The sequence below is a fragment of the Mobula birostris genome, chromosome 18, assembly GCF_030028105.1.
Source record: "Mobula birostris isolate sMobBir1 chromosome 18, sMobBir1.hap1, whole genome shotgun sequence".
Classification (NCBI taxonomy): Eukaryota; Metazoa; Chordata; class Chondrichthyes; order Myliobatiformes; family Myliobatidae; genus Mobula; species Mobula birostris.
The window spans coordinates 70769456-71006944 of NC_092387.1; the positions used below are offsets into that span (position 1 = coordinate 70769456).

At 42.3% G+C, this 237489-nt stretch overlaps 1 protein-coding gene across 5 annotated transcripts; it reads right to left on the reverse strand.

Moving 5' to 3' along the window:
• Positions 1 to 1171: 1171 nt before the first annotated feature.
• On the reverse strand, positions 1172 to 237185 carry kat6b (K(lysine) acetyltransferase 6B). Of its 5 annotated transcripts, none has more exons than XM_072282937.1 (17): positions 237075 to 237185; positions 235204 to 236128; positions 169557 to 169665; positions 158450 to 158565; positions 142340 to 142421; positions 125679 to 125811; positions 112770 to 112825; positions 109042 to 109160; positions 72785 to 72900; positions 63245 to 63386; positions 62056 to 62217; positions 55030 to 55123; positions 43232 to 43463; positions 38497 to 38656; positions 18022 to 18282; positions 13129 to 13438; positions 1172 to 4871 (listed from the first exon to the last, which is right to left on the reverse strand). In XM_072282937.1, the coding sequence occupies exons 2-17, from the start codon at positions 235819 to 235821 to the stop codon at positions 2497 to 2499; spliced, it is 5085 nt and encodes a 1694-aa protein (XP_072139038.1). In that variant the 5' UTR covers positions 235822 to 236128; positions 237075 to 237185; the 3' UTR covers positions 1172 to 2496. The 5 variants fall into 5 exon arrangements, with proteins under 5 accessions (XP_072139038.1, XP_072139036.1, XP_072139037.1 ...); XM_072282935.1 differs by lacking the exon at positions 237075 to 237185 and adding an exon at positions 236671 to 236830; XM_072282936.1 differs by lacking the exon at positions 237075 to 237185 and adding an exon at positions 236418 to 236648.
• Between the last annotated feature and the right edge of the window lie 304 nt (positions 237186 to 237489).

Sequence of the window (237489 nt, forward strand, 5' to 3'; positions counted from 1 at the left end):
TCTCAGAAAGGATGTGCTGTGATTGGAGAGTCTATAGGAGGTTCACGAGGATGATCCTGGGAATGAAGGGGTTAATATATAATGAGCTTTAGGCAGCTTTGGGCCCGTACTCACTGGAATTTAGAAGAATGCGGGGGGGGGGGGCGCGGAGATCTCCTTGAAACCTACCAAATGTTGAAAGGACTAGAAAGGATGTGGAGAGGATATTTCCTATGATGGGGGTATCTAGAACTAGAGGGCACAACCTCAAAATTGAGGGGTGACGTTTTAGAACAGAAGTAAGGAGGAATTTTTTAGCCAGAGGGCAGTGAATCTGTAGAATGCACTGCTACAGACTGTGGTGGAGGCCAAGTCTGTGGGTTTATTTAAGGCAGAAGCTTATCATTTCCTGATCAGTCAGGGCTTCAAAGGATATGGTGTGAAGTCAGGTGTATGGGGTTGAGTGGGATCTGGAATTAGCCCCGATGGAATCACGGAGCAGACTTGCTGGGCTGAATGACCTACTTCTGCTCCTACTTGTTATGGTTTTATGGATCTATCAGCTCCACAACGGGATTTCAAAGAACCACACTAACGCTGATCCGGCCAGGTGATTACTTCACCTCCACCCAAATCACTGCAGAATCCAGAGAGTTCTTGAGTCAGATTCTTTGCCTTCTCACAAACTACAATTCAGTCAGAATTAGCCCATGTTTTGTATGTGGTTTTGGCAGCCTGAGTCTTGTCACAGTAGGCTGCTGCCAAATACTTCGGAAATGCTGACATTCCCCACTCAGCATTTTCCTCTCCAACACCACTTTACATTCCCTCTCATTTCAGTGTCAGCAATCACTGCTCTCTGCATTTGGTTCTTTTGAAATCTAGTTTGCAGCCCACTCATTTCCCTGCTTTCTGGAGTCTTCATTCATTTATTTAACCCAGTTCTGCTCTGAAATTGTGACAATGCTGCTCAACTCGTTCCTCCAGCAGATTGGTTGTAGCTCCATATTCCAGCAGCCTCATGTGTCCATTTATTTTTCATTCTTGCCTGATGCCTTATTTGAACATTTTGAAACATTTTACCATGGTTATATTAATATAAGCAGGAGATTCTAAAAATGTAGCAAAAATGTATGCAAACCTGTAAAAAATGTTAAGTACCTGTTAATCTATCATCACCAACAATATTCTGAAAGTTCAGAGCACAGAAACTCTGTCAATGGGTCAACATAATTTATTCCATGTTAAAATGTACAGCGTCCTTTGAAGTGACTGGCTGGAAGGATAACTGATAAACTCAAGTGCACCTCACTTGTCTGTCTCCTATCTTTATACACGTATCCAGCTTTTCCCTCGCAGGCCTTACAGTCACCATGTGCAAGTACAAAGGCTACAAAAAGTCAGCAATATAAACAGACACAAATACTTTTGCTTTTTACATGCGTTTTGTAAGCATATGTTGGTATATTCACACACTACAGATCTAAAATTTTTTAAAATAGAACTTCAATATTCTCTAAAGATAGAAAAATCTACAGATGGAATGCCAATGAATAGTTAAAGATGTTCATTATTGGGGCAACACATCTCAGGACAGTTACTCAGCCAACAGTTCTGCTACTGGCTGACATTATTCGTGAAAAAGCTTTGCTTGTCTGAACCCGACATGTACAAATATTTAGATATGATGTTAACACAATTTGTGTGTTCATTTGTCAAACAGAATACTTTGCAATCATTTAAAAAACAGAAAGCTGCCTCACTGAAGAAAAGAAATCAGGTATAAAAAAATGTCTCAATTATACACTGAACATTTTTTCAAGTAACCTTTTCAAAAACTGCCAAATGAACTCAAGGTCCAGCTTTTACAATTTTTACAGTCTCAGAATTAACAAAAATATAGTTTTCATTTTACTTCAAAGCTAGTAAAACCTAATAAAGGCAAAACATAACAAATGGCTTGCTGTTAAACACAATACATTCCTGTTTTACTAAAGGACACACAGTCACAAACAAATTCTTCCACTGATGTTCAGTTGCATGCTGAATTAGCCATCAGCTTCACAAAACTCAAATATACTTGTACTGTATAACAGATATCCCCTACAGCCCCAGGTGTGGCTATGTTGTCTTCTCTGTAAGCTTGTTTGTTCTCAATGTAGAACTGGCCAAACTTTCTCCAAGGGCAACAGGCACATTGAAAGTTTCTAACACACGGCCTGCTGCTTCTGTTTTCACGCATGTTGCAAAGTCGTCATCTGTCCACACCACACACAAAGGAGAACTACAGATACCGCAAAGTGAAAACAAGTCCCACCTAACTTGAATTAAAAAATAAATAAGACTTCCTTCTGTCAACAGATTGAACACAAAGTGCTATTAATAATTTCTTCAAAACTATTTTCTCGTGACAGTTCAGCAAAACAGGTGGTCTTCTCAGTGGATCACCTCACACTCTGCATTTGCTTCCAGCTATGCAGAATCTCCCTGTTATTAATTATCTTATCTGACCCAAATCTACCTCCTCATGTAGGAGCCATTCAAAGGCTGTTTGGTCATGCCGGTGTTGATGTGACTGTAATGAGCTGGTGGCGTATACATCACGTTACCATGAGGTGCACTCTGCATTGGTTGTTGAGTGTATGGCTGACCTCCCATCATGCTCATTTGCATCTGCATGGGGTAGGGGGCAGTTTGATTCATGTAGGCCGGGTTGCCATGGTAACCACTGTTCATCATGGACTGGGTCATCCTGTAGCCATTCATTGCATTCAGGGCATTCACATTCATGGAACTGACGTTGTAAGGTGGTGTGGACACCAGACCCATGTTCATGGTGCGCTGCAAGCTGACAGAGCGTGCCGCCGGCTGCATGGCCACAGTGGAGGTGCCACGGCCGTAGAGCTGCTGCTGGTGAGCCACCGACTTGGAGCGAACGGCGACGTGGCTCTTTGTTGGTATCTGTGTTGGCAGTCTCTGAGTGTGAGGGATCCCAATATTGGGAGCTGCCATACTGTGCTGTAGAAGTGGCGATGCCAGGTTCATTGGTGGCGGAGTAAGATTAGGTGGGGGAGTCATTGTTGGTTGTGCTGGAGCTCCCCCAGATAAGGAATGAGGCTGGACAAGGCCAGAATGTGGAGTGGATAGAGAGACACTTGTTGCATAGGAAGTGACGGCAGCTGAGTGACTGTAAGGCAATGGATGATCCATGATTGTGTTAGTTAACTGTTGCAACTTGGCCAGGCTGAAATTGGCAGATGGCTGTGGATAGCTCCCAGTTCCAAAATCACCTTGACCCATCCTGTCGTAGATACTAATGCCTGAGCTTCCGGTTTCGGCAATGTCCGTCAGTTGTATTGCCTGTACAAAACTGGTGGTCATGCCGCACTGTGACAGCTGCTGTGCTTGGTTGTTACTTGGAGACCTTTCAATTATACAATTCTGGGGAGACTTAACAGTGCAGTTTGGTGGGGAATTGATACGGTTCTGCTGCATCATACTACAACTACCATTGATGTTAGTCATCTGCTGAGTTACTGCACAGCTGCCCTGAGTAAGGCTACTGGAAGATATGTTACTAAATGAGCAACTATTCTGTGTGTTGCTGTTGCCACAGACGCTGCTTCCCATGGTTGAGTCATAGCTGCTCGGATTCTCATAGTTTTCTGTTGTGCTCTCAATGCTGCCCAGATCACTGAAGCCACTGTCCACTACCTGTTGTGAATGGTCCGAAACTGATGGGACATCCATCATTGGACTGGTTTCTATGTTCTGTAAAGGTGGTGCAGAGGTGCCACTCTGATCAGGGCTGATCTGAGTGTAGCTGTTCTCAATGGGAGGCACACCAGGGCTGTTCACAGAACGAGCCGACTGGCTGGGGTTTGAATGAACAGATGAAAGGGGACTGCTGTGGTCTGACTGCTGGCTGTCATCCACGTGTGGACTCTGCTCTGTATGAGAGTAACGCTGCAGTGTCTGACAGGCCTCCATGGTCTCTGCACAGTCTTGGTAGGTGTTTACTTGCTCAGTGTTTTCTTGTTCACCATTTTCTTGTGTCAATGACTGAACAGCCTGTGCTGTCTCTGTGTCAGGCACTGCACTGATATGCTGCTCCCTGAATCCAGGGGTCTGCTTTCCATTATCCTTACTATCCTGGCTTCTGGCATGATCTTCACCTGAATCTGGTGTGCACTCTAAGATCTCTTCACGATCATTGCTTTGGTCTTCAGAATCTGGCACAGGTTGAGTATTTTGATCCAACTCATCTTTCTGCTCTGTAGAATTACTTGGAATATTTAACTCTAAGAATGGCTCCTGCTTTGGCGATTCTTCCTCTGGACTTTCTTCCAGTGCTGCAGCACACTCCATGTGGCTGTCATCTTCATCGTCTGCATCATGGCCCTCATTTTGATTCACCTCCTCCTCCTCATCATCATCATCATCTTCTTGCTCAGGATTATGAGTTTCATCTTCAGGAACTGGACTAGTAAACTTATGTTCTTGTATAGTTGGTTCTTCTACAGGTTCCCTTTCCTGACTCAATAGGGAGGTAGATTCTGAGGATTCTACCTTCCGCTCACCTTCAAGTTCATCTCCCTCTGTTATGGAAGGGGCTGCCTCACCATGCTGCTCACCAACAGCTGTCTGTTCAGACACTACATACTTCTCCTCTGATGCGACATGTTGCTCAGGCTCAAGGGGAGTTTCTGGTGGTGTATACAGGTTGAGTTTAAAGCCAGTTTTATTCTCAGCTTTACGCTTCCATTTAGCTGGACCACGCTTCACTCCTTTTGGCCAACCTTTTTTGCGTTTCACAACTCTCGCTACAGGCTCAGAATCAACAGAGTTTTCCTCAGTGTTCTCTTTTGAAGAGATATCAGTATTTGCTTTATCTGGGCAAGAAAAAAAGAAACTTGTTTTAAGTGCTTACTGCTACCCAGTTGAATAACATCGGCGATTAAAATATGTACAGTTCATGTTAGTGCAGCAAATTAAATAAAACATCACTTGTAAAGATAACAAGAATGATCTATTATTATATAAAGTGATTTCTGCTCTAATAGAGGCAAATCTCAATTGAAATTTTATGCTTCATATGGAAATAGTCTCTATATTGTTTGTATCTAAATAATTTATCGGGTTAAAGGATTAACAAAACGCTCACTAAGTTGATAAATCTCATAAAGATGAGTGATATCCATTAATTAAGGCAGAATTAAATCAAACAAGAAATGCCAACATTTAGACCACTTTACATCAGTTACAAAGAATCTAGTTTGGTTATCTGTTTTGTGACTAGACTATTTGACCACTGATATTTTTAATTACTTTGGCACAACGTTATGGCTCCTGATAACCATCCAGTGCCTCCTTTTCAAAGCGTGATGTGGACATGAGTTCACTAAGTGATTATGCTATTTGCAGTGCTTGGAAAGCCTGACTTTTGGGTGAGGTATCAGAGGCTGTGCCGAAGAACCATACCCCATTAACAAATCAAGGCCTTTGCATGAAAATGGATGTAAAGAGGAAGTTAGACTTTTGGGAGAGTATTTATGCTGTTTGGGTTTCTAAAGGTCAATTATTGCAAAGGAGGTGATTCATACTGAATTAACACCACTGCTCCATGCATTATATAGGACATTCCTGAGACTGCACCTGGAGAATTATATGCAGTTCTAGCATGTGATGAAGCCAGAGTTGATGCAGCAAAGGTTCACAAGATTACTGCCAGGACTGGAGGGTTCAGTTTAGAAGGAAAGACTGGAAAGGGTGGTACTGTTGACTCTGGAGTGACGGGGGCTAAGGTTTATAAAGTCAGAAGAGGAATGGAAAAGATGGATGGTTATGGCCTTTTTCTCAGGGTAGAGTTGTCTAAAACCAGAGAGCATAGGTTTAAGATGAGAGGGGAAAGATTTAAAGAGAATCTGAGGTGCAACCTTCTCACATGGTTGGTATAAGGAACGAGCTGGTAAGAGATGTGTACAATTACAATGTTTAAAAGATATTTAAACAAGTACTTGGATAAGAAATTTTTTGCAAGATATGGGCCACATGCAGGTGAGTGGAATTTTAGCAACTTGGTTAGAATGAACAAGCTGGAGGACAGGGCCTAATGAGTTACTTCATTCAGTAGGGCAAGGTGAAAATAAGAGTACCAAAGAGTTACCAGTATGCGCTCTTGCACAAGCTTAATCTGTGATATTGTGCAAAGTAATTCTCAATGTTGTACATGAAGCTAATTATATCAGCTCTAATGATCACTTTAGGGCTAGTAAATATTTAAAACCATAAGGCCATAAGACATAGGAGCAGAAGTAGGCCATGCAGCCCATCAGGTCTGCTCCGCCATTCAATCATAGACTGATCCAATTCTTCCAGTCATCCTCACTCCCCTGCCTTCCCCATACCCTTTGATGCCCCGGCTAATCTAGAACCTATCGATCTCTGCCTTGAAGAGAGAAATCAGGGAGTTGAGTAGGAAGCTGAAAAGCAGGACCTCCAGGGTAGTAATCTCAGGATTGCTGCCTGTGCCATGTGCTAACGAGCGGAAGAATAGCGTGATTAGGGATATTAAAGCGTGGCTGAGAGACTGGTGTAGGGAGCAGGGCTTCGGGTTTCTGGATCATTAGGGCCTCATCTGGGGGAGTAATGACCTGTACAAAAAGGATGGGTTACACCTGAACCCAAAGGGGTCTGATATCCTAGCAGGCAGGTTTAATAGAGCTGTTTGGGAGGGTTTAAACTAATTTGGCAGGGGGTTGGGAACCGGAGTGATAGGGCTGAGGAAGGGGAAAACAGAAATAAATCAGATAGTGTGCAACAGAGATGACAGAAAAGGCAGGCAGCAGATGAGGCATAATCACAGCCAGTGGGATGAGTTACAGGGCAATAGAGGTCTGATGCAGTTAACACAGGAAGCAACAAATACTGGACTGAAGATGTTATATTTGAATGCATGCAGCATTAGAAATAAAATGAACAATCTTGAAATTCAGCTACAGACTGGTAAGTATGATGTTGTGGCCATCTCTGAAACTTGGCTAAATGATGGCTGCCATTTGGAGTTGAACATCCAAGGGTATACGGTGTATCAGAAAGATAGGTTAGAAGGCAGAGGGGGTGGTGTAGCCCTGTGTATAAGAAATAATATTAAATCATTAGAAAGGGTTAAGGTGTAGAGTCTCTATGAGCTCAATTAAGAAATGACAAGGGTAAAAGGACTCTAATGGCAGTTGTTTACAGGCCTCCGAACAGCAGCTGGGATGTGTATTACAAATTACAGCAGGAGATAGAAAAGGCATGTCAGAAGGGCAATGTCATGATAATCATTGGGGATTTTAACATGAAAATGGATTGAGAAAACCAGGCCAGTACTGGACCTCAAGAGAGAGAATTTGTAGAATGTCTAAGGGATGGCTTTTTAGAACAGCTTGTTGTTGAGCCCACTAGGGCATCGGCTGTGCTGGATTGGGTGTTGTGCAATGATCTGAAGGTGATAAGAGAGCTTAAATTTAAGGAACCCTTAGGGAACAGTGATCGAGTTCACTTTGAAATTTGAGAAGCAGAAACTAAATTCCAATGTGCCGGTATTTCAGTGGAATAAAGGAAATTATAATGGTATGAAAGGGGAACTATCCAAGGTTGACTGGAAGGAGACACTGGCAGGAAGGACAGCAGAACAGCAATGGCTGGAGTTTCTGCGAAAAATGAAGTAAGTGCAAGACAGATATATTCCAAATAAGAAATTTTCAAATGAAAGAAGGACACTACTATGGCTGACAATTGAAGTCTGAGCCAAAGTAAAAGCAAAAGAGAGGGCATACATGGAAGCCAAAGCAACTGGGAAGATAAAGGATTGATTGGGCTTTTAAAAATTTTCAGAAGGAAACTAAGGTCATTAGGAAGGAAAAGATGAATTATGAAAGGAAGCTGGCGACTAATATCAAAGAAGACACTAAAAGCTTTTTTAAGTATATAAAGGGTAAACGAGAGTTGAGGGTAGATAAAGGACCAATAGAAAATGACGCTGGAGATATTGTAATGAGAGATGCAGAGATGGCAGAGGAACTGAATGCATATTTTGCATAATTTTTCACAATTTTTCACAGTGGAAGACATCTGCAGTATACCAGACATTCAAGAGTGTCAGGGAAGTGAAGTATGTGCAGTGAAAATTACGACTGAGAAGGTGCTCAGGAAGCTTAGTGGTGGATAAATCTCCTGGACCTGATGGAATGCACCCTCGGGTTCTGAAGGAAGTAGCTAGAGAGATTGCGGAGGCATTAACAATGATCTTTCAAGAATCAAAAGATTCTGGCATTGTACCAGATGACTGGAAAATTGCAAATGTTACTCCACTATTTAAGAAGGGTGGGAGGCAGGAGAAAGGAAACTATAGACATGTTAGCCTGATATCAGTGATTGGAAAGTTGCTAGAATTGATTGTTAGGGATGAGATTACGGAGTACCTGGATGTACATGACAAGATAGGCCAAAGCCAGCATGGTTTGCTAAAAGGAAAATCCAGCCTGACTAACCTACTGCAATTTTTTGAGGAAATTACAAGCAGGGTAGACAAAGGAGATGCAGTAGCTGTGGTATGCTTCGATTTTCAGAAGGCCTTTGACAAGGTGTCGCACTTGAGGCTGCTTTGCTAGGTAAGTTCCCATGGAATTACAGGGGAGTTATTAGCATGTGTGGAGCATTGGCTGATCGGCAGAAAACAGAGAGTGGGAATAAAGGGATCCTATTCTGGCTGGCTCCTGGTTACCAGTGGAGTTCCACAGGGGTCGGTGTTGGGACCACTGCTTTTTACAATGTATGTCAATGATTTGGACTATGGGATTAATTGATTCGTGGCTAAATTTGCCAAGGATACAAAGATAGGTGCAGGAACAGGTAGTGCTGAGGAAACAGAGAGCCTGCAGAGAGACTTAGATAGTTTAGCGGAATGGGCAAAGAAGTCACAAATGAAATACAATGTTGGAAGGTGTATGGGCATGCACTTTGGTGGAAGAAATAAACGGGCAGACTATTATTTAGATGAGGAGAGAATTCAACATGCAGAGATGCAAAGGGATTTGAGACTCCTTGAGCAGGATGCCCTAAAGGTTACCCTCCAGGTTGAGTCGGTGGTGAGGAAGGCAAATACAATGTTGGCACTCATTTGTAGAGGTGTAGAATATTAGAGCAGGGGTGTGATGTTGAGGCTCTATAACGCACTTGTGAGACCACACTTGGAATATTATGTGCAGTTTTGGGCTCCTTATTTTAGAAAGGATTTACTGACATTGGAGAGGGTTCACGAGAATGATTACAGGAATGAAAGGGTTGCTGTATGAGGAATGTCTGGCAGCTCTTGGACTGTATTCCCTGGAGTTCAGGAGAATGTGGGGGGATCTCATAGAAACATTCCGAATGTTAAAAGGCCTGAACAATTTAGATATGGCAAAATTATTTCCCATGGTAGGGGAATCCAGAACAAGAGGGCATGACTTCAGGATTGAAGGACGTCCATTTAGGACAGCGATGTGTTGAAATTACTTTTGTCAGAGAGGGGTAAATTTGTGGAATTTGTTGCCATAAGTGGTTGAGGAGGCCAAGTCACTGGGTGCATTTAAGGCAGAAATAGGTAGGTTCTTGATTAGCCAGGGCATCAAAGGACATGGGGAGAAGGCAGGGGAGTGGGGATGACTGGAAGAATTGGATCAGCCCATGATTGAATGGCGGAGCAGACTCGATGGGTCGAACGGCCTACTCTGCTCCTATATCTTATGGTCTAAATGCACCTAATGACTTGGCCTCCACAGCCACTCTTGGCAACAAATTCCACAGATTTACCACCCTCTGAGTGAAGTAATATCTCCACATCTCTGTTCTAACTGGACATCCTTCAATCCTGGAGTCGTGCCCTCTCGTCCTAGACTCCCCTACCATGGGAAATAATTTTGCCATATCTAATCTGTTCAAGCCTTTTAACATTCGGAACGTTTCTATGAGATCCCCCCACATTCTCCTGAACTCCAGGGAATACAGCCCAAGAGCTGCCAGACGTTCCTCATACGGCATCCCTTTCACTCCTGGAATCATTCTCTTGAATCTTCTGAACGTCCTCCAATGTCAGTAAATCCTTTCTAAAATAAGGAGCCCAAAATTGCACATAATACTCCAAGTGTGGTCTCACAGGTGCCTTATAGAGCCTCAACATCACATCCCTGCTCTTATATTCCATACCTTTAGAAATGAATGTCAACATTGCATTCGCTTTCTGCACCACTGACTCAACCTGGAGGTTAACCTTTAGGGTATCCTGTACAAAGACTCCCAAGTCCCTTTGCATCTCTGCATTTTGAATTCTCTCCCCATCTAAATAACATTCTGCCCGTTTATTTCTTCCACCAAAGTGCATGACCATACACTTTCCAATATTGTATTTTATTTACCACTTCTTTGCCCGACTATGACTATGACTATTCCCCAAAACTATCTAAGTCTCTCTGCAGGCTCTCTATTTCCTCAACACTACCTGCTCCTCCACCTATATTTGTATCATCGGCAAATTTAGCCACAAATCCATTAATTCCATAGTCCAAATCAATAACATACATTGTAAAGAACAGCGGTCCCAACACTGACCCCTGTGGAACTCCACTGGTAACGGCAGCCAGCCAGAATAGGATCCCTTTATTCCCACTCTGTTTTCTGCTGATCAGCCAATGCTCCATCCATGCTAGTAACTTCCCTGTAATTCCATGGGCTCTTAACTTGCTAAGCAGCCTCATGTGCGGCACCTTGTCAAAGGCCTTCTGAAAATTGAAGTACACATCTACTGCATCTCCTTTGTCTACTCTGCTTGTAATTTCCTCAAGAAATAGCAGTAGGTTAGTCAGGCAGGATTTTCCTTTTAGCAAACTATGCTGGCTTTGGCCTATCTTGTCATGTGCTTCCAGGTACTCCGTAATCTTATCCCTAACAATCAATTCCAACAACTTCCCAACCACCGATGTCAGGCTAACAGGTCTATAGTTTCCTTTCTGCTGCCTCCCACCCTTTTTAAATAGCGGAGTAACATTTGCAATTTTCAAGTCATCTGGTACAATGTCAGAGGCTACTGATTCTTGAAAGATCATTGTCAATGGCTCCGCAATCTCTCCAGCAACTTCCTTCAGAACCCTTGCTATTTTGCTATCTTGCTATTTAACAGCAAGCTAAAATATAATGCAGAAGGGATTATCATTTGCGCCATATTCTATAAAGAAGAAATATACTGTGTTACCCAACTAAAAATACCCACAGATTTATTACTGATGGCATATCAAATATTTGTTAAGTGCTTGAATCCTCTACATTCTTCGCTAAAGCTAAGCTATTACTATGATCATTGGCAAAAGGTATGGATTTCTTTATGTCCTCTAGGTTCTAGGTCTGTTCTGTGGCTGAGAATAGGCCACTGATAAGGAGTTACTGAAGTTAGGATTTACTGGATAAAATATTGCAAACTGAACATACTTAGAAATGGACTGGAGTATTTATTTAGTCAAAATGTATTCAAAAATGAAAGGTATTTTCTTCGCTTTCTCTCACATCATGGCATCCTGTATGAAGCAGCAATTCATCTGCCTTTTTAAACGGATGGGACATTGAAAATGTTAGTACAAAATTAACTTATCCGTTTAACTGGGGCACACTTTGGGCTGAGTACCATCACAAAGCAGCAAACCTGACATTTAGAATCCAGCTTGTGAGGGAACCACATGTAAAGTTCATGTTCCACTACAGCCTGGGGCACTACACATGGCTTCACTGTGTACTAGGTCACTAAAAACACCAACACAACGGACAAGACTTCCAGAAGATAGATAAAAGAAAAAAAAATCCAGTAAAAGAGCAGTTATCGCATCTAAAATTAATTTTATAAAAATATACTTCTGAGGAATAAATTATCTTTTATATAAAAAAAGCATCTGACTGCACTGTTCGCAGTATTTTACTGTGATCCAGACCATTATTTAGGCCTTTACAAAAATCCTTTTTAAACTGAAACCACTCTCGTTTACAATTCAATCATACAAATAGTTGTACATTATTGGTGCAGTACACACTTTCATACATCTCTAGATTGTTCACACAATGTACATGGTCATACATTTATACATGTTAGTACAATGTACAAGGTCAGATATTTAACACCAAAAGCATACTGTTCACTGCCATACTTCTATAATCATCATTACAGTGATCACTATGAACCAGTTACATATTGTTAGTATAACATACACTGCGCACATTAAGATGAGCAGAGCTGAACCTAACAATGGTGTATAAATAGTGGAGAGGAATAATTCTGTTGAATTGGTCTAGAGGCTGTTATACTAATAATAATAGAATCTTTCTGCTTGAATTATAGTGTTTGTAAATCTCGTCAAATGGATTAATGCATGTACATTTCATACAGCCATTTACTGATAGACTGTTTCACACAGAACACTGTGACACAATACAGCAGACAATGTTAAGTCTGACTTTAATTAATGTTTGGTGGGGTTTTAGATTTTTGGGTACATTTGGAAAGTATGAAAAAATTGTATCACTAAAGAACAATTTCTAGTAATCTGCAGAGGGTTTAAGATCATATTTATGTAAATTGAAGGGATGCATTATATCAACAGATTGATTTTAATTTGCTATAGATAGAAATGGTGTTAGATTTCTACTGGTGAAGGATGGTGGTTGCAGACGTATGTATGGAGATATGGTGCACACATTCACAGTAATGTGTACAGATTCAAACATAGTCAAACTCTGCTGTGTATTCAGTTGCTATCAACTTTATTGGGTGGCTTCTTGATTTAAGAAGATCTGCCTAAATTCTGATATGCGGATTCTAAGCAGAATCTTACTGACAGCTGGAGTGCCGGACCCAAGTACAAGGTTCAACCCCAGAAACAGAAAGTTAGATGCCCTCTAACATTTTAAATTAGGGATTCTGCTCTTCTACTTTCCTTGTTTAAATGCCAGCCTTAGAATGACCTCCCTCCTTCTCCCTTACTGTCACAGCTACTTCAAAGCTTTTAAATCTTCTGTTTAAAGTCTTTGTTATTATCCAAAAGTGGAGAATTATGTTAACAGTTAGTCATGATAGTTTTGTACCTGTATGCTGTTCTTTCTCAGGAGCTTCATCTGCACTTTTACAGAAATCTTCTCCTTCATCTGACTGATTCCTCGTTTTTAAGTCCAAACTGCCACAGCGATGCTTGAAGTAATTCTTCTCTTCATCATCACAATCATAATCCTCCTCTTCTTCACAAGTAGGTTCCAAGCAAAGCATTTGACCCTCATTATCAGAGTTCTCAAAAGCTTCATGAAGTACCTCAGTTGTTTCAGAAATAGTCTCAGTGGTAACACTGCTGTTGTGTCTCCGCCGCTTCCGCCCCCTCTTCTTTCTGTGGGTATGTGGCCTCTGCAAAGCCAGAGTTCTCCCGTTAATACACTTATTTTACCACTTGTACTCCCAACACTTCCAGCAGAGACTAAACACAGTGAACACCAACAGTGAAAATTTAACTCACTGATACACGAATAGGACAAACAAATTACTGTTGTTGGCTTCTGGAAATGGATTTCACTGTGAAGAAATAAGAATTCACGAGGTCTGGATCCATGGAGGATTAGAGAAATAGGGGTTCTTTGCCTCATTGACTCTGAATCAACCAGCAATTAGCCATTTATACAGATCCCCATTTTATTTTCCCACTTTCTCTTTAGCTTCCCCCCCTACCCCCAAGATTCCACCACACACCTGCACATTAGGGTTGATTTACCTATAAACCCATATAACTCATGCAGTCACAGGACCATGTGTCTAAATTGCTGAGGAAACCAATAGATCTGAGCACCTACTTATATAAATCCACATTATAAACCAATTAAAGCTTTCAAACAAATAGGAAATGCTACATCAACATCAACTGAAATTTTGGCTTTTATGGCAACCGTGTTGAACTATAGAAAGAATAACATTATGCTTTATTTGTATAGAGCCCTGGGCTGAAGACTCTGACTGATATGTACAATTTATACACTGAACTCTAAAAGAATAATCCAAATTCACTGAAATGATTCCAAGAGGTTAAAAGGGCAAATTACAATTAAAATTTTGTTTGTGTCCTCTTACGGAAAACATTGGGAGATCTCCTAAAGAGTTACAAACACACAAATAATTGAAATTTAAAACAGAGAACAGTTTCTCGGGGCAAGATACTATAAAGTTCTTTGAAATAATGTCATTGGCAGATAAGGGAATGATAAAACACATGTGAAAATATTGAAATTATGTATACCTGAAGTCCATAAACTACATCATGAAATAGTGAAACTTTCTAAAACAAATCTTGTCATTTTGTCATTAGAAAAAAAAATGATTTTTTTGTTGAGAAAATGTAGGCTGTGAGATAATCACATGTAACTCAGAAGATCAGGGATCTAGGTATTCTAACACATGATCCACATAAAGTTAGCAGGCAGGTCAAATAAGTACAGTCGGCCCTCCGTATCCGCGGGTTCCGCATCCACGGATTGAAAATATTTGAAAAAAAATTCCAGAAAGTTCCAAAAAGCAAAGCTTGAATTTGCGGCACGCTGAGCACTACGCTGAATCCACGTGAATGAAGTGATGTGTAGGCATACCCTGCTGTAGCCTCCCGCCATTTCATAGATCCTCAGTCTCTCTCCAGCACTTGTTGATTGACCATTGTTCGCCTCGTGTCTTGTTCATTTGCTACTTGTGTTGTGAGTGAGAGGAAAGAGTTTAAGGCAAGTAAGGGATGGCTGGCTAGCTATGTAAAGCACTACAGCCTCAAGAACTTAAAGATCACGGGAGAATCTGCACTGGCTGATGCCAAGGCAACATCAGTGTTCCCAGAAGAGCTACGATGGTTGCGTCTGTACTGAACATGTACAGACGTTTTTTTCTTGTCATTATTCCCTAAACAATACAGTATAACAACTATTTACATAGCATTTACATTGTATTAGGTATTATAAGGAATCCAGAGATGATTTAAAGTATACGGGAGGATGTGCATAGGTTATATGCAAATACTATGCCATTTTATATAAGGGACTTGAGCACCTGCGGATTTTGGTATCCGCGGGGGGTCCTGGAACCAATCCCCTGCGGATACCGAGGGACGACTGCAATTGAGAAGGCATGGTGAAGACATTGGAGTTTAAGAATAGGGAAGTTTTGTTGCAGTTGTATACGGTGTTGCTGAGGTCACAGTTTTGCTTCCTTACCTAATAAAGAATATAGTAGCATTGAAAACACGTACCAAGATACAGTAAAAAGTTTGTCTTGCATACTGCTTATAAAGATCAAATCATAGACATTGCAGATACAATAGGGTACATGGAGCTTAGAAAAATAGAGGGCTATGGGTAATTTCTAAAGTAAGTACATGTTTGGCACAGCATTGTGGGTCAAAGGGCCTGTACTGTGCTGCAGGTTTTCTATGTTCTACATCATCTTGAAGTAGAATAAGGTAAAATGATAGCAAAGCAGAATGAAGTGTTAAAGATACCGAAAAAGTTTAATGCAGGTAAAAGATAAAGTGCCAAGATCATAATGAGATAGATTGCGATACCAAGAGCCAGCCACATCATATAGGAGGTCTGTTTAAGAATCTGATAACATGGGGGTAGAAGTTGTCCTTGAGCCCGGTAGCAGATGCTTTCAGGCTTTTGGGGAGAGAGGAGAAGAGAGAATGTCTGTGGTGAATGGGATCTTTGATGTTGACTGCTTTGCTGAGGCAGTGAGAAGTATAAATAGAGTCCATTGAGAGGAGGCTGGTTCCTGTGACGTGCTGAGGTATGACCACAAATCTCTGCAGTTTCTTGTGGTCACAGGCATAACAAGCCATTATGCATCCAAACAGTACGCTTTGTATAGTGCATCGATAAAAATTGGTAAGAGTGACAGGGTTACGCCAAAATTTCTTTAGCCTCCTGAGGAAGTAGAGGGGTTGGTGAGCTTCCTTGATCCTGAACGTGATGTTCACACCTAGAAATTTAGAGCTCTCAACCTTAACACTGTTGATGTAAACAGCAGCATGCATACTGTCCCCTTTCTGAAGTCAAGGACAAGTTCTTTTGATTTGTTGATGTTGATGTCATGACAACATGTCACTAAGTTCTCTGCCTCCTTCCTGTACTCTGACTCATTGCTATCTGAAATGCTGTTGACTGCTTTGCTGAGGCAGTGAGATGGTATCATCTTCAAACCTGTAGATGGAGTTAGGGCAGAATCTGGCCATGCAGTCATGAGCGTAAAGGCAGTAGAGTAGGGACTGAGGATATAACTGTATGGAGCATCAGCATTTAGAATACGTATATATATATTTGAAAGAGCAAGGAATTGAGGGTAGTGGGAAATAATACAGAAGATGAGTTGAGGTCGGCACAGATCAGCCATGATCATATGGAATTGTGAGGCAAGCTCAAAGGCTGACTTGTCTACTTGTGTATAATACACCAGAGGGCAGCATTGCATCGACATTCAAAGGATAAGAGGCATTACATCAATATTTCTTGCAATGTTCAGAGAACATAATTTCCTAATGACTTACAGCTTACTGAAATAAAGGATTCAGAAAACATTCAAATAAAAATCTGATAAAGTATTTTAGGATGAATAGCTTTCAGTGATTATTCAGTAGTAATGATACATAATTTGTCACTCTTTAGTTAACATCAGCATCACTTCAATGCAATGAGATGATTTAACTCCCCCAACACTTTTAAGATCTTTATTTTAACCCACATGCAATATAGCGTTAATAAAAAAAACATGAGATTGTAAGTATTTTCTGAAGTAGCACAAAATTATTCTTCATTTTAACTTAGATGCTAGTTCAAAATTAATAAGGTTTATTCAGTGCTATTTCAATATGTTTATTCTTTTGTTATTCTCAAGAAACCCCAAACTGTTCCACATATAGATAACTACACTGAATACTACTAGTATACTGGTAAATCATGAGGGATTTATGCAGGCAAGAAATTACTAGAAGAACCTGTAATATTAGTTAGTACATTTCTGGTGAACAATGTTGGTCAGTCATTGAGTGAGCACGCTACTCTTCTTCTCCGTCTTGTTTTACAGCAGTTGGCACCCAGCTTAATGGTGCATCACCGCCACCTTCTGCTCCGGAGTGTGCAATAGACTTACATTCTAAATCCCTTCACCCAATCTCACTCACTCACACACACATACCCTAACCTACACTTTATCCTCCCATCTTTGGCCATCCTAGTACTCTATTCCTGTTTATCCATCATATCCTATAAAAACCCCTGTACGTCTTAAGAAAGCTAAAAACACTCTTACCTGTGCTCTCTCACCCATGCCCAGCAACCCTTTTAATGTGAATTCCTGCACCCCCAATTTCCTTAGATTAATTCTCATCATCTCTCTCCGTATCCCATACTTCCTGCAACTCAGAACTACATGTTCTACTTTTTGAAATGTTATCAAAAAATCTTTTTATAAAATGTGTTTGACTTAATCTCCCACATTTTATTCATTACACCGTAGAATAGGCTGTACCACCCAACAACCCCCAATTTAACTCTAGTTTAATTTTGGGACAATTTACAGTGGACTGTGGGAGGAAACCGGAGCACCCGGAGAAAACCCATGTAGTCACAGGAAGAACATACAAACTCCTTACAAGCGGCGGCAGGAATTGAACCTGGGTAGCCTGTACTATAAAGCATTGTGCTAACTATTATGTTACCGTGCTATACTGTGTCTGCCCAAAACATTTGTTTAAATTAGGAACCTACTGACCCTTGGCACAGCAGACAACCACTAACAAGAACTCTGAAAAATTATTTGGTTGACCAGATTTATCTGATCAGTTTTCAATCTTAAACATTCTGCAGGGCACAAAAGATGTTTATTTAAATTTAACTAACAAGAAAACAAGCTTCTTCATTTATATGGTTATATATACCATATATATGGTTATTTATATTTTAATGTACCTTCCTCTTTGGCCCTCTGAAGAGTGACTTTGCTGTGTTTGGTGATGAACAGAGCTGTGTTTCGTCATTCTCATCTTCCTCCTCCTCTTCACTGACTTCATTTGGAGACTCTGTTATCAATTCGCCAGTGTCAGGTGGACATACAGATTGTGCAAAGCTGTTTTTACATGGTGCGTTATTAACTGCATGTGTACTGGTCTGTATTTCAGTACACTGCTCATGTCCCTGCTCCCAGCAGTTGGTTTGCTCCAGCAGTTCACCCTAAAGTCGGAAGCAGAGAAACATGATATCAATTCAGCATTTATTAACCTCCATCAGCTATAAATTAACAGTTGAGTCAATTACAATTATCTACTTTTTAATGAAATTATTTCAAGCTGAATAAAAGTAACAGCTAGTTCACTATAGATATAATGGGCAGCAAGAATTGTTCATGGAACATTTGGAACCAGGCATTATCAAGTGAACGTAGCCTCATTACAAATAATGTTTGAGATTGTAAGTATTTTCTGAAGTAGCATGGAATTATTCTTCATTTTAACTTCGATGTTTGTTCAAAATTAGTGGCTTTTCACAATATCATATGCTGTTGGTGGGACAGTCCTGCAGTGCTCCTCAGCAACAGTTAATTATTCAAAAGCAGTATGTTAGATGTTCAGTTAAGTAGAGGCACGGAACCGAAGGAGGCACAAGTTGAATACCCAGTCTAAATCTCTGAACAAGCAATCTAGGCTGGGCATCAGTGTGGGACCGACATGATGCTTCACTGGAACATCTGGACAGCAAAGATGCAGACATCAGGATGGTCTTTATTGATCACAGCTCGGCATTTAACACCATCGTCCCCTCATTACTAATCAGTAAACTCCAAGACCTGGGCCTCAATACCCCCTTTGTGCAATTGGATCCTGGATTTCCTCCCTTGTAGACCCCAGTCAGTTTGATTGACAAAACCACCTCCACAATGTCCATCAGCACAGGAGCACGGCATTGATGTGTACTTAGCCCCTTGCTCTACTCACTTTACACCTATGACTATCTGGTTAAGTACAGCTCCAACATCATATACAAATTTGCTGATGACACCACTGTTGTGGGTTGTATCAAATGTAGTGATGAATTAGCATACAGGAGGGAGATTGAAAATTTGGCTGAATGGTGTACTACCAACAACCTCTCACTCAAAGACGAAACGACCAAGGAACTGATACAGAATTCAGGAGAGGGAAACCAGAGGTCCACGAGCCAGTAATCATTAGAGGATCAGAGGTGGCGAGGGTCAGTAGCTTTAAATTCCTGGGTGATACTATCTCGGAGGACCTGTCCTGGATCCACCACATAAATATAAATGCAAAGATAGCACAACAGCACCTCTACTTCATCAGGAATCTGCCAAGATTCAGCATGTCATCAAAAACCATGGCAAACTTCTATAGATGTGTGTTAGAAAGTGTGCTTACTGGCTGCATTACAGCCAATTATGGTAACACCAATGCTTCTGAGTGGAAAATCCTACAAAAGGTAGTGGATTTGGCCCAGTACATCATGGGTAAAAACCCTCCCAACAATTGAGCACAGCTACATGAAATGTTGCTGTAAGAAAGCATCATGAATCAAAGATCCTCAGCACCCAGGCTATGCTCCTTTCTCACTGCTGCCATCAGGTAGAAGGTAGAGATGCCTCAGGACTCGCAACAGCAGTTCACGAACAGTTACTACCCCTCAACTGTCAGGCTCTTAAATAAAAGAGGATAACTACACTCAATTAAGGACTCTTTTATGTTATTTCATGTGTGTTATTTATTGCTACTTACTTATATCTACATTTGCAGTGTTAGTTTATAGATCCAGCTTAGTTATTGTTCTACAGATTTGCTCAGTATGCCCGCAGAAAAAGAATCTCAGGGTTGTATGTAGTGACACGTATATACCTGATAATAAATTCTACATTGAACTTTGAACATTCTTGTCTACCTTCTTTATTAATGAGCCTTTTGCAGCACTCAAAACAAATGCATTTATATTGGTTGACCAATGCTACTGCATCATTTACCTCACGTGTTTGTGACAGTGGTTTCAAAAGTACTTCATTAATTTTGCGACGTTTGGAAATTTCTTGACACATCAACTGTGTTATGAAATGAGAAGTTATGGTTAAAATGAGCTGAGGAGTTTTTCTCCTGTCCCATGATCCTCTCATATACTTTTTGCCAATCAACTGTCCAGCTCTTGGCTCCATCCCTCCCCCTCCTGTCTTCTCCTGTCATTTTGGATCTCCCCCTCCCCCTCTCAAATCTCTTACTAGCTCTTCTTTCAGTTAGTCCTGACGAAGGGTCTCAGCCCAAAACGTCGACTGTACCTCTTCCTAGAGATGCTGCCTGGCCTGGGCCTGCTGCGTTCACCAGCAACTTTGATGTGTGTTGCTTGAATTTCCAGCATCTGCAGAATTCCTCGTGTTTGAGGAGTTTAATTTTAGATTTAGATTAATTCAACAAAACTTGGAAAAATAAAAAATTCTACACTGATTTTGGTATCGATAGGCTTAGATTTGAAATAGAGTCTGTTGTTTTTATTATAACACAGCAACAGGGCTCAGATACCTGTCCACACCAACTTAATCAAGGCAACAGATAATTAAAATGTTAATACCTGAGCATTCATCAGACTGCATCTCTGTCTGTTGGGTTTTTGCAGTGACATCGAATGATATGCAATACACACTGTGATGATGCAACACTAATCTGAACTCCATTTACATGGTTGGTAGAAGGTGTAGCCTTGCACATCAATAGTGGGCCCTCCTAGAGGTTTGACGTCAGTTTTAGTATTACTTAATGAGGGCCTGACTCTACCTATGCCACTGCTGGGAGGTTTGGAATAACTAACTTTCATAAAGATTACTCTAAAATGTCCCTCGTTTGATAATCATAATCTACTTCCTTCACCACCCAAAATCACCTCACCCTCTGGTGTTTTCACAGTTAATCTACTCACATAACCTGTCCCCAACAAATAGTCTTTAAAAGGTTTGTCTACCTATCCTTTCTGTTCACGTTCTTTGATATTCACTGATGTACAATCTTTCAAGTTCTGTGATTTCCTTCCCATTCTACCCTCTCAATTCCCAACTAATCCCATTCTCCATTCTCCTGCAATTCTCCCCTAATTCTCTACCCCTCTGACTTTTCTTCTTCTGACGATTTCAGATTTTATTTATCCTCTCCAACTCTACCTTATGTAGTGACACCTTTCATTATTCACTAGCTTCAACCTTACACTTTCATCTGGCATCACCACCTGTGGCACTTAACCACTTCTGGCCTCTACTCCATCATACTCTGTTTCTTTTCATTCTCTTTGATCTTCCTCCTTATCATAGAAAACATAGAAACATAGAAAACCCACAGCACAATACAGGTCCTTCGGCCCACAAAGCTGTGCCGAACATGTCCTTACCTTAGGAATTACCTAGGGTTACCCATAGCCCTCAATTTTTCTAAGCTTCATGTACCTATCCAGGAGTCTCTTAAAAGACCCTACCGTATCCAACTCCATCACCGTCACTGTCAGCCCATTCCACACACTCACCACTCTCTGTGTAAAAAACTTGCCCGACATCTCCTCGGTACCTACTTCCAAGCACCCTACAACAGTGCCCTCTTGTGCTAGCCATTTCAGCCCTGGGAAAAAGCCTCTGACTATCCACACGATCAATGCCTCTCATCATCTTATACACCTCTATCAGGTCACCTCTCATCCTCCGTCGCTCCAAGGAGAAAAGGCCAAGTTCACTCAATCGATTTGGACAGCCAAGGGCTGATTAAGGATAGTCAGCATGGCTTTGTGCGTGGTAGATAGTGTTTAATGAATCTTGTAGAGTTTTTTGAGGAGGTTACAAAGAAAGTAGATGAGGGAAAGGCTGTAGATGTTGTCTACATGGACTTTCGTAAGGCCTTTGACAAGGTCCCACATGGGAGGTTAGTTCAGAATGTTCAGACACTAGGTATCCATGGAGAGGTTGTAAACTGGATTCGAAATTGGCTGTGTGGGAGAAGACAGAGAGTGGTGGTGGATAATTGCTTCTCAGACTGGAGGCCTGTGACTAGTGGTGTGCCTCAGGGATTCGTGCTGGGACCATTGCTGTCTGTTGTCTATATCAATGATCTAGATGATAATGTGGAAAATTGGATCAGCAAGTTTGCTGATGACACTAAGAGTGGAGGCATTGTGGATGGTGAGGAAGACTTTCAAAGTTTGCAGGGGGGTCTGGACCAGCTGGAAGAATGGGCTAAAAAATAGCAGATGGAATTAATGCAGACAAGTGTGAGGTGCTGCATTTTGGAAGGGCAAATCAAGGTAGAACATACACAGTAAATGGTAGGGCACTGAGGAGTGCGGAGGAACAAAGGGATCTGGGAGTTCAGATACATAGTTCCCTGAAAGTGGCATCACAGGTGGACAGGATGGCAAAGAAGGTTTTTGGCATCCTGGCATTCATAAATCAAAGTATTAAGTATAGGAGTTGGGATATTATGGGGAGGTTGTATAAGATATTGGTGAGGCCAAATTTGGAATATTGTGTGCAGTTCTGGTCACCTAACTATAGGAAGGATATCGGTAAGATTGAAGGTGTGCAGAGAAGATTTACTAGGATGTTGCCGGGTCTTCAGGAGTTGAGTTACAGGGAAAGATTGAACAGGTTAGGATTTTATTCCTTGCAGCATAGAAGAACGAGGAGAGATTTGATAGAGATAAACAAAATAATGAGGGGTACGGACAGAGTAAATGCAAGTAGGCTCCTTCCACTTAGATTAGGAGAGATAAATACCAGAGGACATGGCTTTAGGGTGAAAGGGGAAAGATTTAGGGGGAACTTCTTCACTCAGAGAGTGGTGGGAGTGTGGAACAAGCTGAAATCTGGTGTGGTAAATGTGGGCTCACTGTTAAGTTTTAAGAACAAATTGGATAGATACATGGATGGGAGAGGTCTGGAGGGTTACGGACTGGGTGCGGGTCAATGGGACAAGCGGAATAAAGTTTCAGCACAGACTAGAAGGGCCGAATGGCCTGTTTTCTGTGCTGTAGTATTCTATGGTTCTATTCTCCATATAACCATATAACAATTACAGCATGGAAACAGGCCACCTCGGCCCTTCTAGTCCGTGCCGAACTCTTACTCTCACCTAGTCCCACCGACCTGCACTCAGCACATAACCCTCCATTCCTTTCCTGTCCATATATCTATCCAATTTAACTTTAAATGACAACATTGAATCTGCCTCAACTACTTCTGCTGGAAGCTCGTTCCACATAGCTACCACTCTCTGAGTAAAGGAGTTCCCCCTCAAGTTACTCCTGAACTTGTGCCCTTTAACTCTCAACTCATGTCCTCTTGTTTGAATCTCCCCCACTCTCAACGGAAACAGCCTATCCACATCAACTCTATCTATCCCCCTCATAATTTTAAATACCTCTATCAAGATCCCCCTCAACCTTCTACGTTCCAAAGAGTAAAGACCCAACTTGTTCAACCTCTCTCTGTAACTTAGGAGATGAAACCCAGTAACATTCTAGTAAATCTTCACTGTACTCTATCTATTTTGTTGACATCTTTCCTATAATTCAGTGACCAAAACTGTACACAATACTCTAAATTCGGTCTCACCAATGCCTTGTACAATTTCAACATTACATCCCAACTCCTATACTCAGTGCTCTGATTTATAAAGGCCAGCATACCAAAAGCTTTCTTTACCACCCTATACACATGAGATTCCACCTTCAGGGAACTATGCACCATTATTCCTAGATCCCTCTGTTCCATTGCATTCTTCAATGCCCTACCATTTACCATGTATGTCCTATTTTGATTAGTCCTACCAAAATGTAGCACCTCACATTTATCAGTATTAAACTTCATCTGTCATCTTTCAGTCCACTCTTCTAAATGGCCTAAATCTCTCTGCAAACTTTGAAAACCTACTTCATTATCCACAACTCCACCTATCTTAGTATCATCTGCATACTTACTCATCCAATTTACCACCCCATCATCCAGATCATTAACGTATATGACAAATAACACTGGACCCAGTACAGAACCCTGAGGCACACCACTAGTCACCAGCCTCCAATCTGACACACAGTTATCCACCACTACTCTCTGGCGTCACCCATCCAGCCACTGCTGAATCCATTTTACTACTTCAATATTAATACCTAACGATTGAACCTTCCTAACCAACCTTCTGTGTGGGACCTTGTCAAAGGCCTTACTGAAGCCCATATAGACAACATCCACCACTTTACCCCGTCAACATTCCTAGTAACCTCATCAAAAAATTCAATAGGATTTGTCAAACCTGACCTTCCATGTGGGACATTGTCAAAGGCCTCACTGAAGTCCATATAGACAACATCCACCGCTTTATTCTCGTCAACATTCCGAGTAACCTCTTCAAAAAATTCAATAAGATTTGTCAAACATGACCTTCCACGCACAAATCCATGTTGACTGTTCCTAATCAGATCCTGTCTATCCAGGTAATTATATATACCATCTCTAAGAATACTTTCCATCAATTTACCCACCACTGACGTCAAACTCACAGGCCGATAATTGCTAGGCTTACTCTTAGACCCCTTTTTAAACAATGGGACAACATGAGCAATACGCCAATCCTCCAGCACCATCGCCGTTACTAATGATATTTGAAATATTTCTGTCAGAGCCCCTGCCATTTCCACACTAAGTTCCCTCAAGATCCTAGGGAATATCCTGTCAGGACCTGGAGACTTACAACCTTTATATTCCTTAAAAGCTCCAGTACTTCCTCTTCTTTAATCATCATAATTTCCATGACTTCCCTACCTGTTTCCTTTGTCTTACACAATTCAATGTCCTTCTCCTTAGTGAATACCGAAGAAAAGAAATTGTTTAGAATCTCCCCCATCTCTTTTGGCTCCACACATAGCTGTCCACTCTGATTCTCTAAGGGACCAAGTTTATCCCTCGCTATCCTTTTGCTATTAATATAACAGTAGAAACCCTTGGGATTTATTTTCACCTTACTTGCCAAAGCAACCTCGTATCTTCTTTTAGCTTTTCTAATTTCTTTCTTAACATTCTTTTTACATTCTTTATATTGCTCGAGCACCTCATTTACTCCATGCTGCCTATATTTATTGTAGATATCTCTCTTTTTCTGAACCAAGTTTCCAATATTCCTTGAAAACCATGGCTCTCTCAAACTTTTAACCTTTCCTTTCATCCTAACAGGAACATAAAGATTCTGTACTCTCAAAATTTCACATTTAAATGACTTCCATTTCTCTATTACATTCTTCCCATAAAACAAATTGTCCCAATCCACTCCTTCTAAATCCTTTCGCATCTCCTCAAAGTTAGCCTTGCTCCAATCAAAAATCTCAACCCTGGGTTCAGACCTATCCTTCTCCATAACTATATTGAAACTAATAGCATTGTGATCACTGGACCCATAGTGCTCCCCAACACAAACCTCCATCACCTGACCTATCTCATTCCCTAACAGGAGATCCAACACTGCCCCTTCTCGCGTTGGTACCTCTATGTATTGCTGCAAAAAACTACCCTGCACACATTTTATAAACTCCAAACCATCCAGCCCTTTTATAGTATGGGCTTCCCAGTCTATATGTGGAAAATTAAAATCTCCCACAATCACTCCCTTGTGCTTACTACAAATATCTGCTATCTGTTTACAAATTTGCTCCTCCAATTCTCGCTCTCCATTTGGTGGCCTATAATACACCCCCATAAGAGTTATTACATCTTTCCCATTCCTCAATTCCACCCAAATAGCCTCCCTGGACGAGCCCTCTAATCTATCCTGCCAGAGCACCACTGTAATATTTTCTCTGACAAGCAGTGCAACACCTTCCCCTCTTGTCCCTCCGATTCTATCACACCTGAAGCAATTAAATCCAGGAATATTTAGTTGCCAATCACACCCCTCCTGTAACCAAGTTTCACTAATAGCTACCACATCATACTTCCAGGTATCGATCCATGCTTTAAGCTCATCCACCTTTCTTATAATGCTCCTAGCATTAAAATAAATGCATTTAAGAAATTTTCCACCTCTTACTCTCTGTTTACCACTAACGGTGCAAACAACTTTACTATTTTATTTTTCTTCCTTCTTCTCTACATCTGTTCCTATACTCTGGTTCCCCTCCCCCCTCGTATCTAGTTTAAACCCACCAGAGCCTCTCATGCTCCCCAATCCAGGCAACATCCTTGTAAATCTCCTCTGCACCCTTTCTATGTTTTCCACATCCTTCCTGTGGTGAGGCGACGAGAACTGAGTACTCCAAGTGGGGTCTGACCAGGGTCCTATATAGCTGCAACATTACCTTTCTGCTTCTAAACTCAACCCACAACTGATGAAGGCCAATGCACCGTATGCCTTCTTAACCACACAATCAACCTGTGAGTGTCCTATGGATTTGGACCCCAAGATCCCTCTGATTCTCCACACAGCCAAGAGTCTTGCCATTAATACTATATTCTGCCATTATATGTGACCTGCCAAAATGAACCACTTCACACTTATCTGGGTTGAACTCCATCTGCCACTTCTCAGCCCAGTTTTGCATCCTATCAATGTCCCGCTGTAACAGCTGACAGCCCTCCACACTATGCACAACACCCCCAACCTTTGTGTCATCAGCAAACTTACTAACCTATCCTTCCACTACCTCATCCAGGTCATTTATAAAAATCACGAAGGGGTCCCAGAACAGATACCTGAGGCACAGCACTGGTCACCGACCTCCAACCAGGACATGATCCCTCTACAACAACTCTTTGCCTTCTGTGGGCAAGCCAGTTCTGGATCCACAAAGCAATGTCCCCTTGGATCTTATGCCTCCTTACTTTCTCAATAAGCCTTGCATGGAATACCTTATCAAATGCCTTGCTGAAAGTCATATACACTACATCTACTGCTCTACCTTCATCAATGTGTTTAGTCACATCCTCAAAAAATTCAGGCTCGTAAGGCACGACCTGCCTTTGACAAAGCCATGCTGACTATTCCTAATCATATTATGCCTCTCCAAATGTTCAGAAATCCTGCCCCTCAGGATCTTCTCCATCAGCTTACCAACCACTGAAGTAAGACTCACTGGTCTATAAATTTCTGGGCTATCTCTACTCCCTTTCTTGAATAAGGGAACAACATCCGCAACCCTCCAATCCTTCAGAACCTCTCCTGTCCCCTGCAAATTGAACCTATATTATTTCTAATTTTTCCTACATCATTTATTGGTAATTTAACTGGGAAGTATTAGGAACAAATTCTTGTTACTCTTTTCACAGAAGCAGCCTAACATTTGGAGTATTCATCAATTTTTCTGCAATTTGTATAAATTAGAGAGGACCACACACAGCACACTCACAGGTACATATTTTATTTCATGACAGTCTTGCTTTGAGCTTATGTGAATTTACCTCTGAGTAGTGGAAAGCCTAAACCATAACCCCAAAACTTGGTCTAAATTTTCCCTTAATATCAGTCACCTCCTGAAAATGATCAGAAGATGGTGCTGTAGGTCCACTTTACATGCAGCTTGCAAAGGTAAAAAACTAAAAATAAAAACAAGACTTTTGAGCCAATGACCTTTTATCCCAACTGATGAAACATCAATCAGAAATGTTAGCATTTCTCTCTCCACAGATGCTGTCTAAAGTAGATTTTATTCAAGTTAAAAATTAATTTTGGCAATACTTTCTGTAGGCAGAAAGTACTGGGCCAGGATTATTTGTAATTAAATAGTACACAAAGGTGGACAGATTCAATTAAAATTTAAAAAAAAATTAGGATCAATTCCAGAGGGAATTTTAGAAGAAACACTGCAAAGGATGTCATCTCGAAGTCTGGGTGAGAAAATCAGTTTTGCCTGAGACGAGATATCATAAGTGGAAAACGTGAATACTAATTTGTCAGTGACTCTCAAATACATTTGCTAGAGCTAAGCGCAGCAGCTGAGCCGTGATTTATGAGATGGGAGTTGTTTCATGCTACATCCATTGCTTTTCAATGAAACAAACTGTGTGATTAACAGATGTGTCACTTTTTGAGATGAGGCGTTAATGTCTCGATATTGCCATTTCCTCAGATGACATTTTGAGAATATAATGGATTCTTCTAACAGTTCAGAATTCTGACACTACAGAAGGGTCTGTGTTACCCTAATTCTGCATATACAATATTCTTCAAAAAGCCATTCCTATTAATGCAACATTATATTCTTTGATAATAAAAGCTGCTGGCTTTCCAGAGCTACACAGTGGCCACTTTAATAGGTACACCTGCTCGTTAACGCAAATATTTAATCAGCCAATCATGCGGCAGCAACTCAATGCATGAAAGCTTGAAGATATGGTCAAGAGGTTCAGTTGTTGTGCAGACCAAAAATCAAATTGGGAAGAAATATGATCAAAGCGACCTTGACCATGGAATGATTATTGCTGCCAGATGGGGTGGTTTGAGTATCTCAGAGACTGCTGATTTTCATGTATAAGTCTCTAGAGTTTACACAGAAAAACACAAAAACACATCCACTGAGTGGCAGTTCTATAGGCAAAAATTTGTTAATGAGAGAGGTCAGAGGAGAATGGCCAGAGTGTTTCAAGCTGACAGGAAAGTGACAGTAACTCCAATGACCACACATTACAAAAGTGGTGAGCGGAACAGCACAACATGTTGAACCTTGAAGTAGATAGTCTACAGCAGCAGAAGACTATAAGAGCAGAACCAGGCCATTTAGTTTATCAAGTCTGCTCCACCATTTCATCATGGCTGATCCAATTTTCTTCTCATCCCCAATTTCCTGTCATAGAACATAGAATATTACAGGCCCACAATGTTGTGCTGACCCTCAGACCCTGCCTCCCATATAACCCCCCACCTTAAATTCCTCCATATACCTGTCTAGTAGTCTCTTAAATTTCATTAGTGTATCTGCCTCCACCACTGACTCAGGCAGTGCACCAACCACACACCAACTACTCCCTGAGTAAAAAACTTTCCTCTAATATCCCCCTTGAACTTCCCACCCCTTACCTCAAAGCCATGTCTTCTTGTATTGAGCAGTGGTGCCCTGGGGAAGAGGCGCTGGCTGTCCCCATATCTCCTCCCCAGGCTGTTTTCTCCCTGTATCCCTTCATGCCCTGACCATCCAAGAATCTATCAACCTCTGCCTTAAGTATACATAACAGCTTGGCCTCCACAGCTGCCTGAGGCAAAGAATTTCAGATTCACCACTCTCTGGATAAAGAAATTCCTCCTCATCTTGATTCTAAAAGGACGCCCCTCTATTCTGAGGCTGTGTCCTCTGGTCTTAGACTCTCCTACCATAGGAAACACCCTCTCCACATCAACTCTGTCAAGGTCTTTCACCACTTGATAAGTTTCTGAGGTCAGCCTTCATTCTTTTAAGTTCCAATGAATACAGGTCCAGAGCAATTAAATGCTTTTCATATGACAAGCCATTCCATCTTGGAATCATTTTTGTGAATTTCCTTTGAATCCTCTCCAGATTTGGCACACCCTTTCTAAGATAAAGGGCCCAAATAGCTCACAATACTCCAAATGAAGCCTCACCAGTGTTTTATAAAGTGTCAACATTACATCCTTGTTTTTAGATTGGACAATCCATGGCAGGAGTGCACCAGAGAGCTACTTTTAATTAGGACGTCAACTAAAGTTTTTAAAGGCAGAGTTTTATGTGAATTTACAAAAAACAGCTTTGACCATTGACCAACTGGCATTTAGATTTGATTACTAAGAGCAAATTAAAGGAAGGCAGTGGCAAGTGCAGCAGCTGTTGTCTCAGTTGACATAGTCAGAATGGTCATCTTGAGGCTTTAGCTCTTTGAGGCTTCAGAGAAGAGAGGCTTCAGTCAGAGAAAGCAAAGGAAGGAAAAGCTCAAGGTAAAGTTTTTGTTTTTCCTTCTCTTCGTTACATCTACTCATCTAGGACACCACAGATGCCAGGCAGGATAGCTGAATGCTCCTCTTACAGGATGTGGGAAGGCAGGGAGACCTCCAGTGTCCCTGATGACTATAACTGTGAGAAGTGCATCCAGCTGCATCTTCTAACAATCCGAATTCCAGATCATTCAGGATGCTGAGGGGGCTGGGGCGGGGTGATATGACATATAGAGAGGTCACTACACCCAAGGTGCTGGACACAAAAAACTGGATGACAGCTAGGAAGGGGAAAGGGATCAAGAAGCCAGTGCAGAGTACCCCTAGGCCATCCCTCTCAACAACAGGTGCAGTATATCACTTTGGATACTGTTGGGGGGGTTGAACTAACAGATGAAAGTCACAGGGGTGAGGTCTCTGACACTGAGTCTGCCTCCGTGACTCAAAAGGGAAAGGGGGATAAAAGGTATGCTGTGGTGATGGGGGATTTGTTAGTTGGTGGAATGGGCAGGAGGTTCTATAGGGAAGAATAAGATTCCCGGATGATATGCTGCCTCCCAGGTGTCAGGGCTAGGATATCTTTGATCAAGCTCTCAGCATTCTGCTGAGGGCGGGGGGGATCAGACAGAGGTCGTGGTCCATGTAGGTACCAATGATATGGGTAGGACGAGTGATAAGTTTCTGCATAGAGAGTTCAGGGAATTAGGTGCTAAATTAAAGGGCAGGACCTCCACAGTTGTAAATCAGGATTGCTACCCCTGCCATGTGCTGTTGAGGCCATATCTAGGAAGATTATAAAGTTTAATATGTGGTTGAGGAGTTGATGCAGGAGGGAGGGCATAACATTTTTTGGATCATTCAGTGCTCTTCCAGGGAAGGTGGAACCTGTACAGAAGGGGCAGTTTGCACCTGAACTGGAGGGCGACTAATATCCTAGTGGGAAGACCTGTTAATGCTGCACGGCGGGGTTTAAACTAGAGTTGTAGGGGGATGGGAACTAGAGTGCCAGAACAGTTAGTGGAGAGGTTGTGGAGGCAAATGTTGATAAGACCACAGACAAAGATAGGAATCAAAAGGTTGAGCATGGTGCAACTAGTGCCCTGAGCTGCGTATATTTCAATGCAAGAAGTATTGTAGGAAAGGCAAATGATAGGGCTGAAGATGAGGTAGCTGGTTTACAAACAGAGGGAATATGCAGTGAGGGGAAGCTGCTGAAAAGGCAAAATTGCAGTCAACAGATGAGTTGCAACATAAAAGGTGGACAAAATTGAAAAGGGTGAATGCAGGACTGAAGGTGCAATATTTAAATGCACGCAGTATACGGAATAAAGTAGATGAACCTTGTAGCACAGTGGCAGATTGGCAGGTATAATATCATAGGTATCACTGAATCAAAGTTGAAAGAAAATTACAGCTAGAAGCTGAATGTCCAAGGGTACACATTGTATTGAAAGGAGAGACAGGAAGGCAGAGCGAATGGTGATGCTCTGTTGGTAAAAAGTGAAATCAAATCTTTAGAAAAAGATGACATAGGGTCAGAAGGTGTTGAATCACTGTGGAGATTCGAGCTCAGAAACTGCAATGGGTAAAAATACCCTGATGGGAGTTGCAGACTGACCCCCAAACAGTAGCAAGGATGCGTTCTACAAATTACGTGAGATAGAAAATGCATAAAAAAAAGGGCAATATTACAATAGTTATGGGGGATTTCAATATGCAAGTAGATTGCAAAGATCAGGTTGGTGCTTGATTCCAGGAAGAGGAATTTCTGGAGTGCCTACGAGATGTCTCTATAGAGCATCTCCTGGTTCAGCTCCCGAGGGGATCAGCTATTTTGGATTGGGTGATTTACAATGAACCGGAATTGATTAGAGAGCTTAAAATAAAAGGACTCTTCGGGGCAAGTGATCATAATATGATCAAATTCACCCTGAATTCTCCTAATATGAGGAGAAGCTAAAGTCAGATGTATTAGTATTACAGTGGAATAAAGGGAATTACAGAGCCATGAGAGAGGAGTTGGCCTAAATTGATTGGAAAAGAACATTGGCAGGGCAGATGGTCGAGCAGCAATGGCAATTGTTCAAAATATTCAACATGAGGCCTCACCACTGCCTTATAAAGTCTCAATATCACATCCCTGCTCTTGTATTCTAGACCTCTTGAAATGAATGTTAACATTGCATTTCCCTTCCTCACCACTGACTCAACCTACAAGTTAACCTTTTGGGTGTTCTGCACAAGGACTCCCAAGTCTCCTTGCATATCAGAGCTTTGGATTTTCTCCCCGTTTAGAAAGTAGTCTGCACATTTACTTCTACTATCAAAATGTATGACCATGTATTTTCTAGCATTGTATTTCATTTGCCACTTTCTTGTCCATTTTGCTAATCTGTCTAAGTCCTTCTGCAGCGTACCCATTTCCTCAACACTACCTGCCCCTCCACCAGTCTTTATATCATCTGCAAATCTAGCAACAAAGCCATCTATTCCAACATCTTAATCATTGATTTATAGCATAAAAGGAAGCGGTCCCAACACCAACCCCTGCAAAACACTACATCATTTGTACCAATCAGTCAAAGCTCTAACCATGCCAGTAACTTTCCTGTAATACACTCAGCTCTTAACTTGGTAAGGCCTTCTGAAAGTCCAAATAAAATATCTATCCTACTTGTAATCTAGAAACATAGAAAACCTACAGCACAATACAGGTTCTTCAGCCCACAAAGTTGTGCCCAACATGTCCCTATCTTAGAAATTACTAGGCTTACTTATAGCCCTCTATTTTTCTAAGCTCCATGTACCTATCCAAAAGTCTCTTAAAAGACCCTGTCGTATCCGCCTCCACCACTGTTGCCGGCAGCCCATTCCATGCGCTCACCACTAAGTAAAAAACTTACCCCTGACATCTCCTCTGTATCTACTCCCCAGAATCTTCAACCTGTGTCCTCTTGTGGCAACCATTTCAGCCCTGGGAAAAAGCCTCTGACTATCCACACGATCCATCTCTTCAAGAATTCCCTATGAAATTTCAAGTTGAGCTCAATCATCTGTGATCACTGCCTCCTAAGAGTTCTTTTACCTTAAGCTCCCCAACTGCCTCTGATTCACTATATAACACACAATCCATATAGTTGATCCCCTAGTAGGCTCAATGATGAACTGCTCTAAAAAGCCACCTTATAGGCATTCAACAAACTCACTCTCGTGGGATCCATTACCAACCTGATTTTCCCAATCGACCTGCATGTTAACATCTCCCATGGCTATCATAACATTGCCCTTTTGACATGCCTTTTCTACTTCCCATTGTAATCTGAGGTCCACATCCCAGCTACTGTTGGGAGGCCTGTATATAACTGCCATCAGGGTCCTTTTACCCTTGCAGTTTCTTGATTCAACCCACAAGGCTTCAACACCTTCCAATCTTTCATATCTTTCTACTGATTTGACGCAATGCCAGCCTCTCTGCCTACCTTTCTATCCCTCTGATACAACATGTAACCTTTGACATTTAGCTCCCAACTATCCTTTAGCCATGATTCAGTGAAGGCCACAACATCATACCTGTCAATCTGTAATAGACCTTATTTCTTGTACTACCTGCACTGAGATATTACACTTTGAGTACTGTATTTGCTACCCTTTTTGATTCTGCATCTCTAACACACTGATACTCACCCTACTGGCAGCAATTTTGTCCATTCATCTTTCTGCCCTTCCTAACAGCTTGACTGCATGCTGTCTTTGCCTTTTTACCATCTGTCCTATCCCAAGTCCCTTCACTTCTGTTCCCACCCCTCTGCCAAATAAGTTCAAACCCTCCCCAACAGCTCTACAAACCTGCCGCGAGAATATTGGTCCCCCTCGGGGTCAGGTGCAACCCGTCACTTTTCTACAGGTGATAACTCCCCCAGTTGAGATCCTAACGAACCAAGAACCTGAAGCCCTGTCCCCTGCACCAGCTTCTCAGTCACGCATTTATTTGCCAACTCATCCTGTTTCTACCTTCAGTGGCAAATGGCACAGGTAGCACAGAAATTCCTACCCTGGAGGTCCTACTTCTTAGCTTTCTATCTAGTTCTCTAAATTCTCTTTTCAGGACCTCTTTGCTTTTCCTTCATATGTCATTGGTACCAATCTGCACCAAGACATCTGGCTGCCCTCCCTCCCCCTCCAAAATGCTAAGGACACGAACTGAGACGTCCCTAACCCTGGCACCTGGGAGGCAGCATACCATCTGGGTGTCCCATTCACATCCACAAAATTTCCCATTTGTTCCTCTGACTATTGAATTCCCTATCACTACCGTTCCCCTCTTCTCCCTCTCTCCCTTCTGCACCACAGACCCATGATTAAGATAAGGGTGGAAAATGAAAGTAAGCTAGGCAGTAATATTAAAGAGGATACCAAAGGTTTCTTCAGATACATCAATTGCAAAAGAGAGGTGAGAGTGGATATCAGATCGCTGGAAAACAATGCTGGAGAGGTAGTAATGAGGGGCAAGGAAATGGTGGAGAGCTGAATACATATTTTGCATTAGTCTTCACTGTGGAAGACACTAGCATTGGTGGAAGCTCCAGGTGTCAGAGGACATGAAGTGTCTTAAGTTACCATTACTAGAGAGAAAGTTCTTGGGAAACTGAAAGGTCTGAAGGTAGATAAGTCACCTGGAAAGAGGTGCCTGAAGAGATTGTCAGAATCTGAATCAGGTTAATTATCATCGGCATATGTTGTGAAATTTGTTAACTTAGCAGCGGCAGTTCCATACAATACATTATATAGAAGAAAAAAAAACAAAAATAATAATAAGTAAATCAATTACAGTCGTCCCTCGGTATCCGCAGGGGATTGGTTCCAGGACCCCCCGCGGATACCAAGATCCGCAGATGCTCAAGTCCCTTATATAAGATGGCGTAGTATTTGCATATAACCTATGCACATCCTCCCATATACTTTAAATCATCTCTAAATTACTTATAATACCTAATACAACGTAAATGCTATGTAAATAGTTGTTATACCGTATTGTTTAGGGAATAATGACAAGAAAAGAAAAGTCTGTACATGTTCAGTACAGATGCAACCATCGTAGCTCTTCTGGGAACACTGATGCTGCCACGGCATCAGCCAATGCCGATTCTCCCGTGATCTTTAAGTTCTTGAGGCTGTAGAGCTTTACATAGCTAGCCAGCCATCCCTTACTAGCCTTAAACTCCTTCCTCTCACTCACAACACAAGTAGTGAACGAATGAGATGCGAAGCAAACAATGCTCAAACAATGAGTGCTGGAGAGAGACTGAGGATCTGTGAAATGGCGGGAGGCTACAGCAGGGTATGCCTACACATCACTTCATTCGCGTGGATTCAGCATAGTGCTCAGCACACGGCAAATTCAAGTTTTGCTCTTTGGAACTTCCTGGAATTTTTTTTTGAATATTTTCAATCCACGGATGCAGAACCCGCGGATACGGAGGGCCGACTGAACAGTACATATATTGAATAGATTAAAAATCGTGCAAAAAACAGAAATAATATATATTAAAATATTTATGTGGAGGCATCAGTAATGATCTTTTAAGAATCACTAGATTATAGAATGGTTCTGGAAGACTGGAAAATTGCAAATGTCACTCCACTCTTCAAGAAGGGAGAGAGACATAAGAAATGAAACTATAGATCAATTATTCTGACTTTGGTGGTTGGGAAGATATTGGAATCGATCATCAAGGATGAGGTCTCAGGGTACCGGGAGGCACATGATATAACAGGTCTTAGTCAGCATGGTTTCCTCAAGGGGAAATCTTGCCTGACAAATCTGTTGGAATTCTTTGAAGAAACAACAGCAGGATAGACAAAGGAGAATCAGATGATGTTGTGTACTTGGATTTTCAGAAGGCCTTTGACACACGAGGCTGCTTAACAAGCTAAGAGCTCATGGTATTATAGGAAAGATTCTCACATGGATAAAGCAGGGGTTAATTGGCAGGAGGCAAAGAGTGGGAATAAATGGAGCCTTTTCTGGTTGGCTACAGGGATCTGTATTAGGACGTTATATGTCAATGATTTGGATGATGGAATTGATGGCTTTGTTGCAAAGTGTGCAAAATGAAGATAGCTGGAGGGGTAAGTAGTTTTTGAGGAAACAGAGAGGCTACAGAAGGACTTAGATAGATTAGGAGAATGGCAAATAAACGACAGAAGGAATATAGTGTCAGGAAGTATGTGGTAATGTACTTTGGTAGAAGAAATGAAATGGTTGACTATGTTCTAAAAGGAGAGAAAATACAGAGGAATGGGTGTGTCCTCATTGAAACCTATTGAATGGTGAAAGGCATTGAAGGAGTGGATGTGGAGAGGATGTTTCCTATGTTGGGAAATCAGAGGACACAGCCTCAGAATAGAGCAGCATCCTTTCAGAATGGAGATGAGGAGGAATTTCTTTAGCCAGAGTGTGCTGGATCTGTGGAATTCATTGCCAGAGGCAGCTGTGGAGGCCAAGTGTTTATGTATGTTTAAGGCAGAAGTTGATAGATTATTGATGAGTCACACATGAAGGGATGCAGGGAGAAGGCAGGGGATTGGGGCTGAGAGGAAAATTGCATCAGCCATGATGAAATGGTGGAGGTAACTTGATAGCCAAATGGCCTAATTCTGCTCCTATATCTTATGCTCTTATGTTCTTATAACAGTGGAATAAAAGGAATTATAGAGGAATGAGAGAGGATCTGGCCAAAGATGATTGGAAGGGAACACTAGCAGGGATTTTGGTAAAACAGCAGTGGTTGAAGTTTCTGGTTGCAACTCAGAAGAGGCAGAATAGATAGATCTAAAAATGAGTAAGTATTCAAAAGGGAGGATGAGACAACTGTCACTGAGAAGGTAAGTGAAAGAAAGCCTAGAAGAAAAAGAGGGCATACAGTATAGCAAAAGGATTGGGAAGTTTTTAAAAACCAACAGAAGGCAACTAAAAAAGAAGCCTTAAGAAGAGAAAAGATGTAAAATGAGGATAAGCTAGGCAATAATATAAGAAGATCTCAAAAGATTTTCAGATATATAAAGAGCTTAAGAGAGGCAAGTGTGGATTATCAGACCACTGGAAAAAGATGCAGGAAGGGTAATAACTGCGGACAAATAACAGTATGTATCCTATGTCTTCTGGTCTAAGATTGGCTGACTGACAGGAGGCAAACAGAGGGAACGAAGGGGGCCTTTTCTGTTTGGCTGCCAGTGACAAATGGTGTTTCGCAGGTGTTGCAGTTGGGACGGCTTATTTTCCCATTACATGTCAATGAATTGCGAGACGGAATTAATGGCTTGGTGGCCAATTTTTGTAGATGATATGAAGATAGATGCAGGGATAGGAAGATTTGAGGAAGCGGGGAGCTTGCAGAATGACTTAGACAGATTGGGAGAATAGGCAAAGAAGTGGCAGATAGAATATAATGTTGGGAAGTCTTTTGTCATGCACTTTGATAGAAGGAATAAAGACGTAGACTATTTTCTGAACGTGGAGAAAATTCAAAAATCAGAGGTGCAAAGGGACTTGGGAGTCCACGTGCAGGATTCCCTTAAGGTTAACTTGCAGGCTGAGTCAGTGAAAAGGAAGGGAAATGCATTGTTAGCATTCATTTGCAGAGCACTAGAGTATAGGAGCAAAGATGTAATGCTGAGGTTTTATAAGGCATTACTCAGAGCACACTTGGAATACTGTGAGCAGTTTTTGGCCCCTTATCTCAAAAAAGATAGCACTGAAGGTGGTGATTGTTCGGGTGGGAGCTGCAGCGATGGCGGGAGCGCGGGTGTGGACAATTTTTTTTAAAAAAAAAGAAAAAAATAGAAAGAAGGTGGTGGCCAGAATGATTCTGGGAATGAAAGGGTTAACATGAGCATTGATTGCTCTGGGCCTGTACTCTCTGGAGTTTAGGAAAATGATGGGGGAGCTCATTGAAAAGTATTGACTATTGAAAGACCTAGACAGAGCGGAAGCGGGGAGGATATTTCCTGTAGTGTGTGAGTTTAGGATCAGTGGGCACAGCCTCAGACTAGAGGTGTCCATTTAGAACAGAGATAAGGAGAAATTTCTTTAGCCAGAGGGTGGTGAATCTGTGGAATTCATTCTGACAGATGGCTGTGGAAGCCAAGTCATTAGCTATATATAAAGCGGAGGATTCTTGATTAGTGAGGTTATCAAAGGTTATGGGGAGAAGGCAGGAGAATGGGATTGAGAGGGATTATAAATCAGACACGATGGAATAAAGGAACAGACTCAATGGGCCAAACAGCCTAGATCTGTTCCTATGTCTTGCAGACTTAAGGTGTAAGAGTTACGACTATAACATGTTATGAAAAGGTCAGAGAAGTATTAGTTGTATACATATCACTGAGTATCCCAAATGAAAAGTGGCATAAAATCATTCAAAACAGAACTGAGCAAGTGTCATGGTGAAATACATTTCAGTAAGATGATTTAAACTTCCTTTCATGAAAATACCTCTTTTTCTGCCTCCATCTCCTCTTCAGAGGCAGCAGCACTGGAAACGACTAATGGAGTCCACCGCAGGCTTTCTTGGTCCACTTCATTGAGACGTGGGTTGGTATGCAGCTTTCCCACATGCTCCTGAATGAGTTTTTGCCTTCGGATTATAACAAACCTACAAAAATAAAATACGGTTTCTAACACTGCTCATGTGTTAATTCTTCATAGGATACACTAATGGTGGTCTTAGTAGATCATCAGACAAAGTTATTTTCTTTTCTTGAGAAGCTTTCTTTTCATCCTACACAAGCAACCTTTGTGACAATTCTTATATTACAGTTATACAAACTCCTTGCATTACTTTTACAAAAATGCGAATTATGCCTTAGTGGTGAGATCCATCCCTGTGTTACAGTGTTGTAATCATGCTTTCTAATCAGTGCTTCTGCACTTCCCCATCCTTAAGACAATACCAGAATAATGGAATAGGTTTTCTTTCAGACAACCGAATTGTCCCAACCACTGACTTACAATGTATGAAAAGGTTTATCAGTGGAAATTTAATGTTGTAATATTAAATGAACACTATTAAAGAGTAATAAAAACAGAAAATGCTGGTAGTATTCAATTGGTTTGGTAGTATCTTGCAGAGGGCAAAAGTCAATATTTTAGCTGAGTAATTTTTCACCACAGCTAGCAACTGTCTGAACAGCTTTTGTATTAGGCGATAAAAGCTAGCCTAAAAATTAAAAGTGAATAAAAGATCTATTAATAAAATCCTCATTTGGTGACTCAAACAGTTTAATATACTTCCCAGAAAATAGAAATATAGAAACATCGAAAACCTACAGCACAATACAGGCCCTTTGGCCCACAATGCTGTGCCGAACATGTCCTTACTTCAGAAATTACCTAGAGTCATGCATAGCCCTCTATTTTTCTAAGCTCCATGTACTTAGCCAGGAGTCTCTTAAACGACCCTATCGTATCTGTCTCCACCACCATTGCCAGCAGCCCATTCCACACACTCACTGCTCTCTGCGTAAAAAACTTTACCCCTGACATCTCCTCTGTACCTACTTCCAAGCACCTTAAAACTGTGCCCTCTCGTGTAAGCAATTTCAGCCCTGGGTAAAAGCCTCTGACTATCTACACGATCAATGCCTCTCATCATCTTATACACCTCTATCAGGTCACCTCTCATCCTCCATCGCTCCAAGGAAAAAAGGCCAAGTTCACTTAACCTATTCTCATTAGGCATGCTCCCCAATCCAGACAACATCCTTGTAAATCTCCTCTGCACCCTTTCTAGAGTTTCCACATCCTTCCTGTAATGAGATGACCAGAACTGAGCGCAGTACTCCAAGTGGGGTCTGACCACGGTTATTACCTCTCGGCTCTTAAACTCAATCCCATGGTTGATGAAGGTCAATGTACCGCATGCCTTCTTAACCACAGAGTCAACCTGCGTGGCAGATTTGAGTGTCCTATGGACTCGGGCCCCAAAATCCCTCTGAGCCTCCACACTGCCAGGAGTCTAACCAGTAATACTATATTCTGCCATCATATTTGACCTACCAAAATGCACCACCTCACACTTACCTTGGTTGAGCTTCATCTGCTACTTCTCAGCCCAGTTTTGCATCCTATTGATGTCCAACTGTAACCTCTGACAGCCCTCCACACTATCCACAACACCCCCAACCTTTGTGTCATGAGCAAATTTACTAACCCATCCCTCCACTTCCTCATCCTGGTCATTTATAAAATTCACAAAGAGAAGGGGTCCCAGAGTTGATCCCTGAGGCACACCACTGGTCACTGACCTCCATGCAGAATATGACTCACCTACAACCACTCTCTGCCTTCTGTGGGCAAGCCAATTCTGGATCCACAAAGCCAGGACCCTTGGATCCCATGACTCCTTACTTTCTCAATAAGCCTTGCATGAGGTACCTTATCAAATGCCTTGCAGAAATCCACATACACGACATCTACTGCTCTAGCTTCATCAATGTGTTTAGTCACATCCTCAAAAAATTCAATCAGGCTCACAAGGCATGACCTGCCTTTGACAAAGCCATGCTGACTATTCCTGATCATAATATGCCTCTCCAAATGTTCATAAATCCTGCCTCTCAGGATCTTTTCCATCAACTTACAAACCACTGAAGTAAGACTCACTGGTCTATAATTTCCTAGGCTATCTCTACTCCCTTTCTTGAATAAGGAAACAATATCTGCAACCCAATGATCCTCTGGAACCTCTGTCGTCCCCATTGATGATGCAAAGAATCAGTAAAAAGAACCAGAGGTTCAGTAAACTCCTCCCTTACCGCCCATAGTAGACTGGGGTACATCTCATCTGGTCCTGTAGACTTATCCAACTAGATGCTTTCCAAAAGCTCCAGCACATCCTCCTTCTTAATGTCTTTAGCTTTATAATCCATTGTAAGTCAGCCCTACAATCGCCAAGGTCCTTTTCCATAGTGAGTACTGAAGTAAAATATTCATTAAGTACCTCCGCTATCTCCCCCAGTTCCATACACACTTTTCCACTGTCACACTTGATTGGTCCTATTCTCTCACGTTTATCCTCTTGCTCTTCACATACTTGTAGAACGCCTTGGGGTTTTCCTTAATCCTGCTCACCAAGGCCTTCTCATGGCCCCTCCAGGCTCTCCTAATTTCATTCTTAAGCTCCTTCCTACTAACCTTATAATTTTCTAGATCTCTGTCATTACCTACTTTTTTGAACCTTTCGTAAGCTTTTCTTTTCTTCTTAACTAGATTTTCAACAGCCTTTGTACACCATGGTTCCTGCACCCTACTATCCTTTCCGTCTCATTGGAACGTACGTATGCAGAATGCCACGCAAATATCCCCTGAACATTGGCCAAATTTCTGCCATACATTTCCCTGAGACCATCTGTTCCCAACTTATGCTTCCAAGTTCCTGCCTGATCGCTTCATATTTCTACCCTTACTCCAAATACGCGCTTCCCTAACTTGTCTCTTCCTATCCCTCTCCAATGCTGTGGTAAAGGAGATAGAATTGTGATCACTATCTCCAAAATGCTCTCCCACTGAGAGATCTGACACCTGACCAGGTTCATTTCCCAATACCAGATCAAGTACAGCTCTCCTCTTGTAGGCTTATTGACATATTGTGTCAGGAAACCTTCCTGAACACACCTAACAAACTCCACCCCATCTAAACCCCTTGCTCTAGGGAGATGCCAATCAATATTTGGGAAATTAAAATCTCCCACCACGACAACCCTGTTATTATTACACCTTTCCAGAATTCGTCTCCCTATCTGCTCCTCGATGTCCCTGTTACTATTGGGCGGCCTATAAAAAACACCCAGCAGAGTTACTTACCCCTTCCTGTTTCAAACTTCTACCCACAGAGACTCAGTAGACAATCCCTCCATGACTTCCTACTTTTCTGTAGCTGTGACACTATCTCTGATCAGCAGTGCCATGCCCCCACCTCTTTTGCCTCCCTCCCTGTCCTTTCTGAAACATCTAAAGCCTGGCACTCGAAGTAACCATTCCTGCCCCTGAGCCATCCAAGTCTCTGTAATGGCCACAACATCATAGCTCCAAGTACTGATCCATGCTCTAAGCTCATCCTCTTCGTTCATGATGCTTCTTGCATTAAAATAGACACATCTCAAACCACTGGTCTAAGCAACACTCACAACACACTGGAGGAACTCAGCAGGTCGGGAAGCATCCGTGGAAATGATGAGTTGACGTTTCGGGCCGGAACCTGACGAAGGGTTCCAGCCCGAAACGTCAACTCATCATTTCCACGGATGCTGCCTGACCTGCTGAGTTTTTCCAGCGTGTTGTGAGTGTTGCTTTGACCCCAGCATCTGCAGATTATTTTGTGTTTTTATTGGTCTAAGCACATCCCTTCCCTGTCACCTGCCTCTCCTCCCTCTCACACTGTCTCCAAGCTTTCTCTTTTTGTAAGCCAACGGCCCCTTCCTCCGTCTCTGCAGTTCGGTTCCCACCCCCCAGCAATTCTAGTTTAAAATCTTCCCCAATAACTTTAGCAAATCTCCCTGCCAGGATATTGGTCCCCCTCGGATTCAAGTGCAACCTGTCCTTTTTGTATAGGTCACACTTGCCCCAAAAGAGGTCCCAATGATCCAGAAATCTGAATCCCTGCCCCCTGCTCCAATCCCTCAGTCACGCATTTATCCTTCACCTCACTCTATTCCTATACTATACTCATCCAGGAATAAAATATTTCTAATTTACACTCAGACCATGTTTGTAGCACAGATTCCTATTATCCACAAGTCTGTTAGTTGCAGCCTATAGGTCTATTTGCCAAGATTGCTCGAGATTTGTTTTTAGCTGCTCTGCAATCCTTGACTTCTCTGTGAACCACCAGAGCAGGCTGTGGAAATTCTCACTTACAGTTCTTGAGGGAGAAAGGCAAGTTCCATTCCTTTTATAATACCCTTTCAAACAGCACTTACAGAAAGTGATATCACACAACTTAAAAAGTTATCTGTATGTTTTTTCCTGAATACTACCCAATATATTCCATTGAGGTCTATGAAACATAGAACATGAAACCTAAAGACTGCAGTTTCCCAGGAAGCACCTTTGAACATGTAGTTCACAGATATATCAATCAGGTCACTGGAAAATAATGTCATCAGATGTGGATTTCCAAAAAGGATCAATTTGTTTACACATCTTTTATACTTTATATACTGATACCTACTTGCACTGCTGTTTGTCAATCATCTTCAGCTGCTGTAGAGTCATTGCAATGTCATGTGGGCACATTCCTGTTTCTCTGCTGATACCCTTGATGCTGATTTGCTTGTCCTGATGCCGTTGCAGGTATTCCAGTATCACACTCTTCCAATATGCTAGATATGAAAGCCGTCCCAAGTCAGACAGGGGTTTCTCAGGTGATCCTGCCTGTCCTTCTTGCCTTGAAAGTAAGTAACCTAAGCAAGGATTAGAGTTCAAAATGCAAAGTTCAAACTAAAATATATTATCAGAGTACGCATACGTCACCACATACAATCCTGAGATTCTTTTTCTGCACGCATACTTAGCAAATCTACAAAACAGTAACTGTAAACAGGATCAATGAACAACAAACTGCAAAGGCAGATAGAAATAAATATCAATAACTAACAAGCTTGAAATAACAAGATAGAGTCCTTAGATAAATGTAGTTATCCCCTGTTGTTTAAGAGCCTGATGATTGAGGGGTAATAACTGTTCTTGCACTGGGTGGTGAGAGCCTTGGGACTCTTGTATCTTCAACCTGACAGCAGTAGCGAGAAAAGAACATGGCCTGGGTGATGAGGATCTTTGGTGATGGATACTGCTTTCCCACGGCACTGTTTTATGTAGACGTGCTCATTGGTTGGCAGGGTTTTACCTGCAACGTACGAGGCTGAATCCACTACCTTTTGTAGTATTTTGTGCTTTTAGGCCGTAATGCAGCCAGTCAGCACACTTTCCACCAGACCTATAGAGGTTTGTCAGGGTTTTTGAAAACATGCCAAGTCTCTGCAGACTCCTGAGGAAATAGAGGCACTCTCGTGCTTCCTTCGCTATGATATTTATTTGAAGGGTCCAGGACAGGTCTTCTGAAATAGTGACATCCAGGAATTTAAAGTTACTGACATTCTCCATCTCTGATCAGAGGGAGACCTCTGGTTTCCCTTCCCTGAAGTCTACCATCAGTTCCTTGGACTTACTGACATTGAGGATTACAGAAAACAGCATTAAAAAGAATGCAGAAGGAAAGCAACATTAGGGGTACTTAAGTTGGTTTTCTCCTTGGATCCAAAACCATCATAACACCATAAGATTCAAAAGCAGAATCAGGCCATCTGACCCATCAAGTCTGCTCCACCATTCATCATGGATGATCCAATTTTCTTCTCAGCCCCAATCTCCTGCCTTCCCCTATATATATATCTTTATGCCCTAACCAATCAAGACTCTATAAACCTCTGCCTTAAATATCCATAAAGACTTGGCCTCCATAACTGTCTCTGGCAAACAAATTCCACAGATTCATCACTTGCTGGCTAAAGAAGCTCCTCCTCATCTCCAGTCTAAAAGGGAGCCTCTCTATTCTGAGGCTGTGTCCTTTAGTCTTTATCTCTCCCACAGAGTAAACATTCTCTCCACATCCACTCTAACAATGTCTTTCACCATTCAATAGGTTTCAATGAGGTCACCCCTCATTTGTCTGAATTCTAGTGAATCCATGCCCAGAGACATCAAACACTCTTCATATGACAAGCTTCATATATCATTTCTGGTCACCTCACTACAGGAAGGATGTGGATACTATAGAGAGAGTGCAGAGGACATTTACAAGGATGTTGCCTGGATTGGAAGGCATACCCTTATGAGAATAGGTTGAGTGAACTTGGCGTTTTCTTCTTGAAGCGACGCAGGATGAGAGGTGACCTGTTAGAGGTGTATAAAATGATGAGAGGCACTGATCGTGTAGACAACCAGAAGCTTTTTCCCAGGCTGAAATGGCTAACACAAGGGGGCATAGTTTTAAGGTGCTTGGAAATAGGTACCAAGGGGCTGTCAGGGGTAGGTTTTTCACACAGAGAGTGGTGGAGTGGGTGCATGGAATGCACTGTCAGCGGCGGTGGAAACCGATACAATAGGGTCTTTTAAGAGCCTCTTAGATAGGTACATGGAGCTTAGAAAAATGAAGGGCTATGCTCTAGGGAAATTCTAGACAGTTTCCAGAGTAGGTTACATGGTCAATATAACATTGTGGGCTGAAGGGCTTGTTATGTGCTGTAGATTTCTATGTTCTATGTTTAAGCTATCCAATCCTGGAATCATTCTGGTCAACCTCCTTTGAACTCTCTCCAGTTCCTGCACATCCTTTCTAAGATAATGTGCCGAAAACTGCTCACAATACTCTAAGTGAGGCCTCACCAGTGCTTTATAAAGTCTCAACATTACATCCTTGCTTTTATATTCTAGTCCTTTTGAAATGAATGCTAACATTTCATTTGCCTTCCTCACCACAACTCAACCTACAAATTAACCTTTAGGGAATCATGTACAAGGGCTCCCAAGTCCCTTAGCACCTCAGTTTTTTTTTGTATTTTCTCTCAATTTAGAAAATATTCTACCGTTTCATTTCTTCTACCAAAGTGCATGACCATACACTTCTTGACACCATATTTCATCTGCTATTTCTTTATCTATTCTCTTAATCTGGCTAATTCCTTCTGTAGCCACTCTACTTCTTCAAAACCAAAGAGTAGTGGATCTGTGGAATGCACTGCCACAGAATGCGGTGGAGGCCAAGTCCGTGGGTATATTTAAGGCAGAAGTTGATAGTTTCCTGATCGGTCAGGGCATCAAAGGTTATGGCGCGAAGGCAGGTGTACGGGGTTGAGTGGGATCTGGGATCAGCCATGATGGAATGGTTGAGCAGACTCAATGGGCTGAATGGCCTAATTCTGCTCCCATGTCTTATGGTCTAAAACTACCTGTCCCTTCATCTGCAAACTTTGCAACAGACTCATTAGTTCTATCATCCAAATCATTATCATGTAACGTAAAAAAAAAATCAGTCCCAACACAAACCCCTGTGGATCACCACTAGTCACTGGCAGCTAACCAGAAAAGGCACCCTTTATTCTCATTCTTTGCTGCCTGCCATTCAGCCATTGCTTTATCCATGCTAGCATCTTTCCGGTAATACCATGGGCTTGCAGCTTGTTAAGCAGCCTCATGTGTGGCACCTTGTCAAAGGCCTACCAGAAATCCAAGTACACAACTGATATTCTTTTGTCTATCCTGCTTGCTATTTCTTCAAAGAATTCCAACAGATTTGCCTGGCAAGATTTTCCTTTGAGGAAACCATGCTGATTATGGCCTATTTTATCACCCTTAATCACCTACCATTCAACCATTTGAGGTCAGATTAACGGTTTATACTTTCCTTTCTTCTGCCCCTCTCCCTTCTTGAAGAGTGGAGTTAGGGGTGATGTAGCTACCTTCAAACCTTTCAGTTTCCCAAGAAACCTCTCTAGAAATGATAATTCACTTTATGATGCCTTCCATCATAGTGCTAGTGTATTCCAGTGAAGACTGATGCAAAATCATGTTGTTATTGTACAAAAAAAGAGCTTTGAACAGCAGGCAATCCGGACATTGAACATCAGAAGTTCTAAGAGGAGGGGAATTTAATCTGGTCTACTGTCTGAAATAAAAGGCAGCAGCAGTAGATCAGTGCAGTGAGAAAGAGCTCTGACCAGCGGCCAATCCGGACAATGGAAGTTTTGAGAGGAGAGGATTCCAATCAGGTCCATTGCCTGAGGATAAAAGGCTGCAACGGGTCATTACAGCAAAAAAGAGCTTTGGCCAGCAACCAATTACTGTTTGGGATTGATTAGCAAGAGCTTGAACTAACCTCCTATATGGGACCTTGTCAAAGGCCTTACGAAAGTCCATGTAGACAACATCTACAGCCTTTCCCTCATCTACTTTCTTTGTAACCACCTCAAAGAACTCTACAAGATTCGTTAAACATGATCTACCATGCACAAAACCATGCTGACTATCCTTAATCAGTCCTTGGCTGTCCAAATACTTGTATATCCGATCTCTCAGAACACCTTCCAATAATTTACCTACTACTGATGTAGGCTCATCGGTCTGTAATTGCCTGGTTTACTTTTAGAGCCTTTTTTAAACAACAGAACAACATGAGCCACCCTCCAGTCCTCCGGCTGCCAGAGCCCCTGCAATTTCTACACTAGTCTCTCTCAATGTCCAAGGAAATATCCTGTCAGGCTCGGGGGATTTATCTACCTTTATTCGCTGTAAGGCAGCAAGCACCTCCTCCTCTTTAATCTCTGTATGTTCCATGACACTACTGCTTGTTTCCCTTCCTTCCATATACCCTATGCCAGTTTCCTGAGTAAATACTGATGCAAAAAAAAACCATTTTAAGATCTCCCCTATCTCGTGAGGCTCCACACATAGACAACCACTCTGATCTTCTAGGGGACCAGTTTTGTCCCTTACTATCCTTTTACTCTTAATATACTTGTAGAAACCCTTCGGGTTTACCTTCACATTATCTGCCAAAGCAACCCCATGTCTTCTTTTTGCCTTCCTGATTTCTTTCTTTAGTATTTTCTTACATTTTCTATACTCTTCAAGTACCTCATTTGTTCTGAGTTGTCTATACCTGCTATACACCTCTCTCTTTTTCTTAACCAGGTCGCCAATATCCCTTGAAAACCAAGGTTCCCTATGCCTGTTAACTTTGCCTTTAATCCTGGCAGGAAAATGCAAACTCTGCACTCTCAAGATTTCACCTTTGAAGGCCTTCCCCTTACTGAACACATCCTTGCCAGAAAACAACTTATCCCAATCCACTCTTCCTAGGTCCTTTCTCATCTCCACAAAATTGGCCCTTCTCCAATTTAGAACCTCATCTCGAGGACCAAACTTATCCTTATCCATAATTAACTTGAAACTAATGAAATTATGGTCACCGGACCCAAAATGTTCACCTACACATACTTCTGTTACCTGACCTGTCTGGTTCCCTAATAGGAGATCAAGTATTGCATCCTCTCTCACAGGTATCTCTATATATTGATTTAGAAAACTTTCCTGAACACATTTGACAAACTCCAAGCCATCCAGCCCTTTCACAGTGTGGGAGTCCCAGTCAATATGTGGAAAGTTAAAGTCCCCTATTACAACTTTCCGTTTCTTACATCGGTCTGCTATCTCTCTACAGATTTGCTCCTCCAATTCTCTCTGACTATTGAGCGGTCTATAATACAACTCTATTAGTGTGGTCGCACCTTTTCCGTTCCTCAGCTCCACCCATATGGTGTCTGTAGACGAGCCCTCCGGGCTGTCCTGTCTACACACAGCTGTGATATTCTCCCTGACTAGTAATGCCACTCCTCCCCCTTTCATCCCTCCCCCTCTATCACATCTGAAACAACGGAACCTTGGAACATTAAGCTGCCAGTCCTGCCCCTCCTGCAACCAAGTCTCACTAATAGCAATAATGTCGTAATCCCACGTGCCAATCCATGCCCTGAGCTCATCTGCCTTACCTACAATACTCCTTGCATTGAAATAGATGCACCTGAGAACATTTCTATCACATACAAACCTTTGATTTCTGTCTATACATGCAGTCCTCACATGACATTTATCCTCCTCCACCTTATCAGCTCTAACACTTTGGTTCCCCTCCCTCTACAAATCTAGTTTAAACCCCCCGGAGCAGCACTAGCAAACCTTCCTGCAAGGATGTTAGTCCCCCTCCAGTTCAGGTGCAACCCGTCCCGTCAGAACAGGTCCCACCTTCCCTGGAAGAAGGCCCAATTGTCCAGAAACATGAAGCCCTCCCTCCTGCACCAACTCCTTTGCCACGTATTTAGCTGCATTATCTTCCTATTTCTAGCCTCACTATCATGTGGCACAGGTAGCAATCCTGAGATTGCAACCCTGGAGGTCCTGTCCTTCAACTTTGCACCTAGCTCCCTAAACTCTCTTTGCAGGACCTCCTCCTTCTTCCTATCCATGTCATTGGTCCCTACATGGACCACGACATCTGGCTGTTCACCCTCCCTCTTGAGAATACTGAGAACTCGATCCGAGATATCTCAGAAAGGATGTGTTTCATTGGAGAGAGCCCAGAGGAGCTTCATGAGGCTGATTCCAGGAATGAAGGGGATAACATATGAGGAGCATTTGGCAGCTTTGAGCCTGTGCTTACTGGAATTTAGAAGAATGCCGGGGGATCTCATTGAAACCTACCGAATGTTGAAAGGGTTTAATAGGGTGGATGTGGAGAGGGCATTTCCTATAGTGGGGGTACCCAGAACTAGAGGGCACAGCATCAAAATTGAGGTGACCCTTTAGAAAAGAGGTAAGGAAGAATTTTGTTAGCCCGAGAGTAGTGAGTCTGTGGAATGCTCTGCCACAGACTGCGATGGAGGCCAAGTATGCGGGTATATTTAAGGCAGAAGTTGATCATTTCCTGATCAGTGAGGGCATCAAAGGATATGGCGAGAAGGCAGATTTATGGGGTCGAGTGGGATCCAGGATCAGCCATGATAAAGTAGCGGAGCAGACTCGATGTGCTGAAAATGGCCTAACTCTGCTCCTATGTCTTATGGTCTTCCTCCGATCTTGTGATTCTATGATCTAATAATTTATCTTATTTTCACTCATTAGCAGATTTTGAATTAGAAGGCTCCCTGACCTCTTTCCAAATTCCAGAACACATGTTAGTGCATGCATGTACAAGTGGGTGTGCTTGTGCGCTGGCAGGAGAAAGAGAAGCAGAATTACTCATTATACATCCATTCTAAGCTACACAGAAAGCCGATCTTCCAGGTAATTACCAACCTCATCATTCCAGTTAATAACTAACCATTCCATGACATTTCAATCCTGCTTACAAAACTTTTTCCCTGCTTTCAAGCTAATTTTTTTCCTCTCTATTTCCAGTGTGTGATTATTCCAATTTTCTATTACCTTATTACATTTATTCTCCCTCACTGCATTGATTTATTTTGTTAGCTTATTTAGCTTTCCTTTCCTGTTCTGAAATCAGGCACTGATGAGACACTCAAATAGAAAAGAAAACCTATTTTGAGAAAGAAAAGGAAGGTGAGTATACTGTTCTATGTTAAAAATGGTAAGACACCACGGTACAAATAACCTAAGAGAATTGCGAAATGAAATCAATGCAGTTATTATTAAGCTGAAACTGAGGCAGTATTACCAAAATGCTAAATGCTTTTAAAATCAACAGATTTTGCAATAGTATTAGTCATGTTCTAGTCTGAAACCCATCTGATATAAATAAACCACTTTGACTTGAAGCTATCAGCATTTTAAATCAGTATTAACAGTGTCATCACTGGTTCCTTCATCAAATGTAGCTGTACTTACACCAGTTTATGTCAAAATACACCAATAAACAGTACATACAGATTTAATACTTTAATTCTCTAATCAAAATCACCCTGTTGCATGATTAATTAAACATTGAACACAGTTGGTTACTTTAATCAATACGTTTGAGTAGAAGAAAAATATGAAATATTTCAAAATATTTTGCAAATCAAATGATCGTATTGAAGCTGTTGGAACCTGAACAAACCGTAGATAATGCTGTCTCAAATTTTGTACAATTGATGCCAAATCTTAAAGATACTGGCCAGCTTTAACATTCAATTAATATTCTTTATTAAATATAGTTGGACTGGTTTCAATATAGTATTGAAATATTAACTCTTATGTAAAGTTTACCATTTATTTTGAGATACAGCGTGTAACATGCCCCTTGCGCAGCACCACCTAGCAACCCCTGACAATCACGGGACAATTTACAATGACCAATTAACCTACTAAGTGGTATGTCTTTGGACTGTGGGAAGAAACTGGAGCACCTAAAGAAAACCAACGACGGGAGGATGTGGAAACTGCTTACGGAGGATGCCGAGATTGAACTCTGAATTCTGACACCCTGAGTTATAATAGTGTCATGCTAACCTCTACACTATCGTGATGCCCTAATGTAAGCTAATATAGGTACAGATAAATAGGTGGCCAAAAATGGTTTGACTTTCTGTTGGGGAAAAAAAGGGAGGTTCCTGTGATATTCATCAGTAAACTACTAATTTCATTTTTTGTGAAGGCCATTGGTTGCATCAAATAAATTTACAATAAATTTTAAAATCATATAATATGCAATATTGTATTAATAGTAACAGGTGACATGGGGGATCCCACCCAGCCTACTTGTGGATGGCTTATCCCGCTTCCATTTGGTAGGAGGCCAAGTAGCAGCCGTGCCAGGAGAACCAGGCTCAGGGAGCCATTAATTTCCCCAAGCAGTAGGTCTGATTAACACCTCCACTACTTTAGCATTTCCTGTCAGTTGCCTTATGTACAGATATTCCTGTGCCTAGTATCATTTTATGTACATACAATCAATCAATCTATGTATAAAAGCATTTGATAAGGTTCCCCATGCAAGGCTCATTCAGAAAGTAAGGAATCATGGGATCCAAGGAGACCTTGCTTTGTGGATCCAGAATTGGCTTGCCCATGGAAGGCAAAGGGTGGTTGTAAGTGGTTTGTATTCTGCGTGGAGGGCGGTGACCAGTGGTGTTCTGCAGGGATCTGTCAGGAGGGTTGTCAGAGGTTACAGTGGGACATCAATAGGATGCAGAACTGAGCTGAGAGGTGGCAGATGGAATTCAACTCAGGTAAGTGTGAAGAGGTTCATTTCAGTTCTGTTCAGCTCATTAAAGGAAGGATGTGGATACTATAGAGAGAGTGCAGAGGAGATTTACAAGGATGTTGCCTGGATCGGAGAGTGTGCCTTATGAGAATAGGTTGAGTGAACTTGACCTTTTCTCCTTGGAGCAACGGAGGATAAGATGTGACCTGGTAGAGCTGTATAAGATGATGATAAGCATTGATCATGTGGATAGCCAGAGGCTTTTCCCAGGGCTGAAATGTCTAACATGAGGGGACATAGCTTTAAGGTACTTGGAAGCAGGTACAGGAGGGATGTCAGGGGTAAGTTTTTCACACAGAGAGTGGTGGATGTGTAGAATTCACTGCCGGTGATTGTGGTGGAGGCGGATATAATAGGGTCTTTTAAGAGCCTCTTAGATAGGTACATGGAGCTGAGAAAAATAGAGAGCTATGCAGTAGGGGAATTCTAGGCAGTTTCTACAGTAGGTTTCATGGTCGGTACAACATTGTGGGTCAAAGGGCCTGTAATGCTCTATAAACGTTACTAACTTTAAGTCACCATGCCGAGTTGCTGTTACTTGAAGTTCCAGATGAGAAACCAGCTAATACAGATGTTGAATACTATCTACTGTAACAAATACTGCCAAATACTGTCCACTATTTGCCAATATAGGGGGAGTGAGTTACCAAAGGATTGAAGAATAGGCTATGTTGCTCCACTGTTTCAGAAAGGTTCTAAACATAAACCAGGAAATTATAGGCTGGAGAGCCTGACATCAGTTGTGGAAAAGTTATTGGAAGGTATTTTAAGGGGACAGAAATATAGGTATTTGGATAGACATGGACTGATTAAGGATAGTCAGCATGGCTTTGTGTGTGGTAGGTCATGTCTAACCAATCTTACAGAGTTTCTTGATGAAAGAGTTGATGAAGGAATCTACATGGACTTCAGAAGGCATTTGATAACATCCGACATTGGAGGTTGGACAAGGAGTTTCAGTCGCTCAGCATTCAAGATGAGGTAGTAAATTGGATTAAGACATTGGCTTTGAGGCTTTGTGAGAGAAGCCAGAAACTGGTAGTAGATGGCAGCTTCTGACCGGAGGTCTGTGACTAGTGGGGTACTGAAGGGATTGGTACTGGGTCCTTTGCTGTTTGTCATCTATATCAATGATCTGGATGACAATGTGGTTAACTGAATCAGCAAATTTGCAGATGACACCTACATTGGGGGTGTAATGGACAGCAAGGAAGGCTATCATGGCTTGCAGAGGGATCTGGATCAGTTGGAAAAATAGCAGATGGAACTTAATGCAGACAAGTGCGAAGTGTTGCACTTCAGTAGGACCAACCAGAGTACAGGTCCATAATTCATTGCAAGTGGCGTCACAGATAGATAGGGTCATAAAGAAAGCTTTTGGCACATTATGACCTTCCTTCATAAATCAAGGTATTGCGTACATGAGATGGGATGTTATGTTGAAGTTGTATTAGATGTTGGTGAGGTCTAATTTAGAGTATTGTCTGCAGTTTTGGTCACATACCTACAGGAAAGATGTAAATGAGGTTGAAAGAGTACAGGGAAAACTTGCAAGGATGTTGCCAGGTCTGGAGGGCCTGAGTTATAAGGAAAGATTGAATAGGTTAGGACTTTATTCCCTGGCACATAGAAGATTGAGAGGAGATTTTGATAGAGGTATACAAAATTATGCGGGTATAGATAGTGTAAATGCAAATAGGCTTTTTTTCACAGAGGTTGGGTGCCATTACAACCAGAGATCATGGGCTATGGGTGAAAGGTAAAATGCTTAAGGGGAATATGAGGGGTAATCTCTTCACTCAGAGGGTCATGAGGGTGTGGAATGAGTTGCCAGCACAAGTGGTGCATACGAGTTCAATTTCAACATTTAAGAGAAGTTTGGATAGGTACATGAATGGTAGAGGCATGGACAGCTATGGTCCTGGTACGGGTCAATGGGAGTAGGTGGTTTAAGAGGTTTGCCATAGACTAGATGTGCTGAAGAAAGAGCCTGTTTCTGTGGTGTATTTTTCTATAACTCTAAATGCTGCAAAATATTGCCAAATACCGCCCACTATTTGACTGAACAGGTGACCAAATATGTTACTTCTGTTATAAAATCAGAAATAGAGAATACAACTTCTTACACACATATTATTATGACCTCAGAATTCTGCATTATGATCTCTATAGTGAAAGTTAAATATACTATTAATACTTTCCTAAGCAAATGCATTTACCACTAACATGCTGAAAACCATCAAAAGGGGAAAGAAGTATGATACAAAACAAATCTGGCAAAATGTATTCTACAGTTTGGTTAATACAGACTTTTTAAAGCGCTTCCAGTCCTCTCACCCGTTAATGAATGGCTAAGTTTTGGCTACATCAGTAGTACAGTATAAATCCAAAATTTCACACTTCATATTTAATTTTGCTTGATTTAATCTTAATGTTTGAATTCTGATAACTTTGTAAACAAATATTGTAAGTGGAAGCATTTGATCTGTATTCAGGGATAGCAACAAAGAGATCAGCGACAGAATGTTTCTGTTCAAATATTTTCAGAGTTCATGCAGCCCTTTTGAGGCCTATTAGAACAACATAGGAACCCTTGACAGAAGATATCAGCGGTCTTTCACTTCAAATTACCTCAAATGGTCACATATATTCACATGGTGAGCTATGCTCCTAGGACATGGAAAGGCAGCTTGAGAAGCTGGCCTTTGCACCTTTAACACATTGCCACCAATTATATAAATATTTTGTGTAAGACGAAAGGAATATTCTTTTTCAGGTCTTTGAAAGGGAAAATCAATCATAAATTCTTAAAGGTATTATTTAGCTGCTTCATCTAAGCTTCCTTCAGTATCATACTGCTTGAACTTAATATATGTGTTTGGAAAAGCATCAAATATATTACATTTTGCTTCTAATCAAATGTTTGATCTTCAGAAAATACTGATTAAACTGATTACATCCTATTTCATTTCAATCCTTAACAATTTGCTTCAGCCTACAGGCTTTGCGTGCTGGAACATGCTTTGACTGTTGCATTCTCAAGTCAAGCCAAGAGGAATCAGAAGGATAAAATTTCACACCTGAAAGAGTATCAAGGTCTCCAATGCTTAATGATACACAAATCCATGTAGCCACATCAAAAGTAAAAGCAGACATTTATCAATTTTTAGCCCATTATTTATCAGGCACTGAATCAAATGAAGCAAAGCACTTACTGAAATCAATCAGGAATCTTCCAAAGCCTCGCCTTTGGTACTGGGGCATAATCATTATGCAGGAAACATTGTATTTCTGCTGGCAAAGCTTTTCCTGAGAGAAGGAGAAATAGACCTAGTTTGTCTTGAACTGCCAATGCAGACAACAGATATCACCTAGCAATGTCCTGGCAAAATGTCACAGTAATCTAGGCAAACACATTGTTAATAATAACTATACATGAAGATACATTAGAGTGGTTCAGCTTCTGACACATCTGGATTCAAGTGAATAGATTCCTGCAAGTAGGAACACGGAGGTAGAATGGTGAGAAAGGAATATGGCATGATGCATTTTTTGGTGGGGCACAGAATAGAAAATCTGGGAGGTTATGTTCAACTTTATTGAACACTGTACTTAGAGTGTACTTGCGCATTACTCTAAGTTACACTACTGCTCCTCCACTGTAACTTTTAATATAGTAGTGCAGGAGACACAAAGTGTCCATAAGTTTCTTCTGAAATGCACTATAACCACAGTTAATATTTACATTTATAAAGTTACATTTTTGCATAAACTGTAATGCTAAATGTGATTTATATCACTTAAGTGTTATCTATGCCACTATTGAAATAAATTACAAATTTTAAAACAATTTAATATTTTTCTGTAATCAACATTTAGCAGGGAATCAATGCACCGTATGCAATATAAATTACACATCACTTTAATCTAAACGCAAACAACAGGAATTCTGCAGATGTTGGAAATTCAAGCAACGCACATCAAAGTTGCTGGTGAACGCAGCAGGCCAGGCAGCATCTGTAGGAAAAGGTGCAGTCGACGTTTCAGGCCGAGACCCTTCGTCAGGACTAACTGAAGGAAGAGTGAGTAAGGGATTTGAAAGTTGGAGGGGGAGGGGGAGATCCAAAATGATAGGAGAAGACAGGAGGGGGAGGGATGGAGCCAAGAGCTGGACAGGTGATAGGCAAAAGGGGATACGAGAGGATCATGGGACAGGAGGTCCGGGAAGAAAGACAAGGGGGGGGGGACCCAGAGGATGGGCAAGAGGTATATTCAGAGGGACAGAGGGAGAAAAAGGAGAGTGAGAGAAAGAATGTGTGCATAAAAATAAGTAACAGATGGGGAACGAGGGGGAGGTGGGGCCTAGCGGAAGTTAGAGAAGTCGATGTTCATGCCATCAGGTTGGAGGCTACCCAGACGGAATATAAGGTGTTGTTCCTCCAACCTGAGTGTGGCTTCATCTTTACAGTAGAGGAGGCCGTGGATAGACATGTCAGAATGGGAATGGGATGTGGAATTAAAATGTGTGGCCACTGGGAGATCCTGTTTTCTCTGGCGGACAGAACGTAGATGTTCAGCAAAGCGGTCTCCCAGTCTGCGTCGGGTCTCGCCAATGTATAAAAGGCCACATCGGGAGCACCGGACGCAGTATATTACCCCAGTCGACTCACAGGTGAAGTGTTGCCTCACCTGGAAGGACTGTTTGGGGCCCTGAATGGTGGTAAGGGAGGAAGTGTAAGGGCATGTGTAGCACTTGTTCCGCTTACATGGATAAGTGCCAGGAGGGAGATCAGTGGGGAGGGATGGGGGGGACGAATGGACAAGGGAGTTGTGTAGGGAGCGATCCCTGCGGAATGCAGAGGGGGGGGGAGGGAAAGATGTGCTTAGTGGTGGGATCCCGTTGGAGGTGGCGGAAGTTACGGAGAATAATATGTTGGACCCGGAGGCTGGTGGGGGTCCCTTCCGACCTATGTTCGTGACACTTCTCACGCTCTTAAACTTTTCAGTGGTTTTAAGTTCCTTGGCCCTCACCGCTTTATTTTCACCATGGATGTCCAGTCCTTATATACTTCCATCCCCCATCAGGAAGGTCTCAAAGCTCTACGCTTCTTTTTGGATTCCAGACCTAATCAGTTCCCCTCTACCACCACTCTGCTCCGTCTAGCGGAATTAGTCCTTACTCTTAATAATTTCTCCTTTGGCTCCTCCCACTTCCTCCAAACTAAAGGTGTAGCTATGGGCACCTGTATGGGTCCTAGCTATGCCTGCCTTTTTGTTGGGCTTGTGGAACAATCTATGTTCCGTACCTATTCTGGTATCTGTCCCCCACTTTTCCTTCGCTACATCAATGACTGCATTGGCGCTGCTTCCTGCACGCATGCAGAACTCGTTGACTTTATTAACTTTGCCTCCAACTTTCACCCTGCCCTCAAGTTTACCTGGTCCATTTCCGACACCTCCCTCCCCTTTCTAGATCTTTCTGTTTCTGTCTCTGTCTCTGGAGACAGCTTATCCACTGATGTCTACTATAAGCCTACTGACTCTCACAGCTATCTGGACTATTCCTCTTCTCACCCTGTCTCTTGCAAAAACGCCATCCCGTTCTCGCAATTCCTCCGTCTCCGCCGCATCTGCTCTCAGGATGAGGCTTTTCATTCTAGGACGAGGGAGATGTCTTCCTTTTTTAAAGAAAGGGGCTTCCCTTCCTCCTCTATCAACTCTGCTCTTAAACGCATCTCCCCCATTTCACGTACATCTGCTCTCACTCCATCCTCCCGCCACCCCACTAGGAATAGGGTTCCCCTGGTCCTCACCTACCACCCCACCAGCCTCCAGGTCCAACATATTATTCTCCATAACTTCCGCCACCTCCAACAGGATCCCACCACTAAGCACATCTTTCCCTCACCCCCCCCCCCCCGCATTCCGCAGGGATCGCTCCCTACACGACTCCCTTGTCCATTCGTCCCCCCCATCCCTCCCCACTGATCTCCCTCCTGGCACTTATCCGTGTAAGCGGAACAAGTGCTACACATGCCCTTACATTTCCTCCCTTACCACCATTCAGGGCCCCAAACAGTCCTTCCAGGTGAGGCAACACTTCACCTGTGAGTCGACTGGGGTGATATACTGCGTCCGGTGCTCCCGATGTGGCCTTTTATATATTGGCGAGACCCGACGCAGACTGGGAGACCGCTTTGCTGAACATCTACGCTCTGTCCGTCAGAGAAAGCAGGATCTCCCAGTGGCCACACATTTTAATTCCACATCCCGTTCCCATTCTGACATGTCTATCCACGGCCTCCTCTACTGTAAAGATGAAGCCACACTCAGGTTGGAGGAACACCTTATGTTCCGTCTGGGTAGCCTCCAACCTGATGGCATGAACATCGACTTCTCTAACTTCCGCTAGGCCCCACCTCCCCCTTGTACCCCATCTGTTACTTATTTTTATGCACACATTCTTTCTCTCACTCTCCTTTTTCTCCCTCTGTCCCTCTGAACATACCTCTTACCCATCCTCTGGGTCCCCCCCCCACCTTGTCTTTCTTCCCGGACCTCCTGTCCCATGATCCTCTCGTATCCCCTTTTGCCAATCACCTGTCCAGCTCTTGGCTCCATCCCTCCCCCTCCTGTCTTCTCCTATCATTTTGGATCTCCCCCTCCCCCTCCAACTTTCAAATCCCTTACTCACTCTTCCTTCAGTTAGTCCTGACAAAGGGTCTCGGCCTGAAACGTCGACTGCACCTCTTCCTACAGATGCTGCCTGGCCTGCTGCGTTCACCAGCAACTTTGATGTGTGTTACTTTAATCTAAAAACAGTTTCAAAGCTAGCAGGTGAATGGATAGTTTTGATAGATGAATGCCTTTGTTTTTCCCAGACTAGATCAACATACACATTATGGATAAGAATAAATCGGTCACAAGCGATCACCAGGCATCCCTATCCTTCCAACACAATCCTTCAACATTGTATAGGAAACCTAGCTTCACCTTCACACAATTGTTTCAAAACAAGATCAGACAAATGAACACAGAAATCCAGACCCTTTCCATTCCTGCTGATGATGAAGGAAGCCAGATTAATCAGAATGAATTACCACTTTGAATTTAATTGGGAAAAATTTTCAGTCTCAACAAATATTGGATGTCATCATTATCATGATAAGGAGACCATTCCACCCGCTGGACTCTGCAGAATAATCTGCTGAGTTCCATTTCCCTGCTCCTTCTCAGTTGCTGCAGACCTTTTCGCTTTTGTGCCATAACTACCCATTCTCTATCTAAAACTGCGATTATAGAAGTAATTATTCTTAAAGGCAACAGGTTCTAGACCATAATCATACTTTGTATAAAATAATTTATTCCTCAAGTACCCTATACCTTTTGCCTTCCACTTCTTAACCTGTGTCCAACAAACCTTTCTGCACTCACTCTAAGATCTTCAAATACAAAACAAACAGAATTGGACGTAACACTCCACCTGTGGATTGTGGACTAACTACAATTTCATACAGATTCAGTGGAACTTCCCTGCCTTTGAATGCAATGCCTCCTGTATACTCCATATGTTTTTCAACTGCTCTCACAACATAGTCTGTCAGCTTCAAAGATTTAGGCATATCCACTCAGATCCTTCTCGTTGGCACATCCTTTACAATTCTGACAGTATGTCTTTGGAGGAAACTGGACCATCCAGGGAAAACACATTCCATGGAGAGGATGTCTAAGGACTCCTTACAGAGGACACTGGGACAGAACTTCGATGCCCCGAAATGTAACAATGGCACGCTAACTGTTATGCCACCATGGCATCAGCCTGTTAGGAAGTCCTGGGAAGGCCCCCCACTCTGTGAGGCTTACATATTAAAGAAACAATTCTCAATCATATTAACAGAAAAAAAGAGGGGCATTCACGCCATTTGCAGGTATGAAATGTTCACAAGAAGTTGTTAAAATGGACATCACTTGCTACACAGAATCAAAAAATATTGACATTACAACGTAGCCTCAAACCCAATAGAGGAGACATTTCTACAATTGCACTTTTACAAGATACTCAGCTGAAATTCAGGTTTTAGAGTACACTCTTATATTAAGAAATCTACTTTGCATAGTCCTTCTCAGACCTTTACACCTGCAATTATATTTTTATCTTAGTTTGGATGTGACACCAGCTATGAATAATGGCATTTACAATTACTTAGCAGATCTACATACGAGGATATTGCATATTGTGTTGGCGCATGGCCAAGTGGTTAAAGCATTGGACTAGTGATCTGAAGGTTGTGAGTTCGAGCCTCAGCTGAGGCAGCATGTTGTGTCCCTGAGCAAGGCACTTAACCACACATTGGTCCTGCATGTTTATAGCCCAGCGGCAGTGGCTGGTGCAGTATGGACAAGACAAGACATTGAGAATTTTCTGGTTGAAGGTTTATAACTTAGTACCGCTGATCATTCACAGCAGTAGTCTTCAGGGCATATAAAATTATTGTAAAATAAACTGAGAAGACTCAAATTTATATTGTGCTTTCATATCAAGATTGGGAAACAGGAGGGGTTCTGGTTTAATGTAGTCCAGAAGCAGCATGCGTGATGGTGCTGTGCTCTCTCTGTATTGCTTAACATACAAATTTTCATTATGTGTTTGCCATTGAGGAGGAATCATTAACCTGAGTCAAGGTAAGAGTGCTACCACTAAGCCAAGGCTTACATGTGCTAGTAAGTAATGGAAATTACTGGATTTCCTGTGTTAAGAATATATGTCCAAGAACAGGCCTTCTAAATGACCAAGAATATTATTTTTTTTAAAAAAACCTTCATAAGCTACCATGGATTTATTTATAAAGAACTTATACCAATGCTGCCAGCATTCTGTATTTCACTGTCATTCTCAATTGTTTGATCTGGTGAGCAGAACAACCACTTCATAACTGTGTTGTACAATTTAGATCAAAGTCAATCCTTAAATTCATTTTGAAGGTAATTATCCTAATTCAGGTTCAACTTAAAGAGGCAAAAGTCCATGTAACCTTCAAATCAATTCACAAGATAGCAACATTTTATCATCAGCTTGCTATTGGCTATTGCCATCATATTATCAGCAGATAACTCTACAGCATACATGATGTGTACAGAGAAACTGATTCTGTGTGTAGAACTGTATCCACATGTCTGGACATAATTAATTATTGATTGTACATAGAAATTAGATGATTATGTTTCATTGAATTTTCTGAACATTTAGTTGCCATTTGAATTGGTTAGTTTCAAGAATGAGTTAATGAAACTACAGGACAAAGTTAATAACTGTTTTCTGTCTATTGACTTTGTCTCACCAACATTTCCAGTGAGCTCCTTTTGTTGTTTACATCCACACCCAACTTTGATCATCTCATCTCTTATTCTTTTCCTGTAACAATCTGCTCTGCCTCCACTGTTACTATTTTGGCATTGTCCCCATTGTCCTATTGAAACTTTTTCCACTCTCATTTATCTTGTTTACCTATATCAAGAGCTCAGGGAGAGACCACCACTTACACTGCTCTGCTTACCCACTTATATCTATAAATCCCTCATATATGACTATAACAGATAATAGGGAAAACACATGTTATTGCTCTACAGGGGTTGTTATATTCATTCAGCTGATTTACCAGATTTTCCACCAACTTATTTAGTAGACAAGTGAAAAAATATTTGAACTGCACATATTACCGAAGGAGGATTTGTCAAAGAAGAACACTAGGATTGAAAGGGCAAGGAAGCAAGGTTGTTGGAATTTTCTGCAGCGTGGTAGATACTTGAGAAGATGGTCACTGTGTTTGGGCAGTGAAAATTGCAAATATACTGCGACTTGAGTATTTCAATGTGACAACAAAATGAGCAAAAAAACCCATTAGATTAATATGTTTTACTGTAATTGACAGCTATCATTTAGGTGGTCTTTATAGGCTGGTGCTTTATGAGGGTTAACTTCTTACTCCTAACAATCAGAATTTGTATGGTATAAATGTTTGTAAAGTATGGAATTAAAAGAAAGTGCTACAAAAATAGGCATGATAAAAAAACTACTTTACATTAATTACATTTGTTAATTTTCTCAATATTAATTAATTAGAACATGTAATCTCAATGAATATTTTGACTAATATCATTTAACCCAACTCCTCCTACATGTCAACTCAGGAAGGTGGGAGGGGAAGCTGGTTTGCTCAATAACTTACATCTGAAACACTTACCTTGGAGAAGTAACCAACAAGATGACAGCCCTTTTCATCATTTTTAGTTAATACGTAGAAAAGAAATGGCTCAACATCATAGTAAAGTGTCTTATGGTCCAGGAAAAGCTTGGCTAATAGGCAGAGATTTTGACAGTATATCTTACTGATATTTCCATCAACCTATAAATGGGAGTGTAGAGTTACACACATTCTCTTATCCATTACAAAGCAATTTATTCAAAACCTGCTTCAACATATGGAACTAAATTACCTAATTGATATCTATACCTAGGTACCATGAGAATGCAGTTACTTAACAACCTCAAATAAAAGCTGCTAACATTGGATGGAATCACCATAAAATTATCTTCCTGCTCCAAAAGGAATTACTGATATTTGTTCTCCAATACTTTGCTGTCCAATTCTGTATGCTTATAAACTGTGTCCAGTATTTATTTACATAGCTTCCTTTGAAAGGGCAATTGTGCGCTCACAGCATCATTAAACTGCAACTCCATTTTAATGGAATATAAAATAATGTATCAATGAAAGTTACAAACATTTGAAAACTATTTTAGTTTTATAATTGGTGCAGCATATCAACTTGCAGTCCATCCACTTGGGCACATTTATGCTACACATTATATTAGCTGAACTTTATTGGGTAAGCCTGGAGAAAAAGGCTGAAGTGATTCTACAACAATGTGTAGTTGGGAATAATGCAGTGTTCTCTCTGGGGTCTGTTTGGGCTTCAAGTTAAGCTGATATTTTCAGGCTTAAAATGAAGCATAACTAATTCGAATAATATTCTCCTTAATAACTGTTGCAAATTCATCATGAAGTGACCCTCAATTCAAAAAAGAACTTGAAGAACCACACATTCCAAAAAATGCCACATGCAAATTTCTTGAATGTATTTCAATCTTAGCTGAATTATTAATTTATAAGAGTTTGCACAAAATTTACTCCATATGAATAGAGACAACAGCTTCTACAAAGGTAAAGTGAATGGCTCAAGAAATTGGATGTATTTACAAATATTCATTAAATTAGTAATAACCAAAATACACTTCAAAAAAATACCATTTTCCAGCAACAACCTGTGTCAAGTACACAACTAAAATATTTTTTTTCAGACACTCGGGTGATAATATGCAATTATTTGTCATTTACTACATTAACAATATCTGAATTTTTAACATTTTACCTCAAATATTGACAGATCATTTTTCCGGTATATTTCATTAGCAGGTGGATGGAACCAGCCACATTTTTTTGCATGCCTCTGCAAAATGTTCCGACTCTTCATGTATTTCAGACAAAACTCACATAGGTAAAGCTTTGGTAGCCTATAAAAGATGTTTGGAATTAATGTTAATGCCTAACTTGTTAATTAACATCTCGGAAGATCTATCCTGGGCCAAACATATTGATGCAATTACCAAGAAGACATGACACCAGCGATACTTTGTTAGGAATTTGAGTAAATTTGGTAACCAAAGACTCACGTAAATTTCTACAGATGTACTGTAGAGATCATTCTAACTGGTTGCATTGCCATCTGGTACCGAGGGACTTCTGCACAGGATTGAAAAAAGCTGCAGAAAGTTGCCAATGCAGCCAGCTCCATCATAGGCACTAGCCTCCTCAGTATCCAGGACATCTTCAAAAGGCAATGCCTCAAAAAAAGCTGCATCCGTCATTAAGGATCCCCATCACCTAGGACCTGCCCTCTTCTCATTACTACCATCAAGGAGGTGGTACACGAACCTGAAGCCACACACTCAATGTCTTACGCACAGTTTCTTCCCCACCGCCATCAGATTTCTGAACGGACATTGAACCCATGTGCACTACCTATTTCTTTCTTTTCTTATTCTCTATTTGCACTAATAATTATATATTTATATTTGTATAAATATTTTGTATATATATAATATATACTGTAAATGTAATCTGTAGTTTTTTTTATTGCAATGTACTGCTGCCAAAACAACATACTTTGTGACATACGCAACGGTTATTAAACCTAATTCTGATTCTGCTAAACAGTGAAAACTCATTGGTCAGTAATTCATTTTGTGTGAGTGAACATTCTGTACAAGCATTGTCAACCTCAAGATGAATAATAACACTTGTACAATTTACAACATGCTCATGATTCTGTGGTGCCTTAAACTATTTACAATGTTACCAGGTGATCTTCCAATTCTCTACATCATCAAATTGGGTGAGTTGGTAAGATAATATACAGTATTGCACCTGATGAACGTTAGCATAGTAATTACAAAGGCGACAAATACTTTTTTCACCTCACAATTTTGGTTTTTAATTTTTAGTACAGTGTTGACAGGTTTTGGAATTTTTCTTTTGATTTGACAAGACACACAAAGTTTTGTAGATTAGCTCAAAAATCCTACTTCAATACAGTTTAAATTTAGTAAATGAGACAGCAAAATGTGAAAATTATTTATGGGGGCTGAATACTTTTTCGAGGCACTATACATGATCGAATGTCTTTTAAGCATTGCAACCGTACCCACCTCTATCACTTCTTCTGGCAGCTTGGCCCATATATTAAAAGGTTTATTGACCAAGTTACCAGGAAAGTGGATGAAGGCAAGGCAGTGGATGTTATCTGCATGGACTTTTAGTAAGGCATCTGACAAGGTCCCACAAGGGAGGTGGGTCAAGAAGGTTCATGGCTTTGTGGGAAAAAACAGAGAATGGTAGTAGAGGGTTGCCTCTCTGACTGGAGGCCTGTGACTAGTGATGTGCTACAGGGATTGGTGCTGGGTCCTTTGTTGTTTGTTATCTATAACAATGATCTGGATGGTAACGTGGTTAATTGAATCAGCAAATTTGCAGATGACACAAAGATTAGGGCTTTAGTAGACAAAGAGGAAAGCTTCATGGCTTGCACACAGATCTGCATCAGCTGGTAAAATGGGCAGAGAAATGGCAGATGGAACTTAGATGTGAAGTGTTGCACTTTGGTAGGACCAATCAGGATAGGTTTTACATAGTGAACAGTAAGGGACCGAAGAGTGTGGTAGAACAAAGGGATCTGGTCACCTACCTATAGGAAGGATGTAAACAAGGTTGAAAGAGTACAGAGAAAATTTACAAAGATGTTGCCAGATCTGGAGGACCTGAGTTATAAGGAAAGATTGAATAGGTTAGGAAAGAATATACAATATAGGTTGTATATTCTTTACAATGTAGAAGACTGAAAGGAGATTTGATAGAGGTATACAAAATTATGAGGGGTAAATGCAAGCAGGTTTTTTCCACTGAGATTGGGTGAGGACATGGCTTAAAGGTGAAAGGGGAAAGGGTAACAAGGTGGATGAATTGAATGTGCAGTTATTAATGAATTAATTATAGTTATTATTGGGATCACAGAGACATGGCTCCAGGGTGACCAAGGATGGGAGTTCAACATTCAGGGATATTCAATATTCAGGAGGGATAGACATGAAAGAAAAGGAGATGGGGTAGCATTGCTGGTTAGAGAGGAGATTAATGCAATAGAAAGGAAGGACATTAGCCTGGAGGATGTGGAATCGATATGGGTAGAGCTGCATAACACTAAGGGGCAGAAAACGCTGGTGGGAGTTGTGTACAGGCCACCTAACAGTAGTAGTGAGGTTGGGGATGGCATTAAACAGGAAATTAGAAATGCGTGCAATAAAGGAACAGCAGTTATAATGGGTGACTTCAACCTACATGTAGATTGGGTGAACCAAATTGGTAAGGGTGCTGAGGAAGAGGATTTCTTGGAATATATGCAGAATGGTTTTCTGAACCAACATGTCCAGGAACCAACCAGAGAGCAGGCCATTCGAGACTGGGTATTGAGCAATGAGGAAGGGTTAGTTAGCAATCTTGTCATGCGAGACCTCTTAGGTAAGAGTGACCATAATATGGTGGAATTCTTCATTAAGATGGACAGTGACATAGTTAATTCAGAAACAAAGGTTCTGAACTTAAAGAAGGGTAACATTATGCATTAGTGATAATTTTTCAAAACTCTTTTAGATTCTGGACTAGTTCCTGAGGATTGGAGGGTAGCTAATGTAACCCTGCTTTTTAAAAAAGGAGTGCAAGAGAAACCAGGAATTATAGACCAGTTAGCCTGACATCGGTGGTGGGGAAAATGCTAGAGTCAGTTATCAAAGTTGTGATAACAGCATATTAGGAAAGCGGTGAAATCACTGGACAAAGTCAGCATGGATTTGTGAAAGGAAAATCGTGTCTGACAAATCTCATAGAATTTTTTGAGGATGTAACTAGTAGAGTGGATATGGGAGAACCAGCGGATGTGGTACATTTGGATTTTCAAAAGGCTTTTGACAAGGTCTCACACAGGAGATTAGTGTGCAAACAAAGCACACGGTATTGGGGGTAGGTATTGATGTAGATAGAGAATTGGTTGGCAGACAGGGAGCAAAGAGTGGGAATAAACAGGACCTTTTCAGAACGGCAGGCAGTGACTAGTGGTGTACCGCAATGCTCAGTGCTGGTACCCCAGTTGTTTACAATATATATTAATGACTTAGACGAGGGAATTAAATGCAGCATCTCCAAGTTTGCGGATGACACGAAGTTGGGCGGCAGTGTTAGCTGTGAGGAGGATGCTAAGAGGATGCAGGGTGACTTGGATAGGTTAGGTGAGTGGGCAAATTCATGGCAGATGCAATTTAATGTGGATAAATGTGAGGTTATCCACTTTGGTGGTAAGAACAGGAAAACAGATTATTATCTGAATGGTGACCGATTAGGAAAAGGGGAGGTGCAACGAGACCTGGGTGTCATTGTACACCAGTGATTGAAAGTGGGCATGCAGGTACAGCAGGCGGTGAAAAAGGCGAATGGTATGCTGGCATTCACAGCAAGAGGATTCGAGTACAGGAGCAGGGAGGTTCTACTGCAGTTGTACAAGGCCTTGGTGAGACCAGACCTGGAGTATTGTGTGCAGTTTTGGTCCCCTAATCTGAGGAAAGACATCCTTGCCATAGAGGAGGTACAAAGAAGGTTCATCAGATTGACTCCTGGGATGGCAGGACTTTCATATGATGAAAGACTGGATTGACTAGGTTTATACTCGCAGGAATTTAGAAGATTGAGGGGGGGATCTTATTGAAACGTATAAAATTCTAAAGGGATTGAACAGGCTAGATGCAGGAAGATTGTTCCTGATGTTGGGGAAGTCCAGAACGAGAAGTCACAGTTTAAGGATAAAGGGGAAGCCTTTTAGGACTAAGATGAGGAAAAACTTCCTTCACACAGAGAGTGGTGAATCTGTGGAATTCTCTGCCACAGGAAACAGTTGAGGCCAGTTCACTGGCTATATTTAAAAGGGAGTTAGATATGGCCCTTGTGGCTAAAGGGATCAGGGGGTGTGGAGAGAAGGCAGATACAGGGTTCTGAGTTGGATGATCAGCCATGATCATACTGAATGGTGGTGCATGCTCGTAGGGCCAAATGGCCTACTCCTGCACCTGTTTTCTATGTTTCTATCTTCACTCAAGAAGGTCATGAGGGTGTGGAATGAGCTACCGGCACAAGTGGTCCACATGAGCTCGATTTCAACATTTAAGAGGTACAGGTACATGGATAGTAGGGATATGGAGGGCTATGGCCCAGTGCAGGTCATTGGGAGTAGGCAGTTTAAATAGTTTCGACATTGACTATATGGGCCGAAGGGCTTTTATCTGTGCTGTATTTCTCCATGACTCTAAATTTCATTCACACTATTGTCCTTTTCCTCTCTTATCACCCCCCACCCCAAACAGAGACAAACTGAAACTTGTACGGTGCTCTACCAATGCAACTAAAAGCCAAATTCTCAGGATCTAGTTTCTATATTTTCAGAAAGGAATTGCCTTCTGCTGTACATTTCCCCCAGATTAGCTTCACATTGCACCAAATATGGAGTAAGTTCACTGTCTGAAGAAATCTTTGGTAAGAGAAAGCTCCTTGTCTATGCTAAAGACAGTAACACTATCAGCTGATATAGTTGGTGCTTTTAAATCACTGCTGGCCTTGCTACTCTGCTTGTTGGCAAAAAAAAAGGGATCCAATGGTCAATTTTTTAGGAAACCTGGATCATGATTTACTACAAATGCAAGAGATCCTGCAGATGCTGGAAATCCAGGGCCAACACACACAAAATGCTAGAGCAACTCAGCAGGTCATTTTGCTGTGACTGATTGATCAGAGTAATACAGGCAGGATACCGTTCCTGAGAATTGTTTGTAAGTTGGAGAAGAACAGAAATAGCTGTAACAGAAGAGCGAGCAGTGACAAGAAGAGCAGCTGCCGGTCTGCCTCACTGGCTCAGTGAGAGAGTGAACAATTGAGTCTGCTTAGTGCTCACAGGTCTGCCTTGACTATTGAAATTGGGAGTGGAAGAGGACGCCCATAGAAACACTTGCAGACGATGTCTATAGCTGTATAGCAGCCGGCAAATCCATTGTCATCCATTCCACCGGTCTCCCAAAGCTTCGCCTGTCTACATGGGATGTCCGTATATTGGGTGTTTGTAACTTGATGAGGACCTGTACCTGTAAGTTAGGAACCTGCATCCCTTTCGCCATGGTTTTGGTATAACTGGACTCTATTGCTCTCAGTAGACAGCCTGGCACTCCGTAAGCTTTCAGGATCTTCAGCATTTTTCCTTGGTGAATGGAGTCAAAAGCTTTGCGAAAATCGATGTAACTAAGCACGGCTGATAGGTTGTTTTCCTTGACTTCCTCGATGATTCTACAGAGAGCAAGTATTTGCATTACAAGATCGCAAGTAGGCCATTCGGCCCATCGAGTCTGCGCTGCCACTCCACCATGATCTAAACTATTCTCCCATCTAGTTCCAATATCCGGCTTTTTCCCCATATCCCTTGATACCCTGACTAATTAGATACCTATCAATTTCCTCCTTAAACACTCTCAATGATTGGGCCTCCACAGCTGTATGTGGCAACGAATTCCACAAATCCATGACCCTCTGGCTAAAAAAATTTCTCCTCATCTGTTTTAAATGGGTACCCTCTATTTCTAAGACTGTGGCTTCTTGTCCTGGACTCACCCACCAAGGGAAACAGCCTTTCCACGTCTACTCTGTCCAACCATTTCAACATTCGAAATGTTTCTATGAGATCCCCTCTCATTCTTCTATACTCTAATGAATACAGTCCAAGTGCTGACAAACGCTCCTCATATCTTAGCCCCTGCATTCCAGGAATCATCCTCATAAATCTTCTCTGAACTCTCTCCAACATCAGAACATCCCTTCTAAGATAGGGGGCCCAAAACTGCACACAGTATTCCAAATGAGGTCTCACCAGTGCCCCATAGAGCCTCATGAATACCTCCTTACTCTTATACACTATTCCCCTTGAAATGAAAACCAATATAGCATTTGCTTTCCTTACTGCCGATCCAACCTGGTGCGCTTGTGCCGAACACCATTCTGATTGAATCTTAGCTTAGGGTCAATGGCGGTGCGAATCCTGTTCAAGATCACCTGATTGTATAGCTTTGCTAAGATGCAGGTCAAGCTGATACTGCAGTAGTTATCTGTCTTCGTGAGGGATCCGGATGTGGGGGCTGGGATAATGTTTGAGAGTGACCACTGTTCTGGTGTGTCGCCTTTCATCAGTGCCATATTACCTATGTTCAGCAAGATGTCGTCCAGGTCGCAGTTCTTCAGGACAACTGGTGGTGTCCCATCTGGTCCAGCGCTCCTGCCCTGTTTGAGTTCATATTTGGCCTTCTTCAGTTCCTCAATGGTGAATGGGCCATCATCGATGTCGACTTGTGTTAGTATCGTGGGTTATGTCCTCTTCTTCCATGATTGTTGGAGGGCTTTCCAGCAGGTTCTTAAAGTGGGTAAACCATGTCTGAAATGGTCCTCTGCTGTTTTACCACTTATTTGACCTGATGGGGACTTCCTCCATCTGCTGATCTCATTGACTAGGCGCCATGCTTCTCTATGCTGCTTGTCTTCATTAGTAGCCTCTACCTCTCCAATCCTCTCAGCTAGTTCCTCTTCCTTCAGTCGGTCATAGGTGGTAAAGAGATTCTTCTTTGCTGTCTTGAACTTGTCTCTTAGCTCTTCTGTTTCACTCCTTCTAAGTTCGGCATGACAAGCATTGACCACACTTCTTGCTGCGACGACGTCAGGATGTTTCGAGTTCCGGCTCTTCATGATTCGTTTCACAGCAGGCAAACTCTTTGTTGCATCTGTGTGTGCGTCTATGAGCCGTTGATAGCGGTTGGTGGCAGTCTCTTCCTCCCCCCTTTCCAGTGGGCCGAAGCGATTTCTCACTTCCACTGTGTACTGGGCTTGAAGAATAGGTTGTGAGGAGAATGCCTTCCAGTTTATCTTCTCCTTGGGACCTGTGATTTTGGGTTGCCGCAGGCTCCGTCTCACTTGCATTGACACTATTCTGTGGTCAGAACTAACTGAGTTGAAGGTGCTGTTGGCTTCTATGTTGATCACACAATTACACCATTTTGTTCTTACGAGGATGTAGTCGAACTGTTTCCTGTAGATGGAGGCTCTGTTTTCGTATGTCCACAGTTTACCAGCTCACTTCTTGAGTTGTGTGTTGGCGGCAATTAGACCGTGTTCCTGGATGAAATCAACTGGATATTGTCCATTTCTGTTGGTAAAGTCTTGGTATGAGTATGGAACATCTTCCAGTCCGACCTGGGCATTAAAATCACCAAGCACAGCCAGGAAGTTATATGCCAGTATTGAAGTGACAGCTTGGTGAAGTTTACTGTAGAAGGCCTCCACCTCCTTCTTCTCGCTGCAGTTGTGCGGGGAGTATCAGATGATGACAGAGGTCACCGGGTTTCCGTCGAATTCCGCAGTAAGGATTCTGTCACTGACTGAGACTACACCCCTCAGTGCCTTCTTCGCCTTGTGGTTCAACAGCACCAGACAGAGAATCACCAAATGGAGAAACAGCAGTGTTCAAGCTCCTAGCTGGTGTGCTGCAAGAAGACACTCTGGCACCCTACATCTTTATAATCGTCCTTGATTACTCTCTACGTCAAGCTACCAAAGATCATGACAAGCTTGGTTTTACCATAAAACCAGGACGAACCAAAAGGGTCAGACCAGTTACGCTCACAGATCTCGATTTTGCAGATGACATAGTCCTACTCTCTGACTAGATGGAAGAAGCACAGCAGCTACTGATAAAAGTGGAAGTTGAGTGCAATAAAGTTGGACTTCACCTAAACGCTAAAAAGACAGAGTACATGGCGTTTAACTGTGATGAAGGTACTCTCAAGACCGTAAAGAATGATACCATTAAGAAAGTCTTTGACTACAAGTACCTCGGGTCAAGAATGATGAGTTCAGAGGACATAAAGATATGGAAGGTGCTGGCGTGGAGGGCTATGAATGACATGAAGGAAATCTGGAAGTCGAACCTGACCAGAGGGCTTAAAAAGAAGATCTTCATAGCAGTCATAGAGTCCATTCTCACGTACGGATACAAGACGTGGACACTCACCAAGACTATGCAAAAGTCTCTAGATGGTTGCTATACACGAATGCTCTGGATGGCTCTTGACGTGAGTTGGCAATAGCACATGACGAATGTCGAGCTCTATGACAACCTACCAATGCTCACCACTAAAATCCAGGCGAGAAGACTGCAACTAGCGGGCACTGTCTACGCCACCCCGAGCTACCTGCCAGCCTAGTCATCATATGGGAGCCCAAGCATGGGAGAATGAGCCCTGGGCGCCCTCCCAAGACTATGGTCAACACGCTCCTAGAAGACAGCGGTGCGGCTAATGTAGATGAACTCAACACACTGATGAGGGAGAGGGAGAAGTGGAGAGTCTGTCATCGTGCCCGACGCTGGCCCCCTAGGCCTGAGTCGACGCAGTAGTAGTAGTGCATCCCTCCTTCTTGGTCAGGTAATTGAAACAATTTCAATGCATCAAAAGAATTTTGAGATGGGCTTGTGGAGGCGCTAGCACCGTGTGCTTAGGGCTCCTACATGTTGTACTTCAGGTAATGGAGCATTTAATTTTCATTATATTCAGTTTCTTGGCAAAACCACTAGCTAATCATTCAATGATTATTAGCACACTTCTCATTCTGGACAGGAGAGGAAGTGGTTAAAATAGTTTCTTCTATATAGAATTCAAAGTATGCCTATTCCCAGGTAACTGAAGGTGCAGTTCCATTTGATAAAGAACCATACAAAGCTATCTTTCATCAATATGAACTTTTGCAGCTTGTTTTGACTGCTAATCAAAATCAACATTTTGCAAAATATTGAAGTGAAAAACTGTAGGGTCAGTTACGCACAATTTGTTGCGAATAGTGAAATTTCAGGTGTAGGGATAAATTCTGGAAGTGGTTCAGTTTATTGGCTTTTGATTAAAAAAAGAGATAGATTGATGTTTTATTGTTACATTACCAAGCAAATAGAATCTATATCTAGTTTTGACTATTTCATATTTGATCTTACCGGTGCCCAACACAGACTTACAAAACCCGTTTCAGCTTGTTTGTTAAGTGCTGAACATATTGTAAGCAAACTATTATTATATGTGACAATACAAGTCTGGTATTATTTTAAAGAATACAATGAATTAAATACAATAAAAAGACATTTAGCTTCCTCAGCTGAATGCAATTTCTTAATAAAGTTGAATTAATCTGCTAATTTCTTCCACATGCACGTTAGAACAAAGAAAGTGTGGAATATTACCTTGCATACTCTTGTGGATATGGTGAAGAATACCAGGTATGGATTTCATACTTCCCAAATTCAATTATAGATGGGTACCGACCATGGGGGTCTACAGTAGTAACAGCTCCTGTTTTCTGTCAAATAATCAGCAAGGTTAAGCAAAAGCATCCAGAAAGTTAACTTATACTCCTAGTCCTGTCATTATCACTATAGTAGTTAATTACTACATTTTTGATGAAGTCAGCTTTATTCAACAAATGCAGATAGAGCTACAGTACTCACTGAGAGTGCTCATTTTCCTAGGTAGTGTCAGAATGATCCTTAATTTTGCTGATGATATGAAAATTTATTCATGTTGGGTGGGACCAAAGAAGTAGCATTTCTGAAGTATTTAGAAGGACTGGAGAAATGGGTTAATCCCAACAAATGGCACAATGATCTAGATAAATAGGGTTATGCATTTTGGTAGGACCAATGATTACACATTACACCAAAAGGAGCAAAAATTAATTTAGTAAACATAAGGGATTTTTGAGTTTAGCTCACCTTTCCCTTCAGGTTCATGGCCAATTCCGAAGAGCAATACCAATAAGACTAATCAATCCAAAATAAAATTAATACAGTCCTTATAAAAGGACAATGACTTCTTCATATTGTTTTCTTTTGCTTTTGATCATATGATCATAGGAAGGAATCATATTCCAGGTATCACAACTATATGGGGCAAACATGGGGTTAACAGTCTTTAGAAGCTTATTATTTTTATATGTATCAGTGAATTTTTTTAAGATGTTGTCAGCTTTTGAAAATAGACTAACCTCCAATCTGACATTAGCTCTCATAACATTGCATTAGTTGATACGGACCACCAGAATAAATACTAGGCAGCCATCCAACAAAATTATACTTTTCTAAAACAAAAAGATGGAACTTTTTCAATTGATATGTGAAAATAAATTGAGAATAACATAATTTTAAAAATATTAGCCAATACATAATTCACTTAAACATCCACAACTTTCAACAAATTGCACTACGAGCTCAGGTTCTGTTGTATATTTGGATTTTCAAAAGGCCTTCGATAAGGTGTCGCATAAGAAGCCACTTAATAAGATGAGAGCCCATGGAACTACAGGAAAGATATTGGAATGGGTGGAGCATTGGCTGATAGGCAGAAAGCAAAGGGTGGGAATAAAGGGATCCTATTCTGATTGGTTGCCGGTTACTAGTGGTGTTCCGCAGGGGTCGGTGTTGGGGCCGTTTCTTATTACAATGTATATTGATGATTTAGATTATGGATTAAATGGTTTTGTGGCTAAGTTTGCGGATGACAGGAAGATAGGTGGAGGAGCAGGAAGTGTTGAAGGAACGGAAAGGTTGCAGAGAGACTTGGTCAGTTTAGGAGAGTGGGCCAAGAAATGGCAGATGAGATACAATGTTGAGAAATATACGGTTGTACATTTTGGAAGAAGAAATAATCTGGCAGATTATTATTTAGATGGGGAGAAAATTCAAAAATCGGAAGTGCAAAGGGACTTGGGGGTCCTCATGCAGGATACCCTAAAGGTTAACCACTAGGTTGAATCGGCAGTAAGGAAAGCAAATGCTATGTTGGCATTCATTTCAAGAGGAATAGTGTATAACACAGAACAGTACAGCACAGTACAGGCCCTTCAGCCCACATTGTTGTGCCGACCCTCAAACCCTGCCTCCCATATAACTCCCCACCTTAAATTCCTCCATATACCTGTCTAGTAGTCTCTTAAATTTCACTAGTGTATCTGCCTCCACCACTGACTCAGGCAGTGCATTCCATGCACCAACCACTCTCTGAGTAAAAAACCTTCCTCTAATGTCCCCCTTGAACTTCCCACCCCTTATCTTAAAGCCGTATCCTCTTGTTTTGAGCAGTGGTGCCCCTGGGGAAGAGGCACTGGATATGCACTCCATCTATTCCTCTTATTATCTTGTATACCTCTATCATGTCTCCTCTCATCCTCCTTCTCTCCAAAGAGTAAAGCCCTAGCTCCCTTAATCTCTGATCATAATCCATACTCTCTAAACCAGGAGGCATCCTGGTAAATCTCCTCTGTACCCTTTCCAATGCTTCCACATCCTTCCTATAGTGAGGCGACCAGAACTGGACACAGTACTCCAAGTGTGGCCTAACCAGAGTTTTATAGAGCTGCATCATTACCTCACGATTCTTAAGCTCTATCCCTCGACTTATGAAAGCTAACACCCCATGAGCTTTCTTAACTACCCTATGTACCTGTGAGGCAACTTTCAGGGATCTGTGGATATGTACCCCCAGATCCCTCTGCTCCTCCACACTACCAAGTATCCTGCCATTTACTTGGTACTCTGCCTTGGAGTTTGTCCTTCCAAAGTGTACCACCTCACACTTCTCCGGGTTGAACTCCATCTGCCACTTCTGCAACCTATCAATGTCTCTCTGCAATCTTCGACAATCCTCTACGCTATCTACAACACCACCAACCTTTGTGTCGTCTGCAAGCTTGCAACCCACCCTTCTACCTCCACATCCAGCTCGTTAATAAAATCACAAAAAGTAGAGGTCCCAGAACCGACCCTTGTGGGACGCCACTAGTCACAACCCTCCAATCCGAATGTACTCCCTCCACCACGACCCTCTGCCTTCTGCAGACAAGCCAATTCTGAATCCACCTGGCCAAACTTCCCTGGATCCCATGCCTTCTGACTTTTTGAATAACCCTACTGTGTGGAACCTTGTCAAATGCCTTACTAAAATCCATATAGGTCACATCCACTGCACAATCCTCATCTATAAATCTGGTCACCTCCTCAGAGAACTCTATCAGGCTTGTTAGACACGATCTGCCCTTCACAAAGTCATGCTGACTGTCCCTGATCAGACCATGATTCTCTAAATGCCCAGAGATCCTATCTCTAAGAATCTTTGCCAACAGCTTTCCCACCACAGACGTAAGGCTCACTGGTCTATAATTACCCGGACTATCCTTACTACCTTTTTTGAACAAGGGGACAACATTCGCCTCCCTCCAATCCTCCGGTACCGTTCCCGTAGACAACAAGGACATAAGGATCTTAGCCAGAGGCTCAGCAATCTCTTCCCTCGCCTCGTGGAGCAGCCTGGGGAATATTCCGTCAGGCCCTGGAGACTTATCCATCCTAATGTATTTTAATAACTCCAACACCTCCTCTGCCTTAATATCAACATGCTCCAGAACATCAACCTCACTCATATTGTCCTCACCATCATCGTTTCCTCTCATTGGTGAATACCGAAGAGAAGTATTCATTGAGGACCTCGCTCACTTCCACAGCCTCCAGGTACATCTTCCCACCTTTATCTCTAATCGGTCCTACCTTCACTCCTGTCATCCTTTTTTTTCTTCACATAATTGAAGAATGCCTTGGGGTTTTCCTTTACCCTACTCGCCAAGGCCTTCTCATGCCCCCTTCTTGCTCTTCTCAGCCCCTTCTTAAGCTCCTTTCTTGCTACCCTATATTCCTCAATAGACCCATCTGATCCTTGCTTCCTAAACCTCATGTATGCTGCCTTCTTCCACCTGACTAGATTTTCCACCTCACTTGTCACCCATGGTTCCTTCACCCTACCATTCTTTATCTTCCTCACCGGGACAAATTTATCTCTAACATGAAGAAGGCGAATGCAATGTTGGCATTCATTTCTAGAGGAATAGAGTATAGGAGCAGGGATGTGATGTTGAGGCTCTATAAGGTGCTGGTGAGACCTCACTTGGAGTACTGTGGGCAGTTTTGGTCTCCTTATTTAAGAAAGGATGTGCTGACGTTGGAGAGGGTACAGAGAAGATTCATGAGAATGATTCCGGGAATGAGAGGGTTAACATATGAGGAACGTTTGTCCGCTCTTGGACTGTATTCCTTGGAGTTTAGAAGAATGAGGGGAGACCTCATAGAAACATTTCGAATGTTGAAAGGCATGGACAGAGTGGATGTGGCAAAGTTGTTTCCCATGATGGGGGAGTCTAGTACGAGAGGGCATGACTTAAGGATTGAAGGACACCCATGCAGAACAGAAATGCGAAGAAATTTTTTAGTCAGAGGGTGGTGAATCTATGCAATTTGTTGCCACGGGCAGCAGTGGAGGCCAAGTCATTGGGTGTATTTAAGGCAAGAGATTGATAGGTATCTGAGTAGCCAGGGCATCAAAGGTTATGGTGAGAAGGCGGGGGAGTGGGACTAAATGGGAGAATGGATCAGCTCATGATAAAATGGCGGAGCAGACTCGATGGGCAGAATGGCCGACTTCTGCTCCTTTGTCTTATGGTCTAACATCCTGCAAGAGATCCCTAAACATCGACCACATGTCGATAGTACATTTCCCTGCAAAAACATCATCCCAATTCACACCCGCAAGTTCTAGCCTTATAGCCTCAAAATCTGCCCTTCCCCAATTACAAATTTTCCTGTCCTCTCTGATTCTATCCTTTTGCATGATAATGCTGAAGGCCAGGGATTGGTGGTCACAGTCCCCCAGATGCTCACCCACTGAGAGATCAGTGACCTGACCCGGTTCGTTACTTAATACTAGATGTAGTATGGCTTTCCCTCTAGTCAGCCTGTCAACATACTGTGACAGGAATCCATCCTGGACACATTTAACAAACTCTGCCCCATTCAAACCCTTGGAACTAATCAGATGCCAATCAATATTAGGGAAGTTACAAGTCACCCATGATAACAACCCTGTTATTTCTGCACCTTTCCAAAATCTGACTCCCAATCTGCTTGTCAGTATCTTATAAGAGTAAGGAGGTGTTGATGAGGCTCTATGGGGTACTGGTGAGACCTCATTTGGAATACTGTGTGCAGTTTTGGGCCCCCTATCTTGGGAGGGATGTTCTGATGTTGGGGAGAGTTCAGAGAAGATTTACGAGGATGATTCCTGGAATGCAGGGGCTAAGATATGAGGAGTGTTTGTTGGCTCTTGGACTGTATTCATTAGCGTATAGAAGAATGAGAGGGGATCTCATAGAAACATTTCGAATGTTGAAAGGGTAGGACAGAGTAGACGTGGAAAGGCTGTTTCCCTTGGTGGGTGAGGCAAGAGGCCACAGTCTTAGAATTAGAGGGTACCCATTTAAAACAGAGATGAGGAGAAATCCTTTTAGCCAGAGGGTTGTGGATTTATGGAATTCGTTGCCACATACAGCTGTGGAGACCCGATCATTGAGGGTGTTTAAGGAGGAAATTGATAGGTATCTAATTAGTCAGGGTATCAAAGGATATGGGGAAAAAGCCAGAAATTGGAACTAGATGGGAGAATAGTTTAGCTCATGGTGGAGTGGTGAAGCAGACACGATGGGCCGAATGGCCTACTTCAGCTCCTTTGTCTTGTGATCTATTCAATGGATCTACATTATAGCCAATTTCATTAAAGGCAGTTACAAACAAGGCCATGTAAATACACTGACATGTTTTCACCTTGCTCATGCAATTCTGCACCGTATTTTCCTCAAAATTTTCACAGCAGTAGAGCTAATTTACAGAACAATTGGTTCAATTCAGCACTGTTCAACCCATGTCCTTGCACTCCAGGATCAGTCACCCCAACTTCAGCAGCAAAACTTCAGTACCCAGAGAAGTTTCATTAGAGATAAGCTGTAATTTATTGTTTTGCATATGGGAGGATGGAGTTTACACTTAACATCCCCCACTGTGCAAGAGCAGCCTCCACTATAAAAGGCTCTTAGCCAACTGGTCAGAGGCTGTGTATACTGCATCTTATGACTTACAGAGCCTTTCTAACGTTTTCAAGGCAGAAGTTAGGAATGTAATGGAGTACTCTTACTGAGCTGAATGAATACATCCTTTATCAATGTAGAACATAGAAATCTACGGCACATTACAGGCCCTTCAGCCCACAATGTTCTGCTGACCATGTAACCTACTCTAGAAACTGCCTACAGCATAGCCCTCTATTTTTCTAAGTTCCATGTACCTATCTAAGAGTCTCTTAAAAGACCCTATTGTATCCGCTTCTACCACTATTGCTAGCAGTGCATTCCACGCACCTACCGCTTTCTCTGTGAAAAACTTACCTCTGACATCCCCCTTGTACGTACTTCCAAGCACCTTAAAACTGCCCCCTTGTGTTAGCCATTTCAGCACTGGGAAAAAGCCTCTGACTAGCCAATCAAAGCCTCTCATCATCTTATATGTCAAGGGGAAACACTTCACTTGCTTGTCACTCCAGTCATCATTTCGACCATTTAATTGTTCCATCAGTGGCAGCAGTGTGTACCATCCAGAAGGTGCAATAACAAGTATCCAGCCTGCAAAGTCTACTTTCAAGATGGGCTTGGTATACGCCAACCAGAAGGAATGCAGGTCTCTCCCAGCTCTCTCAAAAGTACTTCCAGATGGGCAGTAAACAATGACCTTGTGTACACATTAATAATAATCATTAATAATAATAACTTTAGTTATAGAGCACTTTTCATACAGACAATGTAGTTCAAAGTGCTTTAAAATGAGATAAAGGTACAAACATGAGAATAAAGTACAAAATAATAAAAATAAACATGAAAATTAAAGACCAAAAGATGCTAGTTAAGTGCAAGGTTAAATAAGTAGCTTTTGAGTTGGCATTTAAGTGTCAACTAAGTCTGCATCCCTTATAGTCTTAGGTATTGTATTCCACAGATCAAGAGCATAGTTTAAAAGACGACTTGCTAATTATCCTGAATTGAACATTGTGAAAAACTAGTAAGTTCAACTGTCCACTGAAACCTCCAAATATCATGAGACAGAAATTAAATCTAAATACATTAATTTTAAACAGGAAATGGGTATGGAAATAAAGAAATTTTGTCAGTATAACCCACGGAAATCATGAGGCAAATAAATAAACACACATGCAGAATTACCAAATCATAAGCACACAAAATCACTCCTCTCTATCCCATAACCAAAGGTGTAACATGCGTCCCTATGCATCCTCTCTCACCTCCATCCAAGGACCAAAACAGCTCTTCCGGGTGAGGCAAAGATTCACATGGTGATTCTCCAACATTGTCCATTGCATTTAGTGCTCTTGATGTGGGCTTCTCCATTCCCACAGATTTTCAACATTCAGTTAGGGAATTCAAAATGTGCACTGCCAGTCATTTGAAGGCACTGGAGCAGCAACACAAAGGGGTGGGACTTGCAGTTCAGTCAAGACCAGAAGCGACACAAGCAATATGACTGTAACCACATTCTGAAAATCACTCATGCAGCAGGCAAGCTTCTGGCAGACCAAGAAAGAATCCAACAGAAAGAGTTTTGTGTGGGTGACTGAGGAGTGAGTGTAGAATCCTTTTGCATATAATGGTGGTAATGCAGTATTCCAGGAAGCGTGCTTTTCCTCAACACCAGGAGTGCGCAATTCCCATGTAAGTACAATGTAAGGAGTTTATGACGATCCATCATCAATTGTAATCAACTGAAAATCGTGCATGGAAAGTAAGTGTCCCACACACTAATGAAAAATTCTCTTTAAACTTTTTAATGGATTTATCCAACGCATCCGTTTAAATACCAGTTCTGTCAACAATGAATGGGCGTAGTAAGTGGTAGTTGTATAATGGTTAAAGAGGAAAATAACCACTTCCTTTCACTCCAATTTGCATAATTCATGAGAATCCCATCTGTAGCACAGATGATGCCAACTCAGTAAATCAGTGAGTTACTAATAGCCTTGTGATTACCCATTTTATAGCATGAACAGAAATGGAAAATTTACTGAACAACATTTGAAGTGGCTGAAGTCAGAGTAAGTTTTTGGCAAGAAAGGGGAAAGTACAAATCAGAAACAAGAGAAAATCTGAACATGCTGGAAATCTGAGTAACACACACAAATTGTTGGAGGAACTCAGCAGGCCAGGCAACATCTAGAAAAAGAGTAGTCGACGTTTCGGGCTGAAACCCTTCAGCAGAACTGGAGAAAAAAGCTCAGTAGAAGATTTAAAAGGTGCAGGGGAGGGGAGACAGAATCAAAAGGTGATAAGTGAAACCGGAAGGGGAAGAGGATGAAGTAAAGAGCTGGGAAGTAAATTGGTAAAGGAGACAGAAGGCCATGGAAGAAAGAAAAGGTGGGGAGGAGCATCAGAGGGAGGCGATGGGCAGACAAAGAGATAAGGTGAGAGATGGAAAAGGGGATAGTGGGGGGGAGGCATTGCCGGAAGTTCAAGAAATCAATGTTCATGCCATCAGATTGGAGGCTACCCAGAGTACAAGGTGTTGTTCCTCCAACCCAAGTGTGGTTCCATCACGACAGTGGAGGAGACTATGGATAGACATATTGTAATAGGAATGGCAAGTGGAATTAAAATGGGTGGCCACTGGGAGATCCCACTTTTTCAAGTGGACAGAGCGTGGGTGCTCAGTGGACCCGTCTCCCAATCTACATTGGAGGCCACACCAGGAGCACTAGATACAGCATATGACCCCAACAAACTCACAGGTGAAGTGTTGTCTCATCTGGATGGAATGTTTAGGGCCCTGAATGGTAGTCAGGGAGGAGGTGTAGGGGCAGGTGTAGCACTTGTTCTGTTTGCAAGGATAAGAGTCAGGAGGGAGATAAGTGGAGAGGGACGAATGGACAAGGTAGTCACGCAGGGAGAGATCCCTGCAGATAGCAGAGTGGGAGCGGAGGAGGGAACGATATGCTTGGTGATGGGATCCAGTCAGAGATAGCGGAAGTTTTGCAAAATGATGTGCTGGACACGGAGGCTGGTGGAGTAGGAGGTGAGGACAAGAGAAACCCTATCCCCGGTAGAGTGGAGGAAGGATGGGGTAAGAGCAGACATGTGTGAAATGGAAGAGACGTGGTTGAATTGGTGTTTGAAGAGATGCTGCTTTGATTCAGTGGTCTGGACCGCATTCAGGGATTCATCTTCGAATCCGGATGAGTATGCTGCAGTTGTTTCTGACTTCAGTAAAACCTGTGTGGATGAGTGCTTGCCTACAAAGGCTTGCTGTACATTCCTAAAACAAAAGCAGTGGATGGACCAGGAAGGACATCATCTGCTGGAGTCTAGATCTGTGGCATTCAAAGCTGGCAACCCAGGTCTGTACCAGAAAACCAGGTATGACTTGCGGAGAGCTATTTCAAGGGAGAAAAGACAATTTTGAACGAGGTTGGAGGTGACACTGGATGCACAATAATTCTGGCAGGGTTTGCAAGACATTACTTCCTACAAAGTGAAACCCAATAGCATGAATGGCAGCAATACTTCACTACCAGATGAATTCAATGCCTTCTATGCCCACTTTGAAAGGGAGAATATAACTGCAGCTGTGAAGATCCCTGCTGCACCTCGTGACCCTGTGATCTCTGTCTCGGAGGCCGATGTTAGGCTGTATTTAAAGAGGTGAACCCTCACAAGGCGGAAGACCCCGGGGGAGTGCCTGGTAAGGCTCTGAAAACCTGTGCCAACCAACTGGCAGGAGTATTCAAGGACATTTTCAACCTCTCATTGCTACATAGAACATAGAAATCTACAGCACATTACAGGCCCTTCAGCCCACAATTTTGTGCCAACCATGTAACCTACTCTAGAAACTGCCTAGAATTTCCCTAGTGCATAGTCCTCTATTTTTCTAAGTTCCATATACCTATCTAAGAGGCTCTTAAAAAACGCTATTGTATCCACTTCCACTGTCACCGCCGGCAGTGCATTCCACATACCCACCACTCTCTGTGTGAAAAACCTACCCCTGACATCCCCTAGGTTTGGCCATTTCCAAGCACTTTAAAACTATGCCCCTTCATGTTTTAGCCATTTCAGCCCTGGGAAAAAGCCTCTGGCTGTCCACACAATCAATGCCCCTCATCATCTTATACACCTCTATCAGATCACCTCTCATCCTGCGTCGCTCCAAGGAGAAAAGGCCAAGTTCACTCAAACTATTCTCATAAGGAACATCCTCAAATCCAGGGAATGTCCTTGTAAATCTCCTCTCCACTCTCTCCATACCCTTCTTCTAATGAGGTGACCAGAATTGAACACAGTACTCTGGTGGGGGGGCGGGTCTGACCAAGATCTGATATAGCTGTAACATTACCTCATGGTTCTTGAATTCAATCCCACAGTTGATGAATGCCAACACACCATACGCTTTCTTAACAACACTGTCAACCTGCGCAGTAGCTTTGAGAGCCCTATCGACACGGATCCCAAGATCTTTTAGATCCCCCACACTGCCAAGAGTCTTAACATATTCTGTATTCAAATTTGACCTACCAAAATGAACTACTTCACACTTACCTGGGTTGAAGTCCGTCTGCCACTTCTCAACCCAGTCTGCATCCTATTGATGTCCCAATGTAACCTCTGACAACCCTCCAGACTATCCACAACACCTCCAACCTTTGTGTCATCAGCAAACTTACTAACCCACTCTTCTACTTCTTCATTCAGGTCATTTATAAAAATCACAAAAAGGAGGGGTCCCAGAACAGATCCCTGCGAAACACAACTGGTCACTGACCTCCATGTAGAATATGAACCATCTACAACTACACTTTGCCTTCTATGGGCAAGCCAATTCTGGATCCACAAAGCAAGGTCTCCTTGGATCCCATGCCTCCTTACTTTCTGAAGGAGCCGTGCATAGGGATGCTTATCAAATGCTGCGGGCGGAAGTTCCCAATTGCTTCAAAAAGGCAACAATTATACCAGTGCCCAAGAAGAATAATGTGAGCTGCCTTAATGACTATCACCCAGTAGTACTCACTTCTACAATGATGAAATGCTTTGAGAGGTTGGTCATGACTAGACTGAACTCCTGCCTCCACAAGGGCCTGACTCATTGCAATTTGCCTATCGCCACAATAGGTCAATGGCATATGCAATCTCAATGGCTCTTCACATGGCCTTACACCACCTGGACAATACAAACACCTATGTCAAAATGCTGTTCATCGACTACAGCTCAGCATTTAATATCAACATTCCGACAATCCTGATTGAGAAGTTACAGAACCTGAGCCTCTGTTCCTCCCTCTGCAATTGGATCCTTGACTACCTATCCGGAAGACCATAATCTGTGCAGATTGGCGACAATATCTCCTCCTCGCTGATGATCAGCACCTCTGCACCTCAGGGGTGTGGGCTTAGCCCACTGCTCTACTCTCTCTATGCCCATGACTGTGTGGCTAAGTCAGTAAGACCAAAGAGCTGATTGTGGACTTCATGAAGGGTAAGACGAAGGAACATGTACTAATCCTCATAGAAGGAACAGAAGTAGAGAGAGTGAGTAGTTTCAATTTCCTGAGTGTCAAGATTTCTGAGGGCCTAACCTCGTCCCAACATATTGATGCAGCTATAAAGAAGGCAAGACAGCAACTGTACTTCATTAGGAGTTTGAAGAGACTTGGTATGTTAACATAAATACTCAAGAACTTCTACAGATATATCATGGAGATCAGTCTAACAGGATGCAGCACTGTCAGGTACACACGGGGGGGGGAGTGCACTACTGCACAGGACCGAAAGAAGCTGCACAGGGTTGTCGGCTCCATCTTGGGTACTAGCCTACAAAGTACTCAGGACATCTTCAAGGAGCGGGTCTCAGAAAGGCAGCATCCATTATTAAGGGCCTCCAGCACCCAGGGCATGCCCCTTTCTCACTGATATCATCAGGTAGAAGGTACAGAAGCCTGAAGGCACACACTTAGTGATTCAGGAACAGCTTCTTCCCCTCTGCCATCCTATTCCTAAATGGACATTGAACCCTTGAACAGTACTTCACTTCTTCAATATATATTATTTCTGCTTTTGCACAATTTTTAATCTCCAATATACCTATACTGTAATTGATTGATTCTTCTACATTATGTATTACCTTGCACTGCTGCTATTAATTTAACAAATTTCATGACACATGATGGTGATAATAAACCTGATTCTGATACTGAGGGCAGCATTGACGGTGGAGGAAGGGAAGCCCCTTTCTTTTGACAAAGAAGGACATCACCTTCATTCTAGAATGAAAAGCCTCATCCTGAGAGCAGATGCAGCGGAGGCAGAGGAATTGAAAGAAGGGGGTGGTGTTTTTACGAGTAACAGGGTGGGAAGAGATATAGTCCAGGTCGCTGTGAGAGACCATGGGTTTATAATAGACATCAGTGGATAAGGTGTCTCTGGAGATAGAGACAGAGAAATCAAGAAAGGGGAGAGAGGGGTTAGAAATGGACCAGGTAAACTTGAGGGCAGGGTGGAAGTTAGAGGCAACGTTGATGAAGTAGACAAGTTCCGCATGGGCGCAGGAAGCAGCACCAATGCAGTCGTCCATGTACATGGAACACAGAACATAGAAATTGACAGCACATTACAGGCCTTTTGGCCCACAATGTTGTGCTGACCCATGTAACCTACTCTAGAGACTGCCAAGAAATTCCCTACTTCATTGCCCTCTAATTTTCTAAGCTCCATGTACCTATCTAAGAGGCTCTTAAAAGAGCCTATCGTATCCGCTTTCACCACCGCCACTGGCAATGCATTCCATGCATCCACCACCATGAGGAAAAACCTACCCCTGACATCCCCTCGGCACATTCCCAAGCACCTTAAAACTATGCCCCCTCGTGTTAGCTATTTCAGCCATGAGAAAAGCCTCTGGCTATCCACACAATCAATGCCCCTCATCATCTTGTGCACCTCTATCAGGTGTAGCACAGGAAAAATGCAGGACGGTCACCAGTGTAGGCTTGGAACGCAGACTGTTCCATGTAGCCGACAAGCAGGGAGGCATAACTGGGACCCATGTCAGTGCCCACGGCTACATCTTTTGTTTGACGGAAGTGGGAGGAGCCAAAGGAGAAATTATTAAGAGTGAGGACAAGTTCCACTAGGTAGAGGAGAGTGGTAGTGGAGAGATATTGGTTAGGTCTGGTGTCCAGAAAAAAATGGAGAGCCTTGAGGCCTTCCTGGTGGGGGATGGAGGTGTAGTGGGACTGGACATCCATAGTAAAAATAAGATGATGGGGACCAGAGAACCTGAAATCATTGAAAAGATCCAGACCAGCCACAATTACATGGCTGAGAAATTTGAATTTAAGTCCATAAGACAATAAGATATTGGAGCAGAATTAAGCCATTTGATCCATTCAGTGTTCTCCGTATTTCATCATGACTGGTCAATTTCTCTCTCCATCCCAATATCCTGCTATCTCCCTGAATCCCTTCATGCCCTGACTAATCAAGAACACATCAACCTCTGCCTTAAATATACCATACTTGGCCTCCACAGCTGTCTGTGGCAATGAATTCTGCCGATTCACCACTCTCTGGTTAAAGAAATACCTCCTCATCTCCACTTAAATGGAAGATCCTCTATTTTAAGGCTGTGTCTTCTGGTCCTAAACACCCGTTCCATAGGAAACATCCTCTCCACATCCACTCTATCAACACCTTTGAACATTCAATAGGTTTCAATGTGATCCCCCGCCCCATTCTTCTGAATTCCAGTGAGTACAGGCCCAAAGCCATCAAACACTCTTCATATGATAAACCTTTCAATCCCAGAATCATTTTCGTGAACTCTCTCCAATGTCAGCATATTCTTTCTTAGATAAAGAACCTAAAACATAGAACATAAAAATCTATAGCACATTACAGGCCCTTCGGCCCATAATGTTGTGCTGAGCATGTAATTTACTCTAGAAACTGCCTAAAAGTTCTATACCACATTGCCCTCTATTTTTCTAAGTTCCATATACCTATCTAAGAGTCTCATAAAAGACCCTATTGAATCCATCTCTACCACCGTCGCCTGCAGTGAATTCCACGCACCCACCACCCTCTGTGTGAAAAACTTACCCCTGACATCCTCTCTGTACCTACTTCCAAGCACCTTAAAACTGCCCCCTTGTGTTAGCCATTTCAGCACTGGGAAAAAACCTCTGGCTATCCACACAATCAATGCCTCTCATCATCTTATACATCAAGGGGAAACACTTCACTTGCTTGTCACTCCAGCCATCATTTCAACCATTTAATTCCTCCATCAGTGGCAGTAGTGTGTACCATCCACAAAGTGCAATGCAGGCTGACCGCTCCAATAACAAGTATCCAAATTGTAATGTCTACTTTCAAGAAGGGTTTGGTATACGTCCACCAGAAGGAATGCAGTTCACTCCCAGCTTCTCAAAAGCACTTCCAGATGGGCAATAGGCACTCCAACTAACATCCTTGTAATTCTCCTCTGCACTCTTTCTATAGTATCCACATCCTTCCTGTAGTGAGGTGACCAGAACTGAACACAGTGCTCCAAGTGGGGCCTGACCAAGGTCTTATAAAGCTGTAACATTACCTCATGGCTCTTGAACTCAATCCCACAGTCAATGAATGCCAACACACCATATGCCTTCTTAACAACACTGTCAACCTGTGCAGCAGCTTTGAGTGTCCTATGGATATGGGCCCCAAGATCTCTCTGAACCTCCATACTGCCAAGAGTCTTACTATTAATACTATATATTGTCTTCAAAATTTGACCTACCAAAATGAACTACTTCACACTTATCTGGGTCAAGGTCCATTTGCCACTTCTCAGCCTAGTTCTACAACCTATCAATGTCCCGCTGTAACCTCTGACAACCCTCCAGACTATCCACAACATCCCCAACCTTTGTGTAATTAGCAAACTTACTAACCCACCCTTCTATTTCTTCAAGCAGGTCATTTATAAAAATTACTAAGAGGATGGGTCCCAGCACAGATCACTGGTCACTGACCTCCATGTAGAATATAAAGCATCTACAACCACACTGCTCACAATACTCCAAGAAAGCCCTCACCAGTGCCTCATAAGGTCGTAACATCACATCCTTACTTTTATATTCTAGTCCTCTCAAAATGAATGCTAACATCGCATTTGCCTTCCTCCCCATCAACTCAATCTGCTAATTAACCTTTAGAGAATCCTGCATGAGGATTCCCAAGTCCCTTTGCACCTCAGATTTTTGAATTCTCTCTCCTTTTAGAAAATAGTCTACTCTTTTATTTCTTCTACCAAAGTGCATGACCATACACTTCCCGAAGCTGTATTCCATCTGCCACTTGGCCTATTCTCCTAAACTGTCTAAGTCTTTCTGTACCCTCCACCTATCTTCCTATCATCCGAAAATGTGGCCACAAAGTCATCTCCTCTGTCATCCAAATCATTGACACACAATATAAAAAGAAGTGGTCCCAACACAGACACCCCCACCCACCCCCCCTCCCAACGTGGAACACCACTAGTCACCGGCAGCCAATCAGAGGCGGCTTCCTTTCTTCCCACTTTTTGCCTCCTAGCAATCAGCCAGTGCTCCATCTGTGCTAGTATAGTTTCTTTCCTGTAACACCACCGGCTCTTAACTTGTTAAGCAGCCTCATGCGCAGCACCTTGTCAGAGAGGAAAGTACAGCTGACAGTTTCGAATGATGATGAGAGAATCAGTAACAAAGCAGCAGTATCGTATGGTTAAATTTGAAAGATTTCCACTATGAAGGATTGCCTGTAGTGTTTGGTTAAATCTAAAAGATTTCAGTGTGGGCTGTGTCAGTGAGAGATTGCCTGTAGCATCTGGTTAAATCCAAAAGACTTCAGCACAACATGTGTCAATGAGGGACTGCCCATAGCATTTGGTTAAGTTTGAAAGATTTCAGCCTGAATTTCATCTGTGAGGGATTGCCTGCTACGTTTGGTTAAATCTGTAATATTTCAGAATAAGATGTGTCAGTGAGGGACTGCCTGCAGCATTTGGTTAAATCTGAAAGATTTCAGCATGGACTATCAGCGACAGATTGGCTGTAGTGTTTGGTTAATTCTGAAAGATTTAGTGCAGGCCGTGTCAGTGAGGCACTGCCTGTAGCATTTGGTTAAATTTGAAACATTTCAGCCTGAACTGTTTCAGTGAGGGATTGCCCGCAATGTTTGGTTAAATTTGACATATTTCAGCATGAGATGTGTCAATGAGGGATTGCCTGTAATGTTTGGTTAAATGTGAAAGATTTCAGCACGGACTGTGTCAGTGATGGATTGCCTGTAATGTTGGGTTATATTTGGAAGATTTCAGTACAGGCTGTGTTAGTGAGGGACAGCCTGTGGCATTTGGTTAAGTCTAAAAGATTTCAGCATGGGCCGGGTAAGTGAGGGATTGCCTGTAGCGTTTGGTTAAGTCTGAAAGATTTCACTCTGAACTGTGTCAGTGAGGGACTGCCTGTAGAGTTTGGTTACATTTGAAAGACTTCAGCATGGACTGTGTCAGTGATGGATTGCCTGCCTAACAAAGGCACTGAAAAGATGAACATTTAGGTTTTGCTTTTTCCCTTTTCACTTGGGATCAAAAATAAGGCATTAAATGAGCAGATTTTTTTAAAAAAAAGAATGTATAAGATGCATGTATTAACAATAAAACAGAAAAGAAGATCAGTGCAGAAGTGAAGGCAAGTCATTGACATGGACAGACTGAAAAACATGTCAGAGCCTTGAGCAATTCCAAAAGTAATGAGAGCAACAGCTTTCAGAAGGAACCAGATAGTTGAACACAACTCCAAAGAACGTTCACAAAATGGTTAGAATTAAAAGTACATGGTGTAATTCCCGGTCAGAGGCCTTGAAATATCCACAACAATAACAAATGATTCATCAAAATATCCAAAGCTATTTCCTTAGGCAGTTTTTATTGTCTCCTTGCTCAGTTCCAACTTCAATAACAAAACCTTCAATAGTCCCGCCAACCCAAAATATGGCAAATGTTAGTTAGATCAGGCTTTTGAGGCAATCTACGACGCCTTAAAGTAAACAGCAGACTCCATAATTACAAGCCAACTCTGGTGTGCAAATGCTCAACTGATACACATCACCTATCAGAATATTATTAAATTCAAGTCTGATGTACATACACACTGTATGTTCCTTCCTAAAAATGGAACAAACTTGTTTCCTCTCTCTCCACTTTTAGTATTGTGTGCTTTTGATGCCATTCATTACAACACTGTGGAGGTGTGGTTATCTTATTGAATAATTTTTGAGTATTTTCTGACTTAAGAGACAAAAGTGACCTATGGATTTCTGAAAAAAGGAACCCATTCATAACCTGGGAATAACCTATCAAAAAAAAAAGCAATAGGCAAACCAGACATTTTTTCCCCTGAGCCACAGAGTGAAATGGCATGGGAATAGGCCCTAAAGCCAAATAAGTCCACACCAACCATCAAACACCCATTGACACTAATCCAACATTAATACCATTGTTGTTGTTCTCCGTAAGTACTCATCTGTTCCCTAGTTCCATCACTCACTTCGGACAATTTATAATGGCCAGTTAACCTACCAACCGTCGTGTCTATGAGGTGTGGGAAAAATCAGAGCACCCTGAGGAAACCATACACTTCAAACTGACAGTTCCCAAGTGAAGCAGCACCTCCACTAGCTGTGCTGCCCTGCTGATGTATTTTTGTCTCATTTTCCATTATTGGAATTGGTATTGGTTTATTATTGTCACATTAACCAAGACAGAGGGAAAAGCTTGTCTATACAAATCAAATCCTTACACACTACATTGAAAGAGGGTTTTAGATCATTGTGAGGGCAACAATCCACTATCAGTCTAGGGAACTGTTCAATAATCTGATAACAGCAGGATAGAAGTAGTCCTTATGCCTGATTGGACATGCTTTTAGGCTTTTGTATGTTCTTTCCAACAGGAGAGGGGAAAAGAGAGAAGCGAGAATGTTCAGGGTGAGTGGGGTCTTTATTGAGGTAGTGAGAAGCGTAGACGAAGTCCATGGAGGGGAGTCTGGTTTCTGCGATGTGTTGAACTCTGTCCATAACTCTCTGCAGTTCCTTATGATCATGCACTGTGTAGATGCCATACCAAGGTATTATGCATCCAGATAGGATGCATCGATACAAATTGTTAAGGGCTGATGAAGACATGCCAAATTTCTTTAGCCTCCTGAGGAATGGAGGCCTGGGTGAACTTTCATGACCACGGTGTGTATGTGGTTGGACCAGGACCAGGACAGGCTACTGGTGATTGTGCTTAGGAAATTGAAGTTCTTAAACCTCTTGACCTCAGTATTGTTGATGCAGACAGAAGCTTGTGCTTGCTCCTGCCTTCCTAAAGTCAATGAGTGGCTCTTCTGTTTTCCTGACATTGATGTAGATTATATGCATTTATCGTGTGGACTTTTGTTCAAATCGAATCTTTGTGTTTCAGTAGTACTCCTAGCTTAGCTTTTCAAACATTCCTGTACCCTCTTATCGGATTCTGCAGACTCGGTCTAGAGTGGAGAGATACTAGAGATCACAGCAATTTTCAAATGGTTACTTTACATTGTGCCCAACAATTCAGCACTAAAAATAAACTAGTTATTTTTCTCATTGTGGATCTTGCTGAGACCAAGTATCTGCATGACAATGGTATACTACTAAATACCATTTGAGACACAGCATGATACTAAATAAATGCAAACCTTTCAAAGAGTATGAACATTATATAAACATTCATTTTTTTGAATTTGTTGACTTGTTCATGGGAAATGTAAACATGCTCCATTTTGTATTTTGTTATTTATTACAATATAAGCCACTGATTTAAACTTCCCCTAGCAAACAATGTTCCTCATTCCTCAGTATTCAGAATACTCTCTGTAAAAGTCCACTTACTTTCAGTTTTAAAGCACTTGCACTTATATAAACTCTTCTACTGTAGTTTACAGGAGCACCCAAGTGTCAGTTCAAATGATCTGTACCCTCCTCTCCTACTCACCCAATGTGATTTTGTGGTTAAATTATCTAACTGTTAAATCCAGTGGCCAGGACTAACAACAGAGTTCAATCCCACTACAACAGCAGAGAAATTTAAAATTAACTAATAACCTGCAACTTAAAACAAAAGCTATACATTATGGCAATCACAAAACAACTAGATTGTGGTAAAAACCCAGATGATTTACTATTGTCCTTCAGCTGTGGATATCTACCAGTCTTAAGTGGTCTGTGTGTGTAACTCCAGGTGTGAATATCTACCATCCTTTACAGGTCTGGTCTGTGTGTAACTCCAGGTGTTGATATCTACCATCCTTAACTGGTCTGGTGTCTGTGTAACTCCAGGACCATGAATATGGTTACTCATAACTGCCTTCCAAAATGGTCTTGTGAGCCAATCAGTTCTGGATACTGAGGGATGGGTTGTCAAACTCAGATCCCTCTCCCCACCCCCGAAAAAAAATCTAAATGTTTATCAAACCATTCCTTGACTCCAATAAATCATTCAAGTGAGGTGATGGTTCCAGCAATGATCAGCTTTATGGTTCTCAGGCAGCGGTCCCCAACCACCGGGCCGTGAAGAAACGATATGAGTCAGCAGCACCTTTCCTCATTCCCTGTCACGCACTGTTGAACTTGAACATAGGGTTGCCAACTGTCCTGTATTTGCCAGGACATCCCGCATATCGAGCTAAATTGGTTTCTCCCATACGGGACCGCCCTTGTCCCGTATTTCCCCCGCTATGGTAGAGTGTTCCTATGAAACCTTTCGTGCCAAAATGGCGTGAAGCGAAGAAGCAATTACCATTAATTTATATGGGGAAAATTTTTGAGTGTTTCCAGACAAAAAATAACCTAATAAATCATACCAAATAACACATAAAACCAAAAATAAATAACACTAACATATAGTAAAAGCAGGAATGATATGATAAATACACAGCCTATATAAAGTAGAACTAATGTATGTATAGTGTAGTGGGGAAGATGAAGGCAAAACCAATTTGTGGGGGGAAAAAATCGGCACGTACGCGCATGCGCACACAGGTGCCCGTGCAAGGCTTCATGGTCATGGTAGTCTTTTTGGGGTAAAGTGTCCCAGGATTTTGTTCCTTACTTGGGAGTGAGAAAGTTGGCAACCCTAACTGTAAAACACATGTTGAGGTAAGTTTAACCCTACTTGAACACCACCACCCCACCCCCACCCCAGGGTCGGCCGGTCAGCAAGAATATTGTCAATATTAAACCGGTCCGCGGTGCAAAAAAGGTTGGAGACCCCTGTTCTAAGGTTTGTACAGAAAATGAAGGATAACAAAATTGGCTAAACAGACTACTGTTTTGTTTCCTATCTGGAGATATTATTCAAGCTAACAGATTTTTTTTCTTTGCAATCTGTGTATTATTTGTGAAACACAACAGAACTGCTGGGATTTTCATCCAGATCAGGGTTATGTTTCATAAGCAGTACAAATGAGAAACTCCACCTTACATAAAAATGGCTAATTATTATTGAATTGTTAAACTGAATCTCATTAAAAGTTGAGTAATACTGATAAATTACATGTGGATTTTAAAATTTTACTGAAACTGTTCTAAATACATAGAAATAGAATATCCAGTGTTTAATAGATGACACTATCCTTTCACTGAAAGAACTATGCTTTTAATCCAACTTAAACACAAGGAATGAAATTCTCTCCTCTGTAGCTTGCTGGCTAGAAGGTTTTTCCGTGAAATTCATTTATAGAAATGTCCACTTGGAATCATTGTATGCAGACATATATAGAATAAAATTGGCTTTAAATTTGATCATCAATGTCAGAGTCAGGGATGTAGAAAGTACGGAGAAGACATTGATAAGGCACAGGGAACTGTTACAGGATTGTATCTGAGGAACACTGCTGAAGCATAACAAAAGATCTCAACTTGCTGTACTGGACCTGTGAGTACTTGCTTTTGTATGTGCAGAAACATTCCATTCCCAGCACTGACACCTTTCACCTCAGTGTCCAAAGAGTAGTATATACATATAAAACCACAAAAAGCAACATTAATTTAAATCTGCTTGACCACTACAAGATGTCCCAGACTCCACATTAAATCCCACTGCAAATTACAGAACCACAAAGCAATTTGGGTAACACACTAATCCTTACCTCAAGCACTGATTCCCTGCAGCTCAGCCTCACTAATCTCTTGTCTCACCTGGCATCTGTGGAAAGGGCTAAGGCCGAAAACAAAGGGGAAATTAAATGAGTGCTCATTTTGAGTTGGGATTCCACAAACAGAAGTTTAAAAATTAGAAGGATTTATTGACCTGAAGAACAGGTCGAGCAGGAGTGAGTGTGGTTTGAATGACTTCCAGAGAGCACCAATGGAAAGGATGGACTCATTCTTTTAGCAATTACTGATTGTTTTACTTTTATCCTAAATGCCATCTTATAGGTAATGAAAGTGGATGTTTCAAAGAGTCAGAGCATTGCCAAGTCTGAAACAAATGTACACACCCAGATTCCTGAAATTCCAGGGTAATGCTGAAATTGAAGTATCACTTAAAAGAAGGCTTCTATATATAATGCATAAGGATTAAAAGAGCAGAATTATACACAGAGTGGTTCAGCATGGAAACAGGTCATTAAGCCATCATGTCCACACTGGCCACTGGGCACCCATCCATCTTCTAGCTCTTGCTCTATGACCTTCAATGTCTAGGCAATTCAAGAGATCCTCTAGACACTTCTTAAATGCTGTTATCAACTCTACTTCCACCACATTCTCAGGCAGTGCATTCTAGACACTCACCATTTTCTTGGTGAAAAAGCTCCCCTTAAATTCCCTCTAAATTTCTTTTCCCTAGCCTGAAATCTATTCCTATAGTTTTACCTACTTCTGATGGGAAAAGATCTTTGTCATATCTATACCCCTCATAATTTTATATATTGAATCATGTCCCCTCTTAAGCTCCAGCACTCCAGGTAAAAAAAAAATTTCCAGCTTCTCCAGCCTCCCCAATAACTAAATGCTCCATCCTAGGCAACATTCCGGTAAATGCACCCCCTTCACAATAACACATCGTTCCTGTATAAGACCAGAAGATATAGGAGCAGAATTAGGCCATTTGGCCCATCGAGTCTGCTCCACTGTTTCAACATGGCTGATCATTTCCCTCTCAGTCCCACCTGTACAGGTGCACAGTAAACCTGTACACAATAATGTATAACTTTTCTTAAAATTTTAGGTGGGCTTTCCATAACCAATAAACACAAGTATTCATTATGAATACTTGGAACCATCACTCCAAGTATATTAAATTCTGAAGCATATATTTTCTCTAAAACACTAATGCAAATAGCAATCAGCATTGAATTGTAGTTAATTAAAAATTAAACCTTAGGCAACAAGGTCTCACCTTATCAAGTAAATATTAATGAAAAATGTGCATCCCTGGGAGACAGAACACTGGAAAACTAAATACAGCATTATGAATTATTATTCATTATTTATTATTCTCACATAATATGCATTTATATTACCCATAACAGAACTGCTGTCTTTTCTTAAAATGTTTAACAACCATGAGCAGACAGGGACTTCGAGACTGAGAGACTATTGGTTATCACTAATTGAACCCTCTCTGACAAACGTTTTCTCCCCTGCCCATGTGAATAACAACACTGCATGAGCATGCACTTATTCTAACACTTTCCACCTACCAGCTCAATTATGCTTTTTTTTCTATTGAATTCAGAGGAGTACTGATACCCTAGTCCAATGCTGGGAATGTTGCTCAGACATACTTTTGAAAAAGTACTTTCAGTTAAGTACTTCATTATCCTGAACTTTATAAGAAAATCATACACCATCTCACATACATATACTGGGCACCATGGTAACGTAGTGGTTAGCGTGATACAATTAGAGCTTGGTGTTGGAATTCGAATTTCAATTCCAACATCCTCTGTAAGGATTCATACGTCCTCCCCATGAATACGTGGTTTTCGCCAGATGCTCCAGTTTCCTCCTACATTCCAAAAACGTACCAGTTAGTAGGTTAATTGGTCATTGTAAACTGTACTGTGATTAAGCAATGATTAAAACGGGGGTTGCTGGGAGGTGTGGCTTGAAGGGCCTGATCCATACTGTATCTCAATAAAGTAAAATAAAATCTACAGTTAACATAAGCAGTCATTGCAGATACTTATCATCACAAGGGTCTACACCAAGATGTTTTATCTATAACACTCAGCTTGGAGCCTAAAAACTGATGTGAACAGATTATTGGTCAAGATAGTGGTAATGATTTTCATACAATCAGTGTATTGAAAATCAAGCTAAACATTTGAAAAGATTTAGCAGAATTAGAACAATATACATTGCAGACATAATTGCTTTACAATTTGCAAATACCATCGACAAAGTATAAACAATCCTTTATAGACAACAAAGTTAAAGAATACCACCAACCAAAAATTACTGGAAATAATGGCAATTTCTTAAAATACAATGTAACCTTGATTCAGATTCTCATCGTTTCTGGGGACAAGATATTTCTAATTTTACAAGGTGCAAAGATAAGATTTTTATTGTTCTCCACAATTATTTATGGCCACGTCAAAAATACTTCTGGTTTGAAGGGAAGCCAGGACTGTAGATGTGCTTCACATGGACTTTAGTAAAGCCTTTGACAAGGTCCCACACAGAACATTGAATAGTACAACATACTATGGATCTTTTGAACCACAATGTTGTGTTGATTGATATCCCACAAGTGAAAATGGTTCTAAAGATTAGGATTCAAGGTAAGTTGGGAAACTGGATCCAACACTGGTTTGGCTATGGGACACAGAGTTGTGATAAAGGGATTGTTTTTGCAATTGGATGTCTGTGACTAGTAGCATCCCACAATGTTCAGTGTTGGGACCCTTGTTCTGTCTAATACATGTGAATGACTTTTATTTTATTTATTCAGAGATACAGCATGGTAACTGGCTCTTCCAACTCAATGAACCCATGCCGCCCAATTCAACCTGCACCTTTGGAATATGGCAGGAAACCGAAGCACCCAGTGGAAACTCCCACAGTCACAGGAAGAACATACAAACTTCTTACAGGCAGCAGCAGAATTTGAAGACAGGTTGCTGCTGCTGTAATAGCTTACACTAACCACTACCTAATATCCCATATCACCCTTAATGAATGTGGGCATTGGAGGCAAAACCAGTAAGTTTGACAATGTCCTTACTTAGAAAGTTCAGCACATTACTGACACTCTAACAAACTCCTACAGAAGTACTGTTGAACATTTCCTGACTGGCTGCATTATGGCCTGGTACATCAATTCCAATGTGTGGGAATGTAGAAAGCTACAGAAGGTACCAGTCTTTGTACTCATCACCGGCATGTCATTCTCCACCATCAATATTTTCCACAGGAGGCGCTACCTTCAGAAGGCATTAAGTATCCCCACCATCTCTCCATCAAGAAGAACAGAAGCTTGAAGACCCACACTCCTAGGTTCAAGCAACACACATCAAAGTTGCTGGTGAACGCAGCAGGCCAGGCAGCATCTGTAGGAAGAGGTGCAGTCGATGTTTCAGGCCGAGACCCTTCGTCAGGACTAACTGAAGGAAGAGTGAGTAAGGGATTTGAAAGTTGGAGGGGAAGGGGGAGATCCAAAATGATAGGAGAAGACAGGAGGGGGAGGGATAGAGCCAAGAGCCAAGAGCTCCTATCATTTTGGATCTCCCCCTCCCCCTCCAACTTTCAAATCCCTTACTCACTCTTCCTTCAGTTAGTCCTGATGAAGGGTCTCGGCCTGAAACGTCGACTGCGCCTCTTCCTACAGATGCTGCCTGGCCTGCTGCGTTCACCAGCAACTTTGATGTGTGTTGCTTGAATTTCCAGCATCTGCAGAATTCCTGTTGTCTATTAGGTTCAAGAACAGCTACTTCGCTTCAACCATTCGGTTCTTGAACCATCTGGCACAAACCTAATCACTAGAGCTTAGCAACACTATGACGAATTTGACCACTTCGCATTAAAATGCATTCTGATGTTTTGTTCAAATTATTTCTTTCCTGTAAAAAATGTTTTACGTTTTTCTTGTGAATGATGCTCATATGATGCTATGCCTGTGAAGCTGCTATAAGAAAGATTTTCATTACATCTGGGTCCACATGTACTCTTTCATGTGACAATAAACTCGACATCTGGTAAATAGAATTTCATAAATTTACAGACCCAATACACTGGTGTAGTACATGCTTATTGATCAGTATATATCATGTGACCATTTCTTTTTGCCTTTATAGCTTGTATTTAATTTCAAATCAGCACTGAGTAAGTATAAAATATATTGAAGGCTTGCTAAAGATACTGCAGAGTTTTTTCAAAAGAACATTTCAAACCAAATTTCAGAAGAAATTCACAGGAAGCGAAATAATTTATTTCACGTTTTTCATTAATGCAATACAAAAAGAACTACCTTTGTAAACCAATGCAGGAAGTATAACACTTGCCAAAAATTCAGTTAGATTACAACACAAGAATGTTTTCTATTCAGATTCTTCTGAATCTACCAAGCTCAGTATTTCTTACTTATTTCAAATGTTTTTATTTCTCTTCTTAAACCAATGTATTTCTGTTTCTCAAATGAAGCAGTTCAGAACTTCAGCTGGTTCATTATAAAAAGAAACATAGAAAACCTACAGCACAATACAGGCCCTTTGGCCAACAAAGCTGTGCCAAACATGTCCCTACCTGAGAAATTACCTAGGGTTACCCACAGCCCTCTATTTTTCTGAGCTCCATATACCTTCCAGGAGTCTCTTAAAAGACCCTACTGTATCCACCTCCACCACCGTTGCCGGCAGCTCATTCCACGCACTCACCACTCTCTCCCTGATACCTCCTCTGTATCTGCTTCCAAGCACCTTAAAACTGTGCTCTCTCATGATAGCCATTTCAGCCCTGGGAAAAAGCCTCCGACTATCCACAAGATCAATGCCTCTCATCATCTTATACACCTCTATCAGGTCACCTCTCATCCTCCGTTGCTCCAAGGAAAAAAGGCCGAGTTCACTCAACCTATTCTGATAAGGCATGCTCCCCAATCCAGGCCACCATCCTTGTAAATCTCCTCTGCACCTTTTCTATGGTTTCCACATCCTTCCTATAGTGAGGCGACCAGAACTGAGCACAGTACTCCAAGTGCGGTCTGACCAGGGTCCTATGTAGCTGCAACATCACCTCTTGGCTCTTAAAGTCAACCCCACGACTGATGAAGGCCAATGCACCGTATGCTTTCTTAACCACACAGTCAACCTGCGCAGCAGCTTTGAGTATCATATGGACTCGGATCCCAAGATCCCTCTGATCCTCCACACTGCCAAGAGTCTTCCCATTAATACTATATTCTGTCATCATATTTGACCTACCAAAATGAACCACCTCACACTTATCCGGGTTGAACTCCATCTGCCACTTCTCAGCCCAGTTATGCATCCTATCAATGTTCCACTGTAACCTCTATCTATCTGCTTTTACAGCCATTGTCCTCCACCTTCCCTTCTTCACTACTTATTAACTCATAAGTTCTATTACTCCAGATATTTGCATAGTATCAGATCCATAGCAAGATGATCTTCTTCTTGATATCACTGATAAATAGATTTCATTCCACACTTTCAGACTAATCTCAAGAAAGGCAGGGTGTGGAATGTTAGGCAGATGAAGGACAAAGAATTGCACGCAGATGAGGCCTTCATAGCCAGCCTGGATAAAAAGTAAATGCTCTTCTACTTCCTTATGCTTATTATGCTTAGTTACCTTTCTTTTAGCTGCTGACATGAGCTGACCCCTTCTGGGATCAAGACTGATGTCATGAAAGAGCTATTGTAAACATCATTTTCAATTCTGTGCTGCAAGAAGTGTCTTTCCGACTGTCACTTAAAATAATTTGACTCTATATTTTACAGAACAGACAAAGAGGGTCCTTTAACCAAGTGAATATTCTTCAGTTTGTGTATCATACTTCTATGAAGCTTATCAACACTCTCATGAATATTATTAAATTTTTTTGGCGTGTGCCTGCGTGCGTGCGAGTCTGTGCGTGTGCATCTGTGTGTGCGTGCGTTTGTGATGATGTCTTTTTCATGGCCTTTACAAGGCGCGGAGCGAGACAGAGAGACTGTGTGGCACACCACTCCTCACACAGACATTTTCGCAGTATTTTTCCCTTTATTTTACGAGGTTGAGTTGCGATCTCGACACTCAACCCGGCACGGATGGAAAGCATACTCGGGAGCGGACCTTACTGGCTTCGAACCTGGGAGCCTCCGCTCCTGGGTCCGGCACTGATGTCATTGCACCACCAGCTGGCTGAATATTATGAAAATTTAAAACTATTCTTTTCCATCACTTTAAATCCTTGCACTCACAGATCCCCAAATTATTTGAAACTTCTGTTCTTCAGGTAGTCAGCTTGGACCAAATACATGTCCAAGTTTGAATAACAAGATGACTAGCAGCAATTCAATGAGTAGGTAGACAACTTCTCCAAATCAACACCAATACTTGCACATTCTCTTTGCTACATTGCTGTGTATGGCCAGATTCAAACTTCCAATGTGAGCTGGTTGTCTAAGAAGGTAAAGTTCAAACGGATCATCTAGCTTTTTTAAGCAGTATTTTTATTCTTAAAAGCTTTCTCATTGAACCATGAGATCAGGAGGTTAATTCCTGTAAGCCAAATCACTCTGGAACGGTCAAGACAGCAGCACTGTCAGCATACTAGCCGCCTGCTTCATTATATTTCACCTATCACCATGACTTTTAGCGTATACATGCCCGAGTAATGCAGAGATGCCTATCAAGCTGTCAGTGGGGAGGCCAGTACCCAGTTTATGCCCTTCCACAATGTCTCTACAAAACACAACTAAAAAAAGTTATAATAGAGTCATAGCAAGAGCTAGAAGAAATCAATCAGCAATTGTCTTCTAGCTGTTGGATAATGCCTTTAAATAGAGTATGTGGGGTAACTTCCTGCTAGCGAATCCATGTGTAAGGTGAAGAAATTGCACTTGTTAGAGCATCACGCTGCAGTGGATGAAGTCTGCATTGCACAATGGCTTGCAACTTATCTGTTGTGTAAACCTGTTATACACTCTGGATACTTCACTGGGCATATTATTACCCATACTCACATGGTATCCAATGCAGCTGGCCCCAGAAATGTGCATGTGATGTTGAAACCGATCATCTCCCAAGCCATCATCTCCTCTGTCTTTTTATGTACCAAAACACAGGCATTAACACCATAAGACATGGGAGCAGTCGGCCACTCAGCCAATCAAGTCCGGTCCGAAATTCCATCACCGCAGATTTATTATCCCTTTCAACTCCATTCTTCTGCCTTCTCCCCCTAACCTTTGATGCCTGACTAACTAAGAACCTATCAACCTTCACTTTAAATGTACTCAATGACTTGGCCTCTACAGCTGTCTGTGGCAATGAATTCCACAGATTTACCACCTTCTGAAGAAATTCATTCTAGTTTCTGTTCTAAATGGATGTTCCTCTATTCTAAGACTTTGCACACTGGTCCTGGAATCACCTACTGTAGGAAACATCTTCTCCAAATCCACTCTGTCTAGGCCTTTTAATATTCAATAGGGTGCAATGAGCTTCCGCTTATTCATCTGAACTCCAGTAACAATAGGCCCAGAGCCCTCAAACACTCCTCATATGTTAACACTTTCATTCCCGGAGTTACTCTCATAAACATCCTCTGGACTCTCTCCAATGCCAGCACATCTTTTCTTAGATAAGGGTCCCCAAACTGCTCACAATACTTCGTGTGGTCTGACCAATGCCTTAGAAAGCCTCAGTATTACATCCTTGCTCATATATTATATTCCTCTCGAAATGAATCCTAATATCATATTTGCTTTCCTTACCACCGACTCAACCTCCAAGTTAGGGAATCCTGCTCAAGGACTCTCAAGTCCCTTTGCACCTCTGACTTTTGAATTTTCTTCCCATTTAGAAAATAGACTATGCCTTTATTCCTTCTACCAAAGTAGATGACCAGACACTTCCCTACACTACATTCTATTTGCCATTTGTTTGCCCATTCTCCCAATCTGTTCAAGTCCTTCTTCAGACTCCATGCTTCTTCAACACTACCTGCCATTCCAACCATCTTTGTATCATTTGAAAACCTGGTCACAAAGCCATCAATTCCATCATACAAATCATTGACGTGTAACGTGAAAAGAAGTGGTCCCAATGCAGACCACTGCGAAACACCTCTTGACAACAGCAGCCAATCAGAAGAGGTCCTCTTTGTTCCAACTCTTTGCCCCCTGCCAGTCTGCCATCTTCCATACATGCTGATATCTTTCCTGTTAATACCATAGACTCTTATCTTGTTAAACTGTCTCATGGCGACGCCTTGTCAAAGGCCTTCTGAAAATCCAAGTAAACAACATCCACTGACTCTCCTTTGTCTATCCTGCCTGTTCTTTCCTCAAAGAATTCCAACAGATTTGTCAGGCAAGACTTTCCCTTAAGGAAAACATGTTCACTTTGGTCTACTTTATCACACGCCTCCATACCCTGAAACCAAATGCTTAATAATGGTCTCTACCACCTTCCCAACCACTGAAGTCAGGCTAACTGGCCTATATTTCCTTTCATCTGTCTCTCTTCTTGAAGAGTGGAGTGATATTTGCAATTTTTCAGTTCTCCAGAACCATTCCAGAGTCTACTGATTCTTAAGAGTTCATCAGTAATGCCTCAACAATTTCTACTACTACCTCCTTCAAAACCTTGGAATATAATCCATCTGGTCTAGGTGACTTAGCTACCTTTAAGACCTTTCAGTTTCACAAACATCTTCTCCTTAGTAATAGCAACTACACTCACTTTTGCCCCTTAACATTCTTTAATTTCTGGTATACTCCTAGTATTTTCCATAGTGAAAGCTGACACAAAACACTTATTAAGTTCATCCAATATTTCTTTGTCCCCCATTACTACCTCTCCAGCGTCATTTTCCAGCAGTCAATATCTATTATAGCCTCTCTTTTACTCTTTATATATTTCAAAAAACTTTTGGCATCCTCTTTGATATTATTGGCCATCTTACCCTTATATTTCATTTTGTCTCCTTATTGCTTTAATTGGTGCTTACTGTTGTTTTATAAAAGTACCCAATTTTCTAGCTTCCCATTAATTTTTGCTATATTGTATGCCTGCTCTTTTGCTTTTATGCAGTCTTTGGCTTCCCTGGTCAGCCACAGTTGCCTCATTCTCCCTTCAGAATACTTCCATATCTTTGGGATGTATACATCATGCACCTTCCGAATTGCTCCCAGAAACCTCAGTCATTGCTGCTCTACCCTCTTGCTTGATGGTGTCCTCTTCTAATCAACTTTGGCCAGCCTCTCTCTCATACCTCTGTAATACCCTTTACTCCACTGTAATACTGATAAACTTAACCTTATCTTCTGCTTCTCAGACTGCAGGATGAAGCTATCATATTATGGTCACTTTCTCCCAAACATTCCTTTACCTTAAGATCCTGAAACAAATCCGGTTCATTACACAACACTCAATCTAGAATTGCCTTTCCCCTAGTTAGCTCAACCACAAGCTGCTCTAAAAAGCCACCTCATTATACAAATTCCCTTTAATAGGATACAGCACCAACCTGAAATTCCCAATTTAGTGTACCTGCCTTTTAAAATTCCCTATGACTATCATAACATTGCTCTTTTTACATGCCTTTTCTGTTACAGATTTTCTTTTAGAAGGAGAAAAATTGTTAATTCTTACTCTCTTCGGCCTGATTTGTCAAAGTGATTGTGGTGCATTCTGTACTTTTCAGCAAAGTTGATAAACACAAGAGATTCTGCAAGGTTGAAATCCTGAGAAACACACACAAAATGCTGGAGGAACTCAGCAAGTCAGGCAGCATCTATGGAGGAAATAAAAAGTTGACGTTTCACATTGAGACCCTTCCAATAGGACTGGAAAGGAAGGGAGAAGAAGCCAGAATAAGAAGATGGGGGTGGGGTGGAAGGAGCACAACCTGGCAGGTGGCAGGCGATAGGTGAGAGCAGGTGGGTGGACAGGGAGGAAAATGAAGTGAGAAACAAAGAATAAACAGAAGAAACAAAGAAGTTTGAACAGGATTCTTTGACAAAGAACCTGTTATTTTTGCATTTATCCATAATGTGACAAAAATAAAAGAAATATGAAACATAATAAACTGTTTTATATTTGTAACACGGGTCACAGAACTGGAGAAAAGAGAACACAGACGTTGGAATCCAGAATGCGGTAAGAACTCGGCATGTGTGTGCAGGCAAAGGATGCAATGGCTCCACAGTAGTGTAGTGGTTTGCTTGATGCTATTACACCTTGGGGTGTAGGAATTCCAACGGTGCCTGCAAACAGTTTCTACATTCTACCTATGACCGCGTGGGTTTCTGGGTACTATAGTTTCCTCCCACAGTACAAAGACGTACCAGTGAGTAGGATATTGGTCATTGGCTAGTGTTAAATTGGTAGGTTTCTTGGCAGCGTGGCTCGTTGGGCTGGAAGGCTCTGTTCCACTCTGTATCTTTAAATGAAATAAAATAAATCTATATTTCAGATCAAGATCTTGCATTAGGACAGAGAGGGAACATAGAAAAGTATAGCAGAGTATAGGCCCTTTGGTCCACAATGTTGTCCCAAACATTTAACCTACTCCAAAGTCATCAGTATGTAGCAGAACAAACAAGAAGGAGGAACGTGACAGGGACTGGTCGGGATAGGGGATAGGTGAAACCAGACTGGTAGTGGGTAACGGGCAGATGGAACCAGGAATGGGAGGGAGGTGGGGATGGGGAAAGCAAGCAAAGCAAATGAATGGGTGCAAATGCAGACAGAGCAAAGAGCCAAATTGTACCACATAGGTAAAATTCAAAAGGGCAAAGAATGCAGGACTGCAGGTGCTGCATTTAAATGCGTGTAGCATTCGGAATAAGGTGGACGAACTCGCGGAGCAATTAGAGATTGGTTGGTATAACACTGTGGGCATCGCTGAGTTGTAGCTGAAAGGTGGCCATAGTTGGGAGCATAAAATCAAAGGATATACTTTGTATCTACAGGACAGGCTAGAAGGCATAGGAGGTGGTGTGGCTCTGTTGGTAAGAGACAGGATTACATCTTTAGAAAGAGGTGACATAGGGTCAAAGAATATTGAATCTTTGTGTTTGGAGTTTAGAAATTGCAAGGGTAAAAAAATATTATGGCAATCACATATTGGCCTCCAAATAGTAGACAAGATGTGGGGTTGAGATTGCAAAGGAAGCTAGAAAAGGCATGTAATGGGGGACTTCAATATGCAAGGGGATTGGGAAAGTCAAATTGGTGTCAGATCGCAAGAGAGGGAATTTGTTGAATGCCTAAGAGATGGCTTTTTAGAGCAGCTTGTGCTTGAGCCTGCTCCAGGAAAGGCCATCTTAGATTGGGTGTTGTGTAATAACCCTGACTTTATTAGGGAGCTCAATGTAAAGGAGCCCTTAGGAGACAGTGATCATAATACAATTGAATTCTTACTGCAATTTGACAGGGAGAAGCATAACTTACATGTGTCAGTATCGCAATGGAATAAAGGGAATTACAGAGGTATGAGAGAGGAGCTTGCCCAGGTGGATTGGGGGAGGATATTGGCGGGGATGACGGCAGAGTAGAGATGACTGAAGTTTCTGGGAATAGTTCACAAGGCACAGGATAGATATGTCCCAGAGGAAGAAGTTCTCAAATGGCAGAGGTAGGCAACAGTGGCTGACACAAGGACTGCATAAACCCAAAGAAAGGGAATATAAGGTGGTAATAGTGAGTGAGAAGTTGGATGATTGGGAAGCTTTCAAAATCCAACAAAAGGCAACTAAAAAGCTATAGGAAGGGAAAATATAATCATCAAATAATATAAAGCAAGATATCAAAAGTTTATTCAGTTATATAAAGAGTAAAAAGGAGCTGAGAGTTGATATTGGACTGCTGGAAAATGATGCTGGTGAGGTAGTAATGGGGAACAAAGAAATGGAAGATGAACTTAAGACCATAAGACATAGGAGCAGAATTAGGCCATCTGCCCATCGAGTCTGCACTGCTATTCAATCAGGCTGATCCTTTTTTCTCCCTCCTCAACCCCAGTTCCTGGCCTTCTCCCTGTAACCTTTGATGCCATGTCCAATCAAGAACCTATCAATCTCTGTCTTAAATACACCCAACAACCTGGCCTCCACAGCTGCACATGGCAACAAATTCCACAAATTCACCACCCTACGGCTGAAGAAATTTCTCCGCATCTCTGTTTTGAAAGGACGCCCCTCTATCCTGAGGCTGTGCCCTCTTGTCCTAGACTCTTCCACCATGGGAATCATCCTTTCCACATCTACTCTGTCTAAGCCTTTCAACATTCGAAAGGTTTCAATAAGAACCCCCCTCATCCTTCTGGATCCCAGCAAATACAGACCCAGAACCATCAAACATTCCTTGTATGATAACCCTTTCATTCTTGGAATCATCCTTGTGAACCTCCACTGGACCCTCTCCAAAGCCAACACACCTTTTCTAAGATGAGGGACCCAAAATTGTTCACAATACTCAAGGTGAGGCCTCAGCATCACATCCTTGTTCTTGTATTCCAGATCTCTTAAAATGAAAGTTAACATAGCATTTGCCTTCCTCACCAACTCAACCTGTAAGTTAACCTTCAGGATGTTCTGCACAAGGACTCCCAAGTCCCTCTGCATCTCAGATTCCTGGGTTTTCTCACCACTTAGAAAATAGTCCACACATTTATTTCTACTACCAAAGTGCATGACTATGCATTTTCTAAAACTGTATTTCATTTGCCACTTTCTTGCCAATTCTCCTAATCTATCTAAGTCCTCTGCATCCTACTTGTTTCCTCAACACTATCTGCCCCTCCACCACTCTTCGTATCATCAGCAAACTTGGCAACAAAGCCATCTATTCCACCAACTAGATCATTTATATTCAGCATAAAAAGCAGTCCCAACAATGACCCTTGCAGAACACCACTAGTCACTGGCAGCCAACCACTAAAAGATCCTTTTATCCCCACTTGCTGCCTCCTACCAATCAGCCAATGCTCTAACCATGTTAGTAACTTTCCTGTAATACCATGGGCTCTGAACTTGGTAAGCAGCCTCACTGTGGCACCTTGTCAAAGGCCTTCTGAAAGTCCAAATATACAACGTCCACTGCATCCCCTTTATCTATCCAATGTGTAATCTCCTCAAAGAATTCCAACAGGTTCGTCAGGCAGGATTTTCCCTGAAGGAAACCATGCTGACTTTGTCCTATCTTGTCCTGTGTCACCAAGTACTCCATCACCTCATCCTTTAATTGCCTCTAACATCTTCCCAACCACTGAGGTCAAAGAAACATAGAAAACCTACAGCACAATACAGGCCCTTTGGCCCACAAAGTTGTGCTGGACGTGTCCTTACCTTAGAAATTACTAGGGTTATCCACAGCCTTCTACTTTTCTAAGCTCCATGTACCTATCCAAAAGTATCCACCTCCACTACCGTTGCCGGCAGCCCATTCCACGCATTCACCACTCTCTGCGTAAAAAACTTACCCCTGACATCTCCTCTGTACCTACTCCCAAGCACCTTTAACCTGTGCCCTCTTGTGGCAGCCATTTCAGCCCTGGGAAAAAGCGTCTGACTATCAGGCTAACTGATCTATAATTTCCTTTCTGCTGTTTTTCTCCTTTCTTAAAGACTGGAGTGACATCTACAATTTTCCAGTCCACTGGTACCATGCCAGAGTCTAATAATATTTGAAAGATCATTTCGTATGCTACCACAATCTCTAATGCTACCTCTTTCAGAACCCTAGGGTGCAGTTCCTCTGGTCCGGATGACTTATGTACCTTTAGGTCTTTCAGCTTTTTAAGCACCTTCTCTCTTGTAACAGTAACTGCACCCACTTCTCTTCCATCACACACTACAGCATCAGGTATACTGCAAATACTCATTTAGTTCATCAGCCGTCTCCTTGTCCCCTGTTATAATTTCTCCTTCCTCAGTTTCTAGTGGTCCTATATCCATTCTAATTTTGCTTTTGTTTTTAACATACTTGAAAAAACTTTTTCTATCCACTTTGATATTATTTGCTAGCTTGCTTTTCATATTTAATACTTCAACTTTTCTCTTCTAATTTTTTTAGTTGCTCTCTGTAGGTTTTTTAAAAACTTCCCAATCCTCTATCTTCCTAACTTAATGAGTACTTTGCATCTGTCTTCACTGTGGAAGACACTAGCAGTGTACCAGAAGTCCGTGAGTGTCAGGGAGCAGGAGTGAGTGCCATTGCTATTACAAAGGGAAAAAGTACTTGGCAAACTGAAAGATCTTCAGGTGGATAAGTCACCTGGGCCAGATGAACTACATCCTGGAGTCCTAAGAGAGGTTGTGAAGAGATAACAGATGCATTGGTCATGATCTTACAATAATCACTTGATTCTGGTATGATTCCAGAGGACTGGAAGATTGTAAATGTTATTCCGCTCTTTAAGAAGGGAGGAAGGCAAAATGAAGGAAATGATAGGCCAGTTAGCCTAACCTCAGTGGTTGGGAAGTGTTGGAGTCTATTACTATGGATGAGGTTTCGAGGTACATGTTGGCTAATTACAAAATAAGTCAAAGTCAGCACGTTTTCTGTAAAAGGAAATCTTGCCTGACAAGTCTGCTCGAGTTCTTCGAAGAAGTAACCAGCAGGGTGGACAAAGGAGAAACAGGGTATGTCATATACTTGGATTTTCTGAAGTTCTGAGCATCAAAGGTTATGGCGCGAAGGCAGGTGTATGGGGTTGAGTGGGATCTGGAATCAGCCATGATGGAATGGCAAAGCAGACTCGATGGGCTGAACTGTCTAATTCTGCTCCAATGTCTTATGGTCTTAAAGGAGGTAGACACTCAGCTGGAAAGTGAGTATGTATAGAAGGAGAATGAAAGAAGAGAGGGTTAAATGAAATTAGAAAATTCAATGTTCATACCACTGGGTTGCATACCAATAATATGAGCATTTAACTTTCCAATTTCACGTAACCCAAACCACTTTTATTCTCCCACATCAATATTTTTGCTCTGTCTATTCACCTTTCCCAGGTGGTTCAATCTTAATCCATCATTTTCTTCGCCGTTATTCACACAACCCGTTCCACCTATGACTGTCTATCCCTCTGCACGCCACTGACGGTCTTTCTTCACACCACTAACTGTCCCTCTTCCTTTTCGGTCCTGATGCAGAGCTTTGACCCAAAATGTCGACATAGACCATTTGCCTCCACAGATGCTGCTTGACCCACTGAGTTCTTCCAGAGTTCTACTTTTTGTTTCTAGATATAGAGTTTCTTTTACCAGTCAAATAGAAAGGTCTCACCTGGAGTGATAAATGCCGAGCTTGCTTGAACATTTCCAAGTCCTCATCTGTCACATAGTCCTGATGACAGGCTACACTCTCATCTGTGCTTTCCTTTTGGATAGATTTTGTTTCTTTCCCTGCCATTCACCAAAGCAGCAAAAGAAAAATGATCACATACACGAGTAAAATCCAGCATTACATGAATTTGATATACTCTCTATACACAATTCCTTACAAAGCTCACAATTTCTGGTGCTCTGTTACTCGGGCATGATAGATTAGCATTCTCCATCTAACAATCCTTAGCACCACTGATAGCGCAAATAAACAGGACATGCAGGTAAGGTGGGTAGATGTGGAGAAGCATTTCTTTTGTTGCTGAGATACAACAAGGATGGTTACTTTTCGCAAATAAATAAAGCAGACAAGAACTAAGTGAAATACTAACAGATCTATCATTCAATATATCTCTTTTACTTTAAAACACTGTAAGCAAATAATGTAAAAAGCTGCACTACTGTGTAGAAATGACTAGAAAAATGACTTAAAAGTGTGTGAAAAGATGGGATTCTCACACAATTCTAAAGAAATGTGGGAGGCAACACAGCTTTTTAGAATACTCACTACTGTAACTAAAGCAAATTAAACAGATTTGATCTGTGCTGCAAGTTTATTTTTGAAAATATAAAGATATTATTAGAATCTGAGAAAGATACAAGGCAATTTGTTTTGTGAATATTCCTACTAAAGGAAAACCAAAGCATGAGAAGTGCCATGTGATAAAAGAGCATGTACTGGGCAGGTTGGAGCTGAAGAGCCTGAAAAACCGAAGAGATATTAGTAGTGATCTTTCAAACATCAAAGATTCAGGAAAGGTTCATGAGGACTGGGAAGTCACAAATATGACACCCCTGTCTAAGGAGGAACAGAGGTAAAATTATAGTTGGTTAGCCTGACCTCAGTGCTAAGATCTTAGAGTCCATCATTAAGGATGAAATTTCAGTAAATTAATTTTAAGTGCTTTAGAAATTTTCGAAAAAGCTGACTTCCAGAACTATTCCAGTTTAGAACAAGACCAAAACATGTGTGTCAGTGTAGCTGTCTCAGTTTTACATCTATCACAATAACTATCAACATTAGGGAATATTTTAGACAATCTCTCCTCCGTCAAATGGTAACGATGTGCAATTTTAAATTGAATCAGTGAGTGACTAGCACAGATCGAAGAAGAGTTAACCTAACAAATTAACTGTGCTTTTTGGAAGAATTCCTCAAAATACCCGTGGTATCTCTGTGTCTGACCAACATATTATTGCATTTGTTACATTGATAGCTACGAGGGACATTTTGTTGAAGTGGAAGGATATATCGGCTCCCACTTTTGTCACAATGGTTCTCTCAAGTGATGCTATGCCTTAGTTTGGAGAAGATTAGAAGTCGAACCTTTGGACCTTTGTTTGATTTTGAGAAAAGATGGGGTTCATTTGCTCGTTATTATCATTTGAGTTAATTGATAGATTTCCTCCATGGTCTAATTGTAAGTTTTTGGTACATTTTTTTTTCTTGCTGGTGGTTTGATGTTTATCTTTAGAAGCATTTTGTATGACGCATGGCTCCGGGGTTGAACACCTAATGGAGTTTCTTTTCCCCACTTTTTCTTGCTTAGTAAGGGTTTTTTTAAATCACCAAAATTTTTTCAATCTTTAAAACAAAGTTTTTTTTCTTGAGACATTGCAAGTGTTGCTTACTTCGATGTACTCGTGTTAATTTTGGATAATAATAATAAAAAGATTTGAAAAGAAAGAAATTTCAGAGTACTTCAAGTACATAATAAGGAGAGGGTGAGGTCAGTACAGTTCTGTTAAGAGGAGAGCTTGCATGACAAATGTTAAAATTCTTTGAGGTGGTAACAAGCAGGTTAAAGGAGAGTCAGTTGGTGTTCAATTTTCAGAAGGCCTTTGACAAGGTGCTGTACATGAGATTGCTAAACAAGGTAAGAGCCCGTAGTGTTAAAAGGCAGGGTATTAAGGCTACATCCACACTAGACAGGATTAATTTTGAAAACACCAGTTTCGCATAAAAACGACAGGCGTCCACACCAGGCATTTTTGAAAATACGTCCGTCCACATTAAAACGGGTATTTGGGTGAATCTCCTCCTAATGGGCATGTACAGGACACACAGAAATCAAGCGAAGAGGAAACGGTATACTTGGTGTGCGTTTGTCCAGTTACAGACTAGAAAAACTTAAAAGGGAAATTGCCAAACGAAAGACTTGGTGCACGTTTGTCCAGAAACATTTCCTACAGCCATAGTCTCTTCACCGATGAAAGGGACAACAGATACAACTAAATGCAATATGGTTTGTTACTGGGCAAAAGTGAAATTTGCTGTTACCCCATTTGTTTGCCTTTACTTTTGCCATGTCTTTGTGTATTATTTTGCTTTATTTAACATGTGCAATAAAACGAGTTACTGGGCAAAAGTGACAATTGCATCTATTGAATGTTTGCACAAGCAATATATTAATAAAGCACCTTGTTAAGTGTATAAAACATGTCTGCATCAGTGTTGTCTTGTATTTCCATACAATGTTACATCAGGATGTTACACATCTATTGTCAGATATTGTTGTGGTGTTGGAGGTTGCGTTCAAGAAAACTATGAAATGCCGCGCTGCCGCTACCATTTATTCCGGCATGTCATGACAGCGTTTTTAAAATTAGCCTGCACACACAACGCCCAACCGGCGTTTTCAGATTTAAACACTCTGGAGAGTGTTTTAGAAAAGCTCCATTTTCTGGGAAGAAAAACACCGTTTCATTGTGGACAGAGGGCCAAAACTAAGAGAAAAAGCTTCGGTTACGGATTTATCCGGTCTAGTGTGGACGTAGCCTAACGTAGACAGAAAACTGGATGACTGGCAGAAGGCAAACAGCGGGAAAAGGTCATTTTCAGGGTGGCTGCAGGTGAGTAATGGAGTTATGCAGTGGTCAGCGTTGGGACCACAACTCTTCATATCATACATTAATGATCAGGATGACAGAAAGAGGCAAGATAGTTTGTTTAGTGAATATTCCTACAAAAGAAAAAGAAAACATGAGAAGTGCTATGTGATAAAACAGCAGGAACTGCTACTGGACAGGCTGGAGATTGGCTTGGACCTTTGTTTACCATCATCTTGATCACGCTTAATTCTTCCATGTGCCAAGCTCCCTATCCATGCTTTGGGGGGGGGGGGGGTGTCACACCATTTGGTGCTTTGTAAGAAACAAAATTTGTCTCAAGTGAATATCTGATTTCAGTGATCATGCTCTGGAAGCCTAACATCATGGGATTAGGCAGTGAACACTGGGTTACTATTTATAACTCCTTTCTTTTCATGGAAATCTGGATAAATTTTTGGTAAAGGAGTCAACTAAGACTAGTGTGGAAGAGGAACATAACTGTTTTGTGTTATCTACTGAGACTCCCTATAAGTGTTGCAAATATGTTAGAGCCCATCGAGATATCTTTGATAGCTATTATCAGGAAGGTTGTTAGGCGAGAATGCATTAGGCTGACCATTTAACCCCATGTCTTTTGGTAAATAAGCATAGAAAATTTACTTAGCCCATCAATGAGAGCAACTATTGTTCTGTTAAATGTGAATGTGTAGGTGACAGCACCAGCCAGGGTTGGATCCTTCTGAGTCACAGCATGACCAGATGAAGCTGTAGGAGTGTGTTTAATCTTTTGACCCCTACCAGTTGACCCCCTTCCTCTGTCCACTGTCAAAGATCCTCCATCACTGTCTGCAGATCTGTGGAAAAGTGCAAAGTACACTATCAATTGTATGAAGAACATACATTATTTGCAGGATTATATACAAAATTAGGACATTTATACGAGGGAGGAAAATAAATGGAAATATTAGATATATGAATGCAAATTCATTAATTTATTATTAAACTGCATCTTTGTTTAATGCAACTAATCTTTGTTTTCCTAGATATTTTCCGCTCCACTTGTTTATCTTCCTCACTTCCAACCATTCACCATAGAGTGGAATAGAGCTACTAAATTGCAAACGTCACTGGCAATGTAGTTAGCCATTATAACATGTAATAATATGCACAATTTGCTCTTATCTAGCAAGAATTCAGAAATTAGATTAGAAAATTGTACAAACAAAACTGCTTTATACTCAACAGTCTGTAGCATTGTGTGCCTTACTATATTGGCAGGCAGCAATACTGCACACCTTACCTCAAATAAACTTTATACAAGTAGTTTAGCATCTCCCACTGGCAAGAAATTTATTAAACACAAAAAGCTAACTATTCCTACTGATTCTACAATTGTTCACCATTCCTTGTATTTGGATTTTGCATTTACTCACCCATGAATCTTGGAATTTCCAAGTCACACTAAACATTAAATTATGAAATGATGCAAATTTCTTATAAATGCAATTGACTGTGATGCTCTTGGTGCAAACTGGCAGATATTGACACTGTAGTGCTCATAAGGAGCTGCAGTGAGAGGGACCATTCTGAAAATTGGTAACTGGAAAAGGTCAGAAGCTGTAAATCACAAACACGAGAAAATCTGCAGTTGCTGGAAATCCAAAGCAACACACAGAATACTGGAAGAACTCAGCAGGTCAGGCAGCATCTAAGGAAATGAATAAACAGTCGCCATTTCAGGCTGAGACTCCTTTTCGGACTGAGAGAGAAGGGGGACGATGCCCGAGTTCAAGGTGGGGGGAGGGGAGAGGCTAGCTGGAAGGTGATAGGTGAAGCCAGGTAGGTGGGAAAGGTCTAGGGCTGGAGAAGAAAGAATCACAGGAGATGAGAGTGGACAATAGAAGAAGGAGGGGACCTGGGCGCAGGTGGGAGGGGGGGGAGTAATAGGTGGGTGAGAAGTAGTAAAAGGTCAAAGTGGAGAGTAGAGGAAAGGGAGGGGGGATTTTGTTCTCCAGAAGGAGAAATTGATATTCATACCATCAGATTGGAAGCTACCCAGACAGAATATAAGGTGTTGCTTCTCCGCCCTGAGGGTAGCCTCATCTTGGCACAAGAAGAGGCCATGGATAGACACATTGGAATGGGAATAGGAATTGCAATTAAAATGTTTGGCTATCAGCTAGTCCTGTTTGTGGCAGATGGTGCAGAGGTGCTTGACGAAACTGTTGCCAATTTACAAGAAGTCTAATCAATGTAGAGGAAGCTGCATCAGGAGCACCAGACACAATAGACAACCCCAGCAGATTCACAAGTGAAGTGTTGCCTCACCTAAAAGGACAGGCAGGTGTAGCACTTAGGCTGCTTGCCAGGACAAGTGCCTAGAAGGAGATTAGTGGGAAGGGACAAATGGACATGTGAATCGTGGAGAAAGCGGAGGCAGGGAGTGGGGGTTGGGGAGGTAAAGATATATTTAGTGGTAGAGTACCTTTGGATGGTGGAAGTTGCTGAGGATAACCTGTTGGATGCGGAGGGTGATGGAGTGGTAGGTAAGGACAAGAAAGACTCTATCACTATTATGACACTGGGAAGATGTACGGGAAATGGAGGCGATGCAAGTGAGGGCAGCATCAATAGTAGAGGGAGGGAAATCACTTCCTCTAAATGAGGAGGACATCTTGATGGATGTCCTGGAATAGAAAGCCACATCTTGAGAACAGATGTGATGGAGGCGAAGAAATTGAAAAATGGGAATAGCATTTTAAAGGAAATAGGATGGGAAGAGGAATAGTTGAGTTAACTATAGGAATCAGTAGGTTTATTAAAGATGTTGGTTGACAATTGTCTCCAGAGATGGCCCAAGTGAAATCAAGAGCAGGGTGGAAATTGGAGGCAAAGTTGATTAAATTGATGAGCTCAGCATGAGTGCATGAAGCAGTGCCAGTGCAGTCATCAGTGTGGCGGAGACAGAGTTGGGAGTATAACCAGGGACATAGACTGTCCTACATAGACTGTATCAATGTAGCAGAGAAAGAGTTGGGGAGTATAACCAAGGACATAGACAGTCCTACATAGCCAACGAAAAGGTAGGCAGAGCTGGGCCTGTGAGTGAAGCAGTGCCAGTGCAGTCGTCAGTGTGGCAGAGAAAGAGTTGGGGAGTATAGACTGTTCAAACATAGACTGTCCTACATAGCCATGAAAAGGTAGGCAGAGCTGGGCCCGTGAGTGTGCAATTTGAAGCTGAATGCAGTTATCCTAGTTGGCCACTTTAATTATACTTTCAATAGATTCCCTTAGATGATATTTAACAGGATGATGCAGTTAGATTTTCAAAATCTGTATGCCTAAATTTGTATACTTCAATTACAATTACTTAGGCTTTACAAAGTTTAATTAGTAAATCATATTAAATGCAGTTAATTACAAAATAAGGCAAAACGATTTACCATATCAAAGTTGGGAGCAGTCTTTAAACTGGCATTGCCGGGATTAATCAAGGATAAAAAGATTAAAATGTTTTGCCAGAAGCATGGAATGAAATCCAAACTACAGAGTAGCTTTTTAATTTATCCAGTTCAGACTAGAATGATCTAAGTGGATTCATTCACGAGATGCATCACAGCAGAAAGATCAAAAAAGAGAAGCTGAAGAGATATTAGTAGTGATCTTTCAAAAATCAAAGATTCAGTGAGGGCCAATGAGGACTGGAAAATCAAAATATGACACCCCTGTTTAAGGAGGAACAGAGGCAAAATTATAGTTGGTTAGCCTGACCTCAGTGCTAAGTTCTTAAGAGTCTATCATTAAGGATGGAATTTCAGAGTACTTCAAGTACAGAATAAAGAGAGGGTGAAGTCAGCACAGTTCTTTTAAGAAGAGAGCTTGCATGACAAATGTTAAAATACTTTGAGGTGGTAACAAGCAGGTTAGACAAAGAGAAGCTAGTGAATTTACATTTTCAGAAGGCCTTTGACAAGGTGCTGTATGTGAGGCTGCTAAACAAGGTAAGAGCCCATGGTGTTACAAGGCAGGGCACTAACATAGACAGAAGATTGGTTGACTGGCAGAAGTCAAAGGCTACATCCACATTAGACCAGATAAATCCGTAACCGAAGCTTTTTGTCTTTGTTTTGACCCTCCGTCCACACTGAAACAGCATTTTCTTCCCCTGAAAACAGAGCTTTTCTAAAGCACTCTCCAGAGTGTTTAAATCTGAAAATGCCAGTTGGGCGTTGTAGTGTGTACGGGGTAACCAGAGGTTTTAAAAAACCTGTCGTCCCTTTCATCGGTGAAGAGACTATGGCTGTAGGAAATGTTTCCAGGGTGACCCCTCTGTGGGAGTGGGGAAGATGTTGGTGGGGCCACGTGGGGGTCTGTGTGTCTGTATGTGTAGCTATTGTAGTGGCCGTGAGGCTGCTATTGTGTCAGTTTTTCAATGTCCGTCGTCAGCCGTGTCATACTGTCCGTGAACTCCTTGTCGGCTGCATCCATACGCTCCAGTATTTGTTTTTTTAGTTTTAAGTCCTCCTGCACGAAAGTCAACAGCTGTCTGTCTTTTGGCAATTTCCTTTTAAGTTTTTCTAGTCTGTAACTGGACAAACATGCACCAAGTATACTGCTTCCTCTTCGCTTGTTTTCTGTAGATGTGTCCTGCACATGCCATTAGGAGGCGATTTGCCCAAACACCCGTTTCAATGTGGTTTTTACGCAAAACCAGCATTTTCAAAATTATCTGGTCTAGTGTGGACGTAACCAAAGAGCAGGAATAAAGTGTCATTTTCAGGGTAGCTGTGGTGACTAGTGGAGTTATGCAGTGGTCAATGCTGGCTCTACAATTCTTCACATTATACATTAATGATCAGGATGACAGAATTGATGACGTTATGGCAAGTTTGCAAATGATACAGGGGGAGGGCCAGGTAGTGTCATGGAAGCAGGGAGGTTGCAGAAGGACACTGACAGTTTAGGAGATTGAGAAAAGACAGAATGTAAAGCAGGGAAATATAAGGTAGGGAAAAGGTGTAGACTATTTTCTAAATGGGGAAAGGCTTTGGAAGTGGAAAGTGCAAAGGTTCTTGGAAGTCCTACTTCAGGATTCCCTTCGGTTAATTTCAAGGTTGAGCTGGTAGTAAGGACGGTAAATGCAATGATAGCATTCATTTCAAGAGGATGAGAATATAAAGGCAAGAATTATAAAGCTTAGGCTTTATAAGGCATTTGTAGCAACTCACACAAAATGCTGGAGGAACTCAACAGGCCAGAACTGATGAAGAGTCTCGCCATGAAATGTTGAATGTTTACACTTTTCCATAGATGCCTGGCCTGCTGAGTTCCTCCTGCATTTCGTGTGTTGCTTGGATTTCCAACATCTGCATATTTTCTCATGTTTGTGTAAGGCATTAGCAGGACAGTATTTGGAATAATGTGAATAATTTTGGGCCATGTATCAAAGGAAAGATGTGTTGGCCCTGAAGAAGCTCCCATCTTGATTTGTATATATTTTTTCACTGATTCGATTGCATTTTTTGCTCTGTTGTGAATGCATGCAAGAAAATGAATCTCAAGGTAGTATATGGTAACACATATTTATTTTGATAATTTATCGAAGTTCAAATATTTTAAACTTTTGAAAGGCTTGGACAGAGTGGATGTGGAGACAATATTTCCATTAATAGGATTGGAGGGCATAGTCCAGATTAAAAGGCACATCCACTTAAAACTGAGATGAGAAATTTCTTCAGCCTGGTGAATCTGAAATTTGTTGCCACAGAATGCTGTGAAGGCCAGGTCATTTGGTGTATTTAAGGCAGAGACTGATAAACTCTAGGTAAGATTGGTAATGGGGTTAAGAATTATGGGGAGAAGATGGGAGAATGAGGTTGAAAAAAAAAGCAACCATGATTGAATGGTGAGCAGACATGAAGTTCAAAACTACAAACGTTTGTAATTTATTTATATATTGATATACAGCGCGAAACAGGACCTTCCAGCCCTTCAAGCCGTGCCGACCGACAAACCATGATTTAACCCTAGCCTAATCACAGAACAATTTACAATGACCAATTAACCTATTAACCGGAGCACCCAGAAAAAACCCTCGCATTCTATGGGGTGGATGTACAGATAATGTGGGAATTGAATTCCGAGCTCTGATGCACTGAGCTGAAATAACATCACGCCAACTGCTATGCTACCTTGCCGTCCATTATCAAAGTACATATGTGTCACCATATACTACTCTGTGATTCATGTACTTAAGGCATACACAGTAGCTACAAAGAAACACAAAAGATTCAATGAAAAACTGCACACACCAAAGATGGCATACAACCAATATGCAAAAGATAAACTATGCAAATACAAATAGAGAGGGAAAAAACAAAATAATAATAATAATAAATGAGCAATAAATATTGAGAACATGAGTTGTAGGGTCCTTGAAAGTGAGTCCATAGGTTGTGGAACCATTTCATTGTTGAGGTGAGTGAAGTTATTCCCTCAGCTTGGGCTTCCAGCCAGGTACAGGTATCGATTATAACCGGTGTTTCCATGACAAACTCTATTTTCATCAGGGATAATGCCTGGGCATGTCTACTCCGGTGGTATTTATACCCTCATAGTCTATCCTTCCTGATTAGTTAGTCCCCAGCCAACCAGGTTTCGGCTCTCCCACCTTGTTTACAATCAGATTCCAGTTCTTACTTAGAGCGAGACCTTCGTCTTAGTTAATTTTTTTTTCTTTAGTTTTATTTCAATGGCTTCCTTTACCGGGCACTCCCAAAAGCCACTGGCGTGGCACAGTAGTTTTGTGCTGTCAAAGTTAATCATTTGGCCATTGTGAATGCCATGTTCTGCTACCACCAATTTCTCTTAGTAACCCAAATGGATACACCTCCTGTGCACATTGATGTGGGTTTCCACCATGCGTCCTACCTGGCCAATATAGGCTGCTCCTCATTCACAGGGAGTCCTGTAAATGCCAGCTGACCTGAATCCCAGCTCAGCTTTGACCGGCATAAGCTGTGATTTGAGCTTCCTTACAGGTTTGTGGATGGTATTAATCCAGCATTTTTTCCAGATCCTAGCGATCTTTCCACAAACCATGGAAATATAGGGACAAAAGGTGGTAGCGACAGGTTTCTTCTCACTGTTAGGTTTCCTGCTATTTCTGTTGGCCCTTTGAAAGGGCCAGATTGATTTTCTTCACTTTGTAGCTATTCTGTAGGAACATCATGTGTAATCAACTTCATTTCTTGGGAAACTTCCTGGGTCCGAAATAGCTTTCACATGGTTATCCAAAGTAGAAAGAACCACTCTATATTGGGAGGCACGACGGTGGCTGTTATTGTTGAGGTACAAGTGCGTGGGTATCTAATAGATGGCATGTCCAAGGCTACCATCTAGTTTTTGTCATATTAGAATGTCCAGGAACGGGAGGCAACCATTCTTCTCCATCTCCAACTTAAATTGAATGTTTGGATGTATAATATTCAGATGGTCTTGGAACCACTGAAGTACCTCAAATCCATGAGGCCACACTACAAAGGTGTCATTGGCGTATCTGAAGAAGCATTTGGAGCAATGAACTCAGAGCACTCTCCTCAAAATCCTCCACGTGGAAATTAGCAACAGCTGGCCACAAGGGTAATTCCATGGCCACTCTGTCCATTTGCCCATAATAGTTCACCTTATAGAGGAAGTACGTCAATGTAAGGGTGTGTTCAAAGAAGTCAATGGTACCCTTATCAAACCTTGACTGCAGAAAGACCAAGCTGTCCTTAATGGGAACTCTTGTGAACAGGGACACCATGTTGAAACTGACTATTATGCCCTTCGGGTTCAGCTGGATGTTGGTTATTGTTTTAACGAAATTGGTTGAATTTGTGATGTGATGCTCACAGCCCCCAAGAAAGGAGGGCAGCAAGGTTGTTAAATGCTTAGTGAGGTAGTAAGTTAGAGAATCTATCCCACTGATGATAAGCCTCACCCGAGTAGAAGCCCGTGAAGAGTTTATTCATCACATATGCCAAGAAAGCACTAGATATTTTTATTCCCTCTAGTTCAGAGCCTGATGGTTGGCTCAATGAGCTGAATGCCCTAGTTCCACTCCTATGGTCTTATGGAAATGGACACAAAGGAATCAAGTAATTGTCACTATCAAATGAAGAAAGCCATAGTACATTTAAATCTTCTTGCATGAAATTGACATGAATGGACTTACAAGTTTTAATTAGTATCAGTGTACTGTTTACGATTTATAGGTTTGAGAATTCGAGAACAAGAAATCATGCTTGTTGCAACAAACAAGCTGCTTAACTTAAACTGATTGACCTTTGTTCATTTTTACAGATTATATTCTTAGTTATACCATGTAAGGTAATAAATAAAAACATTACTGAACATGTTACACTACAAACACAAAATAATCTCAACTACCTTTTCAGATTAGAAATATTTGAAAAACAGTCATGAATCAAAAATATCATGACAAAACATTTCATGTGGGCGAATTATCTTGACTTCCGCCAATGAAAAAGGAAAGTCAAAGTTCTCTTTCCAAAACAATTGAGTCTCAGCTTCCAATCTGCCCATATTCCCTTCCATGCTACTTTATATGTGCTTGTCAAACTTGTCTTCACTGGCACACATCTCTTTTTCCCTTTACACTTAAATAGTTGTCCATTCTCTTCTAAACATTGCATACTCTATCCTTCACCTCTGGTGATTACGCTCAATCATTCTCCATGGATCCACTGATGATAGAAACATCAGCCCCCTTGGACAACCACTCCCCATGGACCAGTGATGACAAACACCAGCCCCCTTGGAGTACCACTCCCCATGGGCCAGTGATGACAAACACCAGCCCCCTTGGACAACCACTCCCCATGGGCCAGTGGTGACAGAAACAGCAGTCCTGTTGGACAACCATTCCCCATAGACTCTCTGGTGACAAAAACACCAGACCCCTTGGAAAGTCTTGTTTTTTTTTTTAAATGTCTTGTCAAAACCCGTCTTTTCAGCCAATCACTACAAATATTTTTTACTCTAAGCTTTTATTTCTTCATAAATTTATTACAAGAACACATGCATATATCATACTTCATCTGACTTAGTAATAATTAATCTACTGAAACATTGTCTTTGCAGATGAGTAGCTCTAAACAGCATTTATTTATTTAATTTAGAGAGAGCAATGAAAAGGCCTTTCGAGCCGCACCACCCAGCAACCAGTGACAACCCTGATATAACCCTAACTATGGGACAGTTTATAATTATCAATTACCTACCCGATACATCTTTGGACTGTGGAAGGGAACTGGAAAATCCAGAGAAAACCCGCTATTAGTTAGCCACAATACTCACTCTTAGAAATTTGTAATGGCTCCAAGTTATTGAAGGTTGTCATACCATGAAAAATTCAAAGAGTGAATTTTTGTCGAAATTCACCCAAAGACAGAAGCAGTATTAGGCCATTCTGTCCACTGAGTCTGTTTCACCATTTGATCATGGCTGATTTATTATCCCTCTGAACCCCATTATCCTGCCTACTTCTTGTAACCACTGATGCCCTGACTAATCAAGAATCTATCAACCTCCACTTTAAACTCCACCTATTTACGCAAGTTATGTGAAAAAGAACCTGAAGGCTCATAAAAAAATGTTTATATTGAATTTGGAGTTCAGTTTAGTTGAAGAGAGGATCATTCTGATTAATTTGCTGTAGCCTATGTGCATAATAGCAAAGATGCTTCCCTGAAGAAATGAGCAATGAAGAGTGAAGGAATGGATATTGGTAGAGTATTTGCTTCAACTACAAAAGGTCAACATCCATCAACTTTGACATTAAATTGTATTTTAAGTCCTTCTACACAGAGTAATTGACATCAGTTCTTGAACATTGGAAAAGCTGTCTTCACTCAGCACTTTACTGAAAAGGTACCAAGACTTTTGAGGATCTGAATTACAAGAAAGATCTTTCAAAACTGCAAGACTCTAGAAATACATTAAACTAAAAAAAATTAAATTCAAGAGTTGGGTGCCCACCACAAACCAGGATAAATTTTCACCCAAGAAAGATACAAACTGAAAATTATGGTAAACTCATGAGGTCTGGAGCCTTCGACTTATTCACTCAAACTGCTTCATGCACAGAGATGTAGCAACAGGAGCTAATCACAGGAAACAGGCTAAAGGAGTTTTGGGTAGGGTTGTACTCTGCAAGATCTGAAATGGTGAGAGTGAACTCCTTATATGAGGGAAACATGAAGTTCCACAGTTAATATACTTGAAAAACCCGCAACATAAACAACAAAAGTATTAGGTTTGAAGCTCAGTTACGTTCATTGATCCAGGTGGGTTTGATGACTGGCCATTCTCTGAGGACTGCCCTGTATTATTCAGAAACATCCTGTTGGAAAACCCGTCAAGTAACGAAAGGATCAGGTCCTGTTGCATAACAATGATTCTGATCAAACAAGTGTATCAAAACCTGACTAAATAATGAAGGCAAATAAGGTTAAGAGTACAAGCTGAAATAAGAGGAGGCCATAGTTAAAACCATCCACTGTTGGTCTGACCAATCGGTCTCCGTGCTACAGGACTGCTTTGATGATGTCAACTGGAATGTCTTCCATGATGAGGATGAAGATGTCTCCGAGTTCATGGATGGAGTCACAAGTTACATCCAGAAGTGCATTGAGGATGTTGTCCCCCAGAAATTGGACAGGGTCTATCCAAACCAGAAATCCTGGAACAGTTCCATGCGAGCAACACTTACTGCGCAACGCAGAGATTACATTCACAACACGCTGGAGGAACTCAGCAGGTTGGGCAGCACCCGCAGAAACGATCAGTCAACATTTCGGGTGGAACCCTTTGTCAGGACTGTCCTGACGAAGGGTTCCAGCCTGAAACGTTGACTGATTGTTTCCACAGGTGCTACCCGATCTGCTGAGTTCCTCCAGCATGTTGTGAGTGTTGCTTTGACCCCAGCATCTGCAGACTATTTTGTGTTTACAGAGATTATGTTGCCGGTGCCCAACAGGAACTCAAGAAATGCAGCTGCAATCTGCACAAAGTCATCAAGGCAGCGAAACAACAAAACAGGGACAAAATTCAGACACAGCTCTCCTCCTACAACAGATGCAGATTATGGCAAGGTCTGCACACCATCACAGACTCCATAGCTAAACACAGTGGAGTTTCCAACATCGCTGCCTCTCTCCCAGATGAGCTAAATCTTTTTTATGCTCGATTCGATGTTGCCAATACTGAGTCCCTGAAGAGAGCTGCTGATGCGACCTGCAACTTGGTCATCTCTGAGGCAGAAGTACGCAGGCATTTCCAATAAATGGACAGTTACAAGGCTGCGGGACCAGATGGCATCCCAGGGCAGGTACTCAGGATATGGGAGGCACAACTGGCAGGAGAGTTTATAGACATTTTTAATCTCTCCCTTTCCCAATGTAGAGTGCCCTCCTGCTTCAAAACGTTCACCATTGTTCCTGTACCCAAAAAGACCAAGGTAACATGTCTGAACAACTGCAGTCCTGTTGCATGCACCTCAATAATAAGCAAATACTTTGAGAGGCTGGTCAAGGACTACATCTGCAGCTTGCTACCACCCACACTGGACCTCCTATTTGCCTACTGACACAACCGATCAACAGATGGCGCAATAGCCACAGCTCTACGCATCATCCTTACACATCTGGAGAAGAGGATGCTTCTGTGACAATGCTGTTCTTGGACTACAGTTCAGCATTCAACACTGCAATTCCCTCCAGGCCCGACAAGAAGCTCAGTGACCTCAACCATCACCCTGCTTTGTGTAGCTGGATCCTGGACTTCCTGTCAGATTGTCGGTTGGTGGTAAGAGTGGGCTCCCTCACCTCTGCCCCTCTGACCCTCAGGGCTGTGTCTCAAGCCCCCTCCTTTTCTCTCTGTATACCCATCATTGCGTTGCCACCCACAGCTCCAATCTGCTAATTAAATTTGCTGACGTCACTACACTGATTGCTCTAATCTCAAATAATAATAAGGTAGCCTACAGAGAAGTCATCACCCTGAGACAGTGGTGTCAAGAAAACAACCTCTCCCTCAATGTTGCAAAAACAAAGGAGCTGGTTGTGGATTACGGGACGAATGGAGATGGGCTAACCCCTATTGACATCAATGGGGTTGAGAGGGTGAACAGCTTTATGTTCCTTGGCATAAACATCACCGAGGATCTCACGTGGTCTGTACATACTGGCTGTGTGGTAAAAAAGGCACAATAGCACTTCTTTCACCTCAGATGGTTGAAGAAGTTTGGTATGGGCCCCCAAAATCTAAAACTTTCTACAGGGGCACCGTTGAGAGCATCCTGACTGGCTGTATCACTGCCTGGTATGGAAACTGTACTTCCCTCAATCGCAGGACTCTGCAGAGAGTGGTGTGGACAGCCCAGAGCATCTGTAGATGTGAACTTCCCACTATTTAGTACAATTACAAAGACAGGTGTGTAAAAAGGGCCTGAAGGATCATTGGGGACCCGAGTCATCCCAACCACAAACTGTTCCAGCTGCTACCATCTGGGAAATGGTACTGCAGCAAAAAAAGCCAGGACAAACAGGCTCTGGGACAGCTTCTTCCACCAGGCCATCAGACTGATTAGTTCATGACGACACAACTGTAGTTCTATGTTATATTGACTGTCCTGTTGTACATACACTTTATTATACATTACTATAAATTGCACATTGTACATTTAGACAGAGACCTAACATAGAGATTTTTACTCCTCATATATTTGAAGGATGTAAGTAATAAACTCAAATCAATTAAAATGTGGGTCTATCAGAGGAAACTGAAAAGCACATACTATAGAGAAAGAAAGAAAACAAAATACAGTCAGACACATAAATACAAGAGATTCTGCAGATGCTGGAAATCCAGAGTAATGCACACAAAACGTTGGAGGAATTCAGCAGGTCATGCAGCATCTATTGAAAAGGATAAAGAGTCAATGTTTCGGGCTGAGACCCCTCATCTACACCTTATTGTCTACCTGCACTGCACTTCTTCTGTAACTGTTACAGTTATTCTGCATCCTGTTTTGCCTTGTACTACCTCAGCGCAGTGTGTAATAATTTGATCTGTATGAGGAGTACACAGGACAAGCGGTTCACTGTATCTTGGTACATGTAACAAAAACAAAACAAATTCTAATTCTGCATCAACAGCAACTAAGTGCTTTAATAATAAAATTCCCCCAAGTTGACAGTATTCAAAAATCTACAACAATGCTGTACAATCATCACTATTACAGAATTCTTTGGAAACTGTAATAATGGAAAGCATCAAGCTTAGTAGATAAATCGCATCTATCTCATGACAGAGTAATGAGATATTTTAATCCTACGTTACCATTATTCCTGAATCTTTAACTTCATGTATGGCTTAATGAGAGACTTCAGTAATGAGATAAGACATTTTGCTGCTGTTTAATATTTATTGATAATTCTGAAATCAGTTTACTAAAGGTGCAGCATTCATTCAAAAAAACTTAATATCTCCTGTGTTTTGACCCCCCTCTGAACTAAAGTAACAGCATTATATGAGGAATTAACAATTAGATGGAAATATGAAACATACTTCATTAAAATAGAGCAAAGTAATTTTTCTTTAATTATTGGTTATACGTTCCAAAGAAAAGGATAAACGTACATGGTTCTTTGCTTTAGTTTATTTTTGGGACGTCCTAGTGGTTTTGCATAACGACGTTTGATCTGAGCAGCTTTCTCATGTAGCAACTTTCTTCCCCTTTTCTTTGGCCGGCAGATTTGACAAATCCACATTCCTGTTGTAAAGAATACAGCCATGAGCTTTCTTAGAAGTTTCAAATTTATGCTGCATACAAGACTTGTATTTATAGAGAGGTGTATGAGAAATATATTAGACAGGTTATTGCTTGCAACTAAAATATCAGTTAGAAACATACCGAATATAACAATGAATTCATTTGCATTTTACATAATTTACAATAAGAATCTAATTCAAGAAGCAATCATTAAACAATACTGTATACAGAGATCAACATACCTGTCTTTTTCACAACCCATTGCAGCAGTTCATGTGTTTATCAATCGAACTTGCATCAATAAAAGATGACTTTTATCAAACTCAATTTGTTGAGTAGTCCAACAGCAATGATGCTGCTTGACTTGCTGAGATCCTGGAGCATTTTGTGTGTTGCTCAAGATTTCCAGCATCTGCTATCTCTTGTGTGTACGTTGTTGAACCGTCTAGATTTTTAGTTACGAAATAATTAAAATATGTATCTTTGAATAATAATGATTTGACCAAGTGAAGTCTGGAAACAGACCACAAAACCCAGAAGCAAAATGAACTGGAGATGAATGCTAAAGCACTGCAGCTGAAAATGAACTCACCTGAAGAGTAGGTGATAAATTTTCTTTCTCAATACATAATATCTATTCACTAGAAGACCATTATAAGACCATAAGACATAGGAGCAGAATTAGGCCATCTGGCTCATTGAGTCAGCTCCGTCATTCATTCACGGCTGATCCTTATTTTTCTCCTCAACCCCAGTTCCCAGCCTTCTCCCTGTAACCTTAGATGCCATGTCCAATCAAGAACCTTTCAATCTCTGCCTTAAATACACCCGACGACCTAGCCTCCACAGCTGCATACAGCAATAAATTCCACAGCTTCACCACACTTTGGCTCAAGAAACTTCTCTGCATCTCTGTTTTGAAAGGGCGCCCCTCTATCCTGAGGCTGTGTCCTCTTGTCCTAGACTCTCCCACCGTGGGAAACATCCTTTCTACGTCTACTCTGTCTAGGCCTTTCAACATTTGAAAACTTTCAATGAGATCTCCCCTCAACTTTCTGAATTCCAGTGAGTAGACCCACAGCCATCAAATGTTCCTCGTATGATAACCCTTTCATTCCAGGATCATCCTTGTGAACCTCCTCTGAACCCTCTCCAATGCCAGTACACCTTTTCTAAGATGAGGGGCCCAAAAGTGTTCACAATACTCAAGGTGAGGCTTCACCAGTACCTTATAAAGTCTCAACATCACATCCCTGCTCTTGTATTCTAGACCTCTTGAAATGAATGCTACCATGGCATTTGCCTTCCTCACCACAGACTCAACGTGCAAGTTAATCTTCAGGGTGTTCTGCCAAGGACTCCCAAGTTCCTCTGCATCTCAGATTCCTGGATTTTCTCTCCATTTAGAAAACAGTCCACACATGTATTTCTACTACCAAAGTGCATGACCATGCATTTTCCAACATTGTATTCATTTGCCACTTTCTTGCCCACTCTCCTAATCCAAGTCTTTCTGCATCCTACCTGTTTCCTCAACACTAACTGCCCCCCCCACCAATCTTGGTATCATCTGCAAACTTGGCAACAAAGCCATCTATTCCATCATCTAAATCATTCATATTCAGCATAAAAAGAAGTGGTCCCAACACCAACCCCTGCAGAACACCACTAGTCACTGGCAGCCAACCAGAAAAGGATCTTTTTATTCCCACTCACTGCCTCCTGCCAATCGACCAATGTTCTAACCATGATTGTAACTTTCCTATAATACCATGGGCTCTTAACTTGGTAAGCAACCTCATGTGTGGCACCCTGTCAAAGGCCTTCTGAAAGTCCAAATATACAACATTCACTGCATCCCTTTTATCTATCCTACTTGCAATCTTCTCAAAGAATTTCAACAGGTTTGTCAGGCAAGATTTACCTGAAAGAAACCATGCTGCCTTTGTACTATCTTGTCCTGTGTCACCAAGTACTCCATCACCTCATCCTTAACAATTGACTCTAACAACTTCCCAACCACTAAGGCCATACCAGAGTCCAATAATTTTTGAAAGATCATTCCTAATGCCACCGCAATCTCTAACACTACTTCTTTCAGAGTCCTAGGGTGCAGTTCATCTGGTCCGGGTGACTTTGTACCTTTAGGTCTTTCAACTTTTTGAGCACCTTCTCTCTTGTAACAGAGACTGCACCCACTTCTCTTCCTTCACTCACTACAACATCAGGCATACTGCTAGTGTCTTCCACAGTGAAGACTGATGCAAAATACTCATTTATCTCATCAGCCATCTCCTTGTCCCCCATCATAATTTCTCCTGCCTCATTTTCTAGCAGTCCTATATCCACTCTCATTTCTCTTTTATTTTTAACATTCTTGAAAAAACTTTTACTATTCACTTTGATATTATTTGCTAGCTTGCTTTCGTATTTCATCTTTTCAGTTTTAATGATTTTTTTAAGTTGCTCTCTGTAGGCTTTTAAAAACTTCACAATCCTCTATTTTCCCACTAATTTTTGCTTTGTTATTTGCCCTTTCTTTTGCTTTTACAATAGCTTTTACTTCCCTTGTCAGCTATGGTTTTTAGCATTTCAGCATTCCCTCATTTTTAGAATAAACACATCCTGCACCTTCCTCATTTTTCCCAGAAACACACGCCATTGCTGCTCTGCTGACATCCCTGTCAGCAGTTCCTTCATATTTACTTTGGCCAACTCCTCTCTCACACCACTGTAATTTCCTTTACTCTACTGAAATACTGCTATGTCAGACTTTACTTTCACCCTATCAAATTTCAAATTGATTTCTGTCATAATATGATCACCCACTCCAAAGGGTTCTTTTACCTTAAGCTCCCTAACCACCTCTGGTTCATTACATAACACCCAATCCAGTATAGCGGATCCCCTAGTAGGCTCAATGACAAATTGCTCTAAAAAGCCATCTCATAGGCTTTGAACAAACTCACTCTCTTGAAATCCATTACCAACCTGTTTTCCCAATCAACATGCATGTTAAAATTTTCATGACTATCATAACATTGCCCTTTTGAATCGCATTTTCTATTTCTTGTTGTAATCTGTGGTCCACTTCTCAGCCAATGTTGGGAGGCCTGTATATAACTGCCATCAACGTCCTTTTACCCTTGCAGTTTCTTAACTCAACCCACAAGGATTCAACATCTCCCAATCCTATGTCACATCTTTCTACTGATTTGATTCCATTGTTTACCAGTACAGCCACACTGCCCATCTTCCTATCCCTCCAAAATAACATGTAACCTTGGACATTCAGCTCCCAACTACAACCATCCTTCAGCCACGATTCAGTGATGGCTATAACATCATACCTGGCAACCTGTAATAAAGCATCAAGATCATCCACCTTATTTCTTATACTACACACATTCAGATACAACAACTTGAATCCTCATGGTTCTCCTTAATGTTTCGATACTCAGCCTGTTGGCTACAATTAAGTCTCATCCTACCATCAACTGCCTACCCTTCCTGACAGTTAGACTGCATGCTATCTTTACCTTTTTTACCACCTGTCATATCCTGAGTCCCTTCATCCTGCCAAATTAGTTTAAACCCTCCCCAACAGCTCTAACAAACCTGCCTGCAAGAATATTGGTCCCCCTCGGGTTCACGTGCAACCGATCACTTTTCAACAGGTCATACCTCCCCCAGAAGAGATCCCAATTATCCAAAAACCTGAAGCTCTGCCCCCTGCACCAGCTTCTCAGCCACACATATATCTGCCAAATTATCCTGCTTCTACCCTCACTGGTGGCATGACATATGCAGCAATCCAGGAATTACTACCCGGGAGGTCCTGCTTTTCAGCTTTCTAAGTCTCATCCACAAAGATCAAATACAAAAGTGACAGATGCTATTGGCTTGTATGTACCTACTTGTGCAGTTACACCATTAACCATGGTTGAGGTACAGGAGAATTGAAAGATAACTAATGTTGTTCTACTGTTCATGAAAAGTTCTACGAATAAGCCTGGAAATTATAGGCCAGTGAGCCTGACATCAGTAGTGGGTAAATTATGGGAAAGTATTCTCGGGGACAGGACATACTTGGATAAACATGGCTTGAATTAGGAGTAGTCTACGGGGCTTTGACAATAAGACACAGGACCAGAATTAGTCTGCTCCAGCATTCCATTACAGCTGATTTAATATTCCCCCCCCCGCCCCCAACTCTCCTTCCGTCTCCCCGTAACCTTTGATACCCTTACTAATCAAAAATCTATCACCCTCTGCCTCAAGTATACCTTGTGACTTGGCCTCCACAGCAGTGCATGGCAATGAATTCCACAGATTCACCAGTCTCTAGCTAAAGAAATTCCTCCTCATCTGTTCTTAAGGGACATCTTTGTATATTCAGGTTGTACCCTCTGGTCCTAGAAAACATCCTCTCCATGTCCACTATATCTAGACCTTTCAATATTCGATAGGTTTCAATGTGTATTTAATATTTCAGTAATCTTTGAGTAATCTTGAAACTACATTGTTTGATTAAGCATTCTTGCTTATTTATAATTCATTATGGTTTATAAGTAAAAATATTTGAATTGCATAAATCATAATGAGTTCGAGACCACTACCTACTTGTGGAAGCGCAGCAAGATGTTTGAGTTTAAAAAAAAAGTGCTCTTCGGAAGGAAAGACATGATTGATTAGAAAAAAAGGCAGATAACTGAAAAATTCACAGGCTCATAAACAGCGAGTACTGGGTGATAATAATGATAAATAAAAGAAGAGCTGAAATTGCTGGCTACCTCAGAAAGATCAACATACTTGATTACCGAATGGATAACTGGATTTTGCTTACTGAATGGATTGAGCAGCATTTTAAAGCAAAGACAGTTTTGCAAAGTACACTGGCATACAGTTTGCTTTGAAGTTCATCTGCGCCAACCAAACTAATCAAAATGAGATTTGCTGATATCTTGAAAGTAATGCTGGAACACTTAGAACCAAAACCATTGTTGATTGCAGAACACTTTAGATTTCTTAAGCAGAATCAAAATGAAGGGAGTCCACTTCAGTGTATGTGGGTAAACTGCAGTTGTCTGAGCATTGTCAGTTCAGTGATGGGCTTAATGATGCACTGTGAGATCGTTTAGATTGTGGAATGTTGCAAGAAAGCTTTCAAAAGCATTTAAAAGAGCAGTTAAAATAGTTGTTTCCATGGAAACAGCAAACTGGGTCAGAATTGAGTTGGAGTCAGGAATAAAAGTAAGCATGAACAAAACTGCAATGTCTAAACATAAATCTACTTGGCCGAATGAATTCTGTCCCCATTGTGGCAGGGGCTCACAAACAAAAGCAGGTTTAAAGCAGGTTTAAATGTGAAACTTGTAGAAAATGCAACAAAGTACAATGAGCAGATCGGGCAGACAAAAAATGGACTGTACAGAGGAGAGAAAAAGATCAAAAGTCATGTAGGAGTTTCAAAAAGAGCACTAATCTACATGCTGTTGATGAAAAACCTGATATTGATGAGAGTGACACAAGACTGGCTAGCCTTTAGATTTACAATATGAAAACTAATAATAGACAAGCAACACACACAAAATGCATCTACAGGAAGAGGTACAGTCGACATTTCAGGCTGAGACCCTTCGTCAGGACTAATTGAAAGAAGAGACAGTAAGAGATTTCAAAGTGGGAGGGTGAGGGGGAGTTCCAAAATGATAGGAAAAGACAGGAAGGGCAGGGATGAAGCTAAGAGCTGGAAAGTTCATTGGCAAAAGGGATACAAGGCTGCAGAAGGGAGAGGCTCATGGCACAGGAGGAGAGGAGCACCAGAGGAAGATGGAGAGAAGGCAAGGAGTTACAGTGAGAGGGACAGAGGGAGAAAAAAGAGAGAAAGAAAGGAAAAAAAATAAGGGATGGGGTAAGAAGGGGAGGAGGGGCATTAGCAAAAGTTAGAGAAGTCAATGTCATGCCATCAGGTTGGAGGCTGCCCATACGGAATATAAGGTGTTGTTCCTCCAATCTGAGTGTGGCTTCATCTTTACAGTAGAGGAGGCCATGGATAGACATATCAGAATGGGAATGGGACGTGGAGTTAAAATGTGTGGCCACTCGGAGATCCTGCTTTCTCTGGCGGACAGAGCACAGGTGTTCAGCGAAACGGTCTCCCAGTCTGCGTCGGGTCTTGTCAATATAAAGAAGGCCGCACCGGGAGCACTGGACGCAGTATATCACACCAGCCGACTCACAGGTGAAGTGTCGCCTCACCTGGAAGGACTGTCTGGGGCCCTGAATGGTGGTGAGGGAGGAAGTGTAAGGGCATGTGTAGCACTTGTTCCGCTTACAAGGATAAGTGCCCGGAGGGAGATCGGTGGGAAGGGATGCGGGGGGGGGGGGGGGGGGAACGAATGGCCAAGGGATTCGTGTAGGGAGCGATCCCTGCGGAAAGCAGAAGTGGGGGGGACGGAAAGATGTGCTTAGTGGTGGGATCCCGTTGGAGGGGGCGGAAGTTACGGAGCATTATATGTTGGACCCGGAGGTAGGTGGGGTGGTAGGTGAGGACAAGAGGAGCCCTATTCCTAGTGGGGTGGCGGGAGGATGGAGTGAGAGCAGATGTGCGTGAAATGGAAGAGATGCGTTTCAGAGCAGAGTTGATGGTGAAGAAAGAGAAGCCCCTTTCTTTAAAAAAGGAAGACATCTCCTTCGTCCTGGAATGAAAAGTCTCATTCCTTGTTCGTGACACTTCTCACGCTCTGAATTTTTTCAATGATTTGAAGTTCCCTGGCCCCCATCGCTTTATTTTCACTGTGGATGTCCAGTCCCTATATACCTCCATCCCCCACTAGGAAGGTCTCAAAGCTCTCTGCTTCTTTTTGGATTCCAGACCTAACCAGTTCCCCTCTACCACCACTCTCCTCCGTCTAGCGGAATTAGTCCTTACTCTTAATAATTTCTCCTTTGGCTCCTCCCATTTCCTCCAAACTAAAGGTGTAGCCATGGGCACCCATATGGGTCCCAGCTATGCCTGCCTTTTTGTTGGCTTTGTGGAACAATCCATGTTTCAAGCCTATACTGGCATCCGTCCCCCACTTTTAACATAGAATAGTAGAGCACAGTACAGGCCCTTCGGCCCACAATGTGCCGACCCTCAAACCCTGCCTCCCATATAAGCCCCCAACATAGATTCCTCCATATACCTGTCTAGTAGTCTCTTAAACTTCACTAGTGTATCTGCCTCTACCACTGACTCAGGCAGTGCATTCCACGCACCAACCACTCTCTGAGTAAAAAACTTTCCTCTAATATCCCCCTTGAACTTCCCACCCCTTACCTTAAAGCCATGTCCTCTTGTATTGAGCAGTGGTGCCCTGGGGAAGAGGCGCTGGCTATCCACTCTATCTATTCCCCTTATTATCTTGTACACCTCTATCATGTCTCCTCTCATCCTCCTTCTCTCCAAAGAGTAAAGACCTAGCTCCCTTAATCTCTGATCATAATGCATACTTTCTAAACCAGGCAGCACCCTGGTAAATCTCCTCTGTACCCTTTCCAATGCTTCCACATCCTTCCTATAGTGAGGTGACCAGAACTGGACACAATACTCCAAGTGTGGCCTAACCAGAGTTTTATAGAGCTGCATCATTACATCGTGACTCTTAAACTCTATCCCTCGACTTATGAAAGCTAACACCCCATAAGCTTTCTTAACTACCCTATCCACCTGTGAGGCAACCTTCAGGGATCTGTGGACATGTAGCCCGAAATCTCTCTGCTCCTCCACACTACCAAGGATCCTGCCATTTACTTTGTACTCTGCCTTGGAGTTTGTCCTTCCAAAGTGTACCACCTCACACTTCTCCGGGTTGAACTCCATCTGCCACTTCTCAGCCCACTTCTGCATGCTATCAATGTCTCTCTGCAATCTTTGACAATCCTCTACACTATCTACAACACCACCAACCTTTGTGTCATCTGCAAACTTGCCAACCCACCCTTCTACCCCCACATCCAGGTCGTTAATAAAAATCACGAAAAGTAGAGGTCCCAGAACAGATCCTTGTGGGACACCACTCGTCACAATCCTCCAATCTGAATGTACTCCCTCCACCACCACCCTCTGCCTTCTGCAGGCAAGCCAATTCTGAATCCACCTGGCCAAACTTCCCTGGATCCCATGCCTTCTAACTTTCTGAATAAGCCTACCGTGTGGAACCTTGTCAAATGCCTTACTAAAATCCATATACATCACATCCACTGCACTACCCTTCGCTACATCGACGACTGCATCGGCGCTGCTTCCTGCGCACATGCTGAGCTGGTTGACTTCATTAACTTTACTCCAACTTTCACCCTGCCCTCAAGTTTACCTGGTCCATTTCCGACACCTCCCTCCCCTTTCTTGATCTTTCTGTCTCTGTCTCTGGAGACAGCTTATCTACTGATGTCTACTATAAGCCTACAGGCTCTCACAGCTACCGGGACTATTCCTCTTCCCACCCTGTCTCTAGCAAAAATGCCATCCCCTTCTTGCAATTCCTCCATCTCCGCCGCATCTGCTCTCAGGATGAGGGTTTACATTCCAGGACGAAGGAGATGTCATCCTTTTTTAAAGCAAAGGGCTTCCCTTCCTCCACCATCAACTCTGCTCTCAAATGCATCTCTCCCATTTCACGCACATCTGCTCTCACCCCATCCTCCCGCCACCCCACTAGGGATAGGGCTCCCCTTGTCCTCAACTACCACTCCACCAGCCTCCGGGTCCAACATATAATTCTCCGTAACTTCCGCCACCTCCAACAGGATCCCACCACTAAGCACATCTTTCCCTCCCCTCCCCCCCCCCAGCTTTCTGCAGGGATCATTCCCTATGGGACTCCCTTGTCCATTCGCACCCCCCCCCACCAATTCCTTCCCACCGATCTCCCTCCCGGCACTTACCCTTGTAAACAGAACAAGTGCAATACATGCCCTAACACTTCCTCCCTCACCACCACTCAGGGCCCATGTGAGGCGACTTCACTTGTGAGTCAGCTGGTATGATATACTGTCCGGTGCTCCCAGTGCGGCCTTCTATATATTGGCACTGGGAGAAAGCAGGATCTCTCAGTGGCCACACATTTTAATTCCACGTCCCATTCCCATTCTGATATGTCTATCCATGGCCTCCTCTACTGTCAAGATGAAGCCACACTGAGGTTGGAGGAACAACACCTTATATTCCGTCTGGGTAGCCTCCAACCTGATGGCACGAACACTGACTTCTCTAACTTCTGTTAATGCCCCTCCTCCCCTTCTTACGCCATCCCTTTTTTTTTCCTTTCTTTCTCTCTCTCTTTTCTCTCCCTCTGTCCCTCTCACTATAACTCCTTGCCTGCTCTCCATCTTCCTCTGGTGCTCCTCTCCTCCCGTCCTCTGATCCTCTCCTTTCTCCAGCCTCGTATCCCTTTTGCCAATCACCTGTCCAGCTCTTGGCTCTATCCCTCCCCCTCCTGTCTTCTCCTGTCATTTTAGATCCCACTTTCAAATCTCTTACTAGCTCTTCCTTCAGTTAGTCCTGACGAAGGGTCTCAGCCTGAAACGTCGACTGTACCTCCTCCTATAGGTGCTGCCTAGCCTGCTACGTTCCACCAGCATTTTGTGTGTGTTGCTTGAATTTCCAGCATCTGCAGATTTCCTCATGTTTGCGTTTTTAATAGACAAGCAATATGACTCAGACCAGAAGTGAATGGCAAATTAATTAAAGGAATTTGACACTGGCTTGGCTGCTTCAGTCATTCCACAAAACAAGTTTGAACAGCATTTCAAAGATACTAAACTGAACTCTGCAGATATCCAAGAACTTATACTGGAAAAATAGTAACTCCTGTGGGAATGACATTCGTATCAGTGAAATACAACAACCAACAAGCCACATTGGGGTTGTATGAAGTAAAACTATTGCATTGTGGAGGGTGTCACTGGCTGAGACATCTACAATTTGATCAGAGATGTATCCACTATTTGCATACCACATCTCTGTAATAGCCTTTTATTGAAAGCAAAATAAGAAAGGTACTGGAAGATGCCACAGCAAGGATGTCACTGGAAAACTCAAACACATCAATGGTAAAATAGCACTAAATGAAAATGCCGCACCCAAATTTTGCAAAGCCTGCCTGGTTCCTTATATCATCCATAAAGAAGATGGTGCTAGTGAACAACTTGACCAAGGGCGACATCCTCCAAACAGTTCATGAAACTAAAACTTTTTTCTTTCAACTGTGGTTCTGCTACTGTTAGAGTCTGATCTACATTTAAGTGGTGTCTTTTAGGACTGATTGAGCAATCTGTGCTTTGCTGACTCCAAAGGTGTTTTGTGACGCTTCACGTGAAATGTGTGGTCTTGAGGTCAACAAGCAGGGAGACAGGTGTGAGCCCGTAATTGACTCCATTCCTTGCTGATCAAAGGAACGGGGAAGATTAAAATCAAGGTGAGTGGGTGTTCCACACTGCTTATCAGTCTCTCACTCGCTGCTATTGGAGTAAGGTGTCTCCATGTGACTGTCTCCCCTTCCCTCTCGCTGCTCCCGAAGGAGGAAGGTCCCTGCATTCAAATGGTCTCTCTCTCTCTCCCTCAAAGGATGGTGCCAGAGCTCTAGTCAAGGTTTAATTGACATGGTTTGTGGATTGGACTCTGTAGTTCACGTTATAATTCGTTTCTGGTCACTTCTTTTTATGCTGCTATTTAGGGCGATTTTGAAACCGGGCTGCCTGCAGATAATGAACACTTAGGAGCCTTACCAGGTACTCCATTGGGACCTTTTGCCTTGCGAAGGGTAAACTCTCTTTAAAGACAGCCTCTGAGATGGAGATCACAGGGTCATCAGGTGCAGCAGGGATCTTCACAGCTGTAGCTGTGTTCTCCCTTTCAAAGCATGCATAAAAGGTGTTGGGTTCATCTGGTAGTGAAGCATCACTACCATTCATACTATTGAGTTACACTTTGTAGGCAGTAGTGTCTTGCAGACCCTGTCAGAGGTGCCGTGCAACCGATGTTGCCTCCAAACTCGTTCAAGCAAGAAGCCCATAGCCATGAGTACTGCAAGCATCTTGAAGTTAGACCTGTACCCATCTGTACAGTACTCTCGCCATAGTGAAAGATCTTTACCCAACAACACAGTTGACCCTAACAATATACTATATATGTGCTCACTAGTAATGTTTCCCAGTGTTACACTGACAAACTTGTTCCCAAGCACTGTACTTGTGTTATATAGTGACGATACATACTCACTAGTGTACCCCAGTATTACAGAATGACAGACATGTATTTACTAGTACAATAGACCCAGCTCTATAGCTGGATATGGGCTTGGATTGAGGCTTAGGCCAAGTAGATACAAAATGATGAAAGGTCATTTCCTGAAGTTTAACTGTCTTTCTCCTCAATTTGACTTACTGCATATTTCTAGCATTCCTGCTTTTATTTCAGATTTCCAGAATCTGCAGGTTTATTTTTGAGTTTCAATCTGGAGAGAGTGAGCAGTTACAAGTTCCTGGGTGTCAAGATATTTGAGGACCAAACCTGGTCCCAACATATCGATGCGGCTATAAAGAAGGCAAGACAGCAACTAGAATTCATTAGGAGTTTTAAAGAGATTCGGTATGTCAACTAAAACCTCTACAGATGTACTATGAAGAGTATCCTTACAGGCTGCAGAGGGTTGTAAATTTAGCCGGCTCCATCTTGGGTACTTGCCTACAAAGTACTCAGGACATCTTCAAAGAGTGGTGTCTCAGAAAGGCAGCGTCCATTATTAAAGACCTCCAGCACCCAGGGCATGCCCTTCTTTCACTGTTACCATCAGGTAGGAGGTACAGAAGCCTGAAGGCACACACTCAGCGATTCAGGAACAGCTTCTTCCCCTCTGCCATCTGATTTTTAAATGGACATCGAACCAATGAACACTACCTCACTTTTTAAATATATATTATTTCTGTTTTTGCATGCTTTTTAATATATTCAATATAAATATACTGTAATTTATTTATTTATTCTTCTATATTATGTATTGCATTGAACTGCTGCTGCTAAGTTAACAAATTTCACGACATGCCGGTGATAATAAACCTGATTCCGACACCAATATTGGATGAGCACTGAACCCGCTGGGATCAGTTGTGGAGCATTCTGCAGAAATTAGGTCAGGTCCTACCTGCCTGCAGTCACAAAACCCACAATGCTCTTCCCATTCACAAACAAAGAAAACTGCAGATGCTGGAAATCCAAGCAACACACACAAAATGCTGGAGGAACTCGGCTCGAAACATCAACTGTACTCTTTTCCATAGACGCTGCCTGGCTTGTTGAGTTCCTCCAGCATTTTGTGTGTTATGTTCTTCCCTGTCCCACATACTTTTCCCAGATGAAATCTAGGGTCTTGTTAGGATTGGTGGCATGCTGGCTATTTGGGCAGCTGGTGTGGACCCTACAGGACTGGAAGAACATACTCACCCTGCGGGTAGTATGCTGTGGTCCACAGTTATTACAGAAGACCGGGAAACTGGAAAACCATTCAGCACTTTGGAGCTTACTGTTCAGTCAAAATTCTTTTCCCTGTACACATATATCAGGCACAAATTATTTCACAGCAACAGTCCTACACAACAAGACGGTAACCATAATACAGGAAGATTTTTTCCCGATTGGTTTTCAAGGATCTGTGTAACGCTGGCAAAGCTGCCATGTAGTGCTATCCTTAACTGTCCTTGAAAAGATACTTGCAAACTGTCAGCGTGATCCACTACATTTGTTTGGTGAAGGTGCTCCAACAGTACTGTTGGAGGAAGGAATGATTAAAGAGTAGAGTAGATTAGCTTTATTTGTTCCATGGACGTTGAAACATAGTGAAATGCGTTGAGAATGTGCTGGGAGGCAGCTCACAAGTGTCACCACACTTCTGGTGCCAACATAGTAGGCCCACTACTTACTAACTTCAACTTATATGTCTTCAAAATATGGCAGGAAATTGGAGTACCCAGAGAACATCCATGTGATCAAGGGAAGAACATATTCCTTATAGACAGGGGTAGGAATTGAACTCTGATGTTAAAGCTAACACTGTAAACCATTACACTAACTGCTGTGCTACCGTGGCACCCAAGGTAAAGAATTTCAGCATTTACACCAAGTTACAATCAAGACCAGCGATACATTTCCAAATCAGGGAATACAACTTGGAGGGAATTCACTGAAAGCTGTGTTCACTTGTCTTATTGGAGAAGCCAATATATTTTGTAGATGGTACACATCACAAACATTACCCTTCAGGTGAGAGATCCAACAAGTGTTCTGAGTGAAGGATATAGAGCCAATTAAATACTGGATGGTGTAAATATCTTCAGAGTTGTTGAAGCAGCAGTCTCCCAGGTAATCAGAAAGTAATCCACCGTGCTGCGCACTGATATTCTTAAGTGATGCAAAGGCTTTGGGATGTCAGAATACCCAACCTCTGTTCTTGCAGCTATTGTACTGATGATCCAGGTGAGTTTCTGACCCTCAGAATATTGACAGTATGTGGTCAGCTTTTCCTGGTTAAAAATAATGAAACACTAATGTAATTATCCACCTATCACCTATTCCTTATGTCCAGTCTATTCCGCAATTTAGTTTTCGTTGCACTCATTGCAGAAAACCCCGCTTCACAGAGATATGATGTTGGAAATGGAAGTAACGTTTTCAGTGCTTTCGTGGGTATCTCAGGATATTCAGACTTGACTTTGATCCTGAATGCCAGCAGAGATATTATGTCAAACGTACTTTTCAGCCCACCGTCATTTGCAAGCTGGAGGAGTTGATCTTCTTCCCGCACAGACATGGATGATGCGTGGATAATTATCTCGCAGGCTTTCAAGTTCAACAGTGGGCATGACAGGGAATGAGGAAAGGTGCAGCTGACTCATATTGTTTCATATCGCCAAATCATATTGTTTCCTCGCCACCCGGTAGCACATGCCTTGCAGCCCGGTGGTTGGGGACTACTGGCTTAATCAGTGACATTGTTTGGTCCATAACCATTATTGATTTCAGTTTTGTCAGATATTTCTTCACATTATGTGAGGCGAATCGAGTTGGCAGGAGATCAGCTCATGTGATAGTGGAGATTTCAGAAGGAAACCAGGTTAAACCATCTATTACATTACTAAACATATATCTAATTGTACCCTCCTTTACAATTGCTATCAACTTGCTGTCAACTACATGGCTCATAATTTTCCTTCTGTGTCCTCCATGTTTATAACGTCTAATGCACACCGAAGTGTAGTCAGGCATTATGGCATCCAATCTGGACGGTACCCTCATAGTTTGCAAAATGTGCAGCACAATGTACTGATGTTACATGCCACAGCTTGTGATGATCATTGCCATATTACATAACTGAGATTTGCCATAACTGCTCCCAGTACTTGGACCCTAGTGACAAGAACCAGTCCCAATTAAGTAAAAGATATGCAATGCTCACTGGGTTTATAATCTACTGGAACTCAGACAGAAGATACTGTACTGGGGTTAATTACTTAATGTAATTTTCAAGAAGAATGAGGAAACTTTACATGTTTTCCAGAAAAGATTAAGTGGTTAACTATACTGGTAACTGGTTTGGCAACAGTAGCAGCAAATATCAGTTTCTCTTGATGACAAGATAGCTACAAAAACACATTTTACATCCCTCAAATTTTCACAAAAACTAGAAGGTACTTCATTCACTAACTTTGTTACAATCAGGTTGTATTTCAAGAAGGCAAGCCATATTTTGAAAGATTTTTACTCAATAAAGAGATGAACAAAAATTATGAAATTGATACCATAATTTCCTAAAAAATTCTGAATACTATCTTTAAAACTTAAATAAATGCTGGCCAGCAAAGGATCGGTAGTAATATACATAAGTATAAACCACGATGGTCAAATACTTCAAAAGATTCTACAGTCTTTACATTGCGAGGGTTGAGTATTAGAATAACAACTGGCACTATGAAAATAATTATATTTGTTTCTTTTACATACAGAGAAGGGAAGAACATAAAATATTGTGTCCGGTTTACTGATTCTTCGGTGAAAGTGAAAGCAGGGTAGCAGCTGGACCTTGGTTGCTGCAGTCGCCTGTTGCAGCTGCCCAGGAAAGGAGATGCCGGAAGCGGTGTGGGAGAGAGCTAGAGTCTGTGCTGGGTTGGGATGACCCCTCCCATCGATGCTGCTCTCCAGTGTTCGCTCAGTGGAAGACAAACTTGATTGCATTTGTCTGCGGCTGCACGAGCACAGGATGAAGAACTGCTGTGTGCTTGTTCTTGCAGAAACAGGGGTAGAGGACAATTATCCTATGCATCATCAATCTACAGGCCATGACCCTTGGGACTTGGGTTATGTTATTTTTTTGTGAATGTATGTTTTTCTGCTATCGTAACTCTATGTGCTGTACTCTGACTTCAGTTCTTTGCAAGTTCTCAGGGACTCACGATCAGTGGCTTTTTGATATTGCAGGGAAACTAGCATGCCTTCTGGGTGCCAGATTTTTGTGGCCCTGGGTACAGGCTGATTCAAGGCTGGTGACCTTGACTGAGGCGTCATGGGAGAACATTGGGAGCTGTGTGTCCAGAGACCTGAGCCTTTCCAGGATCGATTCTCTGGGCGCAGAGCTTGGAAAAAATGACACAACAGACTTTTAACATCATAAATCAGTGAGTTGTTTGTTATGTCTCCCCTCTCGCTGTGGAATGGGGACACCTCATTTTCCCTTATTAGGGAGAAAGAGAGAGCCTGTGGTATGTTGAATTACCAGCTGAACGAGTAGTCTTTGGGGTACTGTAAGTCTGCATCTTGACTGATGCTTTGCTGCACACTTGAGTGCTTGGTGGAGGGTGCCAATACTTTTTTGCTGGTGGGGGAGCGGGGTGGTCGTTGCCTTGCTGTTGCTTGTGTGTGGGAGGGGAAAGCTGGGGGGGCTTTGGGGTTCTAGCGTTTAACTGTCATTCATTCTTTGGGGCACTCCTGTGGATGTTTGTGAAGAAAAAGAATTTCAGGATGTATATTGTATACATTTCTCTGACATTAAATGTACCTACTGACCTATTGATTGGTCTATATGTGTTGTGTGCTGTGTTCGACTGTTGGTACTGTGTTTTACCCCTTGGCCTGGAGAAACGCTGTCTTGTTTGGCTGTATTCATGTGTATGGTTGAATGACAATTGAACTTGATAAAGCTGAAAATTATAGGAAGTGCATTGTACAATGAACAGATCAATGGGATATAGCTTTAACTTGTTCAAAGCTTTCTTGCTTAACACTCAGAAAATACTATCCATCAATAGGTGGCAAATCTAGCTCCAAATTATCAACATCTGTGCACAAGGGGAAGCAAAATTTTCTTGGGAGAAAAATGATTAATGAAGTTTAACTCAAAATATCTTCAAATCTAATCATTTCATAATGGTAAATGCATCCAAGTACATTTTGAAATAAGTAGTAAATTCATTAACAGATTTAGTTTAATGATACCTTTTGGCATTCTGGATAAAGGTGGGTCGCAACATTCCATGTGAAACCCTCGATCACAGGAGTCACAGAAAAGCATGTTATCCTACAGGAGAGAAAAATTATGAAGCACGCCAATGTACAATTCTTTTTAATTTTTTTTCCAAACTTTTTCCAAGCACTTAAATAAATAATGAATTTAGTTTTTTGGCATGATTGCAGTATATAATTGTCCTACCGCAGGACTAAATAGTTTAGGTCTGTATTCCTCAGACTTTAAAAATGAGGGGCGTGACTTTAGTCAAACATACAAGATCTTAAGGGACTTGAAAGAGCAGATGTTGGGATGTTTTCACCAGTGAAAGAGTCTCAAACAAGGAGACAACTAAAAGGTAGGGGAGATCCATTTAAAGATGAGAGGTATAAACATATCTCCATGCCAAGGGTTGCAAATCTCTAGATTTCTTTGCTCCATTGAGAGCTGGAGGCTGGATTAATATAAGCATTTAAGGTGGAAGTATTTGATACATCAAAGCAGGGTATGGAGTTGTGGCTATGATCACAATGAATGACAGGGAGAGCTTGAGGGACCTCTTGACCTACTCCTGCCCTATTTTCTTGGGTTGCTTTGAAAGGAAGATCACAAGTTTTAACTTTAATCAGTTTGTTAATTTTACTCAATCTCACTCCAGTGTATTTGTCACCAGTAATTGCTATAGAACATGCAAACAAGACCTTGACCCATGATGTTGTGCTGAACTAATTAAACTTCTAATTAAATGCCTCATTAAACTAACCCATTTTGCCTACATGATGTCCATATCCCTCCATTTTGTGGACATCTGTGTGCCTACTTAAGAGCCTCGCAGATGCCTTTATCAGATTTGCTTCTATAACCACCCCCAACAATGGATTCCAGGCACATTTTACTGAGAATGAAATAAAGACTGGAACCTCAAAATATAATAATTAAAAATTATTATGTAAAATTTAACAGAGGAAATGCATAAAATTATGCTTTTTAGGTCCTGAGTATTTTCTAGACAGTTACAATGGATTGCCATTGTTTACCTCTTACAAACGTATTCACACTCATATAAAAAAGCACAAGATTTTTACACCCAGATGAGCTCATAAGGTTTTCCACAATTCTTCTATTTCACATTACATTGAAAACTGCTACTAAAGAGCATGGGCATGCTGCATTTTTACGTTCAACTGTTTATTGTCAGTTTCACAATGTAATAACTGTGAATATTGACAATTTCAAGGGAGTTGCAAATGCAAATCATGAGCTAATTAAATTACCTCTTTACAAAAGTTGTGTATTTTATTCAAAGAACATGTCGCAGTAGGAGTAGACTACTTGCCCCACTATTCAATCTTAGTGCCTTTTGCCTATCATCAATTTAGGCATTGAATATACTCAGCATCTAAATGTTCACAGCCCTTATGTAGAGAATTATCCATCTGGAAACTGTAATTTATTCAATTTGGAACTTTTTCCCCCCAACCATTGGGCCAAACTTCTTGGGCTTAAGCTGTACTAAGAAATAAATGTTCCCTAACACATCAGGAATACAAAATACATGAAATAAAGTTAGTTACAACAAGTTACTGAATGTACTACATTTTTGGGTGGAAATTTCTGAAAAGCCAACCCCTTGTTTGAGCCTAACCCCTGATTCTAGGCATTCCAGCATCCATCAAGCCTTCTTAGAAACTGGAAGTCCTGAAATACATTTCAATGTGATTACTTTCTTTTGTCTATGTGTAGGCTCAGTTCGCTTAATCTCTTCTCTGAGGATAATTTCCCAAACCTATGAGATATATGAGGTGTATTAGATGTGTGCATTACCAAACAATATTGCAGATAATCTAAACAGATGATAAAGCTTCAAGATCTAGAAAGGCTGTTCACTGAACCCTTGCACAAGGGAGTGGCGATGAACTCATCTGAACTTGCCAGCTGTGTTTGATGCATCAATCCCCTTCTGCCTGAACTTTCAGATTCCTTAACAATATATGTACGCAACATAAACAGATATAGATTGCATTTAGGAGGTTATGGTATTTTAATGTTTTAAATTATTTCTTAATGTTTTAATATGTATTAAGATCAGCCATGTATTAAACAAAACACACAAAATGCTGGAGGAACTCTGCAGGCCAGGCAGCATCTACGGAAAAGAGTACAGTTGACATTTCGGGCTGAGACCCTTCAGCAGGACTGGAGAAAAAGAAGATGAACAGATTTAAAAAGGTGGGCTAGGAAGAAACATAAGGCGATAGTGAAATCAAGAGAGGGAGGGAGTAAAGTGCTGGGAAATTGGTGAAAGAGATACAGGCTAGAGAAAGGGGATGTAATAGGAGAAGACAGAAGGCCATGGAAGAAAGAAAAGGGGGTGGAGCACCAGAGGGAGGTGATGGGCAGGCAAGGAGATCATGTGAGAGAGAGAAGGTGATGGGGAATGGTGGAGGGGTGGTGGGCCATTACCAGAGGTTTGAGAAATTAATGTTCCAGACAGAATATAAAGTGTTGTTCCTCCAACCCGAGTGTGGCCTCATCACAACAGTAGAGGAGGCCATGGATTGACAAATGGGAAGAGGAAACCATGTTTTAGATTCCTGATCAAGGTTCTAGCTGCATGTCAGCAGAGTCCAGATCTCCATTCACAGCCTACTACACTACTCTCAGGGGTCCAGCATCAATCCAGCTGCTTCTCTGCATCTAGCCCAGTTAAAGTGTTGTGGGAAGTAAATATGAGTTTCCCCAGGTATGAGTGCAAGCTAAAACCAGCTCATTTCAGACCATTAAGTTTTTTTTTAAAAAGCATCCACATTGCCCAGTTCAGAGGCAAAAGGATGTTCCAAATTTATAAAGTGCCAGCAGGGCAGCCTGGTGGCACAGCAGCTGCTTGGTTCAGGAAATTCCTATTCATTTCTATCTTAGGTGATACGTGTGTGGAGTTTCCACATTCTCCGTCAGATTTTATTTCATTCCATGCCTTGGTTTTTTTACCCCCATACCTCAAGATTCACTGGTAAGTTGACAGGTTACTATAATTTACCTCTTTTTGCAAAGTGGCAGAAAAATAAATGGGGAAGCTGGTGTGCGAGGTAATGAAATGCAGAACTATAGGGCAATAAGGAGAGAGGGAACAGGACTCATGGGACTTCTTTGCAAGGAGCAACCGTAGACCTGATGGACCAAATGATGGGTTGCACTTGAATCCCAGGGGGACCAATATCCTGGCAGGGAGGCTTGCTGAGACTATTGGGGATGGATTTAACTAGAATTGCTGAGGGGTGGGAACCAAACTGAAGAGACAGAGGAAGGGGCGGTTGAATCACAAATCGAGAAAGCTTGCAGACAGTGTGAGAGGGAGGATAGGCAGATGATAGAGAAGGGATATGCTCAGACTGATGTGTCTATTTTAATGCAAGGAGTATCATGAACAAAGCGGATGAGCTTAGAGAGTGGACGTCAGCCAGTTGAGCGCGAACAGTTTAAAAAGAGGAAGAAAGTCGCAGACTTTTTCCTCTTCGGATCAAGAAGACAGCGGTAAGAGGCTAAGGATTTCCAGCGAGAAGACATTTTATTTCTTGGAGTAGGAGAGAGGCCAGACTGCGCAGGCACGTGACGTCAGCCAGTTGAGCGCGAACAGTTTAAAAAGAAAACCACCATATCCAGCGGGCAGCGTCGGAGCGGGCTGTGGAGTGAGAGGGTGCAGAGTGAAAGGGCTTTGGCTCAACGGGCTTCGGTGGAGACAGGAAGAGGCTTCCTGCGACCGTTGAGTCTCATAGTAACGGAGTAAGTTACAGTTTTTTGGTATTTGGTACAAACAGTAGCATTAGAGGTATGCATCTAGGATTAGTGTTGTGCTTGGAGTGCCAGATGTGGGGACCCTGGGAGACTCCCAGCCTCCCCAAGGATTACATCTGCACCAGGTGCACTGAGATGAGGCTTCTGAAGGACCGTGTTAAGGTGCTGGAGATGGAAATAGATGACCTTCGGCTAATTATGGAAAGTGGGGAGGTGATAGATACTACCTATAGAGAGGTAGTGGATAGCACCCCTGTGACAGTCCCCCTCAGAAATCAATATATCGTTTTGGATTCTGTTGAAGAGGCAGACCTGACAGAGGAGGACCACAGTGAACGGGACTCTAGCATTCTGCCCAGTGCCAAAATCAAGAGAGCAAGAAGAAATGCGGATGTTATAGGGGACTCCATCGTAAGGGGGACGGACAAGAGATTCTGCGAGCCGGACAAGGATACCCGGATGGTGTGTTGCCTCCTTGGTGCCAAGGTACGGGATGTCTCAGATCGAGTCCAGAGTATTCTGAGGAGAGAGGGCGAGCAGCCGGAAGTCTTGGTACATGTTGGTACCAATGACATAGACAGAAAAAGAGAGGAGGTCCTGAAGAAAGATTACTGGGAGCTAGGAAGAAAATTGAAAAGCCGGACCTCCAGAGTAATAATATCAGGATTGCTGCCTGAGCTGCAGGCTAATGATGGTAAGAATAGCAAAATTAAGCGAATGTATGTATGGCTAAGTATCTGGTGCAGGGGGCAGGGTTTCAAATTCTTGAATCATTGGGATCTATTTTGGGGAAGGTATGACTTGTACAAAAAAGATGGATTACACCTAAACTCAAAAGGTACTAATATCCTAGCGGGATTGTTTAATATAGCTGTTAGGGAGGGTTTAAACTAAGTTGGCAAGGGGAAGGAAACCAAGGTGTTAGGATCGAGGAAGAAGAAAATAGAAATAAGTCAAAAATACTGTGTAGCAAAGATGGTAAGAAGGACAGGCCGGTGAATATACAGGATAATTTGCTGCAAAATAGATATATAGCACAAGTGGCAACAGGTACCGATCTAAATGTACTATACTTAAATGCACGCAGCATTAGAAATAAAGTGGATGACCTTGCTGCACAGCTGCAGGTTAAAAGGTATGACATTGTGGCCATCACCGAGTCATGGCTAAATGATGGATGTGATTGGGAGCTAAATATCCCAGGATACACAGTGTACAGGAAGGATAGAAAGGTAGGTAAAGGGGGTGGCGTGGCCCTGATGGTAAGTAACGATATCAAATCTATAGAAAGAAGGGACATAGGATCAGAAGAGGTAGAATCCTTATGGGTAGAATGAAGAAATGGCAAGGGAAAAAAGACACTAATAGCAGTTATATACAGGCCTCCAAACAGCAGTCGGGATGTGGACTACAAGTTGCAGCTGGAAATAGAAAAAGCGTGTCAGAAGGACAATGTCAAGATAATTATGGGGGATTTTAATATGAAAGTGGATTGGGAAAGTCGGGAAGGTAATGGATCTCAGGAGAGGGAGCTTGTAGAATGCCTACAGGATGGCTTTTTGGAGCAGCTTGTCCAGAAGCCCAGCAGGGGACCGGCTGTTTTGGATTGGGTGCTGTGTAACGAACCTGAGGCGATTAGGGAGCTGGAGGTAAAGGAACCTCTTGGAAGTAGTGATCATAATATGATTGAGTTCAGTTTCAAATTTGAAAAGGAGAAGCTGGTATCAGGTGTATCGATATTTCAGTGGAACAGGGGAAATTACAGTGGTATGAGAAAGGAACTGGCCCAAGTCAATTGGAAAAGTAAACTAAATGGAGGGACGGCAGAGCAGAATTGGATGAAATTCCTACAAGAAATAAGGAAAATGCAGGAAAAATATATTCCAAGAAAAAAGAAAATCATGAATGGAAAAATGGCACAAATGTGGTTAACGAGAGAGGTTAAGGCAAAAATAAAAGTGAAAGAAACGGCGTACAAGGAAGCAAAAATTAGTGGGAAAAATGAGGACTGGAAGACCTTTAAAAACTTACAGAAAGAAACTAAGGAAGTCATTAGGAAAGAAAAGATGAATTATGAAAGGAAGTTGGCGATTAACATAAAAAAGGATACTAAGAGTTTTTCAAATATATGAAGAGTAAAAGAGTGACAAGGGTAGATATGGGACCGATTGAAAATGATGCTGGAGTAATTATAATGGATAAGAAAGAGATGGCGGAGGAACTGAATAAGTATTTTGCATCAGTCTTCACAGTGGAAGACATGAGCAATATACCTGATAGCCAGAGGTATCAGGGAATAGAATTAGGTACAGTCAAGATAACTAGAGAGAAAGTGCTTGGGAAGCTAAGTGGACTAAGAATAGCTAAGTCTCCCAGCCCGGATGAGGTGCACCCAAGGGTTCTGAAGGAGGTGGCTTTGGAGATTGTGGAAGCATTGGAAATTATCTTCCAGGAATCAATAGACTCTGGCATGGTTCTGAAGAACTGGAAGGTCGCAAATGTAGTTCCGCTATTTAAGAAAGGAAGGAGGCAGCAAAAAGAAAATTACAGACCTATTAGTCTGACATCCGTGGTTGGAAAGATATTGGAGTCAATCCTCAAGGACGAGGTTATGAAATACCTGGAGGTGCATGACAAGATAGGCCAAAGCCAGCATGGTTTCATGAAGGGAAGATCCTGCCTTACCAACTTATTGGAATTTTTTGAGGTAATCTCGAATAAGATTGACAAGGGAGAGGCTGTGGATGTTGTGTATTTGGATTTTCAAAAGGCCTTCGATAAGGTGCCGCATATGAGGCTGCTTAATAAGATGAGAGCCCATGGAATTATAGGAAAGGTATTGAAATGGATGGAGCATTGGCTGATAGGCAGCAAGCAAAGGGTGGGAATAAAGGGATCCTATTCTGATTGGTTGCCGGTTACTAGTGGTGTTCCGCAGGGGTCGGTGTTGGGGCCGCTTCTTTTTACGATGTATATCGATGATTTGGATTATGGATTAAATGGTTTTGTGGCCAAGTTTGTAGATGACACCAAGATAGGTGGAGGAGCAGGAAATGTTGAAGAAACGGAAAGGTTGCAGAGAGACTTAAGTCAGTTTAGGAGAGTGGGCAAAGAAATGGCAGATGAGATACAACGTTGACAAATGTACGGTTGTACATTTCGGAAGAAGAAATAATCGGGCAGATTATTATTTAGATGGGGAGAAAATTCAAAAATCGGAAGTGCAAAGGGACTTGGGGGTCCTCGTGCAGGATACCCTAAAGGTTAACCACCAAGTTGGATTGGCGGTAAGGAAAGCGAATGCTATGTTGGCATTCATTTCAAGAGGAATAGTGTACAAGAGTAAGGAGGTGTCGATGAGGCTCTATGGGGCATTAGTGAGACCTCATTTGGAATACTGTGTGCAGTTTTGGGCCCCCTATCTTAGAAAGGATATACTGATGTTGGAGAGAGTTCAGAGAAGATTTACGAGGATGATTCCTGGAATGCAGGGGCTAACATATGAGGAGCGTGTATCGGCTCTTGGATTGTATTCATTAGAGTATAGAAGAATGAGAGGGGATCTCATAGAAACGTTTCGAATGTTGAAAGGGTTGGACAGAGTAGATGTGGAAAGGTTGTTTCCCTTGGTGGGTGAGTCCAGGACAAGAGGCCATAGTCTTAGAATTAGAGGGTACCCAGTTAAAACAGAGATGAGGAGAATTTTTTTTAGCCAGAGGGTCGTGGATTTGTGGAATTCGTTGCCACATATGGCTGTGGAAGCCCGATCATTGAGCGTGTTTAAGGAGGAGATTGACAGGTATCTAATTAGTCAGGGAAAAAGCTGGAAATTGGAACTAGATGGGTGAATAGTTTAGCTCATGGGGGAGCTGCGGAGCAGACTCAATGGGCCGAATGGCCTACATCTGCTCCTTTGTCTTGTGATCTTGTGAAATGTGGCAAACGTTCAGGGGATATTTGCGTGGCGTTCTGCATAGGTACATTCCAATGAGACAGGGAAAGGATGGTAGGGTACAGGAACTGTGGTGTACAAAGGCTGTTGAAAATCTAGACAAGAAGAAAAGAAAAGCTTACGAAAGGTTCAAAAAACTAGGTAATGATATTGATCTAGAAGATTATAATACCAGCAGGAAGGAGCTTAAGAATGAAATTAGGAGCGCCAGAAAGGGCCATGAAGAGGCTTTGGTGAACAGGATTAAGGAAAACCCTAAGGCATTCTGCAAGTATGTCAGGAGCAAGAGGATAAGACGTGAGAGGATAAGACATAACAGAATAGACCAAATAAGTGTGACAGTGGAAAAGTGTGTACGAAACCCAGAGGAGGTAGCAGAGGTACTTAATGACTACTTTGCTTCAGTATTCACTACGGAAAAGGACCTTGGCGATTGTAGGGATGACTTACAGCGGATTGAAAAGCTTGAGCATTGAGACGTTAAGAAAGAGGATGTGCTGGAGCTTTTGGAAAGCATCAAGTTGGATAAGTCTCCGGGACTGGATGAGATGTACCCCAGGCTACTGGGAGGTGAGGTAGGAGATTGCTGAGCCTCTAGCAATAATCTTTGTATCATCATTGGGGATGGGAGAGGTTCCAGAGAATTGGAGGGTTGCAGATGTTGTTCCCTTATTCAAGAAAGGGAGTAGGGATAGCCCAGGAAATTATAGACCAGTGAGTCTTACTTCAGTGGTTGGTAAGTTGATGGAGAACATCCTGAGAGGCAGGATTTATGAACATTTGGAGAGGCATAATATGATTAGGAATAGTCAGCATGGCTTTGTCAAAGGCAGGTCATGCCTTACAAGCCTGAGTGAATTTTTTTGGAATGTGACTAAGCACATTGATGAAGGCAGAGCAGTAGATGTAGTGTATATGGATTTCAGCAAGGTGTTTGATAAGGTACCTCATGCAAGACTTATTGAGAAAGTAAGGAGGTATGGGATCCAAGGGGACATTGCTTTGTGGATCCAGAATTGGCATGCCCACAGAAGGCAAAGCGTGGTTGTAGAAGGGTCACATCCTGCATGGAGGTCGGTGACCAGTGGTGTGCCTCAGGGATCTGTTCTGGGATCCCTTCTCTTCGTGATTTTTATAAGTGACCTGGATGAGGAAGTGGAGGGATGGGTTAGTAAATTTGCTGATGACACAAAGGTTGGGGGTGTTGTGGATAGTGTGGAGGGCTGTCAGAGATTACAGCGGGACATTGATAGGGTGCAAAACTGGGCTGAGAAGTGGCAGATGAAGTTCAACCCAGATAAGTGTGAGGTGGTTCATTTTGATAGGTAAATTATGACGGCAGGATATAGTATTAATGGTAAGACTCTTGGGAGTGTGGAGGAATCTTGGGGTCCGTGTCCATAGGACACTCAAAGCTACACTGCATAGGTTGACTGTGTGGTTAAGAGGGCATATGGTGCATTGGCCTTCATCAACTGTGGGACTGAGTTCAAGAGCCAAGAGGTAATGTTATAGCTGTGTAGGACCCTGGTCAGACCCCACTTCGAGTACTGTGCTCAGTTCTGGTCACCTCACTACAGGAAGGATGTGGAAAATATAGAAAGGGTGCAGAGGAGATTCACAAGGACGTTGCCTGGATTGGAGCGTATGGTTTACGAGAATAGATTAAGTGAACTTGGCCTTTTCTCCTTGGAGCGACAGAGGAAGAGAGGTGACCTGATAGAGGGATGTAAGATGATGAGAGGCATTAATCATGTGGATAGCCAGAGGCTTTTTCCCAGGCTGAAATGGCTAACATGAGAGGGCACAGTTTTAAGGTGCTTGGAAGTAGGTACAGAGGAGATGTCAGGGGTAAGTTGTTTTTTTTTTAAATGCAGAGAGTGGTGAGTGCGTGCAATGGGCTGCCAGCGACAATGGTGGAGGCGGATACAATAGGGTCTTTTCAGAGGCTCCTGGATAGGTACATAGAGCTTAGAAAAATAGAGGGCTATGGGTAACCCTAGTAATTTCTAAAGTAAGTACATGTTCGGCACAGCATTGTGGGCTGAAGGGCCTGTATTGTGCTGTAGGCTTTTTGTATTTCTATGTTTCTAAATGGCACTCTTCTGTGGAAATAGGCAAGCAATAAGCCTGCAGGACCAGTAAGGAAATGTTCCAGATAAGCACACCCTGACTCAAACCATTCCGGATGGTACTTCTATACATTTATTCAGCATTGGCTGATAAAACTGAAAGAATCAGGTTTTGAAGGACCACCAATCTTAATTAACTTCTCAAAAGGTGATAATGGGACTTGAAGATTCAAAATGCTTGAATATAAAGCTGGCTTGGGTGAAAAATGTGTTCTCTTCCCAGTAACAGGATTAGGCCATTCATACCTACAAATGTGTTTTTCATTCAATTAGGACATAGCTGAACTGTATGTTAACTCCATTCATCACCTTTGCTCCATAGCCCTTAACACCTTGAGGAAAAAAATCTCAGTGTTGAAACGTTGATACTTTGGAAAGGAGCCTCGACACCAGGTGAGAGTAGGTTTTATGGCAGTAAGTTGACCTAAAATATTTGTAGAAAGAAGGCCAAAGCACTGACAGCACGAGCAGGCTGAAGATGGAGACACAAAGGAAAGAATGGAAGAGAAGGCTAATAAACACTCCAAAATGTTGTGAAGGGTGAAATTTGGAGGAATACAACAAGCACATGAGCAAAAAAGGAAGTGACAAGTGGTGTGTTGGCAAGGTGTTGGTGGAGGAGGGAAGAGCCTTCCTCATAAAAACTGGTCTGATTTTCATCTCATAGCCATATTCAGGATTGCACAGTATACAATTGGCCATCAGAATCTGGTTTATTATCACTGACAAATGTTCTGAAATTTGTTGTTTGTTGTTTTGCAGCTGCAGTACAATGCACAATTTAAGTATTCCTCTAGGTTAAATATATATTAAAGCCACTATGTTGACGTGCATTTTGGGACTTAAGAAAGATCCTCTACTAGTTTTGTGTTGCTTTCTTTACTAACACAAGAAGGATAACAGATCTGAATTCTTCAACAATGAGGAAGAGTCAGCACCATCATGTCAGTATTAACCACCAAACCTCAGAAAATGGGCCTCTGTTCCTTCCTTAGCAACTGGATCCTTGATTCTTCATCAGAAGGCCACAGTCAGTGTGGATCAGAAATAACATCACCTCCTCACTGATGTATCCCACAGGTGCACCTCAAGGATGTGTGCTTCGGTCACTACTCTACATTCTCTACACTTATGACTGTGGCTAAGCGCAACTCGAAAACCATCTGTTAAGTCATATATGACACCACGATTGTTGGTAAAACCTCAGATGGCAATGATGACATACAAGAAATGAGACAGATCATCTGGTCGTGGTGTCGCAACAATAACCTCCCATTCAGTGCCAGTTGGACCATGGAATGGATTGTTGGATTTCAGGAAGGGGAAGTCAGGAGATCATACACCAATTGTCAATGAGGGATCTGTAATGAAAAGGGTGAGATTTTCTGGATGTTTAACGTCTCAGAGGATCTGCCCTGAGCCCAACACATTGTTTCAGTTGTGAGAAAGGCATGACAGTGGCTCTATTTTTTAAGGAGCTTGAGGAGGCTCTTGCAAATTTCAAAGGATGTACAGTGGAGAACAGTCTGACTGGTTGCATCACAGGACTACAAGAACCTACCAAGTTACAGACTCAGCTAGCTCCATCATGGGCACAACTCTCCCACCATCAAATACATCATTAAGAGACAGTGCTTCAAGGTGGTGGCATCTTGACCATCAAGGACATGCCCTTTTCTCATTACTACCAGGTGCCACAGGAACCTGAAGATCTACACTCAGAAATTCAGGATCAGATTCTTACACTAAGCCAGCAGGTTCCTGAAAGTTCATGAACCATAAACGCTACCTCATTAATCCCTTGTGTTATTTATTTATTTTGTAGTTAAATGTTATATCTTTGTGCTGTTCTGAAGCTGTTAAACAACAAATTTCATGTCATGCAAGGCAGTGATAGTAAAACTGAATCTGATTCTGTCTACAAGGACATTCTTCATTCCAACAGACAGATTTGCTGCAAAGGGCAACAAACTGTGTCCTATCCTTATCCAATAGGATAGTGGATAGTGCAGAAGATGAGTAAAGAAAGGATATAGTGAGACATGCAAATCATCTTCAGATATGGGTGGAGAAATGGCAGATGGAGTTTAACCCAGCCAAATGCAAAGTGTTGCACTTTAGGAGATCAAATGTAAGGTGACAGTACACCGTTAATGGCAAGGTGCATAACAGTGTTGAAGTACAGAGGGATCTTGGGATCCAAGTCCATAGTTCACTGAAAGTATCTGCACAGGTTGACAGCGTGGTTAAGAAGGCATGTGGCATGCTTGCCTTTATAAGTTGAGGAAGTGAGTTTAAGTGTTGGGAAGTTACGTTACAGTTTTATAAAGCTCTAGTTAGGCTATATCTGCTATGTTGCTTTCAGTTCTGGACTCCCCACTAAAGGAAGTATGTCAGGGTTTTGGAGAAGACACAGTGGCTTAACAGGATGCTGCCTGGATTAGAGAGCATGCGCTAAAAGGAGGAGTTGGATAAACTTGGTTTGTTTTCTCTGGAACAGAGAAGGCTGAAGGGAGATCTGATAAGAAGTTTAAGTACATCAGATATAGGTGCAGAATTAGGTCATTCAAACCATCGAGTCTGCTCCAACATTCCATCATGGCCACTTTATTATTCCTCTCAATCCCATTCTCCTGCCTTCTCCCCATAACCTTTGACGTCTTTACTAATAAGAAACTATCAACCTCTGTTTTAAATATACCTAATGACTTGGCCTCCATGGCCATCTATGGCATTGAATTCCACTGATTCACTACCCTCTGGCTAAAGAAATTCCTCCTCATCTGTGTTCTAAAGTGATGTCCCTCTATTCTGAGGCTGTGCCCTCTGGTCCTAGATTCTCCCATTGTGGAAAACATCCTCTTCACATCCACTCCATCTAGGCCTTTCAATATTCAGTGAGATCCCCCATCATTCTTCTAACTCCAGTGTGTACTGGCTCAGAGGCATTAAATACTCCTCATACACTAACCCTTTCATTCCTGGAATCATTCCCATGAACCTCTTCTGAACCCTCTCCTATACCACATATCTGTGAAACAGGGACACCTCTTTTTCCCTTATTAGGGAGAGAGAGACCCTGTAGTATGTCAAATTACTGGGTGAATGAGTAGTCTTTGGGGTACTGCAAGTCTGTGTCTTTATTGACGCTTTGCTGCACACTTGAGTGCTCGGTGGAGGGTGCTGATGCTTTATTTGGAGCACTCCTCTGTTTTTGTGGACGTTTGCAAAGAAAAAGAATTTCAGGATGTATATCGTATACATTTCTCCCAACATTAAATGTACCTACTGAAACCCATCTTTTATTAGATAAAGGGCCCAAAATACTCCAAGTGTAGTCTGACCAATGTTTTATAAAGCTACAGTATTACATCCTTGCTTTTATATTCTAGTCCTCTTGAAATGAATGCTAACATTGCATTTGCGTTCCTTACCACCTTTAAGGGAACCATGCTGACTCTGGCCTATTCTATCATGTGCCTTCAAGTAGCTCAAAACCTCATCCTTCATAATCGACTCCAATATCTTCCCAACCACGGAAGTCAGGCTAACTGGTTTATAATTTTCTTCCTCTTGTTTCCCTCCCTTCTTAAAGAATTGAGTGTCATTTGCAATTTTCCAGTTCTCCGGGACCATTCCAAAATCTAGTGATTAGAGTCATAGAAACAGGGCCTTTGGCCCATCTAGTCCTCGCTGAAACTATTCAAACTGCCTACTCCCATCGACCTGCACCAGGACCATAGCCTTCCTTACCCTTACCATCATTCTTGAATGATCAGTACTAATGTCTCTATAACCTCTTCAGCTACCTCTCTCAGAACCCTGGGGTGTAGTCCATCTGGTCCAGGTGACATCTACATAAAGACCTTTCAGCTTCCGAAGCACCATCACTTTAGTAATAGCAATTTCACTAACTTCTGCCCCCTGACACACTCACATTTCTGGCATACTGCTGGTGTCCTCTGGAGAATGATGCAAAATACTTCAGTTCATTTACCATTTATTTGTCCCCCATTACTATTTCTTTATAAAATTATAAGAGGCATAGATAGAATAGATGGCTTGTATCTTTCTCCTAGGTTTGAAATGTGCATACCATAGGGCACGTATTTAAAGTGAGGGGTTAAGTTCAATGATGTGCAGGACAAGTTTTTTTCCCTACACAGAAAGTGGTGGGTGCCTGGACTGTGCTGCCTGGGGTGGTATGGAGGCAAATACCATAGAGGCATTCAAGAGGGTCTTAGATAGGCACATGGATGCCCAGAAAATGGAAGGATTATGTAGCCATAAGGGATTTGTAGCCATATGGCATTATGTAGCCATAAGGGATTTGTTTAATTAGAACGTAAGAACATAAGATATAGGAGCCACCTGGCCCATCGAGCCTGCCCTGCCATTCAATAAGATCATGGCCGATCTGTCTGTAAACTCAGCTCCATCTACCTGCCTTTTCTCCATAACCCTTAATTCCCTTACTATGTAAAAACCTATCTGTTTCTTAAATATATTTAGTGAGGAAGCCTCAACTGTTTCCCTGGGCAGAGAATTCCACAGGTTCACCGCTCTCTGGGAAAAACAGTTTCTCCTCATCTCCATCTTAAATCTTCTCCCCTGAACCTTGGGCAATGTCCCCTAGTCCTAGTCTCATCTACCAATGGAAACAACTTTCCTACTTCTATCTCATCTATCCCTTTCAAAATTTTGTATGTTTCTATAAGATCCCCTCTCATTCTTCTGAATTCCAGAGAGTATAGTCTGAGGTGACTCAACCTCTCCTCATAGGTTAACCCCTTCATCCCTAGAATCAACCTGGTGAACCTCCTCTGCACTGCCTCTAAAGTCAGTATATCCTTCCTCAAGTACGGAGACAAGAACTGCACACAGTACTCCAGGTGCAGCCTCACCAGTATCCTGTACAGTTGCAGCATAACCTCCCTGCTCTTGAATTCAATCCCTCTAGCAATGAAGGCCAACATTCCATTTGCCTTTTAATAACCTGTTGTACCTGCAAGCCAACTTTTGGCGATTCATGAACGAGCACTCCCAAGTCCCTCTGCACAACAGCATTCTGCAATCTTTCACCATTTAAATAATAATCTGCTCTTCTATTATTCCTTCCAAAGTGCATGATCTTGCATTTACCAACATTGTATTCCATCTGCCAGACCTTGGCCCACTCACTTAACCTGCCTATATCCCTCTGCAGACTCTCCACATCCTCCGTACAATTTGCTTTTCCACTCAGTTTAGTGTCATCAGCAAACTGTGCTACACTACACTCAGTCCCCTCTTCCAAATCATCAACGTAAATGGTAAACAGCTGCAGGCCCAGCACCGACCCCTGCAGCACCCCACTCACCACTGACTGCCAACTGGAGAAACACCCATTTATACCAACTCTCTGCCTTCTATTGGTTAACCAATCCACTATCCATGCCAATACACTTCCTCCGACTCCATGCATCTGTATCTTATTTATAAGTCTCTTGTGCGGCACCTTATCGAACATCTTCTGGAAATCCAAGTATACAACATCCACCTGTTCCCCTCTATCCACTGCACTCATTATGTCCTCAAAGAACTCCAGTAAGTTTGTCAAACAGGACCTGCCCTTTCTGAATCCATGCTGCTCCTGTCTAATGGAACCACTCCTTTCTAAACGTTTCGCTATTTCTTCCTTAATGACAGCTTCAAGCATTTTCCCGACTATAGACGTTAAGCTAACTGGCCTATAGTTGCCCGTCTTTTGCCTACATCCTTTTTTAAAAAGTGGCGTGACATTTGCTGTCTTCCAATCCACTGGGATCTGCCCAGAATCTAGAGAGTTCTGGTAAATGATTACCAACGCGTCGACTATAACCTCTGCCAATTCCTTCAGCACCCTGGGATGCATCTCATCAGGACCAGGGGACTTATCTACCTTCAGGCCCTCTAATTTGCTCATCACTATCTCTTTAGTGACAGTGATTGTATCAAGGTCCTCACCTCCCATTTTGTTCATAACATCCTTCTTTGGCATATTAGACGTGTCCTCCACCGTGAAATTTAATTACTAATTTAAGTAGTTTGGCCTGAATGGCCTGCCCTGTGCTGTACTGTACCATGTTCTACTAACTTTGAGGGAAGTTGATGAAATGCATTAAATTTCCACTCTCCTCCTCTACAAAACATGTAGTGATAAAGATGATCTTTAGAAGCTTGAAAGAAAAAAATATAATACTTACAGCATTTTTTCCTTGATCTTGACAAGCACTACAAGTCTTGCACTCAATACATTGCCATCTTAAGGTTTTCACATGGGCTGTTAACTCTGGAGAGAATTTTAAACATGATGGATGCCCTATAAAAGGGAAACATTATATTAATAGCTGATAATATTATAGAAATATTTCTAATTACTCAGTGTTACTAGAAACAAAGCTAATCTTGCAGGTTCGGCAGCCAAAAGCATCCCATGCTTTGGCACTAAATTATTCAAAAAACTTCCTAAATTCAAACCTCATTGTGCTCTGGCTCAGCAACTGCAGAAATGGGAAAACACACAAAGTTAACCGTGAAGACTTAGGCACAGTGAAAGTCTCTTCTTATCTGCCATTCATTTCAAACCATTCAATACACAAGATCAGTAAAAGCATAAACACGTGGACATGCGGGAATATAACAGAAGTCAGCTAGGCTGCTGTTAGCTTCCTGATATTGGCTATGCAGATTTACAAACCTTCATAGTTAAGGGTTAGGAAGGTTGTACTATTGATCTGAAGAATTTGTGAAAAAAAACAAGAGTTTGGTAACATAGCAATATTGTAAGAGCAAACAAAAGAACTAATTTTAAGTGCAAAAATTGTCTTTTATTTGAAAAGATGGTGCAAAATGCTGTACCGTGAATAATAGGAAAAAACTGAAAGTAAACCTATACACAATGTTGTTAGATCTGGAGATGGTGTTGCCCAGAAGACAAGAATGAGGTGTAAATTGTATGTTCACAGCTTTATGAATGTTCATCATAGTGCAGGTCAGGCAGGGTCAGCCTGGACCAGCAAACAAGGCAGGTAAAGAAGTAACAAAAAACTTGACCACATGCTCTACCTTTATACTGCACATCAGTCTAAATCAGAGTAGACAAGGAAAACTGTGAGCAGACTGTTGTCAAACAGCTTCCAACGAATATCAGTGGCATGCACTTGCATGGCCATTAGACAATACACCATGCTTCAAATGAACAGTATTTTTTTAATAGTGTCAGTTGTGTGCATTTATGTTCAAAAAGCACTGCTCTTTGTCACCGATAGTTGATGAGAAATGAGCTTAAGATAATTCAGAACTCTTTTTGCTCACCAGGGATTCAAGCATTCAGGCTTAGAGATGCAAGAAGTAACCAGGAGCAAAAATGAAAAGAGTTCACACTTCAGGAAATTAGGAATTGCAAAGAATTTGAAGGTATCAACAATCATCTTTAACGTTACAATGAAAATGAAGTTCTGGAACATGCAACAGTTTCCATCATCGTTCATATGCACATGCTGGCCATTAGAAACTGCACTGTGCTTAGAGCAAACAGTTTTAAAAAAGCATCAACTTTGTATGCTTATGTTATTTATTTGGGCCAACTGACACCAAATTAAAAAACAGTGATATTTTTGACAACACTACTTCATATGAGGTGGCAGTCCATTATCTATTCCAGACGTCTGTGCTGATTTTGTTCATTTACAATCAAAAGATCAGGGCAGTGTTCACTGTATGAATTCCTCTGTCAATAACTATCAGGAACTAATACAGTTTTATAGTACAATACACAGTACTGTAGTAGAGTTGGTAGTTCTGATTTGTTTGGCATTTCATTTAAATACATAATTTGCTGCTCAGTTAAATAGTAGTTTATCTTTTCTTAAACTTCAGTTAATTGGGGCAGCTGCTTAATTAACCAGAATATACTGACTATACGATAAATTACTAAATGTTTACAGATAAACAGGAGATGGTGCAAATATAAAGAAAGCTAAAAATATACAGAAACACTCAATAAAAACACAAATCTAGATCCCAATTCAACAACATGAACACAAGAAAGTAAGAAAGGAATGTGTGTGAGACTAAATAGAACAAGATGGATACATGTGAGAGAATATCGTGGAGTTCAAAGGCAAGCAAAAAAAAAAACCATGAGGTGAGCAAAACACCTCGGAAAAATACATTAAAAAAAAGGATAGAGTCAAAGCGTTCAGGAGTGAAGCCAATTACACTGAATATGTTGTACTTTTATGAAAACATTGGATTTGGCAATAAAAAAAAACAGCATTTTAAGTGGAAAAAGATACAAAATACTTGCATACATTTCTATGGAGCTATTAAACTGATGTCACGGTTTACATATGCACATTATTTCCTTTGCTGTCAAAATGTGTTTTCATGATAGTTTATATAAAATCTTATGTTATGCTGTGTAAAATATTTAAATACCAAAAATAGTTCATGTTTTATTTCTGGTATCATCTTAGCCTAAGCGGCTACTTTTAAGTGTGAACACGAGGAAATCTGCAGATGCTGGAAACTGAAGCAACACAAGCAAATTGCTGGTGGAACGCAGCAGGTTAGGCAGCACCTATAGGAAGAAGTACAGTCGACGTTTCGGGCCGAGACCCTTCGCCAGCATTTTGTGTGTATTACTTTTAAGTGTGAAATGCCCTGGGAAGACACACATCATCAGGTATTTGTATATGGTTACTTCATCAATTCACATTATGTAATGGCTAGGTTCAAGAACAAACACCTCAATAACATGGGCTTCAGGACCCACACCACCAGGTTCAGGAATAGAGATTATCCCTCTAGCATCGGGCTTTTGAACCAGAGGGGATAACTTCACTCATCTCATCACTGAACTGTTTTTCACAATGTACAGACTCCCTTTCAAGGACTCTTCATTTTATGTTCTTGACATTTATTGCTTATTTATATTATCATTTTTTTTTTTTTACTTGTTGCATTTGCAGTTTGATGCCTTTTGCACTTTGGTCCTTGGTTCATTCTGTTGGGTGTGGTCTTTCATTGATTCTATTCTGCTTCCTGTCTTTACTGTAAATGCGCACAAGAAAATGAATCTCGAGGTTGCATATAGTGACATATATGTACTTTGATAACAAATTTACTCTGAACTTTATGGTATATTTATATAATTAAAATAGCAAGAGTACATTTATCAAGGTACATTCAGATACTGCCTGAAGCAGGTTTGACACTGTTGTGATCTACCAAGCTGAAGTATAAGCTGAACAATGTCAAACAAGAGAAAATCTGCAGATGCTGTAAATCCAACCAACACACATAAAATACTGGAGGAACTCATCAGGCCAGGCAGGATCAATGGAAAAGAGTACAGTTCACATTTCAGGCTGAGACCCTTCGAAAGGAATGGAGAAAAAAAGATGAGGAGTAGCTTTAAAAGGTGGGGGTGTGGAGGGGGTGGAGGGGAGAGAGAAATAGAAGGTGATAGGTCAAACCAGGAGGGGAAGGAATGAAGTAAAGAGCTAGGAAGTTGATTTGGTGAAAGAGACACAGGACTGGAGGAGGAGGAATCTAACAGAAGACAGAAGGCAATGGAAGAAAAAGGGGGCTGGAGCATCAGAGGGAGAAATGTACTGGTGAAAATAACCTGACTAGTTGCATCATGGTTTGAACATCTGGAATGCAAGGTGCAGACAGTGGACTCTGCCAAATACATCATGGGGCCTTCCCTCCTCATCACTGCTAGTATCTACAAGAGGTGCTGCCTCAGGAAGGCAACATCTCTCAAAGATCCACACCATCCAGGTCATGCCATCTTCTCAGAACTGCCATTGAGCAGGAAAATGAAGAAAAATTGCAGTATCCAGATATGCAAAGCTGATAAAGACCTACCCACACTGGCTCAAGGCTGTAATTGCTGCCAAAGGCACATCTACTAAATTCTGACTTGAAGGGGGTAATTATGCAATTATTTTGTGATTTATATTTGTAATTAATTTAGATCACTATGTAGAGATCTGTTTTCACTTTGATACATAGAACATAGAATAGTACAGCACCTTACAGGCCCTTCGGCCCACAATGTTGTGCCGACCCTCAAACCCTGCCTCCCATATAACCCCTCCACCTTAAATTCCTCCATATACCTGTCCAGTAGTCTCTTAAACTTCACTAGTGTATCTGCCTCTACCACCGACTCAGGCAGTGCATTCCACGCACCAACCACTCTCTGAGTAAAAAACCTTCCTCTAATATTCCCCTTGAACTTCCCACCCCTTATCTTAAAGTCATGTCTTCTTGTATTGAGCAGTGGTGCCATAGGGAAGAGGCGCTGGCTATCCACTCTATCTATTCCTCTTAATATCTTGTACACCTTTAACATGTCTCCTCTCATCCTCCTTCTCTCCAAAGAGTAAAGCCCTAGCTCCCTTAATCTCTGACCATAATCCATACTCTCTAAACCAGGCAGCATCCTGGTAAATCTCCTCTGTACCCTTTCCAATGCTTCCACATCCTTCCCATAGTGAGGCGACCAGAACTGGACACAGTACTCCAAGTGTGGCCTAACCAGAGTTTTATAGAGCTGCATCATTACCCCGCAACTCTTAAACTCTATCCTTCGACTTATGAAAGCTAACACCCCATAAGCTTTCTTAACTACCCTATCTACCTGTGAGGCAACTTTCAGGGATCTATGGACAAATACCCCCAGATCCCTCTGCTCCTCCACACCACCAAGTATACTGCCATTTACTTTGTACTCTGCCTTGGAGTTTGTCCTTCCAAAGTGTATCACCTCACACTTCTCCGGGTTGAACTCCATCTACCACTTCTCAGCCCACTGCTGCATCCTATCAATGTCTCTCTGCAATCTTTGACAATCCTCTACACTATCCACAACATCACCAACCTTTGTGTCGTCTGCAAACTTGCCAACCCACTCTTTTACTCCCACATCCAGGTGGTTAATAAAAATCACGAAAAGTAGAGGTCCCAGAGCCGATCCTTGTGGGACACCACTAGTCACAACCCTCCAATCTGAATGTACTCCCTCCAGCATGACCCTCTGCCTTTGGCAGGCAAGCCAATTCTGAATCCACCTGGCCAAACATCCCTAGATCCCATGCCTTCTGACTTTCTGAATAAGCCTACCGTGTGGAACCTTGTCAAATGCCTTACTAAAATCGATATAGATCACATCCACTGCACTACCCTCATCTATATGCCTGGTCACCTCCTCAAAGAACTCTATCAGGCTTGCTAGACACGATCTGCCCTTCACAAAGCCGTGCTGACTGATCAGACCATGATTCTCTAAATGCCTACAGATCCTATCTCTAAGGATCTTTTCCAACAGCTTTCCCACCACAGACGTAAGGCTCACTGGTCTATAATTACCCGGACTATCCCTACTACCTTTTTTGAACAAGGGGACAACATTCGCCTCCCTCCAATCCTCCGGTACCATTCTCGTGGACAACGAGGACATAAAGATCCTAGCCGAGGCTCAGCAATCTCTTCCCTCGCCTCGTGGAGCAGCCTGGGGAATATTCCATCAGGCCCCGGGGACTTATCCGTCCTAATGTATTTTAACAACTCCAACTCCTCCTCTCCCTTAATATCAACATGCTCCAGAACATCAACCTTACTCATACTGTCCTCACCATCATCAAGTTCCCTCTCACTGGTGAATATCGAAGAGAAGTATTCATTGAGGACCTCGCTCACTTCCACAGCCTCCAGGCACATCTTCCCACCTTTATCTCTAATCGGTCCTACCTTCACTCCTGTCATCCTTTTTTTCTTCACATAATTGAAGAATGCCTTGGGGTTTTCCTTTAACCTATTCGCCAAGGCCTTCTCATGCCCCCTTCTTGCTCTTCTCAGCCCCTTCTTAAGCTCCTTTCTTGCTTCCCTATATTCCTCAATAGACCCATCTGATCCTTGCTTCCTAATCCTCTTGTATGCTGCCTTCTCCCACCTGACTAGATTTTCCACCTCACTTGTCACCCATGGTTCCTTCACCCTACTATTCTTTATCTTCCTCACTGGGACAAATTTATCCCTAACATCCTGCAAGAGATCTCTAAACATCGACCACATGTCCATAGTACATTTCCCTGCAAAAACATCATCCGAATTCACACCCGCAAGTTCTAGCCTTATAGCCTCATAACTTGCCCTTCCCCAATTAAAAATTTTCCTGTCCTCTCTGATTCTATCCTTTTCCATGATAATGCTAAAGGCCAGGGAGCGGTGGTCACTGTCCCCCAGATGCTCACCCACTGAGAGATCTGTGACCTGACCTGGTTTGTTACCTAATACTAGATCTAGTATGGCATTTCCCCTAGTTGGCCTGTTAACATACTGTGATAGGAATCCGTCCTGGACACACTTAACAAACTCTGCCCCATCTAAACCCTTGGAACTAATCAGGTGCCAATCAATATTAGGGAAGTTAAAGTCACCCATGATAACAACCCTGTTATTTTTGCACCTTTCCAAAATCTGCCTCCCAATCTGCTCCTCGGTATCTTTGCTGCTACCAGGGGGCCTATAGAATGCTCCCTATAGAGTAACTGCTCCCTTCCTGTTCCTGACTTCCAGCCATACTGACTCAAAAGAGGATCCTGCTACATTACCCACCCTTTCTGTAGCTGTAATAGTGTCCCTGACCAGTAATGCCACCCCTCCTCCCCTTTCCCCCCTCTCTATACAAAAGAGTCTTCTTTTGTTGATCAATGTCAAAAAAGCCACATTAAATCCACTGTGATTCAATGTAGTAAAACAATAAAGCATGAACATTTCTGGGGGGGGGGGGTTGAATACTTTTTATAGGCATTGTAAGTCACCTGGAGCAGATTATGTAAGCACTAGGGTTCTTAAAGCAGTGGCTGAAGAGACCGTGGAGGCATTAGTAATGACCTTTCAACAATCAACTGATTCTGGCATGATTCCGGAGGAACAGGAAAAATTGCAAATGTCACACCATTCTTCAAGACGGGTAAGAGGCAGAAGAAAGAAAACTCTAAGCCAGTTAGTCTGACCTCAGTGGATGGGAAGAAGTTGGAGTTGATTGTTAAGGATATGGTTTCGAGTTACTTAGAGGCACATGATAAAATATGGTTTCCTTCAGGAAAATCTTGCCTGACAAATTTATTTGAATTCTTTGAAGAAATAACAAGCAGGAGATATGGAGGTAAGGAAATAAGGTGAGAGAGGGAAATGGGAATAGGGGATGATGAAGGGGAATCACCAGAAGTTCAAGAAATTGATGTTCATGCCATCAGTTTGGAGCCTACCCAGATGGAATATACGGTATTGCTCCTCAGACCCGAGTGTTGCTTCATCGTGACTGTACAGGATATCATGGCCTGGCATGTCAGAATGGGAATGGGAAGTGGAATTAAAATTAACCTTCCTCTGGTGCTCCTCCCCCTTTTCTTTCTACCATGGCCTGCTGTCTTCTCCCATCTGATTCTTCCTTCTCCAAGCTCTGTACCTCTTTCACCAACCAACTTCCCAGCTCTTCCCCCCCCCCCCAGTTTCATGTATCACCTTCCTCCCCTTCCCCCACCTTCTAATTCTGACTCCATCTCTTTTTTTTCCAGTCACGATGAAGGATCCTGGCCCAAAACGTCGACTATACGCTTATCTATATATCTATCTACTCCATTTTGAGTACAAAGTCTGGCCCTGTGGCTCAGAAGGCTAGGGAACTGAAGAGGGTGCCTTCAGTAATAGGGGACTCTGTAGTTAAGGGACCAGATAGGTGATTCCTTGGAGATGAAAAAGAAACACGAATGGTAGTTTGCCTCCCAGGTGCCAGGGTCCACTATGTTCCTGAACACATCCAAAATATCCTGAAAAGGGAGAGTGAGCAGGCAGAAGTCATGGTACATATTAGTACCAATAACATAGGTAGAAAAAGGGAGGTGGTCTTGAAAAGTGACTACAGGGAGTTTGGAATGAAGTTGAGAAGCAGGACTTCAAGAGTATTAATCTCAAGATTGCTGCCTGTGCCATGTGACAGTGAGGATAAGAATAGAATGAAGTGGCAGATAAATGTGTGGCTGAAGAACTGGAGCATGGTGCAGGGTTTCAGATTTCTGGATCACAGGGACCCTTTCTGGGGCAGATATGACCTATACAAAAGGGACAGGATGCAGTTGAATCCAAGGGGTACAAATGTCCTTGCAGGCAGGTTTGCTAGAGCTTTTGGGAGTGGTTTAAACTAATATGGTGGGGGATATGATCGAGCTGAGGATGAGCCAGCAGGTTTACAAGTAGATGATAGAACCATAGAACACTACAGCACAGAAAACAGGCCATTCAGCCCTCCTAGTCTGTGCCGAAACTTTATTTCACTAGTCCCATTGACCTGCACCCAGTCCATACCCTCCAGACCTCTCCCATCCATGTACCTATCAAATTTATTCTTAAAACTTGAGTCAGCCCACATTTACGTCAGATGGCAGCTCGTTCCACACTCCCACCACTCTCTGAGTGAAGAAGCTCCCTGTAATGTTCCCCCTAAACCTTTCCCCTTTCACCTTAAAGCCATGTTCTCTTCTAATCTAAGTGGAAAGAGCCTACTTGCATTTATTCTGTCTATACCTCTCATAATTTTGAAAACCTTTATCAAATCTCTCCTCATTCTTCTGTGCTCCAAGGAATAAAGTCCTAACCTGTTCAATCTTTCCCTATAACTCAACTCTTGAAGACCTGGCAACATCCCAGTAAATTTTCTCTGCACTCTTGAAGGGAGGATGAAGGATAATCCAAAGAGCTTTTACAAGTATATTAAGAGCAAAAGGATTGTAAGGGATAAAATTGGTCCTCTTGAAGATCAGAGTGGTCAGCTTTGTGCGGAACCAAAGGAAATGGGGGAGATCTTAAATAGGTTTTTTGCATCTGTATTTACTAAGGAAGCCGGCATGAAATCTATGGAATTGAGGGAATCAAGTAGTGAGACCATGGCAACTGTACAGATTGAAAAGGAAGAGGTGCTTGCTGTCTTGAGGAAAATTAAAGTGGATAAATCCTCGGGACCTGACAGGGTGTTCCCTCGGACCTTGAAGGAGACTAGTGTTGAAATTGCAGGGGCCCTGGCAGAAATATTTAAAATGTCGCTGTCTACAGGTGAAGTGCCGGAGGATTGGAGAGTGGCTCATGTTGTTCCGTTGTTTAAAAAAGGATCGAAAAGTAATCCGGGAAATTATAGGCTGGTGAGTTTAACGTCAGTAGTAGGTAAGTTATTGGAGGGAGTACTAAGAGACAGAATCTACAAGCATTTGGATAGACAGGGTCTTATTAGGAAGAGTCAACATGGCTTTGTGCGTGGTAGGTCATGTTTGACCAATCTGTTGGAGTTTTTCGAGGAGGTTACCAGGAAAGTGGATGAAGAGAAGGCAGTGGATATTCTCTACATGGACTTCAGTAAGGCCTTTGACAAGGTCCCGCATGGGAGGTTAGTTAGGAAAATTCAGTCGCTAGGTATACATGGAGAGGTGGTAAATTGGATTGGACATTGGCTCGATGGAAGAAGCCAGAGAGTGGTGGTAGAAAATTGCTTCTCTGAGTGGAGGCCTATGACTAGTGGTGTGCCACAGGGATCAGTGCTGGGTCCATTGTTATTTGTCATCTATATCAATGATCTGGATGATAATGTGGTAACTTGGATCAGCAAGTTTGCTGATGATACAAAGATTGGAGGTGTAGTAGACAGTGAGGAAGGTTTTCAGAGCCTGCAGAGGGACTTGGACCAGCTGGAAAAATGGGCTGAAAAATGGCAGATGGAGTTTAATACTGACAAGTGTGAGGTATTGCACGTTGGAAGGACAAACCAACGTAGAACATACAGGGTTAATGGTAAGGCACTGAGGAGTGCAGTGGAACAGAGGGATCTGGGAATACAGATACAAAATTCCCTAAAAGTGTCGTCACAGGTAGATAGGGTCGTAAAGAGAGCCTTTGGTACATTGGCCTTTATTAATCGTAGTATTGAGCTGGAATGTTATGATGAGGTTGTATAAGGCATTGGTGAGGCCGAATCTGGAGTATTGTGTTCAGTTTTGGTCACCAAATTACAGGAAGGATATAAATAAGGTTGAAAGAGTGCAGAGAAGGTTTACAAGGATGTTGCCGGGACTTGAGAAACTCAGTTACAGAGAAAGGTTGAATAGGTTGGGACTTTATTCCCTGGAGTGTAGAAGAATGAGGGGAGATTTGATAGAGGTATATAAAATTATGATGGGTATAGATAGAGTGAATGCAAGCAGGCTTTTTCCACTGAGGCAAGGGGAGAAAAAAACCAGAGGACATGGGTTAAGGGTGAGGGGGGAAAAGTTTAAAGGGAACATTAGGGGGGGTTTCTTCACACAGAGAGTGGTGGGAGTATGGAATGAGCTGCCAGACGAGGTGGTAAATGCGGGTTCTTTTTTAACATTTAAGAATAAATTGGACAGATACATGGATGGGAGGTGTATGGAGGGATATGGTCCATGTGCAGGTCAGTGGGACTAGGCAGAAAATGGTTCGGCACAGCCAAGAAGGGCCAAAGGGCCTGTTTCTGTGCTGTAGTTTCTATGGTTTCTATGGTTTCTTTCAATCTTACTGACATCCTTCCTATAGTTAGGTGACCAGAACTGCACACAATACTCCAAATTTGGCCTCAGCAATGTCTTATACAACTTCACCATAACATCCCAACTCCTATACTCAATACACGAGGAAATCTGCAGCTGCAACACACATTAAAGTTGCTGGTGAACGCAGCAGGCCAGGCAGCATCTCTAGGAAGAGGTACGGTCGACGTTTTGGGCCGAGACCCTTTGTCAGGACTAACTGAAAGAAGAGCTAGTAAGAGATTTAAAAGTGAGAGGATACTCAGTCCTTTGATTTGTGAATGCTAGGATGCCAAAAGCCTTCTTTACAACGCTGTCTACCTGTGAGCTGGAGTTCCTGTGGTGGTCCAACATTGAGTTCAATGTTGACTGGCAACCCTGCAACTGGTGGCGCCAAAGTGTATTGGTCTCTGTCATTCCTTTGGATTCATGAGCTGCGTGGAAAGTAGGGGTCTGCTTTATAGACAACAGCTTGTTCTCCATCTCGTACTGCCCTGGCTGGTGTACTGGATGGAGTATACGTAGACAACTAGGACAAAATATCCATGGAGGCCTCAAGAGTGTATATGGAAACAATAGTTCTAATTAGGCATGTTAATCTTGGAAAAATGCCTTACAGTGAATAAATCTGGAAGATTCCCACCAGTGAAAAATTCGTTGCATTTGTTGCACTACTACTGTACTAACAGATTCGACTCACCACTGCTACCACAGTCAGCGCAAGAGATGAGATCTTCTGCCTTTTTCTCTCGATTGCATTCCTTTGTTCCCAGGCAAAAACTGCAGATTGGAAAGGGATTTGCACGGGGCTAGAGACAAGAGATTTACTTCATTTAATTATTTAGCCACAACCTTCACAATAAATCATACACTATAAATGATACAAAATATTTAATCAAGTACACAGCATTTGCACATAATCTAGTTTGAAAGTGTATCACAATTTATCAATACAACTCCCTCCACATTGATCAATGGACAGTATTTTCATCGACAATGACCAACGGTTATTACTGTGGTCTGCACTGCTCATGTAACATACCTTAAGTCATCTCAGTTACGCTTTTTTGATTACTTTTCCCTTTAATTCTGATTAGTTTATTATCATTGACATCAGGGTACAAGGAAAATCCTTGCCCATGTGGAACTCCAAGTTAGCAGTATACATAGTAACGATAAATACAAAGGACAACAACGAAGAAAAATAGTGCAAATAGGAATGCAAAATGAAATGCTAGTGGTGTGATGTACTTTGAAGATGGATTGATGGAAGGAGGTAATGAGCTTGTGATAGATTGGGCAACGTTTAACAGTCCCCGATGGTTCAGAGCAAAGCAGACGCCACATTGGGCTGAAGGACGAAGCTTCAGAATAGCTTCTATAAATTTAATTGAATCTTCAACTTCATGTAAAAAGGTCACTTTGTTTTTCCATCTGTAAATAAAATTCAATGATCTGGTTACTGCAGAACCAAAATAAAATACTTTGGTAAGCATTATTAATGACTTGATCATGAAAATTCGAAGTAGTGTTAAGTGTGAACATGAGGAAATCTGCAGATGCTGGAATTTCAAGCAACACACATCAAAGTTGTTCAGGCAGCATCTCTAGGAAGAGGTACAGTCAATGTTTCGAGCCGAGACCCTTCGTCAGGACTAACTGAAGAAAGAGCTAGTAAGAGATTTAAAAGTGGGGGAGATCCGAAATGATAGGAGAAGACAGGAGGGGGAGGGATGGAGCCAAGAGCTGGACAGGTGATTGGCAAAAGGGATATGAGAGGATCATGGGACAGGAGGCCCAGGGAGAAAGAAAAGGCGGGGTGGGGGGGAAGCCCAGAGGATGGGCAAGGGGTATAGTGAGGGGGACAGAGGGAGAAATAGGAGAGAGAAAAACAGAATGTGTGTATATAAATAAATAACATTCACACATTCTTTTTCTCTCTGTCCCCTCACTATACCCCTTGCCCATCCTCCGGGCTTCCCCCCACCTTCTTTCTCCCTGGGCCTCCCATCCCATGATCCTCTCATATCCCTTTTGCCAATCACTTGTCCAGCTCTTGGCTCCATCCCTCCCCCTCCTGCCTTCTCCTATCATTTCGGATCTCCCCCTCCCTCTCCCACCTTCAAATCTCCTACTAGCTCTTCTTTCGGTTAGTCCTGACGAAGGATCTTGGCCCGAAACGTCAACTGTACCTCTTTCTATAGTGCTTAATTTCCCAAATTCTATTTAAGCAGGCCTGAATTATGAAATGATATTTTCTGATGATGTGTCAGCAACCTGGAACTTAGCTACGAAGCATAACCAGACAATATTATCTCTGTAACTATCAAACTGCAAACATAGGAATTATTCCACTTTACCCCAGAAGTAATTCAATAAGTCATGCAAATTAAGTAGTAAAAATATTTAAAACTGAAGTGACGAATCAGTCTGACAAAAATATAACTCAGCATACTAAGTGTAATAGATACATATCAAGCAATCTAGGATAAACTTTTGAAATGCTAAACAAAACTTGAGTTAAGTTTAAAAAAAGTGTTATGATTTTCTTTATCATTCAAGTCTCAAGGCAAGTTAAGGTGTGTACAAATGGTTGCTTCTGAATCTCTCAAAGATTGTAGTATTTAAGCCTATGCACATTATTAAACAAAAAAGAAAGCAGGCAAAGATTTGGGATTCTGTTTATCAGTGAAAAGCAGGCTCTGCACATCTTCAAGGATTCCCACCATCCAAGCTACGCTTTCTTCTCGCTTTTGCCATCAGGAAGGTGCTACAGGAGCTTCAGAACCAACACCACTAAGTTCAGGGACAGTTATTATTCCTCAACCAACAGGCTCCTGAACCAGCATGGAAAACTTCACTCACCTCAACACTAAACTGATTCCATAACCTATAGCAACACACATCAAAGTTGCTGGCGAATGCAGCAGGCCAGGCAGCATTTCTAGGAAGAGGTACAGTCGACGTTTCGGGCCGAGACCCTTCATCCTGACAAAGGGATTCAGCCCGAAATGTCGACTGTACTTCTTTCCCATAGAATGCCGGAGGAACTCAGCAGGCCAGGCAACACCAATGTGTGTTTCTAAATATTATTTATTAATTTATTATTATGTTTTACTTTTCGTATTTGCACAATTTGTTGTCTTTTGCACATTGGCTGTTTGTCGTGTGCAGTTTTTTTTATTAATTCTATTGTTTCATTGTATTTACTGCGAATGTCTGCAAGAAAATGAGTCTCAGGGTAGCATATGGTGACATATATGTACTCCAACCCCTTGAAAAATAATTGAAAGAAAGGAGCTTTGAACTCTTTAGGAGTTATTATGCAATCCTTCGCCATTGGATGACTATATTATTTTCTACCACTATCCTACTGCTAAATGCATGCTCAGATCTGCAAGGAAACATTACTGTAGTGAAGATTTAGATGGGGGAAGTTAAGAGAACTATAATTATTCAAATTCTAACAATATTATCCATTAACTTAAAATATTTATTTAACAAATCAGTTGGATTTGGCAAAAATGTCTTCAATTTATTTAATGAGTAAAAAAAATTACTGTAACTTATTTTACTGATGCAGATTAAATGTAATACTATAAAACATAGCAAGTATTACAAAAAGTGATAACAATTATTATACCCTTTAGTTAGTTCATTTTGAAAGACATCAAACCCCTCATATTTTCTTTTCGTAACATCTCATCTTCACAAACAATGCAAATCATTGATTCATTCCTTTCCTGGTCCAAGGCCCGAGCCCAACCATAAATGCAGATGCTTCGTGAAACTATCAACACAAAGTCAATTGTCATCTTGTGGAAAATAGACATCCTTGGGATGCTGCTAAAATTAAAATAAATGTTATAATCAAAGTACATCTATGTCACCATATACAACCCCGAGATTCATTTTCCTGTGGGCATACTCAACAAATCTACCGAATAGTAATTACAACAGGATCAATGAAAGATCAACTAGCATGCAGAAGACAACAAACTGTGCAAATACAAAAAAATAAACAGCAATAAATAACGAGAACAGGAGATAAAGAGTTGTTCAAAGTAAGATAATTGGTTGTGGGAACATATCAATGATGGGCAAGTGAAGTTGAGTGTAGTTACTCCTTTTTGTTTAAGAGCCTGATCGTTGAGAGGTAGTAACTGTTCTTGAACCTGGTGGTGTGAGTCCTGAGGCTCTTGTACCTTATACCTGATGACAGCAATGAGAAGAGAGCATGACCTGGGTGGTGGGGATCCCTGATTGATGCTGCTTTCCTACAACAGCATTTCATGTAGGTGTGCTCAATGGTTGGGAGAGCTTTACTCGTGATCGACAGGGCCAAATCCACTACTTTTTTGTACGATTTTCTGTTCAAAGGCATTGGTGTCTCCATTGCAGGCTGTGATGCAGCCAGTCAATACTTTCCACTATACATCTACAGAAGTTTATCAAAGTGTTTGATGTCATACCAAATCTCTGCAAACTCTAAGGAAGTACAAGTGCTGCCATGCTTTCTTCGCAATTGCACTTATGTGCTAGACCCAAACAGGTCCTCTGACACAGTAACACCTAGGAATTTAAAGTTGCTAACCCTTTCCACCTCTGATCCTCTGATGAGGACTGGCTCATGGACCTGTGGTTTCACTCGCCTGAAGTCTATAACCAGTTTCTTGGTCTCGCTGACACTGAGTGAGAAGTTGTTAGGACACCACTCATCCAGATTTTCAATCTCCCTCCTGTATGCTAATTCATCACCACCTTTGATCTGGCCCACTACAGTGGTGTCATCAGCAAACTTGAATATGGCATTGGAGCTGTGCTTAGCCACTGTAATAAGTGTAAAGCGAGTAGAGCAGGGGGCTAAGCGCACAATGCAGTGTGCACCTGTGCTGATGGAGATAGTGGAGAAGATCCCCCATATAAATTAACATACAATGTCTCAAGCTAAAGTAAGGATTTTGGCTTATTACATTTAAAACTAATTCTACTACCCTTTTCTCTCTGCACAGTTTACATATATTTCTCTGCTTTCAAACATAGTCAAGTCAAGTCGCTTTTTATTGTCATTTCGACCATAAACTGCTGGTACAGTACACAGTAAAAACGAAACAACGTTCCTCCAGGACCATGATGCTACATGAAACAACACAAAACTACACTAGACTAAGTGAGACAACACAAGGCTACACTAGACTATGTAAGACAAACAAAAGACTATAGACTTACACAGGACTACATAAAGTGCACAAAACAGTGCAGGGCAGTACAATAAATAATAAACAAGACAATAGGCACAGTAGAGGACAAATTACAATATAATAATAAATGATGTAGATGTCAGTCTAGATTCCCCTCTTTGATTTAATCAGCTCTAGCTCAAGCACTACCTGTAACAATGATCCAATGCTTGTGTAATGTCCTGGTTAAGATTCCTACTATTATGCTGCGAAGCATTTTATTTTAGCAGATTTCTGGAAAAGCAGTGTCCTGCTGGTAAGAGTGCTTTGGATTTGGTGAATTTAAGAATGTTGTGTCAGCCAATCAAGAGTGGGATGGTATGGAACATTCTCAAGAGCTGGGGTGGGTGGGGGGGGGGGAATAGTTTTCTGAAGGACAGTAGTCTGGTTTAGGGTCTTTGGTGGGAGGCACGGAGAGAAGAGAAACAAGGGAGACGTGTGGAGGATCCCATCCGAAGGGGAAATCCTATTGCAAGGAGTGCTTCGCAAGGCAAAGGATACCAGAAAGAAAGTCAACCCATAGTTGGTGAGGAGAATTCAGTGCAGTGAGAAAAGCTACTCCCAGCTACTACAGAAATTAGCTCCAACATTTGTGCACATTCAGAACGGTTTAACTGTAATGGACCCTTTTATCTTTGTTTTTCTTTCTGTTAACTGTTTGATAAAATTGAAAATTGATAAATATACTTACTTTATAAGTTTATGCTGGTGTACGATCTGTCATTTCTGGGCTATCAATGTGAGTATGGGCAGTATTTACACAGCATTTGCTCAAATCAGGGTTCCTTTAATCGGAACATGCTGACGTTCCTGTTTGGTTGAACCCTAAATCATTCCAACTCTGGACATGTATTGTTTATGAAAGGTGGCCTTCTCACTGCTGAATCACATGGCTGTTAGCAGAGTCAGCTAGCAAGCCAAGTTGGTGTACAAGCCCAGGTGAGAGGGTTGCAGTTGAACATTCAGCTGTTCAGAGAGGTCCTCAAAATGCAACTTCTGTTCAATCTCAGTTAAGAATTTTCAATTTTTGACTCTTCATCATAAACTTCATAACCAAACAAATTGGTCTTCCTAGTTCACTGTTTTAAAACTCTTGTAAATATTAAAACACTATGGTAAGCCATGCTTATTTCAGTGATTACTTTGAGTCTCTGACAAGAGGAAAAATGTTCTCAGGACCAACCAGTAAATTAAAAAAAAAACAATATGCAACACCTTTCACTTATCTGGATTAAATTCCATCTACTATCACAGTTTGAGAGACTCATCTATTAGGGCCCATGGGATCCAAGTTGGCAAATTCGTTCCAAACCTGGTTGAGCAAGAGAAGATAGAGAATGATGATTAGGGTTGGCTTTGTAACTACATGTCTGTGACGAGTGGTGTTCCACAGGGATCAGTGCTGGCACCCGCGCTATTTGTCATATATGTGAATTATTGGGATGTGGATGTAGAAGGCATGATCAGTAAGTTTGCAGATGGCACTACTTCACTAAGATCAATGTAATGGTGAGCTATGAAATAGCAGATAAGAATGGCAAGGGAGGAGCGATGCAGAAGGGGTGTGGGACAGGTGGCAGAGAAGAGTGCCGGGGCGGAGGGTGGTGCAGCTGAGACACGCCCAGCCCACAGCAACCAAGCAAGATCATTTGATTGGGGAAAAAATGATTTTTTGACCATTGCAGAATGTCTCTCTGGTGCTTCCTGCTTCCTCCCCTTTTCTGAAACATGCTTCCCCTCTCCCTGCCCCATTCCCACTCTCAGCCCACAAAAGACCCATATCAGAATCAGGTATTGTTCTACAGGTTTTCTATGTTTCTATGTAATGTTAGGAAAGTTAAAATCTCTCATCTCAACAACCCTATTATTATTGCACTGTTCCAGGATCTGCCTCCCTATCTGCTCCTTGACATCCCTGTTACTATGGGGGGGGGGGGGGGGGTGTCTATAAAAATCACCCAGTAGAATTATTGCCTCTGTCCTGTTTCTGACTTCCACCCATACTGATTGGGTAGACCATTCCTTCATGACGTCCTCCTTTTCTGCAGCTGTGACACTATCCTTAATTAGCAATGCTATGCCACCACCTCGTCTGCCTCCCTCTCTGTTCTTTTTGAAACATCCAAACCCTGGCACACTCAGCAGCCATTCCTGCTCCTGAGACATCCAAGTCTCTGTAATGGCCACAATTTCATAATTCCACATATTGACCCATGCTCTAAGTTCACCCACCTTGTTTATGATACTCCTTGTATTAAAATAGCCTGTCATTAAAGAGAGTGAACCCTCACAAGACAGAAGGTCCCAATGGAGTACCTGGTAAGGCTCTGAAAACCTGTGCCAACCAACTGGCAAGAGTACTCAAAGAACTTTTCAACCTCTCACTGCTATGGGCAGAAGTTCCCTCTTGCTTCAAAAAGGCAACAATTATACCAGTGCCTAAGAAGAATAATGTGAACTGCCTTAATGACTATCGCCTGGTAGCACTCACATCCACAGTGATGAAATGCTTCGAGAGGTTGGTCACGACTAGACTGAACTCCTGCCTCAGCAAGGACCTGGACCCATTGCATTTTGCCTATCGCCACAATAGGTCAATGGCAGATGCAATCTCAATGGCTCTTCACATGGCTTTAGACCGCCTGGACAACACAAACACTCACGTCAGGATGACGTTCATCGGCTATAGCTCAGCACTTAATACCATCATTCCCACAATCCTGCTTGAGAAGTTACAGAACCTGGGTCTCTATCTCCCTCTGCAACTGGATCCTCGACTTCCTAACTGGAAGATCACAATCTGTGAGGACAACATCTCCTCCTCACTGACAATTAACACATGTGCACCTCAGAGGTATGCTTAGCCTACTACTGTACTCTCTATATATCCACGACTGTGTGGCTAGGCATAGTTCAAATACCATCTATAAATTTGCTGATGATACAACCATTATGGTAGAATCTCAGATGGTGACGAGAGGGCGTAAAGGAGCGAGATATGCCAACTAGTGGAGTGGTGTTGCAGCAACAACCTGGCACTCAATATCAGTAAGATGAAAGGGCTGATTGTGGACTTCAGAAGGGTAAGATGAAGGAACACATACCAATCCTCAGAGGGGTCAGAAGTAGAGAGAGTGAGTAGTTTCAAGTTCCTGGGTGTTAAGATCTCTGAGGATCTAACCTGGTCCCAACATATCAATGCGGTTATAAAGGAGGCAAGACAGTGGCTATGCTTCATTAGGAGTTTGAAGGGATTTGGTACATCAACAAATACACTCAAAAACTTCTATAGTTGTACTGTGGAGAGCATTCTGACAGGCTGCATCACTGTCTGGTATGGCGGAGACAGGGGGTGGGAGCTACTGCACAGGACTGAAAAAGCTGCAGTGGGTTGCAAATTTAGTCTGCTCCATCTTGGGTACTAGCCTACAAAGTACCCAAGACACCTTCAAAGAGCGGTGTCTCAGAAAGGCAGTGTCCATTATTAAGGACCTCCAGCACCCAGGGGATGCCCTTTTCTCATTGTTACAATCAGGTTGGAGGTACAGAAGCCTGAAGGCACACACTCAGCGATTCAGAAACAGCTTCTTCCCCTCTGCCATCTGATTCCTAAATGGACCTTGAACCCATGAACACTACTTCACTTTTTCAACATATATTATTTCTGTTTTTTTTTGCATGATTTTCAATCTATTTAATATACGTATACTGTAATTGACTTACTCATTTATTACTGTTATATTATTTTTTCTTCTTCTATATTATGTATTGCATTGAACTGCAGCTGTTAAGTTAACAAATTTCATGACACATGACAGTGATAATAAACCTGATTCTGATCTCAATCCATCAGACTGAGTGCACCTTTGCTGTAACAGCTGCCTACCCATCCTCACAAGATCCCTACAATATGTGCTCCAACCTCCTAATCCTCTGGCTCTTCACTTCAGTTCCCACTCCCCTGAAAATCTAGTTTAAACCCTCCCCAATTGCATTAGCAAACTTCCTGGCCAGGATATCGGTCCCCTCAAGATTCAAATGCAATCCATCCTTTTTGTACAGGTCATGCCTGCCCCAGAAGAGGTCCAAATGATCCAAAAATCTGAATCCCTGCTCCCTGCTTCAATCCTTCAGCCACGCATTTATCCTCCACCTCATTCTATTCCTATACGCAGTGTCGTGTGGCACAGGCAGCAATCCCAAGATTACTACTTTGAGGTCCTGCTTCTCTGTTTCCTTCCTAACTCCCTACACACTGCTTTCAGGACCTCCACCTTTTTTCTACCTATGTCATTGGTACTAATATGTACCACGACCTCTGGCTGCTCACTCTCCCATTTCAGGATATTGTGGATACACTCAGAAGCAGCACAAACCCTGGCACCTGGGAGGCAAACTACCATCCGTGTTTCTTTCTCACGTCCACAGAATTGCCTATCTGTCCTTCTAACTATAGAGTCCCCGATTACCGCTGAACTCCTCTTCCATTCCCTACCTTTCTGAGCCACAGGTCCAGACTATGCCAAAGGCACAGCCACTGTTGCTTCCTCCAGGTAGGTTCCCCCCCCGACCCCCCGCCCACCACCAAAGAGCACTCAAAGTGGAGTACAGTCGGCCCTCCTTATCTGCGAGATTGGTTCTGGGACCCCTCGCGGATACCAAAAAAATGCGGATGCTGAAGTCCCTTATTCACCTGTCTAAATACGATGGACTTTAGGACCCAGTGAAACCCTGGACCTTATTTAACTTGTCTCAGTGCGGGTGGACATTAGGACCCGGCGGCGGAGCTCTGAATCCGCAGTGCCTGTTCACGAAAATAATCACGATCATGATTTAAAATAAAGTGAAAATAATAAAGCGATCGGAAAGAGGTGAAACGCCACTGGTCATTGGAAAAGCGTTAGGCTACAGTCGGTCAACGATTGGAAGAATTTTAAGGGATAAAGTGAGAAAGACCCTGCCCCGATGAAAGCTACAATTATTACTCAGCAACGCAGTGGTTTAATTATTGGATTTTGGGGTTTTGGGTTTTTGACCCTCCACATCAACCCAGCACGGATGGAGAGCGTGCTTGGGAGCAGTCTGTCACTGCATCGAACTCAGGAATTTCCATTCCCGAGCCCGGCACTGAAACATACGTTTCCTAAGTGTTTTATATGCATAGAAAGGTAAAATATATACTATATACTAAGACAAACGTTTGACTAACTGACGCTAAATAATACCAGATGTACCTGTTCGAAGTTGTTTCAATTCGCACATGCGGAACTCGCGGATAAGGAGGGCCGACTGTACTTATTATTTCAGGGAGACAGCCACAGGGGTGCTCTCCACTACCTGACACCCTCTCTTCCCTCTCCTGACAGTTACCCACTTATCTGTCTCTTGTAGCCCTGGGGGGACTGCCTGCCTGTACCTCTTGTCTATCACTTCTTCACTTTCCCTAACAAGCCGAAGGTCATCGAGCTGCAGCTCCAGTTCCCTAACTCGGTCTCTAAGGAGCTGCAGCTCGATGTACCTGGTGCAGATGTGGCCATCAGACAGGCTGGAAATCTCCCGGAAATCCCACATTTGACACCCAGAAAACTGGCCTCACAGTCATACCCACTATTCTAATGTGCCGAGCCCTGCAAAACACTCTTTTTCAAAAACACTTCTCCCCGACCTGTGCGAACCTCTCTCTATCTCTGAATCGACCGCTGATGTGCCTCGCCTCGCAAAAAGCTCCTTTTTTAAATTTTTCACTTATCATCCTCCAATCTCAAGAGAAAAGCCTTAGCTTGCTTAATCTTTCCTCACAAAATATGGTCCCTAATCCAGGCAGTATCCTGATGAATCTCCAAAGCTGACATTAACCTCTCAGGAAGGTCAAGCCAATTCTGAATCCACACAGCCATGTTTCCCTGGATTCCGTGCAATCTGGCTTTTTGAATGACTCTACTATAGGGAACCTTGTCAAGCCCCTTACTGAAATCTACATACACACACACCCACCACTCAAATAATTGACTCTGGCTTGTGAGGCATGATCTGACCCTCATAAGTCATGCTATCCCTAATAAGACTACACTTCAAATTCTTATAAATTCTGACCCTAAGAATCTTCTCCAATATTTTGTTCACCACTGAAATAAGACTCACTGGTCTATAATCCCCAGGGTTATTTCTATTCCCTTTCTTAAACAAAGGAATAATATTTGCCATCCTCCAATCTTCTGGTACTACCCCTGTGGCCAATTAGTACGCAAAAAACATTTCCAAAGGCATAGCAATCTCTTCCCTTGCTCCAGTAGTAACATCTGGCCTCAGAAACTTAACTATCCTAATGTTATTCAAAAGTTCCAGACATCCCCTTTCTTAATGTCAACTTGTTCTAGCATATCAGCCTGCTCTACACTGACTTCACATTCATCAAGGTCTGTCTCACAGGTGAATACTGAAGCAAAATATTCTTTAAGAACCTCCCATCCCTCCAGGCAAATTCCCTTCTTAAAAAAAAAATCACTGATCAATCCTACCCTCACTCTAATCATCCTCCTGTTCTTCATCTACATGTAGAATGCCTTGGGGTTTTTATTAAAATCCCACTTGCCAAGGCCTTCTCATGTCTCCTTCCAGCTCAAAGTTCATTCTTATGCTCCTTCCTGGCCACCTTACAACTAACTCTCTAGGGTCTAGTCTAATCTTGCTTCCTAAATCTTAAATATGCTTCTTTCGGCAGACAGGAGAGCTCTAAACAAGTAATTCAAGCTGCCCAAAGCATCACTGGCACCAGCCTACCAGCATCAAAGACTTATATATAGAAAGGTGCTGAAAAAGGCTAGTAAAATATGGAAGGATCCCAACCATCCTGCTCATGGTCTGTTTATCCCATTCCCATCATTGAGGAGGTCACGCAGCATCGACGCCAGGACTACCAGATTCAAAAACAGTTAACTCCCCTGAATGTGCACTCAGTCCAATATTGATTTGCTTTCCTGCAGGTGAACAATTATGTTAAAGAACCAAATGCACAAGAAGCATAAATCATCTGCTAACAATACAACAGCAAAACTTTGTACTCTAAACCTTAACTACTAACTCAAGGAATATGGTTAATTTGGAGAAACACAGCCATTATATTTTAAAACTGAGGTGCAATGATTGGGAGTATTCTGAATAAAATAGAAAAATGTCTTGCCTGGAAGTCCTGTCAGGTGATCCAGTAAGCAACTTCATCCTAGATCCCAAGAACACAGGTCTTTGCAACAAAATGCGAAAATGTACAGCAAACGTGGTATTAGTAAAGAACAACTTGATTTAACTGTAACCGCAAGAAATTGTCAAAGACTGTGACAACTTCTTACAAAGAAGTTGACATTGTACGCCTTATGGGTCAACCATAACTGTGATGAATTACAGGAAACTATGACTCCTGGAGCTCTTTCAAACCATTTAGAGTTTGAAGCAAACACTGTAGGATTATTTTTGAACTGACTATATTCTCTTAGGGTTCAGTGTTGTACTGTTAGCTGAGTGGACGATTTGATCTGCTCGCTCCATTATTGGAAGGATGTGAGGCTGTGGAGAGGGTGCACAAGATATTTACCAGGAGAAGTGAACAAATTTGAGTTGTTTTCTCTGGAGTGGCAGAGGCTGAGGGGAGACCTGATAAAAGTTTATAAGATATGAACATAGTAGACATCCATTGGGTCTCACTAATTTAAAGGAGGCTGCATCAGGGACACTGGATACAATAGACGAACCAACAGGTCCTCAGGTGAACTGTCATCTCACCTGGAAGAATTGTTTAGGACCCTAAATGGAGGTGAGGGAGCAGGTGAGGCATTTCTGTCATTTGTAGAGATACATACCAGGAAGGGAGGGACAAATGGACAAAGGAATCATAAAGGGACCTGTGGAAAGCAAAGAGTGGGGGGAGGGTGTAAGATGTGTTTTTTTAACCTTCATCTTTTACACAAGAAACAGTCATGGAGAAATTTGAAGAGGGAGAACGAAAATTGCAAATAATTAAGGTACGGCCAGGGAGAGTGGGCAGAATAGGTGAATAGGACAGGATGCAAGTTGGAATACAGGCAACTGATTAGAGACACTGAATATCCACTCAGCTGTTGAGAACATTGCAGTGCTCATCTTTAGAGCAGCCTTTCTTAACCTTTTTGGAACCCTTGAAATAATTTTCAGTACTCAGGGAAACCGAGAAAAAATTATTATATCTACAGCCCATGATACGTTAGTGTGATTAGTAAGTTGGAGATATAGGGTGTTAGGTTCAGGGTGTCAGATGTGGGAATCCTGGGCGACCTCCAGCCTCCCTGATGGCCACGTCTGCGCCAAGTGCACCGAGATGCAGCTCCTCAGAGACTGTGTTAGGGATCTGGAGCTGCAGCTTGATGACCTACTGCTTATCAGGGAAAGTGAAGAGGTGACAGACAGGAGCTACAGGGAGAAAGTCATTCTTAAGCTACAGGGGTCAGAAAACTGGATGACTGTCAGGAGAGGGAAGGAAAAATGCCTGAATAGTAGAGAGCACCCCTGTGGCTGTCCCCGGCAGCAACAAGTATCTTGTTCTGGATGCTGTTGAAGGGGATGACCTGACAGGAGACGCACACGGTGACCGGGTCTCTGGCACTGAGCCTGGCGCTGTTGTGCAGGAGGGAAGGAGGAAGAAGAGGAAACTGGTAGTCACAGGGGATTCCATAGTCAGGGGAACAGACAGGAGATTTTGTGTGCCGATAGAGATACCTGCATGGTGTGTTCCCTCTCAGGTGCCAGGGTACAGAATGTCTCGGATCGGGTCCTGAATATTCTGAAGGGAGAGGGCGAGCAGCCAGTTGTCTTGGTACATGTTGGTACCAATGACGTAGATAGGAGAGGGGAGGAGGTCCTGAAGAGAGATTTCCGGGAGTTAGGAAGGAAGCTGAGAAGCAAGACCTCCAGGGTAGTAATCTCGGGCTTGCTACCTGTGCCACATCTAGCAAGGGCAAGAATAGTAGGATCAAGCAGATGAATGCGTGGCTGAGAGACTGGTGCTGGGGGCAGGGCTTCAGATCCTTGGATCATTGGGATCTCTTCTGGGGGAAGTATGACCTGTTCAAAATGGACAGGTTACAACTGAACCCGAAGGGGACCAGTATCCTGGCAGGAAGGTTTAAAATAGCTGTTAGGGAGGGTTTGAACTAATTTGGCAGGGGGATGGGAACCAGAATGATAGAGCGGAGGAAGGGGAAAACAGAAATAAATCTAAGATAGTGAGCAGTAAAGATGTCAGGAAAGACAGGCAGGTGATGGGGCAAATTTGTAGCCATGGGGATGAGCTGCAGTGAAATCAAAGCGAAAAGTACCAAATACTGGTCTTAAGGTGTTATACTTAAATGCGCGCAACATAAGGAATAAGGTGGATGATCTTGTCGTACAGCTACAGACTGGCAGGTATGATATTGTGGCCATCACTGAGGCCTGGCTAAAGGATGCATGTCTCTGGGAGCAGAACATCCAAGGATACACGGTGTATCGGAAGGATAGGAAGGTAGGTAGAGGGGGAGGCGTGGCTTTATTGGTAAGAAATGATATTAAATCGTTAGAAAGAGGTGATATAGGATCGGAAGGTGCAGAATCTTTATGGGTTGAGCTAAGGAATAGCAGGGGTAAAAAGACCCTGATGGCAGTTATTTATAGGCCTCCAAACAGCTGCAGGAATGTGGACTACAAATTACAACAGGAAATAGAAAAGGTTTGTCAAAAGGGCAGTGTTATGATAATTGTGGGGGATTTTAACATGTGAGTGGATTGGGGAAATCAAGTCGGCACTGGATCTCAAGAGAGAGAGAAAGTCTGCGAGATGGCTTTTTAGAACAGCTTGTTGTTGAGCCCACTACTGTACTGGATTGGGTATTGTGTAATGAACCAGAGGTGATTAGAGAGATTGAGGTGAAGGAACCCTTAGGAGGCAGTGATCATAACATGACTGAGTTCACTATGAAATTTGAAAAAGAGAAGCTGAAATCTGATGTGTCGGTATTTCAGTGGAGTAAAGGAAATTACAGTGGCATGAGAGAGGAACTGGCCAAAGTTGACTGGAAAGGGACACTAGTGGGAAGGACGGCAGAGCAGCAGTGGCTGGAGTTTATGCGAGAAGTGAGGAAGGTGCAAGACAGGTATATTCCAAAAAAGAAGAAATTTTCGAATGGAAAAAGGATGCAACTGTGGCTGACAAGAGAAGTCAAAGCCAAAGTTAAAGCAGAGAGCATACAAGGAAGAAAAAATATGTGGGAAGACAGAGGATTGGGAAGTTTTTAAAAGCTTACAAAGGGAAACTAAGAAGGTCATTAAGAGGGAAAAGATGAACTATGAAAGGAAGCTAGCAAATAATATCAAAGAGGATACTAAAAGCTTTTTCAAGTATATAAAGAGTAAAAGGCAGGTGAGAGTAGATATAGGACCAATAGAAAATGATGCTGGAGAAATTGTAATGGGAGATAAGGAGATGGCGGAGGAACTGAACGAGTATTTTGCATCCGTCTTCATTGAGGAAGACATACCGGACTCTCAAGGGTGGCAGGGAAGAGAAGTGTGCGCAGTCACAATTCAACAGAGAAAGTACTCAGGAAGCTAAATAGTCTAAAGGTAGATAAATCTCCTGGTCCAGATGGAATGCACCCTTGTGTTCTGAAGGAAGTAGCTGTGGAGATTGCGGAGGCATTAGCGATGATCTTTCAAAAGTCGATAGATTCTGGCATGGTTCCGGAGGACTGGAAGATTGTAAATGTCACTCTGCTATTTAAGAAGGGGACAAGGAAGCAAAAAGGAAATTATAGACCTGTTAGCTTGACATCGGTGGTTGGGAAGTTGTTGGAGTCAATTGTCAAGAATGAGGTTACGGAGTACCTGGAGGCATATGACAAGATAGGCAGAACTCAGCATGGTTTTCTTAAAGAAAAATCCTGCCTATTACAATTTTTTGAGGAAATTACAAGTAGGCTAGACAAGAGAGATGCAGTGGATGTTGTATATTTGGATTTTCAGAAGGCCTTTGACAAGGTGCCTCACATGAGGCTACTTAACAAGATAAGAGCCCATGGAATTACGGGTAAGTTACATACATGGATAGACCATTGGCTGATTGGCAGGAAACAGAGAGTGGAAATAAAGGGATCCTATTCTGGTTGGCTGCCGGTTACCAGTGGTGTTCCACAGGGGTCTGTGTTGGGGCCGCTTCTTTTTACGTTGTTACATCAACGATTTGGATTATGGAATAGATGGCTTTGTCGCTAAGTTTGCTGATGATACGAAGATAGGTGGAGGGGCCGGTAGTGCTGAGGAAACGAAGAGCCTGCAGAGAGACTTGGATAGATTGGAAGAATAGGCAAAGAAGTGGCAAATGAAATACAATGTTGGAAAGTGTATGGTTATGCACTTTGGCAGAAGAAATAAACGGGCAGGCTATTACTTAAATGGGGAGAAAATTCAAAGTTCTGAGATGCAACGGGACTTGGGAGTCCTCGTACAGGATACCCTTGAGGTTAACCTCCAGGCTGAGTCAGTGGTGAAGAAGGCAAATGCAATGTTGGCATTCATTTCTAGAGCAACAGAGTATAGGAGCAGGGATGTGATGTTGAGGTTCTATAAGGCGCTGGTAAGACCTCACTTGGAGTACTATGGGCAGTTTTGGTCTCCTTATTTGAGAAAGGATGTGCTGACATTGGAGAAGGTACAGAGAAGATTCACTAGAATGATTCCAGGAATGAGAGGGTTAACATATGAGGAACGTTTGTCCGCTCTTGGACCGTATTCCTTGGAGTTTAGAAGAATGACGGGGGACCTCATAGAAACATTTCGAATGTTGAAAGGCATGGACAGAGTGGATGTGGCAAAGTTGTTTCCCATGATGGGGGAGTCTAGTACGAGAGGGCGTGATTTAAGGATTGAAGAGTGCCCATTCAGAACAGAGATGCAAAGAAATTTTTTTAGCCAGAGGGCGCTGAATCTATGGAATTTGTTGCCACGGGATGCGGTGGAGGCCAAGTCATTGGGTGTACTTAAGGCAGAGATTGATAGGTATCTGAGTAGCCAGGGCATCAAAGGTTATGGTAAGAAGGCGGGGGAGTGGGACTAAATGGGAGAATGGATCAGCTGATGATAAAATGGCGGAGCAGACTCGATGGGCCGAATGGCTGACTTCTGCTCCTTTGTCTTATGATCTTATAATAATCCAAAAATTATAAATTTCTATTACATGACTGGCTTAAGCCAAAATGGGATTTATTTCTTCTGAAAGTAGGCTCAGTAGATTTAATTTAAATAAAGGTTTGTAAATTGATTTTAAATTAATGCTATTTACAACATGAAAATTTATTGACAATATTGAATAGTAAAGTTAATAAAAACCTTAAACCAAAGCAACACAGTTCCTCCAAGATATTCTTTTTGTTTCCAGATATGAGGACAAAACATTAAACGTATCTTGGCCTTTGCTTGTTTCAGGCAGCTTATTGCAACAGAAAAAATCCTCTTGAATTTCACAATCATTCACAAATCTTACAAATTCTACAACATGACATATACTGGTGAAATCTGTTGACTCATCAACCTCAAAAGAGAAGCTGTTGTTTTTCAGTTTATCACATAAAACCTCTTCAGCATCATGTGACATGTCATCAATACTTTGATGTATCCTGTTTGAGAATGAAACCTTTTCAATATCTTGTACTACATCTTGTCCAAGCATTTTACCCACTGTTCATTTTACATGCTGGCATTATTAGTTCTCACCAACTGTGTGACTTTTCCTTTTCTGGGTAGCAAGTTCTGCAACTCCAAAACCTTTTACTGACTGTGACTTTATTAACAAAAGCTTTACTCTCGCAAACACGAAGAAATCTGCAGATGCTGGAAATTCAAGCAACACACACAAAATGCTGGTGTAACGCAGCAGGCCAGGTAGCATCCATAGGAAGAAGCACAGTCGACGTTTCAGGCCAAAACCCTTCGTCAGGACTTACTGAAAGAAGAGATTGTAAGAGATTTGAAAGTGGGAGAGGGAGGGGAAGATCCGAAATGATAGGAGAAGACAGGAGGGGGAGGGATAAAGCTAAGAGCTGGAAAGTTGATTGGCAAAAGGGAGAAAAAGGGGGGGGGGGGATAAATAAATAAATAACTAAATGGATGGATGGATGGGGTAAGAACAGGAGGTGGGGCATTAACGGAAGTTAGAGAAGTCAATGTTCATGCCATCAGGTTGGAGGCTACCCAGACGGAATACAAGGTGTTGTTCCTCCAACCTGAGTGAGATGAAGCCACACTCAGGTTGGAAGAACAACACCTTATATTCCATCTGGGTAGCCTCCAACCTGATGGCATGAACATTGACTTCTCTAACGTCTGTCAATGCCCCACCTCCTGTTCTTACCCCATCCTTTATTTATTTATTTATTATTTCCCCCTTTTCCTCTCTCTGTCCCTCTCACAATAACTCCTTGCCTGCTCTCCATCTTCCTCTGGCGCTCCCCTCCCCCTTTCTTTCTCCCTAGGCCTCCCGTCCCATGATCCTCTCCCTTCTCCAGCCTTGTATCCCTTTTGCCAATCACCTGTCCAGCTCTTAGCTTCATCCCTCCCCCTCCTGTCTTCTCCTATCATTTCGTATCACCCCCTCCCCCTTTCACTTTCAAATCTCTTACTAGCTCTTCTTTCAGTTAGTCCTGACGAAGGGTCTCGGCCCGAAATGTCGACTGTGCTTCTTACTATGGATGGTGTCTGGCCTGCTGCGCTCCACCAGCATTTTGTGTGAAAAGCTTTACTCTGTTTGTTCTGAGATTCCAATAGCCATTTAATCAGCACTTTTACATAACACACACAAAATGCTGAAGGAACTCAGCAGGCCAGGCCGCATCTACGGAAAAGAGTACAGGTCGATATTTCAGGCAGAGACACTTCAGCAGGACTGGAAACAAAAAGATGAGGAGTTGGAGTAAATAGGGGGAAGGAAGAGAGAAACACAAGGTTATCAGTGTGGTAAAATCAGGAGGAGGAGGGAGTAAAGAGCTGGGAAACTGGTGAAAGAGTTACAGGGCTGGAGAAGGGGGAATCTAATCATCTTCTAGGAAGCCTGTTGGGAACGACGATGGCATCAGTGACGCCTCTGATGAGAGCGAAGTCTGAACTGGAAGTGCAGATTCGCCTGCATGTCAAGCACGCGACAGCTATTGAAGGGTTGGGTTGTCTTTCCTTGCGGTCCTGGTGCTTTTGATCAAGGTCCTTCAGCCGCTGCTCTTTGAATGTGCTGGTGCCTTCGTAAACTGCCAGGCACCAGGCATTGCGGTCTTTGGCCAAGGCCTCCCAACAAATCACAGGGATACTGCAAGGCTTCAAGGATGCTTTCGCGCAGTCTTTATAACACGTTGTGGGGCCTCACTGCTTTCTGGTGCCATGTGGCAACTCAGAAAAGAATACTGTCTTTGGAAGGTGGTTGTCTTCCATCCGGACCGCATGTCCAACCCATCGAAGGTGAGCCTTCAAAGATCAGTGACTCTACCAAAACCCTCGGCCCTTCATAGCACTTGTGTGGTGGGGACTCTGTCCTGCCACGAGATGCCCATGATCTCAAAGGCATCGCACGTGGAACTGGTCAAGCATCTTGATGCGCCTGCGGTTCAGGATTCATGTTTCACAGCCATACAGCAGAGAAGTCAGGTCTTCAGCCGATGCCACGTTCACCCTACACACGTGTTTATAACCAGCTTTTGTGAGCCTGTTTGAGACTTCTCAATGTAAACTGCAGGAGAAGGTAAATCAGCTTCCCAGGTAGGTGAAGGAATCAACATTGTTGAGCTGTGTGCCTTCAATCTCAATTCACAGTTCCACAGAGTTGGTATGGGGTGCAGGATGAAGAAGAATTTCTGCCTTCTGCAAGCAGATGGTTAGGCCGAACTTTCTTGCTGCCACAGCGAGAGAGTCAGCAAGCTCCTGCAGATCCCTTTCATTGTGCACTGCAAGAGTGCAGTCATCTGCAAAGAGGAAGTCTCATAGTATTGCTTCCAGCACCTTGGTCTTGGCCTTGAGGTGTCACAGATCAAAGAAGCGTCCACCAGTCCTGTAGCAAACTGTTATTCCCCACTGATACAGTGAAGAGATACAGGGCTGGAGAAGGGGAAATCTAATAGGAGAGGACAAAAGTCCATGGAAGAAAGCATTAGCCTACCATCTTCCCCTCCGCGAAACAGCACTCACCAATTACCAACTGCCTCCCCCATCTTGCGTCAAAAACTGATAATAAATAAGGTCCTGCCGTTTACTGCCATACTCTGCTGAAAGACCTATAATAAGAATGTTGATGGGGCTGCTCAGTCACTGCCCGCCACTGTGAGCACAAGAATCATGTGAAGTTCAAAAAACTATGTTTTTTTAAGAACTCATGATTGCGGAACACTGGTCCACAAGCCCTGCTTTAGACCAACCCCGTATAGAGATTTCTTTGCAGCTGATTATCCTGTTCAGCCACATACCAGAATCCCAGAAGATACTGGCTAATATGTCCTAGTTTAAATGCAAACACAGCAAAAAGGTATTCCCAGTCACTTGCTTCACATAATACAGATCAACAAACAATTTTGGTAAGCAAAACCAAAACTTTAAAAAAAATAGAAAATGCTGGAACCGATTATCAAGTCATGGATTTAATGTTAAAATAACCACAGACAAAGAGGTGGACAGCTCTGATATGAAAAGGGGAAATCAATTGAAATTATAGAACTTGATTTGAGACCAGAAGGCTGCAAGACGGTAAATGAGTATTGCTTCTCAAGTTTACACTGAACTCCATTAGCACAGTGTAAGACACAGGCAAGTAGGGCAGAATGGGAGTGGATCAGATAATTAAAGTTACAATTCTAAAAACATATTTCATCAGGAGCCAGTTTTAACCGTAAATGATCAAATTGATGCTTGAACACGTGGGCACACTTGTGGTAATACTATTCTTTTTTCAAGCACGAGTAACAGTCAATTGTTTCATACACAGAGTATAAACATAGCTCAGCAAAGAATCAATACCTCTGAGAGCATCAAATAGAAGTGAAAAATTGTTTTCCACTGTATCTCCAGCAGCATAACTAGGCCAATGTACATACAGCAATGTATGCATGCTGTGTGCACTCCCTAGTTAATGGTGATGTCAAGGATTTAGCAAGTACAGCTACATTTCAACACCACTAAAATATTATTGTTGGCATACAGGAATAAATAACTCCAAGTATATTTGATTTCATCCCACCAATACCTCACTTGACATCCATTTATCTTCAAGATTATCACATAACGACCAGTTTTAAGACTAAATCAATGCTTCTCACTCTACTGAACAGGCTAATCAATAGCAACAAGGACACACTGCTGTCAGAAGAAAACTGCTGTTCATTCCAGTAATTCCCTCTGGGCCCTGGTAGCACAGAACTAAGCTGGAAAGAAACCACCTGCTGGTTAAAATCTGATGTCTTTGGTGTAGGATTTCAATTTTTAAAATGCATGCCTAGGACAAAATACTGTGCTTAAACATATCCCAGCATAACCAGTTCATTGTCGTCTCTATCCAATTTTACTTTGTAGAATTCTAATTGTATTGATAAATAAGACTCTATTGGAATTCTGCTTAATATGTGCCACGTCAAGAACACACCATCATGTCACAAATCATTATTCCATATAGTAAATGGTACTTAAACTAACATAAAGGCTAATAGAAAAATCGATCATTATAGCTGAGACCAGACCACCAGCACATTCGAATTTATTTTCTCAAGAAAAAATATTCTCTGAACATTAGTTGTCTAAATATGGGCTCGAAGATTAAGGATATTTTCATATATAATGCCACCAGCTTGGATTGCTGACAGAAACCTGGAAAACAGAGCTGCCCGGTTTAAAGTCAATTGAACTGAACGTGTACAGTATATGATGTAAGCTGGATATTTTCTCAAGAAAATACACAAAACAGCTTATTGGAAATGACTATAAATGCTACAAAAATATCTCAAAATGTTCACCTGATTTAATCAAACTTCACTTCTAAACTAATAATTTTGGAAGAATGATATAAATTAAAACCAGTTACTTCGATTGATCTCATAAGTGAGCAGTAAGGATATAACATTTGCTTCACCACTCTACACTGATTCTACGATCAACGGACTCAACTTTCAAGGATGCTTTACAACTTGCAGTGTGTCTTCTTTACACATTGGTCCTCAGTTTTTATGTATAATCTCCAGCCGTCTAGACTCAGTCTTGCCACTGGATCCAGATGGGAATTGGGAAGAGAGAGTGAGGCTGACGCTGCGCAACTCTCTCTCACTTAAATCCAAATCACGCGCTAGTCTCGACACCATCATAATGGTGTCGAGGTCCTCATCGACTTCAACGATGGACGAACAACCATCATTTTTCATAAAATTCTATTGTATTTCTTTTTTCCTGTAAATGCCTTCAAGAAAATGAATCGCATAAGGTTATATGTACTTTGATAGTAAACATACTTTGAACTGACTTTCTACCAGCAGCCTTCATCCATGCAATTGATTCCTCCAAATTTGGCTTTCAAACATTCACCATTTTGCAAAACCCAAATTGTCTGCTATTCCATTTCTCTAAACTGATATACAAGTTTATTATTGTCTGAAAAACCTATTACAACTTTTTGAACACAAAACAAAATCTGGTCACCATCACTCAATTTCTCCGTTATTGTTAGCCTACAATTCATTTTATCTTACAGGGTCTGGCGTGTGAGGATGGGAAAAGGGTGTGAGGAGTGGGAGAGAAGAGAAAAGGAGGGTTTGGACTTTATTTTTTTTGAAGTTAAATACATAAAACATTGAGTGGTCACAATCTTTTGCATAAAACCAGACACAATGACACTGTCTAGTTCTAAATTTCCACTTTTTCCTCCTTCTACCTATGATCCCTCTTCATTTGGATCCACCTAATCACTTGCCGGCTCATGTTTTATCTCTTACCCTTACCCCATTGTACTGGCTATCTTTTGCTCTATCTTCCAGTCCAGTTGCAGTGCCTAAAACATCAACTATCCACTTCTCTCCACAACAGATACATCCTGACCTGTTGAGTTCCTCCAGCAGTCTGTATTTTTATCCTCCAGATTCCCCCATCTGTATGTCTTGTATCCCCTCTTACTGACAAATACACCTGCAAGGCTGGGACTTGCTTGTTCTGCTTCACCATTGTTGTTAGAAAAATGTTAGATCCTCACAGTCAATTGGCATAGGTCTCCACAATAGTAAACACTCATGTTTAAGAATTTTAAGATCAATCATTAGACTGGTCAGCTTTACCTAATAATCATTTATCCATTTTGTCATCACAATGTTAAAAATCACTACAGTTCAGACAAAAATGAAAGAATGTTTTAGCTACTATTTGTCACTTTAGGGTCTCTTAATAATTTCTTTTCCATTAAAAAAAACAATGTGGTAATCTTCCAACCTGGCCACGTGCAGACCACGTTTCAGATACTTCCCAGCAGAAAATGAATAAGCAGCTGTTTTCCTTAATTTAAAAGCTAAATCTTTGTATTCATCCATTTTTTTTAAATGGGTGGCTACAAAAATAGAATTGCTTGCTGGAGTTTGAAATGCAGTTCATAATAATTGATTGGCAGCTTTTGCAGTAATTAGCAGATGTGCACTTGCTTGAGTGCCAAATGATTATAAATATATTTTAAGTAAAATAAATCCCACTGTGCTTCACTTCCAGCAGAAATATTACCTCCCCTCAGCAAACCCATAATCCACATGGCATATATGCTTTTGTTAACAAATTGGTGCCAGATGTAAGCATTTAATTACTTTTTTTTGTAAGATCATCCTTCAGCTCCACAGCAGATTGTACAAGAGAATACAGCAGGTCAGATTCTCACTTTAAACTTGTTTAAATTTAACAGATTAAATCTGTGCCTCAAGGACATTTGGCCATACTGAGAATATAGAAGATTAAAGACAATAAAAAAAGAACTCTTCCTTTGGAAGACCATAAGACGTAGGTGCAGAATTAGGCCATTCAGCCCATCGAGTCTGCTCCATTCCAAAATGGCTAATCCCAGATCCCACTCAACCCCATACACTTACTTTCTTACCATAACCTTTGATGCCCTGATCGATCGGGAAACTATTAACTCCCACCTTAAACGTACCCATGGACTTGGCAGAGCATTCCACAGATACACCAATCCCTGGCTAAAAAAAATTCCTCCTTACCTCCATTCTAAAAGGTCGCCCTTCAATTTTGAGACTGTGCCCTCTGGCTCTGGATACCCCCACCATAGGAAACATCCTCTCCACATGCACCCCATCTAATCCTTTCAACATTCAGTAACTGTCAATGAGATCACCCCCACCATTCTACATTCCAGTGAGCACAGGCTCAAAGCTGCCAAACACTCCTCATATGATAACCCCTTCATTCCTAGAATCATCCTTGTGAACCTCCTCTGGACTCTCTCTGATGACAACATAAAGTTGATCTTCTGAGGAGAACAAATCTATGTAATCACTGACAATTTAGAACATAGCCCAGTTCGTTATACATGACTTGTGCTAAAGTGCTCAATCTTTAATTGCATGATCCACTTAACTGTGTGCTGTATAATACAGAAAACATTAATTCATGTACAGTTGTGTACAAAGCAACACACACAAAATACTGGAAGAACTCAACAGTCCAGACAACATTGATGGAAAAAGCTACAGTCAATATTTTGGGCTGAGACCCTTTGGCAGGACAGCATTTAGTGTGTGTTGCTTGGATTTCCAGCATCTGCAGATACTCTCTCAGTTGTGTACAAAATCCAGTTTCCTGATGTATGTAAAAATATATTGTATAAATGACTGAAAATATTACACAATAATCAACTGAGCAACTCCATTTAAATTAAAAGAGTGAAAATATTCAACAAATTCCTATTGACTGAATGAGTTCAATGGTTCTTTCAATCCTCAACACGACTCAGAAGCCGGATGGAGTAATATACAGCACCCAAGATTTGTCCATATCAACCAGTTAGTCCCATTTGCCTGCATTGGGCCAATGCTGTATGATTCAAAGAAATCAAACACTATTTATTGAACTTCACTTGATGTGCAATGCTAGCGCTCACAGTGGAGAGCAGTGACTGAGCAGCCTCATTAGCAAACTCATTAGAGGTCCCTCAGCTCAGTATGGCAGTCCAGATAGGATAGTGTTTATTTGGTTAAGTCCACTCTCAGTTTTTGATGCTTGATAGGGGAGGCCATTGATAATTGGTGAGCGCTGTATTGCACGGAGGGGAGGACAGTAGGCTGATGAAGAACATGAAGTGCTTTTTCGAAGCATTGAATGGACTTGCCCAATTTTATATTTTATTCAACACACATCAAAGTTGCTGGTGAACGCAGCAGGCTAGGCAACATCTCTAGGAATAGGTACAGTCGACGTTTCGGGCCGAGACCCTTTGTCAGGACTAACTGAAGGAAGAGTTAGTAAAAGATTTGAAAGTGGGAGGGGGAGAGGGAGATCCAAAATGATAGGAGAAGACAGGAGGGGGAAGGATAGAGCCAAGAGCTGGACAGTTGATTGACAAAAGGGACATGAGAGAATCATGGGACAGGAGGCCGAGGGAGAAAGAAAGGGGGGGGGGAGCCCAGAGGATGGGCAAGGGGTATAGTGAGAGGGACAGAGGGAGAAAAAGGAGAGAGAGAAAAAGAAAGTGTGTATATAAATAAATAAATAACAGATGGGGTACGAGGGGGAGGTGGCGCATTAGCAGAAGTTTGAGAAGTCAATGTTCATGCCATCAGGTTGGAGGCTGCCCAGACGGAATATAAGGTGTTGTTCCTCCAACCTGAGCATGGCTTCATCTTTACAGTAGAGGAGGCCGTGAATAGACATATCAGAATGGGAATGGGACATGGAATTAAAATGTGTGGCCACTGGGAGATCCTGCTTTCTCTGGCGGACAGAGCGTAGGTGTTCAGCGAAACAATCTCCCAGTCTGCGTCGGGTCTCGCCAATATAAAGAAGGCTGCATCAGGAGCACCGGACACAGCACATCACCGCAGCCGACTCACAGGTGAAGTGTCGCCTCACCTGGAGGGACTGTCTGGGGCCCTGAACGGTAGTGAGGGAGGAAATGTAAGGGCATGTGTAGCACTTGTTCCGCTTACAAGGATAAGTGCCTGGAGGGAGATCAGTGGGGAGGGATGGGGGGGGGGGGGAATGAATGGACAAGGGAGTTGCGTAGGGAGCAATCCCTGTGGAAAGCGGGGGGGGGAGGGGGAGGTAAAGATGTGCTTAGTGGTGGGATCCCATTGGAGGTGGCGGAAGTTACGGAGAATTATATGTTGGACCCAGAGGCTGGTGGGGTGGTAGGTGAGGGCAAGGGGAACCCTATTCCTAGTGGGGTGGTGGGAGGATGGAGTGAGAGCAGATGTGCGTGAAATGGGGGAGATACGTTTGAGAGCAGAGTTGATGGTGGAGGAAGGGAAGCCCCTTTCTTTAAAAAAGGAGGACATCTCCTTCGTCCTGGAATGAAAAGCCTCATCCTGAGAGCAGATGCGGTGGAGACGGAAGAATTGCAAGAAGGGGATGGCATTCTTGCAAGAGACAGGGTGAGAAGAGGAATAGTCCAGATAGCTGTGAGAGTCCGCAGGCTTATAGTAGACATCAGTAGATAAGCTGTCTCCAGAGATAGAGACAGAAAGATCTAGAAAGGGGAGGGAGGTGTCGGAAATGGACCGGGTAAACTTGAGGGCAGGGTGAAAGTTGGAGGCAAAGTTAATGAAGTCAACGAGCTCAACATGTGTGCAGGAAGCAGCGCCAATGCAGTCGTCGATGTAGCGAAGGAAAGGTGGGGGACAGATACCAGAATAAGCACGGAACATAGATTGTTCCACAAAGCCAACAAAAAGGCAGGCATAGCTAGGACCCATACAGGTGCCCATGGCTACACCTTTAGTTTGGAGGAAGTGGGAGGAGCCAAAGGAGAAATTATTAAGAGTAAGGACTAATTCTGCTAGACGGAGCAAAGTGGTGGTAGAGGGGAACTGGTTAGGTCTGGGTTATACTTTATTAACCCCTGTGTTTTACAGACATGTCCGGTGGTCCAATGTGGCAATTTTTGAATTATAATCTTCTGATTAATTTCACTGCACAAATGCAACAATGGACACACAAAAAAAATCTGTCTTTACATTGAAAGCTACTTATCAATGGGTTTTACGTGGACTGGTGATCCAAGTTGTCCTATTTGATTGTGCCTAGTCTGTAGTAAACAACTTACAAATGCAGCAATGGCTCCAGCAAAATTGAAAAGAGACTTAACTACAAATCACAGTCATATGACACATAAGAGTGCTAATTTTAAGCAGCTATTGTAATCTCAAAACAAACATAATAAAGATTTTGTTAATAAAGTCACAGTCAGTACAAAAGACCCAGGAATTAAGCTACTTAGTAGCAGAATTTATTATCCAGAAAAGGAAAAGTCACACAGTTGGTGAGAACTAATAATTCCAGCATGTAAAATTATAGTGGGTAAAATACTAAGACAAGATGCAGCAGGAGAACTTGAAAAGGTTTCACGTTCAATTCTGATGATGGCTGGCTCTTCGGGGAAGAAAGTGCTCAAGAGCAATGGCATTATCAATGGTGATGAAAGAGGCCAATCTGGGATCTGCAGAAACAGGAACAGCTGAGATGCAGGCATTTGGATGGTAGGATCCTTCCTGCATCTCCTCTTCTTTCCAGCAGTCGCTCTTCCGGATTCCCCAAAATTCCTGGCAGGGCATTAGGGTTAGGGCAAATGGAATGTTGGCCTTTATTGCTAGAAGGATTGAATTTAAGAGTAGGGAGGTTATACTGCAAATACACAGGGTACTGGTGAAGCTGCACCTGGAGTTCGGCATGCAGTTCTGGTCTCCTTACTTAAGGATATATTGACTTTGGAGGCGGTGTATAGGAAGTTCACCAGGTTGATTCCAAAAATGAGGGGGTTAGACTATGATGAGAGATTGAGGTGCCTGGGACTGTACTCGCAGGAATTCAGAAGAATGAGGGGAGATCTTATAGAAACAAAATTATGAAAGGGATAGATAAGATAGAGGTAGGAAAGTTGTTTCCACTGGTAAGCTAGATTAGAACTAGGGGACATTGCTTAAGATTCACCGGGGGAGGGGGGAGAGAAATAGATTTAGGACAGAGATGAGGAGGAACTGCTTTTCCCAGAGAGAGATGAATCTATTGAATTCTCTGCCCAATGAAGTAGTGGAGGCTACCTCAGTAAATATATTTAAGACAAAGTTGGATAGATTTTTGCATAGTAGGGAAATCAAGGGTTATGGGGAAAAGGCAGGTAGGTGGAGATGAGTCCATGGTCAGATCAGCCATGATCTTATTGAATGGTAGAGCAGGCTTGAAAGACCAGTATGTACAACCTTCAATTAAACCCACCGAGCCTACCTTTAGGAAAAATTAAATCCCGTTTTGGCTTAAGCCAGTTATTTAACAGAAATTTATTATGTTTGCCTTATGAATGTTTAAAATTAATGAAAAGGAAAGAGATTAATTTCAAGAAAGGTAAGCTAAGTTTAACTACCTGTGTTTTCAAAAAAGGTTGGCTAAAAATTCATTCTCTACTCAAAAGAGCATTGACCATTATTTTTGATTATATCTACAACTTACTGAACACATACACATACATACACACACACACACACATTTATACATATATATACACACACACACACACACACATTTATATATATACACACACACACACACACACACACATTTATACATATATATACACACACACACACACACATACATATATGTGTGTGTGTGTGTGTGTGTGTGTTTGTGTGTGTTATCAATTCTATACAGGCATGGATGGAGGAATGGCTGACATGTTGGAGGCAGCAAGTGGGAATAAAAGGGGCCTGTTCTGGTTAGCTGCCAATGACTAGAAGTGTTCCTCAGAGGTCAGCATTGGGACTACTACTTTTCACATTGTTTGTCAATGATTTAGACAGTGGAATTGATGGTTTTGTGGCAAAGTTTGCGGATGAGATGAAGATAGATGGAGGGGTAGGTAGTGCTGAGATGAAGATAGGTGGAGGGGTAGGTAGTGCTGAGATGAAGATAAATGGAGAGGTAGGTAGTGCTGAGATGAAGATAGGCGGAGGGGTAGGTAGGATGAGATGAAGATAGGTGGAGAGGTAGGTCGTGCTGAGATGAAGATAGGTGGAGGGGTTGGTAGTGCTGAGATGAAGATAGGTGGAGGGGTACGTAGGATGAGATGAAGATAGGTGGAGGGGTAGGTAGTGCTGAGATGAAGATAGGTGGAGAGGTAGGTAGTGCTGAGATGAAGATAGGTGGAGGGGTAGGTAGTGCTGAGATGAAGATAGGTGGAGGGGTAGGTAGTGCTGAGATGAAGATAGGTGGACGGGTACGTAGGATGAGATGAAGATAGGTGGACGGGTACGTAGGATGAGATGAAGATAGGCGGAGGGGTAGGTAGTGCTGAGATGAAGATAGGTGGAGGGGTTGGTAGTGCTGAGATGAAGATAGGTGGAGGGGTAGGTAGTGCTGAGATGAAGATAGGTGGAGGGGTTGGTAGTGCTGAGATGAAGATAGGTGGAGGGGTTGGTAGTGCTGAGATGAAGATAGGTGGAGAGGTAGGTAGTGCTGAGATGAAGATAGGCGGAGGGGTAGGTAGTGCTGAGATGAAGATAGGTGGAGGGGTAGGTAGGATGAGATGAAGATAGGTAGAGAGGTAGGTAGTGCTGAGATGAAGATAGGTGGAGGGGTTGGTAGTGCTGAGATGAAGATAGGTGGAGAGGTAGGTAGTGCTGAGATGAAGATAGGCGGAGAGGTAGGTAGTGCTGAGATGAAGATAGGTGGAGGGGTAGGTAATGCTGAGATGAAGATAGGTGGAGGGGTAGGTAGGATGAAATGAAGATAGGTGGAGAGTAGGTAGTGTTGAGATGAAGATAGGTGGAGGGGTTGGTAGTGCTGAGAAAGCAATACAATTGCAGCAGGACTGAGACAAATTGGATGAATGCGCAAAAAAAGTGGCAGATGGAATACAGTGTGGGGAAATGTATGACAATGCATTTTGGTAAAAGGAATAATAGTGCAGACTATTATCTAAATGGGGAGAAAATTCAAACATCAAAGGTGCAAATGGACTTAGGAATCCTCATGCAAGACTCCCAGAAGGTTAATTTACAGGTTGAGTCTGTGGTAAGAAAGGCAAATACAATATTGGCATTTATTTCAAGGGGAATAGATTATAAAAGGAGATAATAGTCAGGCTGCACTTGTGAGTATTGTCAACCACTTTGGACCACTTATCTCAGAAAGGGTATATTGATATTGGAGAGAGTCTAGAGATGGTTCACAAGGATGATTCCAGGAATGAAGGGGTTAACATACTAGGAGTATCTGGCAGCTTTGGGCATGTACTCACTGGAATTTAGAAGAATGCATGGAGATTTCACTGAAAACTACCGATTGTTGAAAGGACTAGATAAGATAGATGTAGAGAGGCTGTTCTCTCTGGTGGGGATACAGAACTAGGGGGCACAGTCTCAAAATTGAGGGGCGACCTTTTAAACAGAAGGAGGAATTTTTTTTTAGACAAAGAGTGGTAAATCTATGGAATGCTCTGCCACAGACTGCAGTGGAGGTCAAGTCCATGGGTATATTTAAAGTGGAGGCTGATAACAATTCCTGATTGGTTGGGGAATCAAGGGATATGGTGAGGGAACAGGTGTATTTGGGGTTGAATGGGATCTGGGATCAGCCATGATGTAATGGTGGAGTGGACTCAATGGGCTGAATGGTCTAATTCTGCTCCAATGTCTTATGATCTATCCATACCAGCTTGGGGGCCCTATCCTCCAATTTTTCTGTCATCTTCTGTCCACCTACATTTTCACCTAAATCATATAAACCTTCCATACATTTGAGAATTAATCTTTGATTTCCATAAATCTCGAGTAACCAAATGCTCAGGTGAAATTTACAATGCAAATAAAGAATAACATGATGTGGATGTATCAGTCAGCACAAATAAATCATTTTATAGTCATAGAAAAGAACAGCACCAAAAAAAACAGGCCCTTTGGCCCATCTCGTCCATGCTGAGCCACTTAAACTGCTTACTCCCATCAACCTGTGCTGGAACATGCCCTCCATGCCCCTACCATCCACGTTCCTATCCAAACTTCTCTTAAACATTGAAATTGAGAATAGGAATATTGCATATTTTTAAAAATTATATTACATTTAGGTTATAAATTGAAAGCAATGAAACATCACTGAAGATGACAACAAATGGAGGTTGTAATTTACTTCCAGCCTTGCAACTCTTTTTGCTTCAAATAAGACATTACTGAACCTTCTTCCACTACCATTTCATACAGTACATTCCAAATTACAACTAATTGCATAGTTATTTTCTCCTCCTGGTAATCTGGTAATAGTCATTGCCTGCATCTTACACACTGGGAAATGTACAGTAGGTCTGTTGAATTTTGGGAAGAATTGATGTCCTTGGGTGGCCATGCGTCCTTCTCTGGTTTGTTCAATGTTTATGTTGAACAACCAACTTTTATTCCTTCGTATTTACTTAATGGGATATTTGTACTTCAGTTTGATTAATTACCTGAATCAACCACATTTTATCTGATTTAGAAAGGTATGGATAAATTGAGTTTTAATCAACAATAATCAAAGATGTAAAATTTAATAAAGCATTTACAAAAATAACAAACATGGAAAATGAACTGGAATGCCATTATGATGAAAGACTGGATCAACTAGGCTTATACTCGTTGGAATTTAGAAGATTGAGGGGGGATCTTATTGAAACGTATAAAATCCTAAAGGAATTGGACAGGCTAGATGCAGGAAGGTTGTTCCCGATGTTGGGTAAGTCCAGAACGAGGGGTCACAGTATGAGGATAAGACCATAAGACCATAAGACAAAGGAGCAGAAGTAGGCCATTCGGCCCATCGAGTCTGCTCCGCCATTTTATCATGAGCTGATCCATTTTATCCTATTTAGTCCCACTGCCCTGCCTTCTCACCATAACCTTTGATGCCCTGGCTACTCAGATACCTATCAATCTCTGCCTTAAATGCGCCCAATGACTTGGCCTCCACTGCTGCCCGTGGCAACAAATTCCATAGGTTCACCAACCTCTGACTAAAAAAATTTCTTCGCATTTCTGTTCTGAAAGGGCGCCCTTCAATCCTGAAGTCATGCCCTCTCATACTAGACTCCCCCATCATGGGAGACAACTTTGCCACATCCACTCTGTCCATGCCTTTTAACATTCGAAATGTTTCTATGAGGTCTCCCCTCATTCTTCTAAACTCCAAGGAATACGGTCCAAGAGCAGACAAACGTCCCTCATATGTTAACCCTCTCATTCCCAGAATCATTCTCGTGAATCTTCTCTGTACCCTCTCCAACGTCAGCACATCCTTTCTTAAATAAGAAGACCAAAACTGCCCACAGTACTCCAAGTGAGGTCTCACCAGCGCCTTATAGAGCCTCAACATCACATCCCTGCTCCTATACTCTATTCCTCTAGAAATGAATGCCAACATTGCATTCGCCTTCTTCACTACTGACTCAACCTGGAGGTTAACTTTAAGGGAATCCTGTACCAGGACTCCCAAGTCCCGTTGCATTTCAGAACTTTGAATTCTTTCCCCATTTAAATAATAGTCTGCCCGTTTATTTTTTCTGCCAAAGTGCATAACCATACACTTTCCAACATTGTATTTCATTTGCCACTTCTCTGCCCATTCTTCCAATCTATCCAAGTCCCTCTGCAGACTCTCCGTTTCCTCAGCACTACCGGCCCCTCCATCTATCTTCGTATCGTCAGCAAACTTAGCCACAAAGCCATCTATTCCATAATCCAAATCGTTGATGTACAATGTAAAAAGAAGCGGCCCCAACACTGATCGCTGTGGAACACCACTGGTAACCGGCAGCCAACCAGAATAGGATTCCTTTATTCCCACTCTCTGTTTCCTGCCAATCAGCCAACGCTCTATCCACGTGTGTAACTTTCCCGTAATTCCATGGGCTCTTATCTAGTTACGTAGCCTCATGTGTGGCACCTTGTCAAACGCCTTCTGAAAATCCAAATATACAACATCCACTGCATCTCCCTTGTTTAGTCTACTGGTAATTTCCTCAAAAAATTGTAATAGGTTTGTCAGGCAGGATTTTCCTTTAAGGAATCCATGCTGAGTTCTGCCTATCTTGTCATATGCCTCCAGGTACTCTGTAACCTCATCCTTGACAATCGACTCCAACAACTTCCCAACCACCGACGTCAAGCTAACAGGTCTATAATTTCCTTTTTGCTTCCTTGTCCCCTTCTTAAATAGCGGAGTGATATTTGCAATCTTCCAGTCTTCCGGAACCATGCCAGAATCTATCGACTTTTGAAAGATCATCGCTAATGCCTCCGCAATCTCCACAGCTACTTCCTTCAGAACACGAGGGTGCATTCCATCTGGTCCAGGAGATTTATCGACCTTTAGCCTATTCAGCTTCCTGAGTACTTTCTCTGTCATAATTGTGACTGCGCACACTTCTCTTCCCTGCCACCCTTGAGTGTCCGGTATCCTGCTGTCTTCCTCAGTGAAGACTGATGCAAAATACTTGTTCAGTTCCTCTGCCATCTCCTCATCTCCCATTACAATTTCTCCAGTATCATTTTCTATTGGTCCTATATCTACTCTCACCTGTCTTTTACTCTTTATATACTTGACAAAGCTTTTAGTATCCTCTTTGATATTATTTGCTAGTTTCCTTTCATAGTTAATCTTTTCTTTCTTAATGACCTTCTTGGTTTCCTTTCGTAAGGTTTTAAAAACTTCCCAATCCTCTGTCTTCCCACTAATTTTTGCTTCCTTGTATGCCCTCTCCTTTGCTTTAACTTTGGCTTTGACTTCTCTTGTCAACCACGGTTGCATCCTTTTTCCACTCGAAAATTTCTTCTTTTTTGGAATATACCTGTCTTGCACATTCCTCATTTTTCGCATAAACTCCAGCCACTGCTGCTCTGCCGTCTTTCCCGCCAGTGTCACTTTCCAGTCAACTTTGGCCAGTTCCCCTCTCATGCCACTGTAATTTCCTTTACTCCACTGAAACACCGACACATCAGATTTCGGCTTCTCTTTTTCTAATTTCACAGTGAACTCAATCATGTTATGATCACTGTCTCCTAAGGGTTCCTTCACCTCAATCTCTCCAATCACCTCCGGTTCATTACACAATACCCAATCCAGTATAGCCGATCCCCTAGTGGGCTCAACAACAAGTTGTTCTAAAAAGCCATCTCACAGACATTCTACAAATTCTCTCTCTTGAGATCCAGTGCCGATCTGATTTTTCCAATCTACTCACATGTTAAAATCCCCCACAATTATCATAACACTGCCCTTCTGACAAGCCTTTTCTATTTCCTGTTGTAATTTGTAGTCCACATCCCTGCAGCTGTTTGGAGGCCTATAAATAACTGCCATCAGGGTCTTTTCACCCCTGCTATTCCTTAGCTCAACCCATAAAGTTTCTGCACCTTCCGATCCTATATCACCTCTTTCTAACGATTTAATATCATTTCTTACCAATAAAGCCACGCCTCCCCCTCTGCCTACCTTCCTATCCTTCTGATACACGGTGTATCCTTGGACGTTCAGCTCCCAGAGACATGCATCCTTTAGCCAGGTCTCAGTGATGGCCACAATATCATACCTGCCAATCTGTAGCTGTACAACAAGATCATCCACCTTATTCCTTATGCTGCGTGCATTTAAGTACAACACCTTAAGACCAGTATTTGATACTTTTTGCTTTGATTTCACTGCAACTTTATTGCACTTCAACTCATCCCAATGGCTACACATTTGCCCCATCACCTGCCTGTCTTTCCTGACATCCTTACTGCTCACTATCTTAGATTTATTTCTCTTATCCCCTTCCTCTGCTCTAACATTCCGGTTCCCATCCCCCTGCCAAATTAGTTTAAACAGCTCCCTAACAGCTCTATTAAATTTTCCCACCAGGATATTAGTCCCCGTCGGGTTCAGGTGTAATCTGTCCTTTTTGAACAGATCATACTTTCCCCAGAAGAGATCCCAATTATCCAAGAATCTGAAGCCCTGCCCCCTACACCAGTCTCTCAGCCAAGCATTCATCTGCCTGATCCGACGACTCTTGCCTTCGCTAGCACGTGGCACAGGTAGCAATCCCGAGATTACTACCCTGGAGGTCCTGCTTCTCAGCTTCCTTCTTAACTCCTGGAAACCTCTCTTCAGGACCTCCTCCTTTGTCCTATCTATGTCATTGGTACCAACATGTACCAAGACAAATGGCTGCTCACCCTCCCCCTTTAGAATATTCAGGACCCGATCCGAGACATCCCGTACCCTGGCACCTGGGAGGCAACACACCATGCGGGTATCTCTGTCAGGCTCACAGAATCTCCTGTCTGTTCCCCTGACTATGGAATCCCCCACGACTACCGCATTTCTCTTCTCCCTCCTTCTCTCCTGCACAACAGCGCCAGGCTCAGTGCCAGAGACCCGGTCACCATGGGCGTCCCCCGTCAGGTTATCCCCCTCAACAGCATCCAGAACAAGATATTTGTTGCTGAGAGGGACAGCCACAGGGGTGCTCTCCACTATCCGGGCATTTCCCTTCCCTCTCTTGACAGTGACCCAGTGTTCTGACTCCTGTAGCCTAGGGATGACTACCTCCCTGTAGCTCTTGTCTATCACCTCTTCACTTTCCCTGATAAGCAGTAGGTCATCAAGCTGCAGCTCCAGATCCCTAACAGGGATAAAGGGGAAGCCTTTTAGAACCGAGATTAGGAAAAACTTCTTCACACAGAGAGTGATGAATCTATGGAATTCTCTGCCAGTTCATTGGCTCTATTTAAGAGGGAGTTAGATATGGCCCTTGTGGCTAAAGGGATCGGGGATATGGAGAGAAGGCAGGTACAGGGTTCTGAGTTGGATGATCAGCCATAATCATACTGAATGGCGGTTCAGGCTCGAAGGGCCGAATGGCCTACTCCTGCACCTATTTTCTATGTTTCTATGTTTACCTTAATTTCCACTCGAATGACAAATCAAGCGTACCACTCCACTTTGAATGTTCAAGCAACAGAAAACATGTAATTGTTGCTTTCCTGAATGAGTCTCAAAATGCTGAGCATTTCAACATTAACTGCATTCAGATATGTTCTTCCTGTTACAACTCTGAACTGAACCAAGGAAATTTCCAGGTTCAATGTCACTCTTGCCAACTCCAATGTTCTTGACATTCCATTTTTAAAAAAGTTTGCAAGAGAGAGCTTGTTGCTGTTTTGCCTCTGAAGAGCTGTAAATATTGCTCCTTATACATTCTCAACTGCATGGCTAAGTACTATTCTAACTCTATCTACGTCTGCAAATGACACCACTGCCATATGCCAAGTCCATGAGTTGGAGTACAGAAAGGAGTAGAAAGCCTAGTGACATCAACATTTCCCTCAATATCAACAAAACACAAAGGGGGTGCTGTACATGCTCCTGTTTACATCAACAGTGCTGAGGTCAAGGTGGTTCAGAGCTTCATGTTCCTAGGAGTGAACACCACCTATGTCTGTCCTGGTCCAACAAGGTAGACAGTACGCCCAAGAAAGTGCATCAGCCCCTCTACTTCCTCAAGACACAAAAAAATGTGGCACGGCTCCTTCGACCCTCATCAACTTTTATCAAAGCACCAGACAAAGCATCCTACCTGGATATATCACCAACTTGACTTGGCAATTGTTCTGCCCAAGATCACAAGAAATTACAAAACGTTATACATCATGAAAACTAGCATACCCTATCTGGACTCTGTCCACACTTGTTGGTAAAGCAGCCGACATTAAATCCCAGTCTCCCTTCCCTCCCCTTCCATCAGGTAGAAGATACAAAGCATGTACCATCAAGCAGGACAGCTGCCATCCTGCTGTTATAAGATGACTGAACAGATCCCTAGTACAATAAGGTGGACTTCACCTCACAGTCTACCTCATTATGGTTTTCCACCTCATTGTCTGCCCACACTACATTTTCTCAGTAATTGTAACACACTATTCTGCATTCCCCTTTTGTTTTCCCTCGTACTACCATAGTGCATTGATATAATCATCTGTACAGATGGCATGCAAAACAAAAGTTTTTCCCTATACCTTTATACACATGACAATAATAAACCAATTTATTCTTGACAGGGCCTCCTTGCAACAAGATTAGAAACATAAACATTGCAAATTTGTTGAACCAGCATTAGCGAAATTTGTACAATACTACAGGAAATCAGAGACTAATGACAGACTAACTCAGCCGTATTTGTTAGCAGTTCAATTTGTCAGTACTTGGAGCGCACTGCCAGAGGAGGTGGTGGATTTAAAAGACTATTATATAGTGGCACATGAAAGGAAGAAAAATGAAGGGCTCTGTGTGTGTGTGTGGGGAGGGGTTTAGAGTGATACTGGAGATGGTTAAAAAGTCAGCACAGCATTGTGGGCCAAAGGGCCTGTACTGTTCCATCTCAAGTGGCTTTTTCTGCAAATTGCATCAGAAAATGCTTGATTTATTAACATCAGACTACTTGGAAGAAGAAACAAGTTTCCCTTCATTTTTAACATCTGAAGTAACCAGGATAAACACAAAGTAAACATATGTTAAAAGATATTTTGATTTCACTTGGAGATATTTTGCTTCCTTAAAAAGGAACTGAATACATTCATTGCTTTTTATTATACAGGCTTCCCCCGCCATCCGAAGGTAGAGTGTTCCTATGAAATGGTTCGTAAGCCGAAATTGTCATAAAGCGAAGAAGCAATTACCATTTATTTATATGGGAAAATTTTGTGAGCGTTCGCAGACCCAAAAATAACCTACCAAATCATGCCAAATAACACATAAAACCTAAAATAACAGTAACATATAGTAAAAGCAGGAATGATATGATAAACACACAGCCTATATAAAGTAGAAATACTTCTCCACAACGATTGCCTGCACAGATCTCCGTAGCGAAAATCTCACGCAAGCGCTCTCGGCAGAAAATCTCACGCAAGCGCTGTTGGCATAAACGCGCTCTCCAGTAACCTTTAAACTATGAAGCTGCCAAATCTACCAAATAACATGTAAAAATACACAGCCTATATAAAGTGGAAATAATGTATGTACAGTGTAGTATCACTTACCGAAATTGGGAAAACAGCGCCAAGCACACTAATGATGGTGTGTTAGACTGAGTCAATAGACAATAGGTGCAGGAGTAGGCCATTCGGCCCTTTGAGCCAGCACCGCCATTCACTGTGATCATGGCTGATCATCCACTATCAGTATCCAGTTCCTGCCTTATCCCCATAACCTTTGATTCCGCTATCTTTAAGAGCTCTATCCATCTCTTTCTTGAAAGCATCCAGAGACTTGGCCTCCACAGCCTTCTGGGGCAGAGCATTCCACATATCCACCACTCTCTGGGTGAAAAAATGTTTCCTCAACTCCGTTCTAAATGGCCTACCCCTAATTCCTAAACTGTGGCCTCTGGTTCTGGACTCACCCATCAGCAGGAACATGCTTCCTGCCTGTAGCATGTCCAATCCCTTAATAATCTTATATGTTTCAATAAGATCCCCGCTCAGCCTTCTAAATTCCAGAGTACACAAGCCCAGTCGCTCCAATCTTTCGACAGCCCCGCCATCCCAGGAATTAACCTTGTGAACCTACGCTGCACTCCCTCAACAGCAAGAATGTCCTTCCTCAAATTTGGAGACCAAAACTGCACACAGTACTCCAAGTGTGGTCTCACCAGGGCCCTGTACAGGCTGGGTGGTGGAGTGGCCCCCACCCTCCGGGCCGCCAACCCGATACATTGCCGCGAAGAACGCAGCAGTAGCCGGGAGGCACACAGCACATCCTTAAGAAAAAAGCCGAAATAAACATGCTAATTAATTAGGTGCTGCCCAGCACGTAAATGTCGGCGCAGATCAGAGGCGATTGCCAATTGCATCGTCTCTGATCTGGGCCGACAATTACGTGCTAGGTGGCACTTAATTAATTAGCATGTTTATTTCAGCTTTTTTCTTAACAATGCGCTGTGTGCCTCCCGGCTACTGCTGTGTTCTTCGCAAATCGGTATACAGTATCCGTCCGGGGCCCGGGTGTTGGGGTGGTGGGACACAGGGGTGTCATCTCATCGTCGATCAGGACAGGCAGCTCATCTTCTCCTATGACTGCCCGCCTCGATGTCGAAGATCGAGGTTCGTCGTCTGCCGTGGCTGATGTGCAAGGCTTGCTTGACTGCTGAGCCTCGCGCATTTTTCTATCATACAGTTGTTTGCAAGCACTCAAACCATCTTGTAAATATCCCCTAAACCTACGTACCCTTTCAAAATTAAAGTCGTACTTTATCATTGCAGCCAAAATTCCAATTGCATCAGCTCTTTATCTATCAGTTCTTGGTCATGGGATGCCAAAACCTCTTCAACATCATCTTCGTCAGCTTCCACAAGCCAAACTCACTTTTTCCTTACTTCGTTCACCACGATCGAAACGCTTAATTATGTCTAGTTTTACGCTAAGTGCAACACCCTTACTCTTTCAGGCTTTTCCGACACCTTAGAACTCATCTTGCTAACGGCTGCTCAATGCAACGTGTTTAAGCAATGCTGTTCCAAATCTGGGGCACAGCGGCTGCTTGGGGCGCGCGCTGCCTTTTATTGTGCGCTGATTTTTTCGCGCGCTGCCTTTCTTCGTAACAGTGAAAACACCTTCTGAAAGCGAAAACAGGGTACTAATGTAGGTCTTTCGTAACAGTGAGGTTTCGTAAAGCGAACGTTCGAAAAGCGGAGGACACCTGCAGTTGTATAATAATCACATCATTGCAGTATGTCTGCATGAATCATTAAATGATTACATACATTTAAAAGACAAGATCTTGGTCACAACCAAATATAAATGTGGGTGATAAGTAAGTATCCCCCAAATATACTTTAGTCACAAAATATACTGTTACCAGGGATTCTTAACCTTTTTTATGCCAAAGAACCCCTACCATTAACCGAGGGGTCTGTATACCCGAGATTGGGAACTCCTGTATTATACAGACATTGCCTTGGCTTTACTCACGCTGCCAAACATACTAGTACATATGCTTTTCAGGGAACTATGAACTTGCAACCCAAGATCCCTTTGTACATCAATACTCTTGAGGGTCCTGCCAATCACTACATATAATTCTCCTTACTTTTCACCTTCCAAAATGTAATTTTCAACTTGTCCGGATTAAACTCCGGTCACTTCTCTGTCCATATCTGCAACCATTCTATATTCTGCTGTACCTTTTGATAATCTTCACTATCTACAAATCCACCAACTTTTTTGTGTACCTACAAATTTATAGATTAGCCCATTACATTTTCATCAGTCATTCATATAAAGCATGAACAACAGGGGCCCCAGGACCGATCCCACAGAACAACATTGGTCACAGTCTTTCAGTCAGAATAACAATTAGTACCTTGCCACTTTCTGGCATAAGGCATAAACTCCCTCCTTCATCCTCAAGGTCTCTGCTCCCATCAAAACCTCCTGCTTAAAATAGGTATTAAAACATGGGGGGAAAACTGCAAAAGGACAGGACTGTTGTAAGGGGGACTTTATCTTCCTCAATATTAGAACACAGAACAGTACAGCACAGTACAGGCCCTTCGGCCCACAATGTTGTGCTGACCCTTAAACCCTACCTCCCATATAACCCCCCCACCTTAAATTCCTCCATACACCTGTCTAGCAGTCTCTTAAATTTCACTAGTGTATCTGCCTCCACCACTGATTCAGGCAGTACATTCCATGCACCAACCACTCTCTGAGCAAAAAACCTTCCTCTAATATCCCCCTTGAACTTCCCACCCCTTACCTTAAAGCCATGTCCTCTTGTATTGAGCAATGGTGCCCTGGGGAAGAGGCGCTGGCTGTCCACTCTATTTATTCCTCTTAATATCTTGTATACCTCTATCATATATCCTCTCATCCTCATTCTCTCCAAAGAGTAAAGCCCTACCTCCCTTAATATCTGATCATAATCCATACTCTCTAAACCAGGCAGCATCCTAATAAATCTCCTCTGTACCCTTTCCAATGCTTCCACATCCTTCCTATAGTGATGCGACTAGAACTGGACACAGTACTCCAAGTGTGGCCTAACCAGAGTTTTATAGAGCTGCATCATTACCCCGCGACTCTTAAACTCTATCCCTTGACTTATGAAAGCTAACACCCCATAAGCTTTCTTAACAACCCTATCTACCTGTGAGGCAACTTTCAGGGATCTATGGACATGTACCCCGAGATCCCTCTGCTCCTCCACACTACCAAGTATCCTGACATTCACTTTGTACTCTGCCTTGGAGTTTGTCCTTCCAAAGTGTACCACCTCACACTTCTCCGGGTTGAACTCCATCTGCCACTTCTCAGCCCACTTCTGCATCCTATCAATGTCTCTCTGCAATCTTCAACATCCTCTACACTATCCACAACACCACCAAACATTGTGTCTTCTGCAAACTTGCCAACCCACCCTTCTACCCCCACATCCAGGTTGTTAATAAAAATCACGAAAAGTAGAGGTCCCAGAACCGATCCTTGTGGGACACCACTAGTCACAACCCTCCAATCCGAATGTACTCCCTCCACCATGACCCTCTGCTTTCTGCAGGCAAGCCAATTCTGAATCCACCTGGCCAAATTTCCCTGGATCCCATGCCTTTTGACTTTCTGAATAAGCCTACCATGTGGAACCTTGTCAAATGCCTTACTAAAATCCATGTAGACCACATCCACTGCACTACCCTCATCTATACGCCTGGTCACCTCCTCAAAGAACTCTATCAGGTTTGTTAGACATGATCTGCCCTTCACAAAGCCATGCTGATTGTCCCTGATCAGACCATGATTCTCTAAATGCCCATAGATCCTATCTCTAAGAAACTTTTCCAACAGCTTTCCCACCACAGACGTAAGGCTCACTGGTCTATAATTACCTGGACTATCCCTACTACCTTTTTTGAACAAGGGGACAACATTCGCCTCCCTCCAATCCTCCGGTACCGTTCCCGCAGACAACGAGAACATGAAGATCCTATCTCAATATTGATTGGGACTTCCTTAGCTCAAAATAATGCCTTATTTCAGGTTCCTCATTTGCTTCTCAGGTTTTTCTGGAAGCATTGTTCATCTTCAAACGCATGTCAAAAAAGGGGAATCCATCTTTTACTTTTATCGTAAAGGAAGAAAATCTCACATCATTCTTGTATCTCTTACTGGCTTACTTTTATATTCTATTTGTCCTTTACTGATCTATTCCTTTGGTCATTTTTTGATGAATTCCAAAGCATTCCCTCAAAACACTCAAGCTTTTTTAAATAACACACATAAAAGTTGCTGGTGAACGCAGCAGGCCAGGCAGCATCCATAGGAAGAGGTACAATCAATGTTTCGGGTCGAGACCCTTCGTCTCCAGCATCTGCAGATTTCAGTGTGTTGAAGCTTTTTTAAAATCGCAACTTTATAAACCCATTACATGGATTCATTACTAATCTTTATTTTCTCTTGTAATCCATCACTGGAACACTTTTCCTGTTTTGTCTGACCATAAGACATAGGAGCAGAATTAGGTAATTAGGCCCATCGAGTCTGCTCTGCCATTCAATTATGTCTGATTCATTTTTCCCCTCCTCAGCCCCACTCCCTGGCCTTCACCCCGTAATCTCTTTATGCCAATCAGGAACTGTCTAAATGTGTAATCATTGTAATTTATAATAAATAGAACAGTAATGTAACATAGAAGTACATTCAAATCAGCATGAGTTAATCTGTCTGACAGCCTGGTGGAGGAAGCTGTCCTGGAGACTGTTGGTTCTGGCTTTTAGGCTGCGGTACCATTTCATAGAAACATAGAAAACCTACAGCACAATACAGGCCCTTCATGTCCCTACCTTAGAAATTACTAGGCTTACCTATAGCCTGCTATTTTACTATGTTCTATGTACCTATCTAAAAGTCTCTTAAAAGACCCCACCGTATCCACCCCCACCACTGTCGCCGGCAGCCCATTCCATGCACTCACCACTCTCTGAGTAAAAAGCTTACCCCTGACATCTCCTCTGTACCTACTCCCCAGCACCTTAAACCTGTGTCCTCTTGTGGCAACCAATTTCAGCCCTGGGAAAAAGCCTCTGACTATCCACACCATCAATGCCTCTCATCATCTTATACACTTCTATCAGGTCACCTCTCATCCTCCGTTGCTCCAAGGAGAAAAGGCCGAGTTCACTCAACCTGTTTTCATAAGGCATGCTCCCCAATCCAGGCAACATCCTTGTAAATCTCCTCTGCACCCTTTCTATGGCTTCCACACCCTTCCTGTAGTGATCCTTCCGGTGAAGTCATTGGATATTTTTAAAAAGAAACTTTCAATTGTAATAATTGACAGCAGACCATTTAGTTTAACTCTAAACTATTTGCCGGAGTAACAATTGTATTTTTTTAATTCATTGACATCCAATGTGAAATTAATAATAGCTCCTTGAATGTACATTTGACGTGTAAGAATAGCATTCTATGCAAGTTTGCAGGTGTCAAAAAATGTTTACTGGTCACTCAATCTCAAGAAAGAAATCTTGAGATTGATTTTCATCATAGATAGATATAGTTTATTGATCCCGAAGGAAACTGGGTTTCGTTGCAGCCGCACCATGTTGATTTCCCTCAGCAATAGATTATCCAAACTACAATACTGACCAATGACTACCTGCTTTGATTCGTTCTGCTGTCCTTACTTCCTGGACATAAGCTAGAAAACTTTCTCCTGAATTAGCCCAAGATTGGCGACACCAGAGATTTGAGCTTTCAGCAGTTAGAAAACCAAAAACTTCCATCATCTCTTTAGCAACATTTTTGTTTCATGACTCCAACCTCAGTCTTTTCAGCACATCAACTTATTTTTCCCTCTCTGCACTGATTAGCTTTTGAAAAATCCCACTTGGAAATACATAACCCTTACACAAAACAGTAAAGTCAGTTAAATTCATGCCAAATTTGAGAATAATTTGAATGTACAAGTGATTTAAAATTACTGCCAAGTTTCTGAACTGAAAGCAGCCCTAAGGAAAGCAAATGAATGGTTTCTCCACAAAAACATCAACTGTTTACTCCTCCAAAGAAATGCTGCCTGACTTGCTGAGTTCCTCCAGCATTCTTTGTGTGTGTGATGCTCAAAATTTCCAGCACCTACAGAATCTCCTGGGTTAGATACAGTGAGAATTCAAAGTACAGGTGTCCCCCGCTTTTCGAATGTTCGCTTTACGACACCTCGCTTTTACGAAAGACCTACATTAGTTACCTGTCTTCGCTAACGGAAGGTGTTTTCACTATTACGAAAAAAGGCAGCGTGCGTTCCGAGCAGCCAAGCTCCTCCCCCGGAACTGCATTCTAGCCAGCATTGCTTAAACACGTGCCTGTGAGCATCTGTGCTTTATGTCAATTTATTTTGAGCATCTGTTAGCAAAATGAGTTCTAAGGTATCGGAAAAGCCTAAAAGAGCTCGTAAGGGTATTACACTTATAGTCATAGTCATACTTTATTGATCCCGGGGGAAATTGGTTAAATTGGTTTTAAAGTGTAAAACTAGACATAATTAAGCGTTTCGATCGTGGTGAATGAAGTAAGGACAAAGTGAGTTTGGCTTGTGGAAGTTGACAAGGATGATGTTGAAGAGGTTTTGGCATCCCATGACCAATAACTGATAGATGAAGAGCTGATGCAATTGGAGGAGGAAAGGATAACAATCGAAACCGAATGCAGTAGCGATCGGACCGAAAGTGAAGTCGTCCAGGAACTGAACGTGAAGCAACCGCGTGAGATTTTTGCTGCAATTGACAACAATGATTGCAGAAAAGTACGACTTTAATTTTGAAAGGGTACGTAGGTTTAGGGCATATTTGCAGGATGGTTTGAGTGCTTACAAACAACTGTATGATAGAAAAATGTGCAATGCTAAGTAGTCAAGCATACTGTCGTTTTTCAAGCCTTCCACATTAGCCACAGCAGATGACGAACCACAACCTTCGACATCGAGGCAGGCAGACATAGAAGAAGATGACCTGCCTGCCCTGATGGAAACAGACGGCGATGAGATGATACTCCAGTGTCCCACCACACCAGCCTCCGACGACTCAGCCTAACACACCATCATCAGTGTGCTCGCTGTCTTCTCGATTCTGGTAAGTGATACTACACTGTACATACATTATTTCTACTTTATATAGGCTGTGTATTGTTATGTGTTATTTGGTATGATTTGGCAACTTCATAGCTTAAGGGTTACTGGACAGAGTGTTTCTGCTGAGAGCGCTTGCGTGAGATTTTTGCTACGGTGGACAGTGCAATGATTGCAGAAAAGAATTTCTACTTTATATAGGCTGTATATTTATCATATAATTCCTGCTTTTACTATATGTTACTGTTATTTTAGGTTTTATGTGTTATTCAGCATGATTCGGTAGGTTATTTTTTGGGTCTGCGAACACTCACAAATTTTTCCCATATAAATAAATGGTAATTGCTTCTTCACTTTACGACATTCCGGCTTACGAACCGTTTCATAGGAACACTCTACCTTCGAATGGCGGGGGAAACCTGTAGACCCATTGGCCAACAAGACCCATTACAAAGCATAGAAATGAATCAATATTTTTTGGTTTACAAGTCTAATATAATAAACTTAAATATCTTAAGGTAACTTCTGCCATGGGAATAAATTTTGCATTGCATAAACTGGTGACACCCTAGCCTCAATCAGAAAGGTGTGGCTCCAACTCTTGTTATAAAGCAAAACAATCTTGTCCAACCACTTCAGCATTGATCTGCCTGACAAAAATCAATTAAAACTTTGTCATGCTGAGGAAAAATATATAAAACAAGAGTAAAGGAGCACTAACTGGTGTCATTTGATATTGCAAAGCTAAGTTAGGTAATTGGAGTTTCTATGGGGAAATCTTGGGAACAGTTATCAAATGCCATAGGCTTTCAGATAGTTGTGGAGGGCACAAGACTGGACCCGAGTGGAAGTGCTAAAGAACCGATGGGCAGAATTCAGGACCAAACATGTTCCTGAGCAAGAAACACAAGATTGGCAAGGCTTGGAAACCTTAACTGAGTTTCTTTGAGAAGGTGACAAAGATGATTAATGAGAATAGACGCTGCATAAATGGACTTTAGTACAGCTTGTGAAAAGGTTCCCACATAGTAGGCTGATGCGAAAAATAAGGGACACAGGACGAATGGAAGTTTCATAGATTGCTTTCAAATTTTGCTTGACCATAGAAAGTAGTAGTGGTGGAAGGGTATTATTCTGGTTGGCAGTCTGTTACCAACGAGGACCAGTGCTCAGGCTTCAGTTCTTTGTGAATAGGACAAGTATAAATATTATATATAAAAATTGACAAAAATATAGCCAGCAAAAATAAATACATAAATAAAAATTGGTGGATTAGTGAGGAAGGTCACGCAACTTTGTTGTGGTTTGGAGGCTTTCGTGTCTCAATTATCCAGAGAGCTATGCTACCTGCAGTCAGGGCTTTACACTTTGGCTTTATAGGGTCATCCATGCCAAGCAGTCAAAGGGTAAAGGACAGACTAAGAGTGGTCCACTGGTCCAATCACAAAGAAGAGAAAGTCTGAAGATGCTGGAGGAACTCAACAAGCCAGGCAGCATCTATTGAAAAGAGTACAGTCGAAGTTTCAGGTCGAGACCCTTCATCAGGACTGGAAAAACAAGATGAGGTCAAGGGTAAGAAAGTGGGGGAAGGGAAGGACGAATAACAAGATGATAGGTGAAACCAGAAGGGAAGGAGGGGTGAAGTAAAGAGCTGGGAAGTTGATTGGTGAAAAGGATTCAGGGCTGGAGAAAGGAAAAACTGACAGGAGAGGGCAGAAGATCACTGAAGAAACGGGGGAGGAGCACCAGAGGGAGGCGATAGGCAAGTAAGGAGACAAGGTGAGAGGAGGAAATGGGAATGGGGAATGGTGAAGGGGGGGCACCATTGGAGGAAGTTTGAGAAATCGATGTTCATGCCATCAGGTTGGAGACAGACAGAATGCAAGGTTTTGCTCCTCCAACCTGTGTGTGGCCTCATTGTGACAGTAGAGGCGGCCGTGGTCTTACACATCGGAATGGGAATGGGAAATAGGCTCCAACTGGTGGATGGAGCCTAGGTGCTTGGCAAAGCAGTCTCTCAATCTGCGTCGGGTCTCACTGATACACAGGAGACCATACCGGGAGCACCAGATACAGCAGATGATCCCAACAGACTCACAGGTGAAGTGTCATCTCAGATGGAAGGACTGTTTGGGGTCCGTCTGCTCTCAACCTCATCTCTTCCATTTTGCATACGTCTACCCTCACCCCACAAGGGATAGGACTCCACTTGTCCTCACCTACCACTCCACCAGCCTCCATGTCCAGCACATAATTTTCTGTAACTTCCCCCATCTCCAGCAGGATCCCACCACCAAGAACATTTTTCCCTCCTCCCCAACTTTCTGCTTTCCACAGGGATCACTCCCTACTCCCTTATCCATTCGTCCCTCCCCACGATCTCCCTCCTGGCACTTATCCTTGTAAGATAAGTGAAGAGAAACAACTGTTACACCTGTCTCTACATCTAGCATTCAGGAACCCAAGCAGTCCTTCCAGGTGAGGCGACACTTCACCTGAGAGTCTGTTGGAGTCATCTACTGTATCCGGTACTCCTGGTGTGGCCTCCTGTACATTGGCGAAACCTGATGCAGATTGGGAGACCGCTTCGCCAAGCACCTACGCTCCATCCACCAGAAGAAGCAAGATCTCCCAGTGGTCACACATTTTAATTCCACTTCCCATGTCACAATGAGGCCACATTCAAGTTGGAGAAGCAACATCCTATATTCAATCAGGCACCTCCAACCTGATGGCATGAAGATTGATTTCTCAAACTTCCAGTAATGCCCCCACCTTTCACCATTCCCTTTTCCCTCTCCACCTTAACTCCTTAGCTGTTTACCCCCTCCCCTTCCAGTGCTCTTCCCCTTTTTTCCATGGCCTTGTCTTCACCTATCAGATTCCTCCTTCTCCAGCCCTGTACCTCTTTCACCAATCAACCTCCCAGCTCCTTACTTCTCCCCTCCCCTCCCTTCCTGGTTTCACCTATCACCTTGTGGTTCTTCCTCCCCTCCCCCCACTTTTTTTTTACTCTGACTCCATCTTTTTTTTCAATTCCGAAGAAGGGTCTCGGCTTGAAACGTCGATGGTACTCTTTTCGATAGATGCTGCCTGACCTGCTGAGTTCCTCCAGCATTTTGAAGGTGTTGCATGGTCGAATAGTCCTCCAGCTTCAGCTCAGGGCTAACAACCCTGACTGGTAAAACAAAATTGTTACAGGAGTAGCAATGAAGAATCCTTCTACATCTGAGTGCAATGGTATTCCTGAGTCTTCACCCTGGACTGACAGTAGTGAAAACGGAGAAGAAGCTACTGACATGATGAAGGAAGCCCTGAACACCGCCCCAGAGATGGAGGAGCCTCACTGCTGCCCTAAATGCCAACAGCATAATGGACAGTAAGCAAGTAAAGTGAGGAAGCAAAAGTATTCAGCAGGATAGACAAGTTGAAAATATGGATAAAGAAATCACAGATATTGTTTAATTGAGAAATATGACATTTGCATTTTAGGATGTCAAATTTAAGAGGAAAGTGTACTATAAATGCCAGGACTCTTATGACCATTGATGTACAAATGGATCTTAGGGAGCTAAGCTATAGTTCCCTGAAAACAGCAACACAAGTAGATAGGGTGGCAAGGAAGGCATGCAGTATACTTTCCTTTATTGGTTGGGGTGTTGCATACAAAAATCAGATAATATTGCATCTGCGTAAAATTTTGGTCAGGCAAACTTGGAATAATGTGTGCAGTTTTAATCACTGGATTACAAGAAGGATGTGAAACTTTGGAGAGGATGCAGAAGAGATTCAGCACTGCACTGCCTGGATCAGAGAATACTAGCTATGAGTAGAGTCATAAGCACTACAGCCGAGAAACAGGCACTTCGGCCCACCTAGTCCATGCCAAACTATTATTCTGCCTAGTCTCATCGAGGTGCACCTGGACCACAGCCTTCCATTACCCTCCCACCTACATACTCATCCAAACTTCTCTGAAATGTTGAAATTGAACATGCAGAATCAGAATCAGGTTTATTATCACTGGCATGTGACCTGAAATTTGTTAATTTAGCAGCAGCAGTTCAATGCAATACATAATCTAGAAGACAAAAAAAAACACATAAAATAAAAATAAATCAATTACAATATACGCATATTGAATAATTTTTAAAATTGTGCAAAAAACAGAAATACTGTATATTAAAAAAAAGTGAGGTAATGTCCAAGGATCCACCACTTCCACTGGCAGGTCACTACAAACTGGATGAACAAGTTCCCGCTCATGCTCCCCTTCCACCACTAACCAATGACCTCTAGTTCTAATCTCACCCAACCTCAGTGGGGAAAAGCCTGCTTGATTTACCCTATCTATACCACTTATAATTTTGCATCATCATCATGTGTCGTGTCATATGAAGTGGGTGCTCATGGTTTTCCATCTGTATGACCATGTTTGATCTTGGGAAATTTTTCTACAGAAGTGATTTGCCATTGCCTTTACAAGACAGGTGACCACAGCCATTATTAATTCTCTTCAGATATTGTCTGTTTGGCGTCAGTGGTCACATAACCAGGACTTGTGATTTGTAACACCTACTCCCATGGTTTCATGTGACTCTGATCAGGGACTAAGCAGGTGCTACACCTTGCCCGCTTGTGACCTGCAGGCTTGAGTGGAGAAGAGCATCTTACATCTCCTTTGGTAGAGACTTATCTCCACCCTGTCACCATATAATTTTATACACCTCTATCAAATCTCTCCTCATTGTCCTACTCTCCAGAGAGAGGTTGGACAAACTTGGTTTGGTTTTTCTCTGGAGCAGAGTTTGAAGAGTGACCTGATGGTACCATACAAAATTATTATAAGCATAGATAAGTTAGATAGTCAGAATCTTTCACCATAGAACCAGAGAACATTATAGCACAGAAACAGGCCTTTTGGCCCTTCTTGGCTGTGCCAAACCATTTTTCTGCCTAGTCCCACTGACCTGCACCTGGACCATATCCCTCCATACACCTCTCATCCAGTACCTGTCCAGGTTTTTCTTAAATGTTAAAAGTGAGCCCGCATTTACCACTTCATCTGACAGCTCATTCCACAATCCCACCACTCTCTGTGTGAAGAAGCCCCCCCAATGTTCCCTTTAAACTTTTTCCACTTCACCTTTAACCCAGGTCCTCTGGTTTTTTTCTCCCCTAGCCGAGTGAAAAAAGCATGCTTGCATTCACTCTACCTATACGCATCATAATTTTATATACCGCTATCAAATAGAACCATAGAAACTACAGCACAGAAACAGGCCCTTTGGCCCTTCTTGGCTGTGCCGAACCATTTTCTGCCTAGTCCCACTGACCTGCACACGGACCATATCCCTCCATACACCTCCCATCCATGTATCTGTCCAATTTATTCTTAAATGTTAAAAAAGAACCTGCATTTACCACTTCATCTGACAGCTCATTCCACAATCCCACCACTCTCTGTGTGAAGAAGCCCCTCCAATGTTCCCTTTAAATTTTTTCCACTTCACCTTTAACCCAAGTCCTCTGGTTTTTTTCTCCTCTTGCCTCAGTGGAAAAAACCTGCTTGCATTCACTCTATTTATACCCATCATAATTTTATATACCTCTATCAAATCTCCCCTCATTTTTCTACACTCCAGGGAATAAAGTCCTAACCTATTCAACCTTTCTCTGTAACTCAGTTTCTCAAGCCCCAGCAACATCCTTGTAAACCTTCTCTGCACTCTTTCAACCTTACTAATAGCCTTCCTGTAATTTGGTGACCAAAACTGAACACAAAACTCCAAATTAAGCCTCACCAATGCCTTATACAACCTTACCATAACATTCCAACTCTTACACTCAATACTTTGATTTATAAAGGCCAATGTACCAAAAGCTCTCTTTATAACCCTATCTACCTGTGACGCCACTTTTAGGGAATTTTGTATCTGTATTCCCAGATCCCTCTGTTCTACTGCACTCCTCAGTGCCTTACCATTTACCTTGTATGTTCTAGAACATAGAATAGTACAGCACAGTACAGGCACTTCAACCCACAATGTTGTGCCGACCCTCAAACCTTGCCTCCCATATAATCCCCCACCTTAAATTCCTCCATATACCTGTCTAGTAGTCTCTTAAACTTCACTGACTCAGGCAGTGCATTCCACGCACCAACCATTCTGAGTAAAAAACCTTCCTCTAATATCCCCCTTGAACTTCCCACCCCTTATCCTAAAGCCATGTCTTCCTGTATTGAGCAGTGGTGCCATGGGGAAGAGGCAGTGGCTATCCACTCTATCTATTCCTCTTAATATCTTGTACACCTATATCATGTCTCCTCTCATCCTCCTTCTCCCCAAAGAGTAAAGCCCTAGCTCCCTTAATCTCTGATCATAATCCATACGCTCTAAACCAGGCAGCATCCTGGTAAATCTCCTCTGTACCCTTTCCAATGCTTCCACATCCTTCCTATAGTGAGGCGACTAGAACTGGACACAGTGCTCCAAGTGTGGCCTAACCAGAGTTTTATAGAGCTGCATCATTACATCGCAACTCTTAAACTCTATCCCTCGACTTATGAAAGCTAACACCCCATGAGCTTTAACTACCCTATCTACTTCTGAGGCAACTTTCAGGGATCTGTGGACACGTACCCCCAGATCCCTCTGCTCCTCCACACTACCAAGTATCCTGCCATTTACTTTGTACTCTGCCTTGGAGTTTGTCCTTCCAAAGTGTACCACCTCACACTTCTCCGGGTTGAACTCCATCTGCCACTTCTCAGCCCACTTCTGCATGCTATCATTGTCTCTCTGCAATCTTTGACAATCCTCTAAACTATCCACAACACCACCAACCTTTGTGTCGTCTGCAAACTTGCCAACCCACCCTTCTACCCCCACATCCAGGTCATTAATAAAAATCACAAAAAGTAGAGGTCCCAGAACAGACCCTTGTGGGACACCACTAGTCACAATCCTCCAATCTGAATGTACTCCCTCCACCACGACCCTCTGCCTTCTGCAGGCAATCCAATTCTGAATCCACCTGGCCAAACTTCCCTGGATCCCATGCCTTCTAACTTTCTGAATAAGCCTACTGTGTGGAACCTTGTCAAATGCCTTATTAAAATCCATATAGATCACATCCACTTCACTACCCTCATCTATATGCCTGGTCACCTCCTCAAAGAACTCTATCAGGCTTGTTAGACACGATCTGCCCTTCACAAAGCCATGCTGACTGTCCCTGATCAGACCATGATTCTCTAAATGCCTATAGATCCTATCTCCAAGAATCTTTTCCAACAGCTTTCCCACCACAGATGTAAGGCTCACTGGTCTATAATTACCCGGACTATCCCTACTACCTTTTTTGAACAAGGGGACAACATTCGCCTCCCTCCAATCCTCTGGTACCATTCCCGTGGACAACGAGGACATAAGGATCCTAACCAGAGGCTCAGCAATCTCTTCTCTCGCCTCGTGGAGCAGCCTGGGGAATATTCCATCAGGCCCCAGGGACTTATCTGTCCTAATGTATTTTCACAACTCCAACACCTCCTCTCCCTTAATATCAACATGCTCCAGAACATCAACCTTACTCATATTGTCCTCACCATCATCAAGTTCCTCTCATTGGTGAATACCGAAGAGAAGTATTCATTGAGGACCTCACTCACTTCCAGAGCCTCCAGGCACATCTTCCCACCTTTAAGTCTAATCAGTCCTACCTTCACTCCTGTCATCCTTGGTTTGTCCTTCCAAAGTGCATTACCTCACACTTGTCTGTATTAAACTACATCTGCCATTTTTCAGCCCATTTTTCCAACAGGTTCAAATCCCTCTGCAAGCTTCGAAAACATTCCTCACTGTCCACTACACCTCCAATCTTTGTATCGTCAGCAAATTTGCTGATCCAATTTACATTATCATCCAGATCACTGATATAGTTGACAAATAACAATGGACCCAGCACTGATCCCTGTGGCACACCACTAGTCACAGGCCTCCACTCAGAGAAGCAATCCTCCATTACCACTCTACGGCTTCTTCCATTGAGCCAATGTCTAATCCTATTTACTAGTGACTGAATCTTCCTAAGTAACCTGCCATGTGGGACCTTGTCAAAGGCCTTACTGAAGTCTATATAGACAACATCCACTGCATTCTCTTCATCCACTTTCCTGGTAATCTCCTCAAAAAACTCTAATAGATTGGTTAAACATGACCTGCCATGACCAAAGCCATGTTGACTCTCCCTAATAAGTCCCTGTCTATCCAAATACTTGTAGATCCTATCTCTCAGTACTTCTTCCAATAATTTACCTACTACCGATGTCAAATTTACCAGCCTATAATTTCCCGGATTACTTTTAGAGCCTTTTTTAAAATAACGGAACAACATGAGCTATCCTCCAATCCTCCAGCACCTCACCCGTAGATACCGACATTTTAAATATATCTGCCAGGGCCCCTGCAATTTCAAAACTAGTCTCCTTCAAGGTCCGAGGGAATACCCTGTCAGGTCCCGGGGATTCATCTACTGTGATTTGCCTCAAGACAGCAAGCACCTCCTCCTCTTCAATCTGTATAGGTTCCATCACCTCACTACTTGTTTGCCTTATTTCCATTGACTCCATGCCAGTTTCCTTAATAAATACAGAAGCAAAAAACCCATTTAAGATCTCCCCTATTTCTTTTGGTTCCATACATAGCCGACCACACTGATCTTCAAGAGTACCAATTTTATCCCTTACTATCTTTTTGCTCTTAATATACAGTTCGCTGCTGTTGTTATTGCGCGATCGAGAATCTTCCGGAGGGAAGGCCTCAAAATCCCCAGATCTGCCTGCTGCTGGTGACGGAGATTGAGGTCGAATCGTTCGGATAGAGATGGCACTCGGCACTCGGTGTCAGAGGGCTGATCGGAGGCTCAAAGTTTTCGGACGACTCAGAATCAGACTGTGGTCGGGCATGGCAGGGAGAGTTTTCTTCCTTGTCCCATCTGCGTGAGATGTGGGACATTTGAGAGACTTCAAACTTTTTATTGTGCTCATGGACTGTTCTTCATCAAGTTATGGTATTGTTGCACTGTTGTAACTATATGTTATAATTATGTGGTTTTGTTAGTTTTTTCAGTCTTGGTCTGTCCTGTGTTTTGTGATATCACACTGGAGGAAATATTGTATCATTTCTTAATGCATGCATTACTAAACGACAATAAAAGAGGATTGTGTGTCTTCATAATCTAAATATCAGAGGTGATAGATATAAAGGTGTGAGAGGAAAAGTTTGAATGACATTTGTGAACAAGTTTAGTTTTTGTGCAGAGAGCGTTGGAACAGATATAACAACATTTAAACTGGCTCATGAAGAGGCAGGGACTGGAGGAATATAGACCAATGCGTAGGCAGATGGGATAAGTTTGAACTGCTTTGTGTTCCATGCTGACATCGTGGGCCATATGGCCTTTTCTTGTGCTGTGCTGTTGCACTGTATATTCTATTGTTACAACATTAGTGTGGGACACGGCCCCGTTTCACAGTGTGACAACGATTACAATTAGTCTACTTCATTAGCTGTTTCTTGAAAATACTAGCTATTGGAAACTGCTATATAAATTTGAGTCATTGTGGTTTCTAACATAATGATTCAGCCAAAGTGCCACATCTACCCATTCACCTCAATTAGGATCCCAGTCTTTCCAGGTGAAGCAACACTTCACTTACGAATCTGCTGGGGCCGTCTATTGTGTCCTGATGCGGCCTCCTCTACATTGCTGAGACACATCTAAAACTGGAGAACCACTTCAGGGCAAATGGAACTTCCCAGTGGCCAAACATTTTAATTCGATTCACATTCCTGTTCTGACAAGTCAGTCCGTGGCCTCCTCTTTTGCCAAGATTAGGCCACCCTCAGGATAGTGGAGCAACAGTTTGTATTTCGTCTGGGTAGCCTCAAACCTGATGGCACGAATATCAATTTCATCTTCAATTTTTCACTCTAATCTTTTACCTCTTCTCACCTGCTTCTCATTTTCCCCTGGGTTCCCTCCTCCTATGATCCACTCTCCTTTCCTATCAGATTCCTGACCTTTCCCACCCACCTGGTTTTACCCATCACCTTCCAGCTTGTCCTGCTTCCTCCTCCCCCAGCTTTTTTATTCTGGTATCTTCCCCTTCTTTCTCAGTCCTGAAGAAGGGTTTTAGCCTGATATGTTGACTGTTTGTTCATTTCCATGGATGCTGCCTGACCCACTGAGGTCCTCCAGCATTTTGTGTGTGCGTGTGTGTTGCTTTGAATTTCCAGCATCTGCAGATTTTCTCATGCTTATGATATTGTTTTGATTTTTGCTCCAAGTTCCATAACCAGAAAAGTAATCAATCAAAAAAGAAATTGTTTTAAAATTTAACTGTTTTGAAATGTTATTGATTTTTTTATGTTATACAAACAAAATAGATAGCTATCAAAGATGGTCTTACAGATGTACAGGAAAGCAGAGAAATTCAAAATGGTAAAAAGAATGAAAGTGCCAAGGGTGTTACAGTAAAGTCATCAATAAGAGACTGCAGAGGATCAGGGAATGGCCAATAGGCTCTTAAGAGATACATAAAAGTTCTTGCAGAGTTATCCTTTGATGCCCCGGCTAATCAAGAACCTATCTATCTCTCATAAAAGTTGTTGGTGAACGCAGCAGGCCAGGCAGCAACTTTTGGCAGGATGCTGCCTGGCCTGCTGCGTTCACCAGCAACTTTTATGTGAGTTGCTTGAAATTCCAGCATCTGCAGATTTCCTCGTGTTTACCTACTTATCTCTGCTTTAAATGCACCCAATGACTTGGCCTCCACAGCCACTCATGGCAACAAATTCTACAGATTTAACACCCTCTGACTAAAGTAATTTTGCCGCATCTCTGTTCTAAATGGACATCCTTCAATCCTGAAGTTGTGCCCCCTTGTCCTAGACTCCCCTACCACGGGAAATAACTTTGGCATATCTAATCTGTGCAGGCATTTTAACATTCGGAATGTTTCTATGACATCCCTCCTCATTCTCCTGAACTCCAGGGAATACTGCCCAAGAGCTGACAGACATTCCTCATACGGCATCCCTTTCATTCCTGGAATCATTCTCGTGAATCTTCTCTGAACCAATGTCAGTAAATCCTTTCTAGAATAAGAAGCCCAAAACTGCACACAATATTCCAAGTGTGGTCTCATGAGTGCCTTATTGAGCCTCAACATCACATCCCTGCTCTTATATTCCATACCTCTAGAAATGAATGCCAACATTTAATTCACCTTCTGCGCCACTGACTCAACCTAGAGGTTAACCTTTTGGGTATCCTGCACAAAGGCTCCCAAGTCCATTTGCATCTTTGCATTTCAATTCTCTCCTCATCTAAATAATTGTCTACCCATTTATTTCTTCCACCAAAGTGCATGACTATACACTACCTTACATTGTATTTCATTTGCCACTTCTTTGCCCATTCCCCTGAACTATCCAAGTCTCTCTACAGGCTCTCTGTTTCCTTAACACTACCTGCTCTTCCACCTATCTTTGTATCATCAGCAAATTTAGCAATAAATCCATTAATCCCATAGTCCAAATCATTGACATACATCATAAAAAGCAGCGGTCCCAATACCAACCCCTGTGGAACTCCACTGGTAACTGGCAGCCAGCCAGAATAGGATCCCTTTATTCCCACTCTGTTATCTGCCAATCAGCCAACGCTCCACCCACGCTAGTAAATTGCCTGTAATTCTATGGGCTCTTATCTTGCTAAGCAGACTCATGTGCAGCACCTTGTCAAAGACCTTCTGAAAATCCAAATATACCACAACTGCTACATCTCCTTTGTCTACTCTGCTCGTAATATCCTCAAAAATTTGCAGTAGGTTAGTCAGGCTGGATTTTCCTTTCAGGAAACCATGCTGGCTTTGGCCTACCTTGTCATGTGTCTCCATGTACTCTGTAATCTATATACTACTAAAACTCTCATGCTCTGTCTGTCTGTCTGTTTGTGACCTCCAACTAGCGCAAACAGTGCATTATAGCGGCACTTCTTTTGCCTAAATCAAATTCAAATGCGCTAACTTACAGAAAGCAGGCAAAGTTCAGGGTTATATATTCGTATAAAATTGCTCATTCGCCAAAAATCAACAGGCTGGCTTTCACCCGAGACCCGATCGGCCATCATAGAAATCGGGACGCGACAGCCTGACGCATGCACATGGCCAGCCTCAGCAGCAACACCTACCGGAGCAAAAGGGCAGGGCAGTTCTATTTCGAGGGAACAAAATACTCTGCAGATGCTGGGGTCAAAGCAACACTCACAACACACTGGAGGAACTCAGCAGGTCGGGCAGCATCCGTGGAAAAGAACAGTCAACGCTTCGGGCCGGAACCCTTCGTCAGGACTGAAGAGGGAGGGGGCAGGGGCCCTAAAAATAAGGTGTGGGTCCCTGGTAGGGTACAGGTGAAAAACCAGTAAAGGGAAAGATAAAGGGGTGGGGCAGGGGATAGGCAGGAAAGGTGAAGAAGGAATAGGGGAAAACACAATGGGTAGTAGGAGGCGGAACCATGAGGGAGGTGATAGGCAGCTGGGGGAGGGGGCATAGTGAAACTGGGATGGGGGAAGGGAGGGCGAGGGATTTCGAGAGGTCACGTTCTGCTAATCACCATCAGCATGTGTAGGATTGAGACAGATCTAACTGCCACCCATCGATAAGAGATAATTAAATCTTATTGTAATGACGTACTTCGACACACCCATAAAACCCTTTGCTGCAGTCAAAGGACAGCGGTGACTATATCACGTCCATTTAGGAGAGTGCCAACCACATCATGAAGAAACAACAGCATCTTGGAGGCTTTGGTGTTACTGCTTCCTATCTTCTATCAAGCATTAGGGTAAAAATATATGGATAGCCTAGTTATGCCAAGTGGAAAGAGAAGGGGGACATTATGGTCAAGAGATGATGCCAAACATCGTTGGGAAGCGGCAAGGAGAGGGAGAGAACAACAATCGGATGAGGCCAGGGCCGCACGACTCCAGGATCAAAGAGTCAGGACAAAAAAGATGAGAGAAGACGAGACCGAGGAGGACAGGCATGCACGTCTCCAAAATGACAACAATAGGCACACACAAAGGAGAGAACAAGCATCTGATCAGGCCAGGGCCGCATGACTCCAAGATGAGAGCGAAAGAACAAATGGTAGAAGAGATGAAGAGACGAAGGATGCACGTCTCCAGAATGACAAAAACAGGCAGAGAAGGAGGAGAGAGGAACAGACAGAGGTGCCTGGTGGTAGGACAACGCATTCATGATTCAAAATACCCCTCAAAGTCAATGAGGTTGCTCTTTGTAACATTGATAAAAACACCAATACTGCAAATTTACTCCAAAATGCGAAGCTTATTGTCTGGGACGAGTGCCCCATGATTAGGAGGGAGAGTTTTGAAGCCGCGGACCGCACTCTTCGTGATGTATGTGGCAAGAATGAGGCCTTTGGGGGTATTTTAAACATTTGCTGTGGTGATTTAGACAATAGACAATAGGTGCAGGAGTAGGTCATTCGGCCCTTCGAGCCAGCACCGCCATTCACTGTTATCATGGCTGATCATCCACAATCAGTATCCAGTTCCTGCCTTATCCCCATAACCTTTGATTCCGCTATCTTTAAGAGCTCTATCCATCTCTTTCTTGAAAGTATCCAGAGACTTGGCCTCCACAGCCTTATGGGACAGAGCATTCCATATATCCACCACTCTCTGGGTGAAAAAGTTTTTCCTCAACTCCGTTCTAAATGGCCTACCCCTTATTCTGAAACTGTGGCCTCTGGTTCTGGACTCATCCATCAGCAGGAACATGCTTCCTGCCTGTAGCATGTCCAATCCCTTAATAATCTTATATGTTTCAATAAGATCCCCTCTCAGCCTTCTAAATTCCAGAGTATACAAGCCCAGTTGCTCCAACCTTTCGACATATGACAGTCCCGCCATCCCGGGAATTAACCTTGTGAACCTACGCTGCACTCCCTCAATAGCAAGAATGTCCTTCCTCAAAAATGGAGACCAAAACTGCACATAGTACTCCGGGTGTGGGCTCACCAGGGCCCTGTACAGCTGCAGCTTCTATCAGTTGTGAAACGTGGAAATGATGCTGATGTGGAGAATCATTGCATTAAAAAATGATACTTATGGAGAAGCTTCATCAAGTTTCAATTGAAGAGAAACGTGATTGAGTGAGGGAGAAGGACGATATTCTCAGTTCTTATTGGATGTTGGAGAAGACAAGATTGAGAAAAATGAAAACAATGAAATCAAATTACCTGAAGATATGATTCTGCCAGCAACAACTATGGAAGAATGCATTGATTTCATCTACTCGACATTCCACAATCCTGCAGAACTCGAGGAATTCTACCTTGGTTCCTCTTAATGAAATGATGCGAAAAATAAACTTCACATGCATTAGACACTTCCCTGGAATCTTGAAAAAATACTGCTCCTTCAATGCCGTAAGTGAAGGAGCGAACGCCACTCATTTTCCTACAAAATTCCTTGATTCCGTCAAACTCTCTGGATTGCCACCACATAAACTGGAATTGAAGAGGGGATCTCCCATCATTTCAGTGAGGAACTTGGATCCACCAAGGCTTTGCAATGGAACGCGGATGATGGTGGAAGAACTGCACGACAATCTCATCGTAGCAAAGATAAACATTGGTGCATTCAAAAATCACATTGACATGATCCCAAGAATTACTCTCAGTTTATCAGAAGGGGAAGATGTCCCTCTTCAGCGGAGCCAGTTCCCGATACAGTCATGCTTTGCTATGACTATACATAAGGTGCAAGGCCAAACCATGGAGAACGTGTTGATTTAGCTGGAGAAACCGGTATTCCCGCATGGTCAGCTGTGTACGTGGCTTTAAGCCGGGAAAAAGAAATGAAAACGTTAGAGTATTCCTGAAGGGTGGCAGATCAACCAGAAACGTGGTCATAAAAAGTGCCCTTCATTAAACGAGGAGGAGCAATACTTGTCTTGCTACGCATCTTTCTTCTTTAATACATTGAGTTCTTCTTTGATTTCCAAAGCGTAAGACATCAGACTGCACAACCTTTCTCTCAAAAGATGCCCCAACGGCTCACCCGGTTGTCTAGTCTCATCCCTAACATTCGATTCCAACAACTTCCCAACCACTGATGTCAGGCTAACAGGTCTATAGTTTCCTTTCTGCTGCCTCCCACCCTTCTTAAACAGCAGAGTAACATTTGCAATTTTCCAGTCATCGGGTACAATGCCAGAATCTGTCAATTTTTGAAAGATCATTGTTAATACCTCCACAATCTCTCTAGCTACTTCTTTCAGAACCTGAGGGTGTATTCAATCAGGTCCCGGAGATTTATCCACCCTCAGATCATTAAGCTTCCTGAGCACCTTCTCAGTCATAATTTTCACTGCACAAATGTCACTCCCCTGACACTCTTGAATGTCCGGTATACGGATGCTGTCTTCCACTGTGAAGACTGATACAAAATACACATTCAGTTCCTCTGCCATCTCTGCGTCTCTCATTACAATATCTCCAGCGTCATTTTCTATTGGTCATGTATCTACACTCGACTCTGTTTTACCCTTTATATACTTAAAGTTTTTAGTATCTCCTTTGATATTAGTTGCTAGCTTCCTTTCATAATTCATCTTTTCCTTCCTAATGACCTTCTTAATTTCCTTCTGCAAGTTTTTAAAAGCTGCACAATCCTCTATCTTCCCACCAGCTTTGGCTTTCTTGTATGCCCTCTCTTTTGCTTTTACTTTGGCTGACTTCACTTGTCAGCCACAGTAGTGTCCTTCTTGCATTCAAAAATGTCTTCTTATTTGGAATATATCTGTCTTGCACTTGCCTCATTTTTCACAGAAACTCCAGCCATTGCTGCTCTGCTGTCCTTCCTGCTAACGTCCCTTTCCAGTCAACTTTGGCCAGTTCCCTTCTCATGCCATTGTAATTTCTTTTATTCCACTGAAATACCGACACATTGGAATTTAGTTTCTCCTTCTCAAATTTCAACATGAACTCTATCATATTGTGATCACTGTTCCTTAAAGGTTCCTTCACTTTAAGCTCTCTTATCACCTCCGGATCATTGCACAACACCCAATCCAGCACAGCTGATCCCCAAGTGGGCTCAACAACAAGCTGTTCTAAAAACCAATCCCCTAGACATTCTACAAATTCTCTCTCAAGGTCCAGTACTGGCCTGGTTTTCCCAATCCACTTTCATGTTAAAATCCCCAATGATTATCATGACATTGCCCTTCTGACACGCCTTTTCTATCTCCTGTTGTAATTTGTAATCCACATCCCGGCTGCTGTTTGGAGGCCTGTATACAACTGCAATTAGGGTCCTTTTACCCTTGTCATTTCTTAACTCAACCCATAGAGACTCTACACCTTCCGGTCTTATGTCATCCCTTTTTCATGATTTAGTGTTATTTCTTATGCACAGGGCCACACCACCCCCTCTGCCTACTAACCTATCTTTCTAATACACTGTATTTCCTTGGATGTTCAGCTCCCAATGGGAGCCATCCTTTAGCCAAGTTTCAGAGATGGTCACAAGAGTTCATAATCACAGGACAAAGGCAAAGACACAGTACACATTAACAGTTTAATTTTGGAATGTTGATTCTGACCCTATACAAGTCAATAAGACTAAGAGTGCTATGTATTCCGATTTGGGTAACGAAGTCAGAAGTACTTCAGTTTATGGAAGGACGACATTAGAATCCAAGTCTCAAAGTAACAATAGTTTGGGTGAAAAGCACCAAACAACAAGGCAACACACATCAAAGTTGCTGGTGAACGCAGCAGGCCAGGCAGCATCTGTAGGAAGAGATGCAGTCGACGTTTCAGGCCGAGACCCTTCGTCAGGACTAACTGAAGGAAGAGTGAGTAAGGGATTTGAAAGTTGGAGGGGGAGGGGGAGATCCAAAATGGTAGGAGAAGACAGGAGGGGGAGGGATAGAGCCAAGAGCTGGACAGGTGATAGGCAAAAGGGGATACGAGAGGATCATGGGACAGGAGGTCCGGGAAGAAAGACAGACAAGGAGGTGGGGGGGGGACCCAGAGGATGGGCAAGAGGTATACCTCGACACGGTTTTATCACCCCTTGTTCAATCCCTTCCTACCTATGTTCGTGACACTTCTCACGCTCTTAAACTTTTTGATGATTTTAAGTTCCCTGGCCCCCACCGCTTTATTTTCACCATGGATGTCCAGTCCTTATATACTTCCATCCCCCATCAGGAAGGTCTCAAAGCTCAACGCTTCTTTTTGGATTCCAGACCTAATCAGTTCCCCTCTACCACCACTCTGCTCCGTCTAGCGGAATTAGTCCTTACTCTTAATAATTTCTCCTTTGGCTCCTCCCACTTCCTCCAAACTAAAGGTGTAGCTATGGGCACCCGTATGGGTCCTAGCTATGCCTGCCTTTTTGTTGGCTTTGTGGAACAATCTATGTTCCGTGCCTATTCTGGTATCTGTCCCCCACTTTTCCTTCGCTACATCGACGACTGCATTGGCGCTGCTTCCTGCACGCATGCAGAACTCGTTGACTTTATTAACTTTGCCTCCAACTTTCACCCTGCCCTCAAGTTTACCTGGTCCATTTCCGACACCTCTCTCCCCTTTCTAGATCTTTCTGTCTGTCTCTGGAGACAGCTTATCCACTGATGTCTACTATAAGCCTACTGACTCTCACAGCTATCTGGACTATTCCCCTTCTCACCCTGTCTCTTGCAAAAAGGCCATCCCCTTCTCGCAATTCCTCCGTTTCCGCCGCATCTGCTCTCAGGATGAGGCTTTTCATTCTAGGACGAGGGAGATGTCTTCCTTTTTTAAAGAAAGGGGCTTCCCTTCCTCCACTATCAACTCTGCTCTTCAACGCATCTCCCCCATTTTACGTACATCTGCTCTCACTCCATCCTCCCGCCACCCCACTAGGAATAGGGTTCCCCTGGTCCTCACCTACCACCCCACCAGCCTCCGGGTCCAACATATTATTCTCCGTAACTTCCGCCACCTCCAACAGGATCCCACCACTAAGCACATCTTTCCCTCCCCACCTCTCTCTCCCTACGCAACTCCCGTCTATTCGTTCCCCCCATCCCTCCCCACTGATCTCCCTCCTGGCACTTATCCGTGTAAACGGAACAAGTGCTACACATGCCCTTACACTTCCTCCCTTACCACCATTCAGGGCCCCAAACAGCCCTTCCAGTTGAGGCAACACTTCACCTGTGAGTCGACTGGGGTGATATACTGCATCCGGTGCTCCCGATGTGGCCTTTTATATATTGGCGAGACCCGACACAGACTGGGAGACCGCTTTGCTGAACATCTACGCTCTGTCCGCCAGAGAAAGCAGGATCTCCCAGTGGCCACACATTTTAATGCCACATCCCATTCCCATTCTGACATGTCTATCCACGGCCTCCTCTACTGTAAAGATGAAGCCACACTCAGGTTGGAGGAACAACACCTTATATTCCGTCTGGGTAGCCTCCAACCTGATGGCATGAACATCGATTTCTCTAACTTCCGCTAAGGCCCCACCTCCCCCTCGTACCCCATCTGTTACTTATTTTTATGCACACATTCTTTCTCTCACTCTCCTTTTTCTCCCTCTGTCCCTCTGAATATACTTCTTGCCCATCCTCTGGGTTCCCCCCCCCACTTGTCTGTCTTTCTTCCCGGACCTCCTGTCCCATGATCCTCTCGTATCCCCTTTTGCCTATCACCTGTCCAGCTCTTGGCTCTATCCCTCCCCCTCCTGTCTTCTCCTATCATTTTGGATCTCCCCCTCCCCCTCCAACTTTCAAATCCCTTACTCACTCTTCCTTCAGTTAGTCCTGACAAAGGGTCTCGGCCTGAAACGTCGACTGCACCTCTTCCTACAGATGCTGCCTGGCCTGCTGCGTTCACCAGCAACTTTGATGTGTGTTGCTTGAATTTCCAGCATCTGCAGAATTCCTGTTGTTTGCGTTTAAAAACAACAAGGCAAACTCAAATGCCACTAAAGAAAGAGGCAAGAGTTTCTGATGAAGAGGCTAAATATTCTTTATATTAAATGCAACTAAATAATTCAGGTTTTGCAGTCTTCATATATAGAGAATATTGAGATTTAGATACTAACAATGTATTTCAATTAGTTCCAAACACTCAAACATTATCGTATATTACAAGACATTTGCAACCAATAAACTTTTACCAGATTAAATAATTTTAAATGCTTTATTCTTTCACTGTTTTTGTCAAAGTTCCCTCCAAGTTACTTCCTACCTAAGCAGATAATTATAAAAAAAGTGGATAACTACTTTGCTAATCTTCCAAAACATTCCTTGAGTTGGCTACTCACTGATCTTGTTACTGAACCAAAATGCTGTTGCTTTTACTCACACAGTGGTTACATCACTTCAAAGATTTGCTGCAGGAAAGCAACATCCATCATCAGGGACCCCCACCACCCAGGCCATGCTCTCTTCTTGATGCCGTCATCGGGAAGTAGGTACAGGAGCCTCAGGACCCACATCACCAGATTCAGGAAGCTCTTGAACCAGAGGGGATAACTTCACTTGCCCCATCACTGAACTTTTCTGACAACTGTGTACTGACTTTCACGGACTCTTCATCTCACGCTCTTGATATTTATTATTACTTTTTTTTGTATTTGCACAGAGTACCATCTTTTGTACACAGGTTCAACACCCAAGTTGGTGTGGTCTTGCATTGATTCTGTTATAGTTATTATTCTATGAATCTCAGGGTTGTATATGGTGACATAAATGTACTTTGATACTAAATTTATTTAGAACTTTGGTGACATTCTTGCAAGATCAGAAATACAAGCATCTATAAAAGTTGTCCCAAGCATTATAGGCACCCTTAACCAATATCACAAAGAGAGATATTTAGTATTTATTTTCAGTGGTTTCAGTCTACCTTACTGCGTACAAACTGGCTATCACCTTTTCCACAACAGCAACATTTCAAAAGTAATCAATTAAATCTGAATCACCCTTGAGATCCTGAAGCAATAAAACACGCCATGGATATGGTTCTTATCCTTCCTTCACAATACACTGCAGTGTGGAGTCCAAAAAGATGAATGACAAGGTCACTTTACTCTTCATCAGGAGCATCCTTAACCTTTGACCTTTAGAAGCCAGTCATGCATTTTATAAGTGAACACAGCAAATAGTCACTCACAATTAGTCACAGTCCTCTTAGATACACAAAGCCAGCCACTTCCCTGAGAGCTGCAAGTGATTAATGCATCCTTAGCATCTCAGCTGATCATTTAAAAACAATCCATTTATTAAATGCCTCTTTAGGTCTTTTCAACATGACTGAAATCGTTACATCATCATTCAGGGTTTGAACTGCTGATATTGAGTGGCCTACCATTTGAAAGATCAACTCACTACTCCAAAAATGTGGCTGTCAAGTTTCATTCAATCTTATTTTATATTTTCCCTGTATTATACACGAAATAGTTCAATGGCTCCTTAATCCAAGTTATTTACCATGATCATATATCTTATCTCAAACAGCTCAATGTGTAAGGACAATCCAAAACCGAGCAAGCATTTTAAAGAAAATGAATGGGTCTTTTTTTTCTCTGTTCACCAGGAAACCTACCTTTTCTTTTTCATGTGGTAGATAGTTGACTGGGAGGAGAGATGAAGAATTGTTGTATTTAGCTGCTCCCTTGCCTCCTGCACTCCCATAATTCACTCTGTAAAGTGGACCATCCTTCAGTATTCTCCCATTATTCACCGCACGTTTGGTGGCCAACCTCAAGCGTTGTTGAAAGGTGGAACTGCTGGTAACAGTAACTAAATCACTCTGGCTTCTCAGATATTTCTCTATGTTCTTTAGTGAGGAACCATTTGCTTCTGCCAATCCTTCAACTGCTCTCTTAATGATCTTATTCCAGTCCACATTACTTATATCAATGCAATTTCTGGATGTGCACACCTGTGTGGACTTTGAAAGACTGCAAGGCTTAACTGGTGAAAAACGGCCTGGTTTCTCTGGATCCTTGTAGGATGAAAGCCCTTTATTTGTAACTTTAAGTATAGTGCCATCTTTCACACCAAGCTCTAACTGCTCCAGAACAGTCTTTCTATCTAATCCATGTGAAGATGACACTGCATGACAAATTCTCTCTTCAGATGGTCTTTGTTTTTGCTTTTTCACCTTCTGGATAGCTTCAAGAATCCATTCAGTGTATAGTGGATTTGCAAGTTTTACCATGGTTGACCATAAGTAGCTCAATCAAGATGCTAGGCAAATAGGTTATTCTTTCTCCCCATGCTCAATCAATTCCAGGCCATGATGCAACAGCTCTTCCTGAGAAATTAAACAATTCACCAAAGGAAAGACCAGAACACGTTTTGACTCCAGGATCTGCAACATGCTTGCTAGTCCAAACTATCCATCAAAACAGCAATGAGACCAATTAGTCACAAAAGTCAGTGGATAAACAAAGTAACCTTCCGCAGGTTCAATCAACAGGTTTCCAGAAGACCCAGGGGACTAGTCACGAAAACGAGAACAGATTCTGTAGAGCAAAAGGAAAACAATATTAAACGTCGTTATATTACACAGAACATCGAAGTCACCGACAGAGGAAGAAAAGCCCACAAAACTGACCAATCATTCCCTCCTCACCATATCTATGTTTTGATCAGTTTGACAATCTGATGTTTACATGTTTACATCAGATTGTCACCACGCCAACAACGCGTGTAGTGCAAGCCGGCGTTGAGGACATGGAGCAAAGCCACAAGAGATCAACAGAATGTAGCCCCCGTCACCACAGCTCCGCCAGGCAACTTTAACACGCATACTTAAGCTTGTGCTTGCCAAAGGCGCTGACAGCAAAAGCTTCCTGCTCCAATGTCACGCAGCAACCGGTCAGCTAGCACTGGCAAGCGGCGGCAATAGGCCTGTGCGCCTGGTCACGGTAACGCTGCTCTTCAGTCCCAACAGCACCGATCTTCCGCGGGCACCTCAACACCGAGCGAAATCGCAAAACAGCATTCCCAGCGGGCGCGCCAATGCGTCCTCCCCGCAACCATGCACAAATAGAGACCGTCGCACCTTCCCTCAGAGCGGAGAGGAGAGCCGACGGCTGCCGAGCCCAGCGGGCGCCATTTTGTGGCCAGGACTAAGCGGCGGAACAGAGCGGCGGCCGACATGTCACCCGAATGGATCCCGTCATAGGCCGGCGCGCAGCCTGACTCCGGCTCCAGATCCCGCCCCCGAGCCCCTGTCACTGGTCAGCCGCCACCCAGTCCCCAGGCAGTTCCCACCTCACTGTTGGCTCAACACACCGCCAGTCAACATGACGCCTCTCCATTCTCGCGCCGTCAAGTTGAGTTGGCCCGCGGTGCTGACGTAAGTCGTGCCGGGGGATAATTCTGAGTTTGATCCCGCCTGCCCGCTCTCGTTGATTTCGACCCTGCTGCTATAGATTGTCGGCTCTGGGGATATACTGCACTTACGTACTACTCTTCCCTTGCCAGAACGGGTACTCAAAAACGCCGAGATTCGCAATTAAGATGGCCGCACTGTGTTTTTATCCCGAGCTGAGGGTGGAATCTTGAGCTGTTCCCGACCACACTTTCACTGTAGGAAATATCCAACAAACGATAGATCGATGTCTGGTGGCGGTGATGAATAGGAGCATCAGAGAGGCCCGTCATTTCTGCCAAATACCACAGAGGGGCCGGGGCCGAGCCTGAGCCCTTCCCCGGCGGGCAGGGATCTGCTGGGGAGATAGTGAAGGGACAGGTGTGGGGTGTCAGCTGTAGAGGGAGTTAAAGGGGTCCTGCTGGGGGAGGAAGTGAAGAGGGAGGATCCTACTGAGGAGGAGAGAGGGGGTGAAGGGGATTCCTGCTGGGGAGGGAGTGTCCTACT

What these genes read in the sequence shown, in the direction of transcription:
- kat6b (XM_072282937.1), bottom strand. Translation starts at nt 235,821, where the DNA reads ATGGTAAAACTTGCAAATCCACTATACACTGAATGGATTCTTGAAGCT. An exon ending in TTTATCCAGAATGCCAAAAG is followed by an intron (nt 125,812 to 142,339) that starts GTATCATTAAAC and finishes TCTTTACAACAG; the next exon opens with GAATGTGGATTTGTCAAATC. An exon ending in CAGAGGAAGGGGGTCAACTG is followed by an intron (nt 109,161 to 112,769) that starts GTAGGGGTCAAA and finishes GGTGAATGGCAG; the next exon opens with GGAAAGAAACAAAATCTATC.